Source organism: Dreissena polymorpha, chromosome 2 (genome assembly GCF_020536995.1).
Source record: "Dreissena polymorpha isolate Duluth1 chromosome 2, UMN_Dpol_1.0, whole genome shotgun sequence".
Lineage (NCBI taxonomy): Eukaryota > Metazoa > Mollusca > Bivalvia > Myida > Dreissenidae > Dreissena > Dreissena polymorpha.
This window is the reverse complement of record NC_068356.1, coordinates 7,660,336-7,948,693: the sequence shown is the minus strand read 5'-3', so window position 1 is coordinate 7,948,693 and position 288,358 is coordinate 7,660,336. Positions and strand designations below refer to the sequence as shown.

The 288,358-nt window shown below is 34.3% G+C and overlaps 6 protein-coding genes and 1 long non-coding RNA gene across 11 annotated transcripts; 2 read left to right on the top strand and 5 right to left on the bottom strand.

The window, feature by feature from the left end:
- The first annotated feature begins 36,442 nt into the window (after nt 1–36,442).
- Nucleotides 36,443–39,543, top strand: LOC127865766 (uncharacterized). Its single transcript, XR_008042764.1, has 3 exons — nt 36,443–36,516; nt 37,070–37,197; nt 37,572–39,543. It is a non-coding gene; the product is annotated as an uncharacterized LOC127865766 (long non-coding RNA).
- A 4,903-nt stretch (nt 39,544–44,446) lies between these two features.
- On the bottom strand, nt 44,447–47,770 carry LOC127865765 (uncharacterized). Its single transcript, XM_052405716.1, has 2 exons — nt 47,548–47,770; nt 44,447–47,059 (listed from the first exon to the last, which is right to left on the bottom strand). The coding sequence occupies exons 1-2, from the start codon at nt 47,667–47,669 to the stop codon at nt 45,085–45,087; spliced, it is 2,097 nt and encodes a 698-aa protein (XP_052261676.1). The 5' UTR covers nt 47,670–47,770; the 3' UTR covers nt 44,447–45,084.
- A 3,477-nt stretch (nt 47,771–51,247) lies between these two features.
- LOC127865652 (uncharacterized) lies at nt 51,248–53,782 on the bottom strand. Its single transcript, XM_052405561.1, has 3 exons — nt 53,560–53,782; nt 51,674–53,071; nt 51,248–51,425 (listed from the first exon to the last, which is right to left on the bottom strand). Exons 1-3 carry the CDS (start codon nt 53,679–53,681, stop codon nt 51,248–51,250), a joined length of 1,698 nt encoding a protein of 565 aa, XP_052261521.1. The 5' UTR covers nt 53,682–53,782.
- Nucleotides 53,783–57,845: 4,063 nt separating this feature from the next.
- On the bottom strand, nt 57,846–99,484 carry LOC127865764 (85/88 kDa calcium-independent phospholipase A2-like). 5 transcript variants are annotated; one of them, XM_052405713.1, is made up of 20 exons: nt 99,373–99,484; nt 83,401–83,546; nt 83,082–83,183; nt 82,439–82,654; nt 81,873–82,050; nt 81,222–81,442; nt 80,680–80,776; nt 78,955–79,137; nt 76,820–76,852; nt 73,884–73,999; nt 72,858–73,006; nt 72,380–72,492; nt 68,348–68,501; nt 67,743–67,893; nt 64,644–64,783; nt 63,841–63,995; nt 62,998–63,048; nt 61,295–61,462; nt 58,268–60,420; nt 57,846–58,004 (listed from the first exon to the last, which is right to left on the bottom strand). In XM_052405713.1, exons 2-19 carry the CDS (start codon nt 83,508–83,510, stop codon nt 60,118–60,120), a joined length of 2,640 nt encoding a protein of 879 aa, XP_052261673.1. In that variant the 5' UTR covers nt 83,511–83,546; nt 99,373–99,484; the 3' UTR covers nt 57,846–58,004; nt 58,268–60,117. The 5 variants fall into 5 exon arrangements, with proteins under 5 accessions (XP_052261673.1, XP_052261670.1, XP_052261672.1 ...); XM_052405710.1 differs by lacking the exon at nt 99,373–99,484 and adding an exon at nt 89,583–89,661; XM_052405712.1 differs by lacking the exons at nt 62,998–63,048; nt 99,373–99,484 and adding an exon at nt 89,583–89,661.
- An 18,171-nt stretch (nt 99,485–117,655) lies between these two features.
- LOC127865760 (uncharacterized) lies at nt 117,656–119,257 on the bottom strand. Its single transcript, XM_052405707.1, has 2 exons — nt 119,151–119,257; nt 117,656–118,397 (listed from the first exon to the last, which is right to left on the bottom strand). Exons 1-2 carry the CDS (start codon nt 119,185–119,187, stop codon nt 117,847–117,849), a joined length of 588 nt encoding a protein of 195 aa, XP_052261667.1. The 5' UTR covers nt 119,188–119,257; the 3' UTR covers nt 117,656–117,846.
- A 787-nt stretch (nt 119,258–120,044) lies between these two features.
- Nucleotides 120,045–234,823, bottom strand: LOC127865630 (uncharacterized). Its single transcript, XM_052405513.1, has 32 exons — nt 234,637–234,823; nt 216,959–216,977; nt 216,491–216,717; nt 215,969–216,196; nt 215,684–215,813; nt 215,357–215,400; nt 194,606–194,627; nt 160,894–160,989; nt 157,711–157,896; nt 154,118–154,248; nt 151,836–151,922; nt 151,322–151,460; nt 150,789–150,859; nt 150,027–150,147; nt 149,706–149,799; nt 148,738–148,812; nt 148,420–148,430; nt 142,254–142,587; nt 140,102–140,465; nt 139,762–139,936; nt 135,437–135,724; nt 125,940–126,025; nt 125,743–125,761; nt 125,273–125,499; nt 124,745–124,972; nt 124,460–124,589; nt 124,106–124,183; nt 122,677–122,700; nt 121,837–121,973; nt 121,419–121,556; nt 120,944–121,100; nt 120,045–120,190 (listed from the first exon to the last, which is right to left on the bottom strand). Exons 1-32 carry the CDS (start codon nt 234,715–234,717, stop codon nt 120,045–120,047), a joined length of 4,293 nt encoding a protein of 1,430 aa, XP_052261473.1. The 5' UTR covers nt 234,718–234,823.
- LOC127865761 (uncharacterized) lies at nt 171,969–173,670 on the top strand. The gene is made up of 2 exons (XM_052405708.1): nt 171,969–172,156; nt 172,915–173,670. Exons 1-2 carry the CDS (start codon nt 172,086–172,088, stop codon nt 173,261–173,263), a joined length of 420 nt encoding a protein of 139 aa, XP_052261668.1. The 5' UTR covers nt 171,969–172,085; the 3' UTR covers nt 173,264–173,670.
- Nucleotides 234,824–288,358: the final 53,535 nt, after the last annotated feature.

Here is a 288,358-nt window from a genome sequence, read left to right as displayed (position 1 = left end):
TAGTCGAGCTAAAAAATGCCTAGAGCTCTACTTTGTTTAACGTATATTTATAAAATATATTCTTGAAATATGTACCGTAAAACAAGCTTTGTAATCAAATGATATTTATATAAATCGATCTTTAGAATTCGTCTTCCAGTATTACTTTAACGTTTACATAAAAGCGCTTTTTAATATTAATTAAAATTATAAACATAATTAAAAAACTTACCTTAGTTTAATGCGTTTGTTCGCTCGAAACTCCATTTTTCCAACTGACTTTCACTAAATGATATAAATACCGAGTGTATGATTTTTAAACAGCGCAACCGGGGAACTGTTATAAGCCTGGATACACACTCGATTGTAATATGGTGAAGATTTGTGTATATTTTGTGCATGCCACAAACCCGCTAATCGGGGAAGACGTTGAATTTCTAATTTAAATTGACAGTTTGGTATTTCATTCACGTAGATTAGAGATTTTCGCCTAAAACCAACCGGGGAATTCCCCGGTTGGTAGGTGTTCCCCGGTTTGTTGGTGTGTATTCATACGATTTTCCCCGGTTGGTAGGTTTTACAAACTCACACACACACACACACACACACACACACACACACACACACACACACACACACACACACACACACACACACACACACACACACACACACACACACACACACACACACACACACACACACACACACACACACACACACACACACACACACACACACACACACACTGCACACACACGCACGTACACACGCACAAAAATAACAACAAAAAACACGCAGAAAACGTTTCTACGTAAATAAACACGTAATAACGCAAACAAACACGTTATAACGCTAATAAACGCGTTAATGACGCTAAATAGGCGTGATAACGCCGAACTCAAAGGCTTTAAAACGCTAAAATTGGCGAAATAACGCTAAAAAAGGCATACTTACGCTTAAAAAGGCGTAATCACGCCAAACTAAAAGGCGTACAAACGCTAAAAAAGGCGAAATTACGCAAATCTAAAAGGCGCTTAAACGCAAAAAAGGCGTTAAAACGCTTAAAAAGCGTACACACGCTAAAAAGGCGATTTCACGCAAATCATAAGGCATGCACTTGCAAAAAAGGCGTAATAACGCCAAAGGCGTGCAAACACTAAAAAGGCATTAAAACGCTAACAAAGTCGTAATGACGCCAAACCATAAGGTTATCAAACGTTTAAAAAGGCGTAATATCGACAATTTCAAAGGCGTACAAACGCTTTAAAGTCATTTTAACGTATTTAATATAAAGAGATGACTTCTTAAAAGATATTCAACTTCAAACCACGACTTCAAACCAAAACGTTATGGATGCAGTTGAAAGAACCGTAAAAAGATCAGATTGACACACGCATACACTGAACCACCATGATTCTGAGCTTAGCACTGATGGAAATTAAATTTATACTTAAAACATAATATAGCTTTTCTTAATTAAGCAAATAAAATAACATGGGCAGTTCTGTATTATCCCATCTCTGAAACTCGCAGTTGTTGTCAGATAATTTTGTCTGTATGGACTATATGTTTTAATAAGAATAATTCGAACACCTTGTTCTTGTTATTTTTGACAGCAACACTGTTTAAACCATTTAGCTATATGTGGGAGATGGAAAATTAAAAATACAAATCATGCTTATGTTTAAAAAATCTTCAAAAAATCAATATGTATTTTTATCAACATTTAAGGTAATACTATTAATGTGGTAATAAAAAAAAAGAAAATCAACAATAAAAACAAATGCTCAAACACTGACCAATAAGGATTGTGCCAATTTGTAATGTTAACAAAGCCATTTGATCGTGTTTATCCATTTGCAAACATACGACTTAACTCAAAGTTATATTAACAAGTAGTCAAGAACATTTCATTTCACTGCAAATCACATAAACTTTATTGCTTAAAGACCCCAACGAAATACCGTTCTCAAATGTGGCATCCAAATATGAAATTGTACAACTTCATAATAAATAATTGTTGCAATACTGTAAAGGATGTTCTGTTAGAAAATGTGTTTGACAATGTTACGTGACATTTAAATGATCGATAAATTTATGACGACAAAATTAGACCAATATAAACTAAGGCATTTGATTACTTGTAATTACGAACAATTAAAACAACTTCAGTACAATATTTTTTGAACACAGGAAGTTCATACACATTCGTTTAGAGAACGGGTTTGTCATCAGACAGCAATATTCAGAACTTAATGACAGGTTTAAAAAAAATTGAAGCACATCTTAAAAGTGTTGCGTGCAAAATACTCGCACTCCCTCCCGACAGAAACTTTATCCGTGGATACAGATTTTAAAGTTTGTTCACTACATACATACATGTATAGCCGTTTTCTGAGCATAACGTTTTATTATAAACAAAGTATTATACCCAATTTTGAATATGCAACATAAACATTAAATTTAATCACAATACCTTCATTCTAAATTCGAAGGAAAGGAAAGAATCCGAAAGTCATATATTACTATTCGTTCGTATGCAAATGTATTCAAATATTCGATGTATAATCCCCAAGATTAAAATGTATAATCTGTATGAAGCACGAAAATATAGTAATGGTCTTTTTCATAACAATTATCACAATCGAATGTATCTTCAAAGAATTTTTGAACAAATGAGATAAAGTAATCTTTTGTTCAAAATTATTTATTTGTTTTTATTAGGTACATTTAATAATTGTTTTTATTTTCGTTAAGCATAGTTTCTAAAAGGTAACTACATGTTATATTTTAAAGCCACAAACAATCGATTTGACCTGGACAATTCGTTATATTATTATTCATTAACACATATAGAATAACCATATTCTTATTTAAAATTGGACTGCACGCGTACTTTCATTAAAATCGTTTGTTGAGCAAAACAGCGCATGATTAAATGCAAACATGTCCAACGTCATGCCATCCGTAAAAAGCATGGAAGGTGTTTTTTATAGCATAATTCAACTTTTGAAGCGCATAGAACTATGTGTTCGTTACTATTGTATAACCATAGGATAAAAAGAGTGTATATTTGGTCGAAGGCGTGACCTAGTTGATTCTTACAAATCATTTAGGAATCGAAGATAGCATCTCACTGGTTATGTCATACGAATTAATTAAGGTATGTAAACTGTTAAAACTTATTTAATTCTTGCATAATTGTAACTTCTATCGATTTATTTATGAACCGAAATAATCTGATTTCCACCGGGACGCACACTGACACTTCTCTATGAAAAGACGCTGTTACCCTTACATTGTACATACGCAAAAGGTCTGAACAATAATCTTATTAACTTATGACAGTTGTTATCAGATCATTGACTAATACATTAATTCAGTCGTCTGCACAAAAAATTAATGCGACTTAGTAGATATATGTCATAATAATGGCAAATATAATTTTTAAGTGAATATTCGAATCTGAATTAAGCATTCGAATATTCGACCGTTTACTTCATACTTGTTTCGCTCCCTTATTTTAACTCCAATTATTTAGCGGAATCCTTTTTTAATAACAGTAACATTGCCCTGGCCTCTCGGATGCTAAATAAGAAGCGGCCCTAAGTGCAACCCTGTTCCATGTTTGAGTGTAAGCTGCCAACGAACAAAATGTTAGTGCAATAATTAAATTCTATAGGTCAATGAAAACTAATATAATTGATGGGAATGGTATTTTGTATGCCAGCACCTGACCAACCATAAAAAGCAAAAGCCTCTTCTTATAATTAGGATTCTCTAAGATTTTACAACCTGATTATATAATTAAATATTCTAAAAACATAATTTTATAAGATATAATAAAACGGCTACTCTTGATACTCTTCCATAATGCTTTGCTTTATTGCCAGAAGCCTTAATGTATGACACTGGTTTGGTATGTATTTATTTTTTTACGAACATGTATAATGTATTCCAACATGTATTATACATATTTTCGATACTTCGATACTCCAATATTTTTATTTTATGAGCTTAATAAGATATTGGCGCAAAAGAATATCGAGGCAAACACTAAAAAGGTCAGTTGATAGTCATTGTTATTACGTGTTTGCATGTAAACTTGAACTGAGTTCTTTACAGGTAGTTCGCTATATATGTGCACACCTGCATGATATTGATTACAATCACTAAAATCCTAATGTAATAGGCTAATGCTTCCACGGATAGTTTTTCATTGTTACGTAGAAATCTATTTTTATATCCTTCTTGAAAATCTATTTTTATTCATAAACGTATAAAACATATCTCCAAATATTGCCAGAATTCCACGTCTTATTAAGCGTCCAATGAAATATCACATATAAAGCACGTGTAGATTATGACTTATTAAACGAGTGTCTTTTCGGGTACTTATTTGTATTGTGGCAAAAGTTATATAAGTTGCAAACGTCCAGGTATAGAATTATGCGTTTTTGATTCCGCAATGAGTTGTACGCATTATTTGTTGTAGGGCGTGAAGTTTTAAATATAAACAATTTATATCGAGTAAAATTAAGTGTGTGCATTACAAACTTTTCTCAATCCAAACGAGCATTGGTACACGCCTTATCTAAATTAACGATTTCAGGTACGTGACTTAACACTTGTTCAGTTTTATTATTGGGATAAATAAGAACAGTATGTATTTACACCATGTTAAACGTGTTTTCATATCGTAAAACATTGGACGAGCAAAGTGGTTTACAAGCTTTCTTCTAAATACAATTGAAATACGTTTGGTTAATACTGTAAATATAAATCCATTCATGTGAAATTTCTGTAAATCGTAAAACATTCATTATGCACGACTTTATAAGTAACACTAACTGATATAATAGACATCATTACGTTTTAAACATATTGAGGCTTGTATTATTCTATATATTGCATAGTGTCTGCTATGTGTTGATATTATACGACAATCCTTAGTTTAAATTAACGTTGAAAAGGCAATACGCTATTGAAACATAACAGTTTCTCAATGGAGAACTAATTATTTAGATAATTATGACACATGTTAAGGTGATCATTTAATTGAGAATCACATTGTAACTGAGCACAAGCATTTCTTCTTAATTAAGACGGAAATATTCCTGTTCATTTGTTGTATGGGATGCCAATGTCAGAAGAACTCTTAGTATACCCACGATCGGGGTATATATTGAACGCTTATATCACTTGAACAAGTTCCTTGTCGTCATGCAAATTATAATAAGTCAATAGAAAGAATATATATATATATCACTATGATTCGCTTTCCGACAACGTGCATGCTTCAGTTTTTGATAAAAACTGTTCAGTTTCACAGACACAACTATGTTTATTTTATTAAAATTAACACATTTCTTTGCACACCTGAAGGACAAGTCTTAATATCGATGTGCACAGTGCAATGCACGCAGAACAGTCATAGTTCGTAAAGTTCGTGAAGCTATGTCCTCGAAAGGATGATAAAGCGTAGTTCAAACGCCAACTATGGTGTTGGTGTATCGATCCTTGCGGAATGTTTCTGCTCTTTAACCTTTTTTATGATTGTGAGGAGTTAACCAATAAATGCATGCAATAGTCGTACATCTTCTTGTAATAAAAACATTGATACTAAAAAGTTCGTATGTTGGTACTAGACTGGCATGCCAGTTTACAAATCTCTTCGTCAATGAACAATGTATGCCATTACCGTATTTGTTACAAACAGAGATTAAGTGTTGATACTTGGCCGTATTATTTTACTCGACTGTAATCTATGATCTGTGGGGAGTGTGGGCTTATGAGTGGTAAAATCAGAACAAAATTATACTGTATTGCACCCAAGTTAAACTATGAACAATATATTGAGACTCTGATCTGCTCGTTTAATGTTATGTGATATAATGACTTTTTGTCGAAATATTCGTGTGATGATTATCTTTATTTATTGAAATCCTATCCAATATACGTCGTATTTGATTTGAATGTAAAATTTGTGTCACTCATTTCATCAACAACGACACAGCACGTTCCATCTGACAAATGTTAAATAAATAAATTAAAACAAGGAATGCAACATTTTCCTTAAACAATTACCGGTTAACCCTTTATTTTTACCGGTTAACTGAAAAACTGAAAAACAGGTTTTTCAATTACAATTGTTGGATAGATCTTATAGTTAGATGTTTATGCGTCAAAACAATTGCTAATTATATATTTAGATTACTAATTAAATATATTTGCAGTCATACAGTTTACCACTATGCTATCCAGTAACTCTTTAAGACGGATGAAGTTTTTTTAATTAGGTTGGATAGTTATATATCAGCATTGCTGCAATTGAAACCCATGGCAATTATAAAACAACATACCCTGTTCTTACAGATAATTTTGAATCATTTTAATTCAATTTGTCGCAAAAATGGTCAGCTTTTGATATCAGAATAACTGTGTCTATTTAGCTGAACAAAACAGCATACATTAATCACATAATCAAAAGGAAACAAACACATCCTTTCAACAATATATAGTTTATAAGACAAATTATGCATGTTAATAAGAAATTGCTATAAGTAATATGAAGCAATTTGAAAACAAACTGCCTAGGTTATTATTCGTGATAAAACGGCAAGTATTTATTGTTACACGATTAGCCTGTTGGGTTTGTGTATGAGGCTAAGGTAGTGTGAAATGTTGGTTCCACACACAATATCAAGAACAAATTAAGGTATTTAAACGACACTTTAAGTACAGAGGCCACATATGGATGAGGCCAAGGTCACAGTTAATCAAAATAGAAGATAAACTCAATGAATCAAGCTTTAAGATAGATAATTAAATGCAACTTCATATATAAATACATACCTTATATCATGACATTTGATTGCTATTTAATATGTATTGGGTTTGGTCTAGGTTACAATTACTTAAAGTAAACAAAAGGTTTTCATTTTAATAACACCACATACAATTTAGCAAGTTAATGAAAGGTCATCCATTGAAAGCTTATACTATGACGATGCTTATGCTTGCATATTGTATGTGTGGTTCGATTTAAAGTCAAGTCGATGTGGATTAAAATATACAAATGGCTTTCACCCACCAATATTAAAATTATAACATTAATACATGAGACATGATGTTGGCTGCGTGAAAGCTAAGGTCACCATCACCTAAGTAAGTATACGGTTTCTACTTAATAACTTAGAACATGTGCCATCCACATGACACGAACATTAAATGTATGCTTGCGCAAGGACAGCTTTGAAAATCAGGTTGATTTATTATTTTCAAATCTAAATGATTCAAACTTAATCGTCGCCATTTCGGTAAAAGTTAAGACCAGAACAATTGGTGTGAGACGGTGATATCATAATAAACATGTTGTTCAAATGACCTATCAAAGTTTGAATATTAAGGAATGATGTTGTTTACAAGGTATTTGACAAAGATTTTAGTCTTTCTTAAAACAATGTTTTGAAGTAATTTTTGTGTTATATTAGAGAAACTTTTAATATATCAGAGTCTTTTTAAAATGAGAATGGTTTAATTGACATGAAATGATGTTTCAATTTTGTTTTCTTTCTGCTTTTGATGTTTGGTCCAGTATCTTGATTTGGTGTATGCCACTAGTGTTTAAGGAATTTAACATTGTTATTTAAATTTATTTAAAGTCAACATACGATTTGATAATTTTAAATTAGAATTTGAAAAAAAATCTCGGCGTTTGTTTTTCATAGTTCTTTTATACGAAGCAATCGTTGAAACTTTGATCTTATCGAAAAGAAACAAAACAAATGGTTTGGGAATATATAATATGCCTTAAATACATTCGATGTGATCTCCCTCGCAAGTGCATATCTTGCAGCTAAATGAACAGTCAAGCTAAATAGAAGATTCGTTATACATATTAAAATGTTCTTAATATTTTTAAATTACCATTTTTTGCTTTAAACCAGCCATTTATTTACGGTAAATTTAGAACATATATTTCTCGAGCTTGCAGATAAGTACGTAATATCAACGTGATCACATGAACCTTAATTGTACTCGTTTTGTATACAGATGAATCTTTATTATCAATGTTTCTGCTTTATGATTAATACGTACGTTTTGAAACTATGTGCACATGTAGCCATAATAAATATGCGTTTCTCTCAAATCGAACAACTTAGTTGTTGTTATTTGTTTGTAGTTAAGACTTAGTATTGCAATTTGTTCAATCCAAATAATCGACAACATTAGAAACAAATTTAACATTCTTGTACTTTAATTGTGCATCGTTAAAAATGCGTGATTTGTATTACTTATTATTTGTATATGTGTTTATTACACTAGCAATATAATATTGAAAATGACTTAAGACACGTTGTCTTCAAATTCAGACAGCGTTCAGGTTTTTCTTGTAATATGATAGCATATGCATAAATTACGCGCTTCGTGTTCAATAACTGTAACGTGCGGTTTTCGGATCCATATCGGTGATTTTAAAGAAATCACTTCGAAGACAAAGGGTTGAACACTTTTCGCTTGCTACTCAATCAACAGAGCAATGCTTGAGATGCTAAATAACCGTAGTATTGTTGAAATTAAATTTGTGTTTGTTTTTCTATATTGTTTTTTTTTCTAGCACATTTACGAGCCGGCAGAACTATTCATAATAATTTTCAATTGTGATACAACGACTGTCTCCGGAATCTTCTGTAATTTTAGCATTAAATCGTCTTCTTGTCCAGAGTGAATAATTTCAAAAGTCTTATAGATTACATATCAGTAAATTAGTGCGAGGTGTGCTATCTAATACGGTTACAGATAAAAACGGCAAGTTGAAACAACCTATTTTAAAAAAAAGCGATTTCAGTTCTTTTAATAAGGGTGCCATCGACGAAAATGTTTTTCTTTATCTTAGTTGGGATTAATTCGATAACATTAACATTTACAACCCTTAAGGTACACAATCATCTTAATATATTAAACTATATTTACCCTGTATAAATAGCCAAATGTGTTTAAATTGAGTACCGATGGGTATTTTTAAAGATAATAACTTATTTCCGACATGACATGTGTTTATCCCTCTTTTTGTGTATCTGTAACATAAAGTGCCCCCAGTTAATGGTATGCGGTGCGAACATTTGGTACATTTGAAACAAGACACAAACAATCTTAATGAAAACATGCTAAATGAAAACAATTGTAAATGTTCACCTATATTTTATCGTGAGGCAAATAAATACTGTAACGTTTAACAAATTATGTATAATCAGTAGATGCATTTAATATAACCTTACACATATATCAACAAAACTTTTTCCCTTGTTGACTAGGTAGCACATAGAATGATATTTGTAAGTATATGTGCTAATTACATACTTGTTTTATATTATATAGTTTGCTTATGTTTAAACAGCGCTCGGTTAAAATCATGATTGCATATGCAGGTCACCGCTTTTAATTGTGTTGCTTTTTGTATTCGCCTCTAAAACATTTTATCTGATAATTCTAAGCTAACTGTTGCAAGCGATTTTGATATGGATAGCGGTGGCTGCTGTGATATTTTTAGGATTTCAAATGAGGGATCATGAGGAATTTAATGATTTTAAACACTTTTATCGAAATAATTGGATCCTAATATTTCAAGCAAAATTGTATTTTGACAATAACAAACAGTAAAGCCGCAAACTATGTCTCATACTTAGAATACTGTTCCATTCCGTCAGTGTTTACGTACAACGGTAATCCTAAAATACTTGTAATCGTTTGCTGGTGTTCAATGATTGTTCTTTTGGGAGACATGATTCTCGGAGGTAACAATTTTTTTAAAAAACTAACGATTTCGTTGAAACTCAATGGGGAAAGTATTGAACAACACTAATCCGCCACAAGTAAAAGTGCCATGTTTCTATGACTTTTGATACAAAATATATGACCCTTGTTGATGTAAAAGCCCCCAAAACTAGCTTAGATCGTTAAATGTACGATCCGTTCTATCCAGTGAGAAAATAGTATCTTAATTTCCAGTATTTGAATGGAGATTTGTATTGTTCTCAACAAGCACTGATATTTAATTATAATTTTTTGAAGCTTTTTAAAGAAAATTCAATTATAATATTAAATCGCATACCTTTTTTTTTAGAGCACATAATTTAATTTCCGCATTCATCTACTCACTTATGTATATGTTTACCTACACACTATACTGTGCACTATTTAGTATAGTACAAGGGGTACTATAACAGCGTAACTAGGATGGCGGTGTCGACATCGATTTCGGCGCATTTGTTTAAAAAAATTTATTATTCTTGCGATTACAATATTTTCCCAAATGGACGCTAATGATTTGACTCAATGCTTTTTGTGATAAAAGTGCGGAAATACGCAGCAACGCAGGCGTAAATATATCCACGCGTGTCTAGTTTCGAATTATATTGAAGACCAATGATTGAAAACTTTAAGTTTGCAGCTTCTTAACACAATCATAATTAGGACATGTATGTTCAACATTGTGTTTTAGAATATAACGTATTGTATGTTTATTGATATCCCCAAGTTGATTGATGAAACTGCAGACACATTCTGAATAACTTCAACTTGAAATCAGCATGGATACATCAGCAGTGACCATGGGTGTTTGGGACAGGGTGAGCTATTTATTATTAAATATGCATCGGTTGTTTATTTTTTTATCTGCAAACATTTCTATGACAATGGAGTGTGTACAAAAATAAAAAAAATAGGCAAACTAAACAAACATTATGGTGTGGTAATTATTTACATGTTACAAACGTACTCTGTCCTTGTGCAACATGTATTACAGGTTTAATGTTTTTAATCCGTTCAGTTATGGTAACTGGCATCAACTTATGTTATTTATGTACGTAAAGGTATTATGTCTTGACGGTGGAGGCATTCGTGGACTAATTATTCTTGAGATTTTGGAGGCGATCGAGAAGGAAGCAGGCAAGCCCATCAAAGACTTGTTTGACTGGATTGGCGGAACAAGCACCGGAGAGATTATTGCTCTGGGTATTGCTACGGGTAAGACACGATTGGCATCATTCAGTTATTAACGTTCGAACGTTCTGGCAGAAATACATGCCAAACAAATTAAAATAGGGTTATCATTTTCATTGCAATCATTATGGATGATGTGAAATAAAATAAATATTTCACACTGTCATTGTTTATCGCTGTTATTTTGGAACTTGGCCACGAGTTCCTATGCATTAGAATTTTAAATCGTTAAATATTTGTGGAACGATAGTGATACTGTAACACTATCTTTGTTCAAATATGATTTCAAATCAAGTGTTAAAACAACTTAATGTTTTAGTAACTAAGGTCAGAATCCCCATTGCAGGCAAATCCGTGTCTGAAATTCGAGATTTATACTATAGACTGAAGGACCAAGTATTCACTGGCTCTGCACCGTACGATTCTGAACTAATAGAAACCCTGATGAAGAAGGAATTTGGGGAAACAAAAGTAATCACGGATATACAGAAAGAAAAGTACGTACTTGATATTTATGTTGTGTACATTTAATAAACTCATAATCCATTCATTTAATATCGCATTGTATAACTGATAATTTACAGATCACTAAATACGGTAACGGAAACTAAAAATGCGAACAAAACAGTCTGAACAAGTACAATATTCTTTCAGTAGGAAATTTCGACTTATATATATATATAACTTTGATTGACCTGAAATAAAACGCGTCAAGCCAACACTTTGGTCTACTTATACTTTTACTGAGGTCATTATGTCATTACAAATTGCATTTGTTGTATTATGTCACTTTTCCGCTTTTTGATGAACAAACGCGCTGTCACATTATTAATTATATCATAAGAAACATTCATTTTTACAAAGTGTTGATGAAAACATAACCGTTTTTATTAAAGGGTCCTAGTAACAAGCGTTTTAGGAGACCATTATCCATTGAAGCTTCACTGTTTCGTTCCTACCACAAAAAGCCAGAAGAAGATCCGGGTTTTGAACCAATCAAACCTCCAAATGGTGATATTCCCCTAAATTAAAATCAGAATTATGAATATAAGATGATTTTGTTTTTGTTTTCGAAGAAACAAAATTACAAATTTATTTTGCATGTATTTGCACGTTTGCCAATGTTTTTAAAATGATTATGAATAAGTCGCACATGAAACGCATGTTTAATCCAGAGACGTACATCTGGGAGGTTGCCCGCAGTACGTCTGCTGCCCCCAACTACTTTCCTCCGCACAAGCAGTTTTATGATGGAGGCCTAATGTCCAACAACCCTACCCTGGACATTCTCACAGATATTCACGAATATATCAAACGAAATCCAATTGTAAGAACTGTATGCAAACAACAATTACGTTAAGCATATATATTTAACCACAATAACAAATGTTTTAAGACGGTACTAGCAAGCATTTTCAATCAAATAAAGGAACCGACGTGAAAGTGAACGAAGTAGCGCTTACGTTAAATTAAAACAATTGCTACGAATGCCTGTTGGTATGTCATGGTTGCAAATAGTGGAACATATGTTTTTCAGGGCAGAAGCCGATCTCTGGGCGTGGTTGTCTCTATCGGTTGCGGTTATGTCGAATACGCAAAACAAAAATTCCAGACCCATATATCCCAAGCGCACGGGATTTCTTTTTTCATCCACAAAGGTCCTATAGAGCGGTGCGTGACATATTCAGACTTTTAAATGACCTCGTGGAACAGGTGTGTTTTAGAATCAGCGCCCGTTCTTAAAGCCAAAAGCTATTGGACGGCATGTTTTAAATCGCATGATCGTGTCTACACATGTGTATTGCATTTCCGTACGAAGGATCTAGTGGCTCTGAGTGACCACTGAGTGTGGATTCTGAACGAATTGTAAACCCCTTTAAGGACTGTATTTGAATACACGTTTCTCTGTTGTCAACTGGTGCTTTCAAACGCATCACCGCTTATGTTGAAATAGGGCAGTGGGGTCTTATAATGTAGAAGTCAATCATACAGGGTTCTGTTCCTGATGACCTCAAGTCAGCGAGAGTTATTCCCCTCTATAAGAAAAGTGTTAAGACTGAGGTTGAAAACTACAGACCGGTTTCGATCTTAAGTATCATTTCAAAGATCCTTGAAAGAGTAATTTATGACCAAGTTGAAGGTTACTTGAATGACAAAAAGCTTCTGTATAGCTATCAATCAGGATTTAGGCGTGGCTATTCTACAGACACCTGCCTTACCCATATATCTGATTATATTCGTTTTAAGATGGATGAAGGTAAGATGGTTGGTATGATATTGTTAGACCTACAGAAGGCCTTCGATACCGTCAATCATAGTATTTTAATCATGAAACTTGAGGCTATTGGTCTCCATAGTGACGCAGTCAGGTGGTTTACCTCCTATCTCTCCGATCGCCATCAGGTTGTTGACGTATCAGGTACTATGTCCATCGAGGCCTCCATCTCATGTGGTGTTCCTCAGGGCTCCATTTTAGTTCCCCTTTTATTTTTAATTTATGTGAATGATATGGCCGCTGTGGTAAGAAATAAAATTTTACTTTATGCTGATGATACTGGCATCCTGGTAGCTGGTAAACACATTTCAGAAATTGAATCCATTCTTTCTAGCGATCTCGTTCTTATAAGTGAGTGGTTAGTGGACAATAAACTTTCCCTACATCTTGGTAAAACAGAATCTATATTGTTTGGCTCAAAGCCCAAACTAAGGTCAAATTCTCAGTTAAATGTCTCTTGCAATGATGTGTCAATTACTCCATCAAGTTCTGTTAAGTACCTAGGTGCTGTATTGGACCAGTTCCTGTCTGGTAAAACAATTGCTAGATCAATTATTACAAAGGCAAACTCAAGGTTAAAGTTCCTATACAGAAATAGTAAGTTCTTAACATTGCACACCAGAAAACTCCTTGTCATGTCTCTTATACAGTGCCACTTTGACTATGCCTGCTCTTTTTGGTACCCTGGTCTTATTCAGTCACTTAAAAATAGGCTTCAAACTACACAAAACAAGATGATTAGGTTTGTTCTGAATATGGATAACATATCACATGTTGGTCAAGAACAGTTTTCACATTTAGGTTGGCTGCCTGTTTCAAAAAGAGTAGAACAGATCATACTTTGTCATGTACATAAGATTAAAAATGGCCTTGCACCAGAGTATATGGGTGAGAATTTTAAGCCAGTGTCTGGCGTACATAATCGTTGTACTAGGTCTAATATGGTAGCTCAGCCAGAATCTGATCATTTTGCTGAAAATTTTACATTTGAAGACTCTGGTCGTTTTTCCAAACCAAGAGTAGGAAGTTTTGGTTCTAAAACATTTACATATAATGGTATCTGTTTATGGAACAATCTTCCTCAAAACATCAGGGATGTACCTAAACCTAACAATTTCAAGGGTGCCATCAAGAAACAGTTTTTAGAGTCTTTATAGCTTTTTATAGTATAATTTTTATTATGAATTTTATGTTCTGTTAAAATACTGTGATACATTTTTAAGTCTTATGATCAATAAGATGCAAGGATCTCATAATTATTCTTTAACTTATAGTATGCTACAAAGTGTGTTTATTAACTACCTATGCAGTGTGTAACTTTCTTATGCAACTTCTGTGATAATAATGAACATGTGATTATATTTATTCATTTTTAATCAGTAATATACTTTATTAAACAGTACATATTTGATACATATACATTATTAAAATCTTATACATGACTGTTTCATGGTTACTGCCACCAATAACAAGGACCACAATGGAAATAAGTGAAAATCATTTTTCTCTTTTTTGTGTTATCCTTGGTATTGTGTGTGCATTCCATGGTTTGCTATGTATATTGCTGTGATAATATATTTTATATTGTCTGCATTATGTAGTAACTATGTAATGTTCATATGTTTACCAAATAAAATCAATCAAATCAATCAATCAAGTGGGTGTGCAGATTGAGATTCGATGTTTACGGCGTCAATACATACGTTTAGCTGATGTGCATTTAATAATTATGGTCTGAAATTTGTGCTTGGCCGCCGAAAATGAACCATATAAGTACCATCTGCGATACTTATGTATACAAAGACAAAATCTCTTAAAATTGAAATAAAGGCTGCCCCTTTCTCGCGGAGGTCGATATGTTATCCTGTAAAGCCCATGTGGCACGATCCATTCCGGCTAAAATCCTTTAGCAATTGCATATCATTCTTAGGTAGTCATTTGACCTGGCATGATAATCTTAAAAGCGGTATTGATTAATACGTATACAATTGATTTATTGCATTTCAAGACTATATACGTTTAGGTTATTTGAACATTATGTGTAATTGTAAGGCTTACCTAACAACAAGTGAAACTCTTTTTCTGACATTTTCAGGCATCAATATCCCACGGTCAACCATCGCAACGCACCAGAGCTTGGTGCCACATGTTGCTAGTGTCGTTCTTTCGATTTTCTCCGCTTCTGGTGGAATATGTGCCTCTGGACTGTGTTGATGACAGTGTGCTTGAGAAGATGCGTCAGGACACGAGAGACTATATCAAGACACCTGAACACTATGAAAGGAAGTTTTGGGAAGACGGAAAACGCATGATGATATAAGCATGCATTTTGAGGTAACTAATTAAACGGCATTACTGACATATTCAATAAAACTTTGCCAAGATTTGCGAGTCATTTCTCATTTCGAAGCCTTGTGAATATGCATGCCAGAATCTAGTTATAAGAAATCACCTAGTAGATATTTTGTCAAAGCTTTTCTTTATAACATGGGTCTGCCACACATTTCAAAAAAAGTCAAACCACCATATCAAGCTACATTATTAAAAGATAAAGGCCGAATTATACAATATGTTAAATGTTTTTCGATAATATACATGATTTATAAAATCTAACTTTCTATGTGATGGTAAGAAATCCAGTATACGTTTGTTTAAATCGGCACGTAAAAGGGGTAAATGAACGACATTGGTGTTTACGGAGACATTTCCAATGAGTTTATAATCACAATTGTTTCACTTTGAGGGAAGGCTTGATCAATATTCAATAACTGATCTAAGATTGTTGATTTTTCCCCTTCAAATGTGTTTGCAATGAAGAAAGATGCAATAATAAGTGATAAATGGCCTTCTTAAATGTATTGACATAAACATGTAGAACATCACAGGTTTTTATCTTAGAAAACAGTATTATCAAGTGTTTGGTTCGGCATTTTGTTTTTCTATAATAATTAAAAATAATGACTTCATGTTGTATTGTTTTTTTTGCTGTGTAATACAGTTTGCAGTGCTTTTAAGGTTTGTGGTTTTGTTTACTTAAAACAATATTTTGTTCACACTTTACATCAAAAAAATGTATTTATTTACTTATAAGTGACAAAACATCTTTATTTCTGTCATGTTACATGATAATAATGAACATGTGATAAGCATATACATATTTATTACACTTACTAGTGTAAATACATTGTCCATTCTTTAGAAAATGTTCTGTACAATTGTGTTATATTTTTGTTTTATTAGTTTTTAGTTTTTAAAATCTTAACATTTTATTGATATAAATTAGATTTGATTTTATGTTGCAGTGTTGCTTATGAAAGTAGAAAAAATTGATTTTCTGGCATGCACAGTTTGCCAGATTGTCTTCAGATAAAAGGAGGTTTCAAACTCGGAAATTCTTATCGTTGACATATTCAGATGCACATATTCTTGATGTATATGATATTTATATCAGTATCCGTAATGCACGATATCATAGCAACACACACATGTGTATACACTGTATCCGTAATAAATATATCACATGAATTATATATTATATTGCTTTCAAACCATTAGTGTCAATAAACTCACCACTATCGTTAATCGTTTACAGAGCCTAAGAAATGAATGACTTTTAAAAAAAATATTCCTACTCAAGTTGTGTTCAAGTCTTATTCAATGTGCATCCACACATTCAAGTTTACATAAATATAGAAACATGCCCACATGACTAATCAGTTTTCAGAATGTCGTACCTCTTTGAAATTTAAACAGTCAAACTATGCATAACCTTGTTGTACAAATAGAAAGCGACGTTTCTCATTACCATGATTGAACTTAAAATGACTAAAAAAGTTTTATAGATGTTTACTATGTTTCATGTCGTGGTGTATTGTCGCTTTGGTGACCATGGGATATTATAACAAATAACTTTATTATATAATTAAAAAAATACCATGGTTGTAGATGTTCCATATGAAATGATATTTATTCAAACCTGAGTCCTTGGTAAAGCAACGCCCTTCCCCGATGTGAAATGTTAACCATGTATCATTTTTGACAATGTGTAAACATGGTCAAAACATGGTCGGCAATATTGTGTTGTGGTTTATTATGAATATTCTTGGTAATGCTTTGAAATCGTTTAATCGTATTAAAATGTTGTCTTTTGTAGATCTTGAAACATGGTGAATTTCTGTAATATTTACGAAACGTATTTAAATTCAACAAGTTCCTAGCGTATAGTTTCTCTAAAATTAGTTCATACTTTCGTGATGTTTTGCACGGCCCGTGTATTCTTTATACAATTTCTACGAATAACTAAGATTAATATTAATTCGATCATGTTTCACCGTATTAACAGATAAAGGGAATTTTTATGTTTTAAATGCCTGTCAAACATAACTTGTTCATGATTGTTACCAAACACAATACATTTTCAAGATGTGTGCGTTATGCGTTATGTAATGAAACTATATTAAGCATCTGAAAACCAATAAGAGAATAACCAGGAAATGTATTAAGACTTTAAATTAGGAATGAAGTAAGAAAATCCCAGTTCCTCCTTATCGTCAGCATACTACTTGTTTTCAGCGTTTATTATCAAACAAAACACACAGTAGAAATATAATAGAACACATCCATGTAACATACTTGAGAAATAACACATACAACCTCTTAAATAAAATATCCGAAAGTGATCGTTCAAAATAATGAAAAAATATAACAAAATTATACAAATTTTGCAGACTAAATATTTGATTCGCATCCTCAGGGGGCATGCGTTTAAGTGAGAAAGTTGGAACAAAACTTCAAAGATGGCGTCGTTTGTTGGGTTTTCTTGAATGAAGAGAGGATATTTTCACCCGGTAAGCCCCTTTGTATTTATAATTATTTTAAATGAATACGCCCTTTCGGCTCTCCGGTGTTTGTGCTTCCCTCGGTTTTTTGTTTCAAGATCGTAGACGTCGGAATAAAAAAGTTATTGAAGGAAAACAGTCCCAAATCTGTTGTCTCCTAACGTGACATTCGAGAAATGGGATGTACAAATATTATTTTCTCTTATAATACACAGTATTGACGCAAGTGTCCGGTAAAATATAACTAAAATCATGATTATTTCATTTTCCCGACGCCGTTTTATCTCTGATAACTTATTTATTGCCAAAAACTATTGGTTTAACCCTTCTTTTTGGAACTTTACTTCCTTTTAAGCACATTTTGTGACATGACTTCCAAATGACCAACACAGCTCATACCCATGTAAGAAGGTAATACGCGAACTTTCTGTCGTGAATTTACAATTGATATGAATGTTTTAAAGAACGTTTCCTCTGTTTAAATGTATACCTCTTTAATACTTTTCAAAGATACGAAACCTCAAGCTACATTACAAGAGATGAAACATTACTTGTGTTGTTATAAACTGCGACATTATATGTGGGGAGCTTCACTTTTTTGCAATATACTTGTACTACTAAGCAGCATAGAGCCCTTTTTGGAAGGGATATTATGTTCGGATGTTATGTAATCGACTTACCGGTTCGGAATCCATTTTAAACTAATTGGCGGGCGCACACAGCAGCGGATAATATGCCAGGTTAAAAATGGATTTTACATCCGGTGATGCTGGTTTTGACACCCGACGCATATATACATTTATGAATGAAAGGCTTCATGAACGTTGACGTCGCTCTTGGTTACCAGAAAAATGCCCACGCACGGATTTCAACCGTCATTGTTTACAACCATTCAAGTGCACAAGTACTGGAATTGGTATAGCGTTTTTAAAGGTGTTTGTCCAGCGCGTGTGTCGGGAAAAACAGGGCTTAATGTATTTTTTTTGTTCGGCTCTATAATATTTATATCAAATCTGTATGAAAAAATGTCGGTGAACATTAATCCGGTGTTAATTAATCTGCATATAAAAAAAACACCGGGCGTATTGCATATTAGTTCGGAGACATGAAATTATTTCGAAAGAAAGCAATTAGAGTTTCAATTCTATATGAGCAAGTCTCGCTGCGCACGATTACGCTCTTACTTCTCGTATATATTCTCGTATATATTTGACTCTTGTGATTCTTGGCAAATACCTAGTGTTTTATTTTGCTTAATCTAAATTAAGGTATGCATCTATATGTACTTTAAGCAGCATAATATGACTTCCAAATAACCAACAGCTCTTTCATATGTGAAAGAGATTGACACGAAATGCCTACTCATCTATAATAAAGTTTTTATATGTACTTCAATATTATTGTTTTATAGCATTTTATGTGGTGCAATATAAGTGTTTTCTTAATCATTTTACTGTAGAATTATAAAAATGCTGTACAAAAAGCTGCCGACCAACTGAATTAATTCACCGATTTTAAAGAAGATGGGTTGTGGGGTAGCTGATGTACGATATAATATAATGTTTATCAGCCCTTTCAGTAATGTTTTAATTAATTAAATGTATTTTATGACGTTTCAACCTTATTCTGATAAGAAATTTTCTTTAACCATTCTTTTACTGTCTTTTTCAGATGATGAAGGTTAAATGGCGAGTGCATCTTTCGTTGCAGTATATGTAATTAGGAATTTAAAATTAGCGGAGGACTGGGATACCATTCCCCATTCATGGTACACACGAATTTAAATGTAGAATATGCAAGAGAGAGATTCCTTCAACAGAGCCGGACTGAAACAACAAATACAACAAACGAACCAAACAAAAAAATGTCCAGCTGATGTATTGTGTGTTTTTTTTTAATTTTATTATTTCTACATAGACAAGTCTTACATATAATTGCTATTAGTGCTACTTAAAGGGGCCTTTTCACAGATTTTGGCATATTTTGAAGTTTGCCATTAAATGCTTTATATTGATAAATGTAAACATTGGATCTTGAAAGCTCCAGTAAAAAAATCAAGAATAAAATTTAAAAAAGGAAAAAAAAAGGAGCCGGTACAAGGGCTCGAACCAGTGACCCCCGGAGTACTGGAGTTAGTCTGTAGTAAAAACGCATTAGCCCTCTCGGCTATTCCGCCGGGTATATACTCTTTATGTATTTTATACCTTATATAAGCAATCTTCGTAGTTTCATAAATTTAAACGACAACAACAGAACTCTCCAAATTATTCAATCGTTTCGCGTTGCAACGCTTTATAATTTTTAGGTTTTCAAATAGTCAAAAGATACATATAATGGCTATATTGGACTATGGTTAATGTTCAGTAATACTGTTTCCTCACAAATATCATAAGTAAAACGAAAATTTGCTAATCTGAAACAACTTTTTTCAATTTTGTCAATTTACCAAACCGTGAAAAGATCCCTTTAATTGCACGTTTTGTTCCGTATGTGTCATGATGCGAGTTTCTCATTTTTTTATGAAAATAAATCATTATCTGTGTTACGTCATTTCTTCCTACATTTTCAATTGTATTCAGCACTTACATACATGATAAAAAAAGATTTGGGTCGGAATGAATTCGTTATGCATTTGACATATTAACATTACTTACGATTAGAAGGCAATGTTAGGAACAAACGAAATAATCTTTCTGCGTGAACCAATACGTTATTCCCTCAATAAAACAATCTTAAATAATATATATTCACAACGGTATAAAAGAGAAAAAACATGTATATATTGATCACTTCTACTGAAATCATATCGTGTATTGCATTTGCACAAATCTTTCTATCCACTACAAATTCACTTTTTGCGATTATAATATAGTGACCAACTCAGAACTGTTTAAAAGAAGGTCGTCCAAAATTTGTCACATCAAAGTCACATACATGTATCAGTATCGTCATGGTAAAACGCGTCAAATGTCATTGTACTAAATAAACAATTAATATTTAAGTTTAAAAAAAAACATCCACCGATATGCATCTTCTAAGCAGGTGTCAGGTATTCCAAATTGCTTCATGTATTCCGAATCGCAACAATGGCAGTATTTGGTTACAGCAACCTTATACTAGTATCGAACCGGCTTTACCCTTTTCTGTTTTTCATTACACTTATATTGCACGTATATGTAATTGTTTGGCTCGGTACTTCGACGTTATCTTTTTTGTTTGATTGGTGGGTTTTCATGTACCTTTCGCTTTCTAGAGCGGTACACTTCGTTACGCCGTCTTTTTTTAATCTTGGCATCTTCAACATATATAACTGGCGTCTTGATATCTGGAAATAGTAAGCATACGATTTTAGTAGGCAAAGTATTCCGTTTGATGCATATTCAAACATAAGTATGTCCATATGTGTTAAAATAAACAGGTATAAGAATTACACTGTGTTAATAGTACCGGCGAATGTCTTATATTACACACACTAAATGTTAGCATTAAGTACGCGATAAAATATTTAATATAACAATTAATAAAAACAAGATAACTCTTGATTTACTCAAGTGAATATGTTTTCCAAAACATTCGCACCAATGCGGAATTCATTTACGAAAGTGATTTCGCATAACTTGTATTGTTATAAACTAACAAGGAAAGAGCTGTTTATCATTTGGAAGTCAGGTCCCAAAATGTGCTTAAAAGGAAGTTTAGTTCCAAAAAGGGGGGTTATACCGTTATAATTCGGTATTAAATGAATTAATAGACATAAAAACATATAGAGATAATAAAATAATCGTGATTTATGTTATATTTTACTGTAAACATGCACAGATACTGTATATTATGAGAGAAAATGATATTCGAACATCAAACATCTTGAAGGTCAAGAAATTAAACAACAAATTTTTCGACGCTTTGCTTCAATAACTTTTTTATTCCGACGTCTATGATATTGAAACAAAAAACAGAGGGGAGCACAAACACTGAAGAGCCGAAAGGGCTTATATATATATATATATATAAATCAAATGCTTTATCACCTTTTTGCTTTTTGTTGTAGCCATCGGTTTCATAATATATCGTATTCCTATTCATACACTTGTTTAAAAAGTGGTCTTAACGCCGAAAGGCCAGGTTACACAGCAGACTTTATCCGAAGCATAATTATGTCAATCATTATTGGAATTTCAAATGATTTGGCAGGAATGATACGATTGATGGATAAGCCCAGTGTGCACATTTAAATTACAACAAGAATATATATTTTTCTCACACAGCTTTTCCTTTTTCAAAAAGTTGGTGGATAGGGGTCATACTGTCAGTATACAACTAAATATTATTCGCAACATTGTGTTATGTTTTTCATCGTCATACTGTTAATATATTTAACAGATGCAAATTTTACATTCGTCACAGTCTTTTCGTATCACATTGTAAAACATGAAAGAGAGCAATTAGCCCCACATTAATGAAAAAAAAGAAAATATGTTTTACCAAATCATGTATTATCTTTTCACAGCAATATTGGAAAGACACCAGCAAGTTATGTGGTAGTTTTAAACAGAGAAACATGTTCGGGGTTGATATGACACAGCGATAAACAGTTTGCATACAAGTTTAAACTAAAATTATGTTAATGCGTTCCGGATAAGTGGATATTTTAAGAGGGATATAATATGTCAATGTTTGAAATAAAGCGAGTTCAAGTTCTCAGTAGGCGGTTGTGATTCTTGCATACAATAAAACATGATAATATCAAGTGTTGCAGCATCCCGGTTTTTTACAAACGTTGTTGAAATTTGATTTTTCTTCCTTCTATTACAACTCAATCTGAAGTCAGTTACCGGTATATTTGTTTAGACTCACGGGTATTAAAAGGAAATTCGCTGTACGATTAATGACTTATGGAACAGTATAATAAATATCATTCCCTTGACCACCTTAAAGGATACACGTACGGGAATGTTGATATAAATCCCTTTTAATACTACATTGAAAGGACTATTCAGAAATGTGGAAAATAACTCTTTTTATCTGAATTCAAAATATATCATGCCTTAAAGAAGACATAAACTGGAAGGTTGATATAAATCCCTTAAGGTCGGTTCCTCCGACGTTGTTGAGTAAGAAACAAGAGGCAATGTCATCGAACCCCAGGCAAACCATGGCTGGTATTGGTTATGGTTACATGCGACAAAAGACCATACAATTTGTTTCGGTTTCGTTATTCGTTCATGAAAAAAAAAGTTAGGCTTTGGTTGGGTGTATAACTTTTTGCTAAGATGGCTAATTTGAATCTTACTAAAAATAGAAGTCTCAAACTATCACGTGTAATGGCAGCAAATAAAAAAATATTGTCAATTACTTTTCAGACTTTACACAAGACATGCACAAATATGACTATACATGTTATTCTGAATGTGTTTTTCAGTATTGCTGAAAAATCTCTTAATATTGAGCATACACCTCCAATACGTTTTTCTTTTATACAATCAAAAGGCAGTGACATCAAATTCAAAAATTGAGTTATTATTGAATGTGTTAGATATTAAGTACCATAGTATTTCGTTTTTCGATGTAATCGCATGCTGTCCTACTTGGAACAGCAGGCACAGTGATTGAAAGTTGATAGTCGAACTCTGTTATATTCGACCATTACATGAAACATAATTTATTGAAGTATTTGCCTGCTAGAGACAGTTGTTTTATATACCCGACTTTGTGGTGTATAGTAAATGTTAAAGTGTTTTTTCTTAAGGAACATGTTACTGATGAAGACTCCAAATAATACTTTTCAGCATTTTAAATTATATTGCAATAAAATCATGACTTTATCAATTATCGTGGATCTGTTCAGCCTTGAATAGAATGATGTTATGATGGTTAATGTTTTGAAAGCAAATCATTCAAAATCAAATTCCAGATTATAAGCAAGATGGCTGCCAATATGGTCGCTTATAAAATAATTGCAGTTACATTTCATATCACTACATTAAATTGGAATTACATGCTACACAAAGGGAAATAATTTCTGAATGGCATTTTGTGAAGACCATTCAATATTATCCACTAAAATCCATTAAATGTATTATTTTGCATACACGTGAAGATATACATAAAAGGAAACAAAGAAACCATATTTAACATACACAAGTACTGCATAATACACTAGCTGCGAACATCATGTACACTTATTCGTTCAGCACAAATGATTTACACCCGTTAGATTTACATCGGGCAAGCATGGAATACGCAAATAAAATAATTATAATTCTTCATAATGTTCATAATACATAAATTAACCGTTAACGCAAGTTAATTTGATAAGTGAAACGTGTTAAAAGATAACTTGTTCGGTCAGTGGCAAATAGTGAGTTGGAAAAGCTGCTTGAGTCAATATTTGCTGGAATCTCCAAGTTCTTAAATTGAAAGAAATGTCCACACAATGTGCAATGAAAGAGGAATTGTTGCGCAAAGTATTTACTAAAACTAATTTTCAGACACTCCATGATTTAGAAATATTTCTTACCAACATAGCATGTGCAAGTCGTTCGTCTAAATTGTGGGTTCATTGTTTTATTAAGGCAGTATTTCTTAAAATGATATATGTTCGAACAAAAAAAGAAGATGATTGGCCGCTGAAATTGACATCAGTTAAACAGCTGTAACCATACTTCTTGTCGCTGAATGCCTTTAAAGACAAGTTCTTAAAGGATGAGCATGTCGTGAGACATGTTCCGGAGGTATGGAATGCCATATGGAGCGAAATGCTCATATAAACAACATGTATGAGATATAACATTGATTAGAAAAAATTATAGGTTAAACACTTAAATCTCGAATTCTCAAGGTTTGGAACTGAGCCTGCATAATTACAGCAGGATAGAAGAAGATCTGTGAGAAATGAGCAGTGTCAATTTAGTGGAAACTGGTAAACAAAACAAAGCAGAAAAGCGGAGAAGATTAATTCTAATGCTAAGGAACAAGCAAGTAGTTGGAGAAAGTTGACATAATGAATTGATCTGTTTGATCCACGAAAGCATCCACCCAGTGTAGTGAACATTGTGACTGGAACAATAACACCAAAGTCTGCTTATTTTGATCAAGCAAAATATATTGCATGAAACCCAAATGATGGAATTTGAAAACTCATCGCCGCATGAGGGTTGCAGACACCAAAGTGCATGACATCAATCTTATTTATTGTAGAGTGATTGGCTTACACACTACGTCTATTGACATTAACCATATAATACACCATGTATTGGACCCATTACCTACTGCTGTGTTTACTGAAACAGGGGGGCTCAGAGTAAGAACAAAACAAAAAGGTGCTGAAGAATCATTAAAAGTATAAGTGTATGAGCGGCAAATTGAAAGCCAGAGCACATGTTCAGCAATAAAATGATCTGCTGCCCTGTGTGCCATTCACTGATCCTTAGACGGAAAGAAACATGACTATATTGACAAATTTAAGTCTTGTATAAGACAAAAAATATAAATGAATGTGATGTCTACTTAATATTTTACGATACATAGACTTCAGCACCAAGACAAAAGTGTGGCACGGCCAGGACGACAATCCAATATCTAAAGGGTGAAAAACTAACGGGTGACATGTCTTTACCACCCTATAATGTTATACTAGGTGTCACTGAGAACAAAAAAGCTGATCTCTCTGTTTTGTTAAGCTTTATGTACGTATAAAGAATTTCACCGTTGTGCACTCAATCACACACGTTGGTATTTCAGGAGATCATGGTACGCCTACTGAAATATATAAAGGTGTCATAATAAATCGCACTGATCCACGAAGAAGCTGACGTTACAATGATAAGACGAATGACAACCCAACGTTGGAAATGGGGATTACAATCGTATGCAATTTATCTAATAAACAAGTACACTTTACCTGAATAAGGCCAGTGGAAACTACGTTCGAAAAGACGCCGTAGAGTAATTTTTCTGGTAGATATATGATAAAACACCGTTCTTTACGTTAATATTTTACGAAAAGTGCCGAAAACGCTGGTTCTCCGTCTTAAATGAATTTAGTATTACAAATGCATTCGTCTAAATGCATTCGGCATTCGGCTAACTTCATGTGAGCGGCTGCCTTGTGCGTATTCATTTCGCTTTGTAGAACTTACAATCAATATTACTTTTCTAGCATTACTAAGTATTTAAAGGATAATAGTTCAGCAACAAGAAGCTGGCCACATGAACATTTTTACAGAAATGATTCGTTTGTCATTTACTCGCAAGAATACATGACTTACATACATCGAGTAAACATTAAAACGAAGTATGCAAGCAATATTGAACTATTTGATAGAAAAAGCATAACGACACAAGGAAGACGCTGTTACTTTGCAACAAATACAATCAAAGCAAAATGCAGTTATCATTTAGCAACATGCATGTAATCGCGCATATTCCCAATTGAAATATATCAACATGGAGTTGTAATAAAGTAAAATACAATTGTCTTTAACAATGTGTAATTGTCATTTGCAACATGAATGGACTGGCGGACATTCCCTACCATATAAATTTTAGCTATTTCTATAAGGAACGCTGATTTTGTATGGGTTAACTTCGTTTTACGAAATATTTTGCGAACTAATCGTTTATTTTGAGTATTTATGTTACTTTAATACTAGCTTTAAAAATGCAATTGATGTATTTTTTGTAAATCTAAATATTACGGTTATTATAAATATGGTTTTCAAATGATACATCACATGTTGAATAATAGCAGCTATTGCTGTTTTCAAAGTGTTTTACGTAGACTTTGGTCTGTCCCTACAGCAATGTTGAAATGTTAATGTCAAATTCTTTTATAATAGGTGAGACTTTTAAAAAAAATTTGTATTTACATTTTCTAAATGAGAATTGTTTTATTGACATGAACTTGTTTTAAATGATATTGTCAGTATGATAGTAGTTGTATTACCGGTCCATTATTTTGATTGGTGTATGCTACTAGTGTTTTAGGAATGTAGCGCAACATTGATATCTAAGTATTTCGCATAAAATGAATTGACTCCTTAACAGTTCTTTCACACAAAGCAAACATCAAAACTTTGATCCTATCAGTAGGAACAAAACAAAGAACTTAAGGATAGATAATAAACCTTGAACACATTCAATATGATCCAACCCTCTCGTGCATTCCTTGCTACTAAATCGTCAGGCTCTCTAAATAAAATATGTCATAACTATTGAAATATTATTACGATATTGTAAATCGCCATGTTATGCTTTACACAAGCGATGTAATTACGGTACATGTACTAAAGACATTAACCGAGCATACATTAAAGTACTCAATATCTATGTGATAACATGTACATTATTAAAACTTGCGTGTATACCCTGGAGCCTTGTTATTATTGTATCTGTCATGTTCAGATAGGGTAATCACGTGCAAAACATGATGGAGACGTTCATGCCGATACAGGTATTTGTTCGCCGTTTTTAGCTCATCTATTTTTTGAAAAAATTATGAGCTATTGTCATCACCTTGGCGTCGGCGTCTGCGTCGGCGTCTGCGTCGGCGTCCGGTTAAGTTTTGTGTTAAGGTCCAGTTTTCTCATAAAGTATCAAACATTCAAACTTGGTACACTTACTAACTATCATGAGGTGACTGGGCAGGCAAAGTTAGATAGCACTGGCGTGCATTTTGGCAGAATTATGTGCCCTTTTTATACTAAGAAAATTGAAGAAAAAAAATATTTTTCGTGTTTAGTCCACTTTATTCCTAAAGTATCGAAGCTTTTGCTTTCATACTTGCGACACTTACTAACTATCATAAGGGGACTGTGCAGGCAATGTTATTTAGCTCTGACTGGCATTTTGACAGAATTATGGCCCCTTTAAACTTAGAAAATTGAAAATTTTGTTAAGTTTTGTGTTTTGGTCCACTTTACTTCTAAAGTATCATAGCTATTGCTTTCAGACTTGGAACACTCGCAAACTATCATAAGAGGACTGTACATGACAAGTTGCATAACTCTGGTTGTCATTTTGACGGAATAATGGCCCTTTTTGACTTAGTAACTTTGAATATATGGTTAAATTTTGTGTTTACATGCACTTTACTTCTAAAGTATCAAGGCTATTGCTTTCAAACTTCAAATACTTTTATACTATCATGAGGGTACTGTACCTGGCAAGTTAAAGTTTACCTTGACCTTTGAATGACCTTGACTCTCAATGTCAAATAATTAAATTTTGCTAAAATTGCCATGACTTCGTTATTTATGATCAGATTTGATTGATACTTTGACAAAACAACTCTTACCTGACATACTACAATGGACTCCACCCAAACCATCCCCCATGCCCCCCCCCCCGAGAATTCCCCCCTGAAAAAAGTTATTTATATTTTTCATTTATTTTTTTTATTTTTGAAAGATCATCTTATAAATGACCACACCCTCACACTATACCCCCCTACCCCCCCACCCCCCCCCAATTTTTTTTAAATATATATATTTTTTTGAAACATGGTTAAAAATATATTTAATTTTATTATTTTATGTTTTAAAGACCATCCAACTATCCAACCCTAGAATCCCCCCCCCCCAAAAAAAAATTTTTTTTTTGCAGTTTTATTTCTTATTTTTGGAAGATAATGTAATAAATGACCACACCCCTACAATTTACACCCATCCCCACCCCACGCCTCAATCTTTTTTGATTGAAGTATTGAGATAGGTCCCTTCAACTTCAAAAAGAAAAATAGATGAGCGGTCTGCACCCGTAAGGCGGTGCTCTTGTTTTTACCCTTTATTACTTTTATTAATTGTTTTAATGCCGCTCACTTTCCAGCCATATCAAAATGCAAGTGATAAGCGTTTATTTCGTATTTATAATCGTTCTATATCTCGACTTTACTCACAAAGAATATTCTTATCTGTAGCTGTATTTTTGTGACCCGCCTCAAATTTCCGTAGCGAGTAAAGTCTATATATTGACATTGAAAAAATAAACTGCCATTCTTTTCTAGTATTTTTGTATATGTTGCAAACGGCTCTGTCCTTTTCAGTATTTACTTTAGGTTCAATAAAATCAACAAACAATAAGTGCATTCTTGGTCAGTAGGTAGCAATAAATGCTATTTCAATGTTCCAAGATATTGAGTCTTGACGGTGGAGGCATACGAGGTCTCATTATTTTTAAGCTACTAGCCTTTAGAAACATAGCCTTTAATGCAATATTACAGAAATCATCACAACAGTGGCCTTCGTCTGTCTAATAGAGAGTGTTTTAGGTGGTGTCACAGAATGACGTCTTGACTCAGAGGCAAATTAAAAAACTAAATCCGATGCCTACCTGTAACAGTAAAAATATAATGCCTTAGTTGTCCGCCAAAGCCACTACCTGCACCATTTCGCAAGCAAGTAGAAAAAACTTCCATTTTGTCTAGATAATCTTGAAAGAGTGACCATCGGTAGGCCATCTCTCGACAGTACAGAGTAATCGTTCTGTCGTTATATCAGAAAATCGTTGGTTAAGAGTAACGTTCTATGAATGTTTGAATAAACTGCGGGGTATTTAAAGACTGTCTACAAACTATTCATCCAATCACGTTTTATTTTTTACATTTAAAGTTCCACACTCGAAGTGTGCATAGTAAACATGTATTATGCAATTTATATAGATGATGATATTGTAATATTAATATAGTTTTAATCAAGAAACAAATTCTCAGAAGTTGCAGTTGTTCTAAAAAGAATAAACCATTACCTTTTCAAATGATTAAATGTATCTTCTGAGTTGAAGTCCTTCGCAAGGAACTCCCGATGTATCTCGGCCGTTGGCGTGTAACGATTGTTGCCCACTTATCAATATCATGCATACTTGCCCTTATTAGCCATTCACAGGATATTATCTGGCGTTTTGTTGGGGATAACCTGACATTTATCGGGGGTTAATCTGGCGTTTATCGATGATAATCAGGCGTTTATCGGGGGATAATCTGGCGTTTATCGGTGGATAATCTGGCGATTATCGGGGAAAATCCGGCGTTTATGGATGATAATCTGGCGATTATCGGGGAAAATCCGGCGTTTATGGATGATAATCTGGCGATTATCGGGGAAAATCCGGCGTTTATGGATGATAATCTGGCGTTTATCTGGGAAAAATCTGGCTTTTATCGAGAATAATCTGGCGTTTATCGGGGATAATATTGCGTTTATCTGGGATAAATTTGCGTTTATCGGAGATAATCTGGTGTGTTCTCTTGGCCCAAATCCCTGTAATGACCAACAGGGTACAACATGCGCATCAATGCGTGTAGAATGACACGTATCTACATGATGAAAGCTGCAGTCTTTTGGTCGTTTTGCATCATCGTAGGAATGATATCTGCGAGAATTCCGAACGCATTTTCAACGATTCGTCGACCCCTTGAAGATCAAAAATTGAAAATACCCAAGCCAGTTGTCATCGTTCGGTGTGAATAAGGCTTCATTAAGAGTGTACGAAGACCAAATGCATCATAACCTAGACACAGTAGGGCATCGCTGTTTCAACATTATGTGATAGTAGGTGGTCTGCTTTTGGAAAGCTTATGCTGTTGTCATCAAGATATTCTTTTAGATCCGATTCATTAAACATTGAAAGTGTTACAGTGGCCGCCGATCACGATCAAAATAAATGACTTGTATAGTCCGCATCTACGATACCCATCAGCAATATAGAAAAAAATCAGTTAAAATTATTTTAAAGACAGTCACATTTTCGAATGTGAAATGTCGAACGTCTAATTCAATGAAAACAATCCGCCGTCTGCATGCGACGCGTTAAAACTCGGTGCCAATTCTTTGGCAATAGCAATACAATAAAAAGAAGACTGGCTTGATAGTGTTATTTCGTTTGTATTGCTGTTTAATCTTTTGTTCCAATGTCTATGTCAATGTCTCTACACATTAATGTGACGGAATTAAATAAATTGATATGCCATTGAATGCAGTTGCTATCTGGAATAGAAAATCACATATATTGTAATTGTCGGTGATTCTGCAGACCAAATAATGTTGTTCCCGCACAACATCAGAACGCTTTGACTTACAATCATGGACATCGGTATTTAGCGTATATGGGAGGAAAGCCGGGAGAGCGTCCGGACGTTGGTGGTCGTGGATGCCAGAACGTCCCTCATGCTGTTCTTTCTGATTTGCTCAAAATTTCGAGCCGCAAGCTCTACAATCACAGGAGAAGAACATGTACGGATGTTTGTGCCACCAAAGAAAGGAGCGTCAGTCTCTATGTATGGTCTGCCCGGCGGTATCGTTCAGAGCATGTCCGAGCTCTTACAACAGAGGATCAGGACATGGCGTTAAAAAGGTAGCGCAAACCATACTCAACCATACTGCATATACCATGTCTCTGCCATATGGCACGGAGAGATCGAGACACAGCTCACCAAACCTTGCCCCAAAATGGCCTATCAAGTAACCTGGTGAACTCGTCAATCACAGAAAACATAATTGGTCGGTCTTTATTTATGTATAACAATCAAACATTTACCATCTAAGATTGAGCGAGCGGAGACGCAGAGATATGACTGGCTCCGATCATTATACCACAGACGCCAGTTCACATGAAGTGATGGTGGACGATTAAACTAGTATTGTTATTTTTTATGATAAAACCATGCATCGTATTCTATTCATAAAGGTGTTAGTCATTATTGCCGTCTATCTTTTAAAGTAGAACCCGATAAGTAACGCCATCTTTTGCAAAACATGCATTTGCCTACATGTTCGGTAATAGTATATAGTTCACCATTTACGGGCGCCCGATACTGTTTCAAGTATCTTATATATGTATTGACAGAACAATCAACAGCACTTAACTTTCAAAATACACTTTAGATTTAAGCAGGGACCTATACAAACAAAGGGATTAGCAACCTCGCGATATCCCGTTACAGCACGCAAAATAAACCGAGATTTGATAATCTCGATCGATTGGTCCCTGTGTAGCGATAATTAACCGGTGCGCGAGATTTGATAATCTCGATTGATTGGTCCCTGTGTAGCGATAATGCGGCTACACGATATCGATTGCGAGGGATTTCGCTTATTGAGCGGGTTACGTTTTTTCGGATTCAAATTATATTATGTTAAATAAACAAGAACCTATTCGTTCAATTGTTGCGTTGTTGATCTCAAAATCAATCATTTTTTAGTCTAATTATTACGCAGTATGTCGAACGGGGACCCAATTATCGGACCCTTTGATGAATATTAATTGCCGGTTGTTTCGCCAGGGTTAAATTACCGTTGTTTATCGCACGTACATGTGCATGTACAAAAGACCGGTCTTTTAATAGAATTAAAATGTTACCATGTTTTGTTTGAAATAGCAACATAATCAAGACATGTTAAGTGCAAACAACTCAAAATGTATAACTGTTCTTTTAACCTCCGACGCCGCAAAGTTTCGCATGCCATTTTAATATTCACCAACAGAGTCGCTCAGAACCTGTGCAGCCAGACTGACCTTCATGTAGCTGAAGGAAAGCAGATCCATTCGATTGCGAGCGATTTCGCTCATTGATGGCGATAGTTGTTTCGCAATATTCGACGTTCGTTGTTTAATAAACAAATATATATTCGTTCAATTTTGCCTTGTTTGTCTTGTAAATAAATAATTAGTAATATTAACACGCAGTATGCTACACGGAACCCAATTACCGGATGAGTTGACGAGTAACAATACCATTTGTTTCAAAGGGTTTCGATTGCCATTGTATATCGCACATATGTGCATGTAGCAAAGACCGGTCTTTTAATTAATTAAAAATGTTACTCTGCTGTGTGAAAAATATCAAGCTTACTAACGCCTGCCAATTGCTTACAATTTAAAATGTATAATTGTTCTTTATCATCCGAGACAATGAAGGTTCGCATGCCATTATATTATTCTGTTGGACTCCTTTTAAACATGATATCCATAGTAGTACTGAAAGTCTTTTCGTGATTTCGTGTTCAAGTATTGAACAAAAATCAACAGAATTTGAAGGAAAGGCAATTCATAAAAGTCGTTTATGTTTTATTTCTCAGTATAAATCAGTTAATCAATGAAACATACACGTTAGTTCATGCATGATAGGTAATCTTAGTATTATTTAAGTTTAAGAGTATGTGTAACAATACATTCATGTTACTAAGTGTAATGAGCATTCAGTTAAAGAAAATATTTTAAAAACTCAATAGCATGTAAAAAAATCACATGTTTGTAAAAGATTTTGCACAAGTAACCATTTGCAACGTGAAATAGAACAACAAAAATTTGATAATAATACTAACAATTTTTATTTATTATTTCAACAACAAAAGATTGAGATTCCTCCTAACATGGTAATGCAGAAGATTTATTCGAAGCCTACAGCAATACAAAAAGCTTACTAAAATTAAATACCAAATTATCTTGTTTAAACAAGTTTGAAAATTTTATATTTATAATGAGTTTTGGGAACACATTTTTGATTAACATGATCAAAGATCTAACAGTCACTTTTGAGTTAAGCAGAGATATGCACTGCTGGAATGTGTTCATTTATGAAAAATGCAACAGTTTAATTTAATAAATTGAATATTTAAAACTATTTCATACTGAATTTTCTTTTGTCTTCGGCAAGTCTGAAGGTTTGTGAAGTTTGTTGTCGCCACTGCTTTATATAGTAGACATGAATATAGTAACATCATCTTAGTGCTGGGATGGTCAAGGTACGTCTCAGGAAAAGAAAGGAATCCAATTTCCGTGTTGAATCAGACAGTATCAGTATCCTTGGCATAGCTGTGAACACACATGTATGTCAGCACTATTTAAAGTCCACAATGTTTTTCAACCATTTAAAGTTCTTAATGTGGAAATGACCTGGGTTTGTACGCCCAAGTTTCGCTGGCGTCATGACATTTTCCTATGCGGGGTAAAACTTTCCGTCTAAAGAGCAAGAGACCCTCTTTTGCTTCTTTTCAGCACACTGAAAATATAAAACAATATGAATTTAAACCAACCATATTAATAAAGGGCTAGTATTGACTGAGCCTTTCCAAAAATGCCGCGACATATGTTGATCAAATTAATAGTGGTTATAAAATTTAAAAAATGACTAAAATTGTATTGTTTTTGAGCTTATACAAAATTATGATTTTTCAAATAATGCAAATGAAATTTGCACCACACAATAGATTGAAATGCAACGTTTGTAAAGATACCATCATGATTATTATAGGGCTAGAATTGACTGAGCCTTTCTTAAAATGCTGCGACATATTTGATTAAATTGATAGTGATTACAAAATAAAAAAATGACTAAATTTGTATAATCTTTGAGCTAATACAAAATTATGATTTTGCAAATAATGCAAATTAAATTTGCACCACACAATGCATTGAAATGAAACGTTTGTAAAGATACAAACATGATAACTATAGGACTAGCATTGACTGAGCCTTTAGAAAAGAGCCACGACATATGTTGATCAAACTGAAATTGTAAAAAAATAAAAAAATACTAAAATTGTATTGCTTTTGTGCTCATTCAAAATCATGAATTTGCAAATAATACAAATAAATTTAGCATCACACAATGCGTTGAAATGTAATGTTTGTAAAGATACCCATAAGATTAATATAGGGCTAGTATTGACTGAGCCTTTCGAAAAGAGCCCCGACATATGTTGATCAAACTGATAGTGATTACAAAATAAAAAAATGACTAAAATTGTATAATCTTTGAGCTAATACAAAATTATGCCTTTGCAAATAATGCAAATTAAATTTGCACCACACAATGCATTGAAATGCAACGTTTGTAAAGATACCAACATGATATATATAGGGCTAGTATTGACTGAGCCTTTCAAAAAGAGCCAAGACATATGTTGATGAAACTGATAGTGGTAAAAAAATAAAAAAAATACTAAAATTGTATTGCTTTTGTGCTTATTCAAAATCATGAATTTGCAAATAATACAAATAAAATTATCATCACACAATGCGTTGAAATGTAGTGTTTGTAAAGATACCCATAAGATTAATATAGGGCTAGTATTGGCTGAGCCTTTCGAAAAGAGCCACGACATATGTTGATCAAACTGATAGTGATTACAAAATAAAAAAAATGACTAAAATTGTATAATTTTTGAGCTAATACAAAATTATACCTTTGCAAATAATGCAAATTAAATTTGCACCACACAATGCATTGAAATGTAACGTTTGTAAAGATACCAACATGATATATATAGGGCTAGTATTGAACGAGCCTTTCAAAAAGAGCCACGGCATATCCCAGCAAACATGCACATATGGGTCCCATATGGGCTGTTTCTGGGCAAACCCATATGGGTAAGCCCATATGGGAGTCATTTGGGTCCAATATGGGCTAGCCCATATGGGAATGCCCACAAGGGTCCCATATAGGTCCCATATTATTGCGCTATCGGGAAAAATATGTAAACTTGTATTTCTTTGATTAAAAACTCATTTCTTAAAACGTATGTAGGACTAACTTGATCTAAACTGCTAATATTCTACCCAAAAATAGAAAATCAATGCATAAGCAAATAATATGCGGCCCATATGGGTCCCATACGGGTCCCATATGGGAGTCATTTGGGAGCTATATGGGCCTGCCCATGTGGGAATGGCGATAAGGGTCCCATATAGGTCCCATATTATTGCGCTATCATGAAAAAGATGTAAACTTGAATTTATTTGATTAAAAACTCATTTCTTAAAACGTATGCTGGACTAACTTGATCTAAGCTGCTAATATTTTACCCAAAAATAGAAAATCAATGGATAAGCAAATAATATGCAGTCCATATAGGTCCCATATGGGTCCCATTTGGGCCGCCCAACAAAGGACAAAATCAGCTACCGGGCTGTTTCTGGGCAAACCCATATGGGTAAGCCCAAATGGGAGTCATTTGGGACCTATATGGGTTAGCCCATATGGGAATGCCCTTAAGGGTCCCATATAGGTCCCATATTATTGCGCTATCAGGAAAAAGATATAAACTTTTATTTGATTAAAAACTAATTTCTTAAAACATATGTATGACAAACTTGATCTCAACTGCTAATATTTTACCCAAAAATATAAAATGAATGCATAGGCAAATAATATGCAGCCCATATGGGTCCCATACGGGTCCCATTTGGGCCGCCCAACAAAGGACAAAATCAGCTATCGGGCGCACATTTTTTTTGAAAATTCTGTTTTTGATATGGCTTTGTTTTAAATAATGTATATACTATGATTAATATGAAGTTATTTTCAAGAGATAATTTCAATTTGAATAATCGCGCAGAAAAATAAAGTATTTAAATAATATGCGCATGCGCAGATGTTAATTCCGCCTCGCGAAAACATTCAAAACAAAAACACTCGAAACGGTAAGTTGTTAAATTGTGATATTATACACGTAATTATATATTTCTTTTGAAATCAGATATATATTGCTGATCACGCATTATTTATTTATCTGTTACTTCAATGAATGCCAGTGTGTTTAATAATTTAAATTGCATATTATTAGATTTCTTCATCGCTTTGCCTTTGTCATGTATTTTCGCGACGTAAGTCGTAACGTTCGTTTATCGCCATAGATCAATCTCTTAGTTAAACTGCTTAATTCAACTTGATTCTGCCTAAAATTCAATACAAACTATTTATAGCAGACAGGCGCATGTCTGACAAAATGAAACACTAAATTAGTAATCATGCTAATGCATGAGAATCTTACATATCTCATACATTGATAATAGTAATTGAAACGTATAATATAATGTCTTTTATAGGTCTTTGATTACTTGCACGCAAGCCAAGGTTGTCTGCCTGTGGACAAATTTTAATGATTATTTAAACACATATTTGCAGAATATTTAAAAAGTCTGTGTATTAGGAAATAATTAATTTCGTAATGTTTATTGTACAAATTTATTTCAGAAAATAAAATATTCACCACCACCTGGTTTGCCAACATCGTCTTTACAAGGAATGTCCAGCAGTGCATGACAGAGGCCGGTCACTCCCATTAAGTCCAGCTGAAGAGCCTTCCCAGTTTATAGGACAAAGTAACTAATTTTTGTGCTTGAAGCTTTAACTTAAAATAATTTCAGTTTTGGAATTACTGCTTATTAAATGATAGTTAATTACATAAATAAATGATGTAAACAGATAATCCAACTGAAAAAATAAATAAAATACACAGTCATTTAGTGATCTATAATAATACATACTTCTACTAATAAAAGAAACAAATTGACGTTGACGGGCATATAGGTGCAAGTTGCTATAATCAGCCCTAGCCGTACAACAGCTGTTGGGACAAATCGGGCCCACCGCCGTTATATCGGCACACATCCGATATAATTATATAAGACCCAGCTGTGATTTATATTATTGTCAACATAATTTTAGGTACAGTTCTTTTTTACTCTGTCTTCAGATGCAGTTACACAGATTTTAACGGTGTTGGAAACAATCAGAGACGAGAACAGGGAAATGAAGCGGATGCTGCAGCGGCTCTTGGCTAGGTCAGCTACTGATGACGAGCCAATGCAACTGCCAGAGAACATCAGTCTTCCAATTGGAACATTTGAGCAAATGGATGAGTTTGAAGAGCATCTTGGTGATGAAGCTACGATCCATCTTTTCTAGGACTGCTGCATAGTTCAAGCTTTTTTATCAAATATATTAAGCAATGTTGTCAATGTAATTGACAGTTCTTTCTTCATTGATCCTAAACCATTCCTTTAAGGCTCATCTTCTAAGAAAGCATACAATTTTTTTTATCTGGAAATGAAATGGTATATATTCCTTTGCAAAAGAAGAAACAGCATTCCAGTTTTTGAAGGTTTTAAAAGACATATATATATATATCATGTGCAATTACGAAAAACACTAGAATGTATGAAGATATCAAAGATAATAATATGGACTTGTTCTCGAAAAAGGATTTGCCATTTATTTGAGTTTTGGATTTTTTTGCAGGGTTTTTAATTTCTAGTTTATAAAATATTTTGTTTAGTCTTGCAAGTATGTTTCAAAGCTCTAGATAAGGATTTGTGAAATTAGTAACGGTATTGCCACTGACAGAAAGAAAAGGAGTAACGCTGAAAATCAATTAGTACCTGTACTACCATATCCAAAAATACAGGTAGTACTGTACTACCCGTGTTCTTGGATATTGATGGGTGTATACCTTACTTTACAGAAACATTTGCAGCAATTATAATAAATATATTTTGCTTCTTAAACAGTTACTTTATTAGGTTTTCCATTCTGAATTATGATGCAAATACAACTACACATTAAAACTCATGACTAAATACTATAACTTTATTTTGCTTGACAAGAAAACACAAGCCAACTTGTAAGCTAAGTAAATGAACACCAATGTCACTGTCTCATCTCAAAAGAATCATTGCTTTAGCAGTCAACTGTCAAAGTTGGCATAGACTATGCCAACTATTACAGTTAAACGCTCAAGCAAACACTTCAACTGGGCTTACAGATTGAATGTCAGAATGGTTAGATGACCGTATGTAGCCATTATATGACAACAAAGTGTTTATTTGAACCGCTTTCGGTTAAGCCGGCCTTCCATGCTCGCAGACATATTGTTTTTGACGGGCTCACAAGTTACCGGAAATCACGCCACAGAATAGATAATAATACTGGAACCCAGTCTACAACTTTTCGGTAATTTAAATTAATGAAAGAGGCCGTTAGGTTAGAGACCAACAAATATGCCGCGCTGACACCGACGTATCAGTACGGCCAGATTTTTTTCGTAAATGCGTAAAAGGGATATTAAAGTCGTAATTGTACGTCCAGTTCATAAAAATAAATGCGTAAGCCTTCATGAAAAAGCCGTATTTACGTCTGTACGGCCCTTATCTGGAGCTCTGATGTTTTCTACAAATGTTCTTTGAGTACATGGTGTGTTATTTGTATTGGTTAAAGATTTAATATGCATGGGTATGCTTTTGAGTAATGTGTAGTACATCAGGAAAATACTTGAAGGTATTCTGTATATGTATTATATATTAAATATCAAAATAATAGAAGTCCTTAATTCTATAGTTGTATAACTGGTCAACATATATAATGTTATAGAAAAACGTCTTATTGCTTGAAGTTATGTCTTTATTGTTCCATGAAATAGTTTTACTGTTGGTTTGGGTTTATAGATTATGAGTAACATTACTCCATGCGGATAGAACATTAGATAGAAACATGTTTTCGTTAGCAACTTCATGTAAAATATTTTTGCTGATGTTACATTCAAAAAGTTAGGAATCACCATATTATTTTAGAATTCTCTGGTAGAATAGTTAACGTGGGATCCTCCTGCTATGTATGTATGTATCCATGTATATGTGTGTAATACTTTATGTGAATAAAAGTTGAGAGTACTTTAATAAATTTTTAAGTCTTTTAACAAAAACCTTGTATTTCTTGCAGGATAATGATATTTAGCTCTTGAACATTTTGATATCGCTCTGTTCCAGCAAGAAGAAATAGATAAAACATTAAAAAAAATGAAATTGGAAGTACATGTACAAGAATCTTTTGTCTGATGTTCAATTTGAACACAGTATTTCATGTTTGCAGCCTACATATTATTTCTAACATAACCTGAATTTCCATTAATGAGTTGTCCAAAATTTTACAGGCTCTGTGTACCCATATTGAATACAATGCTACCAGTTTGTAGCCCATATTTAGAACAATACTGCCCGTATGTAGCCCATATTGAGAAAAAGGGCTACTCTTATGTAGCCCATATTGAGTAAAAGGGCTGCCTGTATGTAGCCCATATTGAGTAAAAGGGATGCCCATGTTGGACCTATATGGGTCCCATGTGGGCACCTATATGGGCCCCATGTGGGCTGCCAACATGGGACCCAGATGGGTAGTGCAACCGGGCTCCACATGGGTCCTATCTGGGCTGCCCCATATACTTTCATGGGGCAGCCCAGATGGGACCCATGTGGAGCCCGGTTGCACTTCCCATCTGGGTCCCATGTTGGCAGCCCACATGGGGCCCATATAGGTGCCCACATGGGACCCATATGGGTCCCATATAGATTGTTTGCTGGGATGTTGATGAAACTGAAAGTGGTAAAATACTAAAAAATGACTAAAACTGTATAGGCCAGTTCATTGTTATTGTTTTGATTCCCGATTTTCGCGCATGCGCAATGCACTGGTAGTCAAAAAGCATTGCTTACAGCTAACGCAAAGCATATGGATAACGAGACTTGTTTAGTCAATACATCGAAAAGAAACTAAAAAAACAACACCTAAATAATATTTAAAAAATATAATGTTCAGTGCCAAAAGAATGCATTAACACATTTATTTGCATTTTAAAAGAACGCGTCATTAGCTTAAAAGTAATTAAGATTGTCTGAAGACTGAACGACAGAAAATTCGACGCAACAAAGAGCTCTATGCATTAGCCGTATAATTATTTGCAGAAAAGCTTCAATAAAAATAATGATACATCTAATTATAAAATTATAATTATCAATTGCATGCGTAAACTAGAATAATAAAAAAATAGTGATAGCTAGAATGTGTCAGTGTTTCATTGAAAATAAACGTACTACAAAGCCCTATTAAAAGCGAAGTTCATGACGGTATTTACATGTAATTTTAATTTGGATGGGTGTTGTTCAGAGAATTACTTGAGGAATATTAACATTTAACTGAAAAACACAACCTCACATGATGCAAATTGAACTGTGTATTCATGTATTTTGTAAACTCGTTACTAGTGATCGAGTATGAGTGACAACTATCTAACATTTAACACACACGCACAAACACACACACACACACACACACACAACATAATATATATACATATATAATATAATATATACACATTGTTTCATTATTATTTACCCCCATTGATGTCAAACGTAATTTCTTGTTTTTATGATGTATTTCGTGCATTGCCGTAACATTACATCTTCATACTGAATGACGTATTTATAATTAATCGATGCCCGCTAAATACGTTAAATATTTTTTATTTACAGTTTATAATTCATAAATACTTTATTTTTTTATAATAAAACGGGCCTTTTTCTTTATCGTGTTCAATTTCTGATAATCTATAGACTTCAAATTTGTACAATAATTATGTAACATATCTAATTTAAGCAACTGTTAAGTATGTCGGTGGTAAATTTATTCAACCAAATGCCTAGTTACTTAATACTACCAGAATGAAGACATGGTGGCATCATCAATTGCGTTTAATGACCAGACTGTCATCTGCCACCTAGTGTGATTTATGACACCATGTTGTTAGTTAGGTCTGGACAATATCTGATCAAAACGAGATAATCGGATTAGGCAGAACCAAGGGGCAATAAAACACCGGTATACAAAGGCTTAAACGATTTTAAGATTGATGCAAACAATCAAATGAAAACTATTGCATTTAATTTAATTAAATGTTTATTTAATGTGTCAACATGTTAGTTTTCCCGGACCAGGGTAAAGGTCCCTGCCCAGACATTATGGTTAATTTGTAAATGTTTTTTATTTGGATTTGATCTATTTATTCATTGTGTTCAATCTTATTTGTTTCAGTAACGTAGAACAACTTGTTGGCATGTTGAAAAATAAAATCTAAATATAATCGTTTAAATTTAACCGATCACGCTCTATTTCTCCCCATTGATATACCGATTTACAGTTACACGTCTGCGCATGCGCGGGCAGATAATCGATCAGAGTTACCCGGCTTGAATTTCGAGTAAAAAATACAAAGAAAACAACATGGCGTTCACCTGTGCAGTCAACAAATGCTCAAACAGCGCTTACTGGCTAAATAAATGGAAAGCTCAGCTATGCGAAAATTGTGGATGTCTTCATAAGGAGCAGCTTTGTAAATGTGAACCTCCATTTAGGTAAATAATTTAATGTTATCACCAGAAATATAACACAAAACGAAGTGCTCGACGTTTGACAACACTCAACAGCTTACCCTGAGCAGAGTTCGAATCAAACGAACATTATGAATGTTTTTAATTTCTAACAATGTTTCACCAAGTCATTATGATAAAAACCGCATAAAATAATTAAAAAAATAATGTTAATTTACTAGATGCAGTTTACTGTTACGTGTTAGTGTACCGGTAGTTGTCGCAATCACTAGATCTAGTGCAAGAATTGTGGCTATATAAATTATATAAGCATGCATTTTATAATCACTTTTACTTGTCAAACTCAAATAAATGATTAGATTGTACTATTTTTATACAAGTTCCATCAAATGCATTAAGTGTTTATTTAACTCTAGATAACTTTGTGAAAAATGTCCCCAAAATTTGTTTTCATACATGTATGCTAGCTGACATGTACATAAAGGAAGACTTTAAACCCTGCAGTCTTCCTTTAAACCCTGCATGTGATTGAAGATGTTTCTGTCATTATTTCAGGCTGTTCCCATTCCCAACCAAGTTTAAGAAGCCGAAGAGAGAAAAATGGAAACAGTTGGTGGGTAGACGTGATGGTACCAAGCTTTGGTCACCCTCCAAGGACAGCCGGATATGTTCAAAACATTTTGTCGAGGGCCAGCCGACCCTCCAGAACCCATATCCATCATTGCATTTGGGATATAGTGGTGCGGATAAGCGTGTCAGCAGAATGTCGTTGTTTGAAGAAACTTCCTTGAAACCCAGCCGGAAAAAGAGGCGGTTGTTGGAAGAAGCAACTCAAGTTTCTACCAGTAGTGATTCAGATCTCGTCACAATTGAAACTCCAGATCCAGATGTAGACATGCTACCTCAGCCACTAAGAACAGTTCCTTGGATTTTCACTTTGTTGTCCATGATTATAGGGCTTCTTCTTACGGTTAATGAAAAATGCCAGATCATTACAAAACTAACAGAGGAAAATGAAAATTTGAAACGAGAAAATAGGATGTTGAAAGGAAATCTATCAGAGAAAATACTGCAAACAAATGATGATGTGAATTTCTACACTGGTATTAAAAGTTGGAACATATTCAGCAAATTTCATAAGGTTATATCACCTTTAGTAAACAGGCGGTGGAACGGTGTTGTTTCTGTGATAAAAAATGTAAGAAGATTTTCTGAAAAGACTCGATCTGGACCTGAACGGAAACTAAGTTCAAAAAGTGAATTTCTGTTGATGTTGATGAAACTTAGACTTGGGACTTTAAATAAGGACTTGGCAAAACGTTTTGGTATATCCGAGGCATTATTCTCAAGGATATTTTTTGCATGGCTTCGTGCATCATACTTGGTGCTTAGATCATTGGTTTACATCCCTGAGCAAGATGCTTTAATTGCTACAAAACCTCAGCGTTTCCGAGTGTTACCAGATTTACATTCAATAATCGATTGCACAGAACTTTTTATTGAAACGCCGAAGGATCTTTTTTTACAAACGCAAACATGGAGCGATTATAAGCACCACAACACATTGAAATTTCTTGTAGCCTGTGCTCCCAATAGTTGTATCATCTATGTCTCACCTGTGTATCTAGGAAGAGCAACAGATAAAGCCATTACAATAGACTGTGGTTTTCTGGACCAGTTACCAGTCAACAGCATGGTAATGGCGGATAAAGGCTTCAACATTCGCGAAGAGTGTGAAAACCGCTCAATACGTTTATATGTACCTCCTGGTAAAAGAGGACAGTCACAGATGAGTACTGCTTGTGTTGAGAAAACTAAACGAATTGCAAACAAACGAATACTTATCGAGCAAGTTATAAGAAGACTGAAGACTTTCAGAATTTTATCGAATGAAATTCAGATTTCTTTTTGTTCACACATTGATGAAATAATTGGGGTGTGTGCAGCCCTAAGCAACCTTAGTGGACCAATTTACAAATTTTGAGCATTTGCATACAATACTATTGTTATTTCAGGTAGTTGTATGTGGTTGTGACACCTTCATGAGACATATTTTGTAATTGCTGCAAAAATCAATGGTATACATGTGTTATGTACCATTCTGTTATTGACATGAGTTAACAAATTGTGTGCAATGTCAGTTAATATTTATTGGCAATATATTTAAAGATGTTTTCTGGTCATTAAAATGTATTGACTGAATGATTTTGTCTTGTTAACATTAGACAGCATACATGTATGTCATGCACATGAAACGTGTGGCCGTGAAAAGGTCAATTTCAGAGTTTGAGGACAAATATTATTGCAAGGGACTTAGGCTACATGTCAGTGGAACCGTTTACTTAAAGAAATAAATGATCATTAATACTCCGTATAAGTGTATTATTCAAATAAAAAAACAATATAAGACAAATAGAAAGAACATGTTATTTTATTTTTTACCATTTTAGTTAGAAATATGTGTTCGCGTTCTGAGAAAACTGGGCAAAATGCATGTGCGTAAATTGTCATCCAAGATTAGCCTGTGCAGTGTGCACAGGCTAATCAGGGATGACAATTTACGCTTTTACAGAATTTTTACTTTAAATGATGTCTCTTCTTAGCAAAAAAACATTGAATTTAGGTGATAAGTGTCGTCCCTGACTAGCCTGTGCGGACTGCAAAGGCTAATCTGGGACAACACTTTACGCACATGCATTATGTCCAGTTTTCTCAGAACATGACACCTATATGATAACAGTACAATAACAAGTAATCAGCTACACTAAGAGGCTTAATATTATTCATAGTCATTTCTTCCATGTCGATCATTTAATCATTCTTATCATTTCTTCCATGTAGATTATTTTATCAGAGTACCAATTTTAAAATTCAAATAAACATATTTAAAAATGAGGTGCAAATTCTTTTTTTTTAAATGCAGAAACAAACATAATACCAATTGAATTATGAAAAGAACATGAAGCTCTATTAATATGATAATCTTTACTGATGTAACATAATTAATTTAATTGGTATTTTTGTACATCCCCTGACAAGTTGTTCAGTTGTCTACAACAAACGTGCACATCTGCCACATGACCACTTGTCAACTGTTTTCAAGCTTTCATCTGTGACCCCTGCACACAGATAGTGACACCACAGAGAGCAAAAGTCACAGTTTACAGATTGATCTGCCTCTGATTGGGGTTCATCAACACAATCAAGTCCACAGTAGCCGCACAAATACACCGGCAATTTTGCTGCTTGCTTCTTCCTCTTTTTTGGTGGGATTGGTTTTTTGCTTCCATTTGGCAATGTGACTGGCATCAGAGCTCGACGGGCAGTTTGCTGGTCCAATGTTGGGATCTTCGTTGGTGTCCTTGCTTCCTTCACATTTTCTTTGACATCATGGTGGTCACCGATCAGGCATGGAAGCACAAACCTTATCCAAAACCAAGTCAGTTTTTCCTCAAGGTCATCCCAGAATTCAGATTCAAAAACAACCCTGGCAACTAAACTTCCATGGACTGTGTACACGAACAAATCACAGTAGTGTCTACCAAGCATTTTCATCTGACCTTGCATTTGGTAAAAGTATGGGTGTGTTTTATCCACCACCAATTGTCCGTTATGATCGCTCACATACTTCACGTTTTCAACAGTCGGTACTTGGTCTTTAATGCTGTCTGGGCATTTAATCTCGCAAATTCCTTGCCCACAGCACTGGCACTCAACTTCAAGGTCAGCACTTGCAGCTATATAAGGCTTCTTGATGTACACTGAAAGACCCGACTCCTTGGTTTTCAACTTCAGGTGCTTTTTCTTTGCAGTTTTTGTGTAGCATCGTTTTGCTTCAGGTTCAAGCGCTAGCCCATGTTTCATTGCATTTGTTGGCCTTACATCTGTTTCACCCATGATGGTACTGACAAGCGCTGTTGGGTCTGCAGCTTCATTTTGTTGAAGAGTTTTCACTCGACTGCTCACTCTTTGAAATAAACTGGCAGTCAACCTGCCTTTCCTTTGGCTTTTCCATGTCTCAGAGTGTGACTGATCTACTGTAGCCTGACTTATACTAGCACGCATCTCTTCTGTCATAGCTAATTTTGTTAAAAAAAGCTCAGGTGTGATGTTGTCACCACTTGATTTCAAACTGTGTGCAAGTTCAATCAAAGTCGGTGGAAGTGATATTGTCGGTACAGTTACTTTTGTCTTCTCAAACATCTGCGCAAAGCATGAGTCACCAATGTCGTCTTTCAATACACTGTATAGGTCACTCCTCAACTGGCTTGGGTCCTGAACAAAAGATACTTGCTTCTTGTTTAAGGGAGTGAACAATTTCTTCATTGCATGTTTTTTTTTTTCATTTTCCACATTGGCCGCACTTTTACCATAATGTCCTTTTCGCCACACAATTTCTGATGCCTTCACCGGTTTCTTTGTTGGTTTTGCCTTTGGAACATTCCATTGCGACAATTTACTTGTGGCTGTCTTTGAAGTTTCTCCAGATTTCACTGCGTGCTCTACACGGAATAAAAGTCCAGCGACATGATTGCATGTACCATGCATGCCGGCTGTGCAGCTACAATACGCTGACAACAATTCGCCACCAGGTTGATCTGTTGAGTTTTTCCTTACAACTACCCACACATCATATTGTTTACTATTAATGGACATTGATGGAGTCACTTTGGTTTTCAGTACACATTTGTCACCAGATTCATTTAGTGTATGAAGGTAGACTTCTTTCACCCATCCATTTTCAAAGTATCTGTAGGCTTTTCCCTGTTTGTACTCGTTCAGCAAACGATGCACCACTTCATTGGGTGTAGAGCACTTTAAAAACTTGGCAATGTCCGTTACATACACAGATGGCCATAAACTCATTCCAGCACCTTCGCCTTTCCAGCCTGATGACAGTGCGAATGGGTCTGGGATAACCTCACCTTCAACTTCAAGTTTCCGTTTATACTCGTCCAGGAGACGCTGTTCTGCCTGTTCGGCCTTCTCATTAACAGGCAGGTTTTCTTCCCACACACAGAACGCTCTGAAATTATAATAATGAATATTAAGCCAAAAATTAGATATTGGCAACCATATAATGCAACAATCTACACATTAAACTGGTGTACCCAGTCCACATTTGTTTGCTCAGTCCATCAACATTTTTAATATTTCTGTCAAGTTGTGCCCCAATATCATTTGCTTAAAAAAATAACTTCATTCAGTAAACAAAAATGTGGTCTATGATCCACCATTCAAGTTTTTCATGACTTCTTTTATATCAAAACAAAATATATGGATCATCATTGAAAATAAGATAATGGCCCATGCAGCCTTGCAGGGTGGTAGGCCTACTGATTTTTAGAAAGTTTTCATGAAGATTGCACTATATTGCAACGTCGATAAGATCCCTGTGCGATAAAGTGGCTACTTCAATTTTTTTTTATAAATAAGCAAAACTATCACGAACTTTATTTGACATTTGTGAACAGAAATCTTCCGAAAAGTATGTTCAAGTGTGGTTTACAATACCTTGCTGAAAGCTCGTCGAATGTTCCATTCACGCTCCTATTTCTGTGCGATAAAAACACTTTAAGTGCATGCATCGACCACAATCTGAATCTCTCAAGCGTCATCTCACTCAGGTCATCCATTCTGAATCTATTTTTATATTATTTCACGCTATTTTGATCACACACAATACAATTTACGCATCAGCTGTCTATAACAATGGCGATTCGACGTTTTGGATGGATTTTTTACTCGAACATCCGGGTACTTGCGTAATCTAAAAATAGCGCTTCCGCAACTGTAAATCGGTGTATTACACCGATTTACAGTTACACGTCTGCGCATGCGCGGGCAGATAATCGATCAGAGTTACCCGGCTTGAATTTCGAGTAAAAAATACAAAGAAAACAACATGGCGTTCACCTGTGCAGTCAACAAATGCTCAAACAGCGCTTACTGGCTAAATAAATGGAAAGCTCAGCTATGCGAAAATTGTGGATGTCTTCATAAGGAGCAGCTTTGTAAATGTGAACCTCCATTTAGGTAAATAATTTAATGTTATCACCAGAAATATAACACAAAACGAAGTGCTCGACGTTTGACAACACTCAACAGCTTACCCTGAGCAGAGTTCGAATCAAACGAACATTATGAATGTTTTTAATTTCTAACAATGTTTCACCAAGTCATTATGATAAAAACCGCATAAAATAATTAAAAAAATAATGTTAATTTACTAGATGCAGTTTACTGTTACGTGTTAGTGTACCGGTAGTTGTCGCAATCACTAGATCTAGTGCAAGAATTGTGGCTATATAAATTATATAAGCATGCATTTTATAATCACTTTTACTTGTCAAACTCAAATAAATGATTAGATTGTACTATTTTTATACAAGTTCCATCAAATGCATTAAGTGTTTATTTAACTCTAGATAACTTTGTGAAAAATGTCCCCAAAATTTGTTTTCATACATGTATGCTAGCTGACATGTACATAAAGGAAGACTTTAAACCCTGCAGTCTTCCTTTAAACCCTGCATGTGATTGAAGATGTTTCTGTCATTATTTCAGGCTGTTCCCATTCCCAACCAAGTTTAAGAAGCCGAAGAGAGAAAAATGGAAACAGTTGGTGGGTAGACGTGATGGTACCAAGCTTTGGTCACCCTCCAAGGACAGCCGGATATGTTCAAAACATTTTGTCGAGGGCCAGCCGACCCTCCAGAACCCATATCCATCATTGCATTTGGGATATAGTGGTGCGGATAAGCGTGTCAGCAGAATGTCGTTGTTTGAAGAAACTTCCTTGAAACCCAGCCGGAAAAAGAGGCGGTTGTTGGAAGAAGCAACTCAAGTTTCTACCAGTAGTGATTCAGATCTCGTCACAATTGAAACTCCAGATCCAGATGTAGACATGCTACCTCAGCCACTAAGAACAGTTCCTTGGATTTTCACTTTGTTGTCCATGATTATAGGGCTTCTTCTTACGGTTAATGAAAAATGCCAGATCATTACAAAACTAACAGAGGAAAATGAAAATTTGAAACGAGAAAATAGGATGTTGAAAGGAAATCTATCAGAGAAAATACTGCAAACAAATGATGATGTGAATTTCTACACTGGTATTAAAAGTTGGAACATATTCAGCAAATTTCATAAGGTTATATCACCTTTAGTAAACAGGCGGTGGAACGGTGTTGTTTCTGTGATAAAAAATGTAAGAAGATTTTCTGAAAAGACTCGATCTGGACCTGAACGGAAACTAAGTTCAAAAAGTGAATTTCTGTTGATGTTGATGAAACTTAGACTTGGGACTTTAAATAAGGACTTGGCAAAACGTTTTGGTATATCCGAGGCATTATTCTCAAGGATATTTTTTGCATGGCTTCGTGCATCATACTTGGTGCTTAGATCATTGGTTTACATCCCTGAGCAAGATGCTTTAATTGCTACAAAACCTCAGCGTTTCCGAGTGTTACCAGATTTACATTCAATAATCGATTGCACAGAACTTTTTATTGAAACGCCGAAGGATCTTTTTTTACAAACGCAAACATGGAGCGATTATAAGCACCACAACACATTGAAATTTCTTGTAGCCTGTGCTCCCAATAGTTGTATCATCTATGTCTCACCTGTGTATCTAGGAAGAGCAACAGATAAAGCCATTACAATAGACTGTGGTTTTCTGGACCAGTTACCAGTCAACAGCATGGTAATGGCGGATAAAGGCTTCAACATTCGCGAAGAGTGTGAAAACCGCTCAATACGTTTATATGTACCTCCTGGTAAAAGAGGACAGTCACAGATGAGTACTGCTTGTGTTGAGAAAACTAAACGAATTGCAAACAAACGAATACTTATCGAGCAAGTTATAAGAAGACTGAAGACTTTCAGAATTTTATCGAATGAAATTCAGATTTCTTTTTGTTCACACATTGATGAAATAATTGGGGTGTGTGCAGCCCTAAGCAACCTTAGTGGACCAATTTACAAATTTTGAGCATTTGCATACAATACTATTGTTATTTCAGGTAGTTGTATGTGGTTGTGACACCTTCATGAGACATATTTTGTAATTGCTGCAAAAATCAATGGTATACATGTGTTATGTACCATTCTGTTATTGACATGAGTTAACAAATTGTGTGCAATGTCAGTTAATATTTATTGGCAATATATTTAAAGATGTTTTCTGGTCATTAAAATGTATTGACTGAATGATTTTGTCTTGTTAACATTAGACAGCATACATGTATGTCATGCACATGAAACGTGTGGCCGTGAAAAGGTCAATTTCAGAGTTTGAGGACAAATATTATTGCAAGGGACTTAGGCTACATGTCAGTGGAACCGTTTACTTAAAGAAATAAATGATCATTAATACTCCGTATAAGTGTATTATTCAAATAAAAAAACAATATAAGACAAATAGAAAGAACATGTTATTTTATTTTTTACCATTTTAGTTAGAAATATGTGTTCGCGTTCTGAGAAAACTGGGCAAAATGCATGTGCGTAAATTGTCATCCAAGATTAGCCTGTGCAGTGTGCACAGGCTAATCAGGGATGACAATTTACGCTTTTACAGAATTTTTACTTTAAATGATGTCTCTTCTTAGCAAAAAAACATTGAATTTAGGTGATAAGTGTCGTCCCTGACTAGCCTGTGCGGACTGCAAAGGCTAATCTGGGACAACACTTTACGCACATGCATTATGTCCAGTTTTCTCAGAACATGACACCTATATGATAACAGTACAATAACAAGTAATCAGCTACACTAAGAGGCTTAATATTATTCATAGTCATTTCTTCCATGTCGATCATTTAATCATTCTTATCATTTCTTCCATGTAGATTATTTTATCAGAGTACCAATTTTAAAATTCAAATAAACATATTTAAAAATGAGGTGCAAATTCTTTTTTTTTAAATGCAGAAACAAACATAATACCAATTGAATTATGAAAAGAACATGAAGCTCTATTAATATGATAATCTTTACTGATGTAACATAATTAATTTAATTGGTATTTTTGTACATCCCCTGACAAGTTGTTCAGTTGTCTACAACAAACGTGCACATCTGCCACATGACCACTTGTCAACTGTTTTCAAGCTTTCATCTGTGACCCCTGCACACAGATAGTGACACCACAGAGAGCAAAAGTCACAGTTTACAGATTGATCTGCCTCTGATTGGGGTTCATCAACACAATCAAGTCCACAGTAGCCGCACAAATACACCGGCAATTTTGCTGCTTGCTTCTTCCTCTTTTTTGGTGGGATTGGTTTTTTGCTTCCATTTGGCAATGTGACTGGCATCAGAGCTCGACGGGCAGTTTGCTGGTCCAATGTTGGGATCTTCGTTGGTGTCCTTGCTTCCTTCACATTTTCTTTGACATCATGGTGGTCACCGATCAGGCATGGAAGCACAAACCTTATCCAAAACCAAGTCAGTTTTTCCTCAAGGTCATCCCAGAATTCAGATTCAAAAACAACCCTGGCAACTAAACTTCCATGGACTGTGTACACGAACAAATCACAGTAGTGTCTACCAAGCATTTTCATCTGACCTTGCATTTGGTAAAAGTATGGGTGTGTTTTATCCACCACCAATTGTCCGTTATGATCGCTCACATACTTCACGTTTTCAACAGTCGGTACTTGGTCTTTAATGCTGTCTGGGCATTTTATCTCGCAAATTCCTTGCCCACAGCACTGGCACTCAACTTCAAGGTCAGCACTTGCAGCTATATAAGGCTTCTTGATGTACACTGAAAGACCCGACTCCTTGGTTTTCAACTTCAGGTGCTTTTTCTTTGCAGTTTTTGTGTAGCATCGTTTTGCTTCAGGTTCAAGCGCTAGCCCATGTTTCATTGCATTTGTTGGCCTTACATCTGTTTCACCCATGATGGTACTGACAAGCGCTGTTGGGTCTGCAGCTTCATTTTGTTGAAGAGTTTTCACTCGACTGCTCACTCTTTGAAATAAACTGGCAGTCAACCTGCCTTTCCTTTGGCTTTTCCATGTCTCAGAGTGTGACTGATCTACTGTAGCCTGACTTATACTAGCACGCATCTCTTCTGTCATAGCTAATTTTGTTAAAAAAAGCTCAGGTGTGATGTTGTCACCACTTGATTTCAAACTGTGTGCAAGTTCAATCAAAGTCGGTGGAAGTGATATTGTCGGTACAGTTACTTTTGTCTTCTCAAACATCTGCGCAAAGCATGAGTCACCAATGTCGTCTTTCAATACACTGTATAGGTCACTCCTCAACTGGCTTGGGTCCTGAACAAAAGATACTTGCTTCTTGTTTAAGGGAGTGAACAATTTCTTCATTGCATGTTTTTTTTTTTCATTTTCCACATTGGCCGCACTTTTACCATAATGTCCTTTTCGCCACACAATTTCTGATGCCTTCACCGGTTTCTTTGTTGGTTTTGCCTTTGGAACATTCCATTGCGACAATTTACTTGTGGCTGTCTTTGAAGTTTCTCCAGATTTCACTGCGTGCTCTACACGGAATAAAAGTCCAGCGACATGATTGCATGTACCATGCATGCCGGCTGTGCAGCTACAATACGCTGACAACAATTCGCCACCAGGTTGATCTGTTGAGTTTTTCCTTACAACTACCCACACATCATATTGTTTACTATTAATGGACATTGATGGAGTCACTTTGGTTTTCAGTACACATTTGTCACCAGATTCATTTAGTGTATGAAGGTAGACTTCTTTCACCCATCCATTTTCAAAGTATCTGTAGGCTTTTCCCTGTTTGTACTCGTTCAGCAAACGATGCACCACTTCATTGGGTGTAGAGCACTTTAAAAACTTGGCAATGTCCGTTACATACACAGATGGCCATAAACTCATTCCAGCACCTTCGCCTTTCCAGCCTGATGACAGTGCGAATGGGTCTGGGATAACCTCACCTTCAACTTCAAGTTTCCGTTTATACTCGTCCAGGAGACGCTGTTCTGCCTGTTCGGCCTTCTCATTAACAGGCAGGTTTTCTTCCCACACACAGAACGCTCTGAAATTATAATAATGAATATTAAGCCAAAAATTAGATATTGGCAACCATATAATGCAACAATCTACACATTAAACTGGTGTACCCAGTCCACATTTGTTTGCTCAGTCCATCAACATTTTTAATATTTCTGTCAAGTTGTGCCCCAATATCATTTGCTTAAAAAAATAACTTCATTCAGTAAACAAAAATGTGGTCTATGATCCACCATTCAAGTTTTTCATGACTTCTTTTATATCAAAACAAAATATATGGATCATCATTGAAAATAAGATAATGGCCCATGCAGCCTTGCAGGGTGGTAGGCCTACTGATTTTTAGAAAGTTTTCATGAAGATTGCACTATATTGCAACGTCGATAAGATCCCTGTGCGATAAAGTGGCTACTTCAATTTTTTTTTATAAATAAGCAAAACTATCACGAACTTTATTTGACATTTGTGAACAGAAATCTTCCGAAAAGTATGTTCAAGTGTGGTTTACAATACCTTGCTGAAAGCTCGTCGAATGTTCCATTCACGCTCCTATTTCTGTGCGATAAAAACACTTTAAGTGCATGCATCGACCACAATCTGAATCTCTCAAGCGTCATCTCACTCAGGTCATCCATTCTGAATCTATTTTTATATTATTTCACGCTATTTTGATCACACACAATACAATTTACGCATCAGCTGTCTATAACAATGGCGATTCGACGTTTTGGATGGATTTTTTACTCGAACATCCGGGTACTTGCGTAATCTAAAAATAGCGCTTCCGCAACTGTAAATCGGTGTATTGTATCTTTCTTTTGACTACCAATATAGCCCGGATGTAAACACGCAGGTGCGCGTGACGTCACGCGTGAACTGGTCTATTGCCTTTGTGCTCATTCAAAATCATGAATTTGCTAATAATACAAATAAAATTAGCATCACACAATGCGTTATAATGTAACGTTTGTAAGAATAACAACATGAATAGTAGCGCTTTATTTGACCAAGCCTTTTGAAAAAAGCCAGGACACACGTTTCTCGGATTATGGAAGTGTAAATAATGATACGCATGATTTGGTGAAAATACCCACCGTTGTTTTATAAGTAAATACTAAGCATAGTCGAAAACAAATGAAACAATAAGATGTATCAAACTCAACAAACCTTTGTAATGAATACTTCTGTGTTGGCAACACTTGGTTAATTTGTAATCTTATTCTGTCTCGATTGCTTTGTCACGGTCTCGCTTTGTCAAAATGGCGGCTGTGAAAATTTGCCTTGTCGCGCGAAGTCTCGTTGGGTCGCAAGTCTCGTTTCCCTTTTGCGTAACAACGCGTTAGCTTGTTCTTCGGTTCAGTGAGTGTCTCATCCCTTTGTTTGTATAGGTCCCTGACTTAAGTCATTCAGAAAAACAACAACATGCCTCCCTAACCCACTCTGGGAGAAGCAAAGAACCTTAAAGCCTGTGGCCTATGAATTGTAACGCTTACCTTTTGCATTCAAACATGGTTGTTATACGAAACTGATTCAGAGATGATGATATTGTAATGCACCTATATCCTAAAATGGTACCATGTTAGTGTTCATGTGTCGTATGAATAGATATCGTTGCGGGAAAGTAAAATGGAATTAATTGTGTCACAAATAAATAATCAAAGCGCTGTAGGCACTGAAGGCCTGGGGCTAGATTTAGTGTGACGTAAAATGCATTTAGGATGTAATGTCCGAATTTCTACCTTTGTCCGAATTTATACGAATTGACCCTATCGGTCGAGTGCAGAAGCTCAGAGACTGTAAGAAAAGACAATATTGGTGTATATACTACAGTGTACATAAACGGTGGAGAACAACACGATACTGGTTGTGGGAACGATAACCTTTTGTTCAACTCTACAGATCTGGTAGATATTCGTCTACATAGGCGGTGAAGATATACAACAACAACATGGTCGCAAAAAACTGTTATTGTTGGCGTCAAATAAATCACGTTCAAAGGCATAACATAGTTTTCTATAACATAATTAACAGATCAGAAAAACACGCATACTTCCTTTGTAATGTGTATACAAAAGAAAATCCACTAACCCTGATAAAGAACGGTGTACAGATTGTGTATTTTGCCTCTCTAGAACTTTTCGCGCTCGATTTGCGCAGTGAAATACCATATCCGGTTACTTCGTCTATTTCCGAGAATGATCGTGAATATTTTTTTCATTTTCTTTTTTATGTAATGTTTTGTTAACGCAAAATAAAACAAGAGCACCACCTTGCGGGTGCAGACCGCTCATCTATTTATCTTTATAAAGGTGGAGGGACCTATCTCAATACTTCAATCACAAAGGAGGGAGGGGTGGGCGGGGAGGCCGGGGTGTATAGTGAGGGTGTGTGGTCATTCTTCCAAATATAAGAAAAAAATGCAATAGTTGGACGGTATTTCAAAAATAAAATAATAAAAATAAATATTTGTGTTTTTTTAACCATGATGATCTTTAAAAAAAAAATGACAAAAAAAACTTTTTTTTTTTTTGGGGGGGGGGGTCTGGGGTGGGGCGTGGTTTGGGTGGAGTCTATTGTGGTATGTCAGGTAAGAGTTGTTTTGTCAAAGTATCAATCAAATCTGATCATAAATAAAGAAGTTATGGCAATTTTAGCAAAATTTAATAATCTGACCTTGAGAGTCAAGGTCATTCAAAGGGTAAGGTAAAATTCAACTTGCCAGGTACAGTACCCTCATGATAGCATGCAAGTATTTGAAGTTTGAAAACAATAACCTTGATACTTTAGAGGTAAAGTGGATCTTAAATCACAAAATTTAACCATATATTCAAAGTTACTAAGTCAAAAAAGGGCCATAATTCCGTCAAAATGACAACCAGAGTTATGCAACTTGTCCTGTACTGTCCCCTTATGAAAGTTTGCGAGTGTTCCAAGTATGAAAGCAATATCTATGATACTTTAGGAATAAAGTGGACTAAAATGCAAAACTTAACCAAATTTTCAATTTGTAAAGTATAAAAACGGCACATAATTCTGTCAAAATGCCAGTCAGAGCTACATAACTTTGCCTGCACAGTCCCCTTATGTAAGTGTTGCAAGTATGAAAGCAATAGCTTTGATACTTAAGGAATAAAATGGACCTAAACACAAAACTTAACCAAATTTTCAATTTTCTAAGTATAAAAAGGGCACATTATTCTGTCAAAATGCACGCCAGAGTTATCTTACTTTGCCTGCCCAGTCCCCTCATGATAGTAAGTAAGTATACCCAGTTTGAATGCAATAGCCTTGATACTTTATGAGAAAAGTGGACACAAAACTTAACCGGACGCAGACGCCAAGGTGATGACAATAGCTCCTTTTTTTTCAAAAAATAGATGAGCTAATAACAAAAATTTAAAATATGTTTATAAATACCACATATGTCTTCAAAAAATGTCTCAGAATTTTTGTATTCTTACTGTCTCCTTAAACACTCGTATCTTTTCGGCCTATACCATCAAGTGAGGAACTTATTCTTGCATGAATATGTAAACAATAAAAACTATTTCGTAGCCAATGCTTAGCAATTTTGCTTCAATAATATTTTTTTACACTTTTTATGAAAGTCATGTTGTATAGTGAGTGATATACGCGGGTTATTGACATCTGCGAAGAACTACTTTTATTGCGCATGAATTAAGAGGTAAATTGGAGTTTTGGGAATTTGGTTTTTGGCAGCCAGCCAAATCGGACAGGCTCAGTATTGGTATCATTACTATGGCCTTGGGGCTTTATCTACAAAAATCTATGTAATCATACCACATCTAGCGTTGAAATTGTGGCTATTGCTTTAAGACACATGGATTGTTTAGGTGTTAACTTTATTTTACGAAATACTTTACGAAATTTTCGTTGATTTTGAGCGTTATAGAGGCTTTTAATTAAGCGGTTGTATGTTAAAATAGACGCCAAGCCCTATTTGTTTGATAGACTAACATTATTTCAGTCGTATGAAGTCGGTCAGTCACACTTCTACTGGGAAAGCGCAGCGGATCTGAGCAGTATATCATAACTTATTGCAAACACATGAACCAACAACGGAAAAATGTCCTACTTGAATCGGTGGATGGGTATAATGACTCAAGAATGATTTCTTGACCCAGCAATACACAATTTACGACAGGGCTGAAATTCTAGCTATCCTCCGATTGACAGCCAATCACTTTACCATCAGGGCCTATATAAATAACAAGATCTGTATGTAAGAAATGTATGGCCCTGACTTGCAGCCAAGTCGTCAATGTGTGCATTTCATACAGATATTTTTTAATGTTCAATATCATTGTGAATTTGACATTGGACCTCTTGTTTACGAAATCATTTTGGGTCTTCTTTTCCCCAGACTAACCACTTAAATCTTGATGAGTCCTCTTTGTTTCCTTTTAGGTATTCTTCATATCAATTTAATTGGTCCAATGTCAATAGTGAGCGGAAACAAAATTTCATGCTACAAGACCTGTGACCTTGACATTTGACATGTAGACCTTAGAAGGTACATATAGAACCAATTAAAGATTATCATGCGTCAAACTTTCTATAGATATATTGCAGAGACCAATGTCATGTTACAGGTCTGTTACCTTTCACATGTATAGACCAACTATCAGACTGACAGACAAGAGCAAGTAGTACAACTCACTTATTTCAACAGGGCATTAATATAATACACTAAAGAAATTCGTGATTGCAAGAAAGTATATTTACATTTTTATACAGTAAGTAATTGCAATGAATACATTAAGGTCTCATAAACAATGTATTTTTATACATTTATTGATTTTATGCATGATTAATCAAGATAATACAATCTTAACTTTTTAATTGATCAGTTAAACTAGGTATTTTAATTGATAAGCAACTATGAGCTGAAGTTAAATCAGCAATTAACACCATGAAATAAACAAAACAAACATACACTGTAACTCCAATATAGTGCGGTCCGTTATAACACTGTGTCCAATATAACGCGGGGGGGGGTCCTTGGATCCCGTTTTTTCTCCAACCTTCCATTTCTGATTCAAACCAATGTTATGCATCTTCATGTATTTTCAGAAAATTCAAAGATGGCGGCGATCACAGCCTGCTTGCTTTATTCGTCCGTTTAACCGATTTTAATCGATTTGAATCGATTAGAAGTCAAACGACACGAGAAAGCTAACTGGTGTTAATCTCTTGTAACACATTATCACAGCTTAACTTACTCCAACAATAATTAACTATATAATATATACACAGAGACCACACACAGACAAGAAGACACATAAATAACTAATCTCACTCACAGAATGTCAATATATATTAACTTACATGAAAACAGTACTAGTAATATTCAAAATAAATATGTTTAACAGTGTCGTTTAACATCAAAAACAAACCATCCAGAGCCTTCTTAGTTGCTTAACTTCTTGCCATTAAGTCCCATGGCAAAGTTTATTGTTTAGGCCGCTTAATCAATTCATTACAAAATAAAATTCCATAACTGGAATGTCATATTACAATGAGAGTGTGTATAAATCCATACAAGAGACCAAAATACATACAAAAAATATCACAGAATTAATTAGGACACATATACAACAGTTTAAAACACATAAATAATATATGTGTCCATGTTTCAGAATGAAGGTTTTTAGTTCTCTTCTTCACTTGAACACTGAATAACCAACATACGAAACCATAAAAACATGCATAATACATTATTTGTAAATGCGAAAATATCATTCAATATAATTGTGTATAAGCATGTATTTAGCAACATTTAAAGCAAATACTTCCCAAATGCATATAACAATTATTTTATATAGAAAGTTTGCAATTTACAAAAGTAAAAAAAAAACTGCTAGGTTAAATACAAATAATATATAAATATAAAACAGGATTAAGAACCCTTTAGTGCAAATACAAATTGAATAAGAAATCAGTAATTTTAGAAACTGAAAAAAGAGCATAAAACAACAATTTGATAGCATTTATATTCTGGATTTATTTCTCATCTAAAACTATCAATAACTATTATTAAAAATTGTTCAATACATTTTATATCTACCATATTATGGTTGCAGGCGTTTGCTTCTTATTGGCAAGTTACCAGTTTTTGTGACTCACCAATTAACCCTTTCAGTGCGGGAACCGGATTTTGAAGGCCTTTGCAAACAGTTTGGATCCAGATGAGACGCCACAGAATGTGGCGTCTCATCAGGATCCAAACTGTTTGCTATTCTGATAGTGTTCTTTGAAAAAAATCGAAGAAAATGCTAATTTTGGAAATTCAGCAGAAGACATTTTAGCAGACGACAAATTTCCCAGCATGCAAAGGGTTAAAGTGGCCTTACAATTTTTGTGCTTACTCATTTATTATGTGCTCCTTTAATTATGATCATTTTGTGTGCTCAGAATGACACACAATCTAACAATTTCATCACAAGCTCAATCATTTAAATTCATAAATACAATTGTTTGCGAATTCAATCCTGCAGAAACTGTTCTATTTGAATACATGCATTCATAGTTTAAACATTTTTTTGAACATAATATTGTGTTTTAACATGCAAATTGTATATTCCACAGTGGTCACTGAAACTGGTTTTATTAACAATTTATCATCAACTTAGAAATATAAAACACTAATGCAAACACACAATCTACCTTAGTAATTCTATTTGCCAATAGAAAAAAAACATAAACATCTGTTTGAACAATTATGTGCATAAGTTTACATGTTACGGCCAATTTTGTGTATCATCTGCAACTATTATAAAATGGTTCCTAAATGATATAAATAGGCATTTCCTTACAAACTCAAAAAAATCAGGCAAATGTAAATGTTCCCTATTTCAAATATCAAAACACATATAAATTGGCACAGTTTCATCACATACAATTCTTATTAAAACAAAATAATATTTGGCAGCACAATAGATAAGAACACTGACTATTTGGCAGCACAATAGATAACAACACTGACTTCACTACAATCCTCAAATAAACTTCCTTAAATTACATTTTGCATTCCTTTTACTGTCTTCATCTTTAAGACTTTGCTGCATGCAGGGTCATATCCTGGAACTCAGACGTCCCGCTCTGCTGGCTTGACCCTTCAACCCTTATTTTACCTTGAGCCCCTTTTAACAGCTGAGCCACCTGGTCAATACGATGCTTGTTGGCAACAATGTAGCACTGCGTGTCCCACATCATGTTGATGATTGCCTGATTGTCCACGCAGTCCAGTCCAATATCCTCAGTGAGCTGGGGACTGAACCGGAAGAACGGGACGTTGAGCATACTGCACCAGGCTCGAGCTCTATCCACGGGTCGACCCTCAGAAACTGTCGCCTGTGGAAGAAATATCATTCTGAAGGTTAAGTGTGAAAATATGTGATAAAGGGATGCTTAGAGAAATGCTGGGGAATAAATATTATATTATAAAAACTTGGTCATAGAGACTGTATAAAGTTTATACAATTAGGGTTTATTTGGTTAATGAAAAAACACATGGTACATGAGAATTCACCCATGGCTTATGAGATTGCATTTATGGCTAATGAGAATGCACCCATGGCTTATGATAATGCACATGGCTAATAAGAATGCACATATGGCTTATGAGAATACATATGGTTAACAAGCAAATTCCTTGAATTTATATCCTGTGCTAAATAAATTGTGTTTATGGATGGGTGCAAAATCCTTGATATATAGCGTAATAATTCTAAGTTTTTGGACACTCAAGTTTTCGGACTACCCCTTTTTAAGCCGAAAAAAATATTTTTAGTGATTATATTTTCGGACATACAGGTAAACAAAAAGATTTGGTCACTTATGGTACATAACTGACAAATGAAGGTTCACTTAATGAAAGAACATAGAATCTACTTGATAACTGAAAAAAAACAAATCAATGAATGTATATACCTGGTGAATGAAAGAACTTACCTGCTAAATGAAGAAACTGACAATGACATTTAGAGATTATACTAGTACAAAAAACAAACAAAAACCCCCCGATAAATGATAGAAAATCCCTGTTTAAAGAAATAGTTTACATGCTCAAGATCAAAGCTAATCTTGCCAATTAAAAACATAATTGGTCAATGGAAGAACATACATGGTGAACTAAAGATTATGCCTGATCAATTAAAGAACAATTGTGGTGGATTAAAAAAACCTGGTCAATAAAAGAACATATAAGGTTAATAAAAGAATATACCTGGTCAATTAGAAGAGACAGCAGTGCAGTGGTTCCTTTGTACACTTTGTGAACTTCAAGAATGCCACTAGGTTTGAACACATCAATGTGGTTGTGCTTTATTAATGGTACACGACCTGTGCCAAGGGAGACAACTACACCCAGGGGTCTTACAGAATCAGCTTCATTCTGGATAGAGTGGAAACACCAGAAGGTAAATGGAAAGAATTATCGGTTGTTGTTTTTTCGATGTGAAATTTGTCTATTGTTTATATCACTATTTTACAAGTTCTAACAAATACAAAAGCATGAAAACCCAATAATTCATATAAAACAATGCATAGACATTGATCACTTATCACAATTCAGGCATGCTCCATAGCTGAGATAATGTCTTCCATTTTAAGCCAAGCAAATCAAAACACAATCACATCAACATGGGCGAGTACTCATGCAGGTCTATAGGAAAATCTGTACTTATATTTAACTAACAAGATTATTTTAGACATATTTCCTATTATTGCCAAATAAAAACCATTAAAGAAGCAAATATTGTATTCTTGTTAAAGACTCCAAGAAATGAACTGTACCATGAATCAATACCAGATATTTAAGCCAAAGTATCCCTTTATGCAAACTTTAACCTTTTATGAAAACTTAAAATTGCTAATGAGACAAGGAACTTTGAATTCATGGAAACCCAAAACTAACCCAAAACTTACAAAAAAGACATATTTGAATTGAGCCCAAGGTATAAAATACCATGCCCCACTATACAATAGAAATAGGGAGTACCACTGAACTCCTTGGTTTTCTAGGCAAAAAGTTTAACACATCACAAACAAGAACAAGCTGAAACTTAATATCACATTTTCACATATCTCAGAAGATTCATTATGAACCCATTTTTTCAATATTCCTATAATAAAAACATATCAATGCATACTTCTTATATCCATAGCCGACATTACAAGCCATAATAATAAAGAAAGAACAAAAGAACAACAAGTTACATAGGGCACTTTACAAAAATGTTCTTAGACTTAGTTTATAAGTTTTAAAAGAATCTTTATAGCAGTAAACTTGTTTTGTATCCAAGGAACTTAATAATCCTCGTTCATTTGGTATAATTCTCCAGGGTTGGAAACTAATGTTTTACAATTGTTTGCCCAAACGGACAACCATCTTAAGTATTTTGGTTGCCTAGCTTAAGACTAACGAGCCCAGTACCATGTATATGTAATGTCATGTGTATCTAATATTTTCTTTAAATAAAGTAATGGATAACTATACAACAGTATTGGCAACATGACACACTTTCTGTGAATAATGTCTTAATATAAGTCTGTGTTGAATCATTTCCTTGGCCTTGATAAATTAATATTATTCAACTAATTATTAATCCACAGGTGCCATTTTTTATTAAATGTTGAATTACACTTAACTGTTTCAAGCTTTAAAAAGCAAGTTGCCCAGCTGGACTACCACCTTTTGAATATAAGTTCCCCAGGTCAAAATCTACTGGCACAGGCTCACAGTCAACCGCTTATTTCCATCCCTTTTCACAGAAACACTCATCCAAAATCAAAATAAACTGCCTTCATGAAGCAACCCCAAAGCATATCATGCAAAAATAAAACATATTTCCTTTAGTAACAGAAATGCATGTAAAATACAACTGAAATAATATGGTACTATATTTTGGGAGAAAATATTGGAATGACCTTGTCAGGACTTTTACATTCTTCCCTCTGTTTTTGCTTTGCACACCATTTCTATTGATAAATGTACAATGTGAAATAATAAATCCATGCTTCATTTAAACTCAACTGATATGAACTGATATGACTGTTATTTGGTTATACAGCTTAAATGAAGCCGAGTACAAAATGGAAGTTTTTTTTGGTAAAGACAGAAACAAAACAATTGTTCTTCAATGAAACAATACAAATTTTAACATTAAGATTATACAATAAAATATCATGTGAAGTTAGCATAAGACTGTACAGAGATTAATGTATAATTTTGGTTCAATGAGTCCCAGGCTCACATACTTGAAAACAATGAGTCCAAGGGAAGTATATGAGTTCTGAACTTAATTGATGAGTCGTGAAGTGTTCTCTTCTGTGACCAAAGAAATGTATTAACATAATTTACTTAAAAACAAGAGATATGTTTGTCAGACACACAATGCCCTCTACTGCGCCCTTTGAAGCTTATTATTTTCCTTGGATTTGTTTTTTTTACCTTGAAAATGACCTTGACCTTTCACCTGTCAAAATGTGCAGCTCCATGAGATACAAATGCATGCCAAATATAAAGTTGCTATCTGAAGCGACATAGAAGTTATGAGCATTTTTCTAAACCTAAACGCAAAGTGTGACAAAAGACAGACAGACAGATGGACAGACCGATCACTATATGCCCTCCTTTGGGGGCATACAAAAAACTAGACATCAAAAGTAAAATAGACTTTGAATGGACAAGATATATTTTTTTACACATAATTGACACTATTCCTTTGTTTTTATTATATTTTTGGGGGCTCTTTTCTTTTCCTAACTCACGCGGAATTTGAGGCCAGTGTTATACTCATGTATCTCTGTAAGAAGGTCCAGGGTAGGGTTGTTAGATATCATGCCACCATCCATGAACTGCCCAAAGGCCCGGAAATATGTGGGGGCTGCCCCAGAACATCGGGCGCACTTCCAGATCAGTTGCTCTGAAAAAAGGAGTATGGTCATGTTGAATTCATACATAAAAGAGAATCATTTTGGAATTTAGACCCCAGTGGCATGATTTGAGCAAACAAGGTAGAGGACTGGTATGCAAGGCTAAATGTGAAACCCTTTGCTCATTTTTGTTTAAGAGGTGTTTATTTTAAACATTTACAATACATGCATATAAGGAAAACAAGTAAACCTCAGGCATGGACAATTATGACGCAAAGGGCATGATTTGAACAATCTTAACACAGGACCATCAAATGATGTTGAATGACAAATATAACAAAAAAGGCCCTGCTGTTTGTTTCATAGGAGAAATTAAAAAGTTTTGACTATGTACATGAAAAAAAATTAAGTTAACCCTAGCACGGAGAAAGTCATGTCCTCATTGGTAGATTTTGAGCAAACTTGATCGAGGACCATTTTATAATGTTAAATGTCAAATTCACAACTTATGCATGATGTATCTAAAGCAATGACATAATTATACACAAAGTCTATATAACAGTGGTTCATATTGCTCAAATTTGTCTTAAAACTACTGACATGTCAAAGTAATTTAAACTTTTCCGACAACATCTAGATAACAAGGTTCAGCTGTACAGCAAAAAATTCCCAACAAACAAACATGCTTATTCCCTTACCATGGGGTGGTTTTACGGGCTCAAACTGCTCATTCTGCCCCTGTACCCCCTCGTTGGGCTTGTCCAGGGTGGGCTGGTAGGACCGGAACAGGTGCAGCTCTGCAGGAAAGCGGTCTGCCAGCACACCAGTCACCACTACCCTGGACACAACACACACATAGCAAGGGTGAGGAAATATCAACCTAGACCTTAACCACTTCACTGGCTACATCACATACCCAGCAGGGGTGAGGAAGTATCAACCTAGACCTTAACCACTACCCTGACTACATCACATACACAGCAGGGGTGAGAAAGTATCAACCTAGACCTTAACCACTAACCTGGCTACATCACATACACAGCAGGGATGAGGAAGTATCAACCTAGACCTCAACCACTAGCCTGGCTACATCACATACACAGCAGGGATGAGGAAGTATCAACCTAGACCTTAACCACTAGCCTGGCTACATCACATAAACAGCAGGGATGAGGAAGTATCAACCTAGACCTTAACCACTACCCTGGCTACATCACATACACAGCAGGGATGAGGAAGTATCAACCTAGACCTTAACCACTACCCTGGCTACATCACATACACAGCAGGGATGAGGAAGTATCAACCTAGACCTTAACCACTAGCCTGGCTACATCACATACACAGCAGGGATGAGGAAGTATCAACATAGACCTTAACCACTAGCCTGGCTACATCACATACACAGCAGGGATGAGGAAGTATCAACCTAGACCTTAACCACTAGCCTGGCTACATCACATACACAGCAGGGATGAGGAAGTATCAACCTAGACCTTAACCACTACCCTGGCTACATCACATACACAGCAGGGATGAGGAAGTATCAACCTAGACCTTAACCACTAGCCTGGCTACATCACATACACAGCAGGGATGAGGAAGTATCAACCTAGACCTTAACCACTACCCTGGCTACATCACATACACAGCAGTGGTGAGGAAGTATCAACCTAGACCTTAACCACTAGCCTGGCTACATCACATACACAGCAGGGATGAGGAAGTATCAACATAGACCTTAACCACTAGCCTGGCTACATCACATACACAGCAGGGATGAGGAAGTATCAACCTAGACCTTAACCACTAGCCTGGCTACATCACATACACAGCAGGGATGAGGAAGTATCAACCTAGACCTTAACCACTACCCTGGCTACATCACATACACAGCAGGGATGAGGAAGTATCAACCTAGACCTTAACCACTAGCCTGGCTACATCACATACACAGCAGGGATGAGGAAGTATCAACCTAGACCTTAACCACTACCCTGGCTACATCACATACACAGCAGTGGTGAGGAAGTATCAACATAGACCTTAACCACTAACCTGGCTACATCACATACACAGCAGGGGTGAGGAAGTATCAACATAGACCTTAACCACTACCCTGGCTACATCACATACACAGCAGGGGTGAGGAAGTATCAACCTAGACCTTAACCACTAGCCTGGCTACATCACATACACAGCAGGGGTAAGGAAATATCAGCATACACCTTAACCACTACCCTGGCTACATCACATACACAGCAGGCGTGAGGAAGTATCAATTATAGAACTTAACCACTAACCTGGCTACATCACATACACAGCAGTGGTGAGGAAGTATCAACCTAGACCTTAACCACTACCCTGGCTACATCACATACACAGCAGGGATGAGGAAGTATCAACCTTGACCTTAACCACTACCCTGGCTACATCACATACACAGCAGGGGTGAGGAAGTATCAACCTAGACCGTAACCACTACCCTGGCTACATCACATACACAGCAGGGGCGAGGAAGTATCAACCTAGACCTTAATTACTACCCAGGCTACATCACATACACAGCAGGGGTGAGGAAGTATCAACCTAGACCTTAACCACTAACCTGGCTAAATCACATACACAGCAGGGGTGAGGAAGTATCAACCTAGACCTTAACCACTACCCTGACTACATCACATACACAGCAGTGGTGAGGAAGTATCAACCTAGACCTTAACCACTACCCAGGCTACATCACATACACAGCAGGGGTGAGGAAGTATCAACCTAGACCTTAGACACTACCCTGGCTACATCACATACACAGCAGGGGTGAGGAAGTATCAACCTAGACCTTAACCACTAGCCTGGCTACATCACATACACAGTAGGGGTGAGGAAGTATCAACCTAGACCTTAACCACTACCCTGGCTACATCACATACACAGCAGGGGTTAGGAAGTATCAACCTAGACCTTAACCACTACCCTGGCTACATCACATACACAGCAGGGGTAAGGAAGTATCAACCTAGACCTTAACCACTACCCTGGCTACATCACATACACAGTAGGGGTGAGGAAGTATCAACCTAGACCTTAGACACTACCCTGGCTACATCACATACACAGCAGGGGTTAGGAAGATTCAACATAGCATGCCAAATACCATTAGCCTGAGAACAAAACACACATACAGAGCAGGGGTTTGGAAGATTCAACATAGCATGCCAATTACCATTAGCCTCGGAACAACTCATAGATAGTAGTGGCAAGGAAGTATCCACAAACCCTAAAATTGTGTAATTAATTACGCTTTCCCTCTCAGACAGGCATTAGGACATGTTTGTAGTCCAAGAGAAAATGAAATTAAATACAAACAGTTTCAAACTCAAATCAAGTTTTAAAGGATTCATTTCCCATCCTAAGATACTGATAAGCAGCATAAAACCTGAACTGACTGCAAGTAACTTGCAGGCTGTGGGGTGGTTTTATGCTTTTTGCATATGGCCATTTTCAATTAGTCTGAGAGGAAAAGGGTAAAAAGTTATTTTTGAAATCAAGGATGATTTAACATACCACATGGGTATGGCAAACCAAAATTGTCTACAATGAATCATGCATCAGTGATAAATATGTTTGTTACTTTACAATACTGATAATTATAGAATTCCAATTTTTATAAAGGATATTGGATGCTAAAATGTAAGACTCTAAAACTAATATTGGATGCTGTAATATCAATTTTGAAAATTTCACATTTGAAAGGTAAACAGATTACATATGTACAGACTGATGCGATTGATCCTCACTTTAGATGCGTAATGTCCGTCATTACACTGGTCTCTCCAAACTCTTCCTTCAGTAAGTTCTCAAACGGAATTGAGTCATACGGCCTTGACCCCTTGAATACCTGGTCCTTAAGGCGGAAATACATTCCCCGTATGTAGGACGTGGGTTTACCTGCAGCAAATGAAGCAATGAACATTAAAATGTTTCCTTTAAAAAAAGAATACATACCATTAATTAAGCACAGTGGTTCACAGTCACTGAGAGATCCTCAAAGTACTGTAATACTGTCACAATTATTTATTTGATTATTCTTAAATCTATCTAATTTAATGCCGATTGTAAAACTACTATATTCATCATCACAGCCTGTCTTGTGATTTTTGAAAATTTGAGACACGTTTTAAGAAAACTGTTTTAATGTAAGAATAAATTGCTGTCCAAAATAAGCCTGTGCAGTCTGCACAGGCTAATCAATACTTTTCACTTTTACCGAATTTTTCATGTACAGTTAGTGTCTTCTTAGCTATGTGGTCACAGATTAGCCTGTGCATTCTGAGAAAATTTACCCACATGCAATAAGCCAAGCTTTCACAGCACTAGGCTAATAAAGTTTAAGCAAAATTACCGACGCCAATGGCCAGAGCAAGGAGTCCCCCTGTGCTGGTCCCAGCCACCCAATCAAACAGGTCATGGGCAGGTAACCCTGCAGCCTCCTCTATCGCTGCCAACATCTGGATGAGAACCAGGCCACGAATACCTCCACCATCAAGGCTCAGCACCTGAAACACACATACTTAGGCCTGTTAACTTAATTTTTCACTTTTGCCTTTGAGTATGTCGGCAAGTGTCATTGTGGAACAGCCTGTGAGGACACCACTTTCATACTTGATGTTTTTTTCTATTTGAGGCAAGTTTCTCCTTCTTAAGGTTCACTCCAAAGACTAATCACTGATAGTTCTACCCAGGACTGAAGTGTCAAGTAAACAATAGGCTAAATAAATAGATTTGAACTAAATATACTAAAAGCAAAAAGAGTAAGCGTGAATAACCCTGTATAATCTTTGCTGGCTCGATCCAGAATTACACTACATAAGTGCATTATGCCTACTGGTAAGCGAGTACTGCACGGACTAAATATATTTTTTTCAGATTACATGTACTATGTGAATAATAAGAAATATGTCATAAACAATTTACTGATTTATCTTGAGTTCATTTTTTTGCATCCTCGTATTTGGGGTCAGCAAAGGGAGGTGATTTAACACTGAACAGGAGTATTTTACAAATTCCAGTTAAAAAGATACTTTTCTTATTTGAAACATTATACTGACGGTATTGTATTTATTTTACAGTGCAACATGTCTTCTTCTGCATGATATTATAGAGATGCAGTTTGTTTCCACTAGCAATGTGTAGCAGAATATCCATTTTCAAAGTCTTCTTGAAATTTCAATGCATTAATCACATAATTAAACGGGATATAATTTTAAATTTAGTAGTGAAACACAGACAGTATAACCATTATAGCGAGAAAATCCAAACAGTGAATTTATAATGCTGAATATGATTTGTTTCCTGTTAATTAATATGCTAACTAGAATTTCAGTGTTCTGTATACAACAAAGTTAGAGTATTTAATGTACAAAAATCAATAATTAAAATAATGTTTGAGTATTGACAACGTCAGTTTCTGTTTAAATAACAGGTAACATAAAAACAATTTAGATCTGCTGTGTTGTAGCAGACAAAAACAAGAGCACCGCCTTGCGGGTGCAGACCGCTCATCTATTTTCTTTTTAAAGGTGAAGGGAATCTCATTTTCAATCACAAAGGAGGGAGGGGTGGAGTGAAGAGGGGTGTATAGTGTGGGGGCGTGGACATTTATTACATTATCTTACAAAAATGCGAAAGCAAAATGACAAACATGACAAAAATTCCGGGCGGGGGGGATTCTTGGGTGCGATGGTTGGACGGTATTTCAAATATAAAATAATAAAAATAAAATAAATTGTTTTTTAACCGTTTCAAAAAAAATATTGGGGGGGGGGGTGGGGGGTGGGGGGGGGGGGGGTATAGTGTGAGGGTGTGGTGGTCATTTGTGAGATGATCTTACAAAAAAAAAAAAAAAAAAAAAAATAAGGGGGGGGGGGGGGGGAAGGGGAATTCAAGGGGGGGGAGGGGGGGGTATTATTGGGTGGGATGGTTGGACGGTATTTCAAACATAAAATAATATAGATAAATATTTGTGTTTTTTAACCGTTTAAAAAAAAAACAATGGGGGGGTGGGGTGGGGTGGGGTATAGTATAGTGTGAGGGTGTGGTGGTCATTTGTTGAGATGATCTTAAAAAAAAAAAAAAAATAGGGGGGGGGGGTAATTTGGGGGGGGGGGGAAGGGGGGAGGGAGGGGTGGGGGGGGGGGGGGTTATTCTTGGGTGCGATGGTGTGGACGGTATTTCAAACATAAAATAATAAAAATAAATATTTGTGTTTTTTACCCATTTCAAAAAAAAATGGGGGGAGTATAGTATAGTGTGAGGGTTGTGGTGGTCATTTGTGAGATGATCTAAAAAAAAAAAACCTTAGAGGGGGGGGTGGGTATAGTATAGTGTGAGGGTGTGTGATGGTCATTTGTGAGATGATCTTACAAAAAAAAAAAAAATTAGGGGGGGGGGAATTCGGGGGAGGGGAGGGGGGTATTCTTGGGTGGGATGGTTGGACGGTATTTCAAACATAAAATAATAAAAATAAATATTTGTGTTTTTTAACCGTTTAAAAAAAAAACAATTGGGGGGGGGGTGGGGTGGGGGGGTATAGTATAGTGTGAGTGTGTGGTGGTCATTTGTGAGATGATCTTAAAAAAAAAAAATTTAGGGGGGGAAATTCAGGGGGGGGGAGGAATATGGGGTGGGGGGGTATTCTTGGGTGCGATGGTTGGATGGTATTTCAAACATAAAATAATAAAAATAAATATTTGTGTTTTTTTAACTGTTTCAAAAAAAAAAAAATGGGCGGGGGGTATAGTATAGTGTGAGGGTGTGGTGGTCATTTGTGAGATGATCTTAAAAAATAAAAAAATTAGGAGGGGGGGAGATTCGGGGGGGGGGGGGTATAGTATAGTGTGAGGGTGTGATGGTCATTTGTGAGATGATCTTAAAAAAAAAAAAAAAATTAGGGGGGGGAATTCGAGGGGGGGGGGGGGTATAGTATAGTGTGAGGGTGTGGTGGTCATTTGTGAGATGATCTTTAAAAAAAAAAAAAATAGGGGGGGGAATTCGGGGGGGGGGGAGGGGGGGGAATATTCTTGGGTGCGATGGTTGGACGGTATTTCATACAAAAAATAATAAAAATAAATATTTGATTTTTTTAACCGTTTCAAAAAACAAAACAATTGGGGGGGTGGGGTGGGGGGTGGGGTATAGTATAGTGTGAACGTGTGGTGGTCATTTGTGAGATGATCTTAAAAAAAAATAGGGGGGGGGAGGAGGGAGGGCACGGGGGATGGTTTGGGTGGAGTCTATTGTGGTATGTCAGGTAAGATTAGTTTTGTCAAAGAATCAATCAAATCCAATCATAAATAAAGAAGTTATGGCATTTTTAGCAAAATTTAATAATTTGACCTTGGGAGTCAAGGTCATTCAAAGGTCAAGGTAAAATTCAACTTGCCAGGTACAGTAACCTCATGATAGCATGAAAGTATTTGAAGTTTGAAAGCAATAGCCTTGATACTTTAGAAGTAAAGTGGATCGAAACACAAAATTTAATCATATATTCAAAGTTACTAAGTCAAAAAAGGGCCATTATTCCGTAAAAATGACAACCAGAGTTATGCAACTTGTCCTTTTACTGTACCCTTATGATAGTTTGCGAGTGTTCCAAGTATGAAAGCAATATCTATGATAGTTTAGGGGTAAAGTGGACCAAAACACAAAACTTAACCAAATTTTCAATTTTCTAAGTATAAAGGGCCCATAATTCCGTCCAAATGCCAGTCAGAGTTACATAACTTTGCCTGCACAGTCCCCTTATAATAGTTAATAAGTGTTGCAAGTATGAAAGCAATAGCTTTGATACTGTAGGAATAAAGTGGACCTAAACACAAAACTTAACCAAATTTTCAATTTTCTAAGTATAAAAGGGCACATAATTCTGTCAAAATGCCAGTCAGAGTTACATTACTTTGCCTGCACAGTCCCCTTATAATAGTTAGTAATTGTTGCAAGTATGAAAGCAATAGCTTTGATACTTAAGGAATAAAATGGACCTAAACACAAAACTTAACCAAAATTTTCAATTTTCTAAGTATAAAAAGGGCACATAATTCTGTCAAAATGCACGCCAGAGTTATCTAACTTTGCCTGCCCAGTCCCCTCATGATAGTAAGTAAGTGTACCAAGTTTGAATGCAATAGCATTGATACTTTCTGCAAAACTTAACCGGACGCCGACGCCAAGGTGATGACAATAGCTCTTTTTTTTTTTCAAAAAATAGATGAGCTAAAAAATGAAAGTATTTGATACCAAATTGTGTTAAAGGGTTACAATACACAAAATTAATAGAACTTCTTACAAATACTGCTGTCTAACAAATACTCCCAAACCAGTAGTGTTACCATAAAACAGCCTGAGATTTAGTTTTGTTAAACCTTAACTCACTAACCCTGTCCCCTACATCCAAAGGTCCATCCACAAAGTCCAGAACGGCATCCCCCTTGGAATTCTTCATCTTGGCTGTACAACTGACCGCAGTGCATAGCATGTCATCAAATAAAGCTGAAAGCATCTTCTCCAGCCATAAAACAATTCTTTTAAGATCACAAATAAAGTACAGTCGAACATCGTAATGAAGCATTTATTTTGCATTTTTATACTATAATGACTTAGAGAATTTTTCTGCTGATTGGACAAGATTTCAAGAAATTCTCTTCAAAATTAAATCAAAGCCTTACTTAAAGACACAAGAAAACTTAAAGGAGAAATTTTAACTTTAAATGTGTGATTACAATATACGGTATATTTTTCATGATTTTTTTTTTACAAACGTGCACATTTTTTATGCAAAGTTTTCAAGCATATATAAAACCATATCCTGTATTTTCCTATGACCTTACTATCAATGTACAATGATCTGCTCATACCTGTTTTGTCAAGCTTGAAAAGGTTTTTTGATTTCTCGTCTGGTTTCCCATTGAAGGTTCCCTCAGGTGAGCAGCCAACCATGCAGCCCTTACAAGTATCCTTGCATCGCTTGGCCCCTGACATGTGTAACATGTGCAGGATTATGTCTCTGAAATAAGGTAACCATAGTGACCTTCGTATTGCTTTAATATAATATGTGAAACTATATACAAAAATTAGCTGAGTAAATTGTGAAGCTGTTGCAGTTGTCAATAACACTTAGAGGTACCACAAAAGTCCTGTCTGTAATGTTAACCACTAACAAACAATTAGTAGCAACATAAGCCATACAAAATATTCTTTTTCAATTCTCAAATACCTGTAATTCTAACATAAATACATTCATATAGACATATAGACATTTGATTGAGTTTTACTATGTTGCCAGTTTCTGATCAGATTGCTAATACAATACAAGAACATTATGTAAAGTTGAAAGATTTCACGCATTAAATATCATTTTAAACAACATGTAAACGTTGAAACTGATAGTTAAGTAAAAAAAGTTGACAAATATGTGATGATACCATGACAATGCTCAACTTTGATGTAAACAATTCCGTTATAAAACAACAAATTGAATTCATAGTGTGAAACAAGTGATTTATTTGTCAGAAACACAATGCCCCCTAATGCGCGGCTTTGATTATTTTTTTTTACCTTTGACCTTGAAGGATGACCTTGACCCTTCACCCTCCAAAATGTGCAGCTCCATGAGATACACATGCATGCCAAATATCAAGTTGCTATGTTTAATATTTCAAAAGTTATCGCAAAACTTTAACCAAGGTTAAAGTTTTGGGACAGAATGACAGACAGACAGACAGGCCAAAAACAATATGCCCCGATCATTCGATCCGGGGGCATAAAAACAATATGCCACGATCATTCGATCTGGGAGCATAAAAAATATGAAGGGCATGCAAAGAAAAAATAAAGGGTAAATTTAAAGAGCCCAAAAATACACATTTTCTAATGGCCTTTACTTGTTTCTCCCTTTTGAAATGGCTGCTAGGTGTCGTGGTGTTTGATTGGTAGAATTCATCAAGTTCACGTTGGCCCCAAACACAACAAAAATCCGAACTAGATCTATGTCGTCAGTCTGAAAATGAACATCAGTCAGAGAGTAATGTTTTCATTATTCAGTCATGGGAAATGCATACTATACACTACAGAGGGTATTCAATACTGATTTAGTATTGTATAAATATTATTTATCAAAAGATGTATACGGAAAATGATTGCCTGCTTTTATTGTTATTTTTACAAGCTTCATTTTTTGTAATTATCTTATTAACCAAAGAAACTTTGTTAATCTGAAATACAGACCTTAAATATCCATCCCACCGTTTTCAGTAAAGACACAAACAATTATGTGGGTTGGTCATATATTGTTTAATGCTTTCCATCTGTTTTTATAGTTTTTTACTCTGACAATATATAAATGAAGAATACAAAATATATGTAAAATTCTGAAAGCCAAACAGTAAAAATGAAAGTCAAATGACAGCTCTGCATTTGAAAAGGAACAGAAACCCAAAGATGGCGTGTTTAAAAAAAAAATGCATAGACTCATAGCTATGCCTTCAGCTGAAAGTTGTATGTGAACAATCATTAGAAACCAGTGCAGAGTTCAGAAAACAAAAATATAATCATGGAAACAACATGACATTCTTGATAGGGTCGGTGGAGTAATGCAGTTTTTACCATGTATAATCATGAAAATCATGTAAAGTACATTGATAAGCGTTAAATAAGTCTTAAAAATTCATTTTATGAATGGCCAATGTTATATCTATAGCTTTATGTTTTATATATGCATTGTGAAAATTGTAAATATTGGATGAAACTATAACAAGGGCTGTTTGTAAAACATGCATGCCCCCCATATGGGCTGTTCGTTGTAGTGGCAGCCATTGTGTGAATACGATTTTTGCCACTGTGACCTTGACCTTTGACCTAGTGACCTGAAAATCAATAGGGGTCATCTGCGAGTCACGATCAATGTACCTATGAAGTGTCATGATCCTAGGCAAAACCGTTCTTGAGTTATCATCCGAAAATCATTTTACTATTTCGGGTCACCGTGACCTTGACCTTTGACCTTGTGAACTCAAAATCAATAGGGGTCATCTGCAAGTCATTATCAATCTACCTATGAAGTTTCATGATCCTAGGCGTATGCGTTCTTGAGTTATCATCCGAAAACAATTTTACTATTTCGGGTCACCGTGACCTTGACCTTTGACCTAGTGACCTCAAAATCAATAGGGGTCATCTGCGAGTCATGATCAATCTACCTATGAAGTTTCATGATCCTAGGCGTATGCGTTCTTGAGTTATCATTCAAAAACCATTTTACTATTTCTGGTCACCGTGACCTTGACCTTTGACCTAGTGACCTCAAAATCAATAGGGGTCATCTACGAGTCATGATCAATGTACATATGAAGTTTCATGATCCTAGGCCCAAGCGTTCTTGTGTTATCGTCTGACAACCACCTGGTGGACGGACCGACAGACCGACCGACATGAGCAAAGCAATAAACCCCCTCTTCTTCGAAGGGGGGCATAATAAACTATAAACTAAACTTGAAGGAAGGTTAAACAAGTATGGAAAATAATATGAATACAAATGTAAAAACTCCAACACCTGAACACAGAAGCATTGATAGGTGTAAAATTGGAATAATGTGAGTTTCCAAATATGTTGGAGTGGCACACACTATTTACAGGTAGTATTTTATTGGTTTTGTCAAGTTCTGCTGTTGCCATGAAAGGTATTAATCACTCATTAGAGTAATCCCATCCAAAGTTAAATCACAGTTAAAGTACACACAGTTTAAGTGACTAAAATACAGGTTAAATTAAAATCAGAAAAGTATAAATGAAGATAAAATAAATGAGATATTATAAATTTGAGCCCGTTCCATGTTTGTTCAGATGGATTGTTATCTGTAAAATAACAATTTCATATTTCTGAGCACTGTATGATTACAAATGCATGTTTATGTAAAGACTTAATAAAGGAATACTCAAAATTTGAATGCACCATACAAATAGTTACATGTACATGTACCTAAAAATCTAACAACTGTTTGATATTTTAATGATATAAGATTAAAGAAAGAATTTAAACTACTATTGATTAAGTATCTGTTGTTAAACAACCTTTAAAAATTAATTGTATATAATATTCAATGCAACTCTTAGCAGCTTCAATTATTGTGTGGTAGGGTAATTGATTACCGGCAAGTCAGCATTTCAAGATATATTGTAAAGTGACAACTTTCTGGTAAAGTTAAAAAAAACACACTTAAGTTTCAAATATAAAAAGATAACATTAAATTACACTTCAATTTTTTTATTTCTAAACGTTAATTTGCCTTTATATGAATTGAAGCAAAATCGTCCATAAATAATATAAAGTCCAAATGTTTTACAAAATGTCATTTATATTATCCAGCTTTATGTTTTCTGTTTTAAAGCTCATTAACAAAAGATGAAAGTTTATTATGTTACCTGTTCAATTTTCGAAGATATGTATTTCATAACATCATAATGTGATTGAGCTTTATCTTCATCTAAATTGACATTGGTATTTTAACAGTGGACTCACATTGGCGTTGGATGTAAAATACATAGAATATCATTCAGGAAGAGTATGGCTTGTCAATGTAAAAGAGGCATGTTTATCATGATTTTGTTTATGGTATTCACATATTTACTGTAAGAATAAAACTTGTATAATTGTTGCATATGATCACAGTCCTTCCCAAGTGCTATGCCAAAACTGCACTATTGGTTAATTATGGGAATGATGATGAAAGGCCAAGTTGAAAAAGATGCAGCGCCAAGGAGAATGGTGGTTAATATACCAAGACTAAAAGGGATAAAAACGTAACACAAGTGGGCAACTTACTGAATCTTTAGGTTTTGGTGTTGTAGAGGTCCACTTGAAAATCAACCAATCAAACAAAACAGTCAGTCTAAGAAAATATAAATTGCTAGCACATATAATTATTGTTTACTTTGAGCATTCTGTGCTGATTTTGATCCTTATAATACACAATAAATCAGGTCTTCAACATTAAACCACTAATTTGACTTTTATTTCAATAATGTTTAAATCCCAAGCAAGGTCTGCATGTAATCTTCCAACACACACAAGTTTAGCAATCTAACTCCTTTTACTAAAGTTACTGAGAAGAAACAGTTTAATAACATAGACATTAACCTTGCATTGATAGGTACCCAATGCTCAAGTCCCATTAAATCCCTAATTAAGAATGCATGTATGAACTTTACAGGCAAACAATACATCAAGTGCATTTAAGTTATTGAGCAGAAAGCATTTTTTTGTTTCCATTAAAATTGACCTTGACCTTAACATGACTGCCCAGATGCACTCCATATTAAAGTATACATCAAACACAAAAATGTATGATGAATATCTCTATTCAGAATCAAGTTATTTAGCAGAAACCATTTTGTTACAACAACCTTGATGCGGCAAGCATTAAATGAAATCCCAGAAATCAGAACCTACACACACATTCTCAGTGCAATACCTTCATTAAAACTTGAGTTTTTGAGAGAAAAGATTATTATATACATGTAGTTAGTAACACTTACCTAGACCTGACAAATCCAAATACAATTAAACTCTTGCTTTGCTGGTATCCTCAATAAAATCACAACTTCAGTACTAAAAATCCATCCACACAGTTTTTCTACTTTTATAAACAGTGACTTTGATCCTTCCATCTTCAAAGACAATCCAGAAATAAGTGTTGTTTGCAGGAATGGTTTATCAAATCTTCATCATGATTGATAAATGCAAACCAAACTATTATTGACCACGAGCTTGACACCCCCTCGATATCCCAATCTATTTTTAACTGTTGAAAACCAGGGTTGAACAGGAGAGCAAAAGAAAATCATGCAAACCACATTTATTATATTTGACAATATACTTGAATGTGTTTTCATATAGCACACGAAAGCAATAGAAATATGACATGAACTACAGACTGGTACATGCAATATTGCTCTAAGTAGCTGAAAATGCATTAGTAAACAAGAAGCGATGACTTGAGAAAAACACTTAATCCTAGTCTCCTACTAACCCTACCTGTACATCACATGTAGGAGTGTCCCCATTGATGTCCCTTATATTGCAGTCCCCTACTAACCCTAACTGTACAGCTGCATGTAGAGGAGTGCCCCCATTGCTGTCCCCTATATTGCAGTCCCATACTAACCTTACCTGTACATCACATGTAGGAGTGTCCCCATTGATGTCCCTTATATTGCAGTCCCCTACCTGTACAGCCACATGTAGGAGTGACCCCATTGCTGTCCCCTATATTGCAGTCCCATACTAACCCTACCTGTATTTCACATGTAGGAGTGTCCCCATTGATGTCCCTTATATTGCAGTCCCCTACCTGTACAATCACATGTAGGAGTATCCCCATTGATGTCCCTTATATTGCAGTCCCCTACCTGTACAGCCACATGTAGGAGTGACCCCATTGCTGTCCCCTATGTTGCAGTCCCGTACTAACCTTACCTGCATATCACATGCAGGAGTGTCCCCATTGATGTCCTTTATATTGCAGTCCCCAACCTGTACAGCCACATGTAGGAGTGTCCCCATTGATGTCCCTTATATTGCAGTCCCCTACCTGTACAGCCACATGTAGGAGTGACCCCATTGCTGTCCCCTATATTGCAGTCCCGTACTAACCCTACCTGTATATCACATGTAGGAGTGTCCCCATTGATGTCCCTTATATTGCAGTCCCCTTCCTGTACAGCCACATGTAGGAGTGTCTCCATTGATGTCCTTTATATTGCAGTCCCCTAAAAACCCTTCATGTACAGCCGCATGTAGGGGAGTGCCATTGATGTTCCCTATATTAAAGTACCCTACCACTCATTTGCAGCCACATGGAGAGAAATGTCCCGATTGCTGTCCCCTTCTACCCCTATCTGTACAGTCACATATAGAAGGGTATCCCCATTGCTGTCCCCTATATTGCAGTCCCCTACCTGTACTGCCACATGTAGAGGGGTGTCCCCATTGCTGTCCCCTATATTGCAGTCAGCCCCATAGCAGAGCAGCTCCATGAGGGGCTCTTTTCTGTTGTGGGTCAGCATGACCTGCAGGGGTGTGTGGTTTGTGCCGCTCAAAGCGTTGACGTTGCAACCCAGTTGGCATAGCAACTCTGTCACCTGTAGGCATAAAATGTAAGAAATATATAGGATTTTATTTGATTTTTGGTGTTATATGAGCCTCGTGCTACAACGTGCTAACTTTATGTGCGTAGCACACAGTGTAAACTGGGAAGGCACTTTACGCACATACATTAAGCACAGGTTTTCCAGAATGCTACTAATATTATTACTGGAAAAGGAAATAATATCTTCACGATTGCTTGAAATGATGATATGGATGGTTATCTATAATCACACACAAATAAATGTGTTTATTCTATTTGTCAAAATAAAAACTTTATAAAAGAAAAAAACTGCTAAAAGTTTGACAAGTAAACTAAGATGACCTTTTTTCAAAGCAATCTTCTTATACCAAGGGGGCCAAGTGGGTTGCTCACCTGAGATTAATGCAACATAATGACTTGTTAGAATGTTACAGGTAGCTCACGTAGTTAAGTGCTATCAACAAATGCTGATGATGGAATCAATCAGCAAAGTCAGGTCAATCAAATGCCAATAAAAATTCGATATCCCCTTCAAGTATTGTACTTAGATATCACTAGAACTACTTTTTGAACTATTGTCAGAATCTATTTTCCTGTGGGATCTCTATTTCTGCAGAAAATCATTTATATGTAATTGTTATGCATTATCAACAACATCAAACATATCTGTTTTTTTTTAAAGAAATGTATCTGACAGTAGTAATCGATTTTATTTCAAAACAATCCACACATTTACAGCAAGTCTATTTAACAATACAAAAATAACTACAAGATTACCAAAGAAACAATATTTCGAGATGACCGCATGGAGTATTAAAATACCTAAATACTTTTATAACAAATAGTAAACTTTACAACAAAATTTGTATTCTAACTTTTGTGAAACAGTCAATTAATTGAATTTTACTGGGAGAAAAGGTTTGTTTAGTTGTGAGAAAAAGGAGATGAACAGTGTAACTAGACCTGTTTTATCATTTTGGGAGAGTAAAATAAATGAATCCTTTTGTTATTGACACCTGACACGCATGATTCAAACACATATTTAGTGGACCATTTAATCATGTAACATGCCGAAATTTACCGCTCTGGAACTTGTAGTCACCTAGACTTCAGTTGCATGTTTCAATGACCATGTCATATAAGATATATCAAAGCTATGGGATGTTTGATAAGAGAAAAGAATTTGCTGTATCAGTTTTAAAAATCATTGAACTCCTTAGGTTTATACATCAAGGTAATGAATCAGTAGAGGACTACATACACAATATTCAACCTCTGAGCCTTGTGATTTTGTGGCAGAAGAATTTTTAAGTAAGCTCTGGTAACTAAAATAAAGCAGAAAACCTGAATATTTTTAACAACTGTAAAAACATCACTCAAGAATAATTCTGATTAAGTTTTGTGCAAATCTGCCCAGCCGTTTTGCAGATGTTGTTTATAAGAAATTCTACAGCCAATGCTAAACACATTTAACGCATAAAGCAAATATGGTGACCACAAAAGCTCCCACTGAGCACTGTGTGCTAGGATGCACAACTAAGCACATGATTCTCACATCTCTGGTTTTCGCCCAGTGCAGTGGTGTGCCCCTGTACATGTTATCTTTGGCCTCCTTCTGATCTGGATGCTTCTGAATTATCAGCCTGATACACCTGAAAACAGTGGCCATTTGAAGTTATTATGTGCTCAATATCGTAAAAAAATAAGAATTAAAAAGTCATATTAAACCTTGACAACAGAAACGTGTTCATACAAAGCACTTGATTTTTTCCTTAATGCCTTGTCATTTATTTTTAATTGGCACAAAAAACACAGAAGTTATGTTGACAACATAACAATAACTCTAAAGGTACATTCAGTATGTTAAAAGTAAATTTTAAGACATTAATATCTACAACTTAATATACATTCCTAGGGATGCAAAAGAAAAACCTAAGTATCATGTTTACCCATTAATATTATATTTTGCCTGTTTAATGGATATATTGTTCTCTTAGCAGTGTCTTATTTGGCCCTATTCTTCCTAAATTTGGAGAATTTTTTTTTTGTACAGATGTATATATATTTCAGATAACAAATCATCAACTATTCCCTTACTCTAACTCTCCTAGCTCCACAGCCACATGTATGGGCAACTTGTTGTCCTTGGAGATGGCAGGGTCAGCCCCACCCCCTAGCAACATCTCCACAGTAACGGCTTTCTCCAGCCCTTCCCCCTTGGGCCTCTCTGGAGGGTTGAGACACGCCTGGTAGAGGGCTGTCTCCCCCTTGGCGTCCATCCAGTCATATGTCTTGTGCATGTCTTTGTCAAAAAGAAACTGAAAGACAACCCCAGAAATGGTTTTTGACACATGCTACATGGATATTTAATGTATTTTATGTTAACAGATATTTCCAGATAGTTTGATGGAGATATGATTAAAACACTACATCTTAAAGAGCAGAAACTGCAAATTTAGCATTTCTTGTACAGATAAAGGGCAAGATCTCTGAAGTGCCTTGTGCGAAGTGGCTTGTTATCCAATTTGGCCTCCATTTTATTTCATTAATAATTTCCAGAAAGTTTGGTGAAGTTTGGATAAAATTGTGCACAACATTCATTCATCCGCCCACCCATTAGACAAGGGTGTTCCCACAATCAGTCCTGTTTAGAGATGGGCGTATAAAAAGGATCTGCCAACATGTACATTTTAACTTCATACAGTTCCAGCATTTTGTTTCGAGTGTACCAAATTTAGATCAATTTACATCTAGCACTTCGGGCAGGTGCTTGACTGCATAGTGATACACCGTTAGTCCCCTGAAGTCAGCCATGTCCACCTGGGCGCCTTGAACCAACATCTCATGCACGCAGTGCTTCTGGTGCCCAATCACGGCAGACATCAACGGACTTACACCTGACACGCTATCAGGACTATTGATGACACTGAAGAAAAAACAATAGATTTAAATGACCAGTTTGGCCTACTTATCAAAGGACTGAGTTCCCAAATTATCAGTTTTTATTCATTACAGGCCAATTTATCTTCTAACAACCCATCGCATTTACATGAGTTTATCCTATAGCTTTATTCAGCTTTAAACAAATTCCATTACGCATTTATTCAATCGTTGTTTTTTAAGAACACTTTGTTTTAAAATGTGATGTCATACCAAACGATGACATTGGGACACCAGATAGATTTTTTGATAGTTGAACAAATATGCAGGCAGTTTACAATTTAAAGATGAGCATTGAATAATAGAATATCAATATTGTTATCCATTGCATTTAAACTTTAATCTGTTGTATAACCTTTAATTAGAATACAGACCTCCTGACATCTGGATCCCGGAATGTCTCAAACAGCCCAACAAATCCTGCCACATGAGCGCAGTTCCACTTTGGATGCTCTCTTATGACATCACAGGCAGACTGAATCTTTGCTTCATCACACAGAGAACTCGTGTTTTTTACCAGTCCTGATAAAATGGCATCATATGCTTCATACTGTATATTAGCCTCCACTTCTTTAGTCAATCTAAACAAGCTAGAAAAAATAATTTAATATTGAATTAAATACAGTTGGTGAATTTTGTACATATAACTAAGGACAAAGTTACAATAAGACTCTTGTGTCTGTTCCTTTTTCTTTCAAAGATGAACCAAATACCTCTCATTGAAATTATTTCACATATATTCTAAAAAACTTTCATAATCTGAAAATGGCAAATTGATTGGTACATTAAGGTTAAAGGTTATTAAAGGTTAATAAAGAGTTGCTCTGTTATGTTCAGTTAAATATATATTTCAACTTCAAACTCTTTATTTGTTTACTTAACAGCTCTATTTCCAAACAGCTGAAAGGTAAACAATCAACAAGATACTTTTTGCCAATAGGATTATAGGTAAATAATGGCTGTAAAATCAGCCAAAGTAGCACTGTATTAAAAGACAATTCAGGGTTAGGGTTTTACCTGAAATATTTTGGTGATGCAGCTACATTGCAAAAGACACATTCAAAACAACCAAGTTTCTTGTACAAGGTTAGATACTGTCTGCTTTTGATTGCTGTTTTACTGTGAATACATAAAAATACACAAATAAATGATACTTATCATAGTTATTTAACAATAAAGACACAGCAAACAATTATTTACTCATACTGATATGACTATCATGAGCAACAAAGTTGGTCACTCCATCAAGAAAAAATACTTGTACATCAATGTTCCTCATACAGAATTATTTTCTTGATGTACGTGGTATATATTTTTTTTATCACACAATCCATACCTGTCGTAATTTTCAGGCTTGACAAGCGTGACCTTGTTTGGGCTGATATTTGCGCCGACCATGTTACTGACAGTGCTAAGACCGTCTACAAATGATCGGAACAGGGCCATCGTCTGACTGAATGTCTGTCCTGTAGAGGTGTGTATCTGAAACAGAAATTACAATGGCCTAATATATACAAACAGGCATGTAATCAGTAGATTTGTAATCAGCCAGTTTATAAGAAGTTGTGTCAATACATTATTGATTTTTGACCCAATAAACCCAATGGAAGATTATTGATGAAATACAAATGGGAATGACAAATTAATGATAAGACTGCCGCTATATCTAAAATTATACATAAAGGTTTGTGAGTTTTCAATGTAAGAGGAAAATATAATAACACAAAATCTAATTAAGACAACATTTTTTTTTAAATGCAATAGTAAATGCTTAATAGCTTTCTGCACAAATATGTTTATATTTTAAATATGCCAATCCTGATCACACAACATAAATTTAAGTTACCTGCTTGTAATATAAACAGATACACCTTCCATGTTACATGTACATAAAAAAATAAGCAAGTGAAATCAAAGTAGAACTTAAAAATACATCGCCTGACTGATGTAATGCACTGATATAATAAACCTGATATTATCAAGCAGGGTGTTTTTATATGGCAAAAAAACCCTTGAGAACCCATTTTTTTATAAAACGGACACTTTGTTATAGGGATTTTTACTGGCTTCAAATCTTCTTGTCAAATATCCCAACTATACCGTAAGGATACCTATAGGATGGTTTTCGGACCCATGTTTAAGGAAAAGGTCCTTTTTTAAGCCATCCGTCATGCGGACTTTGTGTAGACCAACTTTGTGTGGTTCCCACGTATTTTATATAATGTGATATGGTGACTGATAAGTCTCAAGAAGGAGTAATTATCAAGGTAACCAAAAAACCCTTTTATCAGCGCTAGTTTATTGTTGGCTCAATTTAGCTTATTGTTTATGTGTTGACTAAAATTTAAGATCTCTGGTGAAGGTAACTTCAAGGTCTGTTTCTTCTTATACTGATTCTAAAGTCTTGTTGTTCATGGATTGGTACATGTATAATCCTGTTCAGGGTAGTAATGTCCGTAATGAATGACTTAACATTTATCTACATAGAACGAAAGTTCATATATATACCCCAATGTAATTAGAATGTTTAAATTGTTCTGCAGTATGTTCATTTGATCTGTTGTTGTTAAGAGTTTTGTGTCGTCTGCGAATATCCATATGTTACTTTTAGCAATATCCGAAATATCATTAACATAGATACTAAATAATATGGGCCCCAGGACAATGCCTTGAGATACATGTACTACACTCTCGACTGGTTTCCATTGGGAAGAGTTACCTTTAATTGATACACACTGCCGACGGCCCAACAAAAAACTACAAATCCAATATATTAATGTGCCATTTATTCCATAGGAGTATATCTTCATAAGCAATCTTTGGTGAACCACTTTGTTCAAGGCCTTGGCCAGGTCTGAATATACTGTATCCCAACTTTGATGATGTTCAATATATTCTGTCCATTTTTCCATAATGTTCAGAAGCTGAAGTGCTGTTGATCTACCACTTTGAAAACCATATTGTTGGTCTAAAAGCAAACCATTTTGATTTACATGAAGTATAATCGGTGACTTGTGTATTGGAAGAGATGAGATAAGATCAACAACGCCCGAGGTATTCCCTCGATTATTGACCGAGTTTTAAATACTGAAACATTAATTTCAATTTAATAGGAGCACAGCGGGATTTATTACCATGTAACTCGAGATGTTAACTGACTGACGCACGGGTCAAATTTTCGATGTGTCAAAATGATGCAAGGCAGAAAAAAAGGTTGCGTCAAAAACGAGTCATTTTTTATTTGCTCGCGTCAAAACGCAGGATTCTGCGTCTATTGAAATCCCTGAATCTCTTTACAAATAATCTCCTCCAGCATCTTGCACACAATGGACATAAGACTTACATACCAGTAATTTGCTTATGTCGGGTTTACTTCTTTTTTTGAATAAAGTGGTGATTCGAGCTTCTTTTCATATAGTTCAAACTATACCAGATGATACAGATTTGATAAAAATTAATGTTGATGGTTTTACATGTACAAACACATTGACCATTCTATTAAGCAGAAATGGATTAATATTGTCCAGCCCCAATTATTTGCTTTCATGAAGTTCACTTAGCAATCTTAGTACTGCTGCTTCAGGTTTTATGGACATCTGTACGGTTGCTTAGTAGTTACTTGTCTGTTACATTGGTTTTCATGATTTTCTTTTGTAAACACAGTTGAGAAAAAAATCATTTAACACTTCTGCTTTCTCAATGTCTGATTGGCTAAATTCAACACTTTCTGCTTTTAAATTGAAAACCCCAACTCAGGATTCTGTTTTACTCTTTACATATGTTTACTTTTTACATACCTCCAAAACTGTGTAGGTTCATTTTTAACTTTCTGTGACATTTTTCATTCATAGTTTCTCTTTGTTTTTTGACACATTCATTTGATATATTTCTGTACAGTTTATACATTTCAAAATCATCCATTCTCCTTGTTGCTAAGTATTTGTTCAAAGCATGATGTTTTCTGTTAATATGTAAATTAATAATGTTTCATTAGTAATCCATAAGGGTTTTGTCTTGCAGACCCTTTTAGAGACATATATCTTAACACTGTCTTCATATTTAAAAGTGAATATAGCCCACATTTCTTCAACACGACATCCCTAAAATGTACAAGTGTTAGTCCAATATATGGTTTCCGAATCGGAGGTTTATCCAATTTTGTCACACCTCCTTTATAAATATCATTCATAAGAACTACACAGTGTTATGCAGTCACAAATAAAATCAACAAGGGCTGTTTGTAAAACATGCATGCCCCCCATATGGGCTCTCCGTTGTAGTGACAGCCATTGTGTGAATATGTTTTTTTGTCACTGTATGTCAATGACCTGTGAAATGTATCCAATTAATAGTGCAAAAACCAATCAGGACCTATACTAATCAATTATATCCATTATATGATTGAGTCTTTGATTTTTTGGATTCCTTTCACACATTTTGACTTATTTGACAATATGTGAAACGTGCATACACTTTGTTATGTTTTATTTATTAATGGTAATGAAACATGTTATTTATAGCAGTTAACTCCCCTAGTCAATGACCACCATAGATAGCAATGCAATCTGATTAAAAATAGCCAAGGCTAGTGTTGTGTATTGGGCAAATGTATATAAGTGCAACTTGACCACATGACCAGTATCATGTGTTTACCACACACAGAAGTCAGTTATGTAATAGACCATTAATTCCACTCCCAACTTTGGCCACTTGCCAAGATACTGACCAGTATCAGATGGGGTTGTGAAACTGTGTAAACAGTGAACACCAGTCCATGTAATACTGGCCTACCACTTGTACTAGTTGATTTGGAGTTAATACAGTAATGCATGTACAAATGAGACACTAAGCCTAAAAGTTAATTATATGTGCCTCTGAAAACTAACCAGATGAGTGGGTTGAAATTTACAATCTTTACTTGGCATTTGAGGAAATCTGAACTCTCAGGGTTTGGATAGAACATCCCCAAATTAACTTTTCTTTACACTGTTGTTATTTTTGTTCAATACACAAATATTAACCTAACTTTACAAATCCTGTACAGTAAAGGAAACTAAATCTAAGTTGATATTTTAATATGCTTGATCCTATTTATGTATTAACATTGTTTTATACATACAAACTGTGTTGCTGTTTTTCAATTAACAAGCAGATTAAAAATTAATTATATTTTTATGTATAATTTGAATTGACAAAATTAAATGCAAGTTGCGTAGCAAGAATTACATGTTTGATTTATTGTCAGTGAATCGTGACATTTTCTCAATGTTTCAGACCACCAGTTTGTCAAAGCTATCAACCGCTTGGATGGACAAGCTAAATAGAATTGACCCAGCAAATCACAACTGTCCTGTTGCCATATAATATTACATATCATATTACATTGGTTTTTTAAATGTTGAATTCTCACGTCATTTCCATAAACATAGTATTTACTGGCACAGAAACAAAGGCTTATACATCATTATGAATTAACATGTGTCAAAAATTCAATTTGTAAGTCTCTTTACTGGACAGTGTGAAAACAGAATAAACAAGTGACCTGAAAATCTATAGGGGTCATCTGCGAGTCACGATCAATGTACCTATGAAGTGTCATGATCCTAGGCAAAAGCGTTCTTGAGTTATCATCCAAAAATCATTTTACTATTTCGGGTCACCGTGACCTTGACCTTTGACCTTGTGACCTCAAAATCAATAGGGGTCATCTGCAAGTCATGATCAATCTACCTATGAAGTTTCATGATCCTAGGCATATGCGTTCTTGAGTTATCATCCGAAAACCATTTTACTATTTCGGGTCACCGTGACCTTGACCTTTGACCTAGTGACCTCAAAATCAATAGGGGTCATCTGCGAGTCTTGATCAATCTACCCATGATGTTTCATGATCCTAGGCGTATGCATTCTTGAGTTATCATCCGGAAACCATTTTACTATTTCGGGTCACCGTGACCTTGACCTTTGACCTAGTGACCTCAAAATCAATAGGGGTCATCTGCGAGTCATGATCAATCTACCCATGAAGTTTCATGATTCTAGGCGTATGCATTCTTGAGTTATCATCCAAAAATCATTTTACTATTGCGGGTCACCGTGACCTTGACCTTTGACCTAGTGACCTCAAAATCAATAGGGGTCATCTGCAATTCATGATCAATCTACCCATGAAGTTTCATGATCCTAGGCGTATGCGTTCTTGAGTTATCATCCGAAAACCATTTTACTATTTCGGGTCACCGTGACCTTGACCTTTGACCTAGTGACCTCAAAATCAATAGGGGTCATCTGCGAGTCATGATCAATCTACCTATGAAGTTTCATGATCCTAGGCGTATGCATTCTTGACTTATCATACAACAACCACCTGGTGGACGGACCGACCGACCGACCTACCGACCGACCGACCGACATGAGCAAAGCAATATACCCCCTCTTCTTCGAAGGGGGGCATAAATATTAATACAAGGGCAGTTTGTAAAACATGCATGCCCCCCATAGGGGCTGTCAGTTGTAGTGGCAGCCATTGTGTGAATACATTTTTTGGCACTGTGACCTTGACCTTTGACCTAGTGACCTGAAAATCAATAGGGGTCATCTGCGAGTCATGATCAATGTACCTATGAAGTTTCATGATCCTAGGCGTAAGCTTTCTTGAGTGTTCATCCAGAAACGATTTTACTGTGTCAAGTCACTGTGATATTTGACCTAGTGACCTGAAAGTCAATAGGGGTCATCTGCGAGTCATGATCAATGTACCTATGAAGTTTCATGATCCTAGGCGTAAGCGTTCTTGAGTTATCATTCTAAAACCATTTTTCTAAGTTGAGTCACCATGACCTTGACCTTTGACCTAGAGACCTGAAAATCAATAGGGCTTATCTGCGAGTCATGATCAATGTACCAATGAAGTTTCATGATCATAGGTAGAAGTGTTCTTGAGTTATCGTCCAGAAACTATTTTACAATTTCAGGTCACTGTGACCTTGACCTTTGACCTAGTGACCTGAAAATCAATAGGGGTCATCTGCGAGTCATGATCAATGTACCTAAGAAGTTTCATGATCCTAGGCATAAGCGTTCTTGAGTTATCATCCGGAAACCATTTTGCTATTTCGGGTCACCGTGACCTTGACCTTTGACCTAGTGACCTGAAAATCAATTGGGATCATCTGCTAGTCACGATCAATGTACCAATGGAGTTTCATGATCCTAGGCATAAGTGTTTTTGAGTTATCATCTGGAAACCATTTTACTATTTCGGGTCACTGTGACCTTGACCTTTGACCTAGTGACCTGTAAATCATTAGAGGTCATCTGCGAGTCATGATCAATGTACCTATGAAGTTTCATGATCCTAGGCCTAAGCATTCTTGAGTTATCATCCGGAAACCATCAGGTGGACGGACATACGGACGGACCAACATGTGCAAACAATATACCCCCTCTTCTTCGAAGGGGGGCATAATAACGCGATCACTACAACCTAGGGTTGCCAAATATCGATATTATAAACACTTTGCTCCAACTTGGTAATGACGAAATCAGGGTTGATTTTAGTGTTTTCATTTCCACATCTCATGAAATGTCTCACATGCTGGACTAGGTAATTGTCTTTCAAAAACTCAATAAACTTGTACTCAGGATGTGTCTCTTTATGAGTTGTATTAAGCTCCTCCCAGATTATGCAATTGTAATTGAAATCACTGGCAATTAATATGTCACTGGTTTCAGCAGCCCTATAGGAAGTAAATTAGAGTTAATATCACAAGCCTGAATGTCAGAAGAACTCCTGTATCACCACAAGAAACCAGATACCTTGCGGGTCGTGTAATACCATAGGGGACAGTGCTGTGCATTTTGGCATGACCTTACATAGGGAAAGTAAATTGGAAAAATTAATTTTTTCAAAGTCCAATTTGAAACAACTGTTATTAACATTGATAACAAAGGTATTGGCCTACATGTAGAAAAAATCCTGACAAATTTTCTTAAAAAATGAGCGAAATGTGGCTCCCTGAAGTAGAAGATCGGGCAAAACGGACCATGTTCAGGCATTCAGGGGAGAAAAAACTGCTTTAATTTGCAAGCCACCACAATAATTAAAGGATTTATACAAACTTTCACATGTCTGCCATAAACTCTCTGCAGGGTTTCTCCAGAAAATATTTATTGTAGAGAAATTTGCGTTTTTAATGACCATGTTGGGAAAACATTGATACAATCTGGGGAAGACCAGGAAACCATATGTGGGCAGTGACTCTATAATTCTTTTTCAGCCATTTTGTTGCAATTTCTTTGCTTTGTAGAGGCCTACAGTAAGTGTATGTGGGCACATATGCATTCAATTGTACTTTTAATGCCTTATATATGATCAATAGTGCCTTTTCAACATTAATCAGTTTTATTTCTTTCTACCAACACTATTTTGGAAAATATAAAGAAAGACTTGACTACTTTGTTGCACACATTAATTGGTTAGGTACATAAAAATGATGTCTTAATAAGTGTATATGGGGTTTTTATGTAAAATATTTTTGTGGCGAGTTCTGAGACTTTTGGTGCTAATTCGGCAAGTGTCATAATGAGAAAAACTCATTTGAAATGAAGTCGCTAAACTTGCGCTTAATTTTGTTTAGATTGCCTTACGTTTTCTGTGATTTTACTGTTAGGCGTATTTAAGTAACATTAAAATCGGCACAGACTGGCCTTGGAAAGAATTGTCTATCAAACAAAATAATAGTTGATTTTGACCTTTTAATTTCAATGAGCTGAGTTGTTACTCCCCTTTTAACGAATTTGGCCATTGCTAGTTTATAGCCGCAAACAAGACTTCAACACATGACGTTGATACCGATTTTATACATTTTACCACACAAAGTACAGTTGATTAAAAGAATAACACTTACCTTGTTCACAGACAAGTTTAATCATTGTTATGAATTCTTGAGGGATATTTGCTGGAAAACTTTACAGATACGTTATTAAATGATTAAACTTTTACTCATTTGTTAAAACATAATGTTTTTTGTTATTGTAAGTGTTTAAATATTAACGTAATTCCCTATGTGTTCGATAACTGGTTCGTCCACCATATTGTCAATAATAACCGCAAGGGGAGTTAGACAGTATAGATAGATAGATATCTGACCTTTTTGAGAAGAAGTTTGATAAGTTATTAATACCACACCGCCAGAAAACACTAAGCATGTTTGCTAAATGCATGTGATATATTAAGAGGATGAAATGGAACACTGTGCAAAAGCAACTTTTCCTGTCTATCCCACTTGCAGATGTAATAATGCAAATTGCCAGCCAAACTGGGACTAATAAATGCTCATATTACAGCTAGTTGCTGTAACAAATTTACAATCACAAGCAGTCTTTGAGTTTGTGCAATAACAATTAACACAATGATAGATTTTAGAGTAACAATAGCTCTGATGATATAATATGTTTGGATGTTGAAGACATTTTACCTATACTCACTTTATTACAGTATGCATTTTTAATAATTTACATTCCATTCCACCTGTGATCATAACGGTATGTGTTGCGCAAAATTCATTGATGCATCTACATATGAGGTTTTTAGAACCCAGGAAGGGCCAATGTTTCTTTATCAGAGAACACAGTGACCTTTGACCTAATGGCCAAATAATGTAGTGTGATAATGTAAAACTCATTTAGGTCAGGTGTATCTACATAGGAAGTCTGAAGATTGCAGATGGAAGCATTTTTGTTCTGAAGACAACATTAAAGTTTTCTATTAGAGTTGAAGTGACATTGACATTTGACCTTGTGATCTGACACTGGATTTGAACTGTAAAACTAATTGATGTGCATCAATATATGAATTTTGAAGGCTGTAGGTGGTAGCACTTCCATTATACAGTCTATGATAAAGTTTTCTATAAGAGATTTAAGTGACCTTGACCTATTACCTAGTGACCTTAAAGACGGTTGGGTGTATATATAAAGCTAATAAGGTTGCATCAACATATGAAGTTTGAATGTTGTATGTTCATTTGTTCAAAATTTATTTCACGAAAATAAATCAGGCGGACAAACGGACAAAAAATCGGGACGGACGTAACATACTGGGACAGGGACGGTTGAGAAAAACTGATTCCTATATAGCTATATAGCCCCCCAAACAGACTTTGTGGCGGTATAATAATGTGTGTGTGTGTGTTTGGGGGGGGGGGGGGGGGGGCAACACTAGAATTGTGATAGCTTTTTTACATATCTTAAACTGTACATTGAATAACCCCATTATATATAAGACAAAGGATTCACGTTTCTAAAATGATGTTGGATGAAAGCCAAATAATATTATTGTATGTATTAAAAAGCATTAAAAGTACATTTGTATGCATATGTGCCCACATACACTTACTATAGGCCTCTACAAAGCAATGAAATTGAATTAAAATGGCTGAAAATTATGTTTGTCACGAAAAGAATAATAAAGTCACTGCCCACATATGGTTTCCTGGTCTTCCCCAGATGGTATCAATAATTTCCCTAACATGGTCATTAAAAACGCAAATTTCTCCACAATAGTTTTCTGGAGAAACCCTGCTGAAAGGTTATGGAAGACACGTGAAAGTATGTATAAATCCTTTAATAATTGTAGTGGCTTGCAAATTAAAGCAGTTTTTTCTCCCCTAAATGCCTGAACATGGCCTGTTTTGCCTGATCTTCTACTTCAGGGAGCCACATTTCGCTCATTTTTTAAAGAAAATTTGTCAGGATTTTTTCTGCATGTAGGCCAATACCTTTGTTATCAATGTTAATACACAGTTGTTTCAAATTGGACTTAGAAAATTTTATTTTTCCATTTTACTTACCCTATGTAAGTTCATGCCAAAATGCACAGCACTGTCCCCTATGGTATTACACGACCCGCAAGGCGCAAGGTATCGGGTTTCCTGGGGTGTGTATATGCCTCCAACAATTACAGTATTTAGCATGCATGTAGCATCGTGATACAATGAATTAAAATACTGATTTGAAGAAATGTTATACTCTTCTTTTGCATAAATGATTACTCCTCTGCCATTGTCTGTACTTGAAAATGCATTATGTTCATCGGTGTGATACATCATTGAGGCCAATGATAAGTTATCAGGGTTAAACTTTGGAAATACAGTTAAATCCGGTAATCTTGCGCAGACAAATTTCGCAGACGAAGAATGGTTTTCTTTAGTGATTAAAGATGGAATTTCACATTTTTAAGAATTAAGGGAATTAAAACGTATGTATTCCATGTAAAATAAAATTTGATCATTACATTATAACACTGGTTGCGTCATCGCTATAAATTGTGCATGTATCGTAAACACTGACCTACTAATGATAAATTCTAAATGAATCACAAATTCCATGCAGTCTTTAGCGTTGTCATTACTTTAAATAAGAATTCATAAATTCAACATGTAATTTAGCATTCCATTGCACAATATCCGATCAGTTATGGTATTTTTGGCCATTGAAAAATTAAATATATTGCATCAGATGACATTGTCATCATTTTCCCGCTATTCTGTCAAAGCACATTTGGTATGATCTTTGCATGCACAATGGCCTAGTTGATATATTTTCTGTAAACTATGGAAGCATGATCGGGGTAAAATTAAACCTGTTATGCATGAACATTTATTTCATGCATACCGCTACTTTTTGTCATTAATTATGCACTATTACTAGTGACTATATTATTAAATGATTTGTAGTGAGAAAAAAAACCTGCACTAGAAATCCACATTAAATTTAAATGGTTTTACAAACTGATTTTTTAAACATTTTTTGGAATGTTTTTTTGTACCTTATTGGACACCATATGTCTACAATTTTCCCTAAATGAGGTCATTACACCAAGTGTGAAAGATTACCCGATACTTGAATAGTTTGAAAATAAGGTGAGTCATGTTTGTTTTGAAATCAAATGGGACAGATCTTCACTGAATTAATCAGATATTTTTGTGTTAATAAGCACATGTACTTCTTAGTTTCAAAATAAATTTATATATTATGTTGTCAATTTATAAAAGAACATGTTCTTAAACCAACTTACCCTTAACTGTCAATAATACCTGCAAGGGGAGTTAGACCGTATAGAAAGATAGATAGATAGATCCATAGATAGATAGCAAGGCTTTCCACAGGCCATTCAACGAACCCTCGCCAGGGCGCTTGAATTTCGAAATCAGAGTCACCTGGGCGCTTAAAATTTTCCGATCAGTGTATTTTTCAGTAAAAGAAAGAGGAGATTGTCAAACAAAATCAAGGTTTTTCTATCAGTGTATCAATATTCTTTGTTTTAAAAGAGCACTCGGTACCTACTTTCACAAGTAATCGCCATAAACACCACATGGGGTAATGGATAATCCACTGATAAGTCGGGCGTATCTATTATTCTAGCCACATTACAGTACACAGTAATTTAAATGCTGACAAGGATGTATCAGGTAACTTTCCAGTCGTCAAACTGTGATGTTCATCGTCCAATCGGTAACGCGAATGCTTATGAGGACAGGGTTAACTATCGACCATTACTTTTGATTGATGTCGGGCACCAAGTAAGAGTTTATCGCAGCTTGATTAGCAAGTTAAACCATTTACGTAATATAAAACCGGTAACTAGTACAGTACAGTACATTAAAGACAGTTTCGGGCATCATCATCACACCTGTTTACTGTAAACAAGTATGACTCATTATTAATATGAGAAATTAATTGCAAGTGGTAAACAATTAATTAATTATAGCGAGTAAGTTGTGCAAATAACTCCCGGTTACAATTACAATAATTACAATTATGTGATAACAATTTTATTCCAGTACATGTATATTTCATCATGTCCATTTATAGAACTGATTCACCTCGTTTTTCTGACACGTAATGCGCTTTAACAAATTTTCGTTGAACTAATAACGCACACTTGTAAATGTTTCGTCCGATAATTGATACTTAAAAGACTGATGATGGCAATTGGCAAGCAGCTGTAATCGTGGACGTGAATTTCATGCATAATTCCGTCAATACATTTATTCGACTCATAAAATGTTTAAACAAATTATCATTGAATTCATAACATAACTGTTAATATTTGTTGAAATCTCAAATCGGAATAATTAAATTTGTAATCCGAAACCCACTCCCGTAAGTCGATGTTAACGCGTTGTTAATCCGAAACACACTTTCGAATGTTAATGTTACCGCAACGTTAAAATATTCTTGCTTCAAATTAGCAGAGCAAATTTATTTTGTGTAAAATCTTTTTCTCAATTAAAAACAGTGTTCGACACTAACGGGAGTCCGGTGGTCCGAAAACCAGGGAAAGGCGACTCGGACTCCTTGTTTTTGTGCCAAAGATGTCCGTCGGACTCCTTCAAAATCATCTTTGAATTATAAAAAAATCCCTTCGTTTCGCAAAATCAGAATGTCTGTTAAAAAATATCTAACTCAGAAATAGTCATTGTCGAACACTGTCTATAAAAAGTTAAAAACCCTTAGTTGCATTTTTTTACTGTCACTTTAAAATTGTAATAATTTAATATTCACCCTCTACATACTGCAGAAGGAAGTTTTTAACCCTTTGCATGCTGGGAAATTTGTCGTCTGCTAAAATGTCGTTTGCTGAATTTATAAAACTAGCATTTTCTTCGATTTTTTTTCAAAGAATACTATCAGAATAGCAAACAGTTTAGATCCAGATGAGACGCCACGGTCTGTGGCGTCTCATCTGGATCCAAACTGTTTGCAAAGGCCTTTAAAATTCGGTTCCAGCGCTGAAAGGGTTAATACCAAGTCATAACTGCACACTTCAACCACTGCCTTGAGAACTGTAAGGGTTTCTCTTAACAAGGAAGATTATAGACAGCTGGTCTATTGATAGTGAGAAGTGTTCAATCAAAACTAAGTGATGTTGGAAGCATATACAAAACCAGAACAATACCATCATCGTGACTATGCACTTGAATAGTATTTTTCTTTCATCCCATGAAAACCCCTGTCTGGTCTGCACGTTTGTTTTCAGAAGATGCATTGTTTATACTTATTATTGTATTATAATGATGAAACAATTTTTATTGTCAATTGAATAGTTTATGTAAGCAAAAAAATTTAATTCCATTTACCAGTTTTAGTGAAACAACTTGGAACGCAAAGGACCCCAGTCTGTTAACAAATTTTTTAAATATAAACCCTGTTCACAGTGCTCTGTCACATCTTACACAGATGTACCTAGCAAGAGTCCTTATTAGATCTATTGAGCACAACTTACTTACAGTGAGTTTTTGTGATTACATTTTGCACATTTTTAATCATCGTTCCTACATGGTCCATTATCAAAATATACATTGTTAACGCTAGAGATTATATTTGTTTCCAATTTAAAAGAATTTTTGTCAGAAGTTTGGTCTAAATGACAATTGGATAACTTACAAAACTGCATTCAAAAATTTGGTTACCATGTCAAATTAAATGAAAAATTTCTTAACATTCCTGAAGTAACATGTTTACCAAATCCTCATGAAACTTGCTACGAATACTTTTTAAATGGTATATCTGCCGAGTTTGAAAAGGGTTCAGGTCTACTAAAAAAAAATGAGTACCAGTGGGCTTAGACGATTTCCTTATGCGGGTGAAACTTTGAACAATCTTGAAGTCAAATGTTCTGTGAAATCATCAGAACAATTGAACTCATGATAGTTCAACTAAATACGAAAATGATTATATCCATTCCAAAATATGACTTAAGGTGAAAGTAGTTTAGGGAGGGATTATTTAGAAGTCACTCTTGTTAATCGTTTGGTTCGTCCGAAGTGTTTAAATGTTTTTTAATAATACTCTGGGGTGAAAATTTGCCTCTCTCTGAGGGTTACTTGCTTTATATGTATGGAGCAAACACTTAAAAAATGTATTCTCTGAAACCGCAAGGCAAAGAAGTTTGTTTTTTAGCATGTATCATTTTATCGCAGCTGGTCCTTTACCAAGTTTTAAAATAAATATCGTGTCTCAGGGTGAAAACCGGCCACGCCAAATGATGAAGACATATTTTAAGACTTAAATATAAAAAAAATGTTTTCTCTCAAAACGTTAGGGCAGGGATTTTTTTTGTTAAACATCGTAAACTGGTCCTGTAACAACTTTTTCAAAATCATCCCTCTTGGGTTAAAATTGACCCAGCCCTATGGGTTACTTAATATAATATGCATTAGTGAACACTTTGCAAATATTTTCTGAAGCAGCAGGGCCCAGAGGCTTGGCATTTTGCATGTAAAGTCATATTATAGTCGACTGCTACAGTTGTTCAAATCATGCCCCCTGGGGTCAAAACTTGCCACATCCAGGGTCTTAAAGTGTTTATAAAGACTTGTATAGAAAATATCGATTAACTTCAAAAATAATTTTCTTTAAAACCGCAAGGGTCGGGGTTTGAAACATGTATTTGATGGGTAACTTAACATAATTTTCCTCTTTTCTTCTTATAAGTTTTCTCAAATCATGTGTCTGGGTTCAAAACTAACAACAACGGAATCATCTTTGAATATGGAAAAATCCCGTATCGAGAGATCAGAATGTCTGCATCTTTTAACATCCGAAAAAAAAAGCCACTCATCGTTCTGCTTAAACACATTGACAAAACAAAACAATCCGAAATTATGTATTTTGGTTTCTTTTTGCAGTGCTTGCAAATAGCAATAAGAGAAACTCCAAACTCTGTATCAACCCAACCTTGGTCATTTTTTACTAAAATAGTTCCGAGTGTAAAACTAGCTTTCGCTGAACAGTCTCTAATCACTATAAACATCCTCACAATACCCGTTATTGTTTACACAATTCACCTTTAACGGTCCCAAGGCACTGAGAATGGGAAGGACTGTGAATCAGTTGTGCTTAAATAACCCCATGTACTACAATCAATCATTTGATTGGCTTTGTGGCGGTTAGTTGGCTTTGTTATATTATGTTAACTATTATAGGGAACATGTATAAAGCAATGGGCTGTTACAACAAATCTCGAGGCTCAACAAGCAAGCATATATAAATGCATCATAGAAAATTATTTTATTTTTTTAATTACAATAATTAGCTAAAATATTACTGGCATGTGTAAAATAATTTTGCAATCTGAGATAACAAATGAAAAAAAAGATTGAACAGCAGTCACAGTTGAACTTCGATCTGAAACCAAACGAGAAAGAGGATTTAACAATTTATGGTAAAGATGTGCCATAAACCGAAAAATTCGGTATAAAAAGTATCATAACTTTTGGACTTCCTGAAATATGGTCGGACTCCAAAATTTCAGAAAAAGGGAGTCCAAAGAACTCCTTACTCAAAATAGTTAGTGTCGAACACTGAAAAAGAGCGCGAAAATTATGCAGCATGTACACCATCGCGTCATATGTATTATGCGTGTATTAAGCGTTTTAAAAAGCACACAACACATCAGGGGATTGACACATGTTCAGAGGCAATATTTCATCAAATCTATAAATAGTCACTTAAAATGTATTTGATACTATAGAAAAATGGCATGGTTTGTGTTAAAGAAAAAATTGAGAGCTTTAATCGTAAATATTTACCAGAAAGTGATTTATAAAAACGGAATAAACGGGATTATCGGGTAATAATTAGAAACTTGAACAGTAGTAAGTATACTGTAATAGTCGGGTTGAAAAAGATATATTAGGGGAATCGTTCGAGTCGGGATTTACTATCTGATTTTACTATCTGTGAGGGAAAGATTTAAAACAATTAAACAATATAAAAAAAATTATATTTTTTTTTAATGACTGGGATTTTCTTGAAGAGTCATAGCGCACCAAATGACGTCTTTTGACGCTGTTTTTCTTTGAGTTATAACGCACCACAGAACGTGAATTGTCACGTTAAATTTATAAAAAATCTATGTCGGGAGGGGACACCCCTCCCAAACCACCCCTATCAGCCCCGGGGCGCCTGACAAAAATCCTGTGGAAAGCACTGGATAGTTGGATTACCCGTACAGCATTGTACTTCAGTTACAAAAAAAAAAAAAACAGATTAAATATAATTATTAATAGCATGGGAACTTTTAATTACATTATGTGAAGAAGAAGAAGATTTAAACAATTTTTTTTCAATACGCACACTGGTTTCAGTTTCGTAATCCGAATCCGTACACCCGACAGTTATACGCCTTTGTGTCCGAAGCAGTTCATGAGAAGAAACATATTTCTAGAAATTCAAAATAGTATTTTTTTCAATTGTTGAAAACACGAAATATATCAACAAGTGCGCAATTACTACTTACATCTTTAGCTTTTGTTATTGATCAATCATAACATGCACGCATTTTCATGATTTCGGTGTCACTCAAAAGCTTTTTTCAATTTGACGATTGTGGCTAACTACAACCATACACCTTTTTTATGTTGGTTCCCGATTGAAACAAAAAGGTAGGTGTCATGAGTTGTTGAGTTAAAGGGGCCTTTTCACAGATTTGGACATGTTTTGAAGTTTGCCATTAAATTATTTATATTGATAAATGCTAACAAAAAGAATAGGTCCAAAAGTCTCCCTTCCGTGGATAATACAGCCCATCAAACGTCTAATATAGAAGAGGGACAAACTCCACAATAAAATGAAGAAAATGAGAAACAGCAAAATTAAATCAACATTTTTAAATCTTAAACACCAGATCAAGAAGACCATCAAATTATCATATAATAATTACATTGAATATATTTTAGGTATAAGAGACCAAAATGGAGAACCAGATGAATCCAGCTCAAAATTTAACTCCAAAAAACTTTTCAGTCTTATCAAGAGCGCCAAACAAGATGCATGAGGTATTTCAACATTATATGATAAAATTTCAGTTACAACAAAATATTCAAATACAGACAAAGCCAATATTCTGAACCAGCAATTTCAGTCAGTTTTTAGCCCCATGTCCCCTATAACTCTATCTCAATCTTGCTTTTCAGCCCTGGAGAACTCTAATGTTCATTCTTCTTCAAGTCGCAAATACACAATCATGCCAGAAATCACTATCTCGGTCAACGGTGTTTTGAAGCTCCTTTCCAATTTGAAACCCCACAAAGCTGCAGGTCCAGACAACATCAGGCCACTTGTCCTTCAAGATCTTCGTCAGCAAATTGCACCTTTATTATCTCTTCTTTTTCAGAAATCTCTTGACACAGGCATCTTACCAAAGATTTGGACCTCTGCAAATGTTGTACCTCTGTTCAAAAAAGGAAATAAAGAGGTCCAGCCAACTATAGACCAATATCACTAACATGTATTCTTTGCAAAGTTTTAGAGCATATTGTAGCTTCCAACCTCACAGCACATTTTAATAAACATAACATTTTGTATGATCTTCAACATGGTTTCAGGGAACGTCGATCCTGCGATCCTGCGAAACCCAACTTATTCAACTTGTCGATGAACTGGCTCGCAACCTCACAAATGGTCATCAAACTGATCTTATACTTCTAGACTTCAGCAAAGCATTCGACAAAGTCAGCCACCTTAATTTACTTTTTAAATTACAGCAACATGGAGTGAACAAATCTACAATTTCCTGGATTACGTCTTTTCTCACAGGCAGATCGCAAACAGTTGTTCCGGAAGGAGAATGCTCATCAGAAGTCCCTGTAACATCGAGCGTGCCACAAGGCTCAGTACTTGGTCCCTAACTCTTTCTTTTATACATAAATGACCTTCCTAACTCTATCTCTTCTCAAGTTCGTTTGTTTGCAGATGACACTGCTGTATACTTGGCTATTAAAAACTTGCAAGACTGTGCCCCTCTTCAAAATGATTTAGACAAATTAGTACATTGGGAAAACCTGTGGGACATGGAGTTTAACCCTAGTAAATGTATAGTCCTTGTTATTTCTAAGAAAAAACATAAATTCATCTTCAATTACAGGCTACATGGACAAATCCTTGAAGTCGTAGACAGTGCTAAATATTTAGGTGTTTCCATTTCAGATGATCTTTCTTGGAACAAACATATTACCAACATTACAAAGAATGCTAATAAATCTCTTGGTTTCATCCGCAGGAATATACAGACTAAAAATGAAAACATCAGAGAAGTAGCCTATAAGACCTTAGTTAGACCCCAGTTAGAATATGCGTCCTCTGTCTGGAGTCCACATACCAAACAAAATAGTGACAAAATAGAAAAAAATACAACGTAGAGCAGTCCGCTGGGTGAAAAACGACTTCTCATTGTACAGCAGTGTTACCGGTATGCAGACTGAACTTGGCTGGCAGTCTTTGAAGGACCGACGTGACCTCTCCCGACTGACCCTATTTTACAAAATTGTGTATGACTTGGTAGCCATTTCGCCGCCATCATATCTTGAGAGGCCTATGAGGATGACTCGTCATATGCACCCACTCTCATTCAGACAAGTCCATACATACATCAGCCAACTACTTTAAATATTCCTTCTTTCCTTACACCATAGTTCTTTGGAACGGCCTACAGGCCTCAGTTGTACAGCAGGCAGACCTAGAGGGGTTCAAGCGTTGCCTTAGCCCCACTCTACTCCCCAGTCGTCCCTGAATGCACAAAACAGTGTTTTTAAACAACTTTTAACCTATAAACATGTTTCTTCTTGTTTAACACTATCACACTTTTATCTTCACCTCACTTTCATGCTTTGACGTCTCCCTTTTAATGCTGTTAAACCTTTTATTCTTGCACTGACATGCGCACCTGCCAATAGTACCCGCAAGGGGGTTCCGGCAGTATTGAAAGATAGATAGATAGAACATTGGATATAAAAAGCTTCAGTAAAATATCAAGATAAAAGAAAAAAAGAAAAAAGGTAACCCTCAGCACGGAGCGTATATTGACAGGAGTTGAATCGACTATTTGACCCTTACTGTTGTAAATTCAATATTATGCAATAACTAATCACCCGATTTTATTGGTTTATACGTTATTTTGATGCTTATTAATTCCTCTTTCAAAAAAAAATTAACTTTTAGTGTATTTCTGTTGTTAATAATGGATTCATAGCGAGTTGAACACGAGAAATAAACATTTTATGTTTTACCACGTTTTACCTTGTCGTTACCTTGTCACGTGACCAGTAGCTATCGATTAGCGTACATCGAAGCGCCGAGGTTATACATTTTGATGTACCCACTAACATCTTTTTTTCTAATTTTACTTTTATCTCTCAAATTATATATCATCAGAAAGCCTACGTTTCGTAGTTTTCAGATATATAAATATATAAATTTGAGCAGCTAGGCGAGTAATAACTTTTGCAAATATCATACCGTTTTAGAATCTATATTTACGGTAAACAGGGTCGTACTTTATACAGATCTGTAGCGTTTATGTTTGGAGTTCAGTTTTTAAAACTACATCTTGTTGATGAGAATAGAATTCTGTATACGATAGAAAAAAGGGTTTAAAAATGAAACTAACTAAGGAATGAATGTGTACGAAAGTAGCGCGCGGTCATAACGCTCCGAACTGATGCTACGGTCATGGCGTTTATGCTCTTGTTTAGATACCGACCATTAAATTTCCGTTGCTATGATTAATATATTTTTTATCGAATATATTGTTCACGAAACATATCAATAAATCTTACTATTAATGAAGCTTAATACATTAACGATTTCAGGTCTTGTTAATAACACAGAAAGGATGTTAATTTTATATGAGACCTCGTATATAGCGGATCCTCTTGATATTTTTCGGCTTTGCACACTTCAAATAAAATGGGTGTGAAAAACATTCACAATTGTTGTTTATTATCAAAGAGGTTATTATGTATAATGATATGAAAGGTGATGTACCTTTAATTATCAATTAATTAAACTTTTTTTTTAGAGATTCTTGAAAATCACGGTCGGTATAACGCAGGTCATTTCGTATTATAACATCAATGCATCGTGTCCAACTATTCAAAATCGGATTTTTTCACTGGGATGATGACAACTTAGATTTAGACGAATTGTTAGGTGATTACACATGTAGCAGTGATGATTGTGAGAATGTTGAACCGTGTAAGAAAGTAAAAGTGACAAAAGCAATCGAATCAGTGGGTGTCTGCCAGTGTACAGAGTGCTAAAAAAACGTGCAAGACAATGTCTCGTTTTCGGGGTCATATGATTTCCAAGCACGGATACGAAAATAAAATATTTCAATATATTCCATAAAAATATAATAATCATGACAAAGGAAATTAAATGGCCAGTATCTAAACAAAAGCATGATCCTCTGATTATACTCCTTTAATTGACTTTTCGGCATAATGCCTTTATCAAAACAATGCAAATTATATGTTAACTACATTTTTACGTCTTTTGACTGCACCATTTAAATAACAAAGATAAAGGCATTATGCCGAAATGTTAATTAAAGGAGTATATTCAGAGAGTTATAATTATTTTATATCCCTTAGGATAATTCAACTGAGCTTAAAAGCATAATCGCCAAGACCGTAGCATCAGTTCTCTGCGTTAGGACCGCGCGATACTTTCGTACGCCTTCATTCTTTACTTACTTTCATTTTTAAAACCATATTTTTTTCTATCGTATACAGAATTCTATCCTCCTTAGCAAGATGTAGTTTTAATCAAAGCGCTGTAGGCGCTAAAGGCCTGGGGCTAGGTTTAGTGTGACGTAAAATGCATTTACGATGTTTTGTCCGAATTTCTCCCATTGTCCGAATTTATACGGATTGACCCTAGCGGCTGAGTGCAGAAGCTCAGAGACTTTGAGACAAGACAATAGTTGTGTATATACTACAGTGTACATAGACGGTGGAGGACAACACGATACTGGTTGTGGGAACGATAACATTTTGTTCAACTCTACAGATCTGGTAGAGGTTCGTCTACATAGGCGATGAAGATATACAACAACAACATGGCCGCGATAAACTGTTATTGTTGGCGTCAAATAAATTACTTCCAATAGCCTAAAATAGCTTTCTTTTACATAATTAACAGATCAGGAAAACATTCATGCTTCCTTTGTAATGTGTATACAAAAGAAAATCCACTTAAGCCCAAGTCTCATTTTTGCCGGTAGAGCCCCGGTCCATCCCGGTTTGCTAACGCCGGCGAGGACCGGGATGATTCGTAGATTTTTTTTAACGCAGTCACACTATTTCCCGGTGCCGCCCCGGTTGAAGCCGGTGAAGCGCCCGACAGAATCCCGGTCAACCCGGACTGGCTACGGTTTAACCCGGTGGAGCCCCGGCAGAGTCACGGTTGTCGCCGGTAGTGCCCCGGTGAAAGCCGTCAACGTCCCAGCATGGCCCCGGTTGTCGCCGGTAGTGCCCCGGTTGAGCTCCAGTGAAAGCCGGCAGAGCCCCGGTATACCGTAACACCGCCGGCGCTCACCGTGTCTTTACCGGCATCAGACCCCGGCAGAGCTACGGCAACGCCCCGGTTTTACCCCGGTCGCCGTTAATGCCCCGGCGGAGCCCCGATGAATGCCGGTGGCGTTCCGGCAGAGCTCCTGTTTTCTTTTATACCGTAGCTATATCGGGACTTTAACGGCATTCACCGGGGCGTTGCCGTAGATCTGCCGGGGTCTGTATGGCCCCGGTGAAGCTACGGTGCCGTCCCGGTTGTTCCCGGTGCAGTCCCGGTTGTTCCCGGTGCCGCGTCGGTCGTTGCTGGTCCTTCCCGGTGACTCCCTGTACATCCCGGAGGTATTAAACATTTTAATACTTTTCTGGTGGAGCCCCGGTTTTCCCCGGTTCGTCCCGGTTGTACCCGATGGAGCCCCGGTTCATCCCGTTAGAGCCCCGGTTCATCCCGGTAGATCCCGGATCACGCAAATGGGCTCCGCCGGCATCACAGTGAGACTGGGCCTTTGCCCTTATAAAGAACGGTGTACAGATTGTGTACGTTGTCTCACGTAGAACTTTTCGCGCTCAATTTGCGCGCTCGATCTGCGCAGTGAAATATCATATCCGTTGACTTCGTATATTTCCGAGAATGATCATGAATATTTGTTGTTGTTTTTTTTATCTTATTTTTTCTTGAATGTCTCGTTACGCAGACTAAAGTAACAATATCTCAGAATATGTTTATAAATACCAAATGTAATGTCTTAAAAAATGTATCTCGAAAAAAATCTTCTTACTGTCTCCATAGACACTCGTATCTTTTCGGCCTAGACCGTCAAGTGAGGAACTTATTCTCGCATGAATATGCAAACAATAATAAAAACTATGTCGTAGCCAATGCTTAGCAATTTTGCTTCAATAATATCTTTTTTAAACGTTGTATGACACTGTCATGTTATATAGTGATGTTCTGTATTTACAAGGCGGGTTATTGAGATCTGCGAAGAACTTCTTTGATTGCGCATTAATTACCGCCAAGTGGTAAATCGGACTTTTGGGAATTCATTGATTCGTGGGTTAGGCAGCCAGCCAATTCTGACCGTCTCAGAAATTTTCATCATTATTTTGGCCTTAGGCCAAAAACTGAACTCCAAATATAAACGCTACAAATCGGTATAAAGTACGAGCATGTCAACCGTAAATCTAGATTCTAAAACGGTGTGATATTTGCAAAAGTTAAAGTTATAACTCGCCGGGCTGCCCAAATCAGAAGAAAAACATAATACATAATTATATAATATTAAAACTACGTAACGTAGGCTTTCTAATGATATATAATTTGTCAAAATCGGCCGAGAAATGAAAGTATAATTAAAAAAGACGTGAGTGGGTACATCAAAATGTATAACCTCGGCGCTTTGATATACGCTAATCGATAGCTACCGGTCACGTGACTAAGTTACGACAAGATATTTTCCGATACGGTCCCGTTTCATATCCGTCGCATCTAGATTCCGTGCCCTCAGCAGGGCTCCAACCACTGACCCCTGGAGTCCTGGAGTAAAAAGTCTCCCACTTAGACTACTCGGCCATCCTGCCGGATATAATGGCAGGTTTTTTTTGTACTTCATATAACCAATCCTCGTAGTTTCACCAAATATAACGACAACAACAGAACTCTTCCAAATTATTAATTCGTTTCGCGTTGCAACGCTTTATAGTTTTCGTATTTTTAAATATTCAAAAGATGCATATAATGGCTATTTTAGAGCATGGTAAATGTTCAGTATTACTGTTTCCTCACAAATATCATAACTAAAACGAACATTTGCGAATCTGAAACATTTTTTTTCAATTATGTTAATTTACCCAAACGTGAAAAGGCCCCTTTAAAGTATGCTTGTAAGGATTTGCATAACGATTGATCTTTTAAGCAAAATGTTTAGCAAGTATCTGTTCGTTAACATCACAAAGTTTGTCATGGACACACACTATGTTATTGTCATTTAAATGAAATAAAACATCGTGAAAATGAAATATATATTGAGTTAACGTTGGGTTTGAAGGTTGTGTAAATTGGCCGACCCAATCAGACAAGGAACAAACATAACATTAGCATGCATACATTAAAATGGTTAACATCGATTGATATCATTAACACAAACATAAAAATGACGTTTTTTTACACTTGTATTTAGATATTGTATTACATGTATAAATCAATTTGAATTATTTCCCAAAAGTCTACTGTTAGCACTGGACATCATAGATTGTTTTTTTATTCAATATAATACATACAATGTATACATGTATGATCATACGACATAGTGATTGTACAAAGCAATAAAGTTCAGACATGTTATACAAGATATGCTAATATATATATATTTTTAAGAGAAAAGAAAAGAACAACAGAAGAATAGTTATGAAAAATGATGAGTTGTATAAAGTCGGAAGAAAGCATACTGGACTTGTGTGTTTTGTTGTATATTCACAATGATCTTATAAGATTGAAAAAAAATATATATACAAAAATATTTTAGAAAGATAAACTAACATTAGAGTGGAATGTATATAAGTGGACAAACATTATGAGAATTTAAACCGATTCCATTTTTGTTCACAGATTTGTAATGTGTCATTACTGAGGGCTATTTCTTTCTCAATCTGGATTTTTAGTTTAAGACTATGGACAAAACAATTAAAATTTGGTACTTGTTTTTTGTACTTCATGTTAAAGATAAAATATTTCATCATTATAAGAATAAAATTCACAATATTATTACAGCCTATTGATTTCAATGAGTAAATTCCGAAACTTACATTTAAGAAATATATTAACGTTTAGTTGCTGTTGTTTAAGAAAAGATACTATTTGATTCCAAATAGGCTGGATGTATTTGCACTCCCCAAAAAGATGTTCTATAGTTTCGATGTTTTCACGGCAGAAGTCACACAGATTTGAGTTAGATAGTTTGCATTTAAAGAGATATTAATTTGTAGCTATAATTCTATGGATGTATTTATATTGAAAATTTCGCAGTGTCCTTTCAATAATTGCTTTATATGGTATGGTAAATATGTGTTTCCAATTAAGTTCATGTTCTCCGAAAAGGACTTGCCCATTTATTTTGGGTTTTGGAGTTTTTTGTAGGGATTTTAATTTGTAGTGAGTAAAATATTTTATTCGTTTTGTTTTTTCTTCCAAGTATGTTTTCTACGAATTTTGTTTGAGTACATGGTGTATTATTTGTATTGATTTCAGATTTAATATGTATGGGTATGCTTTTGATTAGTGTGTAATACATCAGGAAATTATTTGAATGTATTCCGTATATGTAGCATATATCATCAAAAGAGTAAACATCCTTAATTCTGTAGTCATATAATTGGTCGACATATTTAATGCTTCGTTCAAACCCATCTTTATAGAAAAGCGTCTTATTGTTTGAAGTTATGTCTTTATTGTTCCATAAAATAGTTTTACTGCTGGTTTTGGTTTCTAGGTTGTGAGTGACATCACTCCATGCTGATAGAACATCAGACAGAAATATGTTTTCGTTTGCAATTGCATGTAAGATAGTATTGCTGATGTTACATTCAAAGAGTAAGGAGTCACCATATTTTTTTAGGATTTTCTGGTAGAATACTAGTAATTTCCATTTACTCGTATTGGTATTATCTAGGTATCTTTTAACCCAGCTGCATTTGATTGCATTCATGAATGAGTCAATGTTCGTTAATTAGATACCTCCATTTTCTACGGATTGAATTAACTGAGTTCGTTTTATTTTATCAGGTTAACCGTCCCATATGAAATTAAATATTGCTGATTTTATATCGTTAATAACATCATTTGGTGGATTTGGGAGACCTGTAAATACATAAATTAATTTAGGAAGTGCAAACGTCTTCAATACTGTGTTTTTTTCCGATTAGTGTAAGTTTACGGTGATGCCATGATTTGAAGCAGTTTTTAAAATTCTGTAATTTAGGTACTATGTTTTTAAGAACTGTATCCTTTTCATTATTTGTGAAAGTAATTCCTGACGTTGTGGCTTCATCGGATGTCCTATTAAATTTCATTTCTTTTTTATATTGGACATTACTTTGTTTTAATTTACCTACTCGTAGCACTGTACATTTACTTTTGTTTAGTTTAAGACCCGATGTCATTCCGTAAAGGGTTAGCGACTCTATTAGGTTATGGAAAAAATCGTAATTGTCGTTTAAAAAATAAGTTGCATCGTCATCAAATAAGGACTGTTTGATTTCTTCGTCAGGTTCTAGTGATATGCCTTTTATGTGTTTATTTGATTGAATGTGATGTGATAGATACTCGATGCAAATAATAAATAGCGATGATGAGAGTGGACATCCTTGTCGAACCCCTCGTTCGATGTTAAAACTGTTTGAAAAGAAGCCATTGTTAATGATTATACTGTTAATATCGGTATAGAATAGTTTTACCCATTGAATTAGACTTTCACCAAAGTTCATATTTTCTAAGCAAGAGAACTATAAATGAATGATCAAGCGAATCGAATGCCTTTTCAAAGTATGCAAAGAATATTAGACCAGGATTATTTGAATTGTTGAAATAGTTTATGCATTCTTGGATAAGACGAACGTTTTCACCAATGTAACGTCCTTTTATGAAACCAGATTGAGATTTTGAAATGATTGATGGTAATATTTTTTTATTCTGTTTGCTATACTTTCAGTTGCAATTTTATAATCATTGTTTAGTAAACTAATTGGGCGCCAGTTCGATAAGGATTCTAAGTTTTTTCCAGGTTTTGGAATGAGTGATATTATACCTTGTTTTTGAAGCGTAGTTAAGTTTTCATTATTATATGAATAGTTAAGTGAATTAATTAAATTTGTTTTGATATCATTCCACAATATTTGATAAAACTCAATGGTGATACCATCAGAACCTGGACTTTTGTTATTTTGCATTTTTTTAGTGCTAATCCACATTCATATTCATAGATTGTTGGCGGTGAATTCATGTTAAAGGTTATATACAACATATGTAAACCATAGATTGTTGACAGGTGTACAATGAATTAATGTTAAAGGTTACTAGTATATACAACATATGTAAATCATAAACGACGTGAGTGACTTTGTGTCCTATTTGCCTGTTCTCGAACAGACTTAACATCAGCATTTATAAATGTCATCTGAGTGTAGTAATTATGCCACTCATTTTTTCTGCTGCTTTCATTATATCCGACCATTAATTTTTAGCGCCACATCTGTATGGAGACTCATTAATACATGAGCCAAATATACTTGTGAGCAAGCGCTTATGTACTGAATAGTTGTTTTATTTTCACAGAAATTGAGTAGGATTATTAGTAAATTAAACAATATCACACATTTTCTTAACAATTTAGTAATTAAGTGCGATTTAGAATGGTCACTTTATTCGACAGTGTACAGAAACATACAACACATATATATGTATATATGTATGTCATAGAACATGTTTGACTTCAATAAAATACATGAATTGCACACTCACCTATGTGGTATCGGTCCAAAACTGAAGTGATGTAAGTCGCAGATTTTACTATTTTATTAGTCAACATAATCATGTCAATTTAGAAAAAAAACATTATTATAAAACATTGCAAGATTAAATTGTTCATTGGCGCCACCTCATGTTATTAGCGCCCTATATTTGCATTGGCTCTATTTTGTTTGAGAAAATCCGAGAGTTTACAACTGATCTTTCAAAAACCTATAATTTTGTGATGCATTAAGATGCATATATTCAGAGCAAATGTTTTATGTAAGTACTGATATAAATGGATGTAAGTTAGCCCTTCACACAAGATACATAATACATTGGTTTTCAATTCTCACCCATTTAACAACAAATAAATAATATTATTAATATTGATAACTAATCATAGCATTAATAGTGGGTAGCACATGTTAGAGCATTTGTGTGCTGAAAAAAATAAACATGAAGAGAAATTGTAACAAAATACATGTAAATCATTTATATTCAAGTACATGTTATTGCGTTCGGCATACAACATTCCTGCCATAATACGCCAAAATGTCAGTAATACTTTTCTGGCTAAACAAATGTCAATACAATTACTAAATTCTGCCCATTAGCCTGAATTACTTATTATATAAAATTACTGATTATATATAATTACTCAAAATGATATATTTGTCATATGTTTTGACAAACTCAATATTTGTGTATATATCATGCGGTGCTTAAATAAATGACAATAAAAAACAGGCGTATTTAATGTCGATATGTTGAATACTCACGCGCTTGGCAGTTTAACTAATTATGTAATGGAATTTGTTGGTTAAAAAATAGTCCACCAAAAAAAATTCTTTACGATCTCAAATTAAATACAACATGTAAATTAGTTGTAAACCAAGTATCAACATATATACTAAGTACTCAACACAATTTAAACAATCAATACTTTTAAGGCAAGTAATTTATAAGGTAAAATCATGTAACACCTATCACAGTGTATATGCAGTTGGTTTGCAGGGTGCGGTAATCTCGCCGATTTTGTTTTCATTCTTTGTTCATGACCTTGAACTTAATTTGCAAAATGAACATAATTCGGGATTATTATTATTTGACGATATTGTGTCAATATTTTTACAGACGATATGGCATTTTTTTGCGAAATCACCAGATAATTTGCAAACCGATATTAATTTGTTTCACTCATATGGTTAAACATGGGGACTTACGGTCAACACAGAAAAAACTGTCAAATGAAAAATGGAATTATGATGGCAAAGAATTAATGGTTGTAGACGATTTTAATTATCTTGGCACTCTTTTCAATTACACAGAGAATTTTAAGCTGAACCAATAATATTAGCAAGTAAAGCTATTAAGGCATTGAACGCACTATGGCAATATTGTAAAAAGTACGAACTAAAGCCAAAGATACTGTGTCAACTCTTTGATTCATTTGTTGATTCTATAATAATCTATTCAGCAGAATTATGGGGGTTCATACAATCAAAATAACTAGAGAGAATACACCTGCCATTTTGCAAACGTATTTTAAAACTTAAAACTAATACATCTAACGCGGGCGTACATTGGGAGTTAGATCGATACCCTCTGTTCATTACAAGGTACATACAAATTATTAAATACTGTAGTAAAATTATGCATACAGATATTATTATCATTAAAAAGGTTTATGAGCAGGCAAGCAGATTGTAACGATGACTTAAAAAATGGGTATATAATGTTAAGTTATTGCTAAGCAATCATGGTTTCTCTTATATTTTGGAAGATGCTGAAAATGTCGATTTTAAATAATTTATTTGCATGTTTAAACAACGTATCATTGACAATTTTGTTCAGGAATGGTCCCAGAGCATGCAGACATACTATGTTCTTACTAATAGTGTACTTTATAAAACCAATTTCCATTACGAACCGTACCTCGATTTGCTTCCTAGCAGCCTAAGAATGTTTTTCTGTAGGTTAAGACTCTCGGTTCACCCACTAAGAATACAAACTGGTAGATATGGTAGAAATAGAATTTCTATAGAGACCAGCGTTATTGTTTATTTTGGAATTCACATGATATTGAGGATGAATATCATATAATGCTTATACATCCATTTTAGAGGAGATACGCAAAAAAATATGTATTAAAGTAATATAACAAAAGCCCATCAACATTTCGAATAACACAATATGTATGTATAGCACAATCAAATGTATTATGTTTTATTATAAAGACCAGGTATACCGTATTTATAGGTATACCGCAGGTACGGATATATGATTAATGTGACATGAATGTTCCTAATCATGCTTCATTTTTGTTTTGTGATACTGACGATGTAATATTGTGCAAGTAATAATAAAACACATGTTCTGTTCTGTCCTTCTGTTCATATAAAAATTCAACTGACGACATTAGTTATTAAGGTCATTAATTATCTAATAATCTCAAGACAAGACATTAGGTCGATATTATTCTCGTCCCATATAATATGTGTACGTTTTATGATTACGAAAACACTTTTTCATGTGCAAACGAAATTTTTACAGCGATAAAAATGAGTTCATTATATGTTTTAGGCTTATATATTTGCCTAACTTTTCATGCTCAGATTTGACATACGCGTTTAATTATATTTAATGTATATAAATTCCCCGTTTATAAAAGCAATAAAGGGATTTCCTCAAAGCTCTCTTAATATATCACCGGGGACCGTCAACCGCGATTGACGAAAAACAAGTTCTTAAATACCGTATTTTTTTACAATTATTAGTTGATATTTATTAAAATATCGCGATTGGTATATTACATTACTTGAAAAAATGTGTTAAGTTTTCATATTTTCAGTATATTCGGTAATACATTTTACTCGATACAGGTACCAGTTAAAAATAAATAACGCAAGTGGATTGATTAACATCGTCACTCGGTAAACCCAGGAATGCAAATTGTGCATGCGCAGTGAATTGTATATATTTTATATAGAAAATGATCAATCTATTTGCGTTATTTATAGTGTGTATATCGTAATGTCACATATTTCGCGATGTACTTTCGATTTTACATCGCGAAATTTTATTACCGAATATACTGAAAATATGAACTTTTTTCAAGTAATGTAATTTACCAGTCGTGATATTTTAATCAATATAAACTAATAATGGTAAAAAATACGGTATTTTAGAACTTTTATTTTTTCGTCAATCACGGTTGACGGTCCCTCTAATAAAGATTTTACATTCCTTCAACTACATGTAAGTACACATCTATATAACAGATTGATATGTATTTCTGTCAAATATACATGTCCAAGTATCTAAACAAACAATCTCGATGGTCGTGTAATGGGGTTTTGATGTATCATAATAAAAGTAATCATATGTGAAATACATTTGCTACGCAACATTTACATCTCGCATCTTGATACATAAGCATTAGGGCCTTTATATCCTTGTTTCTTGTATAAATGCACAAACAATAAAGTTTCAGATTTGAATATATATCGCCTCGACTTCCAAACTTGGTCAAAAACTGTATTATGTATATAAACTATAATTATACGCAAATTTTCATACGTTCTTGACATGGTTTTCTCCAGACTCTTCGACATTCTTTATTTTAATGATGTTTTTCCCTTCTGAGGATCTTTAAATAATCACATGTTCTTTAATATTTATCTGTTTAAATACAGGTGTGTTAAATTTTTAAGCTCATTTTAGCAATATAATACTTAGTAGAAACCCATTTGACTAAGCGGTCGTTTTTATAATGTATGAATCAATCAAAAGAGTGAATCGCACATATGACATTCAGCCGATTGCATAGACTATTTTGGACGCCTAATTTGTCTCCGATTAGCACTGTGATGGTTATTATTCTGGTACCTTTTACAGTCTTTGCTTCCTCTCTGTAGGAGCATCAACCATCGGTGTGCATGATTGGCGTCGCTCTGGAGAGCGGCGACTAGTATGTAATGCATTTGTTTTCGCTTATGGGAGGAGAGGTTATTTTTCGGATCCATGTATATATTTTTGTTTTAAGAATATCTTGCATAGTGGTGATTTTTTGTGTAAATTAGTGTAAATAAGTACTGCATTTGTTCCTATTAAATTTATAACAACATTTATTGCCAATTATGCAAAGCTAATTGTTTTAATCGCCGTGGTGTAATGGATATGGTGTCCGCCTAGCGACCGAGAGGTCACGGGTTCGATCCCCACCGTGGGAGCGTTCTTTAGATCTCCCACAAAGACACCAAGTACTGGTTCTAGGCCCAGGAAACGGACTCGAGAGCATTTATATAAGCCTTAGGCTTTCGATGCAATCGAGCTAAAATAAATAGGTTTAAACTAAACAAACTAATTGTTTGATTAATAACTGATCCACAACTTATCACAGGGGAAAGATCACAGGGACTGGGCAAATACGCGAAACTTTCTGGTTTTGTATAAAAACAAAACATAATCAAAATATATTTTATTTTGTTGTTTTTCTAAATTTCTTATTTAGTGGAGAATCAATGTAGTACGATATTTGACGACCTATCGCGCAAGCAAGTTTATTGGAAGGCGTAGTGGTACGAAAACGTACAATGTATTAGTTTATTAATAGATATATAATAGCGATCGCTATACAAAACTTTACACAATAGCAGTACATAAATGATGTCAGCCGGAATAGCTCAGTTGGGAGAGCATTAAACTGAAGTTGTTTGCGCAACAATTATATAAAGGCATCGGTTCAATCCCGGGTTCCGGCACGAACGGAACAGTTCGACGGCTGACAATTTTTTTAGTCAGGTTCATAAATATAATAAAGCTTTATTTTATGTAGACATTTTCAAATCCATTTTTCTACAATTGGACATTTGTATTAAAATTAATGGATGCCACGTGGTGACAACGTTAATTAAAATTTCTTACATCATTTAACTATCTTATAAAAAAATACACGTGTTTTTACATTAACAAATAAATGCAAACAACACATCTATTATCCATGTATTTTTATGGTTTTCTATCATAGGCCCTAAGTACTATCCCTACCACATATAGAGCGCGACACGTATTATTGATTGTAACAATGAGTTGCGATAAAGGAAGCAGCCGCTTATCAAGGAGGAGCTGTGTCCCAGCAACCCGTTTCCCTAGAGTCAAGCACTCATTGGAGTTTTTTTAAGAACCACATATAGAGTGCGAAACGTATTACTATCCAGGTGGTATGGGCCCTTTAGCATTATCCGACCATTACGTCCATAGTTATCTTCCTTAGAAGTTGAGAAATTGTTAAATCGTTGTTCGAAGTCCAAAATTTTCATCCGATTGTTCCCAAACTTGCAAAGGTTTTTTATCAATGAGGACCCAACCCAAACTCTATATGAGCAATATCGGACCATACGTCCAGAATTATGTCTCTTTGAATTTAAAAATAAAAGTGAAAAACTGCTTGGTAAGGTGATTATGTCAACATTTTTCATCAGATTCTTTCCAAACTTACAGTGTCTTCAATGAGCATTTTTACCTCATTTAAAATGAGAACATCGGGACAATAAGTCCAGATTTTTTCCCATTAAATTTGACAAAATAAATAATTTCCACTTGTTTAAAAGATTTCACAACTTTCGTCTGAATCTTTCCAAACTTGTTAATTGTTTTTATATCAGTATTACTCGAACCCTATTGAAAATGATGAATATCGGAGCAATAAATCTTTTATGATCTTTTACTGAATTTCACAGTATTGTGAAATGCAGCTTCTTTATGCAATTTACAGTTTTAATTCATAAAAAAAAACAACTTTTACAGTGTTTTCATATCAATGAGTACTCAACCCCTATCGTAAACGAGCAACGTTAGAATAAGTTCAGAATCAAACCTACACAGCTCTGTTCCATTAATGAAAACTGCACATGGATGCCAGTAAAAAAAGGAAACCAATCTTAATAAAATGAACTAGGAAATATTTGGGGGTTACAACACAAAATCATAGATAATGGTTATACCACTATCTTTTTCAATTTTGTTTAAAATAATCGGCCAATATATTAATATTTACAGAAGAAAAAAATATTTCCATGTAACTTCATTGAGTTCCTTTTACCCTGAAATTCCCGACGCCCTTTGATGCTTTGCATCAATACTTATCTTGTTCAGATTTGCAACACAGTCTTGCGCGCGACAATCTATCAGCAAAGAGATCAGTCAACGACACCCCGAGTTCCAGGTGTGTATAAGTCTGATTGCGGTTGTTCTGTGTGAGGGATAATTCATTGTGTCCATAGTCATATTATTACACAACGCGTGCACTCAAGGAGCATTTTGTTGTGAACGAGTATGTTACCAATCAACAAATGATATTTCATACCAAATATCTGGTATAAATGGCAGAGAGTGTAATTGTGGCAAGGTATCAATTGGTATTGGCTTTCCAATCTTTGTGGATAATACGGTGTTACAATCGCAATAAAATGATATGTTTTCTTTGTGAAAATTTACAGTTGAATATAACTTTTGTATAGGTGTGTTTGTTCATGCGCAATATGCGCAATTTAGCAAATGTAAACATGTATGCCTCTAATATATAAGAAAATTTTTGTCTCACGTGTGAAAACGGACACTAACTGACAGATGTTTGAGGGTTGTGATAGAAGAAAGAACTCATTTCTTAAGTAAGTGTATGGATTTGGCGATAGGGTCAATAGTGTTGGTCTGTGCGCTTTAACTCGAAAACGAATTATTAAATTTGTTAAAACCGTAAACATAGAAACATTACATGAAGACATCAAATGTGATTCTGTATAGGGTAAGAAGGGTCACTGTGAAAGTCATCATCACTCCCAACAACGTAACTGTTGAGCTAAGATATTTTGAAAACAACTAAGCTAGATTGTACATGCATGAAAATAAAATTAACTTTTACTTTACTTAATGAAACGTTTCTATTATTTTATTGACAATGTTTTACCAAGACTCGAATTCAATTTCTTAAATAAAGCTAGTCGTCCAGATCACGTTTTTCAAAACATTTATCAGTACAATAATGACATTTAATGTTTACAAGTTTAGTGAAAATCGTTTGTATGGTGACAATAGCTACAACCCATTCATCACCACCTTTTGAAGTCTCGTAATGAGGTTTCAGTGTGAAAATTAATTACAATAGCCTAATATATTGTTTCTTTATTCAGCGGATTTTTTCCGTTTTTATTTTTAGACATTAATATAAATACACACCATACGCAATCCGAAGTACTCACCAATCCATTCTTAGACTTAAGAATAAAAATGGACTTCCGCCTATAACTTTGAGGGTTTGAATATATACAGCCTAAACATGGCGCTTTTGTTTTAAGCACACTGTTCTGAAGAATAATCTAAGTATATGTTAAGTGTCATGCTAGACATAACTTACAAGTTGCTATAGGAAATTGCAGTTTTACGAATATTCTCTATTTTTGACTTACGTCTAAGAATCGGTTAGTAAAAACGGAAGATGGATATAAGGTATTATGAAGTTTCATCAAGTAATCTCAAGTAATTCACAAGCAAGTAACATGAACCATAGTCAATGCGAGCCAAGCCACCAATTGTTTGGTTTTAATGTCGCATTGCAAAAGTTGTAATTTACTGTGTCCAATGTGCACTACACCTTCTGGTGGCTGACTTGATTGATTGAATATCGTATGCATAGGGAGCTACATATTATGAAGCGAAAGCAACACACGTTTATTACTCATATATTTTTATTAAATAACCGCGTAATAGGTGAATTAAAAAGAAAACCAATACTATTGTTAACATACGATAAAAGTCTCATGCTTTGTAAAAAGCATTCATACGCAGTACAACGTATAGTTTGTACTAAATGTCTGTCATATTCAAAGTATCATAGGGCGATAAGTTGAGTAACGACGAGTTATTCACTGTCTTTGCAAATCAGCACGTGAAGTTTCTTCACAATGTCAGACAGTTCAGCGGAAGAGTCGACTGGGAACACGTGGCTTATATCAGGCTTTGCCTTGTTCTCATAGCTGGCTAACCTCATCAGCTGATCCCTGTCTATTGACTTGCCCACACCAACCACGATGACTCGAGTGCTGTATTTAAGCCTCATAGCTTCCAAGAAGGCCTTTTCCATGTCATCGATCTTTCCGGACAGAATCAGGACCGATACCCTGTTGACATCTGGGCGGACATTTCCGAAAGAAGTTCTGATTCCGGACAGCAGATCTGCCGCGCTTTCAACCATTTGCTCTTGGACATCCGTCGCAAAGTCACTGTCTCCAGAATAATCTGATAGAGGCAAATCTGCATTTCTGCAACTTTCTTTCAGGCCTAGACGAATATTCTTTGAGTTTCTGAAAGCGCCACCTACGTGTTTGATGAACTCAATTACGTGGTCCATTGAGTCGCCTCCAATACCGTGGATTCCAAACATAAAGTCACCCATAAAGTCAGACGAGCACGCTAGAACAAAGGTAAGCTTTTGAAAGACAATACACGAAAAAAGATGAAACACACCTCATGATTTAAGGCTAATATACAAATTATTGTTGCAATTATGGCAAAATATCAATCAAAGGATAAACATTCAAAGCTGTAAAAACTTTTTTGATCGATCATTCATTGAGAAATGCGTGCATTACGAACATGGCGTTTAAATACTATGAAAGGTTTTCCATTAGAAGCGCCTTACAATGTGCTCCTATGGACATGACTTCGAATATCAGCCGAGGCAAAATTTTGACATTATATTCTTATATTTCTTTGAATTATTTAAAATAATTTAGGACTTAACCAATCATAGTTTCTTTAATAAATACATTTTCAAAATATTGATATATTTACATACGTTCCTTAAAAAGTAAGAAAAAGAAAATGGAAAGTATGTAACACAAAATGCAACCGATGAACGATTGTTTCATATTCATTTTGGCATCGAAAGGCGTATTTAAAAAATAATGTGAACTAAAAATGGTTTTGTGTATAGAGCTTTTGCCAATCCGACCCCAGGAATTCGCTTATAATCTTGAAACAAATACATAAGCAATCGTGTTTTACCGACATATTTTATTTCTCTTCAATGTATAAATACTATGCTATATAAAGACCCGCGATTCTGGCTATCTGAGCCTTACTAGCCTAGTATTCACTTTTACGACATGAACGTGAATTCAAATTTATATGTGATCTAGCAACGTGCTGATTGTGTCTACTTACTTGGCTGATCATCCGGAACTGCAATACAAGACATCATCGTTTGATATTTAATATTTACAATTTTAAAATTACAATTTTAAACCAACAAGTACATAAAATGTAAACGATTTTGAAGATGGGAAAATATTTGTGAAAACTTGTAGGAGATAATTCAGCATATTTATATTAATATATGCATTATTAAAACATATATAAACAATCTGAAGCTGCACTCAGGATATTAACCTTTTCTCGGGGAGTTCTTTTTTTAAATTTATTACAAAGAACACAATTTCCATTAACCAAATAAAAATGTAGTTAACATGACAACACATAAACAATAAACACACCCAACTATGAAACAGGAGTAAACGCATTGGGACGCTTAATGCAAAAAATTGTCTTAACAAATGATAATGTTAAACACACTTACAGCAAGCTTACATTTCTTAAAGTGTTATTACCATGATATGCAACAAATGGACATTATGGAAACATGTTTGGCTCATTTATGATATATAACAGACATTGTTCTTTAAGCATATGTTATAAACGTTTCTCGTATGCGCATAATGCTCGTGTTTATTTGTCACCACTCTTGACACTAAGAACAAATGTTTCAAATCTTTTGAACGTGGGAAGAGAACACCAACATTGTTATTTTAAATGTTTTGTTATTATAATGCACCAACATGACACATAAGCACATATGTATGTAATGGTACATTTCTCCTACGTGAGACCTTTACAGGAAAGAGGAATGTAATTCTTTAGATTAATTTCAGCTCAGCAGATTCTTCAAATGGCAAATATATTTTACTTTGTTGCACGTATTTAAATGCAAAAGACGATAAATTATTGAACAGTTAGTTTGAAGAGATAATAAATCAATAAATCATGACATAAACAAATGTGTTACTGATTACCTTTGCATGTCCTGAAGGCTAAAAGATCCCTAATTTTCGGAAGTGCGGCGTAGCCATTGACCACGAATGAAAAATCAGACACAGGTTTGGAGGCCATTGCTTCCAGTTCGCTCTTGTCAGTCTTGTTTCCAACACCTAAAGGGATAATAAGAAGCTGAGTATCAAAGTTGACAACACGTCGGAACAATATATACCCAAATGGTTGACCCGACAACGCAAAGGCATTTCACAGATCTTTGATTCATGTACGATTACAAAACAACAATACTTTAATTGTTAGATAATAAGCATCAAGGAAGGATGGAAGACCAAAGCACACAATTGACGTTTTGTAAGGTTAAGGTTAATTAATTAAATTTAAATTGATTGTATCGAAAAGAGGCTTGTAGAAGTGCTCTTGAGTCTGTGTCTCGAAAAGAACAGTAGTCGGTATATTTGCAAAGAATATAAAAATGCTTCTCGAACGGTGATTGCATTCGGGAGCTCTAAATCGCGAGGAAGACTTAGAATCCATAGCACAAGTTCGACTTCAGCACGTAAAATTCGGGTATTGTATGTGTCTATTTTTATGTCATGAAACTAAAATATTTTGCAAAAATATTGTTCAACAATTGAGATATGAGTTTGCGCATATTGTTATAACCATATATATATATAAATATTTTACTCGTGGTATAAACTCTCTCTGTAATAACGCGACCGCTAAACTATGTAAGTAAAGATTAAGGTTAAAAAAGCTATGAAAAGTTCTGAAAATAATGGAGTTCAGGTACAGATGGCAAGAAGCGTAGCACCATTTAAGAGGTAATTACTATAATGATTATAAGGATATACATTTGAGTAAACACTTATTCAGCCTCAAAATACATAGGAGAGCAAATACTTTACCAACAGTAAACACATAGACTCCGCTTTTATGCGTGAGCTCAATCTGCTGCATTGTCTCGTCCGGCCTGGATGATACCCCGTCCGTAATGACCACAGCAATATGAGCTGCCCCTGGCCTTGCGCCATTCTTTGTCGAGAAGACTTCCCTGAGCATCAACTTTGTGCGGGAACCAATCGTTATTGGACATCGAATACATTATAATGAATTTATTTTGAAATTTAGAACATACTATACCATGCACCGATTTGTGATGTATTGTTAGGTGCTCTATATAACAAAGTGCATTTCAGATGGATGATTTCGTCATGTCTTAAACTCTTTTCCAAAAATAATCAAATTTAAATATTTGTTTTTGACGTCTTAAATTAATGTTTAGCGGAAAATAAGCATATTTTTTATATATCTTTTTGAAACTTAAATAGTCACTTTGTTGGAAATGTAATGTTACGTTTGTCAATCCACTTGTGTACGTACCTCAAGTGCAAGGTGAGTGTTGGTGCTACCACCTGGTTGTGTAACTTTAGCGATCTCTGAGATAAGTTCCTTTCTTGTACTGTATTGGTTGAGATGTATTTTAACCACTGCTTCGTTGCTAAACGCTATCAGGGCGACCTGGAAAAACACGGATATGCATCGACATATTTTGTTATGTTACAATAAATCAGTTTTCCGAATAAAACAACAGCAAAAACAAATTGATAAAATAATATTGTGTTCTATCGTGTGATCAATAAGCACTATGTCAAAATACATAAACAATATAACTACTACTTTGTAGCCAACATTCATCACTCGACCCGACAACGCAAATGCATGCTTAAACAATGTCCTTTTTTAAGTAAAACGTTATAACGTAAAATATCGAACGAATAACAAGCGCTGAATTCAATACCCGAGTTTTCCCACTCTCAACGTCAAAGTGGCTGACGACGTCGCCAATAAAGGTTTTCTGTGTCTCGAAGTCAACATTCCAGATACTGGATGAACTGTCCACGATGAACACAATGTCTGCCTCCTTACCTTGGCAGGCTGTAAAGCGATGTGATTGCATTAATTACTATGGTATCAGAAACTTAAAATACAAAAAAAATAATTAAAGGAACGCGTAAACACTGTGTGTGTTTCCGTTTGCCATGTCTTAAAATACCCTTACTTGATTACATATTTTACTGAGTTGTTTTCATGTTTTTATTGGGTTTTATTCAGTGTTAAATTTTTCTGTTGTATTTTATACCATGGATGTAAACGCAAGTGTAAGCATAAACCATTTGAACACTATGTGTGTTCACGTGGCAATTCATAAGTCTGAAATTATTAAGATCGCGTTGCTTCGCCTTGTTAAAAGTAAAAATTATTGTCGAATATCATGTTCGTTTTTATACAAAACTGCCGCACGGCTAACTAATAAATTAAACTATACGAGAGAAAAACGTAAACAGTATGTTAAAACTAATTTTATTTTTTAATGACAACATCACATAGTCATAAATATTCACAATTTGCATTGTCTATCAAAGATTTAATTGTCTTCAAACAACGATAGAATAAATCAATGAATTCTGGAATGGAAATGTCAGCATACTAATTATAGTCTGTCAATTCATTCGACATGAATAAGCCAAAAAGCATGATGACAGATAAATACTAAACATTATATAGTTGTCACCATTCTTGTTTATAGTTCATGCATGAATGCCAAAGTTACCAAACACAATTGAGTAGTCTAACTTACTTTTGTCTGGCTCTTCTTGCTGCACTAAAACAAATACAAACTGTTTTCATTTTGAAGTACTAAATAAGGACAGAAATTGTATGCCGTTTAATCTGTTGTTAAATAGCAATTGTTAAAAGTTAATGATAACAAAATAATAAATGAAATATGCACCAATACTCAAGTACGTATTTTTTTTTAAGTGTTTTAAAATGTTAGTGTGACATATACTATGTGACCATTTAACACACGGCTAGAGATTATTTTATTTATTTATCTATTGAAACTACGCAGTGCTATATTTTTTGTTAGCAACAAGACCCCATGTTGTTATATTTCTGCTCTTTAAAATAGTGTATTGTTTTTATCAGGAGTGAACCTTATATAGACATATTTCAGTCGAAACAGAAAATGGTGTGTTTATTGTCATAATGAAAGATAATTATATATTTATTGTGATTACATAAGGTCCGTTAGAGAAGTTCGAGCCGGTCCACGCATTGACCTCCATCATAATCTTGTAAACCGAATCAATACGTAACTGTTTGTATTTAAAATTCTTCCAATATGCATAATTAATCAGGGTGCTCCGTGTAAATACGGTGCAATTTTTGTTTTGCTGTATCCTTAACGATTATATCGATTGTGTTCCTTGTTTGAGCCGCTTCTGGTGCAAAACAGTATAAATGCAGTCCGATTATCTATCGTTTTCATTTATTATTTTAGAAAACATCACATCTTAAAAAACGTTCCGTTTTGTCTTGCCTTCGATTGTCTGCGATTTACGACAATACACGAGTTGATGGGCTTAGTTAAGATGTCATTCGATCTTAACATTTAGGCTGATCATTTATATTTCTGAACCGTTTATAAATGTTTCAAGACTCAATCGACTTCTACGATTGACCTCGAGATCTGACATGATCATCACGATTAATTCTAGTTAAGACAAACATTTTCAAAGTTGCGCAAATCGAGATAGTTTCGATTTACAGACTTGCATTTTATTTATAAAAAAAAACTCTCACACAAATACATTTTTAAAATCCGTATAACATATCAACCGTCATATTTCAATGCGATTATCATTCGAATAAATGGGTTGGCGTTGTTCATACCTACAGATAAGCAGAATTTTTCCAAAGTTGTGGTGATCAGTATCAAGTTTATCATATTTTGTATTGTATCCTTACCAATGCGCATATGTACATGCATGGAACACACGTTTTGCATACATGGATCTTGGACACATTCACGAAATGCTATATATTTTTGTTTCAGCATGAGAAAGCATCAAGCAACCAACTTAAGATTTTGAAGTAAAAAGGTCTTATTATCTACCAAATATTAAATAACGGTAACGGTGATAACACAATTGTACGATTGCACATTTTCAAACGTATTTATTTAAACTACATCTTTTTTACGAAGTAAATGAAAACGTTCTTACTTTGAGTCGTTGTTGCCGTTGTTGTCGTTGCTGTAGTTGTTGGTTCCGGTGTTGTTGTAGTTGTTGTCGTTGTTTTTGCTGAGGTATTCGAAATTATAATGTTCTATTAACCAATATAAACGAATGGGAATAAATAAAATTGCTAAGTAACAAGTGAAACATAACAACTTTTACCAAAATGTAAAAGCAATACAGCTTGTTTTTTTTTTGAACGAACTAATGAATAATATATATACAATGTATTGACAGTAGCGTAGAATCAAAGTTTTGTCAAAACAGCGACCGTTGCATGCATGGATGCAAATATGATTTCTCATATCTGTTTAAAAAACAATTATACGAAAACTTTCGTACGTTCTGGACATGCTTGTTTGCCAATAAGTTCTTCATATCCCATGGTCTTCAGATCTTTGAACTCTTCTACTTTATAGAAATTCTGCTTAGCTGGGGAGCTTGCTATAGCCTCAAGCTCTTTAATATTTACCTGGAATGAGAGTTATGTTTTTAAGCTCAATGTCGAAATAACGCACAATGAAAACGTATGCCTCTGAATTAACATATCATTATTTATTTATCGACAAAAGATAAGTTTAAACAAAAGACAGTGAAGCAATTACAAAGACTAGTTTTGACCCCTACTTCGTTTCCGATCCCAACTGTGATGATTTTTATGCCGGCATCTTTCACAGCCTGTGCAGCTGCTAGTGTTGCAGTATGATAGGTGCTGTCTCCATCGGTGAGCAAAATACACATTCGCGGGACATTTTCGCGCACGCCGTTTCCGGGAGCAAAGAGGTCGCTCAACGCCTTTTCGAGGGCCTTGTGTGTATTAGTCTGACCCCCGTTGTCCTGTGTAATCGTTGATACCTAATGGACCCATAGATATACATACATTTAAATATTATTTTCGAATGAAATATATTTTATATTCATACTAAGTTTATACAAACTAGTTATTGCCTGTTCGGTCTTCCAATATGCCATTAAACATTGTTTCCGGTATAATTATGCATTGTCAACTGTACGAAAAAAGTTGTTTTAAAATCTATACAATCGTTTTAGGCAATTAATACAAAAGTTACAATTGAATCGAATGAAACAATTTCAAATATTTGCTTAAATAAGAAACAAAGTAATAGAAACAATTTTGAAAAAGTATCGCCATACCTTTTTAAGTACGTCCTCCGCGTTATTAAAGTCTTTAAAATGAAACTGTTTGACAACATTGTCGCTAAACGTAAGAGCGGCGACTTGCGTGTCTGTCGGACTGACTTTAAACTTGCTGATAAGTTTGTTGACGAACTCCAACTGAAGATTGAAATTCTTATACCAGATGCTTCTAGAGCTGTCGATTATGAACGCAATATCTGTAGGTGTTGGACATAACTCTTTGCCTATAAACAATTATGAAGTCATGTTATTGCACTTTATAAACTTGAGGTCAAGAAAGGTTTAGCACAGCTTTAAGTTCACATATACACAATTTACAATTTCTTTGTTTTCGCAAATGCATATATGAATTAAACCGCAATTATACATTTCGACGATGTGTGTAAATTCAGGATGTTTATTTTATTTTTCAAAAACTCTTAAAACATGTTTGAATGAAATAAAACCAATAAGAATGAACTACTCACCAGCAGCTGTAGAAAATACCTGAAACAAACAAAAACAACACAATTAAGCGTAAGAATATTCCGTAAAGGCTATGTAATGTTAACATGAATATTACGGGATAACGTTTGTAAACGTATGTTGACATAAACTATCTGAATGCTAGTTAAACGTTTTCAGAATTGAGATGTTCACAAGTAAAAGGTAAGGTATACTTTACCATGAAAAGCGCAAGCATATACGTTGGCGACATTTTACGATCTAACTCCGACTGTATCGACCTCGCATATAAATTCTGAGTATGATCTGCCGTCGGAATGCAATAATGTAATAATTACATGTGTTAAGGATAATTATGATTAATTATATTCCAGTTACAAACATAATTATACATGTAAATGATCAGAGTTTACAACATTCTTTCTTGACAAAGTATATTTATGTAACGGCAAAATGGTCTATATGTAAAGGTTTGTTTCGGTCTAACTATGCAAGTTATGTCTGTAATGTCTGTAAATTCGACGATTGTCTATGAGTAACACTCATAACACTCAAAGTAACACTTTGGAAAAAAAAGTGTACTAGCATCATGCGTTTCCGGTGTGCAAGCCATGTCTACAAAGGAATGAAAACAATGGTCTGAAAATTGTACAATGATGTGGCCAGTCGGCTTAATTTGGTATATTAATCGCCACTTTACACACTATCAAAGGGTGCATGCTGCATTGTTCCGTTTATTGTTTAAAATTACTTGGTCTAACATGTTCTGTATTTCTGCTCGCAAAAGGCATTCTAGTATATAGAACTACAAGGACATGAATTCTGCCAAAGACCTATAGATTACACAGATTGGAATCTCTCGTCTCCGCTATAGCGATATGCGATAATATCTATCGGCGGACGCGGGTCACGTGACATTGATTTTGGAGATGCCGGTGTACCTGTAGATTATTCCCTGTTCCAGCTGCTGTCGGCCATTTTCTTATAAAGCAAACAATTATTCTTCGTAATTAGTCGTTAATATTTGATGTCGTAGGGTATTCTGAGCATGATCTGGTTAGTTTATATTATTTTGATATTGTTATTAACAATATTAATGTGTTAATTAGTGTTTTTAGCGCTCGGTTGTCAGTTTGCAGAGCAATTAATGCCTGAAAGCGCAACGTTACGAACTTTACGTAGTGAGCAAAGTCGGTCTCCGAAAAAAGACATATTGAATATTTTTTGTGTGATAAAAAATAAGTATTTATTTTCTGTCTTGATAATTCTTTAGGTTTTGGTAGTTATTATTCTAATTAATTATTAATTTATCGGAATTTGAAAGAGAACACTGGATTCGTTCATTTTCGATAATTTTTGAAAAATTGAAAGGCCCGAAGCATTTTTCTATAAACTTCTTCATTAAGCATCACATATTGATAACGTAAGATTTTTATGCTAGGTGAGATGTTAATCTATGTATGATTTATAAAAAGTAGACGAAAATGAGGTATTTTAAAGGATTTTGCCTTTGTACAATTTATACTGTTATTTCATTCAATCAAGTGGTTTGTATTTTGTTGAAACACTTTTCTATTTTATTTCTCATCCCATATATTTGAAGTAAGATTTTTATGCTAGGCAAGATGTTAATCTAAGTATAGATTTAAAAAAACTACAAGAAAATATTCAATTTAAAGGATTTGGCCTTATACAATGTTGGTACAATTTTAAGCTCTTTTCTTCTGTTGTACAATATTGCTGTCAAACGTGTTTTTGTTCTTATTGATAAACTTTTTCATTTTTCATCCCAAATCGATAAAGTCAGATTGTTATGCTTGGTGATATGTAATTCTAGGTATGATTAATAAAAAGTAGACGAAAATAAGTCATTTTAAAGGATTTTGCCTTTGTACATTTTGTACAATTTTATACTGTTATTTCATTCAATAATTTTTCACACCTGTCGCCAAAGTGGTTTGTTTCTTTGTGAAAACTTTTCCATTTCTCATCCCATATCGTTGAAGTAAGATTTTTATGCAATATGTTAATCTAAGAATAGATTTAAACAAACTACAAGAAAATATTCAATTTAAAGGATTTGGCCTTATACAATGTTGGTACAATTTTAAGCTCTTTTCTTCTGTTGTACAAGATAGCTGTCAAACGTGTTTTTGTTCTTTTTGATAAACTTTTTCATTTTTCATCACAAATAGATTAAGTCAGATTTTTATGCTTGGTGATATGTTAATCTTGGTATGAATTAATTAAACTGTAGGATAATGTTCATTTTAAAGGATTTTGGCCTTGTACAAAGATGGTACAATTTTAAACTCTTTTACCCTATTATACACACATGTTGTCAAACGTGCTTTGGTTCATTGTGAAAAACTTTGTCATTATTCACCTCAAATTGAAGAAATAAGATTTTTAGATTTTTATTCTGGGTAATATGTTTATCTTGGTATGAATAAAAGAACTAGATGAAAGTACAATGTATGGGTTTAGATTCTCATTTAATATCTTATTTTATTAGTATTACCAGTTTTCCTGTCAATGTTACACATGCAAGTTAATATACAAACATATTTTAACAGATAGCTGTGAGCTTACTATTAAAACACAAAAGCTGTGAGATGACTATAAAAACCACAAATTGTCATTGTTAAAAGCGTAAGCAATAGCAGAGCACACGTTATTAGTTTCAATATTCCCATACTGATAGTCCTGATGTTAAACTTCTGGTACAGACCTTTAGTCCCAGTTTATTTCAAATTACCGGTATTCAGTGACTTTAAAGCATCTCTCAGGCTGGCGGATGTTTTCTTGTCATTTTTTGCACTTTTCTCAGTTTTCTTATTTATTAGTTTTGTAATTGCAAAACCTCTTACAGTAAGAAATATATATAGTCTTGTATTCTCGTGAACAAATTGGACACACATATATATCTTTCTTATCAACACTAACACTATGTTTATCAGTACAAACAGAGTCATTGTCAGTATAGTCCCCTTCAAAAAGCTCATCAAGGTCTAAATCACTATCACTCCAAGCGAAAAAATCAGGGTCTCTGTTACGCGACATGATTGCACAAATGATACAGAATTTAAAAATGTAAAATCCAAAATATGTACTAGTATGTCCAACTTATAAGATACACAATCGAGAACAGCCTTTTTTTAAACAGTTTTATACAGCATTTCATTGTGTTTATAACGTACTATTATAAACAAGTATATTAAAATCTAACACATTCACAACAAAGACTTACCTTAATTGGACATCACAATGACATATAAAGAATGAATTCGCCGGCCGCGGCCACTGATCACACAATTAAAATCAATCAACAACGCAAACTGATAATTGAAGTAAGAATCCCTTCCTTTAATTAATTCTCAAGAGTAAAGAAAAAACACACAAAGCATCTTCAGTTCGCTAATTGATCCGACGATTAACACGCGCGTGAAATGTTTTTGTTTTTTTCTTTTCGCGAAATCCTAGCCCACGATACTGAAAGCTTAATTTAATTACCAAAAGAAAAAAACTGGATTACAAACAAAACTTTAATAACCTATAACTCATGAATTAAATCTCAATAAAAAGAGAATTAAACAATTGAAAAAAATCTACACAATCAATATTGAAATAAGTCGAACTAAAACCGTTTTTGGATCGAACGATCATAGCATTTATTATACTGTAATGTTGTTTTAATCAGAGACCTAGATCTATGTGTCCACATATATCTATCCTTTTTGAAATAATAATATTTTATAAGGTTTTAACTGTCTGAAATACCAAATTATACAAGAATATTTTATCAGCAAAAGCCTTTCAAATAAACTATTCAACAGCATTCTCGCCGCGATTTGGAAGTTCTTAGCGCAATTGCTTTAATGATCGCGGCATTATGAATTCTTATTGTAGGTAAATAAAATCGAGATTTTATAAAAACATAATTACTCATGTTTCTATGAAACTTAATTTTATGAAAATCGGATCATTTTTTACCAAGTTACAGCCGCCTTTCTACAGCGCCGTAACATTTTCGCATAACTTTTCTCGATAATCGTAGCCGTTGCTACTGACGCGTCGCTATCTTATCGCAATCGTGATACACCGGCCATCTCCGGACTACTCCGATTGATGCATGGAATAAATCGTCTGCTGATCCCAAGTGTTCTTATCAGTTTCTCGACCACGTGACCCCGCCGAGAGATAGCCCGATAAGGCGCGAAGTTTCCAATCTGTGTAATCTATAGGTCTTTGATTCTGCTAAATTGTTTTATCATCGTAATGTTATACAACTCTATCGTGTAAAGGGTAAAACGAGAGCAATTATATGTTTTTCTAAGGCAATCGGCTTCGAGAAAACAGTTTTCTTGAGAGAAAAACTAATATGCAGGAACTAACTAAGTTCATCCGTTTAACGACCTTTCAAAATTTAGTATACTAATATTTTATTACAAAACTATCATACGTTCATAAAATGGACATGCTGTGTTTGTACCAGAGGATTTTTCCCCAAAAGATGTAGAGATCCGAATAACAAAAAGTGGCAAAACAACTTTCACACATTGAACAAAAAATTAAGAAAAAAATGCCGATTCTCTGCGAACCTGTAATGTACCAGCTTGAACCACTGGATGTTCCGCCATCTAGCACATTCCATAATCTGCGCGATAACCGACGCGATATCGATGCGATGCGATAACCATCTAATGAGGTTCACAAAACGTGTAGAGAATCAATCTGAACGCTTCGGACAGTGGGCACGATCGACGTTATGGCGGAATTGTCCGAGGATTCCCGATTGGTAGAGAATTTGTGTTTGCTATTCTATTTAAAACGTAAGTAATATGCATATGCTACGCCCCCATCCCAATCGGCGAAACTGAATTTGCTTACGTTTGATCAGAGACGTAGTCTCTGGTTTGATCAAGTTAAGACGTTAAGCCGGTAGAATATTTAACGAGTAGAAGTTTGCAGTCTTCGATGAATGTAAATGTTTAAAAATTGCTAACGAAGCCAGCCGAGAAGAAATTTAAATAATCATAGCATTGCGTTTCATAATCGTTATTCGATTGAAAGTAAATGTTTAGTACGCATAGCATGAGTACATTATCTATATCATCTACTGAAATATTTTCGACGTTATCTTGACATGAACTTCAGTCATTTTTATTGCTCAATATGTTGTCATTCGCCTGTCCTCGGTTCGATTCCTTTGTCATTAAACCGAGCCTAAAGAGATGGGTAATTAAAAAAATGATTGTCAAATTGTATGCCGACATATGACAATGTTTAAAGCATTAAGCATGGATTGTCATGGAATATAAAGAATACATGCATTCGGAGATAACAATCAATTAACACAATGTGAGCCATCATCAGATTTTCAAATCCCAAAATCAGGATTCAATAAGCGTTCATTTATGATGCAATCGTAATAAAAACTTTTATAATTAAGACGACGCAGTTTTGATGACAATGCTGAAAATAGTGATACAAATGATGGTTATTATGATAACACTGGTGATAAGTTTATTGCTATAATAGAGATGCTGTTGGTTCTAATGATGATGATGATGATGATTTTGATGATGATGATGAGATGATGCTGATGAGGATGATGATGATGATGATTGTGACGATGATGATGATGATGAGGAGGAGGAGAATGAGGATTAGGACGACGACGATGATGATGATGATGATGATGATGATGATGATGATGATGATGATGATGATGATGATGATGATGAAGTTGATGATGATGATGATGGTAATGATGACGATGATGATGATGATGATGATGATGATGATGATGATGATGATGATGATGATGATGATGATGATATTTTGGCCACATTATCTCCAATTTATCAATAGACTCAATAAAATATTACTATTTTGTGTAAAGTCCTTATTTATTTTTGAGTCATTTTTTTTATACAAATTTAACATACGACAGCGAAGAAGATTCGCAAAGGAAGCTTTTATAACGGCTTTATTATCCAACTTTCAACTGGGCGACATTACTAAAACACATATCAAAAGTTTATACCACAGGGAAATGTCACATTTTTATATTGCATACTTATTATACTAACAAGGACTACAACTTTCTTGTTTCCAATTTGACAGGAAAAGCAAATAAAATTACATCGAAGGTTCTTTTTAAATATTTATGATAGCAAAGCCTTTTTTAAAATACGAACTGAATCACATTTTTAAATGTTTCATATGAAACGAGAAAAACATGGCATAACCGGCCATATATGAAAAAAACGCAAAGATTTGTAACATGAAGCTATCAAGTATTTTCGCTCTGAAACATCGACAGGTGGTTATGTTGTGACATAAATACCACTTGTACAAACTCTATATACAGTGAACAGATCATTAGCCAGCCTTACATACGGAGGAAACTCTATTAATTAACAAGTCATCATAATCTGAGATAAAATGTCCGGTCGTCGTCGAATGTTGGATGACATAGTTTGTCTAAACATCCCTTTTGGAACATATTATATGATTGGTTAAATTGGTGGTTGCCATTTTGTAGTATATAAGTTCATTGTAAACATAACACGCATGTGTGTAATTAATATATGATATAATAAATAAAAATAAACTTGAACAATGAGCTCATTATTCTTCTAGATTTGCACATTAATGACCATACTGTATTTTTTTGTTATTATATTAACATTGAGGATCCGTCGAGTTTTTCAATGCATACCTCGTCATAATTCATCTTAATTGCAAGATAAGAAAAAGGAGCAAACTGGCGAAAACCTTCAATTCTTTTTTCAATAACACTTGCACTCAATACAAGGGAAACAATTAGGAAACATATTAAATGAAAGTTGGTAGGAACAGCATCCCTTTTAGCAACATCATACTTTCCTTTTCTTTTTGAATTTATTTCGGTCCTGTTCATTACAGTAACTATTTATATGATAATGAAATGTACATAAATGCATTTTTAATCATTCATGTGTGTTTTATGATCAAACATCTATCAACACGTATGTAAACAAATTAATGAGATAACAGAAAATTATTATGCAAATAAAGCAGAAGTTGGAAAGTTTGACAAACAATGAACACGCGATATGTTAAACCTTGTAATTGTTAATATTTTACCGTTTACTGGATTTCCACCACAGTACTGCTAATGCTCCACATACAAATAAATTCTGGAAAGTGAGGGAATGTTATGCCTCAGACAACTTTTCTATTTGTATGAACACTAATACATTTAATTACCGTGCAAGTATGGAGAAGAAAGTATTTCAATCTCGGGCTCCGTTATAGTATCATTAAGTATATAAACTGCACACGAAAGATTGCGCTACATCGAAAGCAAACATTGTCAGTTATTTGTACCACGATGCAACCCACACACCCAACGTTATCAGTATTTTATTAAAACAATAATTCCGTCTATAACATCTATATGTACGTGTCTCAAGAACGTGAAATGTTTTTTCCCCGAGTCACCGTAAAACATTGCTTAAGTTTGATTATATGACCATAACACTCCCCCAGAAAGCGACAAACATTACGGTTATCTATGAACATAATGTAATAAATTTCCAGAACAGATGAACAATGCATTAGTGTACGGTGTAAATGCAAATGGCAAGGTCGTGTTATTAACTTTATAAATTGTAGACTATCACACATTTAGTTACTTTACAAGAAATTGATGAGTAACACGACATAATTTTCTATGTTGTGAGTCCACGGCTGTGATGATAACACATTAATATATAGTTTCAAGTGCGTTTCTGTTTTATCCGTTTTTAGTTCAAAAATAACACAAATAAACATTATGTTCTGATCTACACGAATAGTTTTGTTATATTATTGGAAGTTCGCAAGCATGATCGTTTTACATAAAATTTCTATTAAATTGTTGCCGACTAATATTACTGTTGTAATTGTTAAATTAACCTGATTCACAGAATTACTGCCTATCTGATTTATAATTACGCTCTTAGTAATGTGATCTTGAGCATTCTATTTTTAAATTTGATGGTTAAGAATTGTACCTATACGGTTTAAATCCTTTCTTTAACCTATACTGCTTTCAAGAAGATGTCGTTCAGCAACAGCATACTTTTGTATTTTAAATTTGTTTTGGTTCAGAAACCGGTAAACCTTCTTCCACCATTGATGAGTCTGTATGTGAGACTTAAGTATCTTTAGAAGAAACATTTCTGCTTGAAAATCTGAACCACTATTCTTTATCAAAAACTAAACTTTCAAACTGACAAGTGCAGACACGCATGCATCATTCCTATAAGATTTTAAATAAAGGTTGTAAGTAAGTAGTTATTTTATTCTTAATGAGACATTTAAGATGCTATCAAAATGATATGAAATGCGCGCACAAACCCACATAGCATGAAATCAGTTAATGTACCGTAAATTGAATGGCTTTCCGCCTGTTAACAACGTGATATGGTAACTGATAGTAATGGGTGCGAAAAGTTTGCTTTTTTAATAACCGTGGAGATTTTATGTATCTTTTTTAATTAAATAACTTTTTTTGAACATGTATCACGCGAACGGATGTATTATTTAATATATCACACCAAAGTTACTTTACTTCGAAATTAAGGACATGTATAGTTTTTATTAGTTCACCTTACCACGTAGTGTGTAAATTAAGCTAGTGGTGTAGTCATTATTTTTCACATTTGTTCATCCAATCTTGATTCATCTTGGCTAAACATTTGTTTGCGTTTGAACCCGAGTAACCTGCGACGAAAAGCGAGGTTATGAATTCAAACGATAGAAAAATATTGATACCATTTTGAAAGCCATATGTATTGCTCAATATGAACGCCACTTGGTAAGAATGATTATCTGCACAATATCTAGACCATGTCTGACATGAGCGAGGTTACGAGTTCAAAAGATAGAAAAACATTGATACCATTTTGAAAGCCATATTTATGGCTTAATATGAACGTCACTTGGTAAGACTGATTAACTTCACAATATCTAGACCATGTTTGACATGAGTCACATGCGTTCTAAAACTAGGTCACCAAGTTAAATCTTAGAAAAAAGTATAACCACTCGAGTATACACATTTACGATTCAAAATCTACGATACCAATTTAGAATCAGGGTAACGTGCGTCCAAAAACTAGGTAACACAGTAACAAGGTTAGATCCAAGAAAAATCAAGTTATAACTCTACAAGACACATTAATGATTGAAACTTGGTAAAACAAAGGCCATGATGTTAATATTGACAATATTATAGCCATTATGGATCTTGTGTAATCAACATGTAGATCACCAAGTCCTTACCTAAGGTTAAAGAGACACCGTGGCAGTCTTTTTCGTTTTAATAATTTAACGCTCGATCGTCTTTCCAAATTTCTGCATATAGCCACAAGTATCAACGAGCCCTACATTTAAATCATTTTCATAAAATTCGCTTTTAAATGTAAGTTATATGGTTGTATTGATATTATTAACTGTAAAATGAAAACATTACCATGACAGGCAAAAGGCAGACGCGACCAGCTTCAAGTATCCGGATCAATCCCGTGCATGGATGGAATAAGCGACGCTGAGGTTAGAATAAGAATTGCCATTGCGACCGCAGCGATGGCCAAATTGGGCAAGTTGTAAACAAACAGCCCAATCAACTTCCATACAAAGCACAAGCTATAAAAGTCCATCGGCGTCTCGATTATACTGTACGTCTGCGAGACCTGGACACTTTAGCCGAACACAGAAAGGCTGATACAAGATTAAACACAAATGTCGATGACGACTGCTCCGCATGTCCTACATAGATCACAAACGTAAGAGTATGTCCGAAACATGACAGCAGTGCGCACTTCTTGGCCATCAAATATCCCTTGTGGCGACCATGAAACGACAAAAGATGTTTTGGTTTGGACACGTCACCAGGCACGATTCTCTGTGCAAGACTTTGGTCAAGCGCACGCAAGCGGGATGCCGCCGTCCATACCGTCAGCAAAAAAACTGAATGGACAATGTGAGAGAGTGGATGTCCCTCCCCATGAATGAGCTACTCCCAGTAGCTTACAACAGACAGACAGACAGACAGACAGACAGACAGTTTATTTAGACTTATACAAAAGTACATCGTCTTCATACACAAATATATACATTATTTTCTGTCACATAAATAGGTATTACAACATTACATTACATAACATAACATAGATGGTCATTTAAGAATACGAATATAAATAAGCATACTCAATTGCAAGACTACGTAAATTCCATCAAAGCGGTAATGATTTTTTTTTAAACATAACATAACATAAATGGTCATTTAATAATATAAATATAAATAAACACAATCAATTGCAGGAATACGTTAATTCCATCAAAGCGGTGTTTATAAATAAACATAATCAAGTGCATGAATATGTAAATTCCAACAAAGCGGTAATGAATTTTTTAAACGTAACATAACATAAAAGGTCAATTTAGAATACAAAAATAAATAAACACAATCAATTGCAAGAATATGCAAATTTCATCAAAGCGGTAATGACATTTTTAAACAATATTATTAAGAATTGTATTACATAAAGCAAGAGCTTCCTTCATATATTCACATACATTTGAGATAACTGATTTGTCACATGAAACTAATAACTTGTGGAATTTATATACAGATGGGTTTATATATAATTTACGGATTATAAATTTTTTCCTTAAATCAGTGAAAAATCGGCATATACATATAAAATGGTATTCATCTTCTAATTCCAAATCATTACAACATAAACAATGACGTTCATTTCGTGGTATGTTATTTTGGGCGTATCTTCCAGTTTTGATTCTCAAAGGATGTGCAGAGACTCTTAATCTTACAAAAAATAATCGCAGTCGTCTAGGAAGTAAATCCAAATATGTTTCATATTCCAAACAGCTTTTAAAAACTTTATACATATATAAAACAGTACTATTATTCATTTGCGCGTACCATTCTTGTTTAAAATTGTCTACAACTCTACATTTGAACTCGCTAATAAAACTTTTAACATGTACAACGTTTGGATTTTCAAAAACATAACCAAATCCAAAATTATTTAACATGTTCTTGATATTTGAGACCCAGTTTGTATAACCTTTATTACAATCGCTCAAGGCTTGTTTGTACACAGTGTTCATTATGATATTATCATTGTTCAGAACTTTAAACCAATATTTAATAATTTTAACAAACCTGTTTACATACAATGGATATCTACCCAATTCTCCGTAAACAGCAACATTACATTTATTTAGTTTTACTTGTAATAAGCGTTTGCAAAATTTTAAATGTATACGTTCTAAATCATCGGACTTCGTGAAACCCCATACTTCTGAAGCATAATTTAATATCGAACCCACAAAAGAGTCAAACAACTGGCAAAATATTTTCGGTTTTATGTCAAATTCATTGCATTTAGACAATAATGTATTCATGGCCTTAAGGGCTTTACCAATCAAATGCTCGTGGTTTAGTTTAAAACTTCCAGTATAATTCAACACTGTGCCTAGATAGTTAAAGTTATCAACAACTTCAATAGCATTACCATTATATACCCATTTTTCGTTTTCTTTTAATCCCCCTCTCTTCCGAAATACCATTATTTTCGTTTTTTCAGTGTTAACATTTAACCCCCAAGAATTGCAATATAAGTATACATTATCTAAACGAGTTTGAACTTCAGTCGGGGACTTGCCTAAAATAGCCATGTCATCAGCAAATAACAATAAAATCAACACAATATCATCTATATTCAGACCAGAGTTAATGCTATCTTGTAAGTAAAGTTCAAGGTCTTCAACAAATAAAGAAAACAAAATTGGCGACATTACCTCCCCTTGCCTCAGCCCAACAGCATAACTAAAATAATCTGAATAAGATGAGCATGATTTGACACGTGACTTAACATTTGCATACATATCTTTTACTATTCTAAGCAATTTACCTTGTATACCAGACTTAAACATTTTCAACCATAATGCATTGCGATAAATACTATCGAAACATTTTAACATATCGACGTATATAACATACAAACGTTTATTTCCATTTAAATAGTTTTGAACAATTGTCATCAGTATAAAAATAGCATCAACAGTTGAATAACATTTCCTAAATCCGAACTGCGCATCCGAAATAATAGTGTTTGCATTGCAAAATGTTTCAATACGTTTATTTAAAATAGTGGTAAATAATTTGGAAAAGCAGCTTACTAATGTAATCCCTCTATAGTTACTGACATCATAAACTGCACCTTTTTTATGCAAAGGGATAATAACCCCTTCAGTCCATTTTTCGGGAAAAAAGCCCGATACAAAAATACCGTTAAATACATCACATAAATGGGCAGACAAAATACCACTGCATTCAAGAAAATATTAATTTAAAATACAATCGCTACCCGATGATTAATTACGCTTTAAATGTTTTATTGCAAACTTAACTTCTTCAATTGATATAGGTACGTCAAGTTCAGGAAATGCAGAATTTTCTAAGTTAAAATCATTATTTAAACAAAAATCTTCTGCTTCAGTATTGCAAAAATCAGACATATTGCTACTAAGATTTTCAAAAAACTTTGTAAATTCTTCTAAAGATATTTTATTTTTAATCACGTTAGTTTTCGATTTGAAAAATCGCCAGAATTCCCTTGGTTTGTGTTTTCTTAAATTTTCAATTTTCGACATTTTTTTCCTATAACAACAGCATTTCTTCTTACGAATTAAATCCTTATAATGCCTTTTACTTGTACATATGCGTTCTCTATTTAGATCTGTTTTACAAGAGTTAAAAGTACGTAGAGCGTCGTGATAGAAATTTCGTGCAGTAATGCACGCGTTGTCAAACCATTCTGCGTTCTTTGTACAACTATTTACATTGAAACTAGGGTTTGTTTTATAAACACATGTTTTGGAAAATAACGGATCGGCAATACTGCGAATGGTTTCAGTAAATCTATTCAGCACGTTATTAATTGACGTTCTACATGAATAATCTACATTTTGTACAATGGTATTAAATACAGGTAACAACGAAATAATTTGTGAGCGAAATTGCCCACGTAATGCATCGTCCCATTTATACTTGACATCGGTGAATGACTAGTAATCGGACGGGACATTATTACATAATAATGAAAAATGTAACGGGGCGTTATCACTTAATTCGTTAAAATCATGCACAATAAAATCAGATATACTTGAAAAGCTGTATTCGTTTGCTAGCAAATAATCAATTACAGACGCACCATTATTAGAATAAAAAGTATGTTTACAGCTATTTCCAATTCTACCATTAACAATGCGTAAACATGTGGATTTGCAAAGGTCTAATAAGTTAACACCATGGCTATTTAATGTACAATCTACTGAGGCCCTCACAGAGGCGTTATCTGGACAGTAATCAGCGTCATCATATTCAGTATTAATTCTATATTGTATAATATAGTCACACTTATTGCCAACTCTGCTATTTAGGTCGCCAGTAACAAATATTTTACCAAATTCAGAAAAATAAGTTATATCGTTTTCTAAAATTTCAAAGAGATCTACATTAAATGTATTATAAACTGGGGAATCATGTCCCCATATATAGGTAGCACAGATATAAAAATCATCTGGGATATTAAAAAATGTGCAATCAAATTTTAACCAAATAATTGTATCAAAATGATTTTTTACAATTGTAATGCCACCAGCTAATTCTTCTTTTATATAGACAACAAAACCACCACTATTTCTACGAGCTTTTCGATGTTGAAACTTTCTAAAAAAGTTAAAAGACAAATAACCACTCAAATCGATATTACTAGAACTACTCGTCCAGGATTCAAACAAAAAACATACATCATAAGAACTCAAAATATTTACAAAATTGGAAGATAATTGTTTACTCTCCGTGAGCTCGTTGACGTTCCACGACAGGATTGACACTTCACCACCGCCGTGATCCTACGCGCGCACAGGAGTGCCGTCTACGTAAAGCGTATCGTAGGCTAGGTATGCCCGTTTACCTAGCCGCCTCGCCTCCTTCAGGGGGAATTGTTCAAAGACGCGGTACGCTGTACCGTCAAGTCCCTTCCACCTTTTCCGAACCATTTCCCGGTCTTTAAAAAACGTAAACTTGGCGACAATGTTTCTTACTTTGCCATGTATCGGCATTCCTGGGGGTCGATGCACTCTTTCAAACTTGATAGAGGATGCAACTTCTTCAGTAAGTTTAAACGCACTCACTAAATGTTGCCGCAGCTTCGCTTCCGTTGTTTCCGGCGTCTCATAACCGTTTTCATTGGACTCCGGAACGGACGTAAATACCAAGTTGTTGCGCATAGATTGCGATTATAGGTAGCTTACGTTGTCCCGAAGTGTATCACGCTCCTCCTCAAGTCCATGTATCCTCTCCGCTAACTCCGCAGCATGAATGTCTGCCCCTTCCACCTTGTCTTCCACCCGGGATATCCGCTCTACCACCTTCTTGGACCTGTCTTCGTGCACCACCCACAGCCTTTTAATGTCCCTTTCGAAGTTCTCCATTCGTTTTTCAATTGACTCGATAACGTTCATTTTCGCCTCTAAACACTGCAAGCGACTACTGACGGTTGTCAATAGCGCCATAACATCACGAATAGTGGGTTCGTCGCTTTTGTTCGCCATTTTGCTATAGTCCACAACGCTACCGGATTCGCTTATAAGGCTTCCACGCCCACTACAACTCGGACTTTGTGAAAATACACTGTTCTCTAAATTTTCTACATTAAATAACACTGAGTTCGCTTCATTTATTATCTCACTTATAGGTACGTTACCAGTGTCTGTGTCCGCGGACGGGCCTCTTTGTTTATGCACCTTGCTTGCATTCGGGTCATTGTCACTGCTGTTTCGCTCTTTTCTTTTACCGCCTTTCGATTTCGGCATTATAATTCATAATAGTCCGATTGAAAACACATTTGCACATACAATCTAATTAGTTTCCGATCAAAACAGTAATTTAAAACACTATTATTTTAGTAAAGATTACACTTTTTGTTTAACCCGCCAAAAAACCTGCGACCGCTCACACCTTCATCACGTGACATCAAAGACCTGACTGGCGGAGGGTCATTGACTCTCACCCACCCTCCGAATATCCATATTGGTCAAGTGAATACGTATGATGATTCTGTTGTGTTTGTTATTTTTTGTTTTTATGTAGATATTCAGAAATTATTATGTCAGAAATTCAGTTTGCTTAAAAAGTATGATGGCTTCTAATGATTTCAAACAAAACCTGAAGGTCATTTTTTTATCGGCTGTAAATTAGTGGTCGTGAAACTACCATTTACTTTCGTCTGTGAATAAAATATATTACTTTTCATCAAATTCTCTCGCAACCCCGGGGTATCGGCATAATGTGGACATACATTTAGAAATACTTATAATTTACTATTCATAGCAATTTAGAATTCAGTCACCCATTGGAGTCGTTTTCATTTTCAACTTAGATGCGAGTATTTACGCCTCGACGTATAAAACATAGATATGGGTTTAATCTTAAGAGCAGATCCCCTAACGTATATTGCCCATGTATTTGACGTTGAACGAATTTCATTAAGAGTGATGTTTTTACTAATTATTATAATAGCCACATGCTAATCACCTGTGACCCATTCTACCCCACCTTTTATAGGTTCGTAATTAGGTCTCAGTATGAACATTGAATACAATAGCCTAATATATCGTTTCTTTATTCTGCGGTTTGTTTTCCATTTGATTTTTATAGATTGACATGAATACACCCCATATTCAATCCGAAGTACTCACCAGCCCATTCTTAGACTTAAGAATAAAGCATGGACTTACGCCTAAAACTATAGGGTTTGCATATGCACATGCTAAAATGGCGCTTTTGTCTTTAACACACAGTTCTGAAGGTAGAATAATGTAATCATATGTTACGTGTCATGCTAGACATAACTTACACGTACCTATAGAAATTTGCAGTTTGACGAATATTCTCTATATTGGACTTACGTTTAAGAATCAGTTAGTAAATACGGGCGATGTATAAAAGATATGTATGAAGTGTCATAAAAAATCTTGAGTAATTCACACGTAAGTAACATGAACCAAAGTTTATGCGAGCCAAGCCACCACTATTTTGGTTTAGATTTTGCAGGGAAGAAGTTGTAATTTATTGTGTCCAATGTGCACTACACCTTCTGGTGGCTGACTTGATTAATTGAATATCGTATGCATATGGAGCCACATATTATTAAGCGAAAGCACCACACGTTTATTACGCTTATATTTTTATTAAATAACCGCGTTATAGGTAAATTGAAAAGAAGACCAATATTATTGTTTACATACGATAATAGTCTCATGCTTTGTAAAAAGCATTTATACGCAGTACAAGTATAATTTGTACTGAATGTCTGTCACATTTATAATATCTTAGTTTAATAAATTGAGTAACGCCTACGAGTTATTCACTGTCGATGCAAATCAGCACGTGAAGTTTCTTCACAATGTCAGACAGGTCAGCGGAAGAGTCGACTGGGAACACGTGCTTATATCAGTCTTTGCATTGTGCACATAGCTGGCCAATCTTATCAGCTGCTCCCTGTCTGTTAACTTCCCCACACCAACCACGATAACTCGAGTGCTGTATTTAAGCCTCATAGCTTCCAAATAGGCCTTGTCTATGTCATCGATCTTTCCGGACACGATCTGGACCGATACCCTGTTGACCTCTGGGCGGACATTTCCGAAAGAAGTTCTGATTCCGGACAGTAGATCTGCCGCGCATTCAACCATTTTCTCTTGGACATCCGTCGCAAAGTCACTGTCTCCAGAATAATCTGCGAGGGGCAAATCTGCATTTCTTCAACTTTCTTTCAGGCCTAGACGAATATTCTTTGCGTTTCTGAAAGCGCCACCCAAGTGTTTGATGAACTCAATCACGTGGTCCATTGAGTCGCCTCTAATGCTGTGGATTCCAAACATTATGTCACCCATAAAGTCAGACGAGCACGCTATAACACAGGTAAGCTTTTGAAAGGCAAGGCACGAATAATAATAATAAATATTAATAATTATAATAATAATTGATTGATTTATTTATTTCGGTATGGAATACACATACATGGACATTTAAAACATCATGTAAAATACAGAATCGTAAAACACATGAGAATAAATAAACCATGACATGCACACCAAACACCAAGGATAACACACAAAAGAGCTACTCTTATTTCCATTGTGGTTCTTGCTAACAATAATGACAATAATGATAATACTAATAATTATCATCATTATCATCATCATCATCGGCATCATCATCATCATCATCATCATCATCATCATCATCATCATCATCATCATCATCATCATCATCATCATCAGCAGCAGCAGCAGCAGCAGCAGCAGCATTATCATCATCATCATCATCATCATCATCATCATCATCAAAATCATCATCATCATCATCATCATCATTCTTATTTATCATCATCATCATCATCATCATCATCATCATCATCATCATCATCATCATCATCATCATCATCATCATCATCATCATCATCATCATCATCATCGTTATCATCAAAATCATCATCATTATCATCATGATCATCATCATCATCATCATCATCATCATCATCATCATCATCATCATCATCATCATCATCATCATCAAAATCATCATCATCATCGTCGTCGTCATCGTCGTCGTCATCATCGTCGTCGTCGTCATCATCAGCATCATCATCATCATCATCATCATCATCATCATCATCATCATCATCATCATCATCATCATCATCATCATCATCATCATCATCATCATCATCATCATCATCATCATCATCAACATTAACATCATCATCAATATAATAATAATAAGGAAAAACACTTCATGATTAAAGGCAAATATCAAAAGTAACGTTGCATTAATGACAAATTATCAATCAATATTGATAAACATTCAAGCCTGTTATAACGCTTTTGATCGATCATTCATCGACAAATACGTGCATTACGAGCAATGCGTTAAAAACTTTGAAAGGTTATTCGTTGTTAGCGCCTTACAATTTGCTCCTATGGACATGACTTCGAATATCAGCCGAGGCAAATTTTTATATTACATTCTTTTTTACTTTGATCTTAAAATTATTTAGGGCTTAACCAATCATAGTTTTTGTAGTAAATACATTTCCAAAATGTGATATATTTAAACACGAGCATTTAAACGCAAATAAAAGAAAATCGAAAGTATTTAACATAAAATGCAGCCGATGAATACGGTGGCATAGAGGTGGCATAGAGGTGACATTCACTCCTCTTTTTTAAATTTCACTCCTCTTTTTTCTATGTCGTGGTCACGACATAGTTACTCGTGGCCACGACATAGCTATCTCGTGGCCACGACTTATTAACTCGTGGCCACGAGTTAGCTATGTCGTAACCACGGGATAGAAAAAAGAGGAGTGCAAAACTAATTAAAAGAGGAGTGCAATTAAAAAATAAAAAAGAGCGGTGCAGTAAATAAAGGAAAGGTGCATTAAACAAAAGAGGAGAAAATTTCGAGATCGCGAGATCCCGACTTAGCTAACTCGTGGCCACGAGTTATTCAGCCAATCAAATTGTTCCATATGGTCGTTCATGGTGATCTTAATACAAAGGGCAGTAAGCATAAAAAAAAAGGGGAAAGCATTTTTGCTATCTCGAGATCCCGACTTAGCTAACTCGTGGCCACGAGTTAGGCAGCCAATCAAATTGTTCCATATGGCTTTGGCCAGCTATATATATGCGTACAGAATATTTAAACAGGTTACGCAAAAATTGATTGGCTGACTAACTCGTGGCCACGAGTTAGCTAAATCGGGATCTCGAGATCTCGAAATTCTCCCCTCTTTTGTTAAATGCACCCTCCTTTATTTACTGCACCGCTCTTTTTATAATTGCACTCCTCATTCTTTTTTTAGTTTTGCATACCTCTTTTTTCTATCTCGTGGTCACGACATATTTTATTTCCCTTCAATCTATAAATACTGTGTTATATAAAAACGCGCGATTGTGGCATACTGAGTCTTACTAGCATAGTATTCACTTTTACGATATGAACATGAATTCAAATCTATATGAGATCTAGCAACATGTTGGATGTGTCTACTGACTTGGGTGATCACCCGGAACTGAAATACAAGAAGTCATCGTTTTATATTAAATATTTAATATTTACTAGCAAACAACCACGAACATGAAATGTAAGTGATTTTGAAGTTGTGCAAACATTTGTGAAACTAATTTAGCATATTTATATTAATATTAGTAAAACATATATAAACAAAATGAAGCTGCACTCAGGATATTAACCTTTTTCATCGGGGGTGGGGGGTCTTTATTTAAAACATAGAACGCAATTTCCATTAACCAAATAAAACTGTAGTTAACATGAAAACACATAACAATACACACAACCATCAATGAAACAGGAGTAAACGCATAAGGACGGTTAATGCAAAAATTGTCTTAACAAATGATAATGTTAAAGCGAGCTTACAGAGATATTTTCACCAAATGCAACAAATGAACATTATGGATACATGTAAGGCTCATTTATGATATATGGAACAGACATTGTTCTTTAAGCATATGTTACACACGTTTCTCGTATGCGCATAACGCTCGTGTTTATTTGTCTTCCACTTTTGACACTAAGAACATATGTTTCAAATATTGTTGAACGTGTAAATAGAACACCAACATTGTTATTTTTAATGCTGTGCTATTATAATGCGCCAACATGACACATAAGCACATATGTAATGTAATGGTACATTTCTCATACGTGAGACCTTTACAGGAAAAAGGAATGCAATTCCTTAAGTTTAATTTTAGCAGTATTAAGGAGGTTTAGATACGTCTAGTGAAAAAATGTTTTCCATAATCCCACACTACCATTCATGCCCGTTTGTCTACTCAAAGTTTCATATGTATATGTGTGCATATCAAGTTATGGCAGAATTTAGTGTGATTATAATTTGTAGTAACCGTCATCTGACAATTGACATCACTGGAAAAAACCCACTGCTGGGAAGCACATAGAGCAAATTAGCTTAAGATTCGTCACAGGTGCCCAATTGACACTTTTTAAATTCAGAAAGTGTCACATTGATTTAAATTTTGGCTAGGAACAATTTCACTTGTCAGTGCCGTATTCAAACCAGCATCCTTCCACTATAAAACTGCTATATTATCTGTTAGAAAAGATAGACAGGGGGGAAACCTGTAGACCTCTTTTGAGAAAGCAAGACGACCGAAAAGGCCGTTGGTAACGTACCTTACACATGTAAGTAAAAACTATTATGTGCAGACTTTTTTTTATAATAACTGTGTAGATTTTTCACTTTGTATGACAAAAGATTTTATATGGTCTGAAGAACATATTTAAGTTTTCACATTATACAAAAAAGTTTCACATTATACAAAAAAGTAATCCCTTTTTCTTTGAATGAAAACATATTTGATATGGTCTAAGGAAATAGAAGAAAAAAATTAAGTTGTCACGATACATGTATACAAAAAAGTAACCCCTACGGCGGGGGCCAATTTTAAACAAAGCAACATTATTGGAACAAACATTTTAGAGGTCCCCCATACAATGTTACAAACACAATATTAAAAAGCAAACTCTTGAAGATTCAGAAAAAAAGGTTTTTGAAGTAATTTACAATTCAAGTCTATATAAAGCATTTTACCCACTGGGCATAGCCAGTTTAAACCCCAGGGACATGATTTAAACACAACTGTGGACCACTATACTAGGTGAAAAGACAAACATAAAAGCTTGATGTAGAGGTCAACAATTCATTGTTACACACCAAATATAAAAGTTCTGAACCTTGAGGTAAATGAAAGATTTTTTTTTAAAGTTTCCAGTGTTGACCTCAGTGGCATCTTTTGAACAAACTTTTAAGAGGATCACTAGACAACGTCCTACAACAACTTAAAGCCATGACCCTTCTGGTTTTCAAGATTTTTGAAGTTTTTATTTTTTAAATCTATTTTGGCTCCTACAAGTAGAGTGGACCAGAAGGAAATGGACACTTTTAGAGAAAGTCATCCAATGACCATTCCTCCGTTTCTTCAAATCTGTCAAAGAGCTAAGGAGAAGTCATTAGAAGAAAGTTTAAAGCACCTCACACATTCCCTAATGGACGACAGACAACACAATATCCTAAAAGCTCGCCATTAGCATATGTTAGCTAACAAGTAGGGAACTTAGATATATGTATAAACCAATAAGTTCATCATTTCTTACCTCAGTAAGAACATCAGCTGGTACTCCACTGGCCATTCATATTTTACACACTGTTGCAAATGACCTGGAAACATAAAATATAATTCTAACACGGCACGCGACTTGTTTTCTATAGACAAAGAAGGAAATCAAGTGAGGGTTATTCTGCAATAACTTATGGGCGGTGCTTAATGTTTCGAAAATAGTTCCAAATAAATAAAGAAAATATTGCAGTAAAATGCACGTGCTAAAACCCGTTCTAAAAGAAATGTAATAAATGTAGCATGTATATAAATGTAATGAAACAATAAATTGTATATTTGGTGATAATGGCATAACCACGTCTACAAAATATGTTATTTGTTAGGAAACGTAATTCAGAAAACATTTATAGCATTTCAGTAGCATCAATAAACGTGACGTCATTAAGTTTCTACGGTTGTTGTTATCAATGAAAGTGACGTCATTTGCAAAATATTTATGAATGAAAATGACGTCATATGTTTGTACAATTCAATTACGTCACAAAATAATGAACTTAGTACTTATTACTAACAATTACTAACAAGGGCGGAGTATTGAAAAATATAGTTCACGTCCTAAAGCTTGAATCAAATCAATCAGAACCGTGTTAGAATCGAAATAATATTTTTCTATTATGGTTTGTTGTCGAATAATCCACAGTAAGTTGTATAGATGCGTGTTATCAAATCACTCGTGCTTCGCACTCGTGATTTAATTCCTACGCATCTATGCTCCTTACTGTGGGTTAGTCGAAAACAAACCATGATAGAAAAATATTATTTCTTAAGTTACCAACTGAGTTTCAGTATCATGTATTATATCAACTCCAGGATTGTCAGCATATTGCCTTCAACTACAAAATGGTTAAATTCAGTAAATATCAGTCCAGATGATTGCTTTTTTGATTGAATTTGTTGCGTACAGAATATTTCTTTTAATTTGCGAGCATTGTTTTTTCGCTTTGGTCTTAAAATTAATGTTTTATATTGGCAACGTAGTGAATTCCTGATACCATTAAGATGCAAACATTAAAGTAAAAATAACATGGACAATTTGAATTAATTTGATATATACATGTCATGACTTAAAATGGCAATGAAATTATTTATGTTTTGGCTATGTGGGAAAAATAGTTAAAATATATATTGGCACCTTTTCCAGCAACCACTTATAAAAATGTAACATTTTTATCGGGTTTATGCTACTTTATGATGACCTTGATGTTTGTAAGACTTTAAATGTGTCAATATAAATATCTGTTAGTATCATATAACTTAATAAATTACATTTTTATTGTAGACAAGCATTTGCTCTAAATAATTTAAAGCAACGAATTTAAGAGGCCACAACTTTTTTTTACCCAGTGAAACCCTGTACAAAAATATATTCTACATGAAAGGCATATTTGTGATAAAATGAGCATACTATTGCGAGAAAACAAAACCATTAACAATAAAGGAAATTAAACACACACAAACAAATTATTCAGTACTTAACAGTATGTATGAGGACAGAAGAGTGATATTAACCAGCTTTGCACAGATAAAGTTTTCAAAACATCCAATATCATTTAGAATTTAAAGAAAATGTATACTGAATTGATTATGATTAATGGTGACATTGACAACTATAACTATGCCTAATTGTGACTCGGAAATAACAAGAAGGCTACGCATACCACAGGTGTACATGTTCTTCTGACAGTTTGTTGTTAGCTGCTGAGGTTGCTGGGGGAGACAAGGGCTCGCACCAACTGAAAACAAAACACTTAACTTTGAAAACAGCCATCATTCGACCTGTTTATTTTTATATGGACCCCAAAATAAGAAAATGTGCAGACATTTTAGGTTCAGACAAGCCTTCGCATCCACTATAAAATCATGCAAGATTTTGTGGTCTCATTAGCTTACTGGGTAGCTATTTACCAAACTGAGCAAATTCGCAGGCTGTCCTGGAGCTACGCGAGCTGAATGTGAAATAAGACCCATTTTTGCATAAAGAGGGTCAATCAAGAGTTGGGCTGATTTACAGGTCACAGTAAATGTATAACGCACGTGACTATGAAAGAAAATACAACCTTGAAATTTGACCATTTAACACATACGACAAATGATGCAAATCCATAGCACTTCTTTTACAGCAAGTTGATCAAGTATGGCTGATAAGTTGTAGATTTAAACAGCAATAGACTGGTCATCACAATATTATTTTAAAAGGCAGTCCAGAAGTATCTAACAACAAATAAAACTTTGATGACTCACTTTTAATGGACTTAATTCCATTTATAGTACATACACAAACGTTAAACAAAATATTTCTTGTAGCATTTTATTGTTATGTAGATTTTGTGTATGGTATAAATATTGATGACTGGAGAAAATCATTATGTTCGGTGCTGAATATTGTGTTCATACCAAGTTTTTTGGACGGTATATACAATATAAATGCATCTAGTGAATAAATTTTTTTTTAATGTAAACAAAATCACAAATGGCATCATTATTAATTTATTACCAATAAATACATGTTAAACCGAAGCTACTACACACCTGTAACATGAGATGCATGTTTGTGACCTTCTGTGCGGACCAGCCAACCTGCGCCCTATGTGGATCCTGATCGAGCTAAAAGAACGGGGTGAGGTACTTAACATGGCTGCCCTCGCGGAAGAAGTTCTTGTTGGACGAGTTGCCATTGAGACGGTTCAGCAACAGCAACAGACAGTCCTCCACCACTATGCCTGCAGTCATAAAACAGGGTGTGTGTTTGTGTTAGATCTCAATAAAATAATATTTAGACATAAATAAGTATAAGATAGGCGTTTAAAGTTGTTCATGTTAGGTAAATTTTTAAGAACGAAATTTTAGTTCATTTCTACTATACCTTAAAAAATATCCGAAAAATATTTATAACGCTGTTAGGTGAACACACGGCTAAAGCCAAACCAAGATACATAAATTGCTGTACCTCCATCAGAAGCCCCTTCTTCATGTACGATATCAAGAAGTCTCTCAAAGGCGTTCTCAAAGGCAACAATCTTCTGTATGTTTGCATGGCCTCTTGTGAGCTGGTTCAGGAGCAGTAAGGCCTGCACCATGGACAGGATTGAATGACTAACTTGTAAATACTTATAAGTGCCAGGTTTGATAAATTAATTTGTTACTGATACTGTTAAGTATACATGTGTCAAACCATAACCTTAACCCTTAGGATTAGGTAATATGCTGGTTAAAGCAACAAGTCTGAAAATGTATGCATTAAAACAAGAAGGTGAGCATGAAATAAACTATTGACCAAAGCAAAAATATGCATGTAAGCTACCTTCACAAAACAATACAGCACAATATCTCAATCTGAACTCATATTATTTAGCAGAAACACTGTTCTATTCAAAGAAACAGGGACTTTGAATCCACTAGCCCCTAATGCACACCACCCACCCACCCGCCCTCTAGATCAGCCTGTAACTACATACACACACAATTTCAGAACATTATCTACATCCAAACAAAAGTTATGTAATGGAGCACAAACTATTTATCCATTTTAAGCATCTGTGACCTTGACCTTCACCAAACTGGCTCCTGGTGCAACCCCCCATGCTATGTCTGCATAACAGCTAGAGATTGGAGTTGTTGCACGTAAAGGCGTACCTGAATTTTTTAGAAGTACAAATTCATTCAGGTAAAACAACCCACTCATCTCGAGTAGCTAAAGCAGCAGACCAACATTGTCAGTCTTCTTGATGAAGATTTCTGTGAACTGAGCCCCTAGGTCATCTCCACCAGGCTGCAGAATTTCTTCATGTGAAGTCACAAATACACTATAACATTTTACTTTAATACATGTAATTGTAATACCTTTTATACCATAAATACCAAACATAGTTATAATATTTTTTTTCTTTGATTGTTTTAACCTTGACATATTGTAGTTCAAGACTCTTTTGTATTTGTTGTTTAAATTGCCAACATCACATGCTCTAGTTTAATACTCTCTACTCCAAAAAACTAGTAAATAACAATTTACGTTATTATACAAAGTTTTATTCAAACTAAGCTTTAATACAAAGCTGACCTTAGTGCATGTGCGTGAGGTGTCGTTCCAGATAAGCATGTGCAGTCGGCTTACATTGGATTTTGATTTGTAAGAGGCTTCCTTTAAACAAACAATACCATTAAAGCAGACTGCACAGGCTTATCTATGACGACACTTAAGCATATGGTTTAAGCATATTTTTCCCCGCAGAGCGAGACACATACCATCATCCATAGGCTCATTGGACATAACATTGCAGAGTGCATCCAAGGCATAGCCAGTGATCTCAGAGTCTGAGCTGTCCATCTCCAGCACTTTAAGCAAGGTGTCCATGGCCAAGGTTCCAACCTCCAGCCGGAATTTCTGAAAACAAAACATTAAAGCTGTGTACTGGGAAAATGGGGCTTAATGCATGTCAGGGACAACATTTTCCACTTTTATATTATTTTTCGGTTATAGCATCTTCTAAAGGAAAATCCAGTCAAAGCAGAAAGTGTCGACCCTGATTAGCCTCTGCGGACTGCACATGTTAATCTGGGACGACACTTTAGGCAAATGCATTTAGTTCAATCGTCCCAGAGCACGGTATATTTTCTTTTTCTTAGCCTAATATATTTTTGCTTGTAAACATAGACCTTTTAAAGTGTTGGCTGAAGGAGCACATTTAACATATAAAACAATGAAAGAAAATTAATAAACAAGAAATTCTTCACGAAATGACAAAAGTGTGTTAATTACCCGTGACAATGCTTTGATTGCACGCACTGCATCCCGTCTGTGATCGAGCAAGGTTGATGATGAGGCTCTGTCAACTAACCTTTCTACCTGCAAACACCAAGATGAGTGCAAAATTAGTGTTCAATAAACCTCTTAGTAAGACATTCATAGTATATGTCTCATCAACTATTTGTTCACTTATAGAAAGGCTATATATAGAAAGGCAGTAAAGTTATCATTTAGCTGCACTCAACCATCGAGTCACAGATTTTGTGTTGGAATAATAGATGGACTGTGTATTTTCCTAATCGTGTGATGTTTGGAGCCTCATAGGAGGCCAATGAAATGTCTTGGAAGCCTAAAATCAAGACTCAAGGAAGTCTCACAATAATGGCTCAACACACTTTAAAACATTTTATTGTTTAATTGATGGCTGTTAAAAATGCCAATCAAAAATATATATGCAGCGATCGATCGATTCCAGTCCATGATCTGCATTAATAATTATGAACCCAGTATCTATAAGGTATTCATTGTGAAATGGACAAGTGTAACAGGGAGGTTAAGGATTTATCTGCAAAACTTTTATGTCTAAGTAAGCAGATTGCAACACAATCCCTACTAGGGATCCTAGCATGTACTGTATATGTGTATGGCCAAAAACAAGTCAGCAAAACATAATGAGGTAATTGAATTATTCCCCATCACTGACATGTGGTCAAAAAGAATAACTAGCACAACAATTCACATACGTATCATTTAATGTGACAAATACCCCAACTGCAGATGGCACGATGAGTAGCACCATTTAAGAAGTAATTGCTACAATAATTATAAATATAAACATTTAAGTAAAACTGTAATCAGCCTCAAAACACATAGGAGAGCCATTACTTTACCAATAGTAAAAACATAAACTCCGCTTTCATGCATAAGGTCAATTTGTTGCATTGTCTGGTCCGGTCTGGATAATACCTCGTCCGTAATGACCACAGCTGAGCTGCCCCTGGCCTCGCGCCGTCCTTTGTCGAGAAGACTTCCTTCAGCATCAACTTGGTGCGGGAACCAATCGTTATTGGACAACGAATACATTATAATGAATTTATTTTGAAATTTAGAACATACTATACCATGAACCAATTTGTGATGTATTCTAAGGTGCGCTATATAACAAAGAGCCTTTCAGATGGATTACTTCGTAATGTCTTCAACTCCTTTCCAGGAATTTATTAAATTTAAATAATTGTTTTTGACGTCTTAAATTAATGTTATCGGATAATTAACTATTTTTCCTGATAGTTGTGTTTGAGCTCAAATATTCCGCTTCTTGGAAATGTAATGTTACGTGTGTCAATCCATGTGTGTACGAACCTCAAGTGCAAGGTGAGTGTTGGTGCTGCCACCTGGTTGTGTAATTTTAGCGATCTCTGAGATAAGTTCCTTTCTTGTACATTATTTATTGAGATGTATTTTAACCACTGCTTTGTTACTAAACTATATTAAAGGGGCCTTTTCACAGATTTTGGCATGTTCTGAAGTTATTCATTAAATGCTTTCTATTGATAAATGTAAACATTTGATCGTAAAAGCTGCAGTAAAAAATAAAGAATAAAATTTAAAAAAAGGTAAAAACTTTGCCTGGAGCAGGTTTCGAACCAGTGACCCCAGGAGTCCTGCCGAGGTCCTGAAGTAAAAACGCTTCTACCCTCTCGGCTATTGTGCCAAGTATACATAAGTGACGTATTTTATACCTTATAAAAGCAGTCTTCGTAGTGTCACAAAATTTAACGACAACAGCAGAACTATCCAAATTATTCAATCGTTTCGCGTTGCAACGCTTTATAATTTTTAGGTTTTAGAATCGTCAAAAGATGCATATAATGGCTATATTAGACCATAGTAAATGTTCAGTAATACTGTTTCCTCACAAATATCATAACTAAAACGAAAATTTGCGAATCTGAAACAACTTTTTTCAATTTTGTCAATTTACCAAAACGTGAAAAGATCCCTTTAAGGCGACCTGGAAAAACACGGATATGCATCGACATATTTTCTTACAATAAATCAGTTTTCCGAATAAAACACTAGCAAAAAATTATTTGATAATTTAATATTGTGTTTTATTAAGATGCAATAAGCGCTTTTTCAAAAAAACATAAACACAATTACTGCTACATTGTAGGCAACATTAATCGATCGATCCGACATCGCGAATGCATGCTTATACAATGTCCTTTTCAACGAACACTTGCAAACGCAAAATACCGAAAGAATAACGAGCGCTGAATTTAATACCCGACTTTTCCCATCTCAACGTCAAAGTGGCTTATGACGTCGGCAAAAAAGGTTGTCTGTGTCTCTAACTCAACATTCCAGATATTGGATGAACTGTCCACGATGAACACAATGCCTGCCTCCTTACCTTGGCAGGCTGTAAAGCGGTGTGATTGCATTAATTACTATTGTTACAGCAACTTAAAATAAAAAATAATAATTTGAGGAACGCGTTAACACTGTGTTTGTTTCCGTTTGCCCTGTTTTAAAATACCCCTACTTGATTACATATTTTATTCATTTGTTTTCATGTTTTAATTAGGTTTTATTCAGTGTTTTACTCAGTTTTTAATTTTTCTTATGATTTTTATATTATCGATGTAAACGCAAGTGTAAGCATAAAACCATGTAACCACCATGTTTTGAATCCGAGTCCATTTCGGAATAAACAATCTTAATAAACTGAATTCAAAACAATCCTCAATTACCCTAATATCGCCAAGAAACCGGTAACAAACACGTCAATTAAACAGCGGTGTTCACGTTGAAATTAATAAGTCTGAAATAATTAAGACCGCGTTGCTATGCATTGTCAAAAGATAACAGCGTTTTCGAAGTTTCATTTTATATTCATTTATATACATACATAACATATTTATAACAGTAACAAATATAAACATTAAAACATTATGTATATAACCGCTCATGATGTTGAGCTATATGAGATATTGCAAAAGTTTGCATAGCATTATATAATTATGATATCATTCTATTATCACTATTTGCAATACTAAGAGATAGAAAATAAGTGCTACTCTTTTTTTTTTAAACTGCGATAAAATAATCAAGGTTAAGACACTGATTGACGTAAATTGGAACACTTGCGCGCTAATAAAATGCATCTATGCAAGAGTACGACCGATAACCCCATAAAGGTGCACTGTAGCTAATGACTGGCCATACAACTGAATCATACATGATATGGAAGACCACCAACGGATTTGCATTTGGCAATCAACAGACCTAAGGCTCGACTGGCACTCTGGGCAACAGCTTTAACAGTAATATTCATATCAAGATTTTCATATAAACCAACACCCAAATAAGTATATCTGTCCACTACAGAAAGTTGATTTATACCTCACAAACACTTATACGATGTACATGGGGTAGAAATTGGTCTGAAGTGAACAATATTGCTTTTATTACAATTAACCTACGTATCATAAGTCTTACACAAATCATTTAAACCATTGATTAATATTTGCAATTCTTCAGCAGTTTCTAATAATAGTAGAATATCATCGGCATACAACAGTATACATATCTTTTGCTTGTTTTAAGTTATACCAATGTCTAATGACTTAAGATACAATGTCAGATCATCTATGAACAAATTTAACATCAAAGGAGATAGAATACAACCTTGACGAAGTCCACAGTTAACATCAAACCAATCAGTTTCAAAAGAATTTAATCGAACACATGATTTTACATTTGAATACTGTAACAATGACTTTATAGCTTTTAACATTTTAACCGTAATACCAATATAGTCAAGACGATGTCACAAAACATCTCTATTAATAGTATCATATGCTTTTTTTAAATCAATAAAAGCGCAAAAAGTATCTTTTCGTTTCTTCTTACGACTTTCAATAATGTTTGTTAAAGATAAAATATGGTCTGCCTTTTCTAAATCCATTTTGTTCATCACAAATTTTATATTATACTCAGACCATTTACTAAGCCTGTTATTTAAAACATTACAATAAACCATATGCATTGACGATGATTGTGAAATTCCTCTATATGACAAAGGGTCTCTTTTATCTAATGACGAGGATTTAGGAATAGGTTTGATGAATACATTTACCCCATAAAGAGGGAATAATACCGTTATCAAAACATATATTAAATAGTAGAAATGAAACACAAGTATCATTGTTAAGTACTTCGACTGGAATAGTGTCGACACCATTAGCTTTGCCCTTATTAACAGATAACAATGCATTTTTAACATCAACTATACTAATGTGACTATTAAAATTCATATCATGCAGATTTTGATGACTAGTTTCATTTTCATTCTCTGGTTGATGTGGTGAGAATTTTGATGTTTGGAAAAGAGAGCTAAAGTAATTTTTCCACTTATTTAGAACAGTATCTAAATCTCGAGACACAGAACCATCTGACGTGACGACTTCCATTGGTATATCATTACCTGTAGAACAATTGACCCCAATTTTACCAATCGATTTCTAACAATTGGCCGAATCAACATTACACTCATTTAGCAGCTGTGACTGTAACGCATCCAATGGAAACGCTTAGCTCTCTGGACCTCTCGTTCAAAAAACTTACGTTTTACAATTTATTTTGACTTTAACAATTTCTTATCACTAGTAATATCACATTTAAGCCATTCCTTTTCTGCTTAACAAAAATTGTTCCATAAAGTAGTCAATTTATCCGACCACCACGGTTTTCCTGGACGCCTTTTTTATTTTTACAACCAAATTGCACGATTTTACAAGGTAATCTATTTGACATACTCTGTTGGGTTATATAACACCAATCAGTATAGATATCATTAACATCAGACTGTGTTCTAAAACTACACTCGAGTTTAGATATAGTAATATTTACATTCTGCAAAGTTTCATTATCTATCATAAAATCATTTGGCACATTAGTTACATCAACCTTTTTAAAACTTGACACAGGATGAGCCTTCACAGTAACTGATTCAATACAGTTATCTAAAATAATATTCCAGAGCAGTAAGGAGTGATTAGGGAAAGAACTAGACGCTACACTGGATATTATTTCATCATTATAAATTGAATCAGACACTCTCTTAACAGTGAACTGTTCAAATGACGATAATTTATCATTGCTAACAATACAATAGTCAACAACAGATTTATCTTTTGATGATATGGATGTAAAGTCATTACATACATATTATTGCGACCATTTAACATACACATGTTAACATTTATTAAAAAAACTCTATCAATAAATCTCCATATCTATTCATATTAAAATCAATCACTTCACCTTCGATAACATCGTCTATACCTCTAATAAAGTCATCGTTATCGCCGCATCTGCTATTAAAATCACCACATAGATACAAAATACCCTCATTTTTTATACCGGTAAATCAAAGACACCAAAGTATCATAAAACATATTCACGTCATAATATCTAGATGAGTTTTCTGGTGGCAGGTAACACACGCATGGGATGATTGAATGATTCTTCAACGTGTGTTCTAATTTTAACAATAAGAAACCTGCACATGAATTATCACACACTGTTATATTAAATTCGTCTACTAAAAGGTTTGACACAAAAAAACCAACTCCTGCCGAACCGGCCTTAGCGTTTCTGTGAATCTCTTTCCGGTTATGTCCGAACCAAGTAAAACCCTCAAGATGTAAAACTTCGCTTCCAGTTAAATGACTTTCGGGTATTCCTAAAATATCTATTTTACAATTTAAAACACATGACGATCTTAACACATAGTTATCAGAAAAACAGTCTGTTCTCCAACCTCTCACATTCCAAAACCCGGCTCTTATCTATCTGCAATCACGGTTGCCCATCAGACCATCCACGATAAGAGCGGCCCATTGAACCATCACGATCCCCGTGGTAGTCCCCGTGGTAGTCTGACTGGCGAGAGTCATACCTCGTATCTCGTCTGTCACCGTTATCACACCAATCGGGCTCACGGCGATCATTGGTGTTCGGACGATAACGATTAGAGTCTCGGCCCGAGTCACGATTGTCACGCCTAGATTCCTCACGGCTTTCGTCAATACGGCGGTTCACTATTCTGGTTCCCCTCATTGTTAGATCTTTTTCGAATATCATGTTCATTTTTATACAAAACAATCTATGATAAACTGGCGCACGGCTTACTAATAACATACAACCTATACGTGACAAATACGGAAACAGTCTGTTACAACTCATTGTATTTGTTTATAACAACATCACATATTCCTAAATATTCACAATTTGCATTTTTTTTCAAAGCTTAAATTGTCTTCAAAAAACGATAGAATAAATCAATAAAATGTTATGGAAATATCAGCACACTAATTATAGTTTGGTAATTTATTCGATATGAATGAGCCAAACAATCATGATAACATACAAATACATAACATTATATAGTTGTTAACATTCTTGATGATTGTTCATGCATAAATGCCAAAGTAACCAAATATAATTGAGTGGCCATACTTACTTTTGTCTGGACCTTCGTTCACCACTAAAACAGATTAAAACTGTTTTCATTTACAAATACTAATGAGGATCCAACATTTACGCCGTTTAATCTATTGTTAAATAGCAATTGTTGAAAGTAAATAATTATAAAATAATAGAAATAAATATGCTTTAATCTAAACAAATTACCCAAGTTTGTGAGTTCTTTCAACAGGCACGTGTTTTAAAATGCTAGTGTGTCATATACTTTGTGACCATTTTAGCCGGACGGCTGGACGTTATCTATGCCATTTATCTATAAACTATGCTCTATGTCGTTATATTTCTGCTTCTTTAAAATAGTGCTTTTATTTTTATCAGGTGTGAACCTTCCAGACTAAGCTCCAGATAAGATGCGTTTCTGCGTATTTGCGCATTGAAAAATTAAAAAACGCTTTAAAAATCGGCCCAGTACGTAACATTACGCAAAACATATCTTGGTATGTATTTTTGCTCGATTATAGCGCGTTAACTGTTTAACCAACAATCCAGTTTGAGTGTTTAGTGTAAGTTAACCTTTGAATCAAAAGTAAGTCAATCAAAGGAACCTTGTAATAAAAATGGCGGCCCATTGTGTTCTAGATTTGAAAAAAGGGACGTTTCTAGCGAACAGCGGCTCCTGCAGGAAGTAACTGAATATTACAATATGCAAATAAAGATAAATCTTGTGATGCTTCTAGAATTGTTGAAATAATTTTAAGTGATCTCTTTCTTGAAGAAGTTTAAAGTTAACTTACAGTAACCCGCAGTCTGTTCAGGTTTTATGCTGTTTGGTGCTAATCAGTATCTAGATTTTGGAGATGAAGCCTTAAAAACTTGATTCTAATGAGAAAGGCCTTTAATTAAATATAACTTTCTAAGAAACTACACATTTGTGGAACTACGTATCTAAGTGGTAAAGGGTTAAGTGAAAAATGACGTGTGTGTTCTATATGAATACTATGCGCAAGAAAAACCCAATCAAAACAGAGATACAACACATGTAAGTTGAATATTTTAAAGAAAGTATGTTCATATCAATTTCATCATTTAAAATTTATTTCTGTTTGCATTTATTAATAACAATTAATAATATTTCTAGATCAACCATACCATGTACTATGTTAGTTTTCTATGGAAATGGAAAATACCCCTCAATATTCCTAAATACCATTTATGGCTGAAACAAAGAAGTAAAATACACTTTTAAAATAATATCAGGGGGTAAAATATCCTTTAGACTAAATCCTTATCTGGAGCTGTGCTTCCAGAGACATATTTCAGTCGAAACAGAAAACGGTTTGTTTATTGCTATAAGAAAACCTGCAATATATTTCAAACACTATGTGATGCGTGAACCCATGCGTTAATAAGCTTTTGTTCCCTCGATTGTGATCTGATGACGGTTTAACAATAGGGTGCCGCGAAATGTCTGTGTCATTTGTCAAGTTCACTTGTGATTACATACGGTCCGTTGGAGATGTCTACGATTTGACCTCCATCATTATCTGGTTCACCGAATCTTTACGTTATTGTTCTTTAAAAAAAATTCCTATCTACATATTAAGTAAGCAGTGCGCTCCGTGACAATACGGTGCGATTTTTGTTGCTGTATCTTTCATGATAATATCGATTGTATTCACAGTTTAAGCGCCTTCTGAACCCGAACAGAATAAACATAGTAAGATTGTATATCGTTTTTGATTTATTTTTGAGATTATATTACATTTTTAAATCGTTCCGTTTTGTCTTTTCTACAATTGACTGCGATTTACGACAAAATACGAGTTGATGTGCTTAGTTACGATGCCATTCGATCTGAAAATTAAGGTTGATCATATACATTTCTGAACCGTTTATAAATGTTCCAAGACTCAATCAATTTTAACGATTGACCTCGAGACAGGACCATCACGATTTAGTCAAAGTAAAGACAAACCTTTTTCAAAGAGGCGCAAATCGAGATAGTTGGAGTTCGATTTACAGACGTACACTTTATTAATCTGATACACCGTCCTCGGTCAGATACAACTGTCACGTCAATAAGATATATCTCCTGAATGGGTCTAATTGTGAAGAAAAAACAAAAAGTACTCACTAACACCTGAGAGCAAAAAAAACACTGATACAAATACAGTTTTAAAACCCACATACCATATCAACCGTCATATCTCAATGCGATTATCATTCGAATAAATAGGTTGGCGTTGTTCATACCTACAGTAAGCAGATTTTTTTCAAAGTTGTGGTGATCACTATCAAGTATATTATCATATTTTCATTGTATCTACCAATGCGCATATGTACATGCATGGAATAAACCTTTTCTATACATGGATCCTGGACACTTTCGCGAAACGCTATATATATTTTTGTCAGCTTGTTTGAGCATGAAGCAACCAACTTTCGATTTTGAAGTAAAAAGGTCTTATTATCTACCTAATGTTAAATAACGGTGATAATCAAATTGTACAATTGCACACTTCTAAAAGTATTTATTTAAACTCCATTTTTACAAATTAAATGAAAACGTTCTTACTTTGAGTCGTTGTTGCCGTTTTTGTCGTTGTTGTCGTTGTTGTAGTTGTTGTAGTTGTTGGTTCCGGTGTTGTTGTAGTTGTTGTCGTTGTTTTTGCTGAGGTATTCGAAATTATAATATACTGTTAATTAATATATTCGAATTGAAATAAATAAAATTACTGAGCAACAACTGAAACATTACAATTTTTAACAAAATGTTAAAGCAATAGCTTGTTTTTTTATCCAACTCATAAAATATTATGAACACATATTTCAACAGTTATTTATTTCAAAGGTAATTGCTTATATATATATATATATATATATATATATATATATATATATATATATATATATATATATATATATAAACAGCAGCGTAGAATGTCAAAACAGCGACCGTTGCATGCACGTAGCAATATGATGTTCCCATATATGTTTAAACAACAATTATACGAAAACTTTCGTACGTTCAAGACATGCTTGTTTGCCAACAAGTTCTTCATATCCCATGGTCTACAGATCTTCATACTTTTCTACTTTAATGAAATTCTCCTTAGCTGGGGAGCTTGCTATAGCCTCAAGCTCTTTAGTATTTACCTGGAATGATAGATATTATTTTTTTATTTTTTTAAAGCTCAAGGTTGAACTTACGCACAATGAAAACTTGTACTTCTGAATTAACAAATCATTATTTATTTATCGACTAGAAATAAGTTCAAACAAAAGACAGTGAAGCATTACAAAAACTAGTTTTGACCCCTACTTTGTTTCCGATCCCCACTGTGATTATTTTTATTCCGGCATCTTTTACGGCCTGTGCAGCTGCCAGTGTTGCAGTATAATAAGTGCTGTCTCCATCGGTGAGCAAAATAAAAACACGCGGGACATTTTTGCGCACGCCGTTTCCGGGAGTAAAGAGGTCGCTCAACGCCTTTTCGAGTGCCTTGTGTGTATTAGTCTGATCCCCGTTTTCCTGAGCGATCGTTGATACCTATTGGACCCAAAATGTATACATACATATAAAAATTATTTTCGAACGTAGTATATTTTATATTGTAGCTAGGTTCATTACAAACTAAACATTGACTGTTCTTTGTCCGCATATGCCATTAACAATTATTAGCGGTTAATTTACAAATTGTAAATTATAGGAAAACAATTGCAATCAAATGTATACAATCTTTTTAGGCAATTTATACATAATTTACAATTTAATCTAATGAAACTATTTTAAACATTTAACAAACTAAGGAATTTGTTGTAATAGAAACAATTTGGAAAATATTGCTCAACATTTTTAAGTATGTCCTCCACGTTATTAAAGTATTTAAAATGAAACTGTTTAACAGCGTTTTTGCTAAACGTGAGAGCTGCAACTTCAGTGTCTGTCGGACTGATTTTAAACGACGTGTTGATAAGTTTGTTGACGAACTCTATCTGAATCTTGAAATTCTTGACATAGATGCGCGAAGAGCTATCGATTATGAACGCAACATCTGCCGGTTTTGGACATAGCTCCGCGCCTATTAACAATTATGTAGGTATGTTATTGCGTTTTGTTAACTAGAGGTCAAGAAATGTTTAGCACATCATTAATTTGATTAATCTAAAATAAAGATATGAATTAAACTGTCAATTTACATTACGACGATTTATGTAAATACAGGATGTATATTATATTTCATTTTTCAATAACACTTCAAACACGTATGAATAAAATAAAACCAATAAGAATGAAATACTCACCTGAAGCTGTTGAAAATATCTGAAACAAAGAATAACAATACAATAAAGAGTAACAATATTTATTTAAGGTTTTGCTATGTGAACATCAATATTACGTGATAATATTGTAAAACGTGTGTTTACATAAACTATACGAATGCTAATTTGACGTATTTAGAATTGAGATGTCAAAAAGTACAATGTAAGGTTTACATTTCCATGAAAACCGCAAGCACATACGTTGGTGACATTTAACGATCTAAATCCGACTGTATCGACCTCACATATAAATATGGCGTATGCTTTGTCGGCGGGATGCAATAATATACAAATGACAAGTGGTAGGGGTTATTATAATTAATCATATTCCATTTACAAACATAATTATACATGTAAATGATCAGAGCATACAACAATATACTTGTGACAAAGTATATTTATGTAACTGCAAAAAGTGGTCTATATGTAAAGGTTTTTCTCTGTCTAACTATGCAAGTTATGACTGTAATGTCTGTAAAAAGGATGATTGTCAATGAGTAACACTGTTTTTGGAAAAAAGTGTGCTAACATCATGTATATACATCTATCGTGTAAAAAGGTAAAGAGAGAGCAATAAGTTGTATTTCTTGATGCGTTGCGATTGCTATCGTACGGAATCCGGATAGTGCCATCCATAATCTCGCACTTCTTTCATCAAGGGCGACACACGACACACGAAGCGATACACGATATTTTGCGCGTCACACGAAGCGACACACGATATTTTGCGCGATACATGAAGCGACGCGCGAGAATTTACCACGAAATATCGCCCTTGTGTAGGCAGCCCAAATTCGATATATCGTGGTAAATATCGCGTGTTGCTTCGTGTATGGCGCATAATATCGTGTGTTACTTCGTGTATCGCGCAAAATATCGTGTGTCGCTTTGAGTATCGCGCAAAATATCCTGCCTCGCGTTCAAAGGAAGTCACACAAAACACGAAGCGACACACGATATTTTGCGCGACACACGAAGCGATACACGATATTTTATTATTCATATATCTCCCATATTATCCGAATCTCGTTTATCGCGGTCTAATTTCAGACTGCGACACACGACACTTTAAGCGATACTCGATATTTTGCGCGATACACGAAGCGACACGCGATATTTGTACTGTTCAAATATCGCTGTAATAATATCGCCTATCGACTCTCGCGTTTTTTTTTAAAGGTGTTACAGTAATTTTTAACCATTTATTATCAATACGTGCTTGATGACGTAAAAATATCCCCTGTTTGTTTCCCCTGATTTTTGCAAACGCGAGAGTCGATAGTCGGAGGATGATGAATGTGCATATCTGCGCGGAATCATTGGAAATCACCTAACAGAGTGCATGTTCATTTTATGTGAATTTCTTTTCAACTGTGCAAAGAGTATGCACTAGTATAAAGCTTAGATTGCATCAATGTCCAGGCATCATTTCTTCTGATTTTTGTCTAGTTTTATATTTATCGAAGTTTAAATTGTTCGCGACGTAATTACGGTAATACGGTATTACCGTATGTATTAATATTTATGTTGTTTTTAATAAATGAAATATTACGTTACTTTTTTGTTTACTATTTTTATGCATTCGATTACAAAATATTTATCAAAAATACAAAATACATACACGCTCTTTAAGAGTCCATACGTTTTTAAAGTTCATAATCAGTTAATCGAAACGACCGACAAGAATTCAGTGTTGCAAAACGGGAGTCAGCAAGGCAGTCAGCAAAACAGAAAAATACCGGTTTATTAGTAACGAAGTCGGGCCAACCTGTTCCAGCGACCACCTTTTAATAGAGACCACCTGTCCATAAAGACCACAACGATTTCTTCCCAAACGATTTCAATATATATTCTACCTGCGAATAAAGCCCACCTGCGAACAAAGACCAAGGACCGCCATTTTACATTCCCAAATGTCCATTATGATACCTAAAAAAGACCACTTAAATCATAACAATCAACGATTTCGCAACTTTCAAGATAAAAAATGGCCACCATGACGCTGTGATAGTCACGTGATAAACATCTAACCAGTAGACTCGTCGGTACCTATAGAGATATTTGCAAGTGAAAGTTTACTGCACTCTATAGCAGTTGTTTGTTTACTTAACACATATTGCAAATTGGTAGCCGCCTGCTTCTTTTATGCATTGATCAGTTTGTCGAAAGTGTAAAAAGTTGCCTTTGTATTTCAGTGACTCGTGATTAATGTACTAATTGCCGAAAATATCAAACAAAAGTTTGTTGCTTTCATCATTAAGGAAATTTACGGTTTCTTTACATTAACAATGCCAATTACAAAGATACATTTTGATATTCATTCCTTTCTTAAATTTCTCCGTCATAAGACGTGCAAAGATTATTGATACGGAGTTTGTCAGTTCAAGTACATATTCATGTATGTCAATAGTTATTTATACATGCTATGATTAATGAAATAAATAATAAAAACATAAGGAAATTGAAATAATGAATATAAAATCAAAACTGTGTTTTCAATCCTTTATGACATAATACATGCATTAGTATTCAACCATTTAAGCAATAGAGAACATACATAGATAAGGTACCTGTTAAAATCCTACTAGCATATTTTGAAAAGTTTCAATCGACCTTGCAAATAAAGACCACATGTGAACAAAGACCACAACGACCAAATCCCTTAAGTGGTCTTTATTTACAGGTTAGACTGTACATGCAAAAACTTTAAAAGCTGATAAGTTTTTAAAGTACATATTCACTTCATTGAAACTACTGACACGAACTAATTGTTGCAAAGTGTGAACTTATATTAGTTAAAGCTTTATTTTGCCGTGTTTTTATCATTTATCTTGCAAAAATATTTTTGATTTGGTTTTCGTTTAGTTTAAGTGCTACGCTGTATCATATGTAGGTCCCCTAGATTTATCATGTCGCTTATCTAGGCTAACCAAATAGTTATAGCATCATAAAAATAATAAATATATCGTGTTATGTTTAAAAAAAAGATCACCTGACAGATTCTTTTAGATAATGTCTGGTACGAATGTGTTTATGTTTGTGGAAACAGCCACCGTGGTTCTTATTACTTATTTGACGAGTAGCATCTAGACTTAAAATACACCGTTGACTTACTTATCGGAAATAAGATTGACCATTGTTTGAAAACATAATTAATACTAAACTATTTAAATGCTGGGCGCCTGGCAGGTGGTTGATTGGAACCCATCGATGCAGCTTGCTGCGTGGTAAGCTACCGGCAAAGTCAGAACGTGCTCGAACCTTCGAAATCCCGCTCCGTAATCACTTCTCACTTGGGAGCGGATACGGTCGACATAACTTCACTAACAGTACTTGTATTGTCTTCATGGTTGTTGTTCCACATGGGGTTATTATTGAAATTTCATTAAAAAACTCAAACATGCGCGGGCGATTTTCGGTTTAGGGTTAAGCTGCACATTTGTTTCGATTTTAATTACCAAGATGCGTGCTGCTTGCATTTATAAATATCGGCAGCAAAAAGTGAAAAAACAGGGCTTATTTTATAATTGGCATTGAATAACAATAGCCGTTTTATTGTTGCAGTCAGCATATCGTCATAGTATAGTATTTATTGGCACATTTGATGGACATGACGTTTGAATATGGTCACGTTGTGATATAGATTAGGCGAAGGTTGTTTACATGCCTGCACAAAAACATGGCATACATAGATAAAAATTTTAATAAGGCCAACAATACGTTTTCATTTGTTTTCACCAACATCGTCAAAAAAGGGTAGGTACGTCGTCTATATTCGGGGATGGGGTAATGTTAATTATTTTTAAACGATTGAAATAATAAGATTTTAAAAGTAATTGTTCATAGTTTGGTAAAATGACGATTTTCAAAACAATAGCTAAAGATTTAAAAAGAATGTATACAGTATATGTTAACACTCGAAATAACATTCTTAACTAAGTGAAAAAATATATTAAATATCGGTACATGTTTGGATAATCATCATCCAAATCGGTTGACTAATAAAGCGTTTGTTACGCTTTTCCTCGATAAAAAAACATTAGTACTAACACAGCGTTCATAATTCGCTATGGTAGAGTAGCTGCTATTACTTGCAATGGTTCGGTGTTCGAATCCCGGAGAGGGCATAATTTGTTTTTCAACTTTTTTTCCTCGTCTTTCAATAAGTAAAGACTATTAAAACATTATAGATTCGTTAGTAAGCATATTTAAAGCCCAATAAACACTCAAAATCGACGAATATTTCGTAAAATATTTCGTAAAATAAAGTGAACCCATAAAAATGCTTCCTTATAGCGGTAGCCAAAATTTCAAAGGTAGATGTAGTATGGTGACATAGATTAAACGAGATACAGAATATTCTTTTTGATTTTGTGTGTGACAATAAGTTCCAAGTGAATGTGAATGTCATTTTTCTTAAATACAAAGTTCCGTGAACACGTCCCTTTAAGTCTTATAATATTAACCGTCTATGCTGGCCGGTTGTATCCGCATTTGCATTTTGATGTTGCCATTAAAAACTCTATTTAAAGGGACACGCTAAATACATTTTCGGTAGTGAAAGCTAATTTTCTTAAATGTATTTGCTCCGCATTTGTTTCAAGTTTTAAACCAAGACGAATATTTGTTACTTAAAAATCATAACAGGTAAAAACAGGCCTTAATGTTGTTTTTTAACCAAAATGTTTCCATAAAAATTTCTGAAATATAGAGTCGTTGGTACAGCCAATTTCTTAAAACACTTTTTAACTATACATATTTTGTTTTTCAAATTTAATAAGGATCGTCCGTGAAAGAAATGTTCGCAATCCTAGTTCAAGATTCGTTCGTGTAAAACGTTGATTAACGAGTTTGAAAAGTACAAAAAAAAACAACAATAGCTTGATCGGGAAAAGCAAAAACAGTGTATGGTCAGCACGAAAAAACAACGACACAACAACAGCAGCAGCTAACAGACACATGTTAAATACAAGAAGATTCGACTAACCAATGTTTTGATGAAAAAAACCATTTTAGAAATGAGCCTCGATCTAGAAAAATGGGGCTTAATGCATGTGCGTAAAGTATCGTCTCAGATTAGGCGGTGCAAACTTCACACTTAACGCACATGCATTAAATCCAAGTGCGCGACTCAAATATATTTTGTAACCCTAAGCTGCATAACAGCCCTTAAGACTTTGCTACACATAAACAAGGTCGCACTGGTATCGGCTGACCTTGAAACGTGACACGTTTTATTATTTTACTTAAAGCGCACGGTTTTGCTGAAAGTTTAAACAAATACTTCAAGTCTGTGCGTTGTAAAATTAAAACCAATCATAGAGTGCACTGGTTGACTGTCTTAATTCCCCACTCTGCTAAACCGCAACCCAATCAAAATTTTAAACCAACAATAATTTTTGTGCTGGATTAAGTAAATACAGACATTAACCTTAATCACACTTACATACTTGATCCGGTGATTAGTTCAATAGTCAATATATTTGTTCTATCTTTGACCTCTATTTATAATGTAGGTAACACGGGTGAATCTTTATATCATACATATGCCAGACATGGCCTTAGACGGGGTGGGCACATGCATATAACTTTATATCAGTAATTCTTTAATCCACATTTCTTTCAGATTTTTTTTTAATTAATTAACGCTGTTTTTTTGTGTAAAGTCTCGATACGAACTGGCTACTGTATGGGCATCCTTTTTATCAATGGTTTAATACCACAAACACAGCAGTCGATTGTTTCTTGATCGTTTTATATTATAATGACTACATAGAAATAATGATGCATTACGTAAATTTATGCGTGTTAAGTTTGACTTGTGCTTGACACACCACCTGTATTTCAGGCAAGTTACGCGGAACCCGAAGATATACATAACATGAGTGCCGTGCCGACAAGCTATAAAAGGGAAAGTTCGTGCAGTAGATACTGAGAATCTGGCTGATACCTTCCCGGACATATGCCATCCTTGACATTTGCTCTCCCGGAACTACGTTATGTTTTTACAATTTGTTGTGAAATAGGTTTACATTTTTAACAATGATAGATTAGTGTGGTTATTAGTGATGATACAGTCGCGTCGCTTATAACGCAACAAGGTAATGATTAATGGTATATTTTTCCAACCGTGTTCGTATTCTAAGATCTGAATAGGCCACAACTAATTGATCGGATGTTGGTCGGATTTGCCGCACGTATACTTCGTTAAATTAACTAAAAAATTATATTGTATCCGCATGTTCCATTGGGCCCCCTTTTTAAACATACATGTTATTTACGACATAGACTAGTTATTTTTCATCAAACATGGAATTGTTTATTGTCAGCAATTAATAAGCTGAATGCGTTTGGCAGAAATGTTCAAAACAAATGTGCTCAATATTATTTCCATTCCGCGCTTCGCGCTCGCCAGTTATTACGTCGAAACTGAAATAAAAAATAGTTGCAGTTTTTTTTTGCGCTTGCTCGCTTTTGTTTTCTAGGTCTGCCCTTAAAATAATTTGTCATCAATGTTTTGTATCCTTCTTAATCCAATTTCACACGTACGCATAATCAATCTTGACTCAATAAGATTTAATTAATTTACGGCAGTGATCTTTCTGTTTTCAAGAAATTGCTTTGAAATTAGATGCAGGTCGGTCTGCAATAGCAGTGCAATAAAGTGCGAATTTTCAACGCTTATCTCAAAATTGTTTAGCACCATCAATGCAAAAAGAATGTTTTATTCGGCATGAAACCGTAGCGTTTCTTTGGGTTCTGAAGGCTAATTTGTTAATTGTGTGTAATATATATATATTTAATGATATATATACACATTTGTATTGTGTGAATGGTGACACATGTGTTCTGTTCATCTGTCATACATTTGTAATGACAAATAACTATAACAATACAAGAGAAGCATGTTAAATTTATTCCGTAACAGAATAATTATAATTACATGTATATTAAAACAATAGCACCGCATAACGGGTGCCAACGCTCGGCTGCGGGTGCAGTTTTGAATAAATGAAATTCTGTCAAAATATTTTTTAGAGGTCACAGTGACCTTGACCTTTGACCTAGTGACCAAAAAATGGTTGTGGCGTGTAGAACTCATCAAGGTGCAGCTACATAGTTTCAAAGTTGTAGGTGGAAGCACTTTGATTGTAGAGCAAATGTAGAGCCAATGTTAAGGTTTTAGCATGACGCCTACGGCGGACGGCGGAGGACACAACGAGCTTGCTATGACAATACCTCGGGTTTATCCGAAAACAGCCGAGCTAATGATAATAGCATAGCATACATCCATTATAAGAAAGCCCTCAAAAGAAAATTACCAAAATTCCAAAAAAATCTTTAACTTAATTTTAGTCGTTTCCAATATTATTGACGATTATTTACTATACTTTTTTTAAATTGTATAAGTGTTAATTTATTTTCCAATATAATCTTATGTTGTTTAAAGAATGGCACATGTCTTTGTTGAGATATGCTTTGACAAAAATGTCTCAATGTAATGACTGATGTCACTAATACAGGGTAAAGGCTTGTGTATAGTGCCAATCATAATATAACAAAGGGTTTCGGTGATATAAAAATATTTGTTTCCAAATGAGTACATGTATTTCCAATTAGTGTTTACTTAAATGTACAATCATGTAGTGTGCTAACCATTATTTATTAACATTTGTGTATCAAAAAAGGGTATATAACTTAAATGGAATCATTAAAATGATAAAAAGGGTATTCAAAACATATCGCCTGTCGACTCTCGCGTTTTCCAAAAAAACAGGGAAGACAAAAAGGGGATATTTTTAAGTCATGAAGCATGTGCATCAAGCACAATGGTTAAAAATTACTGTAACACCGTTTAAAAAACGCGAGAGTCGACAGGCGATATTATTACAGCGATATTTGAACAGTACAAATATTGCGTGTTTCTTCGTGTATCGCGCAAAATATTGAGTATCGCTTTGTGTGTCGCGGTCTGAAATTAGACCGCGATACACGAGATTCGAATAATATCGGCGATATTTGAATAATAAAATAACGTGTATCGCTTCGTGTGTAGCGCAAAATATCGCGTGTCTTTTTGTGTTTCGTGTTTCGTGTGTCGCCCATTTAACGCGAGACACGATATTTTGTGCGATACGTCAAGCGACACACGATATTTTGCGCGATACACGAAGCGACACACGATATTTTGCGCGATACATGAAGCGACACGCGATATTTACCACAATATATCGCCTGTAGGGCTACCTACACATGGGCGATAGTTCATGGTACATTCTTGCGCGTCGCTTCGTGTATCGCGCAAAATATCGTGTGTCGCTTCGTGTGTTTAGTAGGAATCGTATGGGTACATAATTTATATCATCTACTGAAATATGGATCTGGTCTAAATGATATAAGAATTGTCGACGTTGTCTTGACAGGTGCTTCAGCCGTTTGTATTGCTCAATATGTTGTCATCCGGCTGTCCTTGGTTCGATTCCTTTGTCACTCAACCGAGCCTAAAGAGATGGGTAATTAAAAAAATGTCAATTTTATGCCGACATATGGCAATGTTTGAATCAGTGTGCATGGATTATCATGGGATATAAAGAATATATGGTGGTGATGATGATGATGATGATGATGATGATGATGATGATGTTGATGATGATGATGATGATGATGATGATGATGATGATGATGATGATGATGATGATGATGATGATGATGATGATGATGATGATGATGATGATGATGATATAATTCATTTTTTGTTGATAGTAAAAGTTTATTTTATTTTATTGAATGTTCTATCAATTCAACGAACATCACACTTCAGCAAATCATTCCAAAGCGAACCTGTTGGTAATATTTGGACTAATTTATCTCGAATACATTAATAGGCTGCCGTGTTTTCTGACTGCCTTCATTTTCGTTACCAAAGTCTATAATGTTTATTTTTCAAGTAAAGATGAAATGGAAATATTTAAATTGTTAATAGTGAGTTTTGTGTCGAATGTTATGCAATATCAAGCAACTGTAGCGACTCTAACGCTGTGATTGCTTGTATAGTTTTTGTCAAAACTGCTTCATATTTCAAGAGGGCGTAATGTTGTCAGGTTCATTCGGTAAATAAAGATTCAATTCGACGCTGATACGCTAATATTGTTGCACCTTTATATTCCTTTGTTCGTTTGTGGTAAGCGAACGTGTTGTTTACGTTTTGTATTTTCAAATATTCACGCTAGACCAAATACGCTTTATTTACGTCGTGTACATCATTTGCATTTCGTATTGCGTCTGAAATGCGGTCGAAGCCGGATGTTAATACGTATTTTTGAAGACAAAAAAGTTTTTGTGTTAAATACTAAACGCCTTTCTAAAAAAACGGAGGGACTATATAAACAGTATCGCTAGTTACGTTAACCAAGATACTTAGGAAACGTTACAGTTGTTTGCAAAATGAAGTTATTCGTCGCGTATGGTCTAGTGTGGTTTGCAATGTTTGCATATGTGGGGGCTGACACGAAAAGGTTCGTATTCCGAATTATTTCGGCCTTATCTATTTAGTATATGACAATGTATTGACGCTCTTGATAATATTATTATACAACTGTTTTTTTGCGACTTACAATGTACTGGTAATTCAGTATGATTTAGCCTTCAATAATCAATATAGAAATCAGTCTGTTTTTCATTCGCATTTCGCTGCTAGACTTGTTCACAGATATTTGTGTTTTTTTTTAATAATGCCATTGACTTCTTTGATTAAATAAGCTTGAATAAAATCTTAAGTACTTTCACAAGAAAAATGAAAAGAAACAAACAAGTACTATACATCCGAGTTTGAATCCAGCTCAAAGGTTGTCAGGCTCATTAAATCATTGTAATTCTGACTAAAACGCTTATCAGTGTAGTTTGTTATGTGAATAGATCACTCAATTCATACGATTTCTGCCACAAAAAATTAACAAAGCATAATAAATCCACCTCCATTTTAGTCAATCGTGAGGCGGTACCAAGTTGAATCCTAGATTATAATATAGAACTTTAAGTTTTGAGGAAACGAAATGTAAATACTTGTATACTTTTAAAGTCAATAGCGTTATTTTACTGCTGTATGGAAATATAAATTGCATTATGTTAGAAACTGTGAGAAAGAGTTTGAACCCATATATCAGTTTGTCAGTTTGCGTCAATAGAAAAAATGTACACTATTAACAGTTTTACTACTCTTAAATTAATTGTACTTTATTGTTTATAATTTTTATATTGTTGTTCATTATTGCAGATGTTTCTGCCGAGCAGTTTTGGCAGACAATAAAAGTATCGTAAAGGACTTTGGTGAAGTTTCTCGCGCCACGCATTGGTTAAGTGTCGCTTGCAGAAAATTAATCGATTGCCCGGTTGTTTGTGACGAGAAAGTGAAGGAATGGATGTGTGCAAGCCAATCCGAATGCAATAATGTGACGGGTGGAAAGAAAGTAGTTCCGAGTTACCAGGCTAGCACGTGCTCCGAAGGTTATGGAAACAATGTAAGGACCTGCGGCTGTAGCTTTGAAAAGTGTATGCTGGAGTGTGGAACACGGACCGTTGCAATCGAGTTGATTAAATGTATGTTTGACTGTCACCATCAGTAAATTATATTTGTATTACATGTTTGTAAGTGATTCTAATGATTCATTGAAAACTATCAATTTACTCACTGCACGTTTGTCAGCTTTAAAATGCATTACGCCCATATCGTGAGTTTAGTTTTACATTTTAATATGTATCAATCAAGTACAAACAATGAATTGACAAAGACCACTCACAGTTGATGATCTTTTTATTTAAGATTCATTATATATTGCTACGGTGTTAATTTTCTTCATATTTTTATTAGCCACAAGCTAGATTAAACAATCTAAAAGCAACATATAAATGAATGTTCGTTAGATAATTTTGTAGATAAAATTCCATTTTTTATCGACTGTGTTTTATGGTATTGAACTTTGAGTTTATGTGTATTTTGTAGGCATTCTGTAAATAAAAAAGTACTACTTTGTTAAGAGTCCTTATATATTTTTGAGTCATTTTTATACAAATTAAACGCACGACAGTGAAGAAGATTCGCGAAGGAAGTTTTTAAAACGGTTTTATTATTCAACTTTCCACCGTGCGACTTCATTAAAAACACAGCACAAGTATAAACCACAGGGATGTCACATTTTTATATTGGACACTATCATACTTACCACTACTACAACTTTCTTGTTTCCAATTTCAGAAGAAAAGTAATTAAAATAACATCGACGGTTCTTTTTAAATATTTATAATAGCAAAGCCTATTTTAAAATACGAACTGAATCACATTTTTAAATGTTTCATATGAAATGAGAAACACATGACATAACATACCAGCTATGTAAAAAAACGACAAAGATTTGTAACATGATGCAATCATGTATTTTCACCGTGAAACATCGACAAGTGGTTATGTTGTGACATAAATACCACATGTACAAAGTCAATATACTGTGAACAGATTATTAGCCAGCCTTACATACGGAGGAAACTCTATTAATTAACCATTCACCATAATCTACGATAAAATGTCTGATCGGCGTTTATATTTGTATAAACATCTTTTTTTAAACATACTACATGATTTGTTAAATTGGTGGTTGCCATTTTATACGCATTGTATGTCAGTTCATTGTAGACGCGAACACTTTCCTATTATAAACAAATCAAGAATGTGCGTAATTAATATATGATATAATATATAAATCATAAACTTGAATGATGTGCTTATTATTCCTCTAGATTTGCACATTAATAACCATTCTTTATTTTGTTTTAATTATATTAACATTGTTTGTCCGAGAGGAACTGTCGATGTGTTTCAGTGCTCATTTCGTCATGATACTTATTTATTACAAGCTGAAGAAAAAGGGACAAACGGGTGAACACCTTCAGTTCTTTTTTAATAACACTTGCACTCAATACAAGGGAAACAATAAGGAAAAATATGTAATGAAAGTTGGTAAGAACAGCCTCCCTTTTTATCATCATCATTTTTTTCCCTTTTCTTTTGGAATGTGTAACGATTATGTTTATTACAGAACCAATTTATATGAAATGTACATACATGCAAATTTTAAATTTTCATCCGTGTTTTATTATCAAACTATTTATCAACACGTATGTACACATATTAATGAGATAAAAGACAATTATTATGAAAATATATTTTGACACACAATGTATGCGCAGTATGTTTAACCTAGTAATTGTTAATATTTTACCGATTATTGGATAATAAAGCCCAGTACATCGTAATCCTAGTATTATTTTCCACAGTACTACTAATGCTTCCAATACAAATAAATTCAGAAAATTAATGCAATGTTTTGCCTCAGACGACTTTTCTATTTGTATGAACACTAATAAATTTAATTACCTTGCAAGTATGGAGAGGAATGTATTTCACGTCTCGGGCTCGGTTAAATTATCATTAAGTATATAAACTGCACACGAAAGAATGAAACTACATCGAAGGCATACATTGTCAGCTATTTGTACCATGATACAACCCACCCACCCAACTGTATCAGTATTTAATGAAAACAATTATTTTGTCAATGTAAATAAAATATATATGTACGTGTCTCAAGAACGTGCACATGTTTTTTTCCTGAGTCGAAAGGTCGGATTTAGTATTAAGTATGAATAATAAGCAGTGAATATATGATAATAAATGTATAATATTGGCATGACATTTCAAACTCAATGATTTGTAAAAGATATACACCATCCAAGTACTTTCTATTTTCATGATGATAGCATTCCTTAAGTCGCCGTAAACATTGTTTAAGTTTGATTATATGACCATAAATCTCCAATAGAAAGCGACAACCGTTCGGTCAAAAATAAAATAAACAAGAGATTGCCAAGCAATATGGTCCCCTACCGGTAAAACTCCACCATTGTCAGTATTTTCATATATATTTGTTGCCATAGCAACCAAAGTTCTTGACGTAGGAACAAAATGAAATGACGTGCATAATGTCCATATTGCCATCTATCCGTGTTTCAAGTTTCATGAAAAAATATGAAGAACTTTAAAAGTTATCGCAGGATCCAGAAAAGTGTGACGGACTGACGGACAGACAAACAGACTGACAGACTGAGCGCAAACCATAAGTCCCCTCCGGTTTCACCTGAAGGAGACAATAAACATTCTGTTCTGATCTGCACGAATGGTTGTGTAATATTATTGGAACTTGCATGCATGATCGTTTAACATTAGCAGAGTTAGTTTGGGCATGGCCAAACACTCCTTTACGACGCCTTATGGTTGCTACTGATGTCGATGGATAGTTTCAAATATATTTTGTATGGAAAAAGTAACAGTAAATTCAAACCATATTATTATGCTACATGTTGGTTCTTTCTGGTGCGGCATAAGGACATCGATTTGAAAATAATTGTTTAACTCACAAGGCAGTAACGACACAATCGTGAGTAAAATATTTTTCACGAGTATTCATGCAAAATTAATTTCTACATCCTATTCCACCTAGCGGAATAATGAAGTGATAACTGAATTTATACCGTGGATTTTGAATGGGAAGTATCTCACACCCAGTAAGGATCCATGGGTTCATCTGGGCCTCATATGATCACCCATATGGGTCCGTTATTAGTAGCCTGAGTTGGAACGTGGGCCCTAAGTATTGCATCCCATACGGGCCCTAGATGCGATACCCATGTAGGCCCATAGTTTTTGCTTCCATATTAGTTTAGTATCGGACACCTATATGAGTCCGTATGGGATTTTGCAAACTCCATCTATTTAAGTCTCATATTGGCTTACACTATATTAAATGTATACGAACCAACTGTGTGCCCTTTTTTCTGTGTCCATATAGGTGCCATGCACTGCCTTTGAAATGGGTCCCACATAGACAGCCTATATAGGGTCTAATGGGTTTTGCAAACAACTATTATTTGGGTTTGAGAGTGGTTATGTTATGATCCATATAAGGGACCCAAGAAAACCCACTGCATGCCCTCCCTATAAGTGAAATCAATTGTAGCACCAAATGCAGCCTTCGATATTGGTTCCGAATCATCGGAATGGTTAGCCTGCATACGGCCAAACACGACTCTGAAAACTACATCTATTTCGCTTTTGGTTGTATCCGAATGTGCTTTTAATTGTTTACCAAACGTGTGGATAGAACCTGCGACCTTCCGAACCTATACGGACACCATGTCCACAAACTTCCGAACCTATACGGACACCATATCCACAAATTTTCTTGGTGATAACTTTGTGTATACCACGCAAATGTAACAGAATATTATTTTAAGGACTAAAGTATTGTGTAAGCATGTGAAGCAAACATGAATCAAATTACAAAGGATATATAGAATTTCATATATATTTGAAAATATCTGTTAGGTCAGTCATCTGCTAAATCCGTACTAATGAATCGATATAAACAGTTCGTTTTAGAAAGAATTTAATCTCGATTGCATCTTTAACCGAACCTAAGAGTTGTTATGGATTGCATGTAATCGTGGGGCACTAAGTGACGGAATGTTCGCAGTTGACGCCACATATATACTTGTCGCGATATCGCAACAACATTATCAATTAGTGAAACTGATGGTAATCTACTTACGAAAGAAATATATAACTATATAAAATTAAAGCGATACTATTTATTAAGATATTCTTTTTAACATATATACAATTCAGAAAATCAATGTATTAGTTAATTTGTCAACGCTGACACGCATTTTTAATAAAAATAGCTTATACTAGTAATATCTTAACATTAAATAATATTATCAAACGTAACATTTCAGAATAAGAAACATTAGACAGTTTCGTCCATGCTTATGTTGTTTAAAAAGTCACAAAATGTAGATTTTTATAGCCTTTGGAAGGATTGACTTAGGATTCAAGAACGTGTTTATCAATCAATCAATCAATCAATCAATCAATCAATCAATCAATCAATCAATCAATCAATCAATCAATCAATCAATCAATCAATCAATCAATCAATCAATCAATCAATCAATCAACCAATTTAATCAATCAATCATTCAATAATTAAAAATTCACTCAAGCAGCATAGGGGATGAATGTTTAGACCCGGTCTATAGATATGTATATACAGTTTGTGCGCAAACCGTGATATGCTGCAACGCGTCATTTTCAATGTTCATAAGTCAAGTAAATTATTTAACTGCGTAAAGTAAACACACTTTTCTATTGACAATTCCCGTTGGCCCAGCAGTATTTTGATTTCACGTGTTTTGTGACCGAATGGTAAAGACAGACGTACGAAAGTACTGATATAAAAACGTATTAACCATGCATAGATTTTCTTGTGCACATAAATCTAGCCTTCTATGGCGTTTTACTTGCTCGCAGAGAAATGGCGGTTTCGACTAAAATAACCAACGGGTTAATTGTCAACACACAACTACGAGTTTAATAAATCCCGTTCTGGTTCACTGCTTTATATGAATTATAAATTACAAATGTTCTTGTGGCATTTGATTAACTTCGTGTTTCGTCATGCTTTGCAATAAGCGTAGAGCTTATTGCTCTGTTACAACCCGTTTTGCAATACATTTATTGCAAAACGGGTTTGGAGTGTCTTATTGCAATTTTAAGTTTTTATAACAACCCGTTTTGCAATAAACCCGTTTAGCAATAATTTTATTGCAAAACGGGTGAGAGTGTCTTATTGCAATTTGTAATTTTAAAAAACAACCCGTTTTGGAATAAACCCGTTTTGCAATAAACGTTTCACACATGTACTAATTAATTCACATTGATTGGAAACTGTGAAAATAAAGTATAAAAAAACTGTCGTATTTACGGATTTTCTTTTTCAAAATAAGACATAAGTATAAGTGTAGACAAAAAAAACGACATCGAAAGTAATCGATTTCATGATAAATATGATATAACATTACAAAATGTGTATGGTAAGAGATTTCAACCAAGTTCGTATTTAAGTGTAGAAAACCCAGAAATGCAATCATTTTATTGCAAAACGGGTTGCGGTGCCATATTGCAATTTGTTATTTTTATAACAACCCGGTTTGCAATAAACCCGTTTTGCAATTAGTTTATTGCAAAACGGGTTGGACTGTGTTTTTGAAATTCGAACTTTTTCTAATAACCCGTTTTGCAATAAAATCATCACATATGTATAAAATAATTGAAAGGGATTGGTAACACTAAAATTAAATTTCATATGTCGTATTTAAATAATATTATATCACATTGAAATTTTTATAACAACTCGTTGTGCAATAAACCCGTTATGCAATAATTTTATTGCGAAATGGATTGTTACACAAAATTCAAATTGCGATAAGACATTTCAACGTTTTTCCATAAATTATTGCATTTTGCGTTATGTTAACTTTATTACTAAATTGTTTGAACTCACTTTCGATACTCATTCTGTGTTGTTTTATCGTATTAGTTCTCAAAATTCACCACCTCTCATGCATTTTAATTTTAAGTCTAAACTCACAGTTTTGTCTATGTTTTATAACAATATTGCTATGACCTATGTCAATGCCTATTATTACCTTTAAATAGTCAGTTACGATGTTCACATAGTACGATTGTAAATGTCTTGAATAAATCATTGTTTATTCTATGATTATTTAATGTTATACTAGTATAATCAATATAATGATATATTGATAAGTTATTTGCATATTATTTATTAATTCATCATATTATAATGATTACCTTTGTCATAAATTACATTTAACTCTCAAGTATTTTGCGCTATTATCTCTTTTCCGCCATCATGCATGTTTACTATTATATGACGTCATTCATTGAAATTGTGCTAAATAATATTTCATTTATTGAAGATTTGCTTAGTCATGTGACGTCATTCATTGAAACATGCGTATGACGTCACCTTACTACGAGTTTAAATAGGACAAAACTGTCGTTTGGTTTCAGTTGCGTTTTGGCACTCAATGGATAAGGAAATGGAGAACGAGGTTAGAGGACTTGATTTTTTCTTTTAGGATTAGATAACGAATAACATCAGAAACAGAAATAATATGAAACTTGAGACATGATTTTTATGTCAATAAAACCCGATATTTAATTTATGCAGTCTTTTATTTTCTTTATTCAGTAGGAAATTTGTGATGTTGGCACCGTCTGATGGCCACCAGACGGACCGGCATTACAATATTATTTAAATACAACATTTGAAACTCCCTTTTAACAATCCATTCAATCCATTTGAATAAATTAATATAAGAGTGATTATTTTATTGCAAAACGGGTTTATTGCAAAACGGGTTGTTATAAAAATGTTCACATTGCAGTAAGACAAGCCAACCCGCTTTGCAATAAAATTATTGCAAATAAATGTGAGATGATTTTATTGCAAAACGGGTTTATTGCAAAACGGGTTGTCATAAAAAAATCAAATTGCAATAAGACACTCCAACCCGTTTTGCAATACATTGAGGAAACAGTAATACTGAACATTTACCATGCCCTTAAATATCTATTTCATACATCTTTTGACGATTTAAAAACCTGAAAATTATAAAGCGTTGCAACGCAAAATGATTAAATATTTTGGAGAGTTCTGTTGTTGTCGTTATTTTTTGTGGTACTACTAGGATTAATTATATAACGTATAAAGTACAACACTGATTGTATGAGCACGGATGGCACGGATGGCCGAGTGGTCAAAGCGATAGACTTTTACTCCAGGGATTAGTGGTTCGAGCCCAGTTGAAGGTTAATTTGTTTTTCTTTCTTTAATTTATTCTTGTTTTTATTTTTAGAGCTTTTTAGATTTAATGTTTACATTTATCAATATAAAACATTTCATGACACACTTCAATACATGCCAAAATCTGTGAAAAGGCCCCTTTAAATCATACAACTAACTTGAATGAAAACGATACTAAATGGATGAGTTTTCATTTATGCGCATGTAAAAATGCCATATTCACAACTATCAATTAACGATAGATGCAATTGAGCTACTAGTATGTGTTACCAAGTGATTATATAATGATTGTTTTACTTAAACAATTATACCTACTACGCTGCATATATCAAGATATGTATTTTATTTATATAAACATCAATAATGCGGTTATCATATTAACTCACTCCGATAGAAGATACCCCAAATTGCAGCGTTAAAAGTAGCGACTCGGGTAAACCAATCATCCTGTTTTATAAATGGAGTAAGACTGTAAACCATTAAAATAAGTTGAGGTATGAATAGTCTTTCTTTGATCATATCTTATAGTGGGCATACATTTCATTTGAATTTTTGATGTATTTAATAAATTCAGTGTTCTGCATTTGATACGAGTAGTAAAACAGGGATGATGCTTGTGTTCACCATACGTATATATGGTGGAGAGAAATATTACCAAAGACGTATTAGTGTGAACATTATAGTATTATGCAAATACCTTTGCAAAGAAAATGAATTATATTTATCAGGATACCTATGCATTTTTTATATGTTTATTTTAACTATGGATTATTGTTTTAGTAGACCTAAATCTATGACGTGTGTACTGTACTTAATAAAATACAACATGACTAAGAGAATGAATTTACAGTGTTATGCCAAACCCCTGCTAGTTGTTAAATGTTTTTGGTTGACTAGATCTACCAACCATGTTAGTTGAAATATAAAACAATGTAGGCGGTAAAAGACATTCTTCGACACCCCATCACTGTTTTATAATACAGTGTTGAGACTGAGTGTTAATCTCTTTAGGGCCTCTCTCGGCACATCACGAAATGTCCGTTGAATGCTGCTGTGTTGCAGGTATTGCGTAATATAGTATGTTTTATACACGCACCAAAGGTTTGATCTAGTCTTTAAACGTTTTTTTCCAGCATTTTCTGGAAGAAGGCAAAATCCCATTCTCAAACGTGAAAAACATTTTTCGTGTAAATTTAGCCCTGAGTAATGTTTTGGCGCTTTCAGATGTAAAAAAACGATTTCGTTTTGTTTTTCATTCAGTCATGTTTAAAAAAAATCTTCTAGCTCTTGAGTTAATATTTATGGGAGTATAAGTGGGATTTTTATATACATCTTTTGTCCTCAAATCTTTTTTTCCTGCCACCCCATAACCCAACATACGCCAGACACCTGGTAATATGTGAATCTATCCTCCTTTTCGCTTACTGGGGAGACTCTGAAACTGATGACTTTGATTTAGGTCTTGCCCCGTGTTCACAAAACGATTTTGCAATTGGAAATCGATTTTAACTGACAGATTTTCATTTTTGCCTATCAACTACAATGGAAATCCATTTTCAATGACAAGCAAAACCGATTTTCGATTGCAAAAATGTTTTGTGAACACGGGGCCAGGATTTTCTATTTCTGGATTGCAGAGCCTGTAGGTAAGACAGAGAATCTGAGACAATCATCGACTTTGAAGTTATATTTTGTGTGGCCCGCCAGGGATAGCAAGCAAACACCCTCTTCTAAATAAAGAGTTTTCTATTATTACAGTAGTGTACTGAGCTCTGCCAAAGATCTGATGTTAGTATTTAGATTCTGTTCAGAGACAGTGTCTTTTTCAAAGAAACTTTTCTATGTCTGAATGGTTTGGTCATCATGTTTTAAAAGCGGTGCAGAGGAAAAGAAAGGGGTCAAACTTTGTGTTAAATTGTTGCCAACCAATCATACTGTTGTTTTATTAAATAAACCTGATCACAGAATTACTGCATATCTTTGTAATTATTACGCTCTTACAAATGTTATCTTGAACCCTCTATTTGTGAATTTGCTGGTAACGAATTGTACCTATAAGGTTTAAATCCTTTCTTAAACCTGTACTGCTTTCAAGAAAATGTCGTTCAGCAAAATCATACTTTTGTGAATTAGCTTTGTTTTGTTTGGGAAACCGGTATACTATCTTCCACCATCGATGAGTCTTAATTTTAGACTTAAGTATCTTTAGAAGAAATATTCCCCAAAGATAAACTTCTGCTCTAAGTATTTTAACATATAAACCTGAACCACTAATCTTTATCAAAAACTTAAATTTCAAACTGACAAGTGCAGACACGCACGCATTATTTCTAAATACATGTTGTAAGTAAGTGGTTATTTGATTCTAAATGAGACGTTTTAAGATGTTATCAAAAATGATATGAACTGCGCGCACAAACCCACATATAATGCTATCAGTTAATGTACCGTAAATTGACTTGCTTTCCGCCAGTTTAATAACGTGATATAGTTGGGATTTTATGTATCTTTGTTAAATGAATAACGTTTTGAATATGAATCACGCGAACGGATTTATTATTTAATATATCACCATAAAGTTGCGTCGAAATTTACACGCGGTTCAGAAAACATTCCCTGGCTATGAACTTAAGTTAACGTGTTTTTTTTATATGTATTAAAGCATTATTACTAGTATGTATTGGCTCAGCTGGGCACGAAGTGTTTAAAGCAAGCTAGTATGGTCATCGTTTTCCACTTTTTTTCATCCAATCTTGATTCATCTTGATACCATTTTGAAAGCCATATGTAAGGCTTAATATGAACACCACTTGGTCAGAATGATTATCTTCACCATATATAGGCCACGTTTGACATGAGTTGAATGCGTCCTAAAACTAGGTCACCAAATTAAATTTTAGAACCAAAAACGTATTACCCACTCTAGTAGCCACATTTACGATTTAAATTCTAAGATACCCAGTTCGAATCAGGTTAACGTGCGTCCAAAAACTAGGTCACACAGTCACAAGGTCATAAGGTTAGATTTAAGAAATATCAGGTTATAACTCTAAAAGACACATTAATGATATAAATTTGGTAAAACAAATGCCATTAATTTAATCTTGACAATATTATAGCCAATATGGACCTTGTATAAATCAACATGTAGATCACCAAGTCCTTACCTCCGGTTAGCACTTACGAGTCACAGTGGCAGTCTTTTCGTCTGAATAATTTCACGCTCGATCGTCTTTCCAAGTTTCTGCATATCGCCAAAAGTATTAACACTTCCTACATATAAATCATTTAATTAATATTCGCTTTTAAATGTATGTTATACGGTTGTATTGATAATATATACTGTAAAGTGCATACATGAGCATGATAGGCAAAAGGCTGACAGACGCGACCAGCTTCGAGAACCTGGGTGCAACCCCGTGCAAGGATAGTACAAGCGACGCTGACGTTAGAATGAGAATTGCCATGTCGACCGCAGCGATGGCCAAATTGTGCAAGTTGTAAACAAACAGCCCAAACAGCTTCCCTACAAAGCACAGGCTTTAAAAGTTTATCGAAGTCTCAATTATACTGTTCGTCTGCGAGACCTGGACACTTCTGCCGGACACAGAAAGCCTGATACAAGATTGAAAACAAATGTCTATCATGACTGCTCCGCATCTCCTACATAGAACACAAACCTAAGAGTTTGTCCGAAACATGACAGCAGTGCACACTTCTTGGCCTTCAAATATCACTTGATGCGACCATGAAACGAGAAAAGATGGTTTGGTTTGGACTCGTCGCCAGGCACGACTCTCTGTGCAAGACTGTGGTCAAGCGCACGCCAAAGAGATGCCGCGTCCATACCGTCAGCAGAAAACTGGATGGACAATGTGAGCGAGTGGATGCATCTCCCCATTAATGAGCTACTCCCAGCAGCTTACAACAGACCTGACTGGCGGAGGGTCGTTGCCGTTCACCCACCCCGAACATCCATATTGGTCAAGTGAATACGATGATGACTCTGTTGTGTTTTTTTGTTCGTATGTAGAAATTCAGAAATTATTATGTCAGAAATTCATGTCGCTTTAAAAGTATGCTGGCTTCTAATGATTTCAAACAAAACATGAAGGTCATTTGTTTTATTCTTATCGACTGTAAATAAGTGGTCGTGAAACTACCATTTACTTGCGTTTCTGAATAAAATATATTTCTTTACATCAAATTCTTCTTTTGGAAGACTTATAATTTACTATTCATAGCAATTTAGAATTCAGTAACCTATTGAAGTCCCTTGATAACCCGCCTTTTTATTTGCAAATACATAGAGAATGCATGCTTGGTGCCGAGATGGAGAAAGTTTATCCGGTGAGGCTAAGAAAAAGAAAATAGGGGGAGCTTTAGCCAACCATGTTTTTTATTTATTTGGTTCATGTCGTTGAAACATTTTATCAAAGACAAATGATAAATTGACAAAACAATATAATTATTCTTGTCGAGCCTCCTACATGTACACAATATTCCTGACTACCGAATAACTACTGATTGTGTCACGTAAAAATAGTTCCACTTTAGATTGTTCCTTTTAATACTTTCCTTTTGAAAATATGAGAAGAAATAAAAAACGAATCGAGAATGTGATATTTTTATTGGTCTACAATAAATGTATCCCGGAAAAAGCAACTTTTTGGAAAAACCCTATAATCTGCTGGTACAAATAAACATGACCCATTTATAATCCTTTCAAAATCACACACCGTATCAACCGTTATTATTTATAGTAAGCTATCATTGGTTGATTTAATGGACCAGCGTTGTTTGTACCGGGGTGATAAGTGGGTTTTTCTAAACTCGTGCTTTTCCGGGATCAGTCTATTACAATAGCAGCCGATATTGGTAAAAATACTACACCCTTGAGTAGTGTATTGAAAAGGTAACACTCAACTATGTGTAAGAGCGTGCGTAGAAAACACTACTTCCTGTTGATCGGAGATAGGAAAATTTATTTGACCCTGCTTTATTAGGTCAATGTTTGCAACAGAGGCAGAATAAAACTATGATGCGAGTATTGACGCCTCGACGTATAGAAATTAGATATAGGTTTAATCTTACGTACAGATCTCCTAACCTATATTGCCCATGAATTTGACGTAAAACGAATTTCATTCAAAATGATGTTTTTACTAATTATTATAATAGCCACACGCTAACCACTTGTGACCCATTCACCCCCACCTTGCATAGGCTCGTAATGAGGTTTCAGTATGAACATTGAATGCAATATCCTAATATATCGTTTCTTTATTCGCAGGGCCGGATTAAGCTGTTTTGGGGCCTAAGACTACACAAGTTAAAGGGGGGCCCCATTCTCTCTGCACCCCATCTGTATATTGAAAATAAACTACAACTACAAAGAGCAGATAATTTGTTGTTGTACACAGTTGACAGTTAAATTATACATATTATACATATATATATATATATATATATATATATATATATATATATATATATATATATATATATATATATATATATATATATATATATATATATATATATATATATATATATATATATATATATATAAACAAGTTATACAATCTTAAACTATTTTATTTACTGAACTTAACACACATGTGACATGTAACAGATTCCAGATTCCAGTCTACAATTCTCCTCTACGACACTTCTGCTTGCCAAAGTCATCGATCAGCTGTATGAAGTCTAGTTCTCGGAGGACTTGACATTCAATAGACAGTAGCCCTAATGCTGTCAACCTTTCCTGACTCACGGTATTCCTCAGATGTTTTTTCACGCGTAAGAATGTTTGAAATAACCTCCCACTGTTATTAACTGGAATTGTAAAGTATATTCGAAAAGCGATGGCAACGTTTGGAAAGTTTGTCTGTAGTTGGCCTCCATCTAAATTCAGCAGTTCACTTATGTGGGTGATGGTTCTGTCCTGGTCCGCTACTAATTAAAAAAGCTTTGAATTGAACAAACATGTCAACAAAAACCGCTTAAATGCCATCTGAATAAGACTCCACTAGATGCGTTGCATATTTCCGTAGATCATCCAAAGTGAGACAGAGAGACTCAAACTCTGTCATGAAACCAAACAGTTTGTCAAGACCAGAATATTCGCTCAACCGCTTGCGAAGTTCAACAGTGAGACAATCACATATGCTGTAGAATGTGTGGCGAAAAGGCGATAGAAAAATTCTGTACATTTAACCTGTTATTCGTGTCTTTGAACCGACTTGTAGGATTTCCAGAAACAGTAAGATATCATTGTTTCTCGTGTCAGTAATCCGAGTCAGTGAAATATCTTATAGGTTAGAGCTGTAATCTGTCCGTATACTAATCGAGGAATTGTGCGTGAAAAAAAAAGAGCAGGTAATAAACATACGGTAAATTGAGCTTAAAAACCGTGACACAGTTTTAACAACATAAGGGAGCCAGTGATTTGTTTACAATTCGATACACATCAGAGGCCCGATAACACAAAGAAGCAATGTTGTGCTACATATCTTAAGAGGGCCCCCCTGGTGCATCTAGATAGCATAATAAAAGCGAACTAAACGGTCCAGATGTTGTCATGACCATACGGGTAAGTCGTATTATAAACTGAAAAACTAATAGTTCTGAATGGATATACAACACATAAAAAAATGATAGCATAGTAAACAGAAGCGAACTAAATGGTTACAACTGGATAAACATTTGGAAACTGGTCAAATTACACAGACAATTTCTACTGCAATACCGAAAGAGTCGTTAAATGGCGTAATAAAGGAAGATCATACATTGGGAAACTGGCCAGCCGTTGGGGGCCCCTTAAAATTCGGGGGCCCAAAGCTGCAGCCTTGTTAGCCTAGTGCTTAATCCGGCCCTGTTTATTCGGCGGTTTGTTTTCCTTTTGATTTTTAGACATTAATATAAATACACCCTATATGCAATCCGAAGTACTCACCAACCCATTCTTAGACTTGAGAATAAAGCGTGGACTTACGCCTTAAACTGTAGGGTTCGAATATGTACAGGCTAAAATGGCGCATTTGTCTTTAACGCACAGTTCTTTTAACACACAGTTCTGAAGGTAGAATAATGTAATTATATGTTACATGTCATGCTAGATAAAACTAACACGTAGCTATAGAAAATTGCAGTGAAACGAATATTCTCTATTTTGGACTTACGTCTGAGAATCGGTTAGTACATGTAAATACGGGAGATGGATGAAAGATATGTATGAAGTGTAACAAAATCTCGAGTTAGTCACAAGTTACTAACATAAACCAAAGTTTATGCGAGCCAAGCTACCAAGTGTTTGGTTTTAATGTCGCATTGCAAAAGTTGTAATTTATTGTGTCCAATGTGCACTTAACCTACTGGTGGCTGACTTGATTGATTGAATATCGTATGCATAGGGAGCTACATATTATGAAGCGAAGGCAACACACGTTTATTACACTTATATTTGTATTAAATAACCGCGTTATAGGTAAATTGAAAAGAAATATAATACTATTGTTTACATACGATAAAAGCCTCATGCTTTGTAAAAAGCATTCATACGCAGTACAAAGTATAATTTGTAATAAATATCTCTCACATTTATAATATCATAGGGCGATAAATTGAGTAACGTGTACGAGTTATTGAGTGTCTCTGCAAATCAGCACGTGAAGGTTTTTCACAATATCAGACAGGTCAGCGGAAGAGTCGACTGGGAACACGTGGCTTATACCAGGCTTTGCCTTGTCCTCATAGCTGGCTAACCTCATCAGCTGATCCCTGTCTATTGACTTGCCAACACCAACCACGATGACTCGAGGGCTGCATTTAAGCCTCATAGCTTCCAAATAGGCCATGCCCATGTCATCGATCTTTCCGGACAGGATCAGGACCGATACCCTGTTGACATCTGGGCGGACATTTTCGAAAGAAGTTCTGATTCCGGACAGTAGATCTGCCGCGCTTTCAACTATTTGCTCCTGGACATCCGTCGCAAAGTCACTGTCACCAGAAAAGTCTGCTAGGGGCAAATCTGTATTTCTGCAACTTTCTTTCAGGCCTAGACGAATATTCTTTGAGTTTCTGAAAGCGCCACCCACGTGTTTGATGAACTCAATCACGTGGTCCATTGAGTCGCCTCCAATGCCGTGGATTCAAAACATTATGTCACCCATAAAGTCAGCACGCTATAACACAGGTAAGCTATAATAATAATAATAATAATAATAATAATAATAATAATAATAATAATAATAATAATAATAATAATAATAATTCTAAAACTAATAATAATAATAATAATAATGATAATAATAGTAATAAAAAAAACATGATTTCAGCCTTATATTCAAAGTATCGTTGCAATAATGGCAAATAAGCAATCAATATGGATTAACATTCAAACCTGTAAAACTTTTTTGATTTTTGATTTATCGACAAATACTTACATTACGAGCAATGCGTTTAAATAATTTGAAAGGTTATTCATTGTTAGCGCCTTACAATCTGCTCCTACGGGCATGATTTCGAATATCAGCCGAGGCAAATTTTTATATTATATTCTTATTTTACTTTGATCTTAAAATTATTTAGGACTTAACCAATAATAGTTTTTTCAGTTATTTATAAAATACATTTCCAGAATAGTTATATATTTAAACACGTGCATTAAAACGTAAGTAAAAGAAAATCAGAAGTACAATGTATGTAACATAAAATGCGACCGATGAATGATTGTTTCATATTCATTTTTGACATCGAAAAACATGTTAAAATAAACACATATAGTGAATTTTAAACTTTTTTAAGTTAGAGATTTTGCCGATCCGACCCCAGGGATTCGATCATATTCTTGAAGTAAATACATTAGTAATCGTGTTTTACCGACAAATTTTATTATCCTTCAATGTATAAATACTGTGTTATATAATGAACTGCGATTCTGGCATTCTGAGCCTTACTAGCCTAGTATTAACTTTTACGACATGAAAGTGAATTCAAATCTATATGTGATCTAGCAACATGCTGGTTGTGTCTACTTACTTTGCTGATCACCCGGAACTGCAATACAAGACATCATCGTTTAATATTAAATATGTACAATAGTAAACAAACACGTACATACAATGTAAATGATTTTGAAGTTGGGCCAACATTTGTGAAAACTAATTTTGCATATTTATATTAATATATGAATGAGTAAAACATATATAAACAACCTGAAGCTGCGCTCAGGATATTAACCTTTTATCGGGGGGGGGGGGGGGTGATCTTTATTTATTACAAAGAACACAACTTCCATTAACCAAATAAAACTGTAGTTAACATGACAACATAAAAACAATAAACACACCCACTATGAAACAGGAGTAAACGCATTAGGGCGGTTAATTCAAAAATGTTAATTGTCTTAACAAATGATTATGCTAAATATACTTAAAGCAAGCTTACATTTTTTGAATGGTAATAACAACCATATGCGACAAATTGACATTATGGAAATATGTATGGCTCATTAATGATATATGGAACAGCAATTGTTCTTTAAGCATATGTAATAAACGTTTCTCGCACGCCCATAATGCTCGAGTGTATTTGTCTTCCACTCTTGACACTAAGAACACATGTTTCAAATCTTTTTGAACGTGTAAATAGAACACCAACATTGTTATTTTAAATGTTTTGTTATTATAATGCATCAACATGAAACAAAATCACATATGTAATGTTATGGTACATTTCTCCTACGTGAGACCTTTACAGGAAAGAGGAATGCAAATCCTTAAGATTAATTTCAGCTCAGCAGATTCTTCAAATGGCAAACTATTTTACTGTGCTGCACTTATTTAAATGCAAAAGACGAGAAATTATTTTACAGTTAGTTTCAAGAGATAGTAAATCGATAACTGATGAAATAAACAAATGTGTTACTGATTACCTTTGCATGTCTTGAAGGCTTAAAGATCCCTAGTTTTCGGAAGTGCGGGGTAGCCATTGACCAAGAATGAAAAATCAGACACAGGTTTGGAGGCCATTGCTTCCAGTTCGCTCTTGTCAGTCTTGTTTCAAACACTTTAAGGATAAGCTGAAGCTGTGTATCAAAGTTGACAACACGTGGGAACAATATCTACCCGAATGGTCGGTAACGTACCCTTTCACAGATCTTTGAATTATGTACGATTACAAAAGACCAATATTTTAAAGGTTAGACAATAAGCATCAAGGAAGGATGGAAGACCAAAGGCACACAATTGACGTTTCGTTAGGTTAAGGTTTATTTAAAAATATAAAATTTAAATTGATTGCATCGAAAAGAGGCTTGTAGAAACGCTCTTGAGTCTGTGTCTTGAGAAGAACAGTAGTCGGTGTATTTGCAAGGGATATGAGAATGCTCCTCGAACGGTGATCGCATACGGGAGCTCTAAATCGCGAGGAGGACTTAGAATCCATAGCACAAGTTCGATTTCAGCACGTATGATTTGGGTATTGTATGTGTTTATTTCAATGTTATGAAATTAAATTCTTTTTCTGAAAAATAGGTTTACATTTGAGATATAAGTTTGCGCACATGGATATAACCATATATATGAAAATATTTTACTCGTAGTATTGACGATCTCAGTGCCAATGCGACCGCTAAACTATGTAAAAAATGGTTAAGGTAAAAACAACTATAGAAATTTCTAAAAATAATTGAGTTCAGGTACAGATGGCACGAAGCGTAGCACCATTCAATAGGTAATTGCTATAATAATTATAAGGATATACATTTGAGTAAACACTTATTCAGCCTCAGAACACATAGGAGAGCCAATACTTTACCAACAGTAAACACATAGACTCCGCTTTTATGCGTGAACTCAATCTGCTGCAATGTCTGGCTGGCCTGGATGATACCCCGTCCGTAATGACCACAGCAATATTAGCTGCACCTGGTCTCGCGCCATTCTTTGTCGAGAAGACTTCCTTCAGCATTAACTTTGTGCGGGAACCATTCGTTATTGGAAATCCAATACATTATCATGAATCGATGTTGAAATTTAGAACATACTATACCATGAACAAATTTGTGATAAATTGTTAGGTGCGCTATATAACAAAGTGCCTTTCAGATGGATGATTTCGTAATGTCTTAAACTCTTTTCCAGGGAATGTATTGAATTTAAATATTTGTTTTTAAGGTCTTATATTAATGTTTATCGGATAATAAACTTTTTTTTTCTTATATTTGTTTGGGACTTAAATATTCCGCTTCTTGGAAATGTAATGTTACGTGTGTCAATCCATTTGTTTACGTTCCTCAAGTGCAAAGTGAGTGTTGGAGCTGCCACCTGGTTGTGTAATTTTAGCGATTTCTGAGATAAGTTCCTTTCTTGTATTGTATTGATTGAGATGTATTTTAACCGATGCTTCGTTGCTAAACGCTATTAAGGCGACACGGAAAAACACGGACATGCATCGACATATTTTCTTACAATAAATCAGTTTTCCGAATAAAACACCAGCAAAAAAACAATTGATAATTTAATATTGTGTTTTATTGTGATTCTATAAGCGCTTTTTCAAAATACATAAACACTATTACTGCTACATTGTAGCCAACATTTATCGCTCGACCCGACAACACGAATGCATGCTTATACAATGTCCTTTTTTAACGAAAACGTGCAAACGTAAAATATCCAACGAATAACGAGCGCTTTATTTAATACCCGAGTGTTCCCAATCTCAACGTCAAAGTGGCTGACGACGACGCCAATAAAGGTTTTCTGTGTCTCGAAGTCAACATTCCAGATACTGGATGAACTGTCCACAATGAACACAATGTCTGCCTCCTTACCTTGGCATGCTGTAAAGCGGTGTGATTGCATTAATCACTATTGTAACAGCAACTTAAAATAAAAAAAATAATTCGAGGAACGCGTTAACACTGTGTGTGTTTCCGTTTGCACTGTCTTTAAATGCCCCTACTTGATTGTATATTTTACTCAGTTGTTTTGATGTTGTATTGGGTTTTATTCAGTGTTTTATTCAGTATTTAATTTTTCTTATGATTTTTATATCATCGATGTAAACGCAAGTGTAAGCATAAAACCACATGACCACCGTGTTTTGAATCCCGAGCCCATATCGGAATAAACAATCTTAATAAACTGAATTTAAAACAATCCTCAATAACCCTAATATCGCCAAGAAAACGGTAACAAACATGTCAAATAAACAGCGGTGTTCACGTTGCAATTCAGTAGTCTGAAATAATTAAAACCGCATTGCTATGCATTGTCAAAAGTTAAAATCGTTTTTGAACATCATGTTCATTTTACACAAAACAATCTATGATACACTGGCACCCGGCTGACTAATAATATTAACTATCCGAGAAAAACACGAAAACAGTATCTTAAAACGAATTGTATTTGTTTATAACAACATCACATGTTCGTAAATATTCAGATTTTGCATTTTTTCAAAGCTTAAATTGTCTTCAAAGAACGATAGAATCAATCAATGAATCATTTTGGAAATGTCAGCATATTAATTATTGTCTGTCATTTCATTCGACATGAATGATCCAAACAATTATGATAGCAGATAAATACTTAACAGTATACAGTTGCTAACATTCTTGATGATAGTTCATGCATAAATGCCAAAGTAACCAAATACAATTGGTCATACTTACTTTTGTCAGGCTCTTCTCTCTGCACTAAAAAGAAATAAAACCTTTTTTTATTTACAAGTAATTATGAGGACTGAAGTTTTATGCCGTTTAATCCGTTGTTAAATAGGAATTGTTAAAAGTACATGATTACAAAATAATAAAATAAATATGCTCTAAGCTTAAAACAATACCCAAGTACGTAAGTTATTTTAAAAGGCATGTGTTTTAAAATGTTCGTGTGTCATATACTATGTGACCATTTAAGCCGGATGGCTTTAGATTATGTGAGCAATTTATCTATTGAAACTACGCGGTGCTATATTATTGTAAGCAACTAGGCCTTATGCCGTTATATTTCTGCTTCTTTAAAATATTGGTTTTGTTTAATTAGGAGTGAACCCTCCTGAGACATATTTCAGTCGAAATAGAAAATGGTGTGTTTATTGTTATAATAAAACCTTCATGATATTTTATTCATTATGTGATGTGTGAAAATATACTTGAATAAGCTATTGTTCCATCGAGTGTGATCTGATGACGGTTTTACAATAGGGTGCGACGACATGTCTGTGCCATCTGTCTAGTTCATTTGTGATTACGTAAGGTCCGTTAGAGAAGTTCGAGCCAGTCCACGATTTGATGTCCATCATAATCTTGTAAACCGAATCAATACGTAATGAATCGTATTTTAAATTCCTCCAATATGCATAAGTAATCAGGGCGCTCCGTGAAAATACGGTGCAATTGTTGTTGCTGTATCTTTAATGATTACATCGATTGTGTTCATTGTTTGAGCCTCTTCTGGAGTCAAACAGTATAAATACATTCTAATTGTGTATCGTTTTCTTTTATATGATTTAGATAACATAACATATACGTTCCGTTTTGTCTTGCCTACGATTGTCTGCGATTTACGACAATATACGATTTGATGGGCTTAGTTAAGATGTCATTCGATCCTAACATTTAGGATGATCATTTACATTTCTGAACCGTTTATAAATGTTTCAAGACTCAATCGACTCAATACGATTGACCTCGAGATCTGACAGGACCATCACGATTAATTCAAGATTAAGACAAACATTTTTAAAGTGGCGCAAATCAGACGTGCATTTTATTAATCTGATATACCATATCAACCGTCACTATTTCAATGCGATTATCATTCGAATAAATGGGTTGGCGTTGTTCATACCTACAGATAAGCAGAAATTTTCCAAATTTATGATGATCAGTATCAAGTATATTATATTCTTATTGTATCCTTACCAATGCGCTTATCAACATGCATGGAACACACGTTTTGCATACATGGATCCTGGACACATTCACAAAACGCTATATATTTTTGTTCGAGCTTGTTAAAGCATTAAGCGACCATTTTTAGATTTTGAACTAAAAAGATCTTATCATCTTCCAAATATTAAACAACGGTGATAACAAAATTCTACAGTTGCACAATTTCAAAAGTATTTATTTCAACTTCATGTTTACGAATTAAATGAAAACTTTCTTACTTTGAGTCGTTGTTGCCGTTGTTGTCGTTGTTGTCGTTGTTGGTTCCGGTGTTGTTGTAGTTGTTGTAGTTGTTGTCGTTGTTTTTGCTGAGGAATTCGAAATAATTAGTTTCTGTTAACCAGTATATTTGAATGGAAATAAATAAAATTACTTGGCAACAACTGAAACATTACAACTTTTAACGAAATGTTAAAGCAATACAGCTTGCTTTTATCCAACTAATACAATAATATGAACAGTTCAAAATTATTTGCTTAAATATATATATTGACATCAGCGTGGAATAAAAGTTTAGTCAAAACAGCGACCGTTGCATGCGCGTAGGCCAATATGATGTTCCCTTATCAGTTTTAACAACATTTATACGAAAACGTTCTTACGTTTTGGACATGCTTGTTTGCCATCAAGCTCGTCACATCCCATGGTCTCCAGATCTTCAAACATTTCTACTTTAAAGAAATTCTGCTTAGCTGGGGAGCTTGCTATAGCCTCAAGCTCGTTAGTATTTACCTGGAATGATAGATGTTATTTTTGTTTAAAGCTCTAAGTCGAACTAACGCACTATGAAAACTTATACCTCTGAATAAACATATCATTATTTATTTATAGACAAGAAATAAGTTTAAACAACAGACAGTGAAGCAATTACAAAGACTAGTTTTGACCCCTACTTTGTTTCCGATCTCCACTGTAATAATTTTTATTCCGGCATCTTTTACAATCTGTGCAGCTGCCAATGTTGCAATATGATAGGTGCTGTCTCCATCGGTGAGCAAAATACAAATTCACGACAAATTTTCGCGCACGCCGTTTCCGGGAGCAAAGAGGTCGCTCAGCGCCTTTTCGAGTGCCGTGTGTGTATTAGTCTGGTCCCCGTTGTCCTGTGTGATCGTTGCTACCTATTGGATCCAAATGTATACATAGTATTTTTGAACGAAATATATTTTATATTGTAGCTAGGTTTATTACAAACTAAACATTTACTGTTTGGTGTTCAAATATGCCATTGAAAATTGTAATCGGTATATTTACAAATTGTTAAATTGAGGAAAAATGTTGCAATCAAATGTATAAAAGCGTTTTAGGCAATTTATACATAAATTGCAATTTAATCGAATAAAACCATTAAAAAAATTTGCTTAACTAAAAAATAATTTGTAATATAAACACTTAAAAATATCGCCGTACCTTTTTAAGTACATCCTCCACGTTATTAAAGTCTTTAAAATAAAACAGTTTAACAACGTTTCTGCTAAACGTGAGAGCGGCATCTTGCGGGTCTGTTTTAAACGTTCTGAAAAGTTTGTTGACGAACTTTAACTGAATCTTGAAATACTTGAACCAGATGCTTGAAGAGCTATCGATTATGAACGCAACAATTGCCGGTTTTCGACATAGCTCCGCGCCTATCAATAATTATGTAGTTATGTTATTGCGTTTTGTTAACTTTAGGTCAAGACATTTTTAGCACAATAATACATCATTAATTTGATGTATATAAAATACAGATATGACTTAAACTGTCAATTTTACTTTACGACGATTGATGTAAATACAGGATAACACTTTAAACACGTATGCATGAAATAAAACCAATAAGAATGAACTACTCACCTGAAGCTGTTGAAAATATCTGACACAAAGAAAAACAACACAATAACGAGTCACAATATTTCGTTAAAGCTATGCAATGAAAACATGAATGTTATGTGGTAATATTGTAAAAAGTTTGTTGAAATAAACTTTAAGAATGCTAATCTGACGTATTTAGAATTGAGATGCCAACAAGTAAAATGTAAGGTTTACATTACCATTAAAAGCGCAAGCACAAACATTGGCGACGTTTTACGATCTAAATCCGACTGTATCGACCTCGAATATAAATATGGGGTATGGTTTGCGTCGGAATGCAATAATGTTATAATGACATATGGTAGGGGTTATTATAATTAATTATTTTCCAGTTACAAACATACTCATACACGCAAATGATCAGAGCTTACAACAATCTACCCTTGACAAAGTATATTTATTTTACGGCAAAAGGTGGTCTGTATGTGAAGGTTTGTCTCTGTCTAACCATGCAAGTTATGTCTGTAATGTCTGCAAAAAGGATGACTGTTAAAGAGTAACACTGTTTTGGAAAAAAATGCTAACATCATGCATTTACAGTATATTTCCGGTATGCCAGATATGTCCACCAAAGAATGAACTCACTTGTCTGAATGTTAAACAGTTATGTGACCAGTCGGCTTCATTAAGTATAATAGCCATTTTACACACGATCAAACGGTACATGCTGCACTATTACGTTTATTGCCGACAATGACTTGATTTTACTTGTACTGTATTTCTGCTCACACGATGCATTTAAGTATACAGTAAAAAAGGACATGAATTCCGCTTAATTATTTTATCATCTTAATGTTATACACATCTCTCCTTTAAATTTTAAAGTGAGAGCAGTTATTTGTGTTTCCTGGTGCGTGGCTCTCGGTATCGAGATACCAGTTGTCTTGAGAGAGAAAAACATACTTATATGCTGGTGCAAACTTAGTTCATCCGCTTCACCTTTCACAGAATATTGACTGATTTTTTTTATAAAACTATTATACGCTCATAAAAGGGACAAGCTGTGTTTGTACCGAATGATTTTTTCTCCAAAGATGTGGAGATCCGGAGTACAAAAAGCGGCAAAACAATTTTCACACATTTTACAACAATTAAGAAAAGAAACCCGATTCTCTGCGAACCTTTAATGTGCTAAAACCTCTGGATGCTCCGCCACCTGGCACGTTCCATAAACCGACTCAAGCAATGCGATAACCATCTAATGTGGTGCACCAAACGTGGAGGCGTAAGCGATTTGGACCCAGTCGGAAGCACACGTGCCCCCACCCGTTAGCGTGCCTTTAGACGGTGGAATTATATAAGCAATATAAATTTAATTAATGCTTACATACATATAGACAATTTAAGTTTGCTATTCTAATTTCAAACGAAAGAAGTATACAGTACACTCAATGCGTCCCCCACTTATCGGGCAAAACTAGATTTACTTACGTTTGATCAAGTTAAGACGTAAAGCAGGAATAATATTTTACGAGTAGAAGTTTTCAGTCTTTGATGAATGATTATGTTTAAAATGACTAATAACCAAGCAAGCCGAGAAGAAATTGAAACCTTGCATTTCATAATTGTTATGAGATTGAAATTTATTTGTTTAGTAGGCATCGTATGGGTACATTATTTATATCATCTACTGAAACATGTATTTGATCTAAATTATATAAGAATTTTCGACATTGTTTTGACATATGCTTCAGCCAATTTTTATTGTGCAATATGTTGTCATTCGGCTGTCCTTGGCTCGATTCATTTGTAATCCAACCGAGCCTAATGTGACGTGTAATAAAAAAAATATGCCGACATAGTACAATGTTTAAAGCATTGTACATGGATTATCATGGAATATAAAGAATACATGCATTCGGAGATAACAATGAATAAACACAGTGTGAGCCAACATCAGATTTTCAAAAATCACAATCAGGATTCAACAAGCTTTCATTTATCATAAAATTGTTATAATAGCTAAGATAATTAAGACTATGCAGTTTTGACGCCGATGCTGAAAATAGTGATAATAATGATGTGATTATGATTATAATGATGATACTTTTATTGTTGTTATAATGATGACGCTGTTGATTCTAATGATGATTATGATGATGATTATGATGATGATGATGATGATGATGTTGATATCATTCATTTTTTTTTGTCGGAAGTACAAATTTATTTCATTGTATATATTGTTCTTGTAATACAACGGACATCAAACTGTCAGCAAATCATTCCATATCCATAGCGAACCTGATGGTGATATTTTGACTAATTTATCTCGAATGCATCAATGGGCTGCCGTGTTTGCTGACCGTCTTCATGTTCGTTACAAAAAAAAATATGTTTTTTTTTAACTTAGGTCTAAATAGAAATGTTTTTACTGTTAAAAGTTAGTTGTGTGTCAAATGTAATACAATGTCGAGAAACGGTAGCAACTTTAACGCTGTGATTGTTTGTACAGATTTGGTCACGCTGCTTTATATTTCAAGTGGTCGTAATGTGGGCAGTTTCATTCGGTAACCGAGATTTAATTCGACGCTGATACGCTAATATTGTTGCACATTTATATTCCTTGTTCGTTTGTGGTAAGCATATTTTGTTTACATATTTTCAAATATTCACGCTAGACCAAATACGCTTTATGCACGTCGTGTACGTCATTTGCATCTCGTATTGCGTTTAAAATCCGATGGAAGCGGGATGTAAATACGTATAATTGAAAAAAATGTGTTTGTGTTAAATAACAAAACGCCTTTAAAAAAAACCGAGGGAATATATAAACAGAATGGCTAGTAACGTTGACCACAGAGCTTAGGCCACGTTAAAGTTGTTTGCAAAATGAAGTCATTCGTCGCGAATGGTCTAGTGTGGTTTGCAATGTTTGCATATGTCGGGGCTGACAGGAAAAGGTTCGTATTTCGAATTATTTCGACTTAATCTATTTACTGCTATATAACAATTGTTTGATGATCTTGATAATTTTATTATACACGTGCTTTTTGCGAATACAAATTTACTGGCAATTCAGTTTGATTTAGCCTTCAATAATCAATACAGCCATCAGTCTGTATTTAATTCGCATTTAGATGGTAGACTTGTTTTTTTTAATCGTGTCATTAACGTCTTTGATTTATTTATATTTAATAAAATCTTCAGTACTTAAACAAGAAAATGAAAAGAAATAAAAAAACAAACAATATCCATCCGAGTTTGAATCCAGCTCAAAGGGTGTCAGGCTCATTAAATCATTGTAATTCTGACTAAAACACTTATCAGTGTAGTTTGTTATGTGAATAGTTCACTCATTTCATACGATTTCTGCCACAAAAATTTAACAAAGCAAAATAAATCAACCTCCATTTCAGTCAATCGTAAAGTGGTACAAAGTTGAATCCTGAATGAAAGTATAGAAATTTACGTTTTTACGAAACGAAATGTAAATACTTGTTTACTTTTAAAAGTCAATGGTGTTATTTAACTGTTGTATGGAAATAAAGTTGTACTATGTTTAAAACTGAGAAAAACAGTTTGAACCCCAAAATCAGTTTGTCAGTTTGTGTCAATAGCATGAATGGTCTTACAATATTAACAGTTTTACTACTCTAAAATTAAATGTACTTAAATGTTTATAATGTATAAAGTATTTGTTCATTATTGCAAATGTTTCTGCAGAGCAGTTTTGGCAGACAATAAAAGTATCGAAGGACTTCAGTGAAATTTATTCCAAAACGGCGTTTATTGTCAGATGCAGCCGCTTACGCGACTGCCCGGTTGTTTGTGACGAGCATGTGATGACATGGGTGTATGCCGGCCAACCATAATGCAATAGTCTGACGGGTGGCAAGACAGTAGTTTCGAGTTACCAGGCTTGCACGTGCGCCGATGGCTACGGAAACAATATAAGGACATGCGGCTGTAGCTTTAAAACGTGTATGAAGGAGTGTGGAACACGGGCCCCCGCAATCGAGTTGATAAAATGTATGTTTGGCTGTCACCGTCAGTAAACTATATTTGTATTGCATGTTTGCAAGTAGTTCTAATGATTCTATGAAAACTAATCAATTAACTCACTGAACGTTAGTCAGCGTCAAAATGAATTACGCCCACATCGTGAGTTTAGTTTTACATTTTAATATGTATCAATCAAGTACAAAAAAGGAAGGGACAAAGAACGCTTACAGATGATAATCATTTGTTTCAGATTTATTATATATTTACATTTAATACATTTATGTATCAATCAAGTAAAAAAAAGGGAATTGACAAAGAACACTCACACTTGATAATCGTTTTTTTTAAGAATCATTATATATCGTTGAGGTGTTAATGGTCTTCATAGTTTTACCAGCCACTAGCCAGATTAAACCATCTAAAAGCAACATATCAACGATGGTTCGTTAGATTATTTTGTGTAGATAAAACACCTTTTTTCGACTGTGTTTAATGTTATTGAGCACATTCAAGTTTATGTGTATTTTGTCTGCTTTTGTGAATAAAATATAACTACTTGTTAGAGGCCGTATTTATTTTTGAGTCATTTTGATACAAATTTAATGTAAGACAGCGAAGAGGATTCGCGAAGGAAGCTTTTAAAAGAGCTTTATTATTCAACTTTCCACTGGTCGACATTACTAAAAAACACATCGAAAGGATATACCACAGGGAACAGTCAAATCTTTATATTGGATACTATTATAAATACTAACCACGAAAACAACTTTCGTGTTTCCAATTTCAGAGGAAAAGCAAATAAAATAACATCGACGGTTCTTTTTAAATATTTATGAAAGCAAAGCCGATTTTAAAATACGAACTGAATTACATTTTAAGATGTTTCATATGAAACGAGAAAAACATGGCATAACCGGCCATATATGAAACAAGAAATATCTTTTAAAAAGATATACGGCGTTGATTGTGGTCGATGTTTATGAACGATCAAAAGTTATCTCTATGAGATAAAAGTAGCGGATGCCTTTTCTTTGCGCAGTTCTTAGCTACATCATAAGCAAATCAATTACGGGGTGTTGCGCCAGATTTCGTGGCTTATTTTGCTTTATGTGATATTATTACTCAGATATCTATATTTACAGAATAGAAAAACACAAGAAACATGAAAATAAACGATTGCATATAGGTCAGCCGGCAATACTCGAATCTTATTTAATTGCATAATTATAGTATAGTGAATTATTGTGCTCATGCTTAATAAACTGGTCTAAATGGATAAATATTTCTAATTATTTTTATCAAAATTGGTCCTTATCATGCAAATGTTAAAACCATATTAAAAATCGATGATTGACATACCACAATAATATCGCCGAATATCTTTATTTAGTATCTTTCTGATCAAAACAGACTTCAAGTGCACAAAGTTTACGAGACGGCGTTTATATAAAGATTTCTGCAACTGACCGCAAACTGACCTTGATACCTTGCGGATTGGAATGCAATGCATTACAGTCAGTACGTTATTGTCAGTAAGACCGGTGTAACACAATGATCGCAACCCCTTCTGCGAACTCCGGTGATGAACTGTATATAAACTCTGACTTTCACAAATGGCCGGGAGTTGACCCGAAACCTCGCGGGTTGAAATGCAATGCAAGTAAGTACTAAATATGACAACATAGCTACTAGTATAAACGCTTTTGCGCTGGTAATTTTCTGAAAATAAAAGGTGAACGCACAAACTGTATTTATGTCGAAAATTGATTGTAAAACTGTTCTATCTATTGAGCCTTTTCATTAGAGATAAAATTGTTTCATGCAGTAAAACAGTGTTACAAAGACGCGGATATGTTTCCAATGTTATGGTGTTATACTCAAATCAGCCAATGGAATAAATGAAGTGTATTCATTCGTACCTAGCCGCGGGAAATTTTATTTGAGTATTATTGGACACTTACAAAGGTCAAGTCAGGGTGAAAAGCTGGCTTATTCAGCTAACGCCGAAAAAACGACAAAGATTTGTAACATGATGCATTCAAGTAGTTCACTGTGAAACATCGACAAGTGGTTATTGTGACATATATGCCACTTGTACAAAATCAATATACTGTGAACAGATCATTTGCCAGCCTTACATACGGGAAACACTATTAATTTACAATCCACCATCACCTAAGAAAAAATGTCTGATCGCCGTCCATGTTTGATGAAGTAGTTTGTCTAAACATCCGTTTTCGAACATAATATATGATTGCTCTATTGGTGGTTCCCATTTTATACGCGTTGTATGTCAGTTAATTGTAGACGCGGATACTTTTATATTGTAAACAAAACAAGAGTGTGCGTAATTAATGAACGATATTATAACTGAACATACACTTGAACAATGTTCTGATAAACGATATTATAACGAAACATAAACTTGAACAATATTCTCATTATTCCTCTTAGTTTGTACAATAATGACCATACTTTTTTATATTAACATTTTAGCCCACAGGAACTGTCGAGATTTTCAATTCATATCTCGTCATGATACAAGTGTATTGCAAGCTGAAGAAAAAGGGACAAACGGGCGAAAAACCTTCAATTCTATTTTAAATAACATGTGCACTCAATACAAGGGAAACAATTAGAAAACATATGAAATGAAAGTTGGTAGGAACAGCCTCGCTTTTAATCAATATAATTTTTTTCCTTTTCTGTTGGAATGAGTTACGAGTGTGTTTATTACATAACTAATTTATATGATTATGAAATGTACAGAAATGTATTTTTAAATATTCATTTGTGTTTTATTATCAAACTAGTTATCAACACGTATGTAAACTACTTAATGAGATAAAAGACAATTATTCTAAAAATAAAGTTTGCCACACAATGTACACGCAATATGTTTAACCTAGTAATTGTTAATATTTTACCGATTATTGGATAATAAAGCCCAGTACATCGCAATCCTATTATTATTTTCCACAGTACTACTAATGCTCCTAATACAAATAAATTCTAATCATTAAGGGAATGTTATGCCTCAGACGACTTTTCTATTTTTATGAACACTAATGAATTTAATGACCTTGCAAATAAGGAGAATAATGTATTTCACGTCTCAGGTTCCATTTTAATATCATAAAGTATATAAACTGCAAACAAAATATTGCACTACATCGAAAGCATCAATTGTCATCTTTTTGTTCCACGATACAACCCTCCAACCCAACTGTATCAGTATTTTATTAAAACAATTATTCTGTGAATACAATCTATATGTACGTATTTCAAGAACGTGAAAATGGTTTTTTCCCTAAGTCAAGTGAACAAACAGTTAGATTCTGTATTTAGTATGAATGATAAGAAGTGAATATATGATAATAAAAGCTATTTTATGTAAGCATTCTTTAGTCACCGTGAAATATTGATTAAGTTCGATTATTTGACCATAACTCTCCAATAGAAAGCGACAACCGTTACGGTTATCTATGAACATAATGTAGTTAATTTTAGAACAGATGACAAATAAAACCGTGAGCGGTGTAAATATGAATGGCAAAGTGGTGTCATTACCTTTATAAATTGTATGCTATCACAAATTAGGTTATTTTACAAGAAATAAGTGGTTAACAAGACATACTTTTCCATGTTGTGTGTGAATGGCTGTGATGATGACATATTAATATATAGTTTCAAGTGGGTAACAAGACATACTAGTCAATGTTGTATGTGAATGGCTGTGATGATAACATATTAATATATAGTTTCAAGTGGGTAACAAGACATACTAGTCCATGTTGTGTGTGAATGGCTGTGATGATAACATATTAATATATAGTTTCAAGTGTGAATGGCTGTGATGATAACATATTAATATATAGTTTCAAGTGTGAATGGCTGTGATGATAACATATTAATATATAGTTTCAAGTGTGAATGGCTGTGATGATAACATATAAATATATAGTTTCAAGTGCGTTTCAGTTTCAGTTCTTGTGGCATTATATAACATTCATATTAATTAACTTTGTGTTTCGTCATGTATTTCAATATGCTTAGAGTTTATAGCTCGCGTCTGTGTGTATTGTTAGTGCAATTAATAGTGTAATTAATAGTGAGATTGCTAGTGTTATTAATAGTTAAAAGTTTTAGTGTACGCGAATCGGGTCTTAAATCATACGAGTAAAAAGAGAAAAGAACTTGAATGAACGCGATACTTATTGGACTAGTTTGCATTACTACGCATGTGAATATGCGATTTCCAATTATCAATTAACGATAGATGCAATGGAGCTGCTAGTATGTGTCACCATGTGTTTATTATATGTTTGTTTTACTGAAACAATTGTGCCTGCACGCTGCCTATATCAAGGCATTGTATTGTATGTTTATTTATACATCAGTGATGCGGTTATCTTATTAACTCACTCCGATAGAAGATATCCCCATTGCAGCCTTAAAAGTAGCGACTCAGGTAAACCACTCATCCTGTTTTGTACAGGGGGTAAGGCTGTAAACCATTAAAATATGTGTAGGAATGAATAGTCTTTCTTTTATCATATCCTACAGTGGGAATACCTTTTATTTGTATTTTGATGAACTTAAAAAAGTCAATGCTCTGCAATTGATACGATTATTTAAACATGGATGATGCTTGTGTTCACCATATGTATATATGGTGAAGAGAAATATTCCCCAAGATGTATTATTGTTAACATTATAGTATTATTCAAATACCTTTGCACAGAAAATAAATCACCCACATATTTTTATTTCAACTATGGATTGGTTTTGTATCAAAACATATCAATTCATATGAAGTACATATTGCATACTGTACTTAATAAAATATAACATGAGCAAGATAATTAATTTACAGTCATATACCGAACCCCTTCTAGCTATTAACTGTTTTGGATGACTAGATCTACCAACCATGTTAGTTGAAATATAAAACAATGAAGGCGGTAAAAGACATCTGCCACAACATCACGTCGGTATAATACGGTGTTGAGACTGAGTGTTAATCTATTTAGAACCTCCCTCAGCAAATCACGATATTCCGTCGAATGCTGCTGTGTTGCAGGTACTGCGTAATATATAGTATTTGTTTATTATTTATATATAGTATTATACACGCGCCAAAGGTTTGATCTAGTTTTTAAAAATGTTTTCCCTGCATTTTAAGGAAGAAGCCAACATCCCATTTTCAAATGTGACAAACATTTTTCGAGTGATATAAGCCCGGAGCATTTTTGGCGCCTTCAGATATTAATTAATCATTTCGTTTTGTTTTTCCTTTAGTCCTTTTATGAATGAAGAAACTTCTAGCTCTTGAGTTAATATTTGTTTGAGTATATGGGTGATTCTTCTCTACATCTTTTGCCCACAAAGATTCTTTTCCTGCACCCAATAGCAAGCATCCTCTTCTTAATAAAGAGTTTTTTATTCTTAAAGTCGTGTACTCAGCTCTGCCGAAGATCTGAAGTTAGTATTCAGATACTGTTCAGAGACAGTGTCTTTTTAAAAGAAACTTAGCCATGTTTGGACGATTTAGTAATCATGTTTTAGCGGTCCAGAGGAAAATAAAGGGGTCCTACTTTGTGTTAAGTTGTTGCAAACAAATCATACTGTTGTTTTGTTAAATTAACCGGATTAAAAAATTACTGCATATATTTTATATTATTACGCTCTAAGTAATGTAAGTTTCTTGAGTCCTCTAGTTTTGAATTTGCTGGTAGCGAATTGTACCTATATAGTTCAAATTCTTTCTTTAACCTTTACTGCTTTCAAGGAAATGTCGTTCAGCAATATCATAGTTATGTGATTTAGATTTGTTTTATTTGAAAAACCGGTATACTTTCTTGCACCGTTGATGAGTCTTTATGTGAGACTTGAGTATCTTTAGAAGAAATATTCCCCAAAGATAAACGTCTGCTCTAAATATCTTAACATGTAAATCTGAACCACTGATCTTTATCAAAAATTTAACTTTTAATCTTTCTAGAGCAGACACGCACGCATCATTTCTATACGATTCTAAATAAACGTTGTAAGTAAGTAGTTATTTGATTCTAAATGAGACATTTTAAAATGTTATAAAAATTATATGAACTGCGCACACACACCCACATATCATGCAATCAGTTAACGTATCGTAAACTGAATGGCTTTCCGCTAGTTTAATAACGTGATATGGTAACTGATAAGAATAGATGCGAAAAGTTTTCTTGTTTAATAACCGTGGAGATTTATGTATCTTTGTTAAATAAAAAAAAATAAACAGGTATCACGCGAAAAGATATATTATTTAATATATCAAATCAATGTTACTTTTCTTCCAAATTAAGGACATGTATTCGCCCGCGCGGATCAGAAAACATACCCTGGTTATTAACTAAAGTTATAACGGTTTTTGATATGTGTAAAATGATAAATGTTTTGTTAGCTCACCTGGGCACGAAGTGTTTAAAGTAAGCTAGTGTGGTCAATATTTTCCGCCTTTTTTTCCAATCTTGAATTATCTTGGCTAAACATTTATTTGCGTTTGAACCTGAGTAACATGCGTCTAAAAGCAAAATTACGAGTTCAAATGATATGACAACATTGATACCATTTTGAAAGCCATATGTAAGGCCTAATATGAACGCCACTTGGCAAAAATGATTAGCTTCAAAATATCTGGGCCACGTTTGACACGAGTCAAAAGCGTCCTAAAGCTAGGTCACGATTTTAAATCTTAACAAAAAAAAAACGTATTACCACTCTAGTTGCCACATGTATGATTCAAAATCTACGATACAAAATTCAACTTGGTAAGACAAAGACTATTATGTTTATCTTGACAATATTATAGCCAATATGGATCTTGTGTAATCATAATGTAAGTCTTTACCTCAGGTTACCGTGGCAGTCTTTATCGTCTGAATAATTTTACGCTCGATCGTCTTTCCAAGTTTCTGCATATCGCCACAAGTATAAACGCTTCCTACATTTAAATCATTTAAATAATATTCGCTTTTAAACGTAAGTTTCATGGTTGTATGCATACTATTAACAGTTAAGTGCATGCATGACCATCAAAGGAAAAAGGCTGGCAGACGCGATCAGCTTAAAGTACCCGGGTGCAATTCCGTGCAAGGATGGAACGAGCGACGCTAAGGTTATAATAAGAATTGCCATGGCGACCGCAGCGATGGCAAAATTGGTCAAGTTGTAAACAAACAGCCCAATCAGCTTCCATACAAAGCACAGGCTATTAAAGTCCATCAGAGTCTCGATCATACTGTACGTCTGCGAGATCTGGACACTTCAGCCGGACACAGAAAGCCTGATACAAGATTGAACACAAATGTCTATGACGACTGCTCTGCATCTCCTACATAGAACACAAACGTAAGATGATGTCCGAAACATGACAGCAGTGCGCACTTCTTGGCATTCAAATATCCCTTGTGGCGACCATAAAACGACAAAAGATGGTTTGGTTTAAATACGTCACCAGGCACGACTCTCTGTGCAATACTGTGGTCAAGCGCACGCCAGAGGGATGCCGCCGTCCATACAGTCAGCAGTAAACTGGATGGACAATGTGAGCGTCCGGATGTCCCTCCCCATGAATGAGCTACTCCCATCAGCTTTAAACAGACCTGATTAGCGGAGGGTCGTTGCCTCTAACCAACCATCCGAATATCCATATTGGTCAAGTGAATACGTATGATGATTATGTTGTGTTTTTTGTTTTTATGTAGAAATTCAAAAAGTATTATGTCAGAAATTCAGTTTGCTTTAAAAGTATGATGGCTTCTTATGATTTCAAACAAAACCTGAAGGTCATTTGTTTTTTTATCGGCTGTAAATAAGTGGTCGTGAAACAACCATTTACTTTCGTCTCTGAATAAAATATATTACTTTTCATCAAATTCTCTCGCAACCCCGGGTATCGGCATAAGTTGAATATACATTTAGGAATATTTATAATTTACTATTCATAGCAATTTAGAATTCAGTCACCCATTGGAGTCGCTGGATAAACCGCCTTTTTATTTTCAAATACAACTATCATGCGAGTATTTACCCCTCGACGTATAGAAAATAGATATAGGTTTAATCTAAAGAGTAGATCTCCTAACCTATATTGCCAATGTATTTGACGTTAAACGAATTTCATTCAAAATGATGTTTTTACTAATTATTATAATAGCCACATGCTTACCACCTGTGACCCATTCTACCCCACCTTGTATAGGTTCGTAATTAGGTTTCAGTATAAACATTAAATACAATAGCCTAATATATCGTTTCTTTATTCAGCGCTTTGTTTTCCTTTTGATTTTTAGACATTAATATGAATACACCCTATATGCAATCCGAAGTACTCACCAACCCATTCTTAGACTTAAGAATAAACCATGGACTTACGCCTTAAACTATAGGGTTTGCATATGCACAGGCTAAAATGGCGCTTTTGTCTTTAACACACAGTTCTGAAGGTAGAATAATGTAATTATATGTTACGTGTCATGCTGAACATAACTTACACGTAGCTATATAAATTTGTAGTTTGACGAATATTCTCTATTTTTGGACTTACGTCTAAGAATCAGTTAGTCAATACGGGCGATGGATAAAAGATATGTATAAAGTGTCATAAAAAATCTCGAGTAATTCACACGTAAGTAACATGAACTAAAGTTAATGCGAGCCAAGCCACCAATTGTTTGGTTTTAATGTCGCATTGCAAAAGTTGTAATTTATTGTGTCCAATGTGCACTACACATCCTGGTGGCTGACTTGATTGATTAAATATCGTATGCATATAGAGCCACATATTATTAAGCGAAAGCAACACACGTTTATTTCGCTTATATTTGTATTAAATAACCGCGTTATAGGTAATTGAAATGAAAACCAATACTATTGTTTACATACGATACAAGTCTCATGCTTTGTAAAAAGCATTCATACGCAGTACAAAGTATAATTTGTACTTAATGTCTGTCACATTTATAATATCATAGGGCGATAAATTGAGTAACGTGTACGAGTTATTGAGTGTCTCTGCAAATCAGCACGTGAAGGTTTTTCACAATATCAGACAGTTCAGCGGAAGAGTCGACTGGGAACACGTGGCTTACATCAGGCTTTGCCTTGTCCTCATAGCTGGCTAACCTCATCAGCTGATCCCTGTCTATTGACTTGCCCACACCAACCACGATGACTCGAGTGCTGTATTTAAGCCTCATAGCTTCCAAATAGGCCATGTCCATGTCATCGATCTTTCCGGACAGGATCAGGACCGATACCCTGTTGACATCTGGGCGGTCAGTTCCGAAAGAAGTTCTGATTCCGGACAGTAGATCTGCCGCGCTTTCAACCATTCGCTCCTGGACATCCGTCGCAAAGTCACTGTCTCCAGAATAATCTGCTAGGGGCAAATCTGCATTTCTGCAACTTTCTTTCAGGCCTAGACGAATATTCTTAGAGTTTCTGAAAGCGCCACCCACGTTTTTGATGAACTCAATCACGTGGTCCATTGAGTCGCCTCCGATGCCGTGGATTCCAAACATTATGTCACCCATAAAGTCAGACGAGCACGCTAGAACAAAGGTAAGCTTTTGAAAGGCAAGACACGAATAATAAAAATAATAATTAAAAATAAATAATAATAATAATAATAATAATAAGTAAAACCCCTCATGATTTAAGGCTAATATTTAAAGTATCGTTGCAATAATGGCAAATTATCAATCATAATGGATAAACATTCCAACCTGTAATAACGTTTTTGATCAATCATTCATCGACAAATACGTGCATTACAGCAATGCCTTTAAATACTTTGAAAGATTATTGATTGTTAGCGCCTTAAAATCTGCTCCTATAGGCATGACTTCGAATATCAGCCGAGGCAAATTTGTATATTATATTCTTATTTTACTTTGGTCTTAAAATTATTTAGGACTTAACCAATCATCGTTTTTTTAAATACATTTCCAAAATAGTGATATAATTAAACACGTGCATTAAAACGTAAGTAAAGGAAAATCGAAAGTATGTAACATAATATGCAACCGATGAATCAAATGATTGTTTCATAATCATTATTGACATCGAAAAACATGTTAAATTAACAAATAAAGTGAAGTTAAAATGTTTTTTAGTATAGAGCTTTTGCGCATCTGACCACAGGGGTTCGATCATATTCTTGAAGAAAATACATAAGTAATCGTGTTTTACCGACATATTTTATTTCCCTTCACTGTATAAATACTATGTTATTTAAAGACCCGCGATTCTTGCATTCTGCGCCTTACTAGCCAAGTATTCATTTTTACGATATGAACGTGATATCAAATCTATATGTGATCTAGCAACATGCTGGTTGTGTCTACTTACTTGGATGATCACTCGGAACTGCAAAACAAGATATCATCGTTTGATATTAAATATTTACAATAGTAAACAAACACGTACATACAATGTTAATGATTTTGAAGTTGGGCAAACATTTGTGAAAACTAATTTAGCATATTTATATTAATATATGCATGCGTAAAACACATATAAACACACTGAAGCTGCACTCAGGATATTAACCTTTCATCGGGGGGGGGGGGGGGTCTTTATTTATTACAAAACATGACAACACATAAATAATAAACACACCCCACTATGAAACAGGAGTAAACTTTAGGACGGTTATTGCAAAAAAATTATCTTCACAAATGATCATGCACAATATACTTAAAACAAGCTTACATTTCTTAAAGAGTTATTACCACCATATGCAACAAATGGACATTATGGAAACATGTAAGGCTCATTTATGATATATGGAACAGACATATTTCTTTAAGCATATGTTACAAACGTGCCTCGTATGCGCATAATGCTCGTGTTTATTTGTCTTCCACTAAAACACATGTTTCAAATCTTTTTGAATGTGTAAATAGAACACCAACATTGTTATTTAAAATGTTTTGTTATTATAATGCGCCAAACATTAAACAAAAGCACATTTGTAATGAAATGGTACATTTCTCCTACGTTAGACCTTTACAGGAAAGAGGAATGCAATTCCGTAAGATTAATTTCAGTTCAGCAGATTTGTACTGATTACCTTTGCATGTCTTGAAGGCTAAAAGATCTCTAATTTTCGGAAGTGCGGGGTATCCATTGACCAGAAATGAAAAATCAGACACAGGTTTGGAGGCCATTGCTTCCAGTTCGCTCTTGTCAGTCTTGTTTCCAACACCTTAAGGGATAATAAGAAGCTGTGTATCAAATTTTACAACGCGTGGGAACAATATCTACCCGAATGGTTGGTAACGTACCCTTTCGCAGATCTTTCAATATGTACGGTTACAAAAGAACAATATATTAAAGGTTAGATAATAATCATTAGACTAGGATTGAAGGCCAAAGGCACACAATTGACGTTTCCTTAGGTTAAGGTTAATTTAAAAATATTAAATTTAAATTGATTGTATCGAAAAGAGGCTTGAAGAAACGCTCTTGAGTCTGTGTCTTGAAAAAAACAGTAGTCGGTATATTTGCAAAGACTATAAAAATGCTTCTCGAACGGTGATCGCATTCGGGAGCTCTAAATCGCGAGGTGGACTTATAATACAAAGCAAAAGTTCAACTTCAGCACGTATGATTCGGGTATGGTATGTGTTTATTTCAATGCCATGAAACTGACTTCTTTTGAAAAAATAGGTAAACAATTGAGATATTAGTTTGCGCACATGGTTATAACCATATATATATATGAAAATAATTTACCCGTGGTATTGACTTTCTCTGTCATACTGCGACCGCTAAACGTAAAGATTAAGGTTAAAAAAAAGCAATGAAAAGTTTTGAAATTAATTCCGTTCAGGTACAGATTGTACGGTTCGTAGCACCATTTAAGAAGTAATTGCTATAATAATTATAAGGGTATTCATTTGAGTAAAACCTTATTCAGCCTCAAAACCCATAGGAGAGCCAATACTTTACCAACAGTAAAAACATAGACTCCGCTTTTATGCACAAGCTCAATCTGCTGCAATGTCTGGTCTGGCCTAGATGATACCCCGTCCGTAATGACCACAGCAATATGAGCTGCCCCTGGCCTCGCGCCATTCTTTGTCGAGAAGACTTCCTTCAGCATCAACTTCGTGCGGGAACCAATCGTTATTGGACATCCAATACGTTATAATGAATTTATGTTGAAATTTAGAACATACTATACCATGCACCGATTTGTGATGTAATGTTAGGTGCTCTTTATAACAAAGTCCATTTCAGATGGATGATTTCATAATGTCTTTAAACTCTTTTCCAAAAATAATCAGATTTAAATATTCGTTTTTGACGTCTTATATTAATGTTTAGCGGATAATAGGCATTTTTTTTTAATATATCTTTTTGAAACTTAAATAGTCACTTTGTTGGAAATGTAAGGTTACGTTTGTCAATCCACTTGTGTACGTACCTCAAGTGCAAGGTGAGTGTTGGTGCTGCCACCTGGTTGTGTAACTTTAGCGATCTCTGAGATAAGTTCCTTTCTTGTACTGTATTGGTTGAGATGTATTTTAACCACTGCTTCGTTGCTAAACGCTATCAGGGCGACCTGGAAAAACACGGATATGCATCGACATATTTTGGTTTGTTACAATAAAACAGTTTTCCGAATAAAACAACAGCAAAAACAAATTGATAAAATAATATTATGTTCTATCGTGTGATCAATAAGCACTATGCCAAAATACATAAACAATATAACTGCTACTTAGTGGCCAACATTCATCACTCGACCCGACAACGCAAATGCATGCTTAAACAATGTCCTTTTTTAAGTAAAACGTGATAACGTAAAATATCGAACGAATAACAAGCGTTGAATTCAATACCCGAGTTTTCCCACTCTCAACGTCAAAGTGGCTGACGACGTCGCCAATAAAGGTTTTCTGTGTCTCGAAGTCAACATTCCAGATACTGGATGAACTGTCCACGATGAACACAATGTCTGCCTCCTTACCTTGGCAGGCTGTAAAGCGGTGTGATTGCATTAATTACTATGGTATCAGCAACTTAAAAAACAAAAAAATAATTAAAGGAACGCGTTAACACTGTGTGTGTTTCCGTTTGCCATGTCTTAAAATACCCTTACTTGATTACATATTTTACTGAGTTGTTTTTATGTTTTTATTGGGTTTTATTCAGTGTTAAATTTTTCTGTTGTTCTTTATACCATGGATGTAAACGCAAGTGTAAGCATAAACCATTTGAACACCATGTGTGTTCACGTTGCAATTCATAAGTCTGAAATTATTAAGATCGCGTTGCTTCGCCTTGTTAAAAGTAACAATTATTGTCGAATATCATGTTCGTTTTTACACAAAACTGCCGCACGGCTAACTAATAAATTAAACTATACGAGAAAAAAACGTAAACAGTATGTTAAAACTATTTGTATTTTTTAATGACAACATCACATAGTCATAAATATTCACAATTTGCATTGTCTATCAAAGATTTAATTGTCTTCAAACAACGATAGAATAAATCAATGAATTCTGGAATGGAAATGTCAGCATACTTATTATAGTCTGTCAATTCATTCGACATGAATAAGCCAAAAAAGCATGATGACAGATAAATACTAAACATTATATAGTTGTCACCATTCTTGATTATAGTTCATGCATGAATGCCAAAGTTACCAAATACAATTGAGTAGTCTAACTTACTTTTGTCTGGCTCTTCTTGCTGCACTAAAACAAATAAAAACTGTTATCATTTAAAAGTACTAAATAAGGACAGAAATTGTATGCCGTTTAATCTGTTGTTAAATAGCAATTGTTAAAAGTTAATGATAACAAAATAATAAAATAAATATTCACCAATACTCAAGTACGTAAGTTATTTTTTTAAGTGTTTTAAAATGTTAGTGTGACATATACTATGTGACCATTCAACACACGGCTAGAGATTATTTATGCCATTTATCTATTGAAACTACGCAGTGCTATATTTTTTGTTAGCAACTAGACCCTGTGTCGTTATATTTCTGCTTCTTTAAAATAGTGTATTGTTTTTATCAGGAGTGAACCTTATATAGACATATTTCAGTCGAAACAGAACATGGTGTGTTTATTGTCATAATGAAAGATTCATTATATATTTATTGTGATTACATAAGGTCCGCTAGAGAAGTTCGAGCCAGTCCACGCGTTGACCTCCATCATAATCTTGTAAACCGAATCAATATGTAATTGTTTGTATTTAAAATTCGTCCAATATGCATAATTAATCAGGGCGCTCCGTGAAAATACGGTGCAATTGTTGTTTTGCTGTATCTTTAACGATTATATCGATTGTGTTCCTTGTTTGAGCCGCTTCTGGTGCAAAACAGTATAAATGCAGTCCGATTATCTATCGTTTTCATTTATTATTTTCGAAAACATCACATCTTAAAAAACGTTCCGTTTTGTCTTGCTTTCGATTGTCTGCGATTTACGACAATACACGAGTTGATGGGCTTAGTTAAGATGTCATTCGATCTTAACATTTAGGCTGATCATTTATATTTCTGAACCGTTTATAAATGTTTCAAGACTCAATCGACTTCTACGATTGACCTCGAGATCTGACATGATCATCACGATTAATTCTAGTTAAGACAAACATTTTCAAAGTTGCGCAAATCGAGATAGTTTGGAGTTCGATTTACAGACTTGCATTTTATTTATAAAAAAAAACTCTCACACAAATACATTTTTAAAATCCGTATACCATATCAACCGTCATATTTCTATGCGATTATCATTCGAATAAATGGGTTGGCGTTGGTCATACCTACAGATAAACAGAATTTTGCCAAAGTTGTGGTGATCAGTATCAAGTTTATCATTTTTTATTGTATCCTTACCAATGCGCTTATGTGCATGCATGGAACACACGTTTTGCATATTCACGAAACGCTATATATTTTTGTTTCAGCTTGTTAAAGCATTTAGCAACCAACTGAAGATTTTGAAGTAAAAAGGTCTTATTATCTAGCAAATATTAAATAACGGTGATAACACAATTATACAATAGCACACTTTCAAAAGTATTTATACAAACTTTATGTTTACGAATAAAATGAAAACGTTCTTACTTTGAGTCGTTGTTGCCGTTGTTGTCGTTGTTGGTTCCGGTGTTGTTGTAGTTGTTGTCGTTGTTTGTGCTGAGGTATTCGAAATTATAATTTTCTGTTAACCAATATATTAGATTGAAATAAATACAATTACTTAGCTACAACTGAAACATTACAATTTTTAACAAAATGTTAAAGCAATAGCTTGTTTGTAATCCAACTAATAAAAAATATGAGCACATTTGTCAAAAGTTATTTATTTCAAAGGTAATTGCTGAAAGTTTTGTCAAAACAGCGACCGTTACATGCACGTAGGCCAATATGATGTTCCCATAAATGTTGTAAACAACATTTATACGAAAAACGTTCTTACGTTTTGGACATGCTTGTTTGCCAACAAGTTTGTCATATCCCATGGTCTCCAGATCTTCGAACTTTTCTACTTTAAAGAAATTTTCCTTAGCTGGGGAGCTTGCTATAGCCTCAAGCTCATTAGTATTTACCTGGAATGAGAGATGTTTTTTAAAGCTCTAGGTTGAACGCAATATAAACGTTCACCTCTGATTCAGAATTGACATATCATTATTTATTTATCGACAAGAGATAAGTTTAAACAAAAGACAGTGAAGCAATAACAAAGACTAGTTTTGACCCCTACTTTGTGTCCGATCCCCACTGTGATGATTTTTATTCCGGCATCTTTCACAGCCTGTGCAGCTGCCAGTGTTGCAGTTTGATAGGTGCTGTCTCCATCAGTGAGCAAAATACAAATTCTCGGGACATTTTCGCGCACGCCGTTTCCGGGAGCAAAGAGGTCACTCAACGCCTTTTCGAGTGCCTTGTGTGTATTTGTCTGGTCCCCGTTGTCCTGTTTGATCGTTGATACCTATTTGGCCCAAATGTATACATACACTTATACATATTATTTTCGAACGAAATATTTTTTTATATTGTAGCTATGTGCATACAAACTAAACATTGACTATTCAAATATGCCATTAAAAATTACCGGTATATTTACAAATTGTAAATTTGAGGAAAAAAGTTGCAATCAAATGTAAACAAGCGCTTTAGGCAATTAATACATAACTTACAATTAAATCGAATGAAACCATTTCAAAAGTTTGCTAAACTAAGAATGTTTTGTTATATAATCAATTTGAAAAAAATATCGCCATACCTTTTTAAGTACGTCCTCCTCGTTATTGAAGTCTTTAAAATTAAACTGTTTAACAACGTTTTTGCTAAACGTGAGAGCGGCAACTTGCGTGTCTGTCGGACTGATTTTAAAGGTTTTGATAAGTTTGTTTACGAACTCTAACTGAATCTTGAAATACTTGAACCAGATGCTTGAAGAGCTATCGATTATGAACGCAACATCTGCCGGTTTTGGACATAGCTCCGCGCCTATAAACAATTATGTAGTCATGTAATTGTACTTTGTAAACTCGAGGTCAAGAACTGTTTAGCACATCTTTTATTAAACGCAAATAGAATTAACATGATTTTTTCGCAAAATACATATATGAATTAACTGTCAATTTTACATTACGACGATATATGTAAATACAGGCTGTATATTATATTTCATTTTTCAATAACACTTCAAACACGTATGAAATAAAACCAATAAGAATGAAATACTCACCTGTTGCTGTTGAAAATATCTGAAACAAAGAAAAATAACACAATTAAGAGTCACAATATTTCATAAAGGCTTAGCTATGTGAAATGAATATTACGTGAGAATGGTGTAAAACGTTTGATGACATAAACTATACGAATGCTTATTTGACGTTTTAAGAATAGAGATGTACGGTTTACATTACCATGAAAAGCACAAGCACATACGTTGACGACATTTTACAATCTAAATCCGACTGTATCGACCTCTCATATAAATATGATATGGCTTATGATTTGCGGTCGGAATGCAAAAATGTTATAATGACATGTGGTAGGGGTAATTAATTAATTAACTATATTCCAGTTACAAACATAACTGTACATGTAAATGATCAGAGCTTACAACAATCTACTCTTACAAAGTATTTTTATGTAACGGCAAAAAGTGATCTATATTTACAGGTTTGTTGCTGAATAACTATGCAAGTTATACCTGTAATGTCTGTAAAAAAGATGACTGTCAATGAGCAACACTGTTTTCAGAAAAACAGTGTACTAACATCATGCATACACATAATATTTTCGGTATGGCAGACATGTCCACCAACGAATGAACTCACTTGTCTGAATGTTAAACAATTATGTGACCAGTCGGCTTCATTATGTATATTAGCCATTTTACACACGATCAAACGGTACATGCTGCACTATTACGTTTACTGTTGACAATGACTTGTTTTTACTTGTTCTGTTTTCCTGCTCGCACAATGCATTTAAGTAAACAGTTATACAAGGACACGAATTCCGCTTAATTATTGTATCATTCATGTTAAACACATATCTCATTTAGAATTTAAAGCGAGAGCAGTAATTTTTGTTTCCTGATGCGTGGCTCTCGGTATCGAGAAAACAGTTTTCTTGAGTTTAAGGGGTTTCGCTGTGCCAATAGCGCTTTATTTTTAAAAGTGGCTCCTGTTTTTTTGAAGTGGCGAATTAAAAAGAATCGGTAAAATCCTATCCGAAAATGTACTGCGAGTCGAAATAACGCGACCGAGCATTAGCGGCCAGCGTCTGTCACTTGTAAATATTGATTTACGACGATGTAAGCGACCTACAGTGCACAATGCAATTTGCAATCACTGAAGCGTGTAAGTGTTACAAACGGTGTTTTTTTTTACTGCTATTTCGAAGTTTTATGGGTTTTGTTATCGGATTAACGGCTCCTACATGAAATTGAGCAATAAATTAAGTAACACGGAGACGAACTGTCACTACGATCAATAATTATAATGATTATTAGGGCCGCTATTACTTTAATCAAATCCATGGGGCTGGCAAAAGCATTTAATTTCTCCACAAAAGCAAATAAAAACTTGTTTCAACAGGTATTTTTGAGCATTTATGTTGAATAGTTTCACTAATAATGTTCTGAGAAAGATATAATTTGATTAAGGTTCATGTTGAGGCTTAATTTTGAAAAATGTGGGACCCCTAGCATTGAACTCAAATTTGACTAAAGAAAGAGTGCCACATTGAAAATGTATACATATATGCTTTAAAGGATGTTTGTCCTTCAAACTGCTACCAATTTTGTACATCAACGTTTCATAACATCCACAAAATCAATCAAAATACAAAGCGATTTTAACAATTAAATATACATTAATTTCAAAAATCTGAATCATGTTTATTCCACGTATTTCGGCGGAAAATTATATAACTTGTGATTAATATCGACATTGACGAGGGCAAGTTACGCTTAAATAGTAAAAAAAGTTTACATATCTAGAAATATCAAAACTGGAACACATGTCATTTCATCACCATGGGGGCAGCCATTTTTAAATTAATAAAATAGAAAGAAACATGCTAAAAACTCACTCATCGCCTAATTGACATTCCAAACGGTTGACGATGACAAATGCATTGGATTGTAATCTTTCCGTTGATGTTTGCAAACTGCACGATCAGACCTCACAAACACTCAAAAGAATAACTATGTAAGAAGCATTTCACCAATGTTTACAATCGTTGTCGAATCACATGTATTATATTATTGCGCATAAAATAGTACGCTTACAGACTGACTGAAAGATCGATACGTAACTCCGTTCAATTCATCACGGTATACTATTCTAGTGATAATATATAATAATACATCGCTTTAACAATCTAAAATTAGAAATAATTCTTTTAAACGGAGTTTTTAATAACGAAAGTGAAAACAACGGAAGTTGGATGGATATTCTGTGAGATGCACTTCGGCTCCAGAAAAACAATACATATGAACTAAAAAAGACGTGTGGGGGACAATTTTCAGCTGGAAAATATTTGAAATAGGGTAATTGATGATACCTCTACGTGGTCATTTCTGTTATTTTGTGCGATCTCTTGCTGATTAATGTTAATAGTTGTTTTACTAGTTGCCACCCAACTGTCAAAATACGTATGTGTTTTCTCAGGTATGTGTATACACATACCCGGTTTTCTCACCACTGCACGTGGTTTCGACCGATTTGTTTTGCACGTTTTTCTACGGAGCACAGCGATGGCCACGCTTTCAAAATGGGTAGAAGGAATCGAAATATAAAATCAATTGGTTTGCCAATTTCTTTATATTCCTTTACAATTTTATATATCGTCTGCAATCTGTTTCAATTTGAGATGGTTTAAAATTTGCAATTTGGTTGAGAGGTTAATAACAAAATTGTTAAGCCTTTGAAATAGAATTGTGACTCTTATTATCCACCATACCTGGATTTTTAAAAAGTAGTTACGTTTTAGTTATTTTTAGAACTTTGTTTAGGAAATTTATCCAAAAAAGGCAGTTGAATAAAAACTCATTTGTTGTTTTATGACAATATTTTTTTGTGAAATGTTGCTAACTTGACCTTGTATATGTATATAGCTTTGTATTTATTCAACTTAAGGTAGTACATATCCTTCCTAACTTTAGATTGAGATTTTTTAAATTAGTGTAAAAATGTATTGCTTTTAAACCAAAATATGAATAAAGCACACAAATATTGAATGTCAAAAATGTGTTTATGTTATTCTATCCGTCTTAAGCTTTAAAATGATATATAGTTTGACCATATTGTACCACATTGAATAAAGAAAAAACAAAGCGAAGTTTTAATGAATTTTATCCCCCCCCATGAACCTTAAGATACCTACAATTTCTTAAATAAAAAGTATATCATTCACTCGATGTACTATATTTCGAATATGTTAAATTTCAGAAATTTAAAGAAAGGGATATTTATGTGTTGGTTTGTTGTTGATAGTTTGTAAAAATATGTTTTATGTTATTTCAGGCAACTAGAATGGATGGTGGCCATTATTTGGGCCTTTCTGTCAGGAAATAGGCGTGAAAAAAACATTCATTTAATTGACCTAGGAAATCATCCACCATTAACAGAAAAGGTTTTAACAGCAGAAGCTGATGTATATCATGTCCAAATGACCAAAATATAACTGTATAACAATTTAAAGTGAGATGCTTTATTTTAGTGATGTTTTATGTTTCTGTTTCACTTTCAAATGATGTACATTGGTGTGATTCTTTGTTTAAATAATTAATTTGGAAACATTTATGCAGCATACTGTTAAATACATTGATGTTAACATTATTATATTATTTTTGTTATCTGTGTTGTTTATCAAGTTGAGAACGATGTTATTTATATGCAAATAAAGCTTATTAAGACTTATGAAGGTATGACTTATGAAGGTACTTATTTTTTATGTAATAACATACTTTTTAAAGTGATAATATAGTCAATGACATTAATGTAGTAAGGTTTCTTTCAATGATTCTTATTAATAAGATTGGAATAACCGACAGTTTTCACGCCGCGAGAAAGTGGCGACAACTTGTTTTGGGCCAGTGAAACCCCTGGAGAAAAACACTTATATGCTAGTGCAAACTAAGTTCATCCGTTTAACGACCTTTCAAAGAATATTAAAGTGATATTATGGGCATTTTTCACTGTTGAATTGAGCTGGAAAGAATTAACAGGTCAAAAGAGTTAGTTAAAATGTGGTTACTGACCAATTATCTGCAACTCATCTTGCTACCAGTTGTTTATAAAAACATTTTAAATATTCGATATCTAACGTGACTCACCCATTCCTCTAAGTCGAAATCATCCGTAAAACAAAAATTTGTCTTTGTGTCGTATGAACGAATCTGCACTAAAACTAAATTTAGGTTCACATCGTACATGCATGATCAGTCTTCAGACGAACGAGCGGTTGATATTCAAATGCATTATTTTTTCTCTTTCCAGGATATTGTTTTAGTATGTTGATTCTGCATTAACAAATATAAGTGTATATTAAGTGAGAACACCAAAAATAAACAACGGTTGCGATATACACCTATAAACTTTTAGATGCCCATAATTTCACTTTAACTGATGTTTTTTTTCTTTTATAAAACTAGTAAACGTTCATAAAATGGACAAGCTGTGTTTGAACCAGAGGGTTTTATCCCCGAAGATGTGGAGATCCGGATTACAAAAAGCGGCAACACAATTTTCACACATTGTACAACAATTAAAACAAGGGACAAAATTGTCACAAAACCAGGTTTTCATTGTGAAAAAAATCTGATAGGGAGACAACTCAAACTGAACTTTTGAAATGAACAAACAAAATTAACCCCCTTTGTAAATTTGTTTTAAAATAAATCTATTTTTAGTCGTGGCGACCTTGACGTGATTATTTCGTGCGACACACCGTCCCATGATTGTGAACAAATGTGCCAAATGATTTTAAAATATCATAATGAATGACATAGTTATAGCCCAGACAAGCTCATTTATGGCTATTTTTTACCTTTCAACTCGAAGTGTGACCTTGACCTTGGAGATATTGACGTAATTTTTTCGCGCGACACACCGTCTAATGATGGTTAACAAATGTGCCAAATGATTTTAAAATCTCACAATGAACGACAAAGTTATGGCCCGGACAAGCTTGTTCCGCCCGCCCGCTCGCCCGCCAGCCCGCCAGCCAGCCAGCCCGCCAGCCAGCCAGCCAGCCCGCCCGCATTCGCCAATCTAATAACTAGTTTTTTCCTTCGGAAAACCTGGTTAAAAAACCGATTCTCTGCGAACCTGTAATGTACGTAAACCTCTTGATGCTCCGCCACCTAGCACGTTCCATAAATCGCCTATAGCAATGCGATAACAATCCAATGTGGTACACCAAACGTGTAGGCGTATGCGATTTGGTCCACAGGTGATTAGCATGTGGCTATGATATTTATTACTGAAAACATCATTTTGAATGATAAATAATCATATTATAACGAAAAATCAACTTTTTATGCACCCTGTTTTCGGTTGATTTCGAGTTGAATACCTTGTTATATATAGATTTGATAGTGAACTTTTTTTTTCCAAAAAAGTTGATTTTTTGGTAATAATATGATTATTTATCATTCAAAATTATGTTTTCACTAATTAATATCATAGCAACACGCTAATCACCTGTGATTTGGACTCTGCCGGAAGCACTCTTGAAGCACTCTTGCCCTCCCCCCCCCCCCCCCCCCCCTCGTTAGCGTGCCTTTAGACGGTGGTACTATATAAGCAATATCAATTTAATTAAAGCTTACATACATATTTGTTATTCTAATTTCAAATGTACGTAGCATACAGTACAATTGCTGCGTCCCCCACCCACCCGGCGAAACTTAATTTGGTTACGTTTGATCAAGATACGACGTAAAGCAGGAATACTATTCTACGAGTTTTTAGTCGTTGATGAATGAAAATGTTTAAAAATTGCTAACGTAGCAAGCCAAGAAGAAATTCAAACATTGCATTTCATAATCGTTATTCGATTGAAATTTACTGTTTAGTATGCATCGTATGGGTACATTATTTATATCATCTACTGAAACATGTATTTAATCTAAATTATAATAGAATTTTCGACATTGTTTTGACATGTGCTTCAGCCATTTTTATTGCGCAATATGTTGTCATTCGGCTGTTCTTGGTTCGATTCCTTTGTTATACAACCGAGCCTAAGGAGATGGGAAATTACAAAAATTAATGTCAAATTTTATGCCGAATATGACAATGTCAAAAGCATTGTGCATGGATTATCATGGGATATGAAGAATATATGCATTCGGAGCATGTTCGTTACAAAATTCTTTATCTTGGTTTACTAAGGACAAATTAAAATGTTTTTATTCTTAAAAGTGTGTTTTGACATTTTGTGTCAAATTTAATGCAATATCAAGGAACTATAGCAACTTTAACGCTGTCATTTTTTGTATAGATTTTGTCAACACTGCTTTATATTTTAAGTAGTCGAAATGTGGGTTGATTTATTCGGTAAATAGAGATTTAATTCGACGCTGATACGCTGATATTGTTGCAATTTATATTCCTTTGTTTGTGGTAAGCTTACATGTTGGTTACGTTATATTTATGTTCTAGTATTCACGCTAGACCAAATACGCTAGCGTGTACGTCATTTGCATCTCGTATTGCGTCTGAAATCCGGTCCAACCTGGATGTAAATACGTATTATTGAACAAATTGTGTTTGTGTTAAATAACCCAACGCCTTTCAAAAAAACAAAAACGGAGGAACTGTACAAACAGTATTGTTAGTAACGTTAACCAAAAAGCTTATGAAACGTAACAGTTGTTTGCAAATTGAAGTCATTCGTCGCGTATGGTTTAGTGTGGTTTGCAATGTTTGCATATGTGGGGGCTGACACAAAAAGGTTCGTATTCCGAATTATGTCGGCTTGATCTATTTATTATTATATGAAAAGTTATTGACAGTCTTGATAGTTTTATTATATATATTTTTGTTGAGAATTCCAATTTACTGGTAATTCAGTTTGATTTAGCCTTCAATAATTAATACAGCCATCAATCTGTATTTCACTCCCATTTCGATGGTAGACTTGTTCACAGATATTTGTTATTTTTGAATCGTGTCATTGACTTCTTTGATAAAATTATTTTGAATAAAATCCTAAGTATTTTATCAAGACAATGAAAACAAACAAAAAAGACTATACATCCGAGTTTGAATCCAGCTCAAAGGGTGTGTGTTATCATTGTAATTTTGACAAAAAGGCTTATCATTGTAGTTTTATGCGTATAGTTCACTCATTTCAAACATTTTCTTCCACAAAAATAACAAAGCAAAAGAAATCCACCTCCTTTTTTGTAAATCGTTAAGCGGTACAACGTTGAATCCTGAATTTTAGTATAGAAGTGTACGTTTTGATGAAATAAAATGTAACTACATTTTTACTTGTAAAGTCAATGGTGTTTTTGTTACTGTTGTATGGAAATATAAATTGTATTCTGTTCAAACAGAGAGAAAGATTTTAAACCCATAAATCAGTTTGTCAGTTTGTGTCAATAGGAACAAATGGTCTTACAATTTTTAAAGTTTTACTTTTCTTAAATTAATTGTACTTTGATGTTTATAATTTAACAAGTATTTGTTTATTATTGCAGATGTTTCTGCAGAGCAGTTTTGGCAGACACTAAAAGTATCGTTAAGGACTTTGGTAAAGTGATTTCGCAAGTCATTGGTTAAGTGTCAGGTGCAGCCGCTTAATCGACTGCCCGGTTGTTTGTGACGAGAAAGTGAAGACATAGGTGTGTGCCAGCCAATCAGAATGCAATAGTCTGACGGGTGGCAAGAAAATGGTTACGAGTTTCCAGGCTAGCACGTGCGCCGACGGCTATGGGAATAATGTAAGGGTCTGTGGCTGTAGCTTTGAAACGTGTATGATGGAGTGTGGAACACGGACCACTGCAATCGAGTTGATAAAATGTATGTTTGGCTGTCACCATCAGTAAATTATATTTATATTACATGCTTGCAAGTGCTTGTAATGATTCTATGAAAACTACCAATTAACGCACTGCACGTTAGTCAGCTTCAAAATGAATTACGACCACATTGTGAGTTAAGTTTTACATTTTAATATATATCAATCAAGTACATAAAAGGAAGGGACAAAGAACGCTCACAGATGATAATCGTTTGTTTAAGATTTATTATATATCGCTGAGGTGTTAATGTTCATATTTTTACCAGCCACTAGCTAGATTAAGCAATATAAAAGCAATATATAAATGAGTGTTCGTTAGATTATTTTTGTAGATAAAACACATTTTTTTATCGACTATGATTTGTGTTATTGAGCACATTCGAGTTTATGTGTATTTTGTATGCGTTTTGTAAATAAAATATGACTTCTTTGTGTTAAGTCCTTATTTATTTTTGAGTCATTTTTATACAAATTTAGCGTACGACACCAAAGAAGATTCGCGAAGGAAGCTTTTATAAAGGCTTTATTATCCAACTTCACTGGGCAAAAACACATCACAAGTATATTTCACAGGGAACAGTCACATTTTTTTTATATTGCATAATATTATACTAACCACGACTACAACTTTCTTGTTACCAATTTCAGAGGAAAAGGAATTCAAATAACATCGATGGTTTCTTTTTAAATATTTATGATAGAAAAGTCTATTTTAATATACGAACTGAATCACAGTTTTTAATGTTTCATATGAAACGAGAAAAACATTGCATAACCGGCCAGCTATGTAAATCAAAGCGCTGAAGGCACTGAAGTTGTTCGCTGTTGTCGTCCTTGATTAGCTTGTGCGCATTGCACAGGCTAATCAGTGTGCACATGCTAATCTTATCAGACATGCATTAAGCCCTGTTTAAAGCAGTCAATATGTACATATTTCAATGATAAACACTAGACTGGCCGATGCCGTCTTACAAGCTTGTAAATACACACTGCAGTAGTAGAGCAGACGCTCCTAAGCATTCGTCGTCTGCAGTACAGACAGGCAGCGGTAATCGTTCCTAGCATAGTGAGTTACTGTCCTTAGCGTAGCTAAGCAAGCTAAGCACATACTGATTTGCAAAACATGCTCTTTAACTTTAGTCGGCCGCTAAAGCGACCAACTAAAAACGACGAATATTTGTAGCATGATGCAATCAAGTATTTCACTGTGAAACATCGACAGGTGGTTATGTTGTGACATAAATACCACTTGTACAAAATCAATATACTGTGAACAGATCATTTGCAAGCCTTACAAACGAAGGAAACTCTATTAATTAACAATTCATCATAATGAGATAAAATGTCCGATCGTCGGCCATGCTTGATGACGTAGTTTGTCAAAACATCCGTTTTGGACCATTATATATGATTGGTTATTGGTGGTTGCTTTATATGTCAGTTCATTGTAGACGCGGACACCTATTGTAAACAAAACAAGAATGTGCGTTATTAATATACAATATTATACAATGTTCTCATAATTCCTCTTAGTTTGAATATTAATGATCATACTTTTTTATATTAACTTTTAGCGCACAGGAACTGTGGAGGTTTTCAATTCATATCTCTTCATGATACATGTTTATTGCAAGCTGAAGAAAAGGGGACTAACGGGCGAAAAAACTTCAATTCTTCTTTGAATAACACGTGAACTCAATACAAGGGAAACAATAAGGAAACATATCAAATAAAAGTTTGTAGGAACAGCCTCCCTTTTTATCAACATCATTTTTCCTTTTTCTTTTGGAATGTGTTTATTACAGAAACTATTTATATGATTATGAAATGTATATACACACTGTAAATGCCTTTTTAAATATTCCTTTGTGTTTAATTATCAAACTAGTCATCAACACGTATGTAAACAAAGTAATGAGATAATAGACAATTATTATTAAAATAAAGTTTGACAGGCAATGTACATGCAATATGTTAAACCTAGTAATTGTTATTATTTTACCGGTTATTGGATTATAAAGCCCAGTACATCGCAATCATAGAATTATTTTCCACAGTACTACTAATGTTTCCAATACAAATAAATTCTGAAAATTGAGGGAATGTTATGCCTCAGACGACTTTTCTATTTGTATGAACACTAATGAATTTAATGACCTTGCAAGTATGGATAATATTGTTTTTCACGTCTCGGGTTCCGTTATAATATCATAAAGTATATAAATATCACACGAAATATTGCACTAATTCGAAAGCATAAATTGTCAGCTATTTGTACCACGATACAGCCCTCCCACCCAACTGTATCAGTATTATATTTCAACAATTATTCTTCTAAGTGTACATATCTAAAGAAAGTGAAAATGTTTTTTTTCCCGGAGTCGAGTAAAAACAAACAGTTGGATTCAGTATTTAGTATGAATAATAATAAGTGAATATATGATAATACATTTGTAATATTGATATGACATTTTAAACTCAATGATTTGTAAAATATATATACCGTCCAAATACTTCTATTTTCAGAAAGCTATTGTATGTTAGCATTATTTAGTCATCGTAAAATATTGCTTAAGTTTAATTATATGACCATAACTCTCCAATAGAAAGCGATAACCATTACGGTTATTTATGAACATAATGTATTTAATTTTAGAACAGATGACAAATTAAACAGTGTACGGTGTAAATGTGAATGGCAAAGTGGTGTTATTACCTATATAAATTTTATGCTATCACAAATTAGAATATTTTACAAGAAATAAGTGGGTAACAAGACATACTTCTCCATGTTGTGTGTGAATGGCTGTGATGATGACATATTAATATATAGTTTTAATTGCGTTTCAGTTTCAGCTATTGTGGCATTATATAACAGTCATATTAATTATTTTCGTGTTTCGTCATGTTTTGCAATATGCTTAGAGCTTATAGCTCGCGTCTGTGTGTATTGTTAGTGTAATTAATAGTGTAATTAATAGTGAGATTGCTAGTGTTATTACTAGTTTTAGTGTACGCGAATCGGGTCTTTAATCATACAACTAAAAAGATAAAAAAGAACTTGAATGAACACGATACTAAATGGATGAGTTTGCATTACTACGCATGTGAATATGCGATTTCCAATTATCAATTTACGATAGATGCAATGGAGCTGCTAGTATGTGTCACCATGTGTTTATATTATGTTTGTGTTACTGAAACAATTGTGCCTGCACGCTGCCTATATCAAGGCATTGTATTGTATGTTTATATATACATCAATAATGCGGTTATCTTATTAACTCACTCCGATAGAAGATATCCCAATTGCAGCCTTAAAAGTAGCGACTCAGGTAAACCAATCATCCTGTTTTGTAAAGGGAGTAAGGCTATAAACCATTAAAATAAGTGTAGGAATGAATAGTCTTTCTTTGATCATATCCTATAATGGGAAAACCTTTCATTTGTATTTTTTATAAACTGAATAAAGTCAGTGTTCTGCATTTGATACGATTATTTAAACAAGGATGATGCTTGTGTTCACCATAAGTATATATGGCGAAAAGAAATATTCCCCAGGATGTATTATTGTTAACATTATAGTATTATTCAAATACCTTTCCACAGAAAATGAATCACACAAATATTTTTATTTCTACTATGGATTGTTTTTGTACTAGACAAATATATCAATTCATATGAAGTACTTAGTGCATACCGTACTTAATAAAATACAACATGAGAAAGAGAATCAATTGACAGTCATTTACCGAACCCCTTCTAGTTATTAACTGTTTTGGATGACTAGATCTACCAACCATGTGAGTTGAAATATAAAACGATGAAGGCCATAAAAGACACTCTTCGCCACGCCATCACTGTGGTATAATACGTTGTTGAGACTGGTGTTAATCTATTTAGGGCCGCTCTCAGCACATCACGATATGTCCGTTGAATGCTGCTGTATTGCATGTATTGCGGAATATAGTATGTTTTATACACGCGCAAAAGGTTTGGTCTAGTCTCTAACTAAAAATTCCAGCATCTCCTGGAAGAAGGCAACATCCCATTCTCAAGTTAAAGTGAAAAACATTTTTCGAGTAAATTTAGCCCTAAGTAATGTTTTGGCGCCCTCAGATGTAAATAAACGATTTCTTTTTGTTTTTCATTTAGTCCTGTTTATATAAGTGTGATTTTTGTTTAAATCTTTTGTTCTCAAAGCTTCTTTTTCTGCCACCCCATAACCCAACATGCGCCAGACACCTGGAAAGATGTGTATGACTTTTGTATCCTCTTTTTCACTAACTGGAGAGACTCTGAAACTGATGACTTTGATTCAGGTTTGGATTTTCTATTTCTGGATTGCAGAGCCTGGAGGGAAGACAGATAATCTGAGACAATTATCGACTTTGAAGTTATATTTTGTGTGGCCCGCCAGGGAGAGCTATAAAGCATCCTCTTCTAAAAAAAGAGTTTTCTATTATTACAGTTGTGTACTGAGCTCATCTAAAGACCTGAAGTTAGTATTCAGATTCTGTTCAGAAACAGTGTCTGTTTTTAAAGAAACATAGCCATGTCTGGATGGTTGAGTCATATTTCAGAAGCGGTGCAGGGGGAAAGAAAGAAGCCCTTCTTTATGTTAAATTGTTGCCAACAAATCATACTGTTGTTTTGTTTAATTAACAGAGATTCACAGACTTACTGTAATTATAACGCTCTAATTAATATTATATGGAACCCTCTTTTTTGAATTTGCTGGTAACGAATAGTACCTATGTGGTTAAAATCCTTTCTTTAACCTGTACTGCTTTCAAGAAAATCTTAATCAGCAACATCATACTTTTGTGATATAGTTTGGGAAACCGGTATACTTTATCCCACCATCGATGAGTCTTTACGTGAGACTTAAGTATCTTTAGAAGATATTGTTGCATAATTGATGTCTAGATCTTGTTCGCAATAATGCATGCCTTGGGTTTACGTCAGTGTGGTCGGAGACTAATTAGTTTGTTGACAGTAGATGCACGTGTCCAACTGTCTTCAGTCCGTTTTTATTGAAGATCGTGACCAGATTACGTGATAAATTGATGTTTGTTGTCGTGTATACTTGCCAGATGGTAAATACGCAAGTATATGCAAGTTCAACGAGGTAGTCTGATCCATCAAGTTGACATGTTTATGTAACGATACAAGTATATAAATATTGCTTCTTTGGTCACAAAACAATAACGATTTAACCCATAGGAGCGACGCTAGAGGTTTTTCAGGACCCAGCCGGGGTGGGGTCTTGTCTGGGTGATTTACAAAGATTTTGTTATTTCTTTGAAACGTTACTAGTTACTTGGAGAATTAAATGGACTTTGAAATATTGCATAAACAACTAATTTAAAGAATTTTATGGACCTGCTCTAAATATTTTAACATGTAAATCTGAACCACTAATCTTTATCAAAAACTTAAATTTCATACTGACTAGTGCAGACACGCACGCATTATTTCTATAAGATTTTAAATACACGTTGTAAGTAAGTGGTTATTTGATCCTTAATGAGACGTTATAAGATGTTATCAAAAATGATATGAACTGCGCGCACAAACCCATATAGCATGCAATCAGTTAAGTTACCGTAAATTGAATGGCTTTCCGCCAGTTTAATAACGTGATATAGAAACTGATAATAATGGATGCAAAAAGTTTGCTTTTTTTTAAATAACCGTTGGGTTTTAATGTTTCTTTGTTAAATAGATATTTTGTTTGAACATTCATCACGCGAACGGATGTATTTTTTATATATCACACCAAAGTTATTTCGAAATGTACGTGCGGTTCAGAAAGCATACCCTGGTTATGAACTTAAGTTAATGTTTTTTATACGTATAAAAGCATTAATAATAGTTTGTATTGGCGCACCTGGGAACGAAGCGTTTAAAGTAAGCTAGTGTGGTCATCATTTTCCACATTTTTGCATCTAATCTCGATTCATCTTGGCTAAACATGTTTTGCGTTTGAACCCGAGTAACATGCGTCTAAAAACAAAGTTACGAATTCAAATTATAGAAAACATCGATACCATTTTGAACGCCATATGTAAGGCTTAATATGAACGCCACTTGGTCAGAATGATTATCTTCACAATATCTAGACAACGTTTGGCATGAGTTAAATTCGTCATAAAACTAGGTCACCAATTAAAATCTTAGAACATAAACGTATTACCACTCTAGTAGCCACATTTACTATTCAAAATCTACGATACCCAGTTCGAATCAGGGTACGTGTGTCCAAAAACTAGGTCACAAAGTCACAATATTATAAGGTAAGATCTTAGAAAAATAATGTTATTACTTAAAAAGACACATTTATGATTAAAACTTGGTAAAACAAAGGCCATTATTTTAATCTTGACAATATTATAGTCAATACGGATCTTGTGTAATCACCATGAAGATCACCAAGTATTTACATTTTTCGCTTAACGCTCCCTACATTTAAATCATTTTAATAATATTCGCTTTTAAATGTAAGTTATATGGTTGTATTGTTATTATTAACTGTAAAGTGCACACATGACCATGGCAGGCAAGAGGCAGACGCGACCAGCTTCAAGTACCCGGGTGCAATCCCGTGCAAGGATGGTACACGCAACGCTGAGTATAAAATATGAATTGACCTGGCGACCGCAGCGATGGCCAACATTAAGCAAGTTATAAACAGACAGCCCAATCAGCTTCCATACAACGCAAATGCTGTACAAGTACAACGGAGTCTCGATTTTAATGTTCGTTTGCGAGACCTGGACATTAAAGCCGGACACAGAACGCCTGATACAAGATTGAACACAAATGTCTATGAAGACTGATCCGCATCTCCTACTTAGAAAACAAACCTAAGAGACTGTCCGAAACATTACAGCAGTGCGTACTAATTGGCTTACAAAAACTCCTTGTGGCGACCAACAAACGAAATAAGATGGTTTTGTTTGGATACTTCACCAGGCACGACTATCTGTGCAAGACTATACAAGCGCACGCCAGAGGGATGTCGCCGTCCAAACTGTCAGAAGAAAACTAGATGTACAATATGAGAGAGCGGAGTCCCTTCGCAGGAATGAGCTACTCCCAGCATCCCACAACAGACCTGACTGGCGTAGGGTCGTTGTCCCCCCCCCCCCCCACCGAACGTCCAGATTGGTCAAGTGAATAAGTATGATTATTCTGTTGTGTTTAATATGTGTTTTTTTTTCCGCATGTATACGTTCAGAAATTATCATCTCCGAAATTCAGTTCGATTTAAAAGTATGCTGGCTTTTAACGATGTATTTGATTTCAAACAAAACCAGAAGGTTTGTATTTGTTTTATTCTTATCGGCTGTAAATAAGTGGTCATGCAACTACCATGTATTTTCGTCTCTGCATAAAATATTATAAATGTCACCGAAATCTCTCGCAACCCCTGGGTATCGTCTTAATGTGAACATTCTTTTATAAAGATTTATAATTTACTATTCATAGCAATTCAAAATTCAGTCACCCATTTGAGTCGCTTGATAAACCGCCTTTTTATTTGCGCATACAACTATGATGCGAGTATTTACGCATTGCTGCACATAAATTAGATATAGGTTTAATCTTAAGAACAAATCTCCTAGACTAAATTTATCATGTATTTGATGTAAAACGAATGTTAATGTTACCTTTTAATAAAGAAAATGCGTTCATACGAATTTTGTACAAACCGTCGTTTTTTAAATGAAAGATATAGACCAATCTGGAAAGAAAAACAACTTATGTCGTTACACATTGATAACTAGTTGATACGACATTTTGACGTTATGCCGAGAGTTAAAATGGTTACATAAAATTGAATAAGAGTTTATTTTACTTGTTCACTAAAATGTCTATTTTACCATGCCCCCCGTTTTTTTGCCAAAAGCTATTTTATTAATCGTTTTCTTTATTTTTCGTTTAACTGCATAAGGTACCAAATGGAAGTATTTAACTGTTCGATCGTCTCATACAGGAAAATGTTATTGGTCACATAGTTTTCCCGTTAGCCAGTAACAATTTCTTTCTCAAGTAAATAATATCGACTGAATGTTTTCAATATATGAAGAACGGTAATCAGCTTGGTGATACGGAGCAAGTAGAAATCTCACAAAAATGACATTGTAGAAAGATTATTGATCCTCGGAAACCATACTCTTGGGTGAGCTGAATTAAGATACTAGCTGTGTTCGGTTGGCTAAAATAATTGTCAATCTGTAAAACGTTATTACAGCTGAACGAATTTTAAAACTGATTTTCTTTGCCTTTCGTTTGTCTTCCATGAGTGAAAGCAGAAACTGGATATAGGCACAGGCCATTGTTTTTTTTAATCAATTACGAGGTTAAAGGACAAATTCTTGGCCAGTTGAAAGTTTTGAGAGTTCAGTAATTGCAATTTATAAATGGTTTAGCAAACATTTCCAGTTAATAACTCTTATTATATCGAAAATACAATGCAACTATTTTTATTTCGCTCTGTCGCGAACATAGGGGCCGAAATTCGTAAAACAACTGATCAATTTTTTAAGCCTTCGAGTAAGGTCTCAAATATTTAACAGGTATAAAGATATTGGATTATGTACGCAATTTTCATTTTATATAATACATGTATTATTGTTCGGTATTGTTATTTTCCCCGATACACTTACGTAAAACTCTTTACTACAGTAACTGTTTTACTTGTGCCCATTTAAAGAGGTCTTCGGCGGGTCATTTCAGATGGGTTGAAAAGAGGGGATTGAAAAAGATCCTTGCTTATTTTATAGGGTTACGATTTTTCTTGCGTGCTATAAGTACGTTGTTTACATTGTGCAAATAATAATGGTTGTCATGCATTATACATCAAGTGGTCGAGTGGCTGATATTTTAACAAGAGTCTTGGATTTTGCACAAGCCTGCGTTCCAGCAGTGCAATCGTGCAGCCTCTTTAAATGCAATACTTAACATCTTTCCGGAAATCAGCACGGTAGGCATGCCGGAAAATAGTCCTTTTGATTCCATCGCGTCTGCTTAGTGCAAAATCAATAGGATTGTTTATCATATAAACTAGTATTTGTATTTAATCAGCTGGTAGTTTAATTTAGTAAATTTATAGTTTTATTTTCATTTAGCTGAGCGTATCTTATGTTTTTACTAAACTGTTATGGTGTAACGATCAGTGTTGAAGCTTTGCAAATGCTGATTGTTTTTCTCACGATTGGTTTTATCTTAAATCTTAAATTCATCCAAAGAGTGTCATGAACGTCTTACGTGATATAGTGCCAAATATGGCTTTATATGACACATTTTAAAAGACGATTTATCATGTCTAGCACAGCTTTGTTAAAACGTGACGGGTGAATCCGCACACAATTTAAGTTTGCTAGACTAAGTATCGTTATTCTCAGCAAACTTTTTCAATGAGTTATGGATATGTTTTAAAGTTATTAGTATACAAATGAATACCTCGCCATCTATAAACTTTCATATTCTATCAAGTTATCTATGTATTTACGTAAAATCGTCAAACAAATTAGGCGAACGAAAAATCATAAATATGTTCCTTTCATGTAACAATAAAAAGCTTTACTGCTTACAGCATCTAAAAGCTGAAGCATGACAACATTGAACATATCCAAGTGGACACGCCTTTCTGCAATCACAACCAAACGATACCATACAATTAAGTTGCTGACAAGTGTACTAACATACTTATAGAGGCGTTAAGACACCATCATACTCAACACTTCAAGTGTTGTAAGTATATTTCTAACTTCTTTAAACAACAAAATATACTTTACATGTAAAAGGGATTTGCAATAGCAAACAACTTTTGTGCTGAACATAAGCTGAAATAATTCAACTCACCCTTTTCTTGCCAACATGGTTTGACCAGACATATGAAAACAACACAAAGAGCACAAGTCCAAATATGGCGAAATGCTTCATGTCTAAAACCCGTTAATATCGCTTTTGTAGTCTTCAGATTTGGATTTCAAAAAACCGTGTCTTTATACCCTCTCACACGGCGGTAAATGCTGTGTGCAAAAAGTATCATTTCCACGATTTCATTTTACAACGTCGTTGAAGCGGAAACAATTTAACGGGGTTGCTCATCCGCACAAACCATGTACATCGTATACTATTTTATTTACTTCATGCGATGAAAGTTATAACCTGAAGTCGCTACACATAGGTTTGTAGTAAGTCGTTACACATAGGTTTTTATAAGTCGCTACACATAGGTTTGTAATAAGTCGCTACACATAGGTTTGTAATAAGTCGTTGCACATAGGTTTGTAATAAGTCGCTACACATAGGTTTGTAATAAGTCGCTACACATAGGTTTGTTTTATTTGAAACGTTGGCGTTTTGAGCATATGAGCCTTGTTCTGACAAAACTGGGCTTAATGCATGTGCGTAAAGTGTCGTCCCAGATTAGCCTGTGCAGTCCGCACAGGCTAATCAGGGACGACACTTTCCGCCCAAATTTGATTTTCGGTAATGAGGGACTTCCTGGAAACTAAAAATACCATAAAAGCGGAAAGTGTCGTTCCTGATTAGCCTGTGCGGACTGCACAGGCTAATCTGGGACGACACTTTACGCACATGAATTAAACCCAGTTTTCTCAGAACAAGACACATATTATTTAGCACACTTAGACATAAAATGGATCAGAGAGAGGAACTTGGTACTGCATGCCCGCTACTGGTAACCGTTACTTATACTGTATTACTAGAAATAATACCGTGATAGCGTGCAGATTACCACATAACCATTGGTACATAATACCGTATTACCGTATAGAATACCGTATGGCGTAATTTATACCGCGGTTCTGTTATACGATATGATTTTTTAAGTATAAGTACTGAATACTGGCTGTGACTGGATGTTTTGACAACTGACCCCATTTTAAGATTACGTGTCAATCTTTATATGAATAGAAACACGTTGAAACTTACTTTTTTCTTTAATAATAGAAGTCAAAAAGTTTCATTTTTTATTGGAATATCGGCAAAACACATTTGACCATTGACAAAGAAGTAAACAAAGGATAGACAACGTGCATCAGTTAAATACAATTAAGATAATGTAAATAATCACAAATGTTATTAAAACAACTCGAAAAGAGCAAAAACATAATATATGATAAATATATTTAGGATGGAATACAAAATTGATTTAATAAGCAGTAAATTCTTGTATTTTTCATCACGGAGTTTAATGGCATCACTTATGAATCTGGCAACATTGTTTATGCCTTTATTCTTTTTGCAAGAGAGTATGTTTTAAATTTTACTAAATATTGTCAGTTTAATCATACATAATACAATGTATATTGATCATATATCTTCATAGATTGGAAAAAGTTAGAAAGAACTGGTATTCGGATTTAATAGCGTTTGTGTTACATAGTTGACATTTGCGTTCGTCTATAAGCAATATATATGTGAGTCGTGTTCTGAGAAAACTGGGCATAATGCATGTGCGCAAAGTGTTGTCCCAGATTAGCATGTGCAGTCCACACAGGCTAATCAGTGACGACACTTTCCGCTTTTATGACATTTTTTCGTATAAATGAAGTCTCTTCTTAGCAAACATCCAAGTAAGGCGGAAAGTGTCGTCTCTAATTAGCCTGTGCTGACTGCACAGGCTAATCATGGACAACACTTTACGCACATTCATTAAGCCCTGTTTTCTCAGAACAAGGCTCATTTTATAGTATTTATGCAATTCAACACATTCCGACCCTGGTAAGCGTACACTGGCGACTTGCTTTGAAGATTTAATTTTGTAAAACTAATAAAAAATCTATATTTCATCAAGATATAGAATTAAACATCCAAAACCTCTTTAAAGATATGTTAAATAATTAAACGCCAACGCATGAGCAACCCTGAACAGTAACATGACACTACATACAATTTAAGGACTGACTTTATATATGCAAGTGATACATGTAACCCATCGCTTGATACGTCAATAAAACCGTGACAGGAGCTTTATACGTTTCGTTGCATTGAAATTGAAAATGATATGTAAAATAGACCTCTTTAAAGACGCTGTTTCATTGTCCACGCAAGTTCAATTTTATTTGAATTTTACCATTTTTCATTCTAAAGGAAAGTTTCATAAAGATGTTGGTATTTACGTCATGATGTTGTAGACTTTGCAAGGACTAAAACGTTAACTCTTAAACATGCGCAGATGTCACGGAGAGTTTTTAACAATGTCTTAAAAGCGGAATGAATGTTTACCGTATTACGATGCTAAATAATTTCGCAAAAGGAAGTATTGTTTCTATTAAGAATTTGATTAGAGTATACTTTGTTTAATCACACGCAAAATATAAGGGAAGTGTAAGTTTTGGCTTTCCAATAACTTTAAAGTAACATTTTTTAAGGTAACATACTGTGTACTAGATCTTCATTTTGTTTAAGGATATATTACATTAAGAACCAGAAGCTATAAATATGTGAGTTAAAGTATAACTATTAATTGCGGTTACCTCCCCTAGCTGACTCTCTCTGCGTATATTAGAGGCTTACAAAGAAACGTATACATACAGTTAAATAAGAAATAATCAAGTTTGATTAGTACGATATTCACCGAAAGAAAAGCATGCGTATGTGGATCATTATTTTTCTTATATAAAACAATGGGAATCTTGAGCTTCACAAGTAGCAGAAAATATTGTTTTAAAGTAATATAAAAACATCAACATAATCATTCACGCTCTTTCAAACACTAGTTTAAATTATACAATAATATATTAAACAGTAAATATATAATTAATTATAATTCATTTTGAATATCTTGGCCTGTTTAACGGGTTATAATAGATACTGTTCTAAACTTGTATTAAGGATGGCCTTTATATGACAGACATTTATTCGGTTAATGTATTATTCGCGTTAAGTTCGCAATTCTCGATGAGATGAATACAAATGATATAGGATAAATGTCTCGCAGGACTACACATAAAAACGATTGCGTTTGTACACAGCTTTAAAGTCTTCGGTCGTTCTTCTCGTGTACGATTATTAATCAATTCGGATTTTAGCAATACTGTTTGAGATCAGACAGATTTAATTACGATTTACTTAAGTGAACATAAAGAGATGTGCTAAACCGCAATTGAATTATGTCATGCTCATTAAGGTAAATAATGTACACAACCAGCGCTGCATGTAAACACTCCATTCAGACTATTAGCGTTTGATTTTGATAAGTGATAACAATTATTGAGAAAAACAACAACAGCAACTACAGAATGCTATCTCTTGATACACGACACTTTAATGTTAACCAAACAATTATGTTCAACACAAAAATACTATCAACCCAATTTTTTCAATGCTTATCGTTTGTGAACGTATTATGAAAATGGACCGGTGTGGTACTTAATCCTTCTCCTCAACAATGACCATGTAACGTAATGTATTCATTATATAACATAAATGTTATGTTATATATTAGTGTAACAAATGATAATAATCTAAGAAGAGTTATATAAAGAAAATATTCTAGAAATACATCCTTAATCATAATGTAATGTAATGAATATTATTAGTAACATGTGTATATATATATATAGTTAAAATAGAATCTTCGGATGGGTTGTAATGAAGTTTGACAAATGTATGGTTTCATTTCTCCAATGTAGTTCAATTATCGGGAACATCGGATTCCGTTGATTTGTCTTAGTCTTGATTAACAATTCGGCTCATAGGTCAAAATTACTTCAAACCAATACATAACAGACATATTAAGTCCCAATTCAGACACGGTGTATAATTAAATTTAAATAATTGAATATATAAGTGTAATTCCAATTTCCCAAGGTACATAACAGATGCAAGTTCAGATTGAATGTGTATCTAATGTGTATCGGGGTTTACGTAATTGATTATAGAAGTGTTAGGTTTCATATTACCAATGTGGTTTGTCCATAAGAGAACACCGGGTTATATGAGCAAGTATGCTAATGAAAGGAGGCCTCCTGTTCCAAAAGATTATTATCTGCACATGTTCATCACAAACATATTGGTCAACCGTGATAACTGTATATTGCACTTTTCTGCTGCGACATGTGGTACATGCATGAGCGGTCCATCCAATCAACAAGGGTTATTCGAAGGGGTGGGTTTAGTAAATCGGGGACAGAGTAACAGAGTAACAGTAAACCAATCAAGAATGGGATAAGACATATCTAAACTTTATGTTTATTTTCCTGAGAATAAAATGCTGTGAGGTTGTTGTAAGACGAGATTCTGCGGTTAGATTTGGAAAAGAACTTTGAGAGTTGTCACGTCTTCTTGACGTGGCGGCCATGTTGGTTGCTGCGCTGTAAATTTGTACTTCGTGAACATTAGAAGCGTTGTGTTAAATTTATTTAACAGAAATAAAAATCGATGAAAACAGAAAAGAACTTTGTTTGTTACTGTGTGTTCTCCACGAACAATACGTAATTACGTGACATCCTTTTGTATTATAAAGAATCGCATTTAACGCCAGATAACTGACGGTCACGAGATAACACTAGATCCCTTGATGAGAATTCTAATCTTTGTATAAAATAAATCTTACTGCAGAAACACACGTGTATCGCACATATATAATACTGGATCTGGAAGTCAGGGAATTTCCAATAACTACATGTAGTAACTTGTTTCTTCTTAAAACTCATATTTTCTCTCCAACAATTACACGGTATACATATTTTAAAGCTGACAAAACTTTGTTTTCAGCTGAACAAACTATCCAAACTATCGCCGAGTTAGTATTCTCTCTTTCTGGGCGGTAAATTTCTATATGAGTCGAGTTTTGAGAAAACTGGGCATAATTCATGTGCGTTATGTGTCGTCCCAGATTAGCCTGTGCAGTCCGCACAGGCTAATCAGGGATGACACTTTCCGCTTGAAAGACATGTTTCGTTGAAATGAAGTCTCTTGTTAGCAAAAATCCAATTTGGGCGGAAAGTGTCGTCCCTGATTAGCCTGTGTGGAGTGCACAGGCTAATCTGGGCGGACATTTTACGTACATGCATTAAGCCCAGTTTTCTCAGAACGTGGCTCATATTTACTTTTAATTATATTTGCTAATTTTACATGGGCTAATAAGAAAGAACATAGCTCTTTAATTAATCGAGCTTTTACATAGTCTGATGAAAGTATGGGTTATGTAGTGCTGCGAATGATGTTACTGAAATTAACTTCCACTTTAAGAAGATAGCATTTTCTTTTGCAACAGTTAAAATATAAAATATTTTTTTTAAATTATTTATCCGAAAATGTTTGCTTGTTGCCTGGGACGCTAATTTGCTCGAACCGGACAGATCACTCTCGAGCACGTCAAACTTTTTTTCATACTCGGAAACGAGCGTTTCAAACTCGTTTTTGACCAATTCTTTTTCTTTTTCTTCGTTTTCACGTCCATTGTATCGATTGTTTACAGCGAGTATATACGCTTTTGTCAAATATTTATTAATTAATATAACATGTGTAAACAACTTATTAAACATATATTTTTAGATAAATTAAAATAAAAGTTAAGAAGAACATGTGTCAAAAAATGCTAAATAAACCAGATATTTAATTCTGAAATCGAAAAAGGCTGTACAGACGAATTTGCCAGCATGTAAATCATGCATGTACGCTGTGAATCTAAATTTAGTTTAACGGTTTATTTAAAATTCCTGCAACGATATATATATTCATACGACACACGAAAACTAACTAAAAAGACGAATGCTTCGGTTATTGTAGGAAAATATGTACGAAATTCATTCGTCACATTCGGCTCGAGGCGCTAATTTGTCTTTGCTGCATGTTATGAAATTCGTCTTCAATGTATAATTTTTATTGCCTATTTTGTGTTTTTGCGACATATTTTATCAATATATTACAATTTAACACATGTAAAAAATCGTATAATCTCGCTTTACAGTAGATACTGTTGCAGACGATTACTTTCTTACGCGTCCGCGCGCACCTGAGAGGCCAAACAACACTTACACGCAGCGTAAATTTTCTCGCACATTTTAGTGAATTGGCGTACGCATTAATTAAAGTTCGGCGTAAATTTTGTTCGTAAACCTAAAGTTGCGTGAATATACGCTATGTTAGTGAAACGCACTCTAAGCTTATTTAGTGTTTTATATACGGATATCTTAAGACTCTGAGTTTTATTTCAACGCATACAATATAAATTCACCCTATCAAATATTATACCTCTAAAGAAAATCATCTTGTCCATTGAAATTTGCTATTGCTTTTTTCAATTTACACAACTTATATCATGTTTACATTGCGAGTGTCATGGTACACTGCTTCAGCACCCAGCTGTTGCAAAATTTCGTCATATGCATATAATATAATACTCGATTACTTATAATTAATCTACACTCTTTTTAAGTTTTAGTTCATGGATGTTATGGTTGAGTGATTAGTTTGTTTCTTGTTGACGTGAGATGTTCTTACGGGATGCTTTTGATGTTGGTTTGTTGTATAAATTTGCGCAAAGAGATTGATAATGTGTTACTTACATGTTTTGCTAAAGAATACTTAATTTTTACAATATAATAATAGCTGCTTATTTGTAAATTACTATAAAATTAAAGGTTTCGGAAGGTGATGAAGGCACTTAGAAACCGGTCTTGAGCCATGGGTTCTGATACGTCTCCCCTGCCGTAACAAGAAAAAAAGAGAAAATTGAGCAGTAAGGGTTGCGTATCCCGCTCGCGGTTTTACCTGAATCGTTCATTACTTCCGATTATTGTATGGGGTGTACGTGAAGTCATGTACACTTCTCTTGATTGGTGGTGGTGGATGAATCTTGCAACAAATCGCACCTTCTTTAAACAAGTTAATGTTTAATATTTGTAAATGTATACTATTTTAAGCAACTTAACGGGATTGATAGGCGTTGAGGGCGTCCTGTGTGCGCTCTGGGCATCGGCGGGGATCACTTTATTCAAACCTTAACTCTTGATTTTAAGTTTAAACTTACTGTCTGATCGGTATATATAAATGTGCACTATTCACATGCCACACATGTGCATGTTTTAGTATACATAATGACACGTCCTACATCATTAACTAAGTATCGTTACAGTTCTTAGACATTTGAACAAGATTGTTACACCGTTTACAGTCGTCACGATAAGCATCAACTGAGCGATACCTTTGGGATCTATCTCTGTTAAACAGGCGTCAAAGGAATTGATTTTTTTGCATTAATATGTCGAAAGTCCTGTCAAATACAAACACCCACTCCTATTTTGTCGTTGGGTTATTATTTGTATGGAAAACATTTGCTTACATTGACGAGGATAATAATGATGTTTTTATCGATGATTAGGATGACAATGAAATTAATGATGATGAAATGGCTTATAATGATGATGAGAAATTAATAGTATTTTAAGAATAGAGAATAAAACATTTATAAAAAACTATGAGTAATAGTGCAGATTTTGATTTCAACTAAGTGTGTCCGTACAAGCGTGAACTAGATTTTGTTAAGTTAAAGATAATCTTTCATAGGTTGCTAAAACGGCGAATACTTGCTGAATAATAGAAATCTAAACTGTGAACAAAATGTGGATGTCTTCACAAGTAGCTGCTTCGTATATGTGAACATATTTTTAAACATTTTAATGTAAATAATGTTATTACCAATCATGAGAAATATAATACAAAAACGAATTGCTCGACGTTTGTCAACAGAAACGACATAATCAAATGAACATTAGAAATGTTTTTAGATCTTACAAGGTTAAGTAGCAATTTTGATGAAAACAGCATGACAAATCAAAGTATGATATTTTTTATGCATTTTTCTGTCAGTGTACTGGTAGTTACAATTACGAGTTTTAAACTAATGGCTATATAAATATATTAGCATGCATTTTATATTCGCTTTAAAATGTCAAACTTAGTTAAAAGAGCAGATTATACTATATTTCATCCCATGCTTATTTTGTTCATTTAACTAAAGAGAAAGTTACGATGGACGGATACAAATTGAAAAAGTTTGTGGGTCGACGTGATGGTACCAAGCTTTAGTTACTCTTTAATGACATACGGATATTATCAAAAATATAATTTTATCGATGGAAAGCCGATCATCAAGTACCCATACCGATTATTGCATATCGATATTGCAGCAAAATATCGTTCTTTGAAGAAACTGTCTTGAAACAAATATGAAACGAGAAGCGCGTTTTTGGTAGATGTTGCAACTCAAGTTTCTACCAGTAGTGATTCACATCTAGGAACGATTAAAATTCCAGATCCAGATGTAGACATACTACCCCGGCATTTAAGAACAGTTTCTTAGATTTTCACTTTCTTGTGCATGATTATATGGCTTCTCCTCATGGTTTATATAAAACAAGATATTTCACTGTAAGATGACAATGCCCCCAACGTGGTGATTTGACCTATGAATTGAGGAACACATATATATAAATTGTAGGTATATAAAACAGAGTGACGACAAAAATAAATGAAGAGAGATACAAGTGCAATATTTATCTATACATATACATTCTTTTATTGGTTCTGCAGATATCCACCAGTACTGACATAACGAAACTGGCGCCTGTGTAGTAAGTGTAGTAATCTCTAAATACTTAAAATAATTCATACTTCAGTAACACTTTTTTAGTCTTTTAATACTTTACAATTTTCAGTCATAGGTTGATAATTAATTCATAATCTTAAGTCTTTATTCACATTTTAGCCTTTTAAGAAGGATAGTTCACAACCTCAAGTCTGTATTGCTTCACTTCACTATTAAATACTTCACTATTTACAGTGGGTATAGCAGTATACTTCATAATCGTCTCTAGAGGCGAATACTTCGGAATTTTCATTCTGCAAAGGCAAATATTCAGTAAGTATAGCTTCACATTCTTAATTAAGTCTCTTCACAATTTTCAGCCTGTATATTTTGAATACTTCAAAACGTTCAGTCTGTTTCCCTCAGAGTCTGTAATAGGTGAATAATTCACAATTTTCTGGGTATACCTGGAACTATATACATTTTTTTATAGAGAAATAATAATGTTTTAATCAAAGGCAGATATATGATTTTCAAAGAAATTGTATATCTCGGTCATTAATCTTTAAAATTTCGCTTATTGACATCTGCGGAATTATTAACGCTAAAAATCACAAAGTTTACTTCATACTGCGGAATGACCTTTATGATTATCTTCTAATAACAAATTTCAATAATAATTGTGTTTAAAGCTAAGGCATAACTGAAATGATTTCTTTTTAAAAAATACAGCAAATTCGGTCTAAATTACGTTAAGAATTTGACAGATAAAAGCGTTCTACATGTCACCCATGTAGAACGCTGTTATCTGTCAAATTTTTCAGTACCAAGATGGCGGCGGGTTCACGTGATAGCCAATATGGAGGCGGTCAATTTATCGACTCTGGGATTGTTTATAGTTGAATACTTCCTAATTTACAGCCTGTTTGGCTGAATAATTCACAAGTATCAGTTTGTATAACTGAAAATTTTACAAATTTCAGTCTGTAGCTGAATACTTCACACAATCTAATGTTGTGTGGCGGAATCCTTAACAATTTTCAGTTTGTACACCTAATACTTCATAATCTTAAGTCTGCATAGCTGAATATGATATGTCACAGTTTTCAGTTTGTGTAGCTGAATACATTACAAATTTCTGTCTGTATAGTTGAATACTTCATAATTTACAGTATGTTTGGCTGAATAATTCACAAGTATCTGTTTGTTTAACTGCATATTTTACAAATTTCAGTCTGTAGCTGAATACTTGACACAATCTAACGTTGTATAGCTGAATACTTCACACTATTCAGTCTGTATACCGGAATACTTCACAATCTGTATAGATCACTACTTCAGAATCCTAAGTCTATATAGTTGAATTCTTCATTAATATCAGTCTGCATAGCCTTTCAGTGAGTATAACTAAATATTTCACAACTTTCCGTCTGTGTAGCTGAATACATCACACAATCTAATGTTGTATAGCTGAATACTTCACAATTTGCAGTGACACTTCTTCACAATCTAACGTCTGTATAGTTGGACCCTTCATTATTCACAGTCTGGGTAGCTTTCCAGTTTGTAGAACTGAATATGTCACAATTTTCAGTCTATATAGCTGAATACTTCATAATTTTTAGGATAGGTAGCTGCATACTTCACAATTTTCCGTCTCTAGAGTTGAATACTTCATAATTTACCGTCTGTATAGCTGAATAATTCACAAGTATCACTTTTAACTTGAATATTTAACGTATTTCACTTTGTGTAGCTGAATGCGTCACACAATTTTATGTTGTATACCTGAATACTTCACAATTTTCAGTCTGTATACCTGAATACTTCATAATTTGTACAGATAACTACTTCAAAATCTTAAGTTTGTATAGTTGAATACTTCATAAATCAAAGCCTGTATAGCCTTTCAGTTTGTATAACTAAATATTTCACTATTTTCAAATGTATAGCTGAATACTTCACACAATCTAACGTTGTACACAAGAATACTTCAACATTCTTAGTCTGTAGGACTCAATACTTTACAATATTCTGTGTGTAGAGCTAAATACTTAATTATTTGTAGTGAATATGGCAGTTATCTTCAGTTTTTAGTTTGTATATGTATAGCTAAATACTTCAAAACATTCCATACGTATAATGGTATACTTAAAAAATTATTGTCTGTAAAGTGGAAGACTTTAATATTTCAATTTTATACTGGAATTTCACATACAGTTAGTTCGATACTAAACACACCTGTTTTGTTACCTTTCAAATGGTCTTAATAACACTTTGAATTTAAATGGCTTTCATACAAATGTCTTCATTAACATTGTGTTCTGTTTGTAAAGTGGAAAATATGTATTTCATTTCATTGTATCATATCATCCTTTCATACTTATACACCATTGTCCTAATTACCTTGATCTTTCTGTATCTATTGTTTGTTATTTGAACCTGTACCACTGGAAACCCACATATGATTACTGAAATAAGCTGGAGTTATTCGACTTGAAGAAGCGTGAAATTTGGTGAGGTATACATGGTCAAGACATGAGTCTGACCAGTGGGTTGTTGATGTCACGTTTTGCATTTATCCCCCTATTGAAAGTGTCTGGCAAATATGTGCAGAGGAAAAACTATTTATGTTCTGATTGAAGTCACCTGTTACCAAAAATGACGAAGAACATCCAACTTGGTTGACATGCGTTATCTGTGCCATAAGTACTGATTCCAAGTGCGCAGTAGTAGATGCGGGGGAGTTGTATACTGCAACCACATACATTGTTATCTGTGAAGGCAATTCTAGTTTGAATGTTACAATTTGCAGCCAAACATCAGTCTTCCTTACAAGTAACGATACTCCACGACCATCATTTTCACTCTGCTTGTCTGATCTGTAAATATGGAAGTCTGTGTCCAAGTCATGGCATTCAGCATTGTCAGCATTCAGCCATGTTTCAGTCAAGATGATGATATCAGATTGTTGTTGTAAAGTGTCCACAATGAGGTCAAGGGTATGCTCTGATGTTTAAATCAGAGGCAATAATGGTCTCTTTCCACATAGTGAAGAAGCAGAAATACAGTGGAATGGATTTATCGTTTCTTAGATGTTTCATTCATTTCTAGACGGACAAATTTACGGTTAATTTCTTGCTGTCAAAACTGGAAAGATGTAGACCGGCAAGCGATATTGCTCTACTTAGGGCAATATAAGCCTGACCAGGGTTAAAATGGCCTTCGAAAGATACAACTTTATGAAAAGTGCAAGCCAAAGCTGATTTCAATGGAAATTGGTATCTGTTAACCGTCAAGTTTCTGTTCTTTCTTGTGACAGTAAATGTAGTTTTCGTTCTCAAGATAGGTGTGGCATTTTGATGAGACTGCATTTCTAACAATTATGGAGACTTCTGTCGTGTATCCTGGCCAACCTTTGGATTGTCAAACTTCACTCCAATAGGAACTACTTCACCTCTCCCAGATTTGACAAACTTAACAATCTGACCCTGACTGCCATTTACTAAGCCATCAGCAATATCAATATTTCTTATCAGAATAACTTTTGATCCTAAAGCAAGTACTACTTCTTCAGGGAGACCTCCTATATTTTTTGAATCCTGTGACATTGTGAAGTTTTTCAGACTTTCAGGTCTCTTGTCTATTGCTGTCGATTGTTTTCATCAAAGTAATCTTCATAAGATGGTAATTCAATCAATCACTTTCATTTGTCCAAGGCCAGAAAAGAAGAGACTGTGTATAATAATATTCTTCTGGTTCTTTTAGAACAGACTAGTGGTGGTAGCGTAGACCTGATTGTTTTGAATTTATTTTTCTTCATTGATCCAAGGTTGTTTTTCAAATGAATTCTTTTTCTTTGGATTGGTCTGCATCACAGTTTGTCTTGCAAGGTGAATAATTGATGGCAAACTGTGCCAAGCACATGCTTTGTAATTGGCTTGGACGTGCAGCATACCTATCTATGATAGATGTTGTAAATACATTATCATCGTCATCATCCATAGACTGTATATGTTGTTGAGGTTTAAGAAAAGCCACTCATTTCTCTGGCAATGCTTCTGGAACGAACACAGTTGAAACGTTGGAGTTGAAAAGAGAAAAACTCAGTAATCGGTACACTGCTTCTTGTGCTGTCTATTCGCGGGCATTCAAAAAGGCATTCTCACAGGCTTTCAGCTGGTCTCTCCATCCATGACACTGCATTTCGTTAGAAAATTTCTCACTCATCTTTTATGTAAGGTATGTATGCATACGGATCAAGGCTGCACATCCAAATTTGCCTGCCATGCTTACAGAAGATACTTGTTATATGGGTTTAGAAACTGCTCTTCAATTTTTTCTGTAAAACTACTTGTTTTCTTCTTTTGGCGATGGACAAAGCATACCTGTACTGTTCTTCAGGAATTCTTGCCTTTACCAACAGATCATGTAGGGAAAATTATGTTCCCTCTTTGTCATCGTTTAGTACATGGAAAACAATAGTAAGGATGTCTGCAGCTGCCTCAACTGTAGCAGCTTTGAAAACTGCGTCCTCAAATTCAACCTCTGAAGCACGCAATATATGCAAGGATGCTAGTTAGGGAAAGCCGAAGCGACAATCGATACCCTTCTTACTACATGCTGCTGTATGTAGGTGCTGCTATACAGTAGTAACTAGGTTATAGAGCAGAGGATCTTCTTCTTCTGACGGTATATAACATGTGATATATGTGTCGATAAAGATGTTTTCATTGAGTGTTGGAGCATTCTCTACCCAAATGACACAATGTGCATGTGGGGAGCCTCTTTGCTGGATCTCAATTCTTTACGAGTAATGTGTAACTTTACCAAGAGGCTCACCTCTACATAGCAGGAGGTTCTGGAAGAAACAATGCAACCTATGGTCAAAATGTCTTTCCAACGTCACTGGGTTTGACTTTAATAGCTTTGATTTTTCCACCCAGAAGAGATTCTGGATTTCTTTCTCGCTGAGCTGCTTTCCCTCTGGTCTTAAGATGGCATTTAAAGAATCTGCCCATTAAGAATCAGCTGCAGACAGAGTGAAAAAGAATGTGAAAATGCCAAACTGTTTGACAGCTGCCATTAATTTATACATACACCTTTGTCAATATGGTGGAGATCCTTGGACCGTCTGGAGATACCGGTATGCTCTGTCCTTCAGTATAAGAGTCTTTAGCTTGTCTGGATCTTTGATGAAAGCCGCATCAGTAGCATTAGCGGAGGGTGCTTATTGGAACGTTTTCTTACTGCTATTGACACAGAATCCATAACATGTTTGTACTCCGAAACATACTGGGCAAAATATAAGTATTCCAAATTCTTTGCAAACGTGCCTTTATAGTTCAATATTCAGACATTAAAGTTTTTCTTTAGACTTATCTTCATTTCCCTGTCTGCATCAAATCCATAACAGTTGTTGGGAAAATACTTGAGACGGATTACTCCTCATAGCCAGGATCCAGCATAAAATGTATTGGATATTGACCGTCTCCGGGAGCTATGGACTCAATATTAGAAGCGTCGGCAGCTTGATCACTGCGCTGGATGCAATTATCACATTGTGTTTCTTCTGCAGTTTGTGTACACAAAGCAGTGTACACATCAGACGAATCAGAGTCAGAGCAATATGATGACTGAGTCTAGCATCATAGTGCCAACTTCCTCATTTTCCATCTCTGATGACGGTACTTTTTCTTCATCGACAAAACTCTTCCAAGTATCAGAAGTGTCATGTTCACTTGTGGAGTCTGAACAATTTGATAGTGTCTGTTATTCTTCACAAGCCATTTGAAAGCTTTCTTCCTTTATAAGACTTCTTTCTTTTCAATTTGACTGGTAAAATTCCAGATGAGGCAAGTGTACGTGGGAAACTGGAACACACTTCATTTGCATCAACAGGTATGTTGACTACTCTGACAATATTTCCCTTTTGTTTACCTTTAGGTTATTGTACTACCTTCATGAATGGATACCTTCTTGCTAGCAACCTGGTTTCAAAGGTGGTTAAATTCACATTTTCTGGATTGTCTGATATAGACAGTTTATTAATTTGTGCTTGTGGCGAAATTGTCATCTTCACATATAAATATCTATGGCAAGTAATACAAATGTACTTAAGTCCATCTGGCTAAATTTTATGTGTGTCTGTTTCTTTAGAAATATTTGACTCAGGTTTAAAAATGTAACACTATTTCTAAACAACGACCTTTGACATACACTACAAATGTATTCAGCAGCAATTGTGATGATAGCTTTGAAGTTTGAAATAGCCTTTTGAACATCAGACGGATGTCTAGAAGTTGGTTTCCTTGTCCTACCATGGGACTTCGCTCTTTCCCGCTGCTCCTCTGACTGCATAGACCTAGCATGTTTCTGACATTCTTTGTTTGTCTCTCTGTCTGTATTAACATGTTCTGTAGTCCTTTTGCTCCGTGAACGTCTTCGTCTTTCCCGATCCGTTTGTCTGTCTTCTTTAGTCCTTTTCCACCGTTTTTCTCTGTGACTTACTTGATTCTTCTGTCAGTCTACACTTTCCTGTTCTGGATTCCGTTTTCTTCTTTAAGTTTCCTGAATTTTCTGGTTCTTCTGTCTGTCAATACTGTTTTGCTCAGGGTTCCTCCTGCGTCTTGAAATGTATGACCCTCTCGGTCTGTGTCTTCGTCTAAAATTATTTGCTGTGGATTTCTTTTTGAGTCTCGGCTGTTTCCTACTTTCCTGATCTCTTTGTCTATCACTCTCTATCTGCTCCTCAGTTCCTGTTTTTCTTTCCAATTGTTTACGCTTTTTATCTTTAAGTCTTTGGTTTTCTATCTGATCTTGTGTCATTGAAGCTCTGGCAAGCTGTTTTCGTTCTTTTTCTTGGATCTTTGCATTGAATTCATGGATATTAACAGTTATTCATGGACATTAAAAGTTGCAGTTATTGTTTTTCTTTCTAAAGTGGCAAACAGAAATTTTATAATGTTTGTCGCTCATCAAGCACCAGGGATTTGGGATTAGTATGCGGACAGCAATAATATGCCAACGTTGCTGCAAACGAAACACAGTTTGGAAGTGTCTGCTGACTTACATACTGCTAATATACAATGCTAAACTGATCCACATGATAGAATAGTCTTAGTATAGTCATTATAGTCTGTATAATAGCTATATAAATCAAGGAATCAAATACATGTATTGTTTTGGTACTGGGATCTTAGCAAGATGTGACCAGATGTTCAGTGGTATAGTGTATGTTAACAGAAAGTCTGTCTACAGGAACACGTGGTTGTGACTTTACGATATAGTTTATAATAACAGCTCCACCTCTGCAGGCACAATCACGCCAACTAACACTTCTGGGAATTTTGACCTAAGGATTCCACAAATATAGCATACTGTATCATCAGTCATCAGTTCATTTCCTCTGATCATTTAACATAATTTTTTAGACGAAAAAGATGTATTGTCTTCTGGATAATTAACACTAGTGGTGGCCTTGTACACATAAGTACAAAATCTTTGGTATGTACTGAACGTCTGTTTGCAATTCATACAATATGAACACTTGTGATGAAGGAAAGTGTTGTCAGACTTGAAAAAATGTCTTGCACATTTCACACTGTTTATGTTCACATTATATATATGAACTCCTTTGTTTGTCAAAAGGAATGGTTTGTAGTATGATCTTGAAAGTATAAAAAATAAACATGTTGAGATCAGACACATTTTTAAGTTACAAGTTATTCGATATGTCAAAATATGCAGATTAAAGTCCAAAACTTACAGTTATTATGTATAGCGCGGGTTCCTGATTACTGAACAACAGACGTTTGTTACAAATCATAGTGTTATCACACGTACAAGTTAGACGTAAAAAACTCAAAGTCTTTAGTATGTTTTGGTGTACACACTGCCAGTAAGGCTCATGACCGCTACTTGATATGAATCGAAAGCTGGTATTTTATTTTCCATACAAACATACATGCATTGTTTTCTAACTTATATCAATACAAATATTACATGTGTGAATCGGACGGATATTAATTTCGTAAAACATAAATATCAATGTTAATTTTTGTAACGATAGAACTACACCGCGTAAAGTGCAGCTGAGCGTTTGTAATATGAAGTCCCCACACTGATCTGACATTTTTCTAACCATTCAAACGCGCGGTTGCACTTTACTGAAACAATACTTTTTTTTAAAGATCATGATACCTTTAGAAAACTCATACGAATGAGCGGGCTCTCCACTTCATCCCATTTAAATTGGTAAAATATTTAAAAAGAGATCCTTAAAAATATTAATTGTGTCGCGATTTATTCTCCCAACACAGGTCTGAAAAGATATCGTGGTATAGGCACCGTGAGTGAGGAAGGTATAGGGATTTTATTTTTCAAATTGGACCGTTAAGGGAATTCGGGGTCAAGGTCAAAAACATGTGTAGGTCATAAACATGTATAGGTCAAAAACATATAGGTCAGTAGAGAGGTATTGTCCAATGGGATGTTGTGTCCAAGTATGAAGTAAATCTGGTAACTAATGAGGAAGTTAAAGGGAATGATAATTTATTTAATATTGGATCCATAAGGTCAAGGTATTTCAGATGTCAAGGTCAAAAACATGGAAAGAGGTGTTGATTATGAAGTTAATATATTAAATAATGAGGATGTTAAATGAAATTTAATGTTTTCAGAAATTTGGACCATAAGGTAAAGGTCATTCAGGGGTCATGGTGAAAATATATGGGTCAGTAGAAAGGTCATGTCTATTTGGGGTTTGTGTCTAATTATGAAGTGAATCGGTGTACTAACAAGAATGTTATGGACAATGTTTAAGTTTTCAGAATTTTCGGCTATAAGGTGAAGGTCATTGAGGGCCCAAGGCCGAATACATATGTAAGAAAAAAGGTCTTGTCCAAAGGGATAATGTGTCCAAGAATAAAGTGAATATGTTTACTAGTACACAATTTATGGGCAATGTTAACGTTTTCGGACGGACAGACTGACTGACGGACAGACAGACGGACGGATTGAGGGGTTAAGGTCAAAACGCATATGTTAGAAAGAAGGTTTTTTCCAAAGGGATGTTGTGTGCAAGTATGAAGTGAATTGGTTTACTAACAAGAATGTTATGGTCAATGTCAAAGTTTTGAAAAATTTGGACTAAAAGGTGAAGGTCATTTAGGGGTCAAGGTCGAAAAAACTTATGTAAGAAGAAAGGTCTTGTCCAAAATGATGTTGTATCCAAGTATGAAGTGAATAGGTTTACTAGTAAGAAAGTTATGGGCAATGCTTAAGTTTTCGGACGGACGGACGGACTGACTGACGGACAAACAGACGGACGGATTGAGGGGTCAAGGTCAAAAACACATGTAAGAAGAAAGGTATGTTTTGTCCATGTATGAAGTGAAACGGTTTACAAGTAAGAAAGTTATGGGCAATGTTAAAGTTTTCGAACGGACGGACAGATATACTTACGGACGGACTGATGGACAGACAGACGGACGGAAGGTCATTGAGGGGTCGATGTCGAAAACACATATGTAAGAAGAAAGGTCTTGTCCAAAGGGATGTTGTGTTCAAGTATAAAGTGAAACGGTTTACTAGTAAGAAAATTATGGGGAATGTTAAAGTTTTCAGACGGACGGACAGACTGACTGACGTACAGACAAACGGACGGATTGAGGGGTCAAGGTAAAAAACACATATGTAAAAAGAAAGGTCTTGTCCAAAGGCATGTTGTGTCCAAGTATGAAGTGAATCGGTTTACTAGTAAGAAAGTTGTGGCCAATGTTAAAGTTTTCGGACAGAATGGCGGACAGACTGACGGACAGTTCAAAAGCCATATGCCGCCCTTCGGGTGCATAACAATCAGGTCATTGCAAAACTTAAAGACGAAAATTAAAATTTGAAACATAAAAAAAAATAGAATGCTGAAAGGGAATTAATTACAGACAATAATGCACACAGATGATGATGTGTATTTCTACACTGGTATTAAAACTTACAACATGTTCAGCAAATTACAAAAGGATGTATGACTTTTAGTAAATAAGCGGTGAACGGTGTGGTTTCTGTCAAGAGCTTTTCTTAAAAAACTCGATCCGGACCTGAACAAAAACTTAGTTCAAAAAGTGAATTTCTGCTGATGTTAATGACAATTAAAATTTTAAATAACGACCTGGCAAAACGTATAATGGCTTCGTTCATCATACTCTGTACTCCGATAAATGATTTACAACCATGAGCAAGATGCTTTAATAGCTACAAAATCACAGCGTTTCCGAGTGTTACCGGATTCACATTTGATGATCGATTGCGAATAACTATTTATTGAAACATTAAAGGATCTTAGTTTCCAACTCAAAAATGGAGCGATGGCATACACCACAACACACTGGAATTACATGTAATATGTGCTCAAATAGTTCTATCATATATGTCCACACTGTGTATTCAGAAAGAGCAACAGATAGCGCCATTATCATTGACTGAGGTTTTCTGGACAAGTAGAGCAACAGATAGCGCCATTATCATAGACTGAGGTTTTCTGGACAAGTTACAAGTCAACAGCAGGCTTATGGTAAACAAAGGCTCTAACATTCGTAATAAAACCGTGAAAAAAGTAGTTAATTAACGTCCCATACGTTTATATGTCCCTCTTGGTAAAAGAGGACAGTCACAGATGAGTACTGCTTGTGTTGAAAAACAAAACGAATTGCAAAAAAATGAATACTTATTGAGAAAGTAAGAAGAAGACTGAAGACTTTCAGAATTTTATCAAATGAAATTAAGATTTTTCTTTGCAGACATATTGATGAAATAATTGGGTCGTGAGCGGCCTAAATAAACCTTTGGAGACCAATTTAAAAAACCTGAGCCCTTGAAAACAATACTGACCATTGTTATTTCAGGTAGTTTTATGTAGCATGTTGCAATGACACCTTAATGAATATATTTTGTTATTTCTGCAGAAATCGATGGAATACATGTGTTATGTTTCATTATGATGTTTACATGAAAATTGTTAGTAAATAAATTGTTTGCACTGTCGGTATTTATTGGCAAGACATTAAAAAGTGTGTCCTTGCCATAAAAATGAATTGCATCAAGCAGTTGACTTGTTTTTCATCAGACGGATGGATTGTGTCATGCACAAAACTGTGTGGCTATGACAAAGGTCAACGTTACAGTTTGTGATTTAAGGTAAAAAATATGGTATTATTTCATGTATGTCGCATTACTTAGTTAACCCGTGATTTTACGTGACCGTGTGTTATGCGCAAGAATTGTGTAGCTGTGACAAAGGTTTTGGTAACATTTTGAGGTCAAAGGTAACATATTATTGCAACGGTACATGTCAGTTGAACCTTTAACTTCCAGATATAAATTATCATTAACACTCTGTATTGTTGAAATGAAAACAATGTTTATTGTTTTACCATTTTAGTTACATATGCAAGTAATCAGATACAATAAGAAGCGTTTGCCTAGTTATCTTTTCCTTGTCGATTATATAATCCGAGTACCAAACTAAAAATTCAAATAAACATATTTACAATATTTTAGAATGCAGTTATATACACATTATACCAATTGAATAACTTAAAGAACATCAAGCTCTATTAATATAATAATCTGATGTAAAATTTATTTGGTATTTTTGTGCTTTCCCCGACAAGTATTCAGTTATTTACAACACACTTGCACATCTGCTACACGACAACTTGTGGACTGTTACCAAACTTCCATTTCGTCGCTGTCGTTCTCAAACCTCGTACCTACAAAATGCCAACTTTTCAGGAGAGAGAAAAACCCGTCATATTGTTTTATAACGATGTTTAAGAAAATGAAATTCTGTAAAAAATAACAAACAAATGAAGTTGAAAATACGGTATAAGCCGTAAGCGCGTAAGTCATACTGATAAGTCATACTGATATTCAGAAATGGTAGCTACGATATTTCGTCACCACAGTTTTGTAATTTGTATGAGGTACGACACTTCATTCTAATAGGAGACCTCTTAGCTGCAAATATAAAAACGTTTTTGTCAAAATTGTCCAAACAAAATGACGTACCTATTGGTGAAATGACGTAGAAATAATCGCTACGACTTTTCGCCCGGCAAAAAAAGCCAAAAATCAAGCTACAACATTTCGTCATGTCGCTTTTTCAAAAGGGCTCTGATTGGCATAGAGCTACGAGATAGATAAAGCCCAAAACATGCGCCAGACTTTATATATTCGGAAAAGACGAAAAATAAATGAAAATTTTGGAGCTACGAGGTTTGAGAGCGACATGTGTTTGTACTGTCATTTGGAAATGTTAGAGGCAGTCTGCTGGTCAAATGTAAATGTTCATGTTTGTATCCTTGCTTTCTTCCTTATATTTTCATTAAGTGAATGCTGTCCACCAATCAGGCATTGCAGTAGATCAATGTCATCCCAAAATTAAGAATACAATTAACTCTGGTTTCTAAACTTCCATGGACTGCGTTGACGAACAAATCACAGTAATGTCTAACAAAACATTTCATTTGACCTTTCATTTGAAAAAACTATTGATGCATTTTATTAAGCATCAATTGTCCGTTGATTTCTCTCACATACTTCACATTTTCAAGAGTTGGTACGTTGTCTTTGATGCTGTTTGGGATTTTAATCTCGTATAGTCGTTGCACACAGCACTGGTACTCAACTTCTAGATCAGTAATTACAGCTACCGGTATTTAAAGCTCCTTTAGAAAAACTGAATGATCTGACTCCTTGTTTTGTAATTTTCTTTGATTTTTCATTGATTTTTTTTATGTTATATCGTTTTGCTCCGGTTTCAAGGGATAGTCCATGTTTTATTGCTCTTATTGTAGGTCTTTCAATGATGGTGCTGACAAGCGCTGTGGGATCTGCAGCTTTATTTTCTTGAAGACCTTTGAATCGACTGATTATTTATTTCGGTGAAAAATACAAGCCGTCAACCTGCCTTTCTTTTGCCTTTTTCAGGTTTCAGAGCGGAGCTTGAATAATTCAATCACGTAACTCTTATGTCATAGCTAATTTGAATAAAAATAGCGCGGGGATGATGCTGTCACCACTTAATTTCATATGGTCTGCAAGTTCACTCAACGTCAGTGAAAGTGCAATTGTCGCAACAGTAGCATAAATCCATGCAAAGCATGTGTCACCTATCTCATATTTCAATATATTCATAAGTCATTCCTGAAATGGTTTGGACAATAGAAACTTGCGTATTGTTAAGGTAGTGAACTGAAAAAGTTATTAATGAAACTGTTAGTGTACTGAACATATTAAGTGGTGTTATGTGGAAACACGCTTAGCAGGTCATTTGATTCATTGTGTAGACTGTGATGTTTTACCAAAAGAGATAACTATAATTATCCGGAATGACACTAAACAGTAAAACGTTTGCAACAAATATTCGCCAAACGATTTGTATCGTTCATGTTAGCTTGGGTACCCAGTGTTGACATATATTTGAACGAAAACACAAGGATCACACTCTATTTAGTCTAGTACTTTACGTTTGAAACGTAAATGTTATAATTTAAGCATTTTAGTTAATGACACACGATTATGTTATTTCAATATTTGTCTATGTATTAAGGGCTGTTTGATCTAATGCTCTGCTCTACTCTATAGTTGTACAATTTGTGACACGAAAGTTATGAATTTTCAATTTGTCAAAATGTGTAGCGAACCTTATTAAAGAACGTGATATACACGCACTTGAAAACATGAGTGACTTATGACTGCCATGCGTTTCATGAGATTTAGTCACACTCAAAGGTCAGAAATAATTTCTTATAGCGTTAGTCTCAGGGCAATTTTTCCTTGTTAAATATACCTTTTTTTCTTCACGGTCAATACGTTTGTTATCAATGCTTATTGGCAAAATTTAATTTAACCATGGAGGCATGTAGATTCGTGAATCTTATATGCCGGGGAATAACATGTACTTCGTGAGGAAAAAGTAAGTCAATAGCATTTTATTCCGATGTTAATGCGGGTAAGTCCATCAAACGTTTACAGTAACTTTTAACAGTTTAGTCAACAACATTTTAAGCCCAGTAGGGATTAAACATTAAAACTACAAGGCACTTTTTACATTCAACCAACTTAAAAATATGTTTGATCATTATCTTTGAAATTTTCAAGAGGGGTACGTTTCGTCTGAAATATTCATCGATTTCAAAAGATATGTCTATTCACCTTCATGGGTATAAAGATTCTAGTGCGGGGTTTAATGTCATCCCAGACTCACGTTAAGCATCAAATAAAGGCGACCTGATTAAAAAGATTCTGTGGACGAATTCAAAAAATCAATACGAAATAAATCCATAATCATTAGGCTTAATTGTTTTCCAATTAGTTTTCATAGTGATTATCATTGTATCGTTTAATTTTGAGCGTTGGCGCCAACTAATTGTGTAACGTCTTTTCAAACTTCCAATTAGAGAGCGCAGATTGGTTTAACATTCGTAAAAATCTGAAGACTTCTTAAGTTTGCGAATCCATTTATGAAACGTACGTACAATTTTGAGTAAGAACATTCGTTCGTAAGATAAGCAGAATTAAAAAAACCAATTTGGGACTGTTTTATGAAAAGGGAACCAGTGTTCACAATGCTGCGCTCATTAAGCGTTTACTTCATGAACAACTTTATAAAAATTCATATCTTATTATTGTTCATTGTTTCCCTCTGTTACATTTTCAGTAAATGACTTACAAATTTACTATTAAACACGCCTATGAACAAATTAGGAGGTCCATAATTTTTAGCATAGCTCAAATCTAAGCCAGCTGTTTACTATCGTTAACTATCGGAAATGTTTTATGCAAACAATATGTTGCATCTTTTAAACATTAATGCTACCTTGTCTTATATTCACTTTTTGCGATTGATGAATTCAGAATCTCGTTAAACTGCCTTTGATATTTATTATGAATATATTTAAACTTTGCTGTTATATCTGTCAACGTAATCTGTTAAGAAAAAAGGTCTAAGTAGCCTTATATCGAGCATCATAATATACCAGTAAAATACAATAGGATCAATCGCGCTACGCGCTGTAGAAAAATATAGCATGCACGTTGATTTAAAAATGGAGTTTGGTGCAGCTTTATTTGTTATGGAATACAATAAATTCAGTTATTTCCGTCGTGGGTCTAACATTTGTGTCTGTGAAAGACAATTTGCAAGTGTGTTTTATTAACCTGATCGTTGACTTTTCAACTACTTTAGGGATACAATATAACCAAGACAATAAATTCCGACAAGAATCGAAAGTACAATATTGAAAAAAAACCATATAACATGATTGTGAAGTGGCAGCATCTTCCAGAAGTATGATGGTCGATCAATGGTGTCATTAACATGTTTATCAAACCAAGAGATGTTCCATAAGGCGTTAACCTGAAGGAATTATACTATTCTTAGATCATGGTAGAGTTCACAAGATGACAGAAAAACAACCCCCCCCCCCCTCATAAAAACAGCATACAAATAAAAGTTAACTAAAATAAAATATAAAACATCGATTTCAATCATAAACATCAATAATACACTGCACAGATGTCACGTTTTCCAGAATAAATTTCCTATTGATAGCCCTCCATCCTCCATTCGTTTAATAAATAGATATCCATGCTTAATAAATGCGTTTATTTGCCACACATCTACATTCACAACCTTTTTTAACGTGAATATCTGACTGAAATGTTTGCATAATTCGCTACATAGAAGAAATAATTGTGTTTGTTTTTGCTCATTTACATAAACTATTGCCCTCATTGTGAAGAATACACCCACTAAGGGGCGGGAATGGCTTAATTAGCGACGATATTCTACTGTCACTCGTAAGATAATCTGCTTCAGACTTTTAGGCATACTTATCTGTATACAATAGTGTAAGAGGTCGGACTGAATTCCAGTCATGCAATGTATACATGATTGAAGTTAAAATAAGATTTTCGTCCCCTTGTTCCAAATATTTTATCAGAAGTTTAGGGAATTCATGTATTGAAATAACGCTAGAATTGAATGTTGGTTTTCAAACCCATTCATCATCATGAGTATCCGTCTGCTTCTACTCTTTCTCCTCATTAAAGTTAGCATCATCGTCGTAATCATCGAAAACATGTTCATAAAACACAACATCAAAGCTTGCATCATTTCACTTCATAAAAAACATCCCTGCATTGCGATAATACGGCTCCCACTAAGACCAAATGAATGGATGAGAGGAAACATGGCGAATTAATTCAAAACAAATATTTGCCATATTTATTTAGGAATCTTAATCGCTCGCTGCATTTCAATTTATTTGCTGGAGCTAGGCCAGAAATTCATTTATATGGCAATTGTAGTTTTGACTACTACATAGAAGAAGAAAACAGACTAAAAGCGAACTCAGTCAACAACAATACATTTTCGACATGTGATATTCCATTTATATTGTGCTCTTAATCTCGAATACATCGTTTGTCTATTTATTATGTTTGGTATTTGTACTTGACAAGTGAATATGGTCTCATTTACATGTCTAAATTTAAGTTGATAGTTGTGCACTTATTTCACAAGAACAGTGAGGAATGTTTGTCAGTGGCATAGGGTTATGATATTTTATTAAGGTTACAAATCCATATAATAATTATTATATGAAATTTCAAATCACACGAAAATAATGAAATATTAAATATTTTGAATCATGAAATATACACTATTTTGCATTATTCCCAGCCATGCAAATTGCTAAAGAGTCACTTATCAGACATGGATAAGTGTTTTGCCTGTTAAAAGAGAATAAATATAGAACATCTGTTGGATTTCGTGGAATATCGATTTTAATTCACAAGTGATCACAGAAAATTATAATTTCCCATTGGGCGCCCCATGTATTTTAAAAAGGGAGTTCATCCGTATGTTTTTATAAACATCAATGAAGAGTAGTCGCCCTCGGTAAAATTGTCTTTAATTGGGGGCCACAATTGGGAAACCAAAGATATCTTTAAATAATTCCGGTAAAACTGTTAAAATTATCAATAACGTTCACTGTTATTTTTTAACTGTTTGACGCAGTGAAATTTCAGTTTTAATCCACTGATATTTCTCTACAAACCATCGGAAGGCATAAAATAAAGTAAAATAATCCCTGATTTGATATAGGATATAGCACTTTGAAATGGCATGTACAATTTTATATAGTAACCACAATAAAGTCATATCGTCAAGCAAAGTATAGTTTCTCGTTTTAAGTAGAATCCTTTATAAATAAAGCAAATTCGTTTATCACTCGTTTATCCGGCATAAGGTATTCAAGTCTATCACTGTAGTCCTTTCGAATGAGGCCTGGTATTTTCGTTATGATCGAATTATAAAACAGTCTAAGTCGAAGCTGTGTATATCAGGAACATTCAAATGAGCAGCGGTACTCTGATTCGATTTTATTTGGTTCTTTGTATAGTAAACGCAGCCTCTCTTCAGCCTTCAGGTGTCGGAATCTTCTGGTTTGGATGCGTAGTGGCAAGGTTTCAGTTTTAATCTGCGCAATAAACAACCGGAGTTGTTTCGGCAAGAACATCGTTATGTAATTTTTGCCTACATAGTGATTTTTTATTTGCCGATAGGTTCTGTTTTTCGGCTGTGTTTCGAGGCCATGCGTCCATTTGTTAATGTCGTTTTTTATAGTGTTTGGTGGCCCTACTTTGTAGACATTCTAGTGATATGTTGCCCACCGACCTGGATGCAAATAAGTGCTGGCGGTTCAGTGGATCAAATATATGTTTATTGTTGGTATTCCAGCCTTATTTTGAAAGAAGACCCAATTAAGTAACTCCTTAACATATTATGTAATAAATTGAATCTGTGATAAAGGCAAACATTAAGTTCAATAATCACGAAGACATGTTACCATCGGACATAAGCTTCCATTCTTTTAAAGGCATACATGGGTTGACTCATTACAAATCAAACTTCCAATTTTAGAAGAATCTCATTAAATGATTAAAACTGCTTATTTCTCATCATTTAGTAGGTAGATGTTCTTCCAGGAAATTAATATATAGATGATTTAATTATATTTATTTCACTTGACTTCGATACCAGGTTATACAATGTTTTGTTTATGGCATTCTTTTATCACAAGACATTTTACAAGTTTAAGTTTATCTTGCATAAAAGTACATTTATCTTTCTTATGTGTGTTTTGTCCTGATAATTCCATTTATAGCGGCATGACCCAGCAGGTGGACAGATAATGTCGAAACAGAATTTCATCTAATTGCTACTCACCAACAAAACAAGTAAAAAATATCAGAGTTTCAAACTGCGTGCTGTTTACGAATGACAATACTGACTATGAACAATCAAGTCCTATAAAAAGAAGTATTTTGCTGAAAATTCTTTAAACAACCTTTTTATCAAAGTACTTTGTTGAAAAATGAGAACAGAAAATAGAAAATACAAAATCTCTTTAAATTGCTTCTCGGTCACTCACATCACACATTAAGCAGCGCTGCAGGTAGACGCAAAAAACAAATTCCTTTTAATAATGAGCTAACGTAAGTCATATGCGATACTAAAGACATGAAAAGCTAAGTGTTGTTTACGCAGATGCTGACGGTCAGAAGATGTAGGTATAACAATCAACACGTATTTCATAAGGCTTTATTAACTGCGCGGGAACCTTTACAGGTTATAAATAACCTCCAATATCATATCTTGTTATAATTCCTTGGTGGGCATTTGATAAAAACATTGACATGCTTGCCGAGCCGTTCAATTGATGTCGAGCCTGATTATATCTTTGAAAAAAAAACGAAATGACATTAATCTGTTTTTCTGACAATGATGGCGTTCTCCGTTTAAACCATGCGGATTGCAAGTATTATTAAAGATAACTTATTGCCTAATACTGATCTTGTTGCTTTTTGTGACTTAAATGTAAAACATCTCTGTATCAATCGCTTGCTATTTAGTTGTTAAATCAAAAATATACCTCGGTTACATGGACCGGGCACCTACAGTCAAGTTAATTGGGTACACTTCAAACGGTTGAAATCGCTACACAAGTGATGACTATTTTCGTAACGTTGCCATTATACTGCATTATTAAATCAGACCGATGTGAATTTACGTAGTTGATACAAATTATATCGTGAAATGTAGTAACGCAGAAACAGTAATGTCAATATGAAACATCATAAACTTTCGAGGAAGTGTCAATTGCTGATGCCGATCTTAAAGTGTATGTGCTGTTAGAATTTTAGAGGTGAACAATATCAACATTCGTAACGATGGTGTGTGGAGTCGTCATGTACATACCCGATTATTTATGTAAATACATTGTCAATGTTACTTGTCAATACCATTGGGTATTCATGAAGGTGTATACGCAAAAAGGCAAGCAAAACGTTCGAAACATTTTCTCTTGCTAAATAATTAGCTGGTTAAAGCCATATTCGATATAACAATATTGCTGTGATACTATTTCACTTAACCAAAAACAGGAAACATTCTAGAATAATGTGACAACCTTTTTGCAGGCCAGATATCCGTTTGCATCATCAAAATACTACCAGTAGTTCGCTTTACGTGAACAGAAAACACATGTAGATACTCTTGTTATTGTCTTCTCTAATGTGCACATTATCCGACTATGCTCATGCGACATATATTGGAAGTGGCGCGCATATACGTTTTCGGTAACCTTATCTATCATAATGATTTTGTCATAAATATTTAAGAGCCCGATATATACCAAGGTTCATAAGATAACAAAATGTGTAAGTAAGTTATAAACTCTGTTATACAATATTAGGTTACATAAGTCAACCATTTAAAATGGAATGCGATTATAAGACGCCCTTAAGAGATTTAATGGGAGTGTACTGTAATTGACATGGGCGACTGTCTTTCTACCAGTCTGTCCGCAGACAAAACTTCTCTGAAAGAGGTCTAAACTTACACCATTTAATCTTGCAGTATTTGTAACTTAAGATATCATGTATTGTTTGTGTAATGTTTTTTTCTCATACGTAAAAAGTATGCCTCTCTTTCAAAAATAACAATCTATAAAATTATACTTTTTTATTGTAAAGTAATATACGTCGTCCGAAATAAATACCTTTACGGAAAAAAATGATTAAAAAAGCGAAATATTTTTCTTGCACGACTGTTTTATGATAAGGTCTGTACGTACTGCACATGCAGTGTCAATGCGGTTAAATATGTGATTAAAAACTATATTTAATAAGAATTGATTTTTTTTAAATAACTTTAATGTATGAACGAAGTTGTTTACATGCATATTTTTGTACTACGCTCACTAAACCAGCCTCTGTATGATGACGTTACTGCAGTTTACGGCGACATACTTAAAAAAAGGAGTTAGTTACACCTGATAAAGGTGATTTCGTTTAACATTTGATTAACTATTGTATTTTGAACTTTTCATCTTTATCTTAACAAATAGCAGTTGACCGCAGACTGTTTGCTTAATATATTACATACCCTATTATCGGTCTAATTACTCCGTTTACTTAATATTCCATTCATTTGAAAAAGAAGCTTGAGTTATGCATTTAAAATAAGCATTTACATACAACATAAATGCATGCAGAATCAAGGAAGCACAATGTTGGTGTATAAACTACATATCAAATATTCAAAATGTTAAAATGGTATTTTAATGTTTATAAAATTTGATCTCAGGTATGATGGATAATGACCGGCATCATTTGTTAAATATTTAGCGATTACATAATCTTCGAATAAATCGTATTTGTTCATTGTCCAGTGCTAACCTGCAATGCAGCTGCACATATTCTTGTCTGGAGTTTAGGTATTGCGTTAATCGACGAAGAGCTCCAATAAAATCCATGAAGATGAATTTACTTATGATGTCTCTTTTAATTGAGTTATATCTGCTTTTGTTCAATTTTGAAGACTGTTCTTGCATAATAAAGTATATTTATTTCGTCATATTTAGTCTTAGAATACATCCCGAGATGATGTTTTTCCGGTTCTTGATGTGAATTAATTTATCGAATGGGTATGTTCTATTCTGCAGTTTTCCAATTCAATTTGAAACCAAATTATATTTTGTCTGCACGCAAAACGAAACGATTTACTAGCATCAAGAGTATGTTTTATTTCATGTAAATAAGTAAGAAGTGCCAAACTACTTGCAATTCTGACTGGTTATTAGTTTATTCATTGCTGGTCTATACTCACTACTTGGCAGCTTAACAGTTGAAGTGAGAGCTTAAAGATAGCTTCTTTTTCATTTTCACGTTAACTTATATGAATTGGAATCCAACAAAAGATGAACGTGTTTTGTTTTGATGAATTTCATGCGATTTTAAAATGAATATTTAATCAAAACATTATCGAATTAATGATGTTTGAAAGATAACGATACTGAAAGCGAGTCGGTTAATTTGATGAAGTTTCTCCTGTGTGTTTGGAAATAGCAAGAAGAGGCAAGTAACAAGTTATTGCTCCATCCAAAAATATTGATAGTATGTGTGATTGAAGCCATTATTTCAGGAGAGAAATCGTTAGAAACAGCGCATTACTCCATCTCATCTTTCGGTCCGTCGGTGTAAACTTTGATAAAATAATTGTGTTTGTATAAACAATACATGAATTCAGCCTAAAACGGTTGATTGGATATGGAAGACATGTATGTTGCCAAACGCCGAGCAGACTATAACTGGAAGTAGAACATACTGATGACGTATTACGTGACCGGCCGTATACCGGTGTATACCGGTGCAAACGGTTCCCAGTATTTCCGCCAAATAACGAGGTGTCGTAGGTACTGTTAACGAGTATGACGCCCTGTACACTTGCGGATGATCATGTAGCACTGGCGTAACGCTAACGGTGCGTTGACGACCTGACGTCTACCATGCCTTATGAATCACCACATTGAAACGGCTAAAATATATAACATTAGTAAATACTTTGTCATTAACGACTGCTTTTGTCATACCATATAAATATATATATTGTGCAATGTCCTATAAGCTATCACAAACATGTTTACTTCCATAAATGAACAAGTTTCTTATAAAATATTGCTACTCGCTTGAATGCATATAGTAAATGCACTGTGTGCCAAAAAGTTGCATATATAATACAATTCACCAACTAACATCTGCATGTTAATTGAAATACTCCACTGTTATTTGAAATATTGAATTAAATCAAACTCTTATTGTTTGTTAAATCATTTGATACATAAAGCGTCTACACAAAATTAATGATATAGACATGAACAAAGTCATTATTATACATGCCTAGCGAACCTAGGATATGTACACAAGCAAACAACTACACAAGTTTATGCACGTTTCCGCTTTTGACAAATATTCTAAAATTGAAACACGACTTAAGTGTTTACTTAAAAATGCAAACAACAATTAACTTTATTCCTTTATGCATGAATTGCAATATTCAAATAAAACAACAATTCATTTCAAACCTAGCAAAACAGAGTATCACAAATTTAATGGAAGATAAAATAACTTACCCAAATGCCGTATGTTGCGGACACTTCCAGCTAGTGCTCTAGTCGCAAGTCTGTTAATGTTCGTGTAAGTCAAATATGAAACCATTTTCAGTAGTCTATTTTACAATATTATCCAAGTTTTGTTATTCAAGTTCATTCAGATTTATTTAAGCTACATAAATTGATTTGTTCATTTCGATAATGCAAGCTTTACCCTAACTGCGATATACATTAAGTCATGAAATCTGACAATAGGGAAATAATCTGGACCTATTAAGGAAACATATATTACACAGATGTTGACTCTAACAATAATGTCTAGTTATAGCATACATGTGTAGGTTGAAAAACTCCAATCCTCAACTCAGCACGTTGTTATGTTTTAAGAGCACTCTTAATCGCTTAATTGTTAGTGTAATAATATTAAGCAAAATATTGAACTTCTATACCCGCTCATTACATAGCTTCACACCAAAAGCCAGTAACGGTAAAACAATATGAAAACTGCCAGGAGCAAAGTGAAGTAAAGATCAAAATACCTTTTTAGATTTTGGCTTCTTTTCAATTATGTCCAAGTAGTAAACTCATTTTACTTTTTTTTTTAAGTAACAAGAAAGTTAGCATATAAAAGGGGCCTTTTCACAGATTTTGGCATGTTTTGAAGTTTTCATTAAATGCTTTATATTGATAAACGTAAACATTAAATTTTAAAAGCTCCAGTAAAAAAATCAAAAATAAAATTTAAAACCGGAAAAAAGTAGCCCATGCAGGGCTCAAACCAGTGACCCCCGGGATCCTGATGAAAAAACGCATTAGCCAACTGAGCTATCCTGCCAAGCATACATAAAATGCGTATTTTATGCGTTATATAAGCAATCTTCGTAGTTTCAACAATTTAAACGACAACAAGAGAACTCTCCAAATTTTTCAATCGTTTCGCGTTGCAACGCTTAATAATATTTAGGTTTTTAAATCGTCAAAAGATGCATATAATGGTTATATTAGACCATGGCAAATGTTCAGTAATACTGTTTTCGCACAAATATCCTAACTAAACCGAAAATTTGCGAATCTGAAACACCTTTATTAAATTTTGTCAATTTATCAAACCGTGAAAAGATCCCTTTAAGTTATGAAATATCATTTCGAGAAGTAACTTAAGTAAAAGACAAACTGATTTAAATAAGTGGCAATTAATCATGATTTAAATAACCGCATCCAGATTTAGTTTCTTGTTAGGGCATTCACCGTACTAATGAGAGCATTGTTTCATTTAACAATAAGTTCAATAAGCCTCTTTAAAGACGATTGGCACGTAAAGACGATGTCATTACCCCCGACTATAAAACATATATTTGTGAACCTAAGATGCAAAACTATGGAATCCTATTATGTCACTATAAAAGGCGACAATGAGCACGACATACGACAATAATTTCCGATACTTATCTATACAAAGCCCATCTGCTTTGACAACACGTTGTTTTGCACAAAAAACGGTTAATACCACCTATAAAGTCGACTGTTGTTGTTTGACGCGTGCACACGACAGCCAACGTGACGCACGCTAGGATTTTGTTAAGTTTCGACAAGAACTGTTTCTTTGATGGTTGAATCTATTTGGAAATTGTCAATTGCCTTTGTGACGAAGAGTTTCCAACATATATCGTGCCTTTTTTTGCTCTACATCTGAGGGCAGTTTAATTGGTGTTCTGTCCTCCAGTCCGCACCAACAATATGCTAAGCCATGTCCAAATGCACAAACAAAAACACATTGGCATCAACTTGAGTACAAAATATTAATGGAACGTATTAAATGATCAATAAGCCTTTAATTGCAATCTTTTTGGTAAAAACCAACTATTTTTATTGACTGTTTGCCTTTGGTATTAATTGTCATAAACCATATTTAAAAAAGACAATTTGCACGGGTGCATACTGTACACGTTTGCTGAGGTATTGGTATTTCTTCAATTCTTAAGTCGAAGATAATTGACAATTTACTAAGTGTTATAAACTACATCATATCCCTCATGGCAGTAAAACACATTATTCTCCCAGCATCTGGTGTGAAATTCTGTGATTAAGGACATAAAACACTGTGTTCTCCATTCTACGACAAAAAAGCCTTAAGTTGAACAATAAACACGTCATAAGTTAAAAACAAACGACAAAACGTTCCGCGATTTCCATTAAGAGCTATCGCATGTGGGCTCAATAAACGCCTGAAAATTGTGTGCACTTAGTAATTTATGTTTAACCTCCATTTTGTTATTACGTGCATTAGTCATTTAAAGAAAGCAGTCGTTAAAATTTACGCCTTATATTTCCTTATGCCGTGTGAACGTTTATTTTATAGACGTTTACTGAAAAGAGAAAATAAATTAATCAATTTATTTTTAGAAATAGTTCCAACATTTTATATATTATCATTTAATCCAAGTGGGTAAGCTGTTTGTAAACGTTTTATCCATTCAAATTCCGACACTTTGCTTATAATTGGTACCGATTTGAAGTATTATTATCACAAATGATTACAAAATGTAGGTTAAACATGAATTACTAAGTGCACTTTGCTCTCTTTCTGTTTCTTCTTTGGAGCATATTGATATGGAATGTAAACTTATTTTTACTTCAATCTGACCCATTGTATGAATGTGCTTGTATTATTGAATCTTTCACTGACTATTATCTTAAACCTTTCATTGAAAGTGCACATAACAAAAGTAGAAATCGTATTAAAACTTAGTTTTGTAACAAAGGTCTTGATTTAATTGACCTTCCTTAAATATGCAATAGTAAACCTGTTAGAAGTATCGTGTTAAATTTTAATTCTATTTAAACAGATATTAATGTAATAAGAAATTGTCCTACATCATGCGAATGTTCTTGTTCAAAATATGAATAAAGTCCAGTTGGGCATGTTATTACTGGAGACCTTAACTTCATTCAAAATAATAACCTTAAAAATTTACTACGCAGAGCCCCTAAATATAGACTGGTTATTCCTGCTGATTTTGATGACTGCATTGAGAAAATCGAAACATCCTTACAGGAATATTGTACTGAATGGTGCTGGAAGGAAAGTGCTGAAATTACTGCACTCAATGAATGGAAAACTAAAGTATTATTTATGGCCATAACATACATTTTTGTAATACAAATTCTTTGGCTTTACCACATTTACCTAAAGTTAATTAACACAGTCTTTGTAAATTGTTTGACAACTTACAATCTAAATTCGAAATAGTTCTTGCTAATAATGTTTTAATAATATGACAAACTATTTCACAAGATTTTTTACAAACTACACCATATTGTGATTACAATAAGCAATCTAATGAAATATTTCCGACCATATTGCCGAATGCAAAAAAAAAGGTAATAGTAAACTCTGCTGCAAAAGAAATTGCCATCACTTTATTGAATACCTAAATTACATAAACACCATATAAAAGTTGTCTTATCGCTTATTCAGTGTCTTGTACCACCAAGCAACTGCATTGGGTATTATAAGATATCATGTAGCTAAATACTGTAATAAAGTTTATGAAAATAGCAATATAAACCTTTTTTTGTCAATAAAACACTTCTTAGAGGTTATTGGTTAAAATGAAAATCAAAAATATAAGGTGTCACAGGTTAGTACATATGATTTTTCTACACTTTGTACAACGCTTCCTTACACTTTAATGAAATCCAAACTTGTTTCTTTGATTGAAAAAAAAAAACATTTGCTAGAGAGAAGTGTTCGTATCTTGCTTTAAACACTAAAACAGCTTTTTTTACTAATCAAATATAAGATAAATACAACATTTGGACTTTTCTTGATTTTTGTGCAGCACTTACTTATCTTCTGGATAACTTGTTCGTTGAATTTAATGGTAAAATATTTAAACAAATTATCGGCGTTCCTATGGGTACTCACTGTGCGCCACTTACAGCTGATTTTTTTTTTATATATTGTAATGAAAGCGACTTTATGTGAGAATTATCGAAAACAAAAAAACTAGATTTGCTTCAACGTTTTAACCTTACTAGTAAGTACATTGATGACATACTTAATTTAGATAACCATTTCTTTGAACAATATATTCACAAAATCTACCCTAACGAACTAGTCTAAAAAAGATCGTGTCAATCCAATACAGATGCTGCATATTTAGACTTACATCTTACTATTAATAATAATATGATTAAGACAAGTTTATACGACAAACGGGACGACTTTAACTTTGAAATTGTGTTTTTTCCGTTCCTAGATGGTAACATCTCTAAAAGTCAATCCTATGGTATTTACATTTTGCAGTTGGTACGTTATGCCAGAGCATGTTCATGTATTAAAGATTTTAATGACCGTAATCGTATATTTACGAAGAAATTGCTAAAACAAGGTTTGTTGTATCATAACCTTCGAAGTAAATTCGCTAAATTTCACTCAAAGTATAGTGATATAAATTCAAAATATAATGTTTCTTTTAAATGGCATTTAACCAATGGAATTTCAGACCCATCCTTTTATGGATATGTTTTTAAGCGTGTTCGCAAATTAAAAAAAAATCGTAAAGAAAAAGGTTTATATTAAACTTTTCATTTTAATTAATTCAGTTTAATCAAAAGGATATGATGATAACGTACTTAATAACACATGCTTGTTGGTTTTCGATTCTTTATATCTTTGTTCTCTTAAAGTTTGGAATTATCAATTGAATGAACATTCTATTTGTTTTATTCTTAAATATTTAATCAACAATGCTGGTTTTATTGGTAATTCGATTTTACAGTATTATCCCTTTTATATCTTTATTTTTGTTATTTACAGTACTGCCCCTGGATGTGTTTTCGTCATTGTGTCATCGCTTCTCAATTACGTCATACTATACACTTTCACAGTTCTTGGCTACATTGATTCCTTTGACGTCATTGCTTCTATATTGCTTCATACGACACACATACATCTTCTTAAGGAATTAACAAATCTTAATGAATTAATTTATCTTCCTGGTGAATAAATAGATCGTCTTTGGGAATAAATCAATCTTCATACGCACTGAACTTTTCTTTCTATAGCATAATACGTAATATTAGAACCTCATGATACGTTAGGCAAATGTCAATGCTCTGACTGCCTTCGCTCGGCTAATGTGTACGCAAAATGGCCAATGGAATTAGAATCATGTCAAATTAAATAATTGATGGAATTGATTGGTCAAAGTTTTACCCTGGACGTATGAAGATTATTAACGGTTTCAATGCGTAAACATCCATTAGCAGGGGTTTATTGCACCTATCATGAAAAATGAAAACAAACGTCTGTTGGAGAGAAAAAGAGAAAAATACAATATACAACAAATAAAACAACTTACTTGAAGGTACATCCATGTTCTAAGATATTTTGTTCATACAATTTATCACCACAAAAGTGTATTTTATATGATAATTACATATGATTTAACAACCCCCTATATTTAAAAACTCTATTGTGTGTCGTCGTTTTTATAAAAATAGATCATACTTTTTTGTGGTTCTTGAAATACATATCCTTGTTTTTTTCTTACAAAAAAGTAAGTTTGTTGTAACCATTACTTTATAAAAGTTATTGAATAGAGAACACACGGAGAACATATACGTCTTAGAAAAGTCTTTTTGAAATATAACACATCGAAAAAAGAAAAAAAAACGATAATCAATACGACAATCAACTTTCTCCGGCCTTTGAATGAGAAGCACCTCGTATTCTCACGATAATTAATTTTGTCCCACACCAATACACGCGTATTTTGTATATATAGTGTGCTTAATTAGCAAAAATCCTACTATTTAATGTATAATCATGATATATATGTAAACATGTTTGTTTCTCAAGACGCTGCGGCTGTGTATTTGGTCCGGATTTTGTAATTAAGTACCTGTCATCTTATCGCTAGCCAATATCGGACAAACATACGACAAGTCACCGGACGAGCGGCATGGGATTCAAGGATCGCCTCGCCTTATGGGAAGATTTCCCAACAATTACCAAATGTCACGCCGACGATATTGGTCTACTATTGCTAGAGCTCTGCGATGTTGAACACAACTCTTAATTTGATTTTTAGGGTGGACTCTAAACTGAATGCAGAGTCATTGAGATCTTTCATTCGTACAGTCACATAGATGTACATGGCAAAGCTCAGTTAATATCTATTTTTATTTAGTTTATTTGTTATATATATCGCGGAAGTTGGCGTAAAAGTTAGGCGGCTTGTTGAAAACAAGCACCGTGATAGAATAGCAAACGTTATGTATAATGATAGAAATTATCATACCAAGAGGTGTGTGATATGTTCGCTTGCATGCAAGCAGTTGTGCTTGGTGTACTAGCAAGACATGGGTATTATGTTTGATACCATGGCTTCGTTGTGACCGCAAATTGTACATACTGCCAATTAACAAAACGCGTCAAGCCAGGAATCGTAAATAATATATATTTAAAAAAACGTTCATACACGGCGTACTCTGGAATTCTTTTGAAAAGCGATAGTGGAGATAATAGATCTTTAATAACTTCTTTATTTAGACACCTTTGTATAAGAAACTTGTGCGGACAGATGTTTGGTTCATGATGTGTGTTCATATAAGTTTGTTTTTTACGTATATGCATGTAGCTGTTTATGTGTCGCACCGTTTCGTTGATATGTTATAATGCTATTTAATACATGGCATGATTGCACGCGATGCAATACAAATGATTCGTAAAATATCTAGTGTAATATAAATAGATCTACATGGATTCAAATGCTTTACAATAGTGTGTATTTACTATTTCTGTAATTTCTGATATTTTATTTGATTGTTGTGTTTAATTTTGTTCATGAATTAGTCTACTGTACTGTATTAAAGCTACACAGTCTTAGCCGGTTATTTTGATATGCCTTGTTTAGCATCTGCTGTCATTATATATTGGCAGGAGTATCGATTTACCAATGCGTCATAAAGGATGCCATTTTGATCATTGACTTTGGTGTAATTAGTGTTATTCTTTTAATTTTCATGAAAATAATTTTATGGTATAACAGAACGACAAAGCCCATATTGCAATATAATGCAATACAGTAAACTCGTATTGTAATACATATTATATACAAGCAAAACCTTTTGAAAAAATAAAACATATACGGAATGTAACAGATTTTTTACAAAATGTCTTGAAAATGTTTTATTTTTTAAATGCACAAGTCAGTTATGAACTACGTAGTTATTGGGGACCTTAACATACAACTTTCTTTCTTTCTGATATGCATACAATAATCTGGCATATGTACTTCATGATGCTGAGTTCTGAAATCTTGTTAACAAGAAATGATTATGCGTATACGTGCACTGATTTTATTTCAATAATAATTATGTTTCCCCAGTGTTTCCTAACCATTGAGTAATTAGAAAGTTTTTCCTCAAGCGAATTTGAACTGTCTGTTATTGCTTTTTAGATTCAACTACGATGATAATGTTCACCGAAAAGCAGAGCTACGCCGATTATGAATAGACCATAGTTATATGCGTGAACGATAATGCTTTTTTGTTTTTGTTTTCAATGTCGTTTTCTTCAACAACAACATAATTCGGTTAACAACTGAACATTGTAAACAACGCTGAATATTTTGACAGTGAAAATACATGTTTATTTAATGTCTTCTGTAAGCATACGAACGGCTAAATAAAAAGTATATGATGTTTGTAAAACAAGTATTAAAGATACTTTTGTAAGGATCGTCGAACTGTTAAATGTCAAGCTTCTTTTTACACTTAAAAAGATAAAATAAAACAAAACTGTAATACCAATGACGTAGACGCATACTACAAATACAGTTTTTATGAATACAAACCATTTGAAATTGGTGAAATAATTAAGCGTCACAAATTATAAACGATACTTAGACTTTTACTGCCGTTTTCGTTTCAGTTTGATATAGCATGTGGACAATTTATATACAGTTTATAAAGAACTCGTCTACATAACATGTCATACTGACTAGTAGATAAACTGTTTTAAAAACCTGATATAAAAAGAACACGAGTTCTAGCCCTGATGAAGAACGTTTTTCTGTATTTAATTAAATCCATTTTATTTAAATAGAACCATTCCATTGAGAAGCTTAAATCTAGCTAATATAGGCATTTACTGACACCCATAACATGCCGCAATCTTTTAAGTAGAATGTTGCATGCAATAGACGAGCGCGTCCTATCACAGTAACTCTAACATCAACAAATCAACGTTTAACAAGCATATGCTCTACGCAAACATTATTTAATACTCATTATGTGTTAGTATGCTCAATAATTACTCCTGAATCAAATTTATAACATGGTGCTCTTTATTTTGCTAAGCGGGCATTATGAAAGGAAACGCTCACATTATTGAATAAATTATTCTAAGATTTTATTTGTGTATATTTTCTATTAATCGCTAAAAGAATGTAAAAAAATAATAATTTCATTCTGGAAATCCACTTAATGACCTTTAATGAATGGAATCTGACTTTAAAAAAATGTCATAGAAACGTCTGTAAATTCCATAACTCTACATGTTTAAGTGCGGCTGTGGCGCTTTAATAAAATGGGATTTTTACTTCGCTATGTTTGAAATGGATTTTGTTACTCCGGTACTTGAACCGCATGTTCTGTTGTGATTCGTTAACCTTAGAATTTAAAGAGACGTTTTTATTGGTGTTTTTTCTTTATTTTAAGAAACAGTTATAGTGTACTTTAACCGATAAAGGTTTGTCATAGAAGGAGCTCGTAGGGTGAGGTTTATGGTCATCTATCTGTAAATGCTCTTACGCTTGCTTTTAAGGGGTGTTGCGGCAGTTTTGCTATTTTTTGCCATCAAATAGATTTTGTCAAAAATTTATATTTAAGCTATATATACAAATACTATATGAAAAATGAAATAAAAACAAAGGGTCACCGGCCTTGTTTTTATTTTATTCGCCATTATATAACATGCACTTTTTCAATAAAACTGTACAATCAGTGATTGCGTTAACATAATTAATAACCTATGAAACTTGCCAACATGTAGATATAATATAAGCTAAGATACATCATATACCATTTAATTAAACCACCCACTACCAATAAAATGGAGTACACAAGTTAAATTTTAAGAATTTTTTTTTTATGTCAGCCAAAAAACGTCATTTTTTTACTATTGTAACCACATAAATGGAATTTAGTTTTTCTGTCGAATAGAATGAAATAAAAACAAAGGGTCACCGGCCTTGTTTTTATTTTATTCACCATTATATAACATGCACTTTTTCAATAAAACTGTACAATCAGTGATTGCGTTAACATAATTAATAACCTATGAAACTTGCCAACATGTAGATATAATATAAGCTAAGATACATCATATACCATTTAATTAAACCACCCACTACCAATAAAATGGAGTACACAAGTTAAATTTTAAGAATTTTTTTTTTTATGTCAGCCAAAAAACGGTATTTTTTTACTATTGTAACCACATAAATGGAATTTAGTTTTTCTGAATAGAATAGAATTGTGCGTTACTGCTCAAATATGTTCATCTACGTATTGTCATCATAAAACACAAATAAAAAAAAGGGGGTCACCGCACTTTTAACAGAGATTTTTTTGTTTGAACTATCCCTACCGTCTACGTCGAATAAAAAAAATACAGCAATTTGGCAAAACCCAAATGCCGGTACAGAGATTGTTAGAAATATGCATAAACATTAGACATTGTTTACAATCTTAACTTGGATCAGAAAAGCTTACCAAAAGGCATTAATAAAAAACAAAATTTAATCAAAAATATAATGCCATACAGTATCAAAGTCGACCTTAATCATTTATCACTTGCATGTACTTTTTCACAGATTTCGACATGTTTTGAAGTTTGTGATTAAATGCTTTAAATTGATAAATGTAAACAAGAGGACTAAAGAGCTCCAGTATAAAACAACAATGAAATTAAAGAAAGAAAAAAAAGTAAACAAAAAGTTAACCCCACCTGGGATCGAACCACTGAAAATTGTATTATGAACCAATTCTGTCATTTCTGATGATACTGATAACAAAAATAAAAAGTTGATAGCATCATCGGTGTTGCTATAAATATTGTCTCAGTTAAATAAACTGCCGCAACACCCCTTAAAGTAATAGTATATGTCCATCAGAAAATACAAACATGTGTTCCCGCTAATCCGACCGCCCCTACTTTTATCGCCGACAATTTTTTAAAGTCCAAGTTGGTTGATAGGTTTTACTATTCGATCTAATTCGTTAAGACTTGTTCATTGAATGCAACATACATCATAACGAGACGTCGAAGTTTTTTGTAGGTGAAACCCTTATTATAGTGGGAAATAACGTGTGATTTGTTGCTTTCCGGGCATTGATACACAATATAGTGTAACATTTTCATAAGATTGCACGAGTACACGCTAGTGGGGCTTTATATGTAGTATCAGCATTTCGTTTTCAAAATGTCACTCTTAAATACAATACATGAGATAACTATATAAAAAAATATATATTATTTTCTGGAAGTATTGCTAGCTTAGCTTATGACAAACTGGTAAGTAATCGTTTTGAGATGGTCTGTCTCTGCCTACGGTAAACACTCTTACCATTATCTACTCTTAGCTTAAGGTCGACCGAATATTAAGTAACACTAGTCCGAATCCTAGCTACAAATTCTCTCAGCCGAATGGAGTAGCAATCGTTAACGGAATTTTTATACCTACTTGTCAGCTAGAATGAAGTTGTCAATTTTGTTGCAAGGACCATTTACATGATCAAGCTGCTATGTTTAAATCATATTTAGCGAAAAATTAACCAAAGATTAACTTGGTTTTGTTTATTTTGTGTGATTCAAATTGTTGAACGAAAACAGCTGCCGGAAAAAATGTAAGGAAATTTAAGAACATATTTAAAGGTGCAAGATTTCAATTCTTAATCAAATTCATTTAATTATCATCCAAACATAGAACAAAAATCAGTTATCAGAAAAATTTAATTTAAGGTGAGAAATATTTAACTTATTTTAACATACTGTTTATTCTTTATTTCCAATTCTGCGAATTAGTATGTCGAAAACAACAAAAGTGATAACATAAAACTTTTGCTGGAATAAAAAAAAGCCAAATTTAACGTTAAATGAGCCAATACCTCATTTGGAGGACTAACAACCCACACAACCGATTATGAACACGTTGCATCATTTTCCATACGGGTTGCATACATAATTGTGCATGAAAAAAGTCCTGCTTGGCAACCGTGACGCATGCGCAAAACGTTGTTTGCATTAACAATTAACTGGGACTGTTAGGCTGGAAACTTCCAACACCTTTGGCCGCCCAACCCTACCATCTTTATCTGAAGTTTGTAATGGAAAAAAACAACATATTTTTGGTCTTAAAACTTAAAAATGAAAATCTCTGAAGCATGGGATGAACATACATATAGCATACGCCTTTGCATGGGCTCCATGAAAAATAGTATTGTATAATGTTTTTGTTAAGAAGCAAATAACTGAGAAGACATAGAGAATAATAGGTTAGTGTTGATTATAGATCAGGTGTATCATGCGAGGCTTAGAAAACAAAAAGCACGAGCCTTGGCGAGTGCTTTTTCGTATTCGTGCCGAGCATGATAAACCTGATCTATAATCAACACTAACCTATTATTCTATTTATCCCACTTTTTATTCAGTAAACTTTTTTTATTTAAACAAAATAAGTTTTCATGAGTGTTTGTCGTACTTTGATAATGACTGTAGTGTAACCAAGGTCAGTGTATTACTCCGCGTTCCAAAAATAACCGCTGATCAAATAATCATTTTTTTAAATCAGAATATCGTTCTGTAACATAGTGTCGAGCGTTATTAATTACAATTTTAATCATATTGAATAGCAAATCTTTAAGTTTTATGATATCAATATGACATTAAGTTGTTATATACAAGGAACTACATTTGTTTACAACGTAGCCTAACACCACACACAATTCACTTTCGATATCAAACTATCGAGTCGATCACGAGGTGCACAATATTTGCTTCTTTGTTATAATATGTGGTTATTTCGTGACGAAATAACAAAGATTACTTGGATTTAAGCTAATTATATACATTAACATTTTGAATGTTGAAAGTGGCACCAAAGAATTGTGAGGCAAAGTTGTTTGAACTAGAGAAAGACATTTGCTGGTGAAGTGACTGGGTGGGGCGAACATGAAGATCAACTTGTTCGACGGTAGACAGTGGTTGTCTAGGCTGCATTTCGGCCATAGTTTCGGTGCATGAAGGTGAACAAGAGGAATCTGTTGGATTGTAACATTTACTGGACTGAGCAAGAATGATCACTTTTGCTGCTGTTCAACAGATATGTTGGAATAATTGGTTATGGACTGGACATTTTTGTGCCCTGTTATGGCCATGGTTTCAGTGGGTAGAATGTTTGCATTTCGAAGTTTTTGGACCAGTAATTTGCGAACTGAGTGGTTCGTTATTCTCTTGTGCTTGAGAAAGCCGGCGTCTTTTGCCATGGCCTTCAGCATCTGACCTAACTTGTTGACACCCAATTGTTGACGCAAGAATCACCGGGATGCAGTGTCATTTGTGCGTATTGCCAGGTAGAAAAGATGCTTTGAAGAAAAATCAGATGGACGCATATCCGAGTACAGCTTGTAAATGAACACAGGATTTCTTGGTCCAGACGATTGTTTTCTACGGTCAAAGGGGAGCAACTCAAACTGACTTCTTCAAAGGGGAGCAACAACAACAGAACCTATTTGCATAGTGTTAATTTTACCTAATACTAGGTTTTAATGACAATAAATGACAAAAAACTCGTTTTTGCTACTTTCCTTTGTTTTAAGGTCATTAAGATTGACAAACATTTGAGATTGTTTTTATTATTGATGCACTTGGCAAAAACAGGTGACGAGGTGCGTGGGAAAAAGTAGTCCCGGTTCGGCAGTTGATGACGTCATTTCGTGCCATTGATTATAGCCTTGCCGTTGATTATAGATGAAATTTAATCAACGGGGCTTTAATCAACCGATTTCGCTGTAAAAGTGGGATAAAATATAAAAAATAGTTACGAACAATGTAAACCATTGGCTTCTCAGTTTATGTCAATTATATTACGTCCTATATAGAGAATAATAGGTTAGTGTTGATTATAGATCAGGTTTATCATGCGAGGCTTAGAAAACAAAAAGCACGAGCCTTGGCGAGTGCTTTTTCGTATTCGTGCCGAGCATGATAAACCTGATCTATAATCAACACTAACCTATTATTCTATTTATCCCACTTTTTATTCAGTAAACTTTTTTTATTTAAACAAAATAAGTTTTCATGAGTGTTTGTCGTACTTTGATAATGACTGTAGTGTAACCAAGGTCAGTGTATTACTCCGCGTTCCAAAAATAACCGCTGATCAAATAATCATTTTTTTAAATCAGAATATCGTTCTGTAACAAAGTGTCGAGCGTTATTAATTACAATTTTAATCATATTGAATAGCAAATCTTTAAGTTTTATGATATCAATATGACATTAAGTTGTTATATACAAGGAACTACATTTGTTTACAACGTAGCCTAACACCACACACAATTCACTTTCGATATCAAACTATCGAGTCGATCACGAGGTGCACAATATTTGCTTCTTTGTTATAATATGTGGTTATTTCGTGACGAAATAACAAAGATTACTTGGATTTAAGCTAATTATATACATTAACATTTTGAATGTTGAAAGTGGCACCAAAGAATTGTGAGGCAAAGTTGTTTGAACTAGAGAAAGACATTTGCTGGTGAAGTGACTGGGTGGGGCGAACATGAAGATCAACTTGTTCGACGGTAGACAGTGGTTGTCTAGGCTGCATTTCGGCCATAGTTTCGGTGCATGAAGGTGAACAAGAGGAATCTGTTGGATTGTAACATTTACTGGACTGAGCAAGAATGATCACTTTTGCTGCTGTTCAACAGATATGTTGGAATAATTGGTTATGGACTGGACATTTTTGTGCCCTGTTATGGCCATGGTTTCAGTGGGTAGAATGTTTGCATTTCGAAGTTTTTGGACCAGTAATTTGCGAACTGAGTGGTTCGTTATTCTCTTGTGCTTGAGAAAGCCGGCGTCTTTTGCCATGGCCTTCAGCATCTGACCTAACTTGTTGACACCCAATTGTTGACGCAAGAATCACCGGGATGCAGTGTCATTTGTGCGTATTGCCAGGTAGAAAAGATGCTTTGAAGAAAAATCAGATGGACGCATATCCGAGTACAGCTTGTAAATGAACACAGGATTTCTTGGTCCAGACGATTGTTTTCTACGGTCAAAGGGGAGCAACTCAAACTGACTTCTTCAAAGGGGAGCAACAACAACAGAACCTATTTGCATAGTGTTAATTTTACCTAATACTAGGTTTTAATGACAATAAATGACAAAAAACTCGTTTTTGCTACTTTCCTTTGTTTTAAGGTCATTAAGATTGACAAACATTTGAGATTGTTTTTATTATTGATGCACTTGGCAAAAACAGGTGACGAGGTGCGTGGGAAAAAGTAGTCCCGGTTCGGCAGTTGATGACGTCATTTCGTGCCATTGATTATAGCCTTGCCGTTGATTATAGATGAAATTTAATCAACGGGGCTTTAATCAACCGATTTCGCTGTAAAAGTGGGATAAAATATAAAAAATAGTTACGAACAATGTAAACCATTGGCTTCTCAGTTTATGTCAATTATATTACGTCCTATATAGAGAATAATAGGTTAGTGTTGATTATAGATCAGGTTTATCATGCGAGGCTTAGAAAACAAAAAGCACGAGCCTTGGCGAGTGCTTTTTCGTTTTCGTGGCGAGCATGATAAACCTGATCTATAATCAACACTGACCTATTATTCTATTTATCCCACTTTTTATTCAGTAAACTTTTTTTATTTAAACAAAATAAGTTTTCACGAGTGTTTGTCGTACTTTGATAATGACTGTAGTGTAACCAAGGTCAGTGTATTACTCCGCGTTCCAAAAATAACCGCTGATCAAATAATCATTTTTTTAAATCAGAATATCGTTCTGTAACAAAGTGTCGAGCGTTATTAATTACAATTTTAATCATATTGAATTGCAAATCTTTAAGTTTTATGATATCAATATGACATTAAGTTGTTATATACAAGGAACTACATTTGTTTACAACGTAGCCTAACACCACACACAATTCACTTTCGATATCAAACTATCGAGTCGATCACGAGGTGCACATTATTTGCTTCTTTGTTATAATATGTGGTTATTTCGTGACGAAATAACAAAGATTACTTGGATTTAAGCTCATTATATACATTAACATTTTGAATGTTGAAAGTGGCACCAAAGAATTGTGAGGCAAAGTTGTGCGAACGCTGGTGAACCGTGAAGTGACTGGGTGGGGCGAACATGAAGATCAACTTGTTCGACGGTAGACAGTGGTTGTCTAGGCTGCATTTCGGCCATAGTTACGGTGCGTGGAGGTGTACAAGAGGAACTGTTGGATTGTTACATTTACTGGACTGAGCAAGAATGAACACTTTTGCAGCTGTTCAACAGATATGTTGGAATAATTGGTTAAGGACTGGACATTTTTGTGCCCTGTTATTGCCATGGTTTCAGTGGGTTGATATTTGTATTTCGAAATTTTTGGACCAGGAATTTGCGAACTGAGTGGTTCGTTATTCTCTTGTGCTTGAGAAAGCCGGCGTCTTTTGCCATGGCCTTCAGCATCTGACCTAACTTGTTGACACCCAATTGTTGACGCAAGAATCACCGGGATGCAGTGTCATTTGTGCGTATTGCCAGGTAGAAAAGATGCTTGGAAGAAAAATCAGATGGATGCATATCCGAGTACAGCTTGTAAATTAACACAGGATTTCTTGGTCCAGACGATTGTTTTCTACGGTCAAAGGGGAGCAACTCGCACTGACTTCTTCAAAGAGGAGCAACAACAACAGAACCTATTTGCATAGTGTTAGATTTACCTAATACTTGAGGTTTTAATAAAAATAAATGACAAAAAAAACACGTTTTTTTGCTACTTTCCTTTGTTTTAAGGTCATTAAGATTGACAAACATTTGAGATTGTTTTTATTATTGATGCACTTGGCAAACACAGGTGACGAGGTGCGTGGGAAAAAGTAGTCACGGTTTCGCAGTTGATGACGTCATTTCGTGCCATTGATGATAGCCTTGCCGTTGATTATAGATGAAATTTAATAAACGGGGCTTTAATCAACCGATTTCGCTGTAAAAGTGGGATAAAAATCATTTCCCGGGAAACTGAAACTGTGAATTTTTTTATGTCCCCCAGTCTATACTGGGGGACATTTTGTTTTTGCCCTGTCTATTGGTTTGTTGGTTTGTTTGCGTCAAACTTTAGCATTGGCCATAACTTTTGCAATATTAAAGATGGCAACTTGATATTTGGCATGCATGTGTATCTAATGGAGCTGCACATTTTTAGTGGCGAAAGGTCAAGGTCATCCTTCAAGGTCAAAGGTCAAATATATTGGAGACATAGTGTTTCACAAACACATCTTGTTTGTTCATGTTGTTGTTTAAGACATGCCGGAAGCATACCACATTCGATAAACGAGTCGGACAAAAAATAAACTGAAAAAGTTCAGTTAACGTTTAAAAGTCAAAATCACAATTATGCATATACAAACAACACGAACAGCTTTTTAGTGACTGACATTTGGACTTTCCCTATACTCCGTTAAAACAATTAACGATTCATTTACATTAACCCGACTGTTGACGTTTGACTTATGTAAGAGACACTAATTCCCATAATGAACCAGAAGTACTAGAATTTCTTATAAGGACATTGTGACATTAATTTGAAAAGGCAGCATCTTAAGGAATGCTGACATCAATTGTATAATTCACCTGTAAATAATAACATGGGTCATGGTCATAACAGTGGGGGAAAGTAAACAGTTCGAAAATACACCGTTTATTTTAAATCATTTCCACACTCTTTTGTTTAAAACATAAAGAACATGAAACATCCATGCCCAATACATGCGATTATTTGTCTTTACTCAAGATGCAAATACATGTTTAAAGTCAGTATTTTCACAGCCGTTGCATAATTAGTTAAGCAGTCAAACAAATTTCGTTATTTTACAGTGGTATTAAAAAATAATTCCATCATGTTGTGTCTAATAAACACGCATTATATAAACATGAAAAGCCTTTGGGGGTTTTAATTTTGAAATATTCTTTTCGGTAACTGGTTAGATTATTTGCTTCACACAATCAAGCATGTAAATCTGTGGATTATTTAGTCTGTAAATGTTTTGGGTGAACAGCATGATAATTAAGTGGTTGTGGGAATTCGTTAGAATAAAAATATTTTTCTTCTCTATTTATCTTCACTCATTGACCGATTTTGATAAGTGCAGTTGAGCATTGCAGCGGGTCTATTTAATGGAATGTATGTTGATGTTCAGTTGGCATGTGGAACCAATTTAAGTAGTAATTGTGTTATACATAAATAACTTAAAGCAATACATTTCTGACAGCGTTTAGAAACATATGTCAATGACAAACTTTACTATGCATTGCTTCTAGTAAACAAGCAGTCCTTTTACAAAGTTGAAGTACAGTTTAAATAAAGAGTTTTGTCCCCTTGGCGCTTTTGTTCCTGCTATAAAGTCTATATTTCGAAAGCCAACTTGTCATCATTTAAAGATTTTAAACGTTTTTAAGCTTAGACAGATTAATACTTTTTTTATCGTCTATGTTGTCGTATTTCCGTCTTCAAAGGCCGTAAGCAATAGTGCGATGTTTTTGTTAGGCGTATCAGACATTTCTAAGACCCTTTTCGCTCATAGTTTGTCTTTTCTTTAGATACATCACTAACTTTAAAGAGTAATATCTATACAAACTATTACCACCCATAGACAACACTTACATCATTGCCCCATGCACGCAAAAATCACTGCGGTCCCCGTTCGACAGGTTTATATTCGCAATGCTAAGATGATTAAGCGAAAGCTTCATTGACAACATTTAACATATTCAAGACCTCGCATAGTTCAATGATTCCTTTTTTTAATTTCCAGACATTCATTTTAAATTCACTGTCAAACACGCCTTTGAAAAATTTTGAGGCCCATAACGTTTCAAGATAGCTCAAACCCAAAGCAGCTGTATGTTATTGTTTACTATCGGAATTATTATGCAAACACGATGTTGCATTTTTTTAACATCAATGCTTTCTTGTCTTATATTTACGTCATACAAATATATTTTAAATAGGCAATTATATCAGTCCATATCATAAAAAAGAAGGCCTCGAAAGTTGAGTAGCATAATATCAAGCATCACACTATACCATTGAAGTACAGTAATACCTCTACGCGATGGAGAAAATACAGTGTGAAAGTAGATTAAACAGAACAGAAGTATGGTGCATCTTTATTTGTTATGGTATAAAAAATGCATTGCGTTCTAGTTTAAAAATTAATACATATCAAATTTTAGAAATTAAATGTTATGAATATGATACAAAAAGTTGGTTGTTAAATATTGTATAATTTTGTCATAACAAAGACATTTCGACAACAATAAATCTTCAATAGTGATGTTTTTGTTTGCAAAGAAAATTCAATAACACACAGTATTAAGTCCTGTTAGGATGATGTTAATTTATTTTTTTTTGGCTTTTCAGTTATGGTACATATTAATGCGTGACGCGTCGGCTTCGACAATGTTGTTATTTATTTATCAGTATTTTCAGAATTGTTGGAGTTACACACTGACATCCCTTTTTATTTTGGTAATTGATACAGGCCTTGACATATACCTTATGTTCTGATACAGACAGACAACTTTGTTTAATGCAATATTCTCCTTTCAAACAGTGGGATGTTGAAACGTTATTTGATATTAAATCATTATTCATTAAGTGATATTCTAAAGACTGAAGTTGTATTCAACATTTATTTTACATTTTATCCGAAATAGTTTTATATACCATAATCCGAAGAGAAACCCTTGAAAAGTTAAGAATAATGTATGAACAGACTGTTCTGTTGTGTTTTTTTATATATTTTATTTCAAACTCATATAAAGGAGTACATACAGTACGAAAAAACGAAAGTATGTGAAATATGGACATATTGACCTGTTTCTCAAGCCAGATTATTTTTATTGTGTAATTTTAATCTATTATTTTGTTTGTAAATGAAAGCTGTATGCAAAGATGATGTAACATTCGGTTACGTCATAGTCGGCAAAGTTTCAATAGAAATAAAGTTTTCAAACGTTTTAAATTTTAATATTTTATGAAGTGCTTAATCAAAAAAATACTGAGAAATAATCAGAAATGTAATGTAATGTTGTTCTTGGTAAGTTTAGACATACCGTTCTATTTTGAGGGTGCTTTGCGTACATAAATGTAAATTATGTGTATGCATACACGTCGCTCATCTGCCTTTAAAATATGATGATCAGTTTGATTTTTATAAGATCTTGTAAAGTTCTTTTTCATTTTTTTTATAAAACAATATATATTTAACACAACTAGAAATATATTCGAATAATGTTCTGTCGCTAATACCTTAGAGTGTTAATGGTCTGATGATAACCTTGCTCTAACTGTACCTTATATTTACGTAATGCAGTTATTTATGACTATTATGTTTGATATATACTTAATTACCAACAATATATGCAAAATAAGATAAACGTATGTTATTCAACTGGCATGTTTTAATCAAAGTTACAACAACATATACACTTATAATAAATACACGCAATTTTCAGCAAAGAATCTTTATCTTCCGCTGAACTTTAATAAATTGTTCTTTCCTTGAGTGTTGCCAGACATACGTTGACATTTTAAACGGCTTGTATTTTACTAGTTCAGGTCTGACTAGCGCATTGAAGAACCAAACAGATCATTAATTAACAAGACACTATGAAAATGTAATATGACATATGTATTGTGTGCACGTATTCTTGATGGAAATATGTATCTGTTTATTATTATTTGTATCTGGTATTGACAAGTTAATATAGTCTTAATTATATTTATAAATGTCTGTAAATAGTTCTGCACATTGTTTGCACAAACAGCGACAAACAGGTGTGTCCTTGGTAAATATACATTTGTACTTTGGGCAAACAATACATTCAATAAACAACACGAACAGCTCTTGTCATGTGGCTGACATTATTAGCTGTGAAAACAAATTTGCAAGGCTGTTACATAAACCTGATCGTTGACGTATAAACTACTGAAATAGAGATACAATAAAACCGAAACACTAACTTTCGATAACGAAGCGAACGTAAATGAATGTGAAGTGGCAGCATCTTCCGGAACGTATGATGATGAACCAAGAGGGCTATTTGCCTTAAGTCATTAACCTGAAGGAATTATACTATTCTTAGAAGGTTGAGTTCACAAGATTACAGAAAAAATACCCCTACCCCATGCACAACAGCATAAACAATGAAAGCTGCCTAAAATAAAATATCTTTATATATAATAATACGATTTTAATCATAAATACAAATAATACACAGAAAACATGTCGTTTATTCAGTCATAAATGTCCCATTAAATACAAGCCCCTGCTTAATAAATGCGTTTATTTGACTCAAAAGTAAATTAAAATACATGTTTAACGTTAATATTTGACTTCAGTGTTTGCATAATTGGCTACATAGTAGAAATACGTGCGTTTTTATGCTGGTTTACATAAACTATTGCCATTAGTTTGACTCTAATAATACGCCCATTTAGAACATGTAAAGCCCTTGGGATAGGTGGGTGGGGCTTTATTAGGGCGACATTCTATTGTTACTGATAAGATTTTCTGCTTCAGACATGTAGGCAAGCTCATCTATGTATAGTTAGGTCAGATTAAGAGATTGATCTATATACCTGACATATCATGTATACAGGGTTAACGTTCCAAGAAGATTCACTTTAAACAATTCTCGTTTCCTTGTTTCCAATATGATTGTCTAGAAATTTTATTATTTTGGTCATGATATTATGTTAAGAAAATTGAAATAGCAGTAGAATATAAGAAGGGTTTTCATAACCGCTCCATCCTCATCAGTATTATCCGTCTTCTTCTCCTCATACTCATCATATTCACCACCCGCATTGTCATCATGGACACATACTCAGCAAATACAACATTAAAGCATGAACCATTTCAATTTACGAAACCCCACTGCATTAAGATCTAACTGTGGATGGTGTGTTTTTAAGTAATTATTCTTTAAATAAACAAAATGAATCGTAATATGAGGCCAATGTTTCTGAGCTAATTCAATGATGGCGAGTCAAACGTGACTTTCAACGTATTAACAAGACTACACTACTATATACCTGCCATATGTGTTACCACACAATAACTATTTTCAATTCGGCTGTGATATCAAGAAAAAATTTATCTGACCACGTTTCAAGACGGCTGGACTACAATGTTACTTCAAGAGTATTAAAATGCTTTTCAATAACGTTTGAGCTCATGTGATCGAGTTTATACCCATTTACATACAAGTTCTGACCAACTTTAATAAGATTTACAATTAATATTACCCCTAGAGTGTTCATTATGTATATATTGACGACCCATGTCGGTCATAATACAATCATAGCAGCTCACCATGACCGTGCTTATAAATGGAAAAAACAACATGTTTTACATATAATGAATCTTCACCATGTATGTACATAGAAACTTAATGATATAAAGTGTCATCATTGAGCATTTAAAAATATAATTGAGGTACGCATATAACAACAAATGTGCCTATTTATTGAATTATGTACCATAATAACACGATTTTTAAAATAAGTATTTTTTGTAGCTCAAAATATTCAACCAAACATGTAATTGATTTATTCTTAACAAAACTACAATGCTTAATACATGGAAATAATTCACAATGGCTGGCCATGAAAACATTGCCTATACATCGTTTGATGTTTCAATTTACATTTTAATAACTCTTCATAGTTGTGTTACCATATGCTTAAATTATATTTTTGTATTATAAACATTTTTATCTTCAAGATCAAGCAGATATTTTATTTTTGGTCAAAGGTCACAATGTTGTACCGCAAAATAGATATTTCTAAGATCTAACTTAACAAAGTATTATATGATAATGATATAACAGCACAAACGCATGTGTTACACATATATAAATCATAATTATTAAACTGAAACAGGTACACACAAAAATAGATGGGTGGTTTATTCGAAGTCAAGGTCATACTTATAGGGCAAATATCAAATATTGCAGGTTCAGAATAGCGTACAGCAAATATGTCTGGATATTTGCGCACAAATTGTAACCCAAACGTCAGAAAGTGTGACTCATTAGATTTAGATAACTACATGTCCTTTATAATTAATGTAAAGGTTATTAAAATGCAGCTTTTTGTGTCACACCTCA

What these genes read in the sequence shown, in the direction of transcription:
- LOC127865652 (XM_052405561.1), bottom strand. Translation starts at nt 53,681, where the DNA reads ATGGATGACCTGAGTGAGATGACGCTTGAGAGATTCAGATTGTGGTCG. An exon ending in TTCGACGAGCTTTCAGCAAG is followed by an intron (nt 53,072 to 53,559) that starts GTATTGTAAACC and finishes TTATAATTTCAG; the next exon opens with AGCGTTCTGTGTGTGGGAAG. An exon ending in CCGACTGTTGAAAACGTGAA is followed by an intron (nt 51,426 to 51,673) that starts GTATGTGAGCGA and finishes ATGATGTCAAAG; the next exon opens with AAAATGTGAAGGAAGCAAGG.
- LOC127865760 (XM_052405707.1), bottom strand. Translation starts at nt 119,187, where the DNA reads ATGATGTCTTGTATTGCAGTTCCGGATGATCAGCCAA. An exon ending in AGTTCCGGATGATCAGCCAA is followed by an intron (nt 118,398 to 119,150) that starts GTAAGTAGACAC and finishes CCTTTGTTCTAG; the next exon opens with CGTGCTCGTCTGACTTTATG.
- LOC127865630 (XM_052405513.1), bottom strand. Translation starts at nt 234,717, where the DNA reads ATGAAGCATTTCGCCATATTTGGACTTGTGCTCTTTGTGTTGTTTTCA. An exon ending in GAAGGAGGCGAGGCGGCTAG is followed by an intron (nt 135,725 to 139,761) that starts GTAAACGGGCAT and finishes TTGTCCATTCAG; the next exon opens with TTTTTTTGCTGACGGTATGG. An exon ending in CAAACAAGCATGTCCAGAAC is followed by an intron (nt 124,184 to 124,459) that starts GTACGAAAGTTT and finishes CGAATACCTCAG; the next exon opens with CAAAAACAACGACAACAACT.
- LOC127865765 (XM_052405716.1), bottom strand. Translation starts at nt 47,669, where the DNA reads ATGGATGACCTGAGTGAGATGACGCTTGAGAGATTCAGATTGTGGTCG. An exon ending in TTCGACGAGCTTTCAGCAAG is followed by an intron (nt 47,060 to 47,547) that starts GTATTGTAAACC and finishes TTATAATTTCAG; the next exon opens with AGCGTTCTGTGTGTGGGAAG.
- LOC127865761 (XM_052405708.1), top strand. Translation starts at nt 172,086, where the DNA reads ATGAAGTTATTCGTCGCGTATGGTCTAGTGTGGTTTGCAATGTTTGCA. An exon ending in GTGGGGGCTGACACGAAAAG is followed by an intron (nt 172,157 to 172,914) that starts GTTCGTATTCCG and finishes TCATTATTGCAG; the next exon opens with ATGTTTCTGCCGAGCAGTTT.
- LOC127865764 (XM_052405710.1), bottom strand. Translation starts at nt 89,633, where the DNA reads ATGAAAACACTAAAATCAACCCTGATTTCGTCATTACCAAGTTGGAGC. An exon ending in GCATCACCAAAATATTTCAG is followed by an intron (nt 82,655 to 83,081) that starts GTAAAACCCTAA and finishes TATTTTTTCTAG; the next exon opens with CTTGTTTAGATTGACTAAAG. An exon ending in TTTCAAGCTTGACAAAACAG is followed by an intron (nt 72,493 to 72,857) that starts GTATGAGCAGAT and finishes AGATGCTTTCAG; the next exon opens with CTTTATTTGATGACATGCTA.